The sequence below is a fragment of the Corythoichthys intestinalis genome, chromosome 17, assembly GCF_030265065.1.
Source record: "Corythoichthys intestinalis isolate RoL2023-P3 chromosome 17, ASM3026506v1, whole genome shotgun sequence".
Taxonomy (NCBI): domain Eukaryota; kingdom Metazoa; phylum Chordata; class Actinopteri; order Syngnathiformes; family Syngnathidae; genus Corythoichthys; species Corythoichthys intestinalis.
This window is the reverse complement of record NC_080411.1, coordinates 28,754,556-28,996,068: the sequence shown is the minus strand read 5'-3', so window position 1 is coordinate 28,996,068 and position 241,513 is coordinate 28,754,556. Positions and strand designations below refer to the sequence as shown.

Sequence of the window (241,513 nt, the reverse complement as noted above, 5' to 3'; positions counted from 1 at the left end):
TTATTTATTTAAAATATCCTAATGATTCAACAGGAACGATGGAAACATGCCCATACAAGAAAAAGCTGCCATTTAACTCCATATTTTTTTATTTTTACAAGAAAGTGCAAAAACATTTTTTTTTTTTTTAATTTATTGTCAAAAACACAAAATGTGATATGATTTGCCCGAAGGAAGAGAACCGAAGAAAGACAAGTGCAGACTAGAGAAGCATATGCTTATCATTTTCCTGTCCCCCATACAGCTAAAGACGCACAATCAAACATGGCAGAATTCCAGACATCACATTACATGAGCTTTTCCTTTTTCACATGAATTATCTTCCCAAAAGTTATTAATTGCATGGAACTTAAGCAATGTTGTCGATTAGTGTGAGTTCCTCGATTAGGGTGATTGTCACTCAGCGTCCAGTCAAGCAGCTCCATTGCGCGGTTGTTGAGATCACACAGCAGTCTCGTGCACAAGCAGATTAGTGGTCTGAGTTTCAGGGTATACAAAATTATGGCGTTGTCATTGTCCCTGACGTTCCAGCATCTATTTGTTGTGGGAAAAATTTGTTGTGGCTGTGTGTGTGGCAAAAGTGTTATGTGTTATCACAGCTGGTGTGCGAGGGTACATTCCTAAGGTGTACATGGTGGCAACAAAATCATCCATTTGCGAGTTTCATGGGGTTCAATAAATCTCTTTAACCATTTTAAAGGCCGTACTTATTTCTCTCAACAATACAATAAAATTTACACAGGTGAAATGAATTCCACATTTTCTGGAAACAAAGTGTCTTTAAAAAACAAGACTTCTTTTAACCAATATACTTTGCTTTCACAGATTTCTTTACTATTCCTCACGTTTGTAGTGTTACTGCTGTACTTAACCATGGTTTTACACGTTCTGCATATGAAATACACGTTAGCGAATTAGCTAATTAGCTGAGCGCTTGGCGCCAACTGGTAACATCTCAAAAACACCAAAAATAAAGGTTAAACAGTACAAGAGGTTTCCTCCACCTCTTATAGACGCACATGGGTCTTAGCAACACACTCAGGACGTTTTTCAATTGACATGACTTGAAACTACTGCTGGAAAACTTAAAGACAAGGAGCAACGAACTATCTCTGTTCCCCTCTCGCTCTAAAAAATAACTTGCGCACAGAAGCGCGACTGCCGGGTCCCTGCCTGTCCCATACACAAATTTATTTTCCAGTCTTGAAAAGGAGTAAATGTCTCGCTCAGTAACCGGCAGCATCCATCATAACATTGTGCGCAAGTCCGTTAAAGTTGTCTGGGCGGTAGAAGTGTCTTGAATTTCGTTCCGCAGCTGATATTAGGGAAAATCATCGTTTTTGAACATTTATGAATCGTAATCGAATCATCACATGTCAAATCGCGATGTATATAATAATCGATTTTTTTGGCACTCCCTTAGTTACCAACAGCGTTATTCTCGTCAGAAATGATTAATGTAACTAATTACTTTCCCCATTTTTGCAACACTGTTACCGTTACTGAGGATGTGAAGGCGCGCGTTACTACAATTTGGTTGAATGACGAGCAAAATGTCTTAGAGACACTGAGTGAGCAGAGCAGTAGGGGAAGGGGGTTGTGACACCTTTCCAAACGCGACACTAGGCTAAAGCGTTAGCATAGCACTCGCGTTCTTGCTAGCAGCAGGATTTAACGTGGCGAGCGTCTTCTTAAACTCTCGGACAACTTGTTTTTTTACATACAGTTTGTGGCGTTCAGGTGGTTATAATTAATTTAAAATAATAGACTGTTTCCCTGTTCAGTATGCATTATCATCACCAAGTGGGTGTTGTCCTTGTAGATGCTACAATATAATAATAATTTGTTTTTTATTACCAAAAATAGTCACTTGCCCTAAACTTTTTTTGAATGACATATCCATAAACCTTGTGGGTTTTTTTGTTTTGTTTTTGTTTTTAAATCAAAACAACTACAGCAAATATAGGAGAGGGAAGAGATTCAGAGCCTCACCTGTATATTGAAAAATATATCTATATTTGATTCTACAGTCACGGTTCTGTACGTACAGTACCTTGGTACGGGGATCACGGTTCGGTGCAGGTTCAGTACAACAGGAAACACAAAAAGGCTTTTTTTTCTCACAGCATTTGAAAGTTGAAGTTTGTATACCACTATACTCTCATAGACAAGTTTCCTGAGCGAAATATGGGCGGCGCCATCTTGGAAAATTTCTGCTTTGAATTTCCGGATTAGAAAAAAACTCATGAGTTGCGGTTGAAGTTAGCATTGTGTTGACAAAGTTGAAACTGCAAAATCAAGCCAAAGGAACCCACGGAATCTCTAAAAATTGATTCAGCACGACGTAGATGAGACGTAGATGAGATTGTTTGATTGATTGATTGATTGTTTTTATCACTTCATTAATTATTCGTGGACAAAATTAAAACAAGCTGTCAGCCTGTGTTGGCGTGAGGTATAGATTGATACACATGCCACTTGAGTTACCAAAATGAGGTGAAATTACAAATTATATTACATTTGCAGAATGCAGAAGGGCTGACATGGATTTTATTGTTACAAGGAAATACTACATGGTATGTACATATAAACTGAAATATTATGTCATTCTTTTCATCAAAACATTTGGACAACGTGATTTCATTTCTTATTTTATTTGAAACGATTGGTGCATGTGCAAAACAGGTCAATAAATCACAATTTATAAAATTATTTGAAAAACAGAATACGACAATGTGATATCAGACAGCAGAGATCCGGAGCTTCGCCAAACTTTCACCTGACATTATGGCCTCCAGACAGGCTTTCTCCTGATGTCCTCAGTAATTCCAGCTCCAACAGCGTATCTTAAAGTTTCTGCAGTTAAAAAGCTCGTAGCTGGATCTCGGGATCGAGCTGACGGTCGGCCGCGAGGCGACACACCGCATCCAGCCCCAGCCTTTCGGGCGCACCCAGGTAGAACGACGCAGTCTCAAAATATGTTCATCAACGTACAGTATGTTTGCTGTGAGGCACATCAACTTATCTTCCCTTGCCTAACAGCGTTTTTCACCCGTAAACAAACGAACAAAAAACTTGTAACACTTGCGTTCATGCGTTGACATATTTGTGCCATCTACACATACTGCTTAGCAACAGGCTAGCAGCGGATACAGTAATTGTAGTAAATACCGTAGTGGCCCGAATATAAGACGGTGTTTTTTGCATTGAAATGAGACTGAAAAAGTGGGGGTCGTCTTATATTCATGGTCTAGAGGTTATACTCATTCACGATGCTAGATGGCGGCAGATATCTGCCGCTATCTAGCATCGTGAATGAGTATGAGAAGCGATGTTCTGTCATGTCAGATCTCAGCTACTCTCAAGTTTAACCAGTTTGCATTATTTTATTGTGATTTTTTTTCCTTATTCGGATTTGTTTCAAGTTACAGTTACACTTCACTTTAATGGTTAATGCAGTTATTGTAATTTTGTTGTTTTAATAGATTGGTTTATTTACATTTCAAAAACCAGAAGCCATTCATTTACGAATGTGATTGCACTTTAGTTCACATATTTAAATGTTCATATATTAAGATAAGAATGAGGCAAAATAACATGCTGTTTCTCTCAAATATATTGTTATAATCATTTGTTTCAGATGTACTGTAATTATTTTCTGTATAAAAATTAATTTGGTGTTCAAAAAATCTTTTTTCAAACTTTTTCATAATTACAATTATCATCGTAATAGAAATATCAAAGGCAACAAGTCGTTTCATGCGCAAGATTTTAGCTTTAGTATTTTTTTAGCACCGGACACATGAAAATGCAGGAATTTGAAGAACATACCTTCCATAACACAGCGGCAACATGGCTACAAAAACACCCGGTCTTTGTGGTGGCATGAGCTTGGTTCCACATCTGCCTTCATGAACATGTTGTCCTCCCCTGTTGTGATGATGGCAGATGGATGCGGTATTTCCAAATTGTCTTTTTAAGGGATTTTGATGGGTAATGTTACTCCAGCTCCACTGTTGCTTTGGATGAAAAAAAATCTAAAACACAAGTTGCTTGCAGACAAGGAAGTAAAGCAGAAGTACCTTGGAAACTTGTTTAGACCAATCTAATTTGATCTCTCGCAACCATATCTCCAATATGTGAAAAATAATTCTACCCCCCCCCCCCCCCCCGCCCCCCATAAAAACACTAATATAATGTTGCACCGCTTAAAAACGTAGAATAATGATATCACTAAATAAAATCTATAAGAATGACGTTGTTTTAGCCACATTTTTTGCCTCTATTCAATGGACGTGTTGGTTTCTTCTAGTGTGCACACCTTGAGCAACTGGGGGCATCATAACGCAGCTGTATGATTATTCATGAAGGAGACGCCTATTAAGACATTTCAACTCACAATGAAAATCTGACAATTGGATGAAAGACAGCCTGTATCTTGAAAAGAAATTTGTAAATCATGTCCCTTGTCTCTCAAGGTACTGCTGTGGTTGGGGAAATTATATTTTAGCATAATCGTGACAAAAAACCGACCACATTTCATGCATGGACAATTGTATCGTAGTTTAGAGTATATTCCTTGCATGTCTTAACCTTTTTTTCCAACTGGTTTGTGAATGACATCTGCCTTTGTCATTCCTTACCTCACTCCAGTCCTTTTTCTTTTTTAACAAGATTCTTTCTCAGAAGAGACAAGGATCGAACCTTTTATTGCATTCCCGTAAAATACTAGAAGCCTTTCCTGGGAGGATGAAGTAGCATTTGTCAGAGAGATTAAAATGATTGACTTCTCGTAAGACTTCAAATAAATAATGCGTGAAGTTCTGGCAATGAAGTCAAAGGTTGGATTATTTCAGAAATAATGCCATTATAATACAAATGGGATAATACTGCAAGATTCCAAGCAAAAAGTGCTCACTACAGAGATGTTTACACAATAATTTGATTTAAATAGTGTTGTTATTAATATAGTTATACCGGTAATACCATCCTATTTAAAAAAAAAAAAAAAAAAAAATTGTATTATTAAGACAAAATGGCGTGTATCCCCATTGTAAAACAGGGTGGCGTGGCTCAGTGGTAGAGTAGTTGTCTGATTGTCTGATGATTTCGTCTGTGTTAAATTCTGCTTTTTTCATTCTTCATAAAGCACAGAATTTAGTTTCTTGAACTCATTTGAGTCAACGTTTATTGCAGCTCCGCAACTCGGACCATAACAAACGTATGCACTCAGACTTCCTGTGTCCGTCAACTATATCTGTCCCTCGGGAAACTCAAACCCAAATAACAATAGTTCCTATTGTTACTGTCGTGTCGACAGCGATGAGCTCTCACGGATTTCCGACTTACATTCTCACTTTCATTTTACCGTATCAATCCATGGAAGAAACATTTATTCATCATGATGAAACGAGCAACTTATACAGCAGCCTTTAAAAGAAAAGTCACATCTGTTTTATTTTCTCCTAGATTCTGGTAAGTTGGAGAAGTTGTTAAATCATATTATTACCGTAAATATTGTCAGTTTATGGTAATGTTTTGAACTACCAATGTGCTATGCTTGTGCTGTGTTTCACCAGTCAGTAAAATGACATTTCTGTATCTGTACACGAGCTCTGTTTTCTTGTATTCTTCTATTTATTGGTGCTAAAATTAGGGTGTGCCTTATAAACGGGGACAATAATTTTCCCTAGATTTTACAAGTAAATTTGGGGTGCGCATTATACATGGGTGCGCCTTATATTCGGGAAATTACGGTATACTGTTATATTAGTAGAACACAAAATGAATCATGCTGTCACAGTTGCCAGGTGTGAAGAACAGAAAAGTTAGGTCTCTTTCAGACATACAGTACGCTGGAGGCTGGTAATGTCCCGGTATTTACACGGGTCGTGCTCAGGTCTGAAACTAATTTCCCGGGTTGGTTACTTGGACATTACCTGGAATTCTACCACCTGGTGACCTAATCAAATGTTCGGATCTTTTCCATTTTGCTTTTTGTCTGAGGGGTATGTTCCTTATCAGCACAGAAGCGGATGACGTAGCAATCACATGACTATGCTACATTTCCAAAATTTTCTTTACTTTGTCACACTCTATTGGTCAGATCATTTTTTGTTACAGAGGGGTCGTGGAAGAGTTCCCGACGTTGCACCTGTGACCAATTCAAGCTCATCAAGACCGTATTTAAGCCCAGCCGATCCGAGAGAAGGGTGCCGAGATATTAACTTGCCGGTCGCCATTCGACACCTTGTACTCTCGAGTCTCGTGCGTTTGCTAGCTTGTTCGTCTGCCGCCTTTGTTTTGAAATCCTCTACCTTGTGCAGGTATTTGATTGTGTTTTATTTTGTTGTCTTATTGGCTCTCTGTCTACCGCTTAGGTTAGTATTATTGAACACTGTTGACCTACTATCACGGACACTTTTCATTAATTCGCTCTCTTTCCACGATCGTGTGTATTTTTGTTTGTATTTAATAAACCCTTGAACGCATCGAAGTCCAACCTTGTTTCTGCAGTTGCGGAAGCTAACAGCCTCATAGACAGAATAACATTTTGACAAGCAGTAAAGAAAAACCTGTTAACTAACTTATTAACAAACTGCACCCGACAATCTTAAAACTTAGGAAGAGACTTACCTTTTGAATAGGACAGCGTAAGACACTGTGACTGAGCAAAGGCAGTATCAGTGTGATTTTGGATATGTCATTGTTCAGTCTGGTCTCTTACAAATGAATGCTACAATGAAATAATTTTAATTCTTCAGTGGATTCTAAAAAACGGAAATAGGCATGCCGTCATGCCCGACTTGCACACTGCATGAGAAAGCTGTGGATCTGGTTAAGTACCAGTGCATTTCTCTTCGTCTGAAAGAGTGAGAGCCGAGTAAGTACTGCTACATTTCTCTATGGCTGATAGCAGCAATCTGGGTAGAATGTAGGTCACATCACCCAGTAATTTTGCAGTATATTACGTCTGAAAGCAGCCTCATAGACAAGAAGGCTTATTCAGTCCATTTAATTATAAATTCATGGGGTAAGATACATAGTAGATTAAAAAAAAAAAAAAAAAAAAAGCGTTATACAAAGCACCTTTGTGAGGTGGTCTCGGCTGGCCAACGCGGCAGTAACAGACACAACTGACTCTGAAGGGTGGTTCAATCTTCAAGAGAAGGTTAACGAGAACAATACCCTAACGAAGCTTATCTTAAAGGGCGGGTGAATGCTTCAATGTATGAGCGTTTTACTTGGTTAAATTGTATTGAACACATCAGTCGCTGTCTCAAAACTCACGTTGCTCACACAAAGTCTCGAGACTCTATGACTGGCCCAAAAAAACTTGTTCTGCAAGGATTTGGACATTTTTTGTCAAGCGGAAGAACTTCTCCCCAGCTACTCGATCACGTCTATGTTTTTAACATTTCAGCGACGACAGCTTTTAAAGCCTAGGAGGATACAACCTTGGTTTTTCAAAGACGTAAGTAGATCCTTACTGGCAATTCGTGTCATGTTTGTGTGTGTTCTCAGTTATTTTTTTCCTTATGCAGCATCCGATTGAGCCAGATTGGCGGGGTAATGCTACACACCTGTGCTTGATTAGGGAAGCTCAATATTTAAAGGACATGAAAACACCTGGGGAAACGTTCATATTCCATCATTTATCCATTAACGCTTGCCTTTTGGATTCATATCATCCCACTTCGTGTAATTACACACATCACAACACCAAGAAAATGATACAAATTTGGATCGATTGTCAAGCTAAAATGATCGGCGCCCGAGATCCCGGAAATCTAGCATATTGTGTGCGTGACGTCACAACAAGGAAACAACCGGCTCAGTGCTTAGTACTGAATGGCGGCCATGATGGCGGACAATTTTGTTTCTAGTTGCAGCGACGAATCCGACGTAACAAACGTTCTTCTAATGGTGACAAGGAGAGTTATGAACCTTTCTTTGGAGTTTTGGGTTATCAATTTGAGCCCAAACGAAAGCCAATGCAGCTTAACGAAAGGATCATTGAGGGGAGCAATCACACTGATGAAACACCGGCAACAGATCGTGTGGGAAACACCGAATGGTTTGTTTTGCATTTCTTTTTGTGAAGCTGATACACCGTGACCGCAAAATAAAGTAAAGTATAGAATAATTATCATTTATTGTGCTATCATAGGTTTTCGCTCTGCCAAAAGACACAAATACGAATGGGATTAGAGGATTTGTTCTATATATTTTACGAGCGATAATTTATACATGTGTCCAGTCCTATATCCAATGCGTGATATGAAAGAGTACTCACTCTGGCCATTTCGAGCTTGGCTGCTCGGCCCCTTTGGTTAGCCTGGGGTGGTGGGGTAGTCTCATCAGAGCCAGTCATCGTCCTCTTTCTTGATATCTTGGGACATTTAGGTGGCTGCGCAAGTATTGTGGGCACCGCTTCTGCTTTCAGCAGCCATTTCTTAGCAAAACCTGATTTCATTTGTCCATAGTTCGAATAGCTTTCAGGTGTAAAATGCGCACCACACAAAACCGTGCAGGGGGCTGGGTCTGCAAAATTAACCCTCTTAGCACGAACGAAGTTTACTCATTGTCTGCGTAGTCCAGCTCTTTTTCTTCCGTTCGGGAACTCATGGGTACTACATTGCGACAAATGGCTATTTGTACACCACATAGCATGACAGGTTTGAACCATTTTAGCGATTTTTTGATAAAACACGAACGCAACTCTCTCGTCGATAAACAACGATGGCACCTGCCTCGACCTTTTGTTTCCTTGTTGTGACGTCTCTGCCCCATTCGGTTGTTTCCGGAATACTTTCGGAAATGTTCGTAATTTTCAATCTATTTTCGATAATTGCTAATGAATGTGATTTTTGTTGTTGTTAACTTTATTAATATTTGTTATGTTGCCACATAACGGTTCTATTGATATGTCACAGGCCCTTAGTATTACATTACCCTTTAAGGAAGCCTGTCACCATCTGCAAGTGTCGGACTATTGCTTGCTACTTGCCTTGCTAACCGCTGTGTGCTCATCGTCATCCTCTGTGCTTCCCGACATTCTACGGTCGTGTTCTGGTTTAATCATTTTTTCTTTTTTGCTTTTTCGGACTTTGTAGTTAGATTTTTGTACTTTGTTATAGTCGTGCCTTCTAGCGTGCTTTCTTAGTTGTACGTTGTTATACTCACGTTTTTGGAGCACTCGCTTTGTTGTACTTATTAAATACAAACATTCACTCTACCTGATCTCCTGGTCTTCGTTTGAGATCCACATCAACGTTTGTAACAATTTGATACGTTTATTACTTGGTCGCGACCTGTTTGTTGTTGTTGTTGTTGTTGCTTGCCTGTCATAAGACAGCTGACAGGTTGTCTATTCATGTCAATTTGATACATTTATTACTATAACTACTCTTCTGTTTTTGCAATTGCTGATAATTTCTGTGTATCACAGAATGACTGGGGAATAAGGGTTCTGAGAGAAATCACGATTCTAGACATAGGCCTACCACTCTTTATTTCGTGAAGTGTCGAGCTGCCATCAGACGTCATCACTGCTGTGCCGAGCAAATACTCTTCATCTGACGCCTCAGGCTGAAAAATGTAGGAATTAATTGTAGATAATCTTTCCTGGGGGCCGTTGCCATCGTTAGGGTCATGAAAGAGCGTTCCTGAATGGTTACTTTCGGTGGAATTATCACTGATATCATTGCTGCTGCTATGCTTGCTGTGGATTGTCTTCTGTTGTATTTGGGAATTTACATCAAACTTCCAAGTTTGGGAAGGGACTATTAAGAGAGTTCCAAAAAAACTAAAGAAAAAACACAAACTCTTTATATCCGTAAAATTACACCGAAATCCGAAAAGCTCTGTAGCTGCCCATTAAGTTCCATAGGTAGTAACGGTGTAACAGTACATGTATTGAACCGTTTCGGTACGTGGTAGTCGGTTCGGAACGGACGCGTACCGAACGAGTTTCTGACGTAATATAACCCTTACTTTTCGAGGCTGTGAGTCGATCGGGTTACAGTTTCTTTGTGTAGATTATATTTACTCCGTCTTCTCTAATATAATGAGGACCAACATGGTAGGACAGTCCAGAAATGTCAACGCGCAACAACGTGGCCGCCATGAGAACGCAGTGAAACGCGGGCGTTAGAGTCAATCAGCCAATGCACACCAGTCACAGTGCGGCCGTGTGTTAGAAGCGTCCCAGAAGCGGCTCATCGTGACGCACGCCAAAAGAACGGCAGAGTTTAGTATTTGACACGAGACGCGGCCCTCCTGCGTCAATACTACTAGCTAGGATCGGGCCGGAAGTCACTCGTGTAATAATACGGTGGATCCGGTCGATTTTCAAACTAATATGCAATCGTAACCTACTTTTTGAGTCCATCAGATCTCTTGAGTGGTAGATCGGGGCACAGTTGACTTGTCTTTGTTGATTTACGGCTGTCTTCTCTGCTATAATAATAACCAACACGGGCCCATGGTCAATACAAAGCCCTCCTACCACAACAAAACAAGTAGGAATTAATATTCACATAAGAACTGAAGTTATACAACATAAAATATACAATATAAATGAATACTACATCACATTTGTAAAATATAAACACATAATAAAATAAATACTAGCCCATTTAAATAAAATAAATTGAAATGAGCTAAAACACCTGTAATGAAATAATAAGAATAATACACACATCCTGCTTACACAATTGAATTTATTAATTTCTGTGTGGCGCTTTAACTTGAGGAAATCCACCAATAAAGCTTATGAAAACCGTTCATAAGAAAAAAAATGTTTTATTGAGGCATTTCATTTGTAAAATACATATTAAAATCTTTGTCATTGGGATTGCTTTTCTCTTTAGCACAGGACTTCTTTTTTCTTCTTTCATTCAGAAAGAAAGCTGACCAATACGTGGGGTCTGAAAGGCAAATTGTTGTTGGATTATCTTTAAATACACGTTACTTTTCGAGCAGAATTCTAGCTTTGTATAGGCTAATGTTCCTATTGTTGAAAGCACAAAAGTGTGTAATAATCAACTAGCACATTTATATTTTGCATTTTGTTTTTTTACTGTACCAAAAAATAACGTGACCTCAAAACCGAGGTACATACCGAACCGAGATTTTTGTGTACGGTTACACCCCTAATAGGTAGTGTCAGTGGCGGAACAAATGTGTACACGGCCTGGGTGTGATGAGCATAAATTGGACCTCCCAAGTGGATTGTCCGGCAGAGGATGCTAGGGGACAATTATTTGTGGGCCCCTCATGACAATCGTCCAAGCGGGGAGGTGGGGGGGCTGGCAGAGATATTTTAACACTCAAAACACTATATTACAAATCTGCGCATGATCTTACATTTCTGTTTAACCCTCCTCACACTCAATCATGCCCACTTTACACTCACAAACCGGGCCCCTTAGAGGCCGAGGCCCAGATGCGTTCGCACTCGGACGCCCTATTACGCCTCTGGTTAGTGTACTGTGAGTAGCGTGTTGTAACGTGCCAATTGTACACACATCGGATGGGCAAGTCTTTTCATTAGGAACATGATGCGAAAGGTGTCCCTCTGAGATCATTTGGCCTCCAGCTGATTGTACAGCAACAACAACAAAGCAAGCGAGTGAACTGGCACCTGGTTTTTATTCTCCACACTTTCCCACGTTAGATTCCTACACAAATAGGTTTGTCCACAACAGGGAGCCGTTTAGTCAAGATGCTTAAGCTATCGCACGTGGTTCGCAAAAGCACATCGAAACACTTTGTGGGTTCTCAATAAAATGGAGTAGAAAGGTTTCAGTCCTCAAATGCCCGATGAATAAATGATGAGCAAAAAAGTTAATGATGCGGGGGGGAAATCTGATTAGTTGTAGGGTTTAGTATTGTTTGAATGGCGCAAAACCAAAAATCTTTTTTTTGTCTTTTTTTTTTTTTTTTTCCCAAAAACATTGTACTATATGTACCGGCACGGTACATGTCCACATGTTTTCAAGGTGTTTACCACCCTTCAAAGCCTCCAGGATGAGCACTACATTAATCCACCCGTGGGATGAGTTTGGTATTAACTATCATATTTTACCGTACTTTGTGGGAGTACATCCTTTTATGACGACAGCAAGTACCAATTTACTGCTATGTACAGTGATCCATTGAGCTGGAAGGTAGATATCCGCATGTGCTAAAGTGAGGATATTGAAGATGCGGCGAGGGCCTTGTTGGGGCGTCAGGGCACAAGGGCGCAAACGTTGTGCTGGCTCGGCAGTTTTTCCATTTTAGGAATGAAACAGGCTCACCACTTCCTGACAAGTCATAAGCTAATGTTTTTACCAGAAGAATCTATGGCAAGCTATTTACTGTAAATGCTGATGATTTTCGGATTTAAGCAATGGTGGGCCGTGCATTTGGGACAATCAGTGGGGAATTACATGACCCAATTCACCTCTTAGCACCACCAGCCTGTGCCTGTCAGACTAGGCCCCAAACCTTTGAATGGTAGTGTAAAGTGTAAAAACATATTAGATAATAGAAATGGAAAAATGGTTTTCAATTTATTTATGTCGTCTGCTTTAATGGGTTTCCTTTTCAAATTCAATAATGTCAGTGATCCCATTCATAAAACTGACAATAGCATGTTACAGAACACATATGTTATCATATGGTATCGTATGTTATCTCATATTCAATGATCCCTCGCTACTTCGCACTTCAAACTTCGCGCCCTCAGTCCATCGCGGATTTTTTTTACTTAAAGAAAAAAAAAAAAACTGATGAGCTGTCCCGAGCCAATCACGTATTCTTACTCTCCCTCCCTCTCCCTGCTTTTTGTTGGTCAGGCAGTGAGTGCACTGGAGTTACTTATTAAAGTTAACAATGATTGACAGTGCTTCAAAACGCTGCATCACCCAATCATCATTTAATTTGTTAAACAGTTGCTGTGGCAACTCATTGTGTGCAAGTGAGCAGCTTTGGATTTGACTGGACTCACTCAATGAAGCATTTGATAAGGCCAAGCATTTTTCTGCTTTATTCCTGTTTAAAAATAATTCGGTGGGACAGTTTAAAACTTGACTGTTTAAAACTTATCATAATTATTATTATTATTATTTAATTATTATTATTAAATAATAATAATTAATTTATATTCATAATTCATTTGTTTTGCTATGTGTAATGCCAATTGTAATAGTAAAAGTAGTATTTATTAAGGATTTAGAGTAGGTTTTCGGCTGTGGAATGAATTAATGGAATTTTAATTAATTCTTATGGGGAAATCTAGCTCAACATATGACCCTTTCGACTTACAAACAAGGTTCTGGAACGAATTAAATTCGTATGTACAGGTACCACTGTATTGACGTGCACAAAATGCCCTCCCCTTTCGGGTTGCCAGAATACCGCCTCGCAACCTGCAGTAAAAGAACTATAAGTGGCAAGTGACGAGTCCTCTGCAGAAGGTCTATCTTATTCTTTATTTTCTTGCAAGATGTTTTCAATGTAACAAAGGCAACATTTTTAAACAACAATTAAAAGAGCCGTGATACGAGTTCCAAGTTAGTTTATGTCACTATGACCGAAGTGGGGGAGGGCTACTTTTTTCAATGTACCGTATTTTTCGGACTATAAGTCGCATTTGTTTTCATAGTTTGGCTGAGTGTGCGACTTATACTCTGGAGCGACTTATGTGTGAAATTATTAAGACATTATTATATCATTTCACATGTTATTTTGGTGTTTTGGAGTGACACTGATGGTTTGGTAAACTTGTTAGCATGTTCTTTATGCTATAGTTATCTGAATAACTCTTAATAGCTATGTTACGTTAACATACCGGCCACGTTCGCATTTCGTTGTACATGCATCATGTAACATTATCATACTGTGCACTTATTCAGCATGTTGTTCTCTATTGTATTTTTATTTTCAATTGCCTTTCAAGATGACATATCTGTTCTATGTGTTGGATTTTATCAAGTAAATTTCCCCCCAAAATACGACTTATACTCTGGTGTGACTTATATATGTTTTTTTTTCCTCTTCGTTGGGCATTTTACGGCTGGTGCGACTTATACTCAGGTGCGACTTATAGTTCAAAAAATACGGTATAAGCACACTGGCAAAGAAATATATCATTTGGTAATGCGTTGACCGAATCTTCAAAGACGATTTAATTGCTCCATCCAATTGAATTTCAATTACTGATTCTGACCCCAGTCAATGAGTTCACATGCTAAATAACGTAGCACACAATTACGCCAAATGAACGCATATTCTTGATTTGCTTCTCTTGTACCCCTTTCCCACTGGCCAAAAAACCCGTGTCAACCCGCTAAAAATCGGCTTTTGGTGGCAGTGGGAAAGGTGCAGCGACCCGCCTCGACCCGTGTCAATCAACCCGCCAAGCGACCCGCGTTAAAATCACCTCGGCTCTGATCGCCATGCAGTGTGAAAGCAAAACCCCGGGTCAACAGTCAACACCCTAATCTACGTGGTGACGTAGGCTAGTACGTGATGCGTCATAACAAAAAACAAAAACCATGTGCTCTAGCCTGGATCCACATACGGCGAACAGTCGGTGTAGCAGCGTTAGCAATAGCCATAACAGACGAAACAAAGGCTCTTCTCCTCCTCCTGTGACGTACACGACTCCTTTCAATTTCAAACCAAAATTTACGTCACCTACGTTGCCTCAGCACAAGCACAGTGTTGATCCTTTGGTGCATTTCGACCATTTTGCGGGCAGTAAAACGCATGAAAACAGAGAACACAAACGGAAAGGAGGCTTCCATGTTGCTTTGCATTGTTAACTTCCTTGAACTGAATGAATTCGGTCGCACTTGTCGAAGCGCATCTTAGCATGGTGACGTCACGCACCTTACACACGGCTGAGGAGGGGTGGGGGTTAGACGGGTGAAAAAAAAAAAAAAAGACACAGCTTTTTTCGTCAATGGGAAAGGTGCCAAATGCCAATTGCTAGTGGGATGCATCGGCTTGGAAAAACGCACGTTGACCCACTAGTTTCAGTGGGAAAGGGGTATTGTTGTCTTGAATCCTGCGTGTCGATGTCTTGATTCGTAACGCCATTTTTTTGCTTGAGTGGTAGACATAATTCAGACTGTTCATCAAAGTTGACACAGCCTTACTTTACGGGCGTACAGAGCTGTGGCAACCTGGATGAAGACTGAAAACTGGCCTCGTGATTGGATGATGATGATGAACACAGAAGCAAAACAGGAACAACTTGCGACGCGTAAATCATTTTTTTAAAATGGGGAACATAGCCACTTAACCATTGAGATCTGTTTTAGAAGTATTTCAGAAAACATGTTTCTTTAATGTCTATTGAAATATTATGGATAATTGAAGTGCAAATTCTACATTTGAACCTTTAAGCTCCACATGTTCATTCATTCCTTGTTGAGGGCTTGTTGATGTCAGATATGTGTTCCTGCGGCCTATTTGTTCATAAGCTCCTTTGATACCCAATCTTTTGTTCACCTCTTAAGTTTTGTTCGTACTTTTCTTCTGGATTTTTTCACATTAAAACATTTTTAAGTTAATTACTACCTTGCCTGACCTCCCTGCTTCCTTGTATTTGGGTCCAGTCTTCTTGTTCCTCGCTTGCTGGCCCACGACACCCTGACATAGTTAAGGCAAATACATACTGTATTTTGTTTTTGTACTGCAGTGTAAATATTTTTGGCATGTGTTAGGGGGAGTTTGTGTAAATAAAACGTCCAAAGCGAAGTCTACATCAGAACCCCCCGAATGTCAAAATGCAACTCACAAAAGTAATCCCGAATTGTCAAGAATACACTATGGTGTAACATATGAAAGCTAGGGAAAAAAGCTATAGGTCACTTTACATTCCATAAAGTCATTATTTTAATGAAAACGTTTTAACAAGATGGTCAGCCTGTAAAAATTTCCAAAAGGGAATTTTCTTTCAAAAAATTCTGTACCGAAATGAATGTATGTTTTTTTAATATTTCAAATTAAGATGATTAAAATCAAAACGTAGTTTTGTTAGAGTAAAAATTTCAAGGGAAAACGTTACTTTTAAACAGTGTTGGGCACGTTACTTTAAAAAAGTAATTAGTTATAGTTACTCACTACTTCTTCCAAAAAGTAACTGAGTTAGTAACTGAATTACTATATAGTAAAAGTAACTAGTTATCAGGGAAAGTAACTATTTCTGTTACTTTAAAAAGAAGTTGTTGTATGTCAAAGAAATTTAAATTTTCTGAGCAGTATTCGAGTCAGTTGAATAGAGAAGAACAGAAAGGTAGTTGTGTTATAGAACCTTGTAATATTTATTGCTCCTCACCAGCAACAGATTTATCCTACACTTGAAGTGCAACAAAACTAAACAGTAAGATTTTTCACCACTAGCTTTGTGGTAGCGTGTGTAGTTGTTAGGTGCTTCAGCAGATTTGAATTGCTTACCACAGGTGTCGACAAAAGCTTTGCCCCGGGATATAAATTACACTTTACGTGCGCGTTCTTTCCTTTAATTTCGACCAACTTGAAATCGTGTTTATACCTCCACCTGGTAAAGGACAAATTTTCCTCTGAATGCTCTGCCATAATATCCCTCTGCATCTGTTTTGTGTGTGTGTGTTTGCCGCACGCGCTGTTCCGGTTTCTGTGTGAAAACACAGGCTCTGATTGGCTTACCATGACACATGACTAGGGATGGGAATTGATAGGATTTTTACGATTCCGATTCTATTATCGATATTGCTTAACGATTCGATTCTTTATCGATTCTCTTATCGATTCTAATTTGGGGGAAAAGAAGAACAAACGTTTTGATTGGCATCAAGTTTGTTTAATCAGAAGTCACAACCTTACAAACTCACAACGAGATCAAAAGAGGCCCAAAGCCTCAATGTTAACTGTGGCAATAAGTGGCAAATACACAAGAATGTGTAACATTGTACTGAAACATTTATCTAATAGAAATAAAAAATATTGGTATATATTGGCAGATAGGTTGTTGTTCTGCCTTTGGCAATATGTGTTAAAGCAGGGGTCCCCAAACTTTTTCCTGTGAGGGCCACATAACTTTTCCCTTCTCTGATGAGGGGCCGGGGTCAGTTTGTAACAGAAAAAGTGTGACGATTGCAGAAGTGCATAAATGTAAAAAAAATATTGTTTTTCAGAAAGCCACAATCAAATAACCCGTCCTGGATTCTTCACGGAATGAAAGTAAATAAAATAATAATAATAATATAATATCATAATAATTAATAACAAAAACACTATTAATTAAATAGATAATAACCAAATAACCCTCTCTGAATTCTTCAAGGAAAAGGCCAGGAAATAAATAACACGATTGAGAAAAAAAAAAAAAAAATTCAAAATGGCCGGACCAAATGTGGAGGCGGGCCGTATTTGGGCCACGGGCCGCAGTTTGGGGACTGCTTGGTTAACGTGTATTATTTACCATTACATTGAAATGCATGCCTTTTATTTTTTGTGGCGCTTACACGCTCAAGTGGGGGCGCCCTTGCGCTTCCTCATGCGAAGGAGAACGCGCTCACGTGAAAAAGAGCGCGCTTACACCCGAAGAAGAAATGCCGCATCCAAGCGAGTGAGAGAGGGAAACACTTCTACGAGCCTACGTTCTTTGTTAATGTTAATATCTACAGAGGCAACGCCTGTATGTATCATCTTTTGTGTTGTTGTTGTTATGTTTCCACTCGCAATCGGACACTTAAATCCAGTTGTGTAGTGGTTTGAACGATGTGCTAATGCTAGCGAACGAATGCTAATCATTTGTTCTTACTGTTATTAGCAGCTAATCATCGCTGATTTACGTTGATGCAAACCTGTTTGTTATTGGGGACGAAATTGATTTGTTTCATTTCTATTCTTAGTTTCACTCTTCAAGTGATGGTTGAATAAAGTCAGCAAATTATACCAACGTCTTCTGCATCGTCATTTGGGAGTTTAGCTAGCTGTATAGCCAGGACTGAGCCTTAGCCTCTCTGTGAGGACAGCGCAGTCGTATTCCCTCTCGATGCAGTTATCTCCACCTTGCAATGACTGCAAGTCGCTTTGTTGTAATTTTTCCTCGTGAAGTGAAGACACACTTTCGAGCGTTTGAACCTACGTGCTGTCATTGTTATGTTTATGGCTGCAATGCTCGTGCTTACCCGTCGTAACCTTTCATTTTCACACTATTTCCTGGTGAAGTGTAGTCAAACTTTGGAGCGAGTGGTTCTTGGCGCCATGCTAGTTTGATGCGTCTGGACAACAAGACACGTCACGACGCAATACGCGTCTTTAGGAATCGTTAAAGGGATCGTTAAGGCTTTTTCATTGTGATGTCGAGGCCTCGAAACACTCGGAACCGGTTCCGAATTGGAATCGGATTTTGATTCCCATCCCTACACGTGACTCAAACCCTCAGCCAATCACAATCACTTCCATCGCATCTATCCAGGGGGTGCATTCACGAAGCGTCTGCCGTCCTCAAGATGGAAGCAGCATTCTTGCTGGCTGACAGTGGGGAATGGGAACGAGGCTAGCATTAAGGAGTAGCAAACACAAAAACGTTAGCAAGCTTTGGAAAGCATTGTCTAATTGAATGAGCAGGGACAAACAGCCTGGAGTCATAAGAACTATGTGCGCTATTCTCGAACATGACCGCACGCCAAGTCTTGGATAACAAATAAACAGAGCAGAGTAGACTCGCTACAGCTGGTAGTTTCTTCATTTTATTCAGAGTAAGTAACGCACCGCTTTTGACCGTCAGTAACGGTAACGCCGTTGTAACGGCGGAATAACTAATTTGTTAGATTACCCCGTTACTGAAAAAATAACGGCGTTATTCCCGACACTGCTTTTAAAGGAAAAAATTAGAAACAAAATCCCATTATTTATATAGCATTAAGTCATAGTATGCTATTACGAGAAAAATAAATGTTTTTTTTATATTACTCAAAAAAACATCCGCTGTTCTGCTACATTACATGCACCGTTCATTTCCTCTATGTGCAGTTCTATCTCCTTTGTGTATGTGGAATCTGCTTATAGTTGTCACATCGCTTGCCAACGATGCAATATCCTGAAACCACCTGCTAGAACAATCAATGGTGCACAATGCATATGTTGTTTTTTTTTGTCAACTGGATTTCTTCTTTGTGGTCCTAATAAGGATATGTCAATAAGCCATGATGTTATGGGGTAGAGGTTGTAAAATGTGTCGAAAAAGAGACCAAAGTGGACTTGACGGAATGATTTAGCATGTTTTAATTTACATGCAGGTAGACTTGAGAACTAACGGGACGGAGCCGTCCTGCTGAAACGTGATGGATGGAGGAAGAGTACACACATGGTTAACCCATCAGCTTCTGACAGGGTAGTTGCCAAACGCCCAAAGACACATTGTTTCTGGCGATTTTTGTTTTTTGAGACGTCACCTTTAACACCAGAGAAAAAGCGTCGCTCCCCCTCCCATCAACCTCCAGACCTCTTTGGTGTTTTCAAAGGAGGGCCGGAGAGAGGTTTTGTGTTTCAGAGGCCGCAGACATTTTGAGTGATTCTGCAGACGTGATGTGAACGAATCGATAGAGTAAATAATAGTATACTTGTGTTTTTTTTGTTTTGAGCAGCACTCTTTGATTAGGAATTATTTTGTAATGTATATAGAGTTTATGCTGGTTATTACAAAGCATTAAATGTATTTTGTAAAAAATTCAAGCCTTAAAAAGCATTGAAAAGGATTAAACTAAATGTTTTAGGAATTTAAAAGTATGTAAACTTGACAGTTACAATCTTTTTTTGTTTGTTTGTTTTTTTAACATTATTTATGAGAGTTGTCCGATAATATCGGGTAGCCAATAATATCGGCTGATATCAGCATTTTAAACTGATATCATCATTTTCAGTTTTGGGCCAATAGGCATTAAAAGTGAATGTAGAAGCATTCTGGCTTTGTACAAGGGCTGGTCACAGCTTAGCAATTATGCTTATTGACCATTAGATATCTCCAAACTAAGATGCTTGGGACGTCTTATGTGAGCAGACCATTTGCATTCAAGGTGCAAAAATTCAATGAACAATAAATGATTGAAAAATAATGAATTATAAACTCTAAATTACTCATTCAGTGTACTGAAGCTGCCTTTGTTGTTATTTTGAACCAGAAGCGCTGTGTGGGCCATATGTGATATGGCAGTGCCTTATTGGCACTTTGAAGTTGCACTTGCACTTGATCCGAAAAACTGATGTTTGCACTATTTTTGATTTCAAATATAAATATAGTGGTGCAATATAGGCACTTTTTCCATAACTTCAGTTGAAGCTGCTCTCTTATTTTTCACAGAATGTTTATCTGAAAACCTTGAAGTTGTTACATTTACCATTACAAAAGTATCTAGTGGGGCATCATTATTGGTTGGGGAAGGGCCGTGGCCCTGGGGCGGCTCCTGTGCAGCATTTTCACTTGTCTGCAGGACTATCACATGTTTGATGGGATTCACGCATGACTAGGTGCAATTAGAGACACTCAAGTAATAAAACTCGAGATCAGGATTAGCGATCAGGCAGCATGGAATAGGATGCCATCATACTTACACTCACAAGGGATTCATACAAATACTGGGTTCTACATCATACATGGCTGATTTGTGGACACACTACCCCTCTCAATTACTTACCTTTCGGACCCCCCCCCCCCCCCACACACACACACACACACACCCACTCACACTTCATCAGTTCACACAGTTTTTTTTCTCCTTGGTCATCAGTTCCCCCACATGGTGTCAACTGGCAATACAGCCAGCTAACGAAAGCACTATTTATAGTTAGTGTAGGCGTTTGTGCTTCTTCTGTCTCTCACTACTTCTCTCTTTTCTTCTGTCCCCCTATAACTCCTTCCTGTTCGCCGTTTTTTCAAATAAACAAGGCACGTTGAATGATCACAATGGGAGTACGTCATACTCCGATGTGATATATTAAAACTGTTCAGACCAATCGGACACTGAGATTTCAATTTTCCGTGTCAATCGACAGGAGAAAAAGAATTTAAAAAAATAAATAAATAACATTAGCCATAATATGCGTCCATGACCGCGGTTCAGTCGGTATCGGTTTGATATCGGTATCGGATTTTTGGGGTTGGATAATATTGGGATATCGGTTATCTTTTAAAAAGTCATCATCAGACAACTCTACTTAAAATGTATGAATTAAATTATTTTATTGAATTATTTTAAAGTGGCATTAAAAACATTAAATGAGATTTGCTGATGCCTGTCGAAACCCTGGTATTTTAAATGCATTTATACATGTTTATGTATTTATTTTTGGTGACCTTTCAGAGATTGTGATCAAAGATCAGAAAAAGATTCTGATCACTCTTGGGGATCAGCTACATCTTAATGAACCATATGCATACACAAATGCAAACTGACTAGTTTTTAGTTTAGATTTTAAACAGTTTTTCAAAAAGAGTAAAAATTTTTTTTTTACTCTCCAGGTAAAGTAAACCTATTAGTGAAACACACGTAACAAAGAAATTTAAATTGTATGTATCTAGATTTTTACTTATTGTGTACAAGAATATGAATATAACTGAAATAATAGTATAAAACAGTAACAAACATTTTAATAGATTTTGTATTTTCCCGTTTTCTATGCAATGATTTAAAAAACAATAAAGATATAGTTTAAACATTATATCTAGCGTAATTTGCAGACTACAAACTGCTACTTTTTCCCTCATTTTGAATCCTGAGGCTTATAGTCCAGTGCAGCTTATTTGTTGATTTATATGGGTTAATATGTAACACTTTATTTGACAGCAGCATCATAAAACTGTCATAAAACACCCATAATTATGATATGACACTATCACGAGCTTTACTGAATGCTTATGACAGATGTCATTAAGTGTCATCCGGCAAATTATGTCACTAAATCCACTTATGTCCAGTTCGGATCTTCTACATCCATTCAAAAGTGATATAATTTCCTAGATAACACTAATGACATCTGCTTTAAGCATTCATTAATGCTCTTAACAGTGTCATTTCATGATTGTTTTATGAAGGTTTTATGGCTGTCAAATAAATTGTTACCATATACCATAACTCGCAATTAATGAAACAACTGGAACAGTAACTGAAGGAGTAATTAGCACAGAACATGAATTTTGTCTGTAGCGCTGCAATGCATGCTAGGAGGCATGTTGGACGACAACAGTGTTGACAGCAGGTGGCAGCAGAGGTTGACGGATGCCTCTTGAAGCAATGATGTGGTGGTGGTCATGCTGTTTCATTTGGTTTTACGAGAGTCTTATGATGCTGCTGTCAAATAAAGTGTTACCGGTTAATATCTTTTGGTATAAATATCCCATAATACAGTGAGGACAGCTGCGGCTTATAGTCCAGTGCGGTTTATCTGTGAACAAATGCTGTTTTCGTGTCAAATTTTATGGGTGGCGGCTTATAGTCAGGTGCGCCTTATAGTCCGAAAATTATGGTTGATGTGAATTAGAATGCATTCCCCACTTAAAATATAATCCAGTAGTTTACTCAACTATCAAAACATTTAAAAACAAAATAAATATACAGTAAATATACAATATATATATATATATATATATATATATATATATATATATATATATATATATATATATATATATATATATATATATATATATATATATGCATGCATAGGCTATATTAAATACATTTTATACAATGTGAGGAAATGATCTCACTTTAAAATGTTAATAATAATTATTAATATTATAATAATTTTGCCAGAACGAAACAAAATTTGTACAGGACCTAATCCAGATTACTCGTGTTGTACCGATGTAAATGCAGAATGGCAGTTCGCTTTCAAACCCATCACGTCTCATCCAAATAGGTTGTGTATTGGGTTCATTTTTGAATGTATGTTTGAACTATGAAGACTCTGGAATGACAAGTGATGACCGTTAAAGCCTTAGTGATGGCCCCCCACATATGACCCTCCTTTTGTGCAGTGGTTCCAGTAAAACATTAAAAAAAAACACTTTGTCTCCAGCGTTTAGTCTGGTACAAAACGTAACGCTGTAATTTGTGGTCTCTCCTCCAGTAGGGTGTTTGCTACCACAAAAAAGACGCTGACTGGTGGCTCTTACATAACTTCCCTCAGGTACGACGCTCGTAAGACTCCGGCGTCCCGCGGGGTTCGCGAGGCCGGCGGTCACGGCAAGCTGCACCGTAGCAGCTTCTGTCCGTCGGAAAAGTGCTGAATTGGAGGAAAGAAACATCCTGGGAAGAGGTCGTATATCTGCCTAACATCGCCTTTTGCTTTGAGCTAAACGCTGACTTTTGCGCGACATGAATAACGTCTACGCTGTCAGCATTTCAAAGACATGATCGGAAGCAAAAGCAGTAGGACCTCAACCTTTTTCCTTTTGCTTTTTCTTGAATATTTTAGTGATACAAAAGAAGGCATGGCCTTAATGAGCGTGGCTGAGAGAAGAACAGGAGCTTTTGTGACATGGGAACTTGCCTTTCTATTAGGGCATTTTACACAAGGAATTTGGTTTTCTTGTTCTTCTTATTTATTTTTTGTTGCAGCCTGTATGTTTATATTAAAATGTTTCAATAATTATGATAGTTCTGTTACATTTAACCTCAAAGAAAATTTTGTGAAAGTACCTAACATACAGTGAGGCAAATAAGTATTTAGTCAACCACCAATTGTGCAAGTTCTCCTACTTGAAAAGATTAGAGAGGCCTGTAATTGTCAACATGGGTAAACCTCAACCATGAGAGACGGAATGTGGAAAAAAAAAACAGAAGATCACATTGTTTGATTTTTAAAGAATTTATTTCCAAATTAGAGTGGAAAATAAGTATTTGGTCACCATCAAACAAGCAATGTATGCCTGCAAAAGAGGTCTAACTTCTTCAAACGAGGTCTAACAAGGTCTAACGAGGCTCCACTCCTTACCTGTATTAATGGGACCTGTTTTAACTCATTATCGGTATAAAAGACACCTGTCCACAACCTCAGTCACACTTCAAATTCCACTATGGCCAAGACCAAAGAGCTGTCGAAGGACACCAGAGACAAAATTGTAGACCTGCACCTGGCTGAGAGGACTGAATCTGCAATAGGTAAAACGCTTGGTGTAAAGAAATCAACTGTGGGAGCATTTATTCGAAAATGGAAGACATACAAGACCACTGATGATCTCCCTCGATCTGGGGCTCCATGCAAGATCTCACCCCGTGGCGTCAAAATGATAACAAGAACGGTGAGCAAAAATCCCAGAACCACACGGGAGGACCTAGTGAATGACCTAAAGGGAGCTGGGACCACAGAAACAAAGGCTACTATCAGTAACACAATGCGCCGCCAGGGACTCAAATCCTGCACTGCCAGACGTGTCCCCCTGCTGAAGAAAGTAAACGTCCAGGTCCGTCTGCGGTTCGCTAGAGAGCATTTGGATGATCCATAAGAGGACTGGAAGAATGTGTTATGGTCAGATGAAACCAAAATAGAACTTTTTGGTAGAAACACAGGTTCTCGTGTTTGGAGGAGAAAGATTACTGAATTGCATCCGAAGAACACCATACCCACTGTGAAGCATGGAGGTGGAAACATCATGCTTTGGGGCTGTTTTTCTGCAAAGGGACCAGGACGACTGATCTGTGTAAAGGAAAGAATGAATGGGGCCATGTATCGAGAGATTTTGAGTAAAAATCTCCTTCCATCAGCAAGGGCATTGAAGATGAGACGTGGCTGGGTCTTTCAGCATGACAATGATCCCAAACACACAGCCAGAGCAACAAAGTGGCTTCGTAAGAAGCATTTGAAGGTCCTGGAGTGGCCTAGCCAGTCTCCAGATCCCAACCCCATAGAAAATCTGTGGAGGGAGTTGAAAGTCAGTGTTGCCCAGCGACAGTCCCAAAACATCACTGCTCTAGAGGAGATCTGCATGGAGGAATGGGCCAAAATAGCAGCAACAATGTGCAAAAAGCTTTTGAAGAGTTACAGAAAACGTTTGGCCTCCGTTATTGCCAACAAAGGGTAGATAACAAAGTATTGAGAGGAACTTTTGGTATTGACCAAATACTTACTTCCCACCATAATTTGCAAATAAATTCTTTAAAGATCAAACAATTTGATTTTCTGGGGGGTTTTCCACATTCTGTCTCTCATGGTTGTGGTTTACCCATGTTGACAAATACCGGCCTCTCTAATATTTTCAAGTGGGAGAACTTGCACAATTAGTGGTTGACTAAATACTAATTTGCCCCACTGTACCAGAAAAATAATTGTGTGTCATCATTGTAATAGAACGAATTGACATTAAACAGTTGGAAACCTCTTTTTTAAGAATTGCTCACCATCAGCGAATTTTCTGCTTTATTCAAGTTCACTGCCACCTTGCAGCACTCGTAAGATTTTGCTCTTAAGTCAAAGTAAAGAGATTGGCCGGACAACTGCTTGTATATCCAAACACTCCTAAAACCTGATGTTATCCTAATTTTTTTTTTTATAAAAGTTCAATTTAGTTTGACCCTGAAAGGGATTATTACATGCTAAATGCTAACAAAACCGGGCAATCGACACAACATCAACATTATTCTCTTCATCATGATTTAGAATTACAGGCTCTGCTTTAAAGCTGTGATTTAAATATGAAACTATCGTTGCACTGAATTTTACCCAGCTCAACATAAATTTACCTTGCATTACCTTGACAGGGGGAGAAAAAAGTCTTTGTCCACAAAAGTAAATGTTCTCTTTGTAGTGATTGCACCTCCTTTTCAGACATCTTGTCCAAAAGTGCTATCAGCTGCCAGACATTCGCTCACAGTGTAAACATCCATCACGTTTTTTCTCCTTGTGAGTATTACTCAGGTTGTCAGTGTGGTTTACAGCGACTGCCATAATAAGCATGCGTGTCTGTTATCCTGTCTGCGATGCCACATACCGACACTTAATGATGACCTCATCCCAGGCCCTCTTTTGAGGGGTCCATCATTATTGACCCAGAAGCAAAACTCATGAACACGAGACGCAACAAAAAAGACATTTTCTTTTTCCAACTTCCCACACAGAACACCTGTGGCAGACACTGAGGAAACGATGACTCATCTTCTACCGTTTATTCTTCAGCTGGAAACATCATCGTAGCGTTTACGGATCCAAGGACGCGAGGTTTTTTGTGTTGCATTTGCCACTATTTTTTGGTCATGCATTTTTAAAAAACATAAATTTCACTGGCAACTCTGCCTACTGCTCATAGTTAGATGCATAAATGAATTAATGAGCACTGCATAATGTAAAAAAAAAACTAAAAATAAGAAAATGAGAATTATTGAACAAAACACAAAGTCAAACACAGAAATTGCAATCGTCGGTTCGTCCGGTGCTTCCTTCAGGAAGGTGGCAATGTGTATAAAAACACATAGACCTGTTGGATGGCTTCTAGTGGAGACTTTTATTAAAGTGCGTACAACAAGAGAAAAAAGTCTTAAATAGCATTATTATGTGAATTAGAATCATATTTTGAGACGATTCGACTATATACAACAATTTAGCAGAGCGCAGATGACGAGAAATTAGTCTTTTAATCTACCGGTTAGCCACGCCTACCATTATAGGGCTCTAGCATCCCCAACAGAAGGATGATGCCAGCGGGAGAATGGGCTCATCGGTTTTACGATTCAGCCCATTGAGGGGGAATTATTCAGAACGAGGAAAACGCCACGAAGAGAGCCGCAAAATGTCATTGTTTCAGTCCCTCTACTCCAATATTTTTACAGGATATTCTATAAGTATTTTTCCCCAAATAGCTAAATAAATGGCATGGTCATGACAAATAACAGTCTTGTGCTAAATGGAATATGAAATAATAAAAATGCATTTATTCAGGACAACATGGCAAAATTCCTCCATAATGGTCAAAATTGTCGACTTCACCTTTACTGTCGCTCCCGAACGATATTTTATGCCACCTACGTCGGGCTTGTGTCATTTCCTTTCCCCGGCTTTGGAGAATATAAACAAACCAAGAAGCGTGACAGCTAGCCGACATGCTAACTCGAACCGAGTGATGTTTCAAAGTCTTCGAAGCGGAAAAATCACACGTAACTAGCCTGGATCATTTCACATGACGACTGGGTTGTTGAATGTCTTTGCCGATCGGCAACCCGCCCGGCGGCGAACAAGTTAGAGCTCGTCGTTCCCCTGCTGAGGGCAGAGGGCTCGTTTGCGGGGAAGCAGCTGGACAATGACCGCCGAACAAACCGGCCGACAGCTGCCAAATGGTTAACACGAATATGGCAAAATAATGCTTTACTACACGGCGAAGTAGAAGAGAAGAGCTACCCGTGCAATTCTCTGAACAACACCTGCTTTGCTCCCTCTCTTCCGCTCGCCCACCTCTTCTTCATTGCCAAATTGACAATGCCGCTTACATTAAAAATAACAGCGGCCCCTTAGGGATGCCGATAACAGTCGTCATTGAGCATTCGAAGTTCTGCGTTAAGTGAACACGTTGCTCTGTAATTCATTGCCAAGCCACTGGTGTGGCTTTGTCTTTGTATGTTTTGGGGGGACTCTTGTCGAATTCATTTAGTTTTTTCCAGTCATAGACAGCAATGGCAACGAAGATTGAATGTGTGTGTCGCAACCCAATGTGAGTACAGACAGGATATGAGTGGTTCATGCCTAGCAAATGCACAAGCTAAACGTGCATGCGTTGATTTGCGACCATTTTACAACAGTTTTGTAATGTGAAGTTTTTCGGGGATTTTTTTTTAAACAATGTTTAATAATATTCAATAATGATACTAATTATAGCTGTTTGATTAATCGATTTTGAACCGAAACTGACTTTTCTGGTTAAAACATGTTCAAATTGGTACGTTGGATTTTCAAAACCGCATCATTTTGGTTTATCTTAGCCGTCGTAGTTTGCTCTGCATTTCCCCTTCCTCCCACGAGAGTGCACAGTCTTGAACAACAAGAACAATAACAGCCATGGCCACTGGCGTTTCGGCTATTTCTGCCCAGCCAACTTTGGACACAAATTGCATAACGCCATGAGTAAGTGTATTATCTCATGATGTACCTGAATTATTGTTGTATATGTAGGATTGCAAAGGATTTTCAAATAAAACATGCACCCTTGAAACATTTAACACTTCCTCATTTGCTTCGTCTGCACTTTTTCATGTACAACACAATGACAGACAGTAATATAGCGCCACGTCTGGCTGAGTGTATATTGCACTATACCATAAGTATGAGAGTGTGTGCGCGTATGTCACTGTCTCGTTTTCCTGTCAAGATTGCTGCAACTATATTACAGTAACTAAAGCATGCCATGTTGTTTATTGTTTTAATAACATATTTTGGCAAAATGCATTGGTCTACATTTGAAAATGAATGTATATACACATTGTTCATTGCCCAATTAATGTGTTTGACCTTAGGTCTTATGTAAAGATGAGGTGCTCATAAACCTAAAATATCATTTTGTTTGTTACCTTCACTGGGATGCATATTTGTGTTTGTTCATACAAGGTGATTGCCACCTTGCATATTGTTTTTATTGAGTGACATTTCTGCACTAATCATTCATTTATGTAAGTAAAACCAGAGATAAATATGACAGCATATCATCATGAGCCTGGCTGTCTGGCTACTTCACCTGACTGACTTGATTGACTGGCCGTCTAGCTGGTTGGCAGACTGACTTGCTGACAGACTATTTGGTTTACAGACTGACTGACTACCTTTTCTCATGTTTAATTTGGTTTCAAATTGTATAAGCACTTTCTTCTTTCATTATCGCTTTAATTAAGAACAGAACTGGAGTGTGTTGTATAAATAAAATGCTCTTAATTCCAAGGGATTATTCTTTGTGTATTAACAGAGTCACTTTCACTTTAAATTCACTTTCAGTTCTAATGCAGAAAAATATAAGATATATATATTATGTATAAATAGAAGACATTCCTCGTACTTTGTCATTATTTTTATTTTGCCAAGAAATCATAATCGATATCGGAAAATCGGATTAGAGAGAAAATAATCGTGATTCTCTTGTTAACCAAAATCAAACAGCCCTAATGCTAATAATAATGGCTGTATTTTGAGTTATTTTGAGGAGAACAATAAATTTATGCTGCTATAAAAGCTGTACACTGACTACTTGTGTAAGAGTCATACCTTCAGTGTTGTCCCATGAAAAGATATAATTAAATACCTACAGAAATGTAAGGGGTGTACTCTATTTTATATATTATTCGAAAATTTGTTCATCATCTCATACATGCAAGCACAATTTCAAAGCAGTTCAAGGCTGTTCAACACAATGTTGCTTATGCTTCCGGTTTTACGCCTTTGTACTGTACGCATGCACGATTCACATCGGTCGCCTGGGCGTTTGACTTGTGTATGTACTGCGTATGTGCCACTCACATCCTGTCGGTACTCACTTTAAGTTGCAATAATGTGTATTTGGAGCTTGAAAAGAAGTTGTTAGTTCAAGAATGTTTGAAAATGGCGGACCAATCACAGTCCTTTGACGTTCACATCACGACACGTTAACAGCGTAAGTCTGCCGTCACCTAAAGCATAGAGCAAAGCAAAGATATAATAGTTATGAGGTAGATACACGTGACTTATTTACCGACACCATTTTTTTTTCATTGTGACGGAATTTGTTTAAAGTTTAAAATATGCAAGTGAATAATTTTTTAAATCTTTTTTTTTTTTTTTTTTTTTTTTTAATGAAATGTTAGACATCAATTAATGATTCTAAGATGAAAATGACATTTTGAATAATAAATATAATTACTTACCTTCTTTTTATAGCTGGGTTGAAATAAAAGCGGTTGCGCGACATCTGTAAACGGGGGTTTCCAGGGTAAAATGGACTAATTAAAAATAGATCGGGGTCTTAATGCGCCATGAATCTGCTTTGGCAGAATATAGATAAAATGTTCTATCAAACACAACAGTTCTTTTGGCTTAAAATACAGCAGTTTATTTTAAAGAGGGTTGCAAGAGCAGAAACTGCTTTTTCTGTGTTTTCCGCCATATACATATAAAGTTTTTTTTTTTGTTTGGGGTTTTTTTGTTTGTTTTTGTTATACTTTGGTGGAAAAAGGAAAAAAAACGTGCCTTATTTGTATCTCTTTCCAATGCTGTTAAATCTGAATTTATTTATTTATTTATGTATTTATTTATTTATTATAATGTATAATGCAATAATTTTTCGATTTTCGATGTGTGCTCATTTTATCTACTGGTGACACAGCATCAGGAAGGACATGGTGTTCAGTATCTTTACTATCAGTATCAGTATCTAAATGATACTTAGGCGAGGTCACCAGGGCGGAGAATTAAACCTACAACCTCTAGATTGGGGAACGGCTACTCTACCACTGAACCACGCCACCCCACTAAAATTGAATTTTCTGGGGCAGTCATTTGAATTACTGCTGACATGGAATTGACATGTACTGATACAATCGGTCACAAAAAAAAAAAAAATGCACATATAGCAACCACTGTATGTCAGGGCTCCACCCTAAAGTTTTTGCTTCCCTTTAATTTATTTATTTATGTATTGCGAGAAGCACAGTTGTTCCTAACCTGAAACTTTAAGAGGTTTGGTAGAACATGTAATATTTAATGACTAATCCTCTAAATACTTACCTATTTCACTGCCCCTAGTTTTTAACTTTCAGAGTAACTCGGACATGATATTGTCTATTTTAAAGCATTGAGACTGTTGTTTCTAAACCCACAAAATACTGTGCCCTATGATTAGGCTATTTATAGTATATACCGGTACCAAATGTATCAGTTGAAAGAATAAATTGGGTTTTTTTTTCTTTTGCAATGGAAGGACAAGTAGGATTGGTTTGATCAAAATGCAGCCATTTCTTGTACAGCATGGCAGCGATTGCTGAGGTTCTGCATGAGCTCGCTTGGGATTTAATAACGGACAAGCACAACACGTTGACGCAGGAAATTCGGAACCTAAGCACGTGTCTTGCAAAACACAGCAGTTTATCATGAGAGAGAACTCATGCAGAACCTTAGCAATCGCTGCCATGTTGGGAAGGAAGGAGCATTAACTTGACTCCAGAGCCATGTAGCTTGACTCGCTCAACTCAAACCCCGCCTAGTTTACGCCAGCCCACTGAGCCAATTATTTCATGTGGTACAAGGTGGACAGGAGTGCAAGAATGAAATCAATAAAAAGTGCAATAAATAAAATTTAAAGAAATAAATACATAAGTACGTACATTTTTTAAAAATCTAAATTAATAAATGAATGTTGCAATAAATAAATGCAGTAAATGTTGAAATCAATAAATAAAAATGGAAATAAATGTTGAAATAAACAAAATTTTAAATAGATAAATAAATATTGAAATAAATTAATATAAATGGAAATAAATATTAAATTTTTTTTTTTATTTAATATATAAGTAAATATTGAAATAGAAGCATTTTAATAACATATTTAATCATGTATTTAATTCTGCGTTTATTTATTTATTTAATTTTTGCACTCCTGGTCCTCCATAGTACACTGTAAAAAACAACCTATAGAATTTACTCAATAAAATTGAAGGTACAATTAACACTCAGTTTGATAGTGTAAAATTATACTTAGAAAATATTACCTAAATGCGTCAACAATAATATACTCAAAAAATTTGGGTAAGGTTTACTTAACCTTTTGAAATAGTTTATATCACTTACTGACTAAACCATTTACTCATGATTGTAGCATATTTATATTGTATATTTTACTATTTTTTAAAAAATAAATATTAATTAATATGTCAACTTAATTATTACTAATGTAGCTAAGGTTTGTTTTACCGTAAAGCCTAAAGTCATTGCACACAAGAGAAACATTTGATCGGCAGCTGTTTTTTTTATTGATAATTTGCTCATTAAACATTTAACAAATTGTCTTCCGAATATAAATTGCACGCAAACATTTTTCCCTCATTGTATGAGTTCAAGTACAGTACGGTATTAACTAATGAATGAAGGACATGAAGGCATCAGTCCAAAACAGAGGTCTCAAACCGATTCCACAAAGGGCCGCAGTGGGTCCTGGTCTTTGTTCCAACAGATCCAAAACAGACAGTTCAACCAATGAGGTTTCTGCTAAAGTAAGCAGCACCTGACTGCAATTAACTGATTACACTTGTTAGACACCAGATTGGTGAAAAGGGATTGTTCTCGTTTGGTTGGAATGAAATCCAGTACCCACTGCGGCCCTTTGAGGACCGGTTTGAGACCTCTGGTCCAAAATAAGTAATATGCGAACAACATGAGTTTAAGAACAGTTTTAACTGAACAGTGAACAACACTATAGTGCATCTTTTCGTTTGATACAAATAAGGCAAAAATGCTGTAAAATAGATCTTGGAACCCCACAGGAGTGTTTTGTTGTAGCATGATAAACTACAGTGCAAAATAAGTTTCATGAAATTAGTGTGCAAATTTAAGAAAAAAATGTAAATTAAATACATTATTACCAGCAGAAAAGTCTTCCTGGAGCAGGGGTCAACAACTCCAGTCCTCAAGCGCAGTCTGCTTGGCTTGTTTCCCTCTTCGAACACACCTGAATCAAATAATCAGGATCATTATCGGGCTATTGGATACACTGCTGGTGAGTTGTTCCTTTATACATATTGAATAATCCCAGTTATGGTGGCCTCTAGTGATTGCCGCCATTACTGGGTTTACACGCCTCAGCAGCAGCCCAGCATCATTTAATGTAAACAGCAACGTTAGCTGCTGCTGACTATGTGCTGCGGGCGTCACACCTGAGCAAATGGCGGATGGGGTACTTCCAGTCAGGGACTGGGGGGGACGTGCCACTCAATTATACCAAAGGGCGAAACATTTGACAATACTGTACGCCGTAACTGAAAAGTTAATTAGGTTAAGAAAATAAGGTTAATGTTTCAAGTTAAGCCACATTATTACCAGCATCTCATGTTGCTATGCTCTGAAGAACATTGTTAGCTAGCTATCAGGAATGGCTGTTGAATAAAATATACAAACATTCTTACTATAGGGGCTTCTTAATTTAACACGCGGCATACCAGGCTTAATAATGTTTTCGCATTGTCAGTTTAAAAAGAAAAAAAAAAAAAGTTCAAGCGTATCTGCTACTGTACGGTGCCATCAAGATGGAGTGTCCCGACAAATAAAATCCTTTCAGTTTCATGTAAGACTCGTTTGCGCATGCGTAACCTTGAACACACACCTAATATTTTTAGGGAGATATTACCTTGTTTGTTCAAGTGGAAATTTTTACTGATTAAAATTAGGTAAAGAGAGGTAATTTTAACCAATTTATTACAGTTCACTTGCTTACCTAAATACTTTTAGTATAATTTATACAATTTATATGGATCATAATTACCACCCCCAAAAAAATTTTTTTTAATAGTGTATGGAAATACAGAATATTAGCTGTATTGGCCTACTATCAAAATGACTAAGTTGGCTACAAATACATGATTAGCCTTCATGATTAAATGTTTATTTTTCCCTGCAGTGCATTCTATAGACAAATGACGCACAACGTGACTACTCTGTTTCACCATGCCACATCAAGTTTAACTTCATTACAATATTAATGATCTAGAAGAATGTTTGTGTCATGGTTCCCTCCCCCATCTTTTTCGGGTTTCAAACATTTTTGAAAAAGTAGGGCAGGGGGTTGCTGACCCCCGGAACAAGTTAATTGATTAACTTGTACTATGAAATAAACTTTAGGGCTAAATGACCACATTTAGAAGCAGTGAGAAGCAGTGACTATAGGCAATTTAGCATTTTTGCGTTGGGATATCACACGATTGTGGAGGACAACTGTATGTACAGTGGTATGAAAAAGTATCTGAACCTTTTGGAATTTCTCACATTTCTGCATAAAATCACCATCAAATGTGATCTGATCTTTGTCAAAATCACACAGATGTAAAAACATTGTCTGCTTTAACTAAAACCACCCAAACATTTATAGGTTTTCAAATTTTAATGAGGATAGCATGCATACAATGACAGAAGGAGGGAAAATAAGTATGTGAACCCTCTGCCTAAGGAGACTTAAAGAGCAATTGAAACCAATTTTTACCAAACATTTTAAGTCAGGTGTGTGCCCAATCACTGATGAGCGGTTTAAATCTGCCGTGCCTACTATAAAACACACACCTGGTAAGAATTGTCTTGATGAGAAGCATTGTCTGATGTGCATCATGGCTCGGTCAAAAGAGCTGTCTAAAGACCTGCGATCAAGGATTGTTGATTTACAGTATATAAAGCTGGGAAAGGATACAAAACCATCTCTAAAAGTCTGGATATTCATCAATCGACAGTCAGAGAAGTTCTCTGCAAATAGAGCGAGTTTGGCACTGTTGCGTCTCTCCTGAGGAGTGGCCGTCCACCAAAGATGACGCCAAGAGTTCAGCGCAGAATACTCAGAGAGGTAAAAAAGAATCCCAGAGTGTCTGCTGAAGACTTACAGAAATCACTGGCACATTCCAATATCTCTGTGCACACATCAACTATACAGTGCTGCTCAAAAGTTTGTGAACCCCCTCAACATTTTGGAATTTTCTATTATTTCAACCTGATTTCCTAATCAATCAATTCAGTAGTTTTTTTTTTGTTTTTTTAACAGTTGTGTTGTCCAGACTAAATTAAAAAGAGTTTTCATCAACTGATGTAGGTGCAAAATTGAACTGTTTGGTCACAACCAAAACCGCCATGTCTGGCGAAAAGTCAACACTGCATACCACCAAAAGAACCTTCTCCCAACAGTGAAGCATGGAGGTGGGAATGTCAAGATCTGGGCTTGCTTTTCATCCTCAGGACCTGGACAACTCCACATAGTCCAGGGAATCATGAATTCTGAGGAATATTGTCAAATCCTAGAACATAACCTGACGCCATCTGTTTTGAAGTTAAAGCTTGGCAGAAGGTGGATCATGCAACATGATAATGATCCAAAGCATTCCAGCAATACAACCAAGGAATGGCTGAAAAAGAAGAAGATTCGTGTTCTGGACTGGCCCAGTCAAAGTCCTGACCTAAATCCCATTGAAATGCTGTGGCGGGACCTGAAGCGAGCAGTTCATGCCAGACGCCCATCAAACCTCTCTCAACTGACTGCGTTCTGCAAGGAAGAATGGGCAAAAATCCCCCAAAGTAGATGTGAGAGGCTGATTAGTCACTACAGAAACCGTTTGGTTGAGGTAATCTCTGCAAAAGGAGGCGCAATATCCTATTAACTGAAGGGGTTCACATACTTTTGCACACATGATATCTGAGTTTTTCTTAAATCAACCACTTTTGTTAAATAAAGAATGACAATATAACTATTTCTTTTGTTTCAGTCCATTATTTGGAATGTCAGTATTGTGGATTTGGGTATAACTTAACATTTAATAAGGTTATTTTAGTTTTTTTTACAAAAAATCTGACCATCGCTGTGGGGTTCACAAACTTTCGAGCAGCACTGTATGTAAAACTATGTCTTAGAATGGTATTTATGGGAGGACTCCACGGAGGAAGCCACTTCTGTCTAAAAAAAAAAAAAACATTGTTGCTCATTTAATGTTCCCAAAAAGGCACTTGGACAATCCAGACTTTTTGGCAAAATATTTTGTGGACTGATGAAACCAAAGTTGAATTGTTTGGGAATAACACACAACGGAAAAATGGAACAGCTCTCCAACATCAACACCTCAACCCCACCGTGAAGCGTGTTGGAAGGAGCATCATGCTTTGGGCCTGTTTTGCTGACTCAGGGCCTGGAAAACTTGCAACCATTAATGGAAAAAATAATCCGAAAGTTTATCAGGATGTTTTGCAGGAAAACCTAAGGCCGTCTGTCATTGTCAACAAGACAATGATCCAAAAAGCAGAAGTTAAATCAACTTCAGAATGGTTTAAGAAGAACAAAATACACGTTTTGGAGTGGCCAAGTCAAAGTCCAGACTTGAACCTCATTGAGATGCTGTGGCATGACCTAAAGACAGCGATTCATGTCAGACATCCCAGGAATATGACTGAACTACAGCAGTTTTGTAGAGAAGACTGGGCCAAGATTAGTCCTGAACGATGTGCCAGACTGATCTGCAGCTACAGGAAGCGTCTGGTTGAAGTTATTGCTGCCAAAGAAGGGGGGGGGGTACACACAAAATATTAAATGCAATGGTTCATTTACTTATATTTCCCCCTTCTGTCATTGTTTCATGCTATCCTCATTAAAATATGAAAACCTATGAATGTTTGGGTGGTGTTAGTTAAGACAAATACAGTTTTTTTCATCTATGTGATTTTGATAAAGATCAGATCTCATTTGATGGTGATTTTATGCAGAAATGTGAGAAATTCCAAAAGGTTCAGATACTTTTTCATACCAATGTATATTAGTTTGTGTCTTCAGATTGAGGGGAAAAAACGCTATCAATGTCCTCTGAGACTTTTCACCTTTGCCAGACTTCCTGAAAACCTGATGGCAGTCTTGTAAAAGACTTAAACTCATTTCCTGACTTTTCCCTTTGGAATTGTGTGGTGAATGAGTGGGTGTGGGGTCAAGAGGGGATGTTTGGGATACATGAGCGAGGTGTCAAGGAATATGGATGATGTTTTCCAGGAACCTCATGCGAACAGCCTAAACATCAGCGGCCGCAGTCATACCTGGGGAGGAGTGGTCGGTCTGGACTTGAGTCCCCTCACTCCTTCTCCACATGAGGTGGTCTTTTGAATTCTGTTTTTCACAGACGCTCCTCCTCCTCCCTCCTTTGGTGGGACTCCTCTTACCAGCTTCCATCAGACACTTGCAAGCACAAAGTTGGACACAACATGGGTCGGTGGAGTGCAGCGATCGTGGCCGCGCAGCTTCTGCTACAACTGTGCACGTACGTGAGAGCCCAGGCTTTAGGTGAGTGATCAATAATTAACAAGCTCGCCTCACGTTACTTTTGATTCGATTTTAACAGCCTCAATTTCTATGATGTGACGGCAGAGAAAGGTTGAGCCGCTCCGCCGGCGTGTACTCGAACCCACTTTTGTTTGATTTCACTACATAATGGATGAAGCAGAGGCCTGGAAAAAAAAAAGGGAATATGATATGAAGCAGTGGCCAACACACAAGGAATTATACATGATGTGTGAAAAGTGAGACAAATTCCTCAGTTTCAAATCTCTCAGCTGAAGTGAAGCTGTCTTTTTTTTCTTCTTTTTTTATTCAAACATTTGCCCCCGGCTCAGTCGCACACATGGAAGTGATCAGCCAGAATCTGATAGTGACCATGCAGGTCACGCGCGCACACACGCGCCTGCAGGAGAGAAAAATTGCTGTTTACTACAAAATGGGACACCCTTACCCACAAAAAAAATGAGGAAAAAAATCTGCATTTTCTTTCTCATGCGATTAAAGTCAGCAAAGGCCCGATAATTGAATGTCTCCAAAATATAATTTGCTATGATTATTTCATGGTGGGCAAAGGGTTAAAGGGGCAATAAAGTCCATTTCCAATGTTTTTATTATTTATTTTAAATTGTTTCATGCATAAGACAGTCGAAATGGCAATGTGCTCTGGTTGAAGTGTTTTATCTATGTCTTTTTTTTTTTTATATGATTGCAATCGTGTTTAAAAGTGAATTAGTTCTGCAATGGGTAGGTTATGAATTGTGTGAGCTCACACTGTCACATATGCAAGTAAAGTGATACCTATATTTACGACAGTAATTGGTTCTGGAAGTTATCTCGTACCCGAAAAAATGCCCGAATCTGTTCCAACCACGACTGAAACGCCACATTAACTTTTATTATTGGGGTAAAACCGGAATAAAACAACAGACAAACACATTGGAATCAATCCATATACCTTACCAAACCAAACCTAACCTAACCTAACCTAACCTAACCTAACCTAACCTAACCTAACCTAACCTAACAGTTAATACCTGTAATGAAGTAGATAACAGAACATAATGCAAAGGAAAAAAGAAAAAATATACTGTATTGGCCCGAATATAAGACAGTGTTTTTTGCATTGAAATAAGACTGAAAAAGAGGCAGTCGTCTTATATTCGGGGTCTAGACATTAATAATAATAATAATAATACATTTTATTTCTAGAGCACTTTTCAAACCACACAAAGACGCTTCACAAGTGATATGGAATCACAGTACGATAAAAAGGTATTAAAAAGATAAAAGATTAAAAGCACAATAAAAATAAGTAAAAATATAACAGAGCTAGGGGTTATGGTGTGTAAGAAAGAGTGAACAGGTGTGTTTTCAGTCTGGATTTGAAAAGTGATAGGTTAGATATGCTGGGAAGATCAGGGGGTAGGGAGTTCCAGAGCTGGGGGGCACACTGACTAAAAGCTCTGGAACCAAAGCTGGACAGGCAGACACGGGGGACGAAGAGGGGAAAAATAGTGGTAGAGCGAAGTGAACGGGATGGATTGTTCAGACGGAGAAGATCGCAAAGGTAGGGAGGGGCCAGGTCATGGAGTGTTTTGAAGGTGATGAGAAGGATCTTGTAATTGATTCTTTGTTTGACGGGAAGCCAGTGAAGTTGACGGAGGATGGGGGTGATGTGGTGTGTTGCGGGGGTTCGAGTGATGAGGCATGCTACTGAGTTCTGAGTACATTATACCCATTCACGACACTATATGGCGCCAGATATCATTGAAGCGAATGCTGAACTTATGTTATGACTAAGTAACTTATGAGTAATGTTCTGTCATGACAGATCTCAGCTACTCTCAAGTTTAACCAGTTTGCATTATTTTATTGCAATGTTTTTCCTTATTCAGATTTGTTTCAAGACTACAGTTACAGTTAGACCTCACTTTGATGGTTAATGCAGTTATTGCAATTTTGTTGTTTTGTCACAATAGATTGGTTTATTTACATTTCAAAAACCAGAAGCCATTCATTTACGAATGTGATTGCACTTTAGTTTACATATTGAATGAGCAAAATAACATGCTTTTTCTCTCAAATATATTGTTATAATCATTTGTTTCAGATGTACTGTAATTATTTTCTGTATAAAAATCAATTTGGTGTCCAAAAAGTCTTTTTTCAAACTCGAGTCTTGAAAAAGAGGGGGTCGTCTTATAATCAGGGCCGTCTTATATTCGGGCCAATACGATATATCTTAGCTTTCGAGTGAGGCGATGCCCTCTTCTTTCACGAGATTGAAAATGGCGTTGGCTTTGTTTTCAGAATACCTTCTCAGCGATTTCCTTTTCCTTAATCGAGAGGAGAAGTCTCTCCATCTTATCCAAAAACTCATTGTGAAACGCGAGTAGACTTGTGCTCTTTTTTTGAAGACTTCGAGCCTGTTATCCCAACAACAAAACCCTCATCATACTGCGACACCCAAATTGAAACGTCATCAACAATAGGCCAATAGCAGAGCAGAATAGCGTTACTGAACCATGATAGGAAAGACTATGACCAATAGGGAAGCTCATATGGCGCGACATATAAAAGCAGAAAACAAGAAGTACATACGTATCATTTACACACTGTAATGCACACATAGACGAGAGGGGGTACTCAAACATTGGCCCTTGCCCTCTTAAATGAGCAAGTGTCCTTATCAAGGTTAATAAGTCACGATCACTATTATGTTAGTAATGCGTGTACACCCCAAAAGCCGCAGCCATAATTACTGTGACAGCGCCCTCCGTCTTCCAAACACGGAAGATGCTGATGCATGGTACAATAGCTTCCATCCACGCCCTCTCCTTGTCCCCGCCTGCAGCCCCTACGCAGAGGTAACAAATAATGTGTATGTGCCCTCCTAAACCTCACTTGCTTAACTATTTGTTTCGTGAAGTAGCCTCTGTCTCTGTGTAACTCTCTAAATTAGCCGAATGCCCAGTCCTCCCGGTTAAACAAGCTAGGCTAGCCGCTCACCATAAATCAATTAAAACAGTGGTACTTCTACAAAAGAACTGAATTCGTTCCAGGGCCTGGTTTGTAAGTCAAAACGGTGTGCCGAGCGGGATTTTCCTATAAGAATACATTATAATTTGAGTAATTTGTTCCATAGGCCAAAAACCTAAGCTAAATCCTTCATAAATACTGCTGGTAACATAACAAATAGCAATTACACTTTATAACAATTATTTTTCCTACCGACACTTGTGTGCTGCTCCCCACGTTACATCTACAGTGGTACTTTGACATACCATCACATAAACATACGATCCTTTCGATGTAATATTTGACTCTTCATTTATCTCGACATATGACGACCGAAATACGCCAATTTATGACAGCGTTGCAATTTCATTGTTTGCGGTGGATTTTCTTGTGAGAAAAAATCAACAAGGGTCCCAAGGAGGTTAGTTCAGGTGGTGAAAATAGGAAAAAGATGACACTTTGCAATTAAATTAAGATGGAAATGATAGAAAAATATGAGCGTTGTGTGTGCGTCAGTGAACCAGCTCGACAATACGGCCGGAATATGTCTACGATCTCAACGGTCATCCTCCAACCTAGGTTCGCCAGTCTTCATATGTTAAGGTGACAATTATTATTGTTGTAACATTGGCTTCGTCAGGTTTTTAATCATTTATTTGAGAACTTGTGCAACACAACAGGGCTACTGTCCGCCATAGCCGACTACAACAACAACAGAACATGAAAAGTGAAAGTAAAAACTGTAACGCCCCTCTGTCACTCTGTCATCAGTCACATGGTGCGTTCAGGAACAGCATGCAAAATACAACCGCGACATTAGAACCCGATTCGTAACATGATTATTATTATTGTTCTGAATTGTATTTATAATTTATTTGTTTTACTATGTGTAATTGCTATTTGGAATTGTACCAGCGGTATTTCTGAAGGATTTAGCGTAAGTTTTTGGGCTGTGGAACGAATTAATCACATTATAATGTGTTCTTATGGGAAAATCCATTTTCACATTTGACCATTTCGACTTACAAACCAGGTCCTGGAATGAAGTAAATTCGTATGTAGAAGTACTTCTGTATTTAGTTCGCTGCTGGGAAAATTGAAAGAGACAGACAATACCTTCATCATGTACATCGCAGCGGGAATAACCTTGTTTGATAAATTATGAAAACACAGTGTCATTTTTCTGATGTGTAATAATGGAGAAAAATGTAAATGAAAGCCTGTATTTCTAGTCAATGGCTGCCCAACTTTGGGGAAGATATTTTATCATTGGTGGAACTATTTTAAGATAATCATTATCCAAGATTACTCTCATGATGTCATTAAAACTCATCATCACATGCACTTTGCCCGACTCTATCAGTATGTATGTGTGTAAGTATACCTGATGTCACAAAATGGCTTCTTTACTCAGCGGTGCCATTTTTTTGTCTCTAAACATGATTTTTTTCCATGAACCGAGGTCTAACAAATTTACAATTGGCATTCATAAATACTTTGAGCAATCGTCTTTCACATAAAGGTCATTTATACAAGCGCTGGTCAGTCATTTTTAGTTGTTGCGAAAAGTTTACTTTTATCAATTTTTTCTAAAATGACAGTCAGTTCATCTTAAAGTTTCGTTGTACACTAAAAAAACTGTTTACATTTTGTTTTGTTTTTAAAGTAATGCAGTAAACATATTCCCTAAATGATGAATAATTGTTAATAATCGTGGTAACAGTATTGATCAAAAATAATCCTGATGGTTGTTTTGTCCTAGGTCTGAACCCTGTTTTGACAACCCTGGCTAATTTCTGAGCAGGCTTTTAATGACTTTTAACACATCCAACAACATGGGACAATTACTCGGAGTAAATGGCCCAATTAGCAAACACCATGACTCCATGTCTCATAACTTTAATGGGGACTATTTACTGTATATTTGACCATTTTGAACAGGTACTTTCTTTTTTACAGTTTACCAGCTTGCTTGCAAATCACCCTGAGTGAATGATAGATAGGCCACCTTTAAGACATCCATTAATTGGCTGGTTGATGAAAAGGCCATCAAGTCCAATAAACAAGTCGGCGTCATCCGTCATTCTCCTCTTGGAATCTGCCAACTTCCAATCGGGAGTGTTTCATGTAAAATCATCCATTCCGTGTGTGATGTTAATGGATGAATATGGATTGCTCACTGGGAACTGTCGTTAATAACACTCAAGCTGACTTTTTGGCTGGCGAACAAAGACTTGATGCGCCTGGAACGAATTTACAAACATCTTTATTATTCTATCACTTCTCACTAAAGTGCATGTTCTTTTTTGGCCAATCATGTAACAGTCTCATTTGCGCGAGACGACATGGTGAAGTCTCGGAGAGGAAGAGGCATGCATTTTGTTTAGATTTTTCATCTCTTTCCCTCAGAAAATGGAAATAATCAGCACTTTTTATAATGACAAAGACATTTTCAAAAAAAAAAAAAAAAGAAAAATTCTAAAAAAAAAAAACTTAAAACATAAAAAAAGAAACAATCTATGGAACATTTTGTATTTTTCCATTTTTTGAAAAATAAAACGTTGTTATACTTCCTCAGTAAAGGGCGCAGTCACTCTCCAATCGGTGTTTCATCAACATCAACTACTACGCAGTGTTTTACCTGAACGATGACTGAAGTAGGGCTGCAGCTATCGATTATTTTAGTAGTCGATTAATCGATGAACTAGATATTCGAAAATAATCGAGTAATCGGATAAGGAACATGAAAAATTTAAATACCCGAGCTGAGCCTCAAACGTTATAAAATAAAATAAAATAAAATAAGGATTCATGTACAACAAAAGAACAATTGGCAACTTACACAGCAAAAGTCTGCTAGCTTAAATGCTGTAAAACGCTAACTTTTTTTTTTTTTTTTTTTTACACAATGCTCTTAACAAATGGTTCCGACACACATTCCCACAGAAAATGGCTACATATACAGTACATGTAAACTAAATTACGAATGCATTAGAAAACATTAGCTCAAACAAAAACTTCGCTTATGTTGGTCTTAACATGGACCAGCTGGATTCAGCCATGTGAAATGAGGCAGACTATAGGGCAGTGTAGCCACCCAAATCATATATATATAAAATAAATATATATATATATATATATATATATATATATATATATATATATATATATATATATATATATATATATATATATATATATATATATATATATATATATATATATATATATATATATATATATATATATATATATATATAATTCCCGGAATATAAATCGCCCTTTTTTTCACAAACATATCCCGGTAAATTTTCGTGTAAGATGGGGATTTACTCGCGTCATTCCTTTCACGCATGTAGAGATATCCCGGAATGATGCGAACTGGACATTTTCACAGACTTGTCCTTTGTTGCCAAATGGCGCTCTCTGTCCAGGGAGCTGCTGGCACGATTTTATTACCCGGGCATTACATCATTTTTGGTCGGCATCGGCTGTCACAATGTCGGTCAAATCGTGTTTTGTTAGTTGTGGGAGCATGCGTTGCACCTGCAGCCAATTCAAGCTCATCAAGACTGTATTTAAGCCCAGGCGATCCAAGAGAAGGGTGCCGAGATATTAACTTGCTGGTCGCCATTCGGCATCTTGTACTCTCGAATCTCACGCATTTGCTAGCTTGTTCGTCTGCCGCCCTTGTTTTGAAATCCCCAATGTTGTGCTGGTATTTGAGTGTATTTGTTTTGTTGACTTATCGGCTCCCTGCCGACGGCTTAGGTTAGTATTATTGATCTCCGTCAACCTACTGTCTCGGACCCATTGTGTTATTCCCCCCTTTTCCGCGATCGTGTGTATTTTTGTTTGTATTTAATAAACACTTGAAGTTATCCCTCCGTTGTTTTCTGCTTTGAGGTAGAACATTGTTTCCGTTGTTAATAAACCACACATTTCCAAAGATGGACAATAGACTCTCTTCCTCAGCGCTACAATCCAGTAGCAATCTAATTTCGTTATGTTTTTAGTTTAATTTAGCTATTTCAAGCTTGCTAAATTGATAATTGCGATGTTTGTTTACCGCTTCTTGTCTTACTGCAAAGAAAAAGGAAGTGACGATCTGCCCGCCGTGATATTTACATTATCAGCCATCGTGCTGTAACCCGGGAATTTAACGTTTGCTTTCACATACGCCTCGTCCCGGGAAAGTCCCAGACATTATACTAAGACGCGACCAGTATTGGGCACGTTACTTTAAAAAGTAATTTGTTATAGTTACTCACTACCTCTTCCAAAAAGTAACAGAGTTAGTAACTGAATTACTCTATAGTAAAAGTAACTAGTTACCAGGGAAAGTAACTATTTCTGTTACTTTAAAAAGAAATTGTTGTATGTCATAGAATTTGAAATTTTCTGAGTAGTGTTCAAGTCAGTTGAATAGAGAAGAACAGACAGGTAGTTGTGTTATAGAACCTTGTAATATTTATTGCACCTCACCAGCAACTGATTTATCCTACACTTGAAGTGCAACAAAAATAAACAGTAAGATTTTTACAGCTTTATGGTAGTGTGTGTAGTTGTCAGGTGCTTCAGCAGATTTGAATTGCTTACCACAGATGTCGACAAAAGCTTTGCCCCGGGACATAAATTTCACTTCACATGCATGTTCTTTCCTTTAATTTCGACCAACTTGAAATAGTGTTTATATCTCCACCTCGTAAAGGACAAATTTTCCTCTGAATGCTCTGCCATCATATCCATCTGCATCTGTTTTGCGGGTGTGTTTTTGCCGCACGCGCTTTTCCGGTTTGTGTGTGAAAACACCGGCTCTGATTGGCTTACCATGACACATGACTCTAACCCTTAGCCAATCACAATCACTTCCATCGCATCTATCCAGGGGGTGCATTCAGGTAGCCTCGTCCACCTACTCCTCCCGTCACCCTCAGAGCGTCCTCAAGATGGAAGCAGCTCAGAGCGTCCTCAAGATGGAAGCAGCATTCTTGCTGGCTGACGTTGGGGGATAGGAACGAGGCTAGCATTCAGGTGTAGCAAACACAGAAACGTTAGCAAGCTTTGGAAAGCATTGTCTAGTAACGCACCGCTTTTGACCGTTAGTAACGGTAACGGCGTTGGAACGGCGGAAAAAATAATTAATTAGATTACCCCGTTACTGAAAAAAATAACGCCGTTACATAACATACATAATATTCCCAACACTGGACGCGACCCGTTTAATGACCGCGTAATCTCCGTGTCAGTCGACCCGGGAAATTGCTTTCACATACAAGGCCCCCCATTTAAATCCTGGGATTTAGACTGTGTTTTAGTGTATGTGAAAGGGGCTTTAGTTTGGCTAGGCCTGTGACTTAAGCCTGAGTTATACTCCCGCGTTGCGGTGACGGCGTAGCGACTACGGCGTCATTCGACATTCGATAGTTCTCCGGTGAGGGAACGCGTTGCTCTGTAATTCACCGCCAAGCCACTAGAGGGATGTGGTGTTATGTTTGTACGGTTTTGGGGCATGCTTGTTTACTTCCGCTAGTCGGAGAAAACATAAACAATGCAAGATGGAACTCTTGAAAGTAAATATTCTGCTCATCAACACTGAATAAATATGGAACATACAAATGTTGACGGGCAGGCGACGCAGAAGACGGTTTTGAGGCGGTCTGGCCGACTTTTGATGCCACACAGAGAGTTTTAGACTCGGGTGGTGAGAGCTAGCTGTGGCGGCTAGCTTCAAACTGGCGTCGAGCACTGCGTTCAAGGTCTGCAAAGCCCTCCAGCCTGATTTGTTTGCCATGTCCTACAACCAGCCAGTGGGAAGCCATAGCAGATTTCTGGCGTCTAGGGAACTTCCCAAACTGCGTTGGGAGGCTTGATTTTAAGGTTATCATAAAAAGCACCGAGGCACTCTCAATCAGTGATGATGTATTGTGTGTGTGAACTGTCTGTTATTGAAAATTAAAGATCAAAACAACTCTTTTGACACCAAATCTGTGCTTTATTCTTCATATACTTGAAACATATGTACACAGTAAATGATGAAGTGCACCAACCAAAAATACGACATAAAGTGATAAAAAGTTGGCAGTTTTTGGCCGACTGGGTCACCGCTTCGTGTGGCCACTCGATTCCGAACACCCACGTCTCGGTGGTTCTTCCATTTTTTTTTTCCGATCGCCGACCTTGCCATTTGGCAATCACAATAATAATGTCTTGACGAGACTTGCTCTTCGATGACACTCCCGTCGGCTTGGTGCATTTTTGCGTGTAGAAAATAATGTTTGATTCTATTCTACAATGGCAGGGATTTCCCGCTGAACCGGAAACAACAGTCTGAGCAGACCAATCACAGTCCGTTTTCGCTACGTCATACGCGTCTACGCGACGCGAAGGTTAGAAAAATCGAGAGGCGCACGTAAGCCTACGGCGTAGGGTCGTAACTCGATTCTTCCTTGACGGCGTAGGTCTGACGCGGAAGTATAACTCGGCCTTTATACTCAGGTGTGACTTATATGTTGATACTTATACTTGAGGCATGCCCTCTACTTCGAGTTGGTGTAGTCATACTGAATATGAAGAATTTGGTAGTCATTTGGAGTGGGATCGAGAGTTTATTTTGGTAATTGTTATCTGAATAACGTTGAATATGTCAACAGATACCTATGTAGTGCTTTGCTCTGTTTTATTACTACTATAATGTATAATGTTTGTTCTTGGTCTCTGATTAAATGAAATGCCCTTATACAGGTAATCCCCGGGTAAAGACGTACCCGGCTTAAGTGATTTCGACTTTACGACACCGGATTCACGTACGCTATTTTGTTGTCTTCAGTTGTTTTGTATGTTTTTAGTTGGGTAAATAGAACCTTGTTGTACCTCACAGTATCTTATTTTTTACTTTATTTTATTAATTACGACTGTTCTGCCCTTTGGCGAAATGTTTACAGTGGTACCGCGACATACGACTGCTTTGACACACAATCTTTTCGACATCCGACGTGAAATTTAACTCGCCATTTCTGTCTACATCCAACTACATGCTGGCAATTCGACGATTTATGACAGCGCCACAGTTTCTTTGTTTTGCCGCAAGACGGACACACTGTGTGACACACACTGATTTTCTTACGAGAGAAATTAACATAGGTTCCAAGAATGTTAGTGCAGGTGGTGAAAAAAAACGCAAAAGGTGGCGCTTACCATTGAAATGAAGACGGAAATGATAGAAAAATATGAGTGAGGTATGCGCGTCCATGAATTGGCTCGACAATATGGCTGTAGAATGTCTATAATCTCAAAAGTCCTCCTCCGACCTCCGTTCGCCAGTCTTTTTAAGTTAAGGTGACATTTATTATTGTGTTATCATCGCCAAAGAAATCGCCAGCTTTTTAATAATTTTTTTCAGAACTTGTGCCGTCCGCCGCAGCTGACGTTAACAACAGAACATGAAAAGTAAAAGTGAAAACTCTAATGCACCTCTCTCTCACTCTCTCATCATGTCAGCCACATGGTGCATTCAGGTACATTATGCAAAATCCGCCACATTAAAACTCGATTCGTTACATTATTACAGGTGTTATTATTATTATTATTATTACTATTATTGTATCATTATTCCAATGTTTATTTATAATGTATTTGTTTTGCTCTGTGTAATTGCTATTTGCACTAGTACCAGCAATATTTATTAAGGATTTAGTGTAGGTTTTCAGGCTGTGGAACAAATTAATGGAATTATAATGTATTCTTAAGGGGAAAATCCTGCTCGACATTCGACCATTTCAACTTATAAACAAGGTCCTGGAGCGAATGTACTTCATATGTAGAGGTACCATTGTATTTGATTATAATGTTGACTTTTGTTTTGTAATGCATGCTTATATTTTGGCGCAGGAAGCGTAGAGCAGGTATTAATTCCGCGCACGAGGATAAGCGCATGTACACATAATGACAACGTATATGCGCGAAGAAGAGCGCTTGCGCACCCACGAGGAAGAACGCATTTGCTCCCACGAAGAAGTCGCGCAGCCAAGTGAGAGAGAAAGGGAAAAGACTCCAGTTTAGCTCGCCGTCTAGCTAGAACTTAGCACCAACCTCTCGGTGAGGACAGTACAATGACATAAAATACATGTTTTTGGACAGCTATTTTGAGATTCTGGGGGTATTTAAGGGTATTTAAAGGGTTAATTTCGACTTACGCAGAAATTCGGTTTACGTCGCCAGCACAGGAACGGAACTGGTTTGTAACCTGTGGACTACCTATAGACCCTACCCACGTGACGTCACAACTCCGTCCTCCTGACTGGTACCGCCCAATTGTCCGTCAACACATCGTGTTTACCTGTTACGGCTACGTACATTCCTCCTATTTACGGCGTGTTTTTCTGCTCGTTAACATTAATAATCAAAATGGTGAAGGCGTGTGTGGCGGTCGGTTGCAATAACAGAGAAGGTAGACGGAGAGACTTGAAGTTCTACCGGATTCCGAGAGACCCGGAGAGGAGAGAGCGAGATGTGCTGCTGCAATTCGACGAGAAAACTGGGCTCCAAACGATTACCACAGATTATGTAGTAGTCATTTTATATCTGGTAAGATGCATTTAATATATATTTAGAGGGTTTTGGGCTGACAACCACAATTAAGATCATTGCTAGGCCAATCGCCGACAACATACACGTATGTATGTAGTGAGAGTGCTATCGCTAAACCATATAAACATTAAAAGCCCTAGCTCCATTGACAAATGACATGAAATACATTAGACTTGACAGTGGATGTTAGCAAGAACAAAAGATTTTGAATTGAAAATTTCGTAACTCACCTTTCCAAGCACAAGATAGATTCCTGCCGAATTTTCGTGGACGAGGACCTGTTTCACCCAACCAGCAACGAAATATTTATAAGCCTCCAAGCTCTTAAAGTTTTCAAACTTTCGTGAGAATAGGCTGATTTTGTGTGGACAAGATAGTTGTACATATCAGGGTAGCTAGCAGATGTCAGGCAAATACGGCAGAGACAGCAGGTCGAAAAACATCGATTTAGGCATCAAATATGAATCTGGCGAATGGATAAACTGAAGCTTTTCCACATAACCCCTTTTATGCAACGCATCAAGTGAGTTTACGGCATCTGAAAGCACCAGGTCTTCCATGAAATGCATTATAAGTTGCTCGATCAATTGAGACCATTGATAATACAGGCACAAAATGACGGACAAGGGGGCGGAACAATACAGCGATCACGTGATTTTGTGACGTCGGTGGGTAGGGTCTATATATGTTTTTTTCCCTCTTTTGTGCAATTTTTTGGCTGCGTTGTGACTCACACTCTGGTGCGACTAGTAGTCCAAAAAATACGGTACCATCTTCTACATGTACAACAATGAATTGATTCAAAGGTGTGTATGCTTGTAATGCACTAGATCTACAATTTGTAGTCATTCAAGAAGATAACACTGTTTTAAAGACAGCAAGCATAACTTAGTGTCGCAAAGCTAAGCTATTTGCTTAATTTTCGGCATTTACCAACACAAAAATTATCCAACATTCAAAAAACCTTTTTAAAGATAATTCATAATTTTATTAATAGACATTTTTGGCAATTACCAACACAAAAATTATCCAACATTCAAAAAACCTTTTTAAAGATAATTCATAATTTTATTAATAGAAGTTATATGATTATTTTGTTAGCTAGGTCCGATTATTGGTTTGGGTCATGACCCGTGGCGCCGACAAATTCTTACAAAATGATAAACAGTTGCCATAACAAACGATTCTCTTGTGAAAACGATGTAGTATGCTTAGTTTGGCTGGCAATGAGGCGAGCAAAAAGCAGGGTTGAGAGACAATTTTGGCGTCAGCTTTGGGGGGCAATTTTGACGGCTGGCGATAAAGGGCCTATGCCGTCTGCTTTTCGGTTACTTGTGCATTAATGATGTGTGCAGATGGCGGCCCACCCACACACACACTCACGCTCACCTACCCCATGTCCTCGAGTGGCTTGGCCCGCTGCTAAGACACATTATTAAAGGATAAACTGTGAGCTCAAGTGTACTTCGTCTGCTATTTCCACCATGACGGGCCTGAAAATGTCTCTTCTTATGCATATTTAGAAGCAAATCACACGTCAAATGTCTTTTCTTGGGCTTTGAGTGACAGAATTGCCTTTTTTAATTGTTAGATGCCTTATCTGCATTCAATGTTGCATTTCACAACATTTACTGAATTTAGCAGTCATATTTGCATTTTTAATTGGCATGATGTCAGTAAGTCAAAATTACTAAGGCAATTGTGGTAAGAGGCTAAAGTTAACATAGAAAGCTGGATTTTTTTATAAATATTAAGCACTTAAAATGCCTGTGACACCATAAACATTTTTAAATAGCATTATTGTGTGAATTAAAATGATATTTTGAGACGATTCGACTATATACAACAATTTGGCAAAGCGCAGTTGACGCGAAATGAGTCTTTTAATTTAGAATTCAGCCCATTGAGGGGGTTTAAGATTGCGATTCTGAGATTCAGAATGAGAAAAATGCGACAGAGAGCAGCAAAATGTCATCATTTTTTTAATCTCTCTACTCCAATATTTTTACAGGATATACCCTTTTATCTAAGTATTTTTCACCAATGGCTAAATAAATTGTATGGTCATGACAAATAACAATCTTGTGCTAAATGGAATATGAGATATCAAAAATGAGTTTATTCAGTACGACAGGGCTAAATAAGTGCATAATGGTCAAAACTGACGACTTCTTAAACCTCCCGAACGGTATTTTATGCAACAGGAGTTGCATAAAATACGTGACAGCTAGGCGACGTGTTAACCCGAACCAAGCAGCTCTTCCAAGTCTTTCTCGCCTTTTGAAAACAAAAAAAAAAACACACAAAACACCTTGACTCATGTCACACACGGCGGCGGGGTTGATTGTCTTCACCGATCGGCCAGCCCCCGGCGGTGAGCAAGTTTCAAATCGTCATTCTGCTGCAGCCCTGGCAGGCAGGTAGTACTCGTCGTCGGGGACACAGAGGGGAATGAACGCAGAAATTAGCGCATTCTCGCTGGACAAACCGGCCGACGTCGGAGTGCATGGCTGCCCGAGCCCAAGCCAAGTATAGCGCTCTATTGGCGGGCACGTGAAGAAGTCCGAGGGGGTGGAAGTCTCTACACAATCGAGAACCAGAGATAAGAGCGGGGGACTACCTCCGCCCAAGCCAAGGCTTGGCCAAGCCAAGGCTCTATAGGCGGGCATGCCTTTATCTGCCGGCGACCATAGTGTGTGACAAGCCACCGGTCATCGGCCGAGAGGCCTTCTCGGTGGACAGGGAGCATTGTCACCCACAAAATGCAAGCCACCTCCTTAATAAAATGTTTGCCATGATCCCAGTTTTTGACATAACATAAAACACATAGCTTACTCATTTAGTCATCCGTCCAATGGTCTCTTGATTGTTTTGCCCATTATTCGCATTCTTTTGGAAATCCACAAAGGCTCACACCACTCTCCCTGGTGTAGCAACAAAAGCCTGCAGCACATTGGGCTTGCATGACGCTAAAAATAAGCTAATTAATCCGCAAAATCAGCAGAATCCGCAGTCCTTCTGCATACAATAGTAATGGCTGTATTGCAAAAATGATTAGTCCGCTGACGTGACCGTGGCCGGAAGTCTCTCATTTTCGTAGCGAAGGATTAAAAAAATTAAATAAATATATTGATCGCTTCCACACACATCGAAGGGGTCCATTTCATTCAGGAGCATAAAATACCGCATGTTATATGAAATAAATATACTTTCATGTGTCACAGGCACTTTAAAATGTGCCAATGTTACATATGTTCTATAAATTTCCATTTGAAATGTTTTTTTTTTGTGCTACTTTGCATTCTTAACATGTTTTAAAAGTATATTTAGATTTCAATGTAACTAGAGCACGTAGTAGTTGTAGTTTAAGGCTTAAACAATTATTTTTAAAAATGTTTTATTTTGTATTCCTATTGGATAATTTGCTTAAATTGTTAAACTGTCAATGCAACCATTTTTTTGTTGAAATACAATTAATGCTTTTAAAGTGTGTTTGAATAAGTTTGACAATGAGAAAAAGACAGGTGTGGTAAGGGCTAAGAATGAAACAAACATGATTTGTCTATCCACCTTAATTGCATATTTTTTCATTCTCTTTGTTTCTTTAGGTCTTTACGTGATAACCTTGCAAATTTTAGGGGAGGTTGCAAAATAGTGTTTGAATCAATATGTACAGCAGATATCAAACTATCACATATGGGTCTTAAACATCACTAACACAATGAAATATAGCGCTATTCATTTCATGACTTTTTTTTTTTTTTTTATATGATTAACAGTGTATGATCTGCTGACCTCACCCGACTGCCTGCCTGACCTGCTGCAAGGCGGTCTGGTTGAGCAGGGTAACAATGAGGCCTTCATCCTGGCCTCCTTTAAACTGCTGCCAAAGACCGGCACAACCGTGTTCGGCCTGTACAACCCGCAGGACAACAGCAAATACTTTGAGTTCACCGTGATGGGCAAGCTCAACAAAGGTACACGGGAATAAAAACAATCTCAGTCTTTGACAATACGAGTCATCTGATTTATGCCCCCCGGTTCTAAAAGGGGGCACATTAAACGGAGCAACACAATGATATGTATTAAAGCATTTAATCATGACGCGCAATCTAAATCAATGCCAATGGGTTGACATGATTATTTATTTGAGGATCATAGTTCGATATATATATATATATATATATATATATATATATATATATATATATATATAAAATAGTGATTCCAACGAGAGGTATAGAGGCTCCTTCCAGCAATCTGTGAATCACATAATTCAAATTACAGAAAATTATAGAAAATGTCTATAGTAGTTTTGTAATCCAGCACAAAACATTTGTTAAGTACTCTTTAATTATGCTTATCATTTAGATCTGTTCATTCATCATGTGTACTGCTTATCCTTACAAAGGTTGCAGGGGTGCTGGAGCTTGTCCCAGCTAACTATGGGCAGGACGTGGGGTACACCCTCAACTTTTAATGCATTTTTTCCCCCATTTATCTATTCTTTTCTAAAGTGTCATCTTCAAACTGCAGATAATACAACCAACAAAAAAATCAAATATAATTTTAGGAATAAAATCTTGTCACGTGCGCTCAATGTGCGCTCATGTGCTAGCATATTGCACCAGGGTTCCATCGCAAAGTGTGTTCTGTCATGTGCCACCATAGTGTATCACACTCATGCATCACAAAGGTTTCCATCATAAGGACTGTGTGCTCCCTAATATGTCACAAAGAACAACTAAGTAAAGTATATCAGGCACAAACAAACAGCATTCAGTGTCAGGTCATTAGCGTTCCGGCATACGCTAGCAGGTCAACTGTCCATTCCCGCTTGACCTGATTGTTTCCTTTGCCTGTGGTGACACTCGTGTTTTTTTTTTTTAAGAATCCTTGGGACGACTGTACTACTGTATTTTCATGTTGGTCATACTCGGTGGTACTTTTGATATGAAAGGTTGTAGAACCACCAGTTTGAACTATTAAAATTTGCAACTGTCAATTAAAAAATGTTTGTAATGATAGTATAGCCACGGTGATAAAAAATATCGATACAAAAATGTCTTCCATCTTAGCAGTGGAAAAACAATTCGGAAATAAGCATTGATGGTGTTTTTATTAATGCAAATGTGCCAACTTTACTGCAGCGCACATCATAAATGAATCAGAGCGCTGAATAAGCATTACATAACCACGATCAGGCACGCATGGATGCCCTTTGTGACTTTAATTATCATATAAACCTTTAATGCTGATGTTGTGTCCGGGCAAACGGCTTACACGGACAGAAATGCAATGCTACTTATTTCCATATATCTCATTTAGCCAATTTTTTTTTTCTCTAAATTTGTCAAGACATGCTGAGATGTCCCATTCAATCGAATGTTGCTCTAAGGCTGCACAACATCAGACTTTTAAAAGAGGTGATTTCGATTAAAATTAGGAGTCACAAAATGGAATCATTAACATGATATACAGTAAATAATGTTACATGAGATTATGAAGCACATACTGTAGAAAATGCCATTTGTCACATACATGGATCGCATCAGGATTTTCACATGGACTTGTTCAGCATTGTCTTCACCGAAGGTCATTCTAATTTCATCTCCACACCGATGTGTTGACTCAACGCTTATTTGCTATTGCCTTCCCTCAGCCGTGTTGCGCTACCTGCGCACCGACAAGAGAACGAGCTCGGTGACCTTCAACAATCTGGTGCTGGCAGACGGCAACGTCCACAAACTCTTGTTCCACCTGAGGGGTCTTCAGCAGTCAAGTGGTCCGGGTGGGTTGGAGCTGCATCTGGACTGCAAACTAGTAGAGACGGTGCGGGATCTTCCCGCCGCCTTCCAGGGTTTGCCGGCCGGCTACGGCACGGTAGAGCTGAAGACCATGCTGAACAAAGATCAAGTAGACGACCCCTCGCATTGTAAATATTGATGATGAACGGTTGCCAGTTTGCTCACTGTATGTATTTCAACAGGAGGGCTTACATGAGCTCAAGCTGGTGGTTGGAGACACCTTTGAGAATGTTGCATCCTTGCAAGACTGCCATTTCCAGCAAAGAGACTCTGTGCAAACTCTTGGTAAAATGATTACCTTATTTTTCGGCCTATACAGTGTTATGAAAAAGTATCTGAACCTTTTGGACATAGGCGGAGTTTGACTTTTGGGGCGGGGGGGGGCACAACAAAACAAAAATTGTATCCCCTGGGCGGAGCCATATGGAGATAGATTTGTGTCTTTATTATTCAATCAAAAAAAGTTGCTTCAATAAAAAAAAAAAAGTTGCTTCAATCAAAATATATATTTTCCAACCAAAAAAAAGTCGCTTAAATCCAAAAAAAAAAAAAAAAAAAAAAAAAAACAGTGTTTGAATGCAAAAATACATTTGAAACTCAAAAAAATTCATGCGAAAGCTATTTTTCTTTGATTGATTGATTGATTGATTTATTTATTTATTTTGATTGAAGTCAATGTTTCTTTTGATTGAAGCAATTTTTTTGATTGAAGTAATGTTGATTTGTGTTTGGGCCACATTTTGGCAAGGACATTTTTGTCATTATTCAGTCAAAAAATAAGTTCCTTCAAAAAATATATATTTTCAAAAAGAAAAATCACTTCAATCAAAAAAAGAAAAATTTCAATGATGGTAAAAGTTTTTGAAATATTTGAGATTGAAAAATTTGCATTTGAACACTTAATTTTTTATCGAAAAAGTTTTTGATTGAAGCAATCCTTTTTGTGTTTTGGCCATATTATGGGTAGGACATTTGTGTCTAAATCATTTAATCCCCCCAAAAAGTTGCTTCAGTCAGTATATATATATATATATATATATATATATATATATATATATATATATATATATATATATATATATATATTTTTTTTTTCCCAATCCAAAAAAAAAATCATTTGAACTTTTTTTTTTTTTTAATTTATATGCAAAGCAAATGACCGTCTAAGTTGCTCGTCACATGATCTGTTCGAAAAATAATTTTGACCCAGTATAAAAATATTTTTTTTTGTTCATTTCATTCATTTTTGTTCCAGTTTTATTGCTTTACAACTATATATATATATATATATATATATATATATATATATATATATATATATATATATATATATATATATATATATATATATATATATATATATATAGGAAAGTCAATTACATGCAATTACACTTTTCGGCCACCAAGGCCCCCCCCCTTAAAATCCGCTTATGCTTTTGGAATATCTCACATTTCTGCATAAAATCACCATCAAATGCGATCTGATCTTTATCAAAATCACAGATGAAAAAAACTGTATCTGTCTTAACTAACACCACCCAAACATTTATAGGTTTTCATATTTTAATGAGGATAGCATGCAAACAATGACAAAAGGCGGGAATTAAGTAAGTGAACCCCTTTGCCTAAGGAGACTTGAAGAGCAATTGAAACCAAACAATTTAAGTCAGGTGTGTGCCCAATCACTGATGAGTAGTTTAAAGCTGCCCTGCCCACTATAATACACACACCGGGTAAGAATTGTCTTGATGAGAAGCATTGTCTGATGTGCATCACGGCTCGGTCAAAAGAGCTGTCCGAAGACCTGTGATCAAGGATTGGTGATATTTATTAAGCTGGGAAAGGATACAAAACCATCTCTAAAAGTCTGGATGTTCATCAATCGACAGTCAGAGAAGTTGGAAAGACTGGAGAGTTTGGCACTGTTGCCTCTCTCCCAAGGAGTGGCTGACCACCAAAGATGACGCCAAGATTTCAGCGCAGAATACTCAGAGAGGTAAAAAAAGAACCGTAGAGACAGAAATCAATGGCACAGTCCAATATCTCTCTGCACACATCAACCATATGTAGAACTATGGCCAAGAATGGTGTTCACGGGAGGACTCCACGGAGGAAACTACTGCTGTCTAAAAAAAAAAAAAAAAAAACATTGTTGCCTGTTTAATGTTCGCAAAAAGGCACTTGGACACTCCACAGAAATTTTGGCAAAATATTTTTTGGAATGATGAAACCAAAGTTTAATTGTAAGGGAGTAACACACAATCTCATGTGTGGAGGGAAAAGTGGAACAGCTCACCAAAATCAACACCTCATCCCCACAGTGAAGCATGGCGGAGGGAGTATCATGATTTGGGGCTGTTTTGCTGCCTCGGGGCCTGAACAAATTGCAATCATTAATGGAAGAATGAATTCAAAAAGTTTATCAGGATGTTTTGCAGGAAATCTGAGGCCGTCTGTCAGGCGGTTGAAGCTAAAAACAAGATGGATTCTGCAACAAGACAATGATCCTAAGCACAGAAGTAAATACATTTCAGAATGGTCTCAGAAGAACAAAGTAAACGTTCTGGAGTGGCCAAATCCAGACTTGAACCCCATTGAGGTGCTGTGGCATGACCTAAAGACAGCGATTCATGCCAAACATCCCAGGATTCTAACTGAACTACAACAGTTTTGTAGAGAAGAATGGGCCATTTAAGTCCTGATCTATGTGCCAGGCTGATCTGGCCACAAAATATTAAATATTATTGTTCACTTACTTATTTTTCCACCTTCTGTCATTGTTTGCATACTATCCTCATTAAATTATGAAAACCTATAAATGTTCGGGTGGTTTTAGTTAAAGCCGACACTTTTTTCATCTGTGTGATTTTCACAAAGATCAGATCACATTTGATGGTAATTTTATGCAGAAAGGTGAGGAATTCCAAAAGGTTCAGATACTTTTTCATACTACTGTAAATCGCACCAGCCAAAAAAGTTCCCCCCTCCCAAAAAAAACATGTTTCACTCGAATATGTCACATTTTGGGGGTCAGTTATACATTAAAGTAATTAAATAGAGCAGAACAGGCTATCTAGGCACCTGTTAATGTAACATATTAAGGTATTAAGATAAATAAAGTCTAAACAATACAACATTACTTGTTTGCCAAATTTTCAATCTTACTCCAAATCATCAATAAAACCAATTAAGTTTTCGCCTTTACTATCACTTCTGAACAGCACCTTTATCGCCACTGTCAGTGTAAAAAAGAGTACAAGTTGCAGGCTCAGCCAATCTATAACAAAGCGATTTATTGTCCAGAAAATACGATATATAAACCCTTATTCCAAGCACAATTGATTATCACTTGATGACTTCACAAATACAATCTTGCTATCAGGGGTCAACACCAAGCAACTATCAAATCAGATGATGGAGTTGACCAAAGTAATCAACGAGCTGAAAGACATCCTCATTCAGCAGGTAACTACTCCTTAAATATTTGGAGACCCTGTTGGTGTCCTAACCTGAGGCTTTGCAGGTGAAAGAAACCTCCTTCCTCACCAACACCATCTCTGAGTGTCAGGCTTGTGGTAAGACCGTCACCAAGAATGGTTAATTAATGGCATTTGATTGAAAGGTAAAATTCAGTGTGATTGTCATCCAAAGGTCTGGGTGGAACCGATGTGGTGAAGCCGAGGTGCGGCCCGGGCGTGTGTTTCCGCGACGGTTTGTGCAGGGAGACGGCTGACGGTGTGGAGTGCGGGCCCTGTCCTGATGGCTACACGGGAGACGGCTTCAACTGTGACGACGTTGACGAGGTATCATATTGTCCACCGTGTCCATCTTCCGTCACGTGTCACATAAAGGATGGTAATGATGCGCCCTTGACCTTGAATAAATAAAAGCCCAGTCGGCTTTTTATGCACCCGCTTATGAATATTGCATGTATACCGAGCCAGAACAATCAGGAGCTGTTGCGGATGTCAGGTGAGGACGGGTCAGACAAAAAATTAACATTTCAGTTCATTAAAATATGCCTTGTTTACAAGGGCAACGATTGTTTTTTTAATCAAAACACATTGAAAGGGGTTGAAGGTGACTTCATACAGATGATAAATGATATAAATTACCACAATAAAGCCTCAGTGACACCTTAATTAACCTTACACAATTCATAGTTTAAATGCAAGGTCGGCTTTTTTTATTAAAGGCGACATTTTCCATAATGATTACTTAAGTAACATTTTATTAACTTACATTGAAATAGATAGATGACATTAAATTACATTTAGTCAGTTTCTGCATTGATCACTGTTAGTTGCTCTACATTATGTGAAGTTGCACTGTATTTATTTGTATGCCATTTCATCTCATTTTATTTTACATTTCATTTATGTTAGCGCCAAATGATAGTTATCATTGTCAGGGGAGAAAGAGAGAATTTGTCTGTTATTCTGTATAGTTCAAAGTCTTCACAGTACAATGGCATTTCCTTCACACCGTTGGTGCTCATCATTTCTTGCAGTGCCAGTTCAAGCCTTGCTTCCCTGGAGTCAAGTGCGTGAACACGGCGCCTGGTTTCCGCTGCGACGCCTGCCCGCTGGGCTACACCGGCCTACCGCTGGAAGGCGTAGGAGCGCTGTTCGCCCAAACCAACAAACAGGTAGGTGATGTCATAAGCAGTAGGCTTGTGCTTGTATATACTTGCTTGTTTGGAAATTAGGGCTTTCAAACGATTAATAGAGTTGCTCACAGCTTAAAAATTAATTAATCGTAATTAATCGCAATTCAAACCATCTCTAAATATGCCATATTTTTCTGTAAATTATTGTTGGAATGGAAAGATAAGACACAAGATGGACATAAACATTCAACATACTGTACATAAGTACTGTATTTGTGAATTGTAACAATAAATCCACAAGATGGCATTAACATTATTAACATTCTTTCTATTAAAGGGATCCACAGATAGAAAGACTTCTTAAAAGATAAATTTGAGTACAAGTTATAGAATTTTATATTAAAACCCCTCTTAATGTTTTCATTTTAATAACATTTGTAAAATTTTCCATCAAAAAATAAACTAATAGCTCGCCATTGTTGATGTCGCCGAGCGGGACGTCACTTGCCGTTCTTCCACAGTGTTTCTAACTGCATAAGGTAGTGATTGAAATACACCATATGATGTCAATGGCGAGTTTTAAATTAATTGGAGATCTAGCCAAGGCAAAGTCTGAGTAAGTTTTATGTCTATTTTGCATAGCTATTTTGATTGGGAATGCTAGTTCTCTTTGCATTGAGTGCTTTTCTTTTCGTGAACATTATTTTCTTGAGCGATAGTAATATTATTTTTGTTGTGCTTTCACTAAATGATACTGTAGCAACTTAACTGTTCCACCCAAATGCATGGTGGGAAGTTGTCCAACCATGACTGTCAGTGGTGGCTGCAAATGGTATACAGTATGTTCTGCATTGTGTTCAATTAACCCTTTAAGGTCTGGGCCTATTTTGTCTGATTTTGCATGCCTTTGAAGTTGCCTTTATATTTCAAAGAAAGAATTGTTTACGATGGCCTGGTTTGGTCCCTTTTTTTGTGACACCTTGAACTTCATGTCCAAACTGTTGTTTCCTTCACTGACCAATTATAAATCATCATTTTGGGCCCAAAAAGACCAAAAATTCCAAAATCGTTTTGTCAAAATTTTTAATATTGATGTCCAATTGACAACCAAACATGCGTAACGAACCGTTTTGAAACTTTGTAATATTTATTCAACATGTTAGGATGAACATTCAACCAAAAAAATTTAGAATAAATAGTCTTATATTTGACAATTCAACATAAACAACAGGTATAGCCATAGGCGTTTTTTGCCTTTATACATGCTCTAGTCAAAACAGGTTATATACAGCAGACCGAACAGTGAAAAAATATATACCATCTAACACAAAAAGTGTTTAGAGGCCATCTCTTTATGAGTTTAGGTATTGCGGCCCATCACCTGATGAAAACTATGTACACACAATCAAGCTTCTTGAACACACATTTATATACACAAATTGAGAAGACTGATTGTGGGGGAAAAAATATATATATACATAACATTGGGGAAAAAAAGTATTTTCAAAAATATTTACAATAAACAAGTTAATTTTTTTTCAGGCATGCCACTCCGAAAAGCAGTTTCGTCCTGGAATTAGACACAGGGCGACATCACACAGCCCACACTTCCATGGGGTGTCGGTCCTCTTTCCACCCTTCAATTTTCATTTCACTTTACTTTCATTGTCACTATAAATGTACATGAAAAAAAGTCAGTATTTATGAAAATAATAAAGTATAAAAAAATATATATATACAGCAATAAATAATAATGGAAATCTATATATATGACAATAGAAAGAATACCATAGCTGAATATGTGCTACATCCCTAATCTTCATATAGAAAGAAGAACACCACAATTATAAATTCCTGCCTTGGATACACACAGTGCACGTACGACTTTGATCTGATATGCACATTTTATTATTATATACACAAACACACACTTATATTGCATCAAAATTAACTTTGTCTTGCAATATCAAAAGAAACTTTCAAAAGAAACTTTTTCAGCATCAAAAAAAAAAAAAGTGAGTTTGCTTACCTCTGCTCGTCGATGGCGTCACCCACGTGTTCAAATCCGTCACTATCTTCACTCGAGGACTCTTCCGAAGAAGACGATGATGACGAATTTGGACCATCCTCTTCCTCAAGTTGATCAAAAAGCACAATTGCCTGCGCTAAATTTAGTTTTCCGTTCATTCTCAAAGTCACACAAAGTCGCTGCTCGAGCCACACGGCCGTCGCTCGCCACCTCGCTGCTTCAGAACACTCCTCCCTCTCGTTCGGTGGAACCTCGCACGGCAGTTATATTTATAAAAAAAAAAAAAAACGCATTTTGTGCTTCCATTGTGACTTCGAAAGGGTTCGTTTGATTTGTGTTTTTTTCATGGAGCTTCCGTTTTGATAAAGGACAAGAAATGATGGAAATATAGACATAAAAAAATGATCCATGCAGCGTTTTAATGTTTTTTTGAGAGGACAATAAAACTATAAAACTTAAATGACAATATCTCACATTTTAGTTGGTCGATTGACTTCAAATAATAACAAGAGTAAACCGCAACTTCCGCACTTTAAAACGAGACCAACCAACGGCATGTGGGTGACGTAATTAAAACGTGAGGGCGCTTCAAAGACGACGTGCGCTGAGGACGCGCCGGCGCGTCCTTCGACTCTCAAGGGTTAAGCGTGTTAAGAAAAAGATCGTCTTCTGTGAGAGATAGGAATATCATGTTTGTTGTGCTTTCACTAAATGATACTGTAGCGACTTCACTGTTCCGCCCAAATGCCTGTTAGGAAGTTGGGCAACCATGACTGTCAGTGGTGGCTGCAAATGGTATGCAGTATGTTCTGCGATGACCAATTAAGCGTGCTAAAAAAAAGATCAATTCCTGTCATTCTTCCCCACGTCATTCGCCATAACATTTATATTTTTTATGAAAGAGTTGCCAAAGCTTAAGCCAATAAAAGGCACGGTCCAATGAACGCCTGCGTCCACGCAACGCCTGTGTCCACTCGCATTTCTCTGCCTTTTCGCTCTCAATGTGATAAAACAGCGTCTTTGTAAACTGTTTGAGGCAACGCATAAACGGGTCATTCCGTGCATGTGTTAATTGTGTCAAATATTTTAACGTGATTAATTTAAAAAATTAATTACAGCCCCTTAACGCAATAAATTTCACAGAACTATTGGAAATACAGTTTTTTGGTTCTACCTCGCTTCACCTACATTTGTGTTCTCTTTCAGGTGTGTGACGACGTCGATGAATGCAAAGGCCCAAACAACGGCGGCTGCGCAGCCAATTCCATCTGTCACAACTCAGAGGTCAGTTATTGCAAAAGAGCTATGATATGGCACACCGCAACACGCTTGTGAGCAGAGTGTTCTCGCAGGGCTCATACCACTGTGGCAGCTGCAAGACAGGCTTCACTGGTGACCAGGTGAAAGGCTGCAAGCCTGAGATCAGCTGTGCTAACAGCCTGACCAACCCCTGTGACGTCAATGCTCAGTGCGTGGCCGAGAGAGACGGAAGAGTCTCCTGCCAGGTACTGCCTGGTCCCTGCCCCTTATTTTGTGCGAACAAATGTATCTTTACCTTCGTATTACATGCTAATGTTTGCTGTGCTCTCAGTGTGGAATCGGCTGGGCTGGAAATGGATTCCTGTGCGGAAAGGACACCGACATTGATGGATATCCCGATGAAAAACTCAAGTGCAAGGACCCATCTTGTAAAAAGGTCAATCTAAATATAGGATTATGGCTGACCGATCCAAAGAACTAACTAATATGATAGACTGACAAACAACTAAACTACCTACTGGACTAACTGACTAATGAATGACTACCTGTCAAAATAGCAAACCAACACAAAAGAATAGAATAGAATAGAATAGAATAGAATAGAATAGAATAGAATAGAATAGAATAGAATAGAATAGAATAGAATAGAATAGAATAGAATAGAACGCCTGTCATTACACAAAGTGTTATGAGATTCAAAGATGCCCCATAGAGTGCACACACACATACGCATTGAATGGACTGATAAATGTATACAATCTCCAATATGCAAATTTTTTTTTAAATACCGGTATATATATAGATATATATTTACACAACACAAGATTAAAACAATATAAAATGCATCAGTGAGGAGTCAATGAATTGTAATAGTGATATTCTTGTGGGATGGATAAAGTGATATTCTTGTGGGATGGATAAAGTGATATTTGATAGCAGCGTTCAGTAATAAATATTGGTTATTAACAGTGCAATAAAAACAGATTTCAGTTTACAGTATGCGTCCATTTGTATACCGCCGCAGTGGTATAGGTAAAGTGACGTGTGATACCTTTCAGTAATAAATATTGGTTATTAACAGGGCAAAAATTACAGTTTACAATATGTTACTCAATGTGTTGTTTTAGTCTTAGCCTTTTGGACGAAAATACTTAGTGGTCTTAGTCATATTTTAGTCATTTCAAAATGTGTTCGTCTACTTTTAGTTGTCGAAATCTCATACAAATTTCGTCTAGTTTTAGTCATCAGTACCTCAAAGTTTTTGTCTGTAAAATTAACAAAATTTCGTCAAAAACGATAAATAAAGGTTTCCAACAATTTTGGATGAACATAGATGCACACATATTGTAGCGTTTACAAGGACAATGCCAACCTGGTGATGATAAAACAGTACATATTCAACAGGAAAAGCAATACATCATTTTCACTTATAACCACAATCTGCATTTAAAAACAATGTCCAAGCATTTAACACTGGGAAGTCTGGGATTTTTTTTTCTTTTTTGCTATTCTTAGAGTCTAGCCAGAAGTTGCAAGCAATCGGTACTTCCCAGTAATTGCTCATTTACCAAACCAAACAGCTGAAGTACCAATACCATTTCGCCAACTGGCTCTCCTCTAGACTGACTGACCAGAAAAGCTTAGTGGCTCTGCTTTAGACTGGCCAATGTTTCAAGAGGATGCCCGTCATTCGAAAATGCTACGCTAACGTTAGGAGTTACATTTAGCGCCCGATGATCACTCAGCACAGACCTTTCAAGACTAAAGCAGCATTGCATATTCTCTTTTGCGAAGATAAGAAAACAAATCTTACCGTGTTTCCAAACAAGCAAGATGGAGCGCAGCCTACCTCTAGACTCACCTAAACTTCGGTGAGGAGAGTGAGGAAGAGGCGCAGCGCATCTCACACAAGTGATACGACCAAAACACTATTAAGATGTAAGCTAGCGTACTCCGCATACAATATGAAAATGTCACGCATTTTAAACTTAGGACAGAAAGTATGTCGCATTTTCATATAGTTGTCGTCTTATCAGATGAAAACTGGCATGTTCCAGTCTGCCAAGCCACATTTTTAGCTCATCATCATCATGATAAAATTGTTCGTTGACGAAATATTTTCGTTATCGCCATTGTTGACGAAAACAACACTGCAACCTACTGACCGACCAACAGATGCATTGACAACCAAATGGAAAAACTACCTACCGGTACTGACCTACAAAGTTACTGACTGACTAACAGATGGACTGACTGACCACCAAGTTGCCTAAAATTGTAAGTAAAAAAAGACAATTTATTTAATTCCTGTTTTCAATAAATAAACAGAAATTGACTCCCCACTTACCATTTTACCGTCTGACATACGAACTATCAACTAACTTAACAAAACTAAATTTATTTCCGATTTGGATGAAAAAAGTCAAGTTTTATGCCATCTCTGCAGGACAACTGCGTCTTTGTTCCAAACTCCGGCCAAGAGGACGCTGACCGGGACGGCCAGGGTGATGCTTGCGACGATGATGCAGACGGCGACGGTATTCCAAACGAGCAGGTAGGTATTTTCGATGTATTCCACGTAAAACACCTCTCGTCCGTTTGTTCAGCCGACACAACTTTCTCGATTTCAGGACAACTGCTGGTTGAAGCCTAACGTGGACCAGAGGAACAGCGACAAAGACACGCATGGCGACGCCTGCGACAACTGCCGTCTGGTGGAAAACCCGGACCAAAGGGACACAGATGGCGACGGCAAAGGCGACGCTTGCGATGACGACATGGACGGAGATGGTACTCCTGGGGTTCTTAAACATTTTGGGTCCAGGAGATATTTTTTCCCGAGTTTTATATTTTATGGATATTTCATTGACAGCTAAAAACATCCAATCCATTGTAACTGGCTTTGAAAGCTCATGTTTCAGGACCTTTGAGTTAATTTATAAGATAACATCAAAGCTGTTAGAACAATTGGAAGAATTATCTCTTTTCTTAGTTTCAGCATTAGAAGTGCTTTATTTCAGAGCAGGTCTGAATCGTGTATCACAGTCAGTGTCAGTCAAAAAGGTTAATATTCATCACCTCTCTAACCAAATGATTTATATGTAACGTTAATAGACAGAAAGCTAAGGTAAGGAGTAAAAATTAGTTTAGAGCACAGGTGTCAAAATCATGGCCTGTGTGCCACATTCGACCCACCACATCATTTTGTGTGGCATGTGCATCGACTTCATGCTTTTTGCTTTAATGAAAATATCTGTAGTTCTCAGTGAAAGATCGAGGATTACAGAATCCAGAGAATATTTACTTTTTTATGATTATTTTTTAAATAATAATATTTAATTAAATGTTAATTAAAATAATTAAATATTTAATTAAAAATGTTTTTTACATAAGAAAAGAAAAAAAAAATACATAAAATGCTGTGGATGGCCCGATCGCATATTTTTTTACCCGAGTCCCGATCAGACGAAAAAAATTCGTTATTATTATTATTATCTCTTTTTTAACAAAAGTTAAAGGACTTTTTTTCGTCTGCTTATTCTTGGAGTGTTGGGCAGTGTTGTCACTAACGCGTTACTATTCTAATCGAATTACTTTCTTTCAGTAACGAGTAATCTAATGCGTTCATTTTTTTCCAAACCAGTAATCTGATTTAAGTTCGTTTCCTTACTGCGTTTGCGTTAATATTTTGTTATTGCCTCATAATGTATGTTCAATGAAGAATATTGCAGTCATTTACGGAGAGCATTCTGAATAGAAAATACTAGAAATATGTTCATTTCCATGGTAACCGCTCACAGTTACTTCCTATTTTGGTCTCGAGTCACGTGCGCTAAGTGATTTGGGACTATGAAAGCCGTGTGCCAGCGCGGGTGCACATTCGAGCCAAGTGCAGCCACCTGTTGAGATTTGGGATGGAATGTTGATCTGTGTGCGTCCATGAATGAACGTATTTTTCTTTCATTTTGGAGGTTTCCAGCGATAGGTTGGATCCCTACATGCGCGGCCGTTTCGTAGCTTTGCTGTTGCAACGGCGGGTAGACATCGCTCCATGTTGGCAAGCATTGATTATATCACATTCGTGTTGCACATTTATGCCTTAAGGTGACGTGTTCATTTAGCGTCTTTGGGATGTGTTAGAAGTCCGACTGAGTGTTAAGTACTTAGCTGGCACCACGTATTGTGGCCAAATTGACCGCGTGTGTGTATGGCGGTTGAAATTAACTCCATCAACTAATTAAACCTCCGCGACTCCGAAGATGAAAGGGGAACTTTGAAGTAAGGTTGGCCAACCATGTTTTTGAATAATATCAATGGCTAAACAATTATAAGCATATTTTCATTATTTTTTTTAACGCAACCCTTCCAGATTCTTTGTTTAACCCATAGCAACGCCCTTGACAACGAAAATGCTTTTCTTCGGCAATCTTCGGAAATCTTCGGAAATTACGTCACACCTAGACGTGCGAGGGAAGTCCACCATAGAACAGTATTGTTTGTTGCATTGCTTCTCGGTAAGATGCCACAGCGGTGTGTGGCGATGTTTTGTTCTCGCTCAAACGAAAAGTTGTATGAGTGGCCAAAGGATAGCAGGGCACGTAAATGGACATCTTTCGTTCGCACGAAGCGAATGAATTTCATGCCATCATCGAGTAGTGTTCTCTGCTGCAAACACTTCGAAGATGCTTGCTTCCTTAACCGGTCTGCTTGTGATCAAGGATTTGCCAAAAAGTACGTGTGATTTTTGGATAGATGACTGATGACTTTGTCAAAGCATAGCTGCCTACTGTTGTGGAATTTAACAGTATAAGCTATGAGAGCCGCTGACAGGTGACAGCTGAAAAATAGCGTGTTGGTTTAGCGTGGCCATCGAGTCAATCTCGCAGCGAATCAGCGAGCGCGCAGGTCACGCAGTGAATCATGGGAAATGTAGTCTCTGGACAACACTGAAGTGGTGCTTTGTAATCTGTTCGCTTGTGTGAAAAAACTACATTTCCTCACGCCATTAGACGCCAATTACTGCCGAGAGCTGTGCCGAGCTGTGTTCTAACTTTTCCATAAGAACTGCTCCATGTGTTAATAAAGAGACAAGGTTGTCAGCGCGTCGTGTGTTCGATACATTTGTAAACAAAAAGCTCATAACAAGACACTATGCACAATCCGTTTAAGAGACCCTGGAGTGGGAGGCGAGGAGGAGATCGGCGAGAAGCAAAACTTCGCGGTCGAATGTGGCGGCAGTCCGCTATTATTTTGTTTTCTTATTGTTGCCACAATAAAGTGGAGAAAGCCATCGAAGACTCATCTCCTTCTTTCCCCCCAACGTTTTTATATTATTATTTTATATGCACGAGAGCTGCCGGATCTGCCAAAATGAACATGAAGTCTGATTTTTTTTTTTTTTTAACAATGTCATCAGATAGACAAAACCATAACATTATGTGCAAATGCCTGCATCTTCAAATCATAAAAATAATAACAGCCTATATCTCACCAATGTTGTAATCTCGATGGGTCTTGTATCCATTCCATGTCAGGTAGTCTAGGTACATTGTTTGCATTCTGATTAGCGTCTGGCTAATACATGTTAGATCCAACATAAAATTCCAAGCTCCTCTTCTTCCTCCAACTCTTCAAAAACTTGGACCTCCTCCCTTGCGCTCGGTCTATCGCTTATATCGCTGTTTGAATCATTGTTTGAAGGGCTTTGTTTGGCGGCCGTATGTATGGAGCTGCCAACGCTGTTCCTGGTGTGACGTATCACTTCCGGGTTCGTCCCCTTTCAGGCTCGAACTTCGGAAACGCGATTATTTTGTCAAATATACAACATATAAATTATTTTTTCATGCTTTATTTGGTGGACAGTGTTTAATTACTTTACTTGTGACCCTATTTGGCATGTGAAGAAATTAGTTCACACTACAGCTTTAAAGCCTTATGTGAAAAAAACATGATATTTCCCTTTAAATTCAATTATCGCAAAGTCAGTTACATGCAATGACATTTTTCCGTTGTCATTCTTATATTAAGGCGGCAAAGGGAGAAATATTGGTAAAAAGTAACTGATAAATTATTCTAAAGTAACTTAGTTACCTTGATAATAAAGTAATCAGTAAAGAAACTAAAATACATTTTTGAGGCGTATTCAGTAATCAGTGATTAAATTACTTTTCCAAGTAATCTGTGACAACACTGGTGTTGTATAGTATAAGTATAGTATAAAACATTTATTTATTTATTTATTTATTTTGGCAATGCCATTGTATTTCTGGATTATTTTGTTACTTTTTAGCCCTTAAAAAATAATATATATATTAGGGCTGTCAAAATGATCGTGTTAACGGGCGGTAATTAATTTTTTTAATTAATCAAGTTAAGATATTTGACGCATTTAACGCACATGCCCCGCTCAAACAGATTAAAATGACAGCACAGTGTAATGTCCACTTGTTACTTGTGTTTTTTGGTGTTTTGTCGCCCTCTGCTGGTGCTAGGGTGCAACTGATTTTATGGGTTTCAGCACCACATGAGCATTGTGTAATTATTGACATCAACAATGGCAAGCTACTAGTTTATTTTTTGATTGAAAATTTTACAAATTTTATTAAAACGAAAACATTAAGAGGGGTTTTAATATAAAATTTCTATAACTTGTACTAATATTTATTTTTTTAAGAACTACAAGTCTTCCTATTCATGGATCGCTTTAACGGAATGTTAATAATGTTAATGCCATCTTGTTGATTTATTGTTATGATAAAATAATACAGTACTTACAGTGCTGCTCAAAAGTTTGTGAACCCCCTCAACATTTTGGAATTTTCTATTATTTCAACCTGATTTCCTAATCAATCAATTCAGTAGTTTTTTTTTTGTTTTTTTAACAGTTGTGTTGTCGAGACTAAATTAAAAAGAGTTTTCATCAACTGATGTAGGTGCAAAATTGAACTGTTTGGTCACAACCAAAACCGCCATGTCTGGCGAAAAGTCAACACTGCATACCACCAAAAGAACCTTCTCCCAACAGTGAAGCATGGAGGTGGGAATGTCAAGATCTGGGCTTGCTTTTCATCCTCAGGACCTGGACAACTCCACATAGTCCAGGGAATCATGAATTCTGAGGAATATTGTCAAATCCTAGAACATAACCTGACGCCATCTGTTTTGAAGTTAAAGCTTGGCAGAAGGTGGATCATGCAACATGATAATGATCCAAAGCATTCCAGCAATACAACCAAGGAATGGCTGAAAAAGAAGAAGATTCGTGTTTTGGACTGGCCCAGTCAAAGTCCTGACCTAAATCCCATTGAAATGCTGTGGCGGGACCTGAAGCGAGCAGTTCATGCCAGACGCCCATCAAACCTCTCTCAACTGACTGCGTTCTGCAAGGAAGAATGGGCAAAAATCCCCCAAAGTAGATGTGAGAGGCTGATTAGTCACTACAGAAACCGTTTGGTTGAGGTAATCTCTGCAAAAGGAGGCGCAATATCCTATTAACTGAAGGGGTTCACATACTTTTGCACACATGATATCTGAGTTTTTCTTAAATCAACCACTTTTGTTAAATAAAGAATGACAATATAACTATTTCTTTTCTTTCAGTCCATTATTTGGAATGTCAGTATTGTGGATTTGGGTATAACTTAACATTTAATAAGGTTATTTTAGTTTTTTTTACAAAAAATCTGACCATCGCTGTGGGGTTCACAAACTTTCGAGCAGCACTGTATGTACCGTATGTTGAATGTATATATCCGTCTTGTGTCTTATCTTTCCATTCCAACAATAATTTACAGAAAATATGGCATATTTTATAGATGGTTTGAATTGCGATTAATTATGATTAATTTTTAAGCTGTAATTAACTCGATTAAAATTTTTAATCGTTTGACAGCCCTAATATATATAGTTTAAAAATAAAACCCTAATCTTTTTTAACTGATTCTAAACCTCTGAAAAATGGCCCGAGCAGCCCGATTTCCGATCACGTGATCAGATTGGGAACATCCCTAGAGAATTTTTTTTCCCTTTTTGTTTTTCTATTTAAAAAGGTTGAGTATTTTTTAAATATGAAATTGTAAATTAAGAAAATAATTTTTGCTATGGTGGCTGAGTGGTTCGCACGTCTGCCTCACAGTTCTAAGATCAAGGGTTCAATCCCGGGCTTTGGCCTTCCTGTGTGGAGTTTGCATGTTCTCCCCGTGCCTGCATGGGTTTTCTCCGGGTACTCTGGTTTCCTCCCACATCCCAAAAACGTGCACGGTAGGCTGATTGAACACTCTAAATTGACCGTAGGTATGAGTGTGTGCGTGAATGGTTGTATGTCTCGTATGTCTCTGTATGATTGGCTGGCAACCAGTTCAGGGTGTACCCTGCCTACTGCCCATAGTTAGCTGGGATAGGCTCCAGCACCTCCGTGACTCTCGTGAGGAAAAGCGGCATGGAAAATGAATGTATGAATGAATATTTGCTATTCAGAGTCACAAAGATAGTATTTGGACAATTTTAATGTCAACAATGTGTATAATGGCCCTCTGAGGGAAACCATGACTAAAATATGGCCTGCTGACAAGGATGAGTATGACACCTGTGTTTGTTTGTTTTCTGCTCACCAGTCTCCATATGTAGGTATGCACTTTTTGGATGAAACAACATATTAATTGATTGCAATATTATTTTACGGTCCCCCAAGCTACAGCTTGCGGACCCCGCGGGAGCCAATCTTTCCAGTTGGAGAGCCACAAATACGCAAATGCTAGACGAATAACGTCATAGCCGACAATGACGTTCAAGTTGCATAAGGAGCATTGGGCTATTTATAGCTTTTACGTGACATTAGGACAATTTTGGCCCGTCTGCCTCATCTGACCCTTAAAATGGACGGGATGATTACGTCTTGGAAGTCCCTTGGCACCGGACACACGTTACCTCCATTGCTTTGCTTTAACCTTTATGGTGCTGCTGAAGAAGCCTGGATTCAAGAATTCACTTTTAAAGTGAATGAGAAAGAAATTACTTAAACTACAGTACAACAGTGCAATCTAGTGGTCAAAGAATAAGTAGCATCCTTCTTCCTAACAAATGAGATACTGTTAAAAAAAAAAAAAAAAATCTCATTGAGTTACTCACCATATAAATACAAATTATACTTCTATTTCATGTAAAATACAAACTTAAAAATAACATTTAAGTAGTGCATACAATAAAAGACAAAATAACAATATTTGAACTGTAAAAATGAAGGAAAAAGCATGAGTCATGATGGTTTAACTAAGTGATCTTTGTAATAATTTTATCTAATGAAACACTGCTTGTCTTAATAGAAAGTGCACATTATTTAATGTAAATTACAAAGAAAATACCTAAAACAATATATATTTTTTTAATTTGTCAAATTAAGAATATGCAAAACTGCATCAAAAGAGGGAAACAATAAGACATCCCAACAAAAATAAATTACAAATAAATATATATTTATACTAGTATATACACTGCCGACCAAAAGTATTGGCACCCCTGCAATTCTGTAAGATAATGCTCAATTTCTCCCAGAAAATGATTGCAATTACAAATGCTTTGGTAGTAATAGCTTCATTTATTTTGCTTGCAATGAAAAAAACACTAGAGAATGAAAAAAAATTTGGGGGGGAATCATTATCATTTTACACAAAACTCCAAAAATGGGTCGGACAAAAGTATTGGCACCCTCAGCCTAATACTTGGTAGCACAACCTTTAGACCAAATAACTGCGAACAACCGCTTCCGGTATCCATCATTGAGTTTCTTATAATGCTCTGCTGGAATTTTAGACCACATTTCTTTGGTCAACGGCTCCAGGTCTCTGAGATTTGAAGGGTGCCTTCTCCAAACTGCCATTTTTAGATCTCTCCACAGGTTTTCTATGGGATTCAGGTCTGAACTCATTGCTGGCCAATTTAGAAGTCTCCAGTGCTTTCTGTCTAACCATTTTCTAGTACTTTTTGAAGTTTGTTTTGAGTCATTGTCCTGCTGGAAGACCCATGACCTCTGAGGGAGACCCAGCTTTCTCAAACTGGGGCCTACATTATGCTATAAAATTTGTTGATAGTCTTCAGACTTCATAATGCCATGCACATGGTCAAGCAGTCCAGTGCCAGAGATAGCAAAGCAAAACATCAGGGAACCTCTGCCATGTTTTATTTTGGGGAGCGTGTTCTTTTCTTTAAAGGCCTCGTTTTTTTCCTGTAAACTTTATGTTGATGCCTCTTTCCAAAAAGCTCTACTTTTGTCAGAACCGACCAGAGAACATTCTTCCAAAACGTTTTTGGCTTTCTCAGGTAAACTTTGGCAAACTCCAGCCTGGCTTTTTTATGTCTCTGGGTTAGAAATGGGGTCTTCCTTGGTATCCTACAATAGAGTCCCTTTTCATTCAGATGCCGACGGATAGTACGGGTTGACACTGTTGTACCCTCGGACTGCAGGACAGCTTTAACTTTTTGGGATGTTAGTGGAGGTTCTTTATGTACCACCCGCACAATCTTTTGTTGAAATCTCTCGTCAATTTTTCTTTTCCGTCCACATCTAGGGAGGTTAGCCACAGTGCCATGGCCTTTACACTTATTGATGACACTGTGCACGGTAGACACACGAGCATTCAGGTCTTTGGAGATGGACTTGTAGCTTTGAGATTGCCTATGCTTCCTCACAATTTTGCTTCTCAAGTCTTCTGACAGTTGTTTGGTCTTCTTTCTTTTCTTAATGCTCAATGCGTTACACACAAGGACACAGGACAGAGGCTGAGTCAACTTTAATCCATTTTAACTGGCTGCAAGTTTGATTTAGTTATTGCCATCATCTGTTATGTACCACAGGTAAGTAACAGGTGCTGTTAATTATACAATTTAGAGAAGCATCACATGAATTTTCAAAGGGTGCCAATACTTTTGTCCGGCGCATTTTTGGAGTTTTGTGTAAAATGATAATGATTTTTTTTTTTAAATCCATTCTCTTTTGTGTTTTTTCATTGCAAGCAAAATAAATTAAGATATCACTACCAAAGCATTTTTAATTGCAACATTTTCTGGGAGAAATCGAGCATTGTCTTACAGAATTGCAGAGGTGCCAATGCTTTTGGCCAGCAGTGTACATGTATGAATTCTCATTCATATCATTTTTTTTTCAGCTAAATTATTTGTATATTCCAGAAAATACATAGATTTATTTAGATTAAATTTTTCTTTTGACAAATATTTTCTAACTCAAAGACAATGCACAAAATTATGAAATTTTGAAGAAATAAATAAAATGTAAAAAAAAAAAAAAAAAAAAAAAAAAAAAAAACATTTTTTAGCACAATAGATTGAATACAAATTATGATTAGTTGATTATTTGACTGTGTCACAATCAGGCCTGAAGAACTTCCTGGACAACTGCCAGCGCATCCAGAATCGAGACCAGGCGGACCGTGATGGTGACGGCGTAGGAGATGCATGTGACAGCTGCCCTGACATTCCAAACCCCAACCAAGTCAGTCACTAAAGGGTCCACTCAGTTTTTTTTATTTATTTAGTTTTTTTAATGGAGGAAATAACAGACAAGCAAAAAGGAAATGGCTTCCTGCTCTGTATTAACTACAAAAATCTGTAGTATGTAACAATAAAAACTGATATTTTAATGGGAAAATTTGTTCAGGAAAATACTTTTTTTAAAAAAACACCACTGAAAAGTATGTAGGGAAGACTGGGGTAATGTGAGACGCCCCTGTATCTAATCGAGGGAGCAGATTTGTGATCATGCAGCCATCATGTTTTCAATCCCCTACCAATTCACCATTTCCGTAAAGAAGAGATCCTTATCCTACTGTGGTAAAGATAATTTCTACAACAAAATATATTTTTGTATGTAAAAGTACATTTTCTTTCCGTCAACTTAATCAGCTGTTGTGCCAAAGCAAATTAATTTAGCTTGAAAATATTGTATCACACATGTTGATGAACTGACAACATATAAAACCATGTGATAATGCTAGTTTAAGATTAGTCTGTGTTGGTAATAGAGGTTGTTTTTCCACAAAATTGCGGCGATGGGGTAAAGTAAGATGTCTCACTTCACTCTTTAATGTCAGCAGTGACACCACAACATCACTTCTGGATTTAGAACTACTGAAATTTCTCTGATTAAGCATTTGCACCATTTATGGTATCAGAAAGGCCAAACCCTGTGCTGCAGCGTGCCACTGCAGAAGATCTGGGTGGCCCACCCATGCAAATGATCCACTTGCAGAGGTACTACTCGCTTCAGACAATTCAGTAACTGATATTAATCCATCCACACATGGTCCACCTGGATAAGCCTCGTCAGCTGACTCAGATGTGCCACATGGTCCCAGTAAGATATTGCCTGGGAAAAGGCAAAGTTGCAAAGACCAACATGAAAAAGAAAAAAAAAACAAAAAGAAAATTGTAGTTAGCAGCTTTGAGGAGATTGATATTCTTCTCCCACTTCCCCGATGAACAGAGTTCTGAAGATGAAAGAAGTGATCCAGGAAACATAGATCTGCCCATGGTTAGTTTTGTCATATTATATGATGTCATATGTGTAATGTAGTTAATCCTGAGTTGCGTTCAGGAACTTCAAGTGTTTAAAAAAAGTGTTTAATCGACCAAACCCAAGGTTGCTGTTACTATTCTGACATTATTTCTTAATTGTTTTATTGTCTAGCTACCTGTTAGGATTCCGTATACCCCTCATTGGATGACCCTACCCCTTTAGTTTTCCTACTCTGTCTCAGTTTTTAAAACTGGTTAAATTTTATTACTATTCATCTATAGTACGTTCTGATAATTTCCATTGCTAGGAAACATCCTAAAAAGCTTGCTTGGAAGGGAGCAAATGTATTAAAAAAAAAAAAAAAGTCTCACATTGCCCCAGTCTCCTCTCCTGTAAATTTGTTTTTGCTGATAAATTTCCTAAATACATCACAGCTCTGTATTATTTGTCAATGCCATAATTCAAAACAGAGGTTATATTTGAATACCATGTTGTTCTACCTACAGTCTGATGTGGACAACGACCTTGTGGGCGACCCTTGTGACACTAACCAGGACAGGCAAGTTGAAGTACACCTCGGGAAGAGTTTGTAACATTCCGATTTTTTACAAGATTTCACTTTTCACAATAGAATTACTAAGTTTCACATGTTTATCTCCTCCACATAAGTACATCCTCTGAGTATCTGTTCTGAGCAATTCATAGCATTCCAAATTTTTCCATTTCTGATTCTCTATTTATCACTTAGCCAAATTCACCACATCTTGACATCATCATTTTTTTAAATGAATCGATACTTTATGTATTTACTTTTTATACCTCCTCCTTTCACATTTCCTAATTGATTCAGATTTATCAGCAATAGAGGGAGCCCACTAAGCAAGGGCCTAGGTTTGCAGGTTTAGATTATCTTCCCATATGTTGTAAGGATAGAATTGACTCTACCATTATTAAGTGAATTATTTTCATTATGTTCAGACTTACATTTACCCCTTCTAACTTGCTGAATGTACCAGTCACATTTTTGTTCCTTAAATGCACGTTTGATTGGCTGACGACTTCCTCGACCCCCCCACGCGCCACGCACGCATACTCACACAGCCCCGACAGACATACATCTCGACAACATGAACCCTCCTCCGCCCCCTTCAAAGAGGGATATTAGAAGTTTTTTTTGGACAGCAGCAGCCACTGTAAGTAATGTAAAAAGATGTCAATGTTGTGAAGGTGGGGAACACATTACTAATTTTGCTACTGAAAGTCCGACCTACATCAGAGTAAATACACAATAAAGTATGTTAATTTGCTAACCCGCAAAACTCGAGTAGGAAGCTGCTTAGAGATAAGTGTAAGGAATGAATTGACCCTACCATTATTCAGTGAATTATTTTCATTATGTTCAAACTTACATGTACTCCTTTTCACTTGCTGAATGTGCTGGTCCATTTTCCCCCCTCAAATGCACGTTTCATTGGCTGATGACTTGACCCAACCTGACACACACACGCTTGCTCACACTCACAAAGCCCCGATAGAAATACATGTTGACAACATGCCACCCCCTTCAAAGAGAATGGATATTAGATTTTTTTTTTTTTTTTTCGGCCAGCAGCAGCCACTGTATGTAATTTTTAAAAGACACCAGTGTTGTGGAAGTGGGAAACACACCACTAATTTTGCTCCTCAAAGTCCAACTTACATCAGAGTAAGCATAACAATAAACTGTAAACTTATTGACCTGCAAAACTCGAGTAGGAAGCTGCTTAGAGAGAAGTGTCCTTCTGTATGTGTTTTCTACTGTTAACGTTAATTAAACTGTGAGAAATGTAGTGAACTCTGCTGGAAACTATAGAACTAGAAAAAACGTGCGCGAAAAGCTGTTTGGAGACAGAGGGGTGCAGCATAATAACCTCATATATAGCTCACACAACACAACATACACACAGCTGTTAATAGGTAACTATATGCATTTTTTAAATGTTTTTTTGGGGGGGGGGGGGTGCCATAAGCTACCTACGCTAGCGTTGTGATCGACTGGTCGACCCCTACTCTTGGAAACTAAAAGGTATTTTCTTCCATATAGTGACGGCGACGGCCACCAGGACACTAAGGACAACTGCCCCTTCGTGATCAACAGCTCGCAACTGGACACCGACAAAGATGGCGTGGGCGATGAGTGCGATGATGACGACGACAATGACGGCATTCCAGACGTCATTCCACCCGGCCCGGACAACTGCAGGCTGGTTCCCAACCCCGAGCAGACCGACGACAACAGTATGTAGTGACACGATCAAACAATCCTCGCTTTGCCTCATCTGCACCAGCAATTTGGGCACCAAACTTGACACTCAAAAACCCACCGCGAACATTAGCCTGGCTTGCAAACTTTTATCTGGTGACATTAAGAGAAATTTTAGGCTTTGGCAAGAGGTCTTTTATTTGGACCCACTTATGACTCACACTGAGTGTCAAGATTCAAATTCTAAAGAGTAGAAAACGAGAGTGTCAGGCTTGTTTGAAAAGAGCAAAAAAATCATGCAAAATGTCAGGGTAAAATTACATAATATGGCTTAATGTAGTCAGAATAAATGAATAATAAAACAAAATGCAAGAAGGAAAGATACTCCTTGCAGGGAAAATATGAAAAATAATAAATTAAGCATTATTTAAAAAATAAAAGATGATAAAGTATAAGAAATTACAGTAAATTAGAGAGAAAATAATTACCCTATGTAAAAATAATTTAAAAAAAAAATAACTTTCAAAAAAGATTCTTTTGAATTAAGAATAGCTATCGTAAAGTACTTTATTAAAAAAATTCATATTAACTACTTCTTTAAAATTTACTCTAGGTAGAAAAGAAGGAAACATTATTATTACTCAAATTACACTTTCTTAAAAATTCAATGAGAACTTCAAGTGAGAAATAACGTAATTTCTAAGTAAAAAAAAAAAAATCACTAAAAATATGCCCAATATAATAAACAAATGTAGAAGTAATAATGATGTAATCAGGATGAATGGATAAATAAATGATAATAATAGTTTTTCATGAAATACCAAAATAAAATTTTCATATCATGTAAAAAAAACTTGAAATGTAAAGTGGGAGTGGATAAAAGAATACATCTAATGAAGTAAGTAGGAAAATATGCATTGTATCATGTAATATTCAAAATGTAAGAAAATGTTCAAATTCAGGGTAAAAAAAAAACATAATTTGAGAGGAAAAAATAGCTTTTTTTTTTTCAATTTTGTCTATCAAAGAATATCTTACTAGTGATAGGTAGGTTTGGAAAAAATAAAAATGATAAATAAATACATAGGTACATTGCCATAATTGGGCAAAGAAAAGCATTCAAACTTTCAAAAGAAAAAAAGCAAAAAATCCCAATTTGAAGAAAAGAGGAACGATAGACAAGGAGCTGAAATTCAAGACTAAAAGACAATTCAAAGCAAATTGATGAGCTGTCAATGGCAATTATAGCTTGCTTGTGTGCGCACGCACACACATACACACACAGCAGTAATTGCATTCTTCCCCCTCGTCCAATATTCCATCCCGTTGGGACAGATTCTAGAAAGGAAGCAGGAGCTAATTAATGAGCGCAAAAACTACAGGGCAGTGATGATGCATCACTGTCCCTAAATATGAGACAAAGACTTGAAAAGGTGAAAAATTCAATAATAATAAACGTCATTGGACGTCTTTACTGTTCAGACGACGGCGTGGGCGACATATGTGAGTCAGACTTCGACCAGGACAAAATTGTCGACACCATCGACAACTGCCCTGAAAACGCAGAAGTGACACTGACCGACTTCAGGGCTTTCCAGACAGTGGTGCTGGATCCTGAGGGCGACGCTCAGATTGACCCCAACTGGGTGGTTCTCAACCAGGTAGGAATTCTTTGAACTCATTCGCTGCCATTGACAGCAATAGATGCCAAATTCATGGCATTGTTCTGAACAACATCAAAACAAAACAATAACCTGTTTGGTGTATCGTAAAATTTAATTGAGAGGTCTTTGTTTCTCCCTCAGGGAATGGAAATTGTTCAGACCATGAACAGTGATCCGGGTCTGGCTGTAGGTAAGACACCTTTTCCCAAAGTTTATTGTAAGTGATTTAAAAACAACAACAAAAGCCCAAAGGAATGACTTGTGGGCCATACTAACACAAAATTTAGATGGGGCCACAAAAGACCACCCTGAGGCCTTTAATTGGTCCCATGTCTTAAGTTTGAGACCGCTGCAGCATTATGGCTTTCAAGCTAGAAAAATACGAAAATGACTCCTCGCTACTGCTAACTTTAGGTTACACGGCCTTCAGCGGCGTTGACTTTGAGGGAACATTCCACGTCAACACGGTGACGGACGATGACTACGCTGGCTTCATCTTTGGCTACCAGGATTCGTCGTCCTTCTACGTGGTCATGTGGAAGCAGACGGAGCAGACGTACTGGCAGGCCACACCATTCCGGGCTGTGGCCGAGCCCGGCATTCAACTCAAGGTTAACGCTTTTATCACTCATTTATTGCCATTGCTGGGGAGAAATATGTAGTCTATTCTAACCATGAGGGCATTCGTTAACAGATCACTGTGTAGAAAGAGGTTTACCTCTGTGTTTTAAAATAAAATACACTGCAGCCCAAAAGTAGTGGCACCCTTGCAATTCTGTCAGATAATGCTCAAATTCTCCCAGAAAATGATTGTGATTACAAATGCTTTGGTTGTAATATCTTGATTTATTTTGCTTGCAATGAAAAAAACACAAAAGAGAATGAAAAAAAAAAAAAAAATCATTATCACATTAAATAAAACTCAAAAAATGGGCCGGACAAAAGTATTGGCATCCTCAGCCTAATACCGTATTGGCACGAATATAAGACGGTGTTTTTTGCATTGAAATAAGACTAAAAAAGTGGGGGTCGTCTTATATTCACGGTCTAGACATTATACCCATTCACGACGCTAGATGGCGCCAGATATCATTGAAGCGATGTTCTGTCATGACAGATCTCAGCTACTCTCAAGTTTAACCAGTTTATTCAGATTTGTTACAAGACTACAGTTACAGTTAGACTTCACTTTGATGGTTTATGCAGTTATTGCAATTTTGTTGTTTTATCACAATAGATTGGTTTATTTACATTTCAAAAACCAAAAGCCATTCATTTACGAATGTGATTGCACTTTAGTTTACATATTTAAATGTTCAGATATTAAGATTTGAATGAGCAAAATAACATGCTTTTTGTTTCAGATGTACTGTTATTATTTTCTGTATAGAAATTAAGTTGGTGTTCAAAAAGTCTTTTTTCGAACTTGAGTTTTGAAAAAGATAATATAATCAGGGCCGTCTTATATTCGGGCCAATAAGGTACTTGGTAGCACAACCTTTAGACAAAATAACTGCGAACAACCACTTCCAGTATCCATCAATGAGTTTCTTACAATGCTCTGATGGCACCATTCTTCTTTGGCCAACTGCTCCAGGTCTCTGAGACTTGAAAGGTACCTTCTCCAAACTGCCATTTTCAGATCTCCACAGGTGTTCTGTGGGATTCAGGTCTGGACTCATTGCTGGCCACTTTAGAAGTCTCTAGTGCTTTCTCTCAAACCATTTTCTAGTGCTTTTTGAAGTGTGTTTTTGGTCATTGTCCTCCTATGCTGCAACATTTGTTGGTAGTCTTCAGACTTGATAATGTCATGCACACAGTCAAGCAGTCCAGTGCCAGAAGCAGCAAAGCAAACCCAAAACATCAGGGAACCTCCACCATGTTTAACTGTAGGGACCGTGTTCTTTTCTTTGAAGGCCTCGTTTTTTTCCCCCCCTATTAACTCTATGTTGATGCCGTTTCCCAGAAAGCTCTATTTTTGTCTCATCAGACCAGAGAACATTCTTCCAAAACGCTTTTGGCTTTCTCAGGTAAGTTTTTGCTAACTCCAGCCTGGCTTTTTTATTTCTCTGGGTCAGAAGTGGGGTCTTCCTGGGTATCCTTCCATAGAGTCCTTTTTCATTCAGACGCCGACGGATAGTACGAGTTCACACTGTTGTACCCTAGGACTGCAGGAAAGCTTGAACTTATTTGGACGTTAGTCAAGGTTCTTTATCCACCATTCACACAATCTTTCGTTGAAATCTCTCATCAATTTTTCTTTTCCGTTCACATCTAGGGAGGTTAGCCACAGTGCCATGGGCTTTACACTTACAGTGCCTTGCAAAAGTATTCGGCCCCCTTGAATCTTGCAACCTTTCGCCACATTTCAGGCTTCAAACATAAAGATATGAAATTGAATTTTTTTGTCAAGAATCAACAACAAGTGGGACACAATCGTGAAGTGGAACAACATTTATTGGATAATTTAAACTTTTTTAACAAATAAAAAACTGAAAAGTGGGGCGTGCAATATTATTCGGCCCCTTTACTTTCAGTGCAGCAAACTCACTCCAGAAGTTCAGTGAGGATCTCTGAATGATCCAATGTTGTCCTAAATGACCGATGATGATAAATAGAATCCAAATGTGTGTAATCAAGTCTCCGTATAAATGCACCTGCTCTGTGATAGTCTCAGGGTTCTGTTTAAAGTGCAGAGAGCGTTATGAAAACCAAGGAACACACCAGGCAGGTCCGAGATACTGTTGTGGAGAAGTTTAAAGCCGGATTTGGATACAAAAAGATTTCCCAAGCTTTAAACATCTCAAGGAGCACTGTGCAAGCCATCATATTGAAATGGAAGGAGCATCAGACTACTGCAAATCTACCAAGACCCGGCCGTCCTTCCAAACTTTCTTCTCAAACAAGGAGAAAACTGATCAGAGATGCAGCCAAGAGGCCCATGATCACTCTGGATGAACTGCAGAGATCTACAGCTGAGGTGGGAGAGTCTGTCCATAGGACAACAATCAGTCGTACACTGCACAAATCTGGCCTTTATGGAAGAGTGGCAAGAAGAAAGCCATTTCTCAAAGATATCCATAAAAAGTCTCGTTTAAAGTTTGCCACAAGCCACCTGGGAGACACACCAAACATGTGGAAGAAGGTGCTCTGGTCAGATGAAACCAAAATTGAACTTTTTGGCCACAATGCAAAACGATATGTTTGGCGTAAAAGCAACACAGCTCATCACCCTGAACACACCATCCCCACTGTCAAACATGGTGGTGGCAGCATCATGGTTTGGGTCTGCTTTTCTTCAGCAGGGACAGGGAAGATGGTTAAAATTGACGGGAAGATGGATGCAGCCAAATACAGGAACATTCTGGAAGAAAACCTGTTGGTATTTGCACAAGACCTGAGACTGGGACGGAGATTTATCTTCCAACAGGACAATGATCCAAAACATAAAGCCAAATCTACAATGGAATGGTTCAAAAATAAACGTATCCAGGTGTTAGAATGGCCAAGTCAAAGTCCAGACCTGAATCCAATCGAGAATCTGTGGAAAGAGCTGAAGACTGCTGTTCACAAACACTCTCCATTCAACCTCACTGAGCTCGAGCTGTTTTGCAAGGAAGAATGGGCAAGAATGTCAGTCTCTCGATGTGCAAAACTGATAGAAACATACCCCAAGCGACTTGCAGCTGTAATTGGAGCAAAAGGTGGCGCTACAAAGTATTAACGCAAGGGGGCCGAATAATATTGCACGCCCCACTTTTCAGTTTTTTATTTGTTAAAAAAGTTTAAATTATCCAATAAATTTTGTTCCACTTTACGATTGTGTCCCACTTGTTGTTGATTCTTGACAAAAAATTAAAATTTTTTATCTTTATGTTTGAAGCCTGAAATGTGGCGAAAGGTTGCAATGTTCAAGGGGGCCGAATACTTTTGCAAGGCACTGTATTGATGACACTGCGCACGGTAGACACAGAAACATTCAGGTCTTTCGAGATGACCTTGTGTGCCCATGCTTTCTCACAATTTTGCTTCTCAAGTCCTCAGAGAGTTCTTTGGTCTTCTTCCTTTTCTCCATGCTCAATGTGGTAGACACAAGGTCACAGGACAGAAGTTGAGTCCATTTTAATCCATTTTAACTGGCTGCAAGTGTGATTTAGTTATTGCCAACGCCTGTTATGTGCCACAGGTAAGTAACAGGTGCTGTTAATTACACAAATTAGAGAAGCATCACATGATTTATCAAAGGGTGCCAATACTTTTGTCCGGTCCATTTTTGGAGTTTTGTGTAAAATGATAATGATTTGATTTTTTTGTCCATTCTCTTTTGTGTTTTTTCATTGCAAGCAGTATGATGCTTTGTGTGGAGCAGCCCCCACCCACTCATTTTGATTGCTGAGTTTCTTTTTGCAACTGTGATTCAAATTTTGGATGCAGGCAAAAGCAATTGCCAATCAATCAGCTCTTTATGGAAACAGTTGACAGAGTGTGGGTGCAGGAACATGCTAACATGCAGTTAAGAAAATAAGTATTTGAACACCGTGCTATTCTCCTACTTACAAATCATAGAGAAGTCTGAAATGTTCTTCGTAGACACATGTCCATTGTGAGAGAGATAATCTAAAAAGAAAAATCCGGACATCACAATACATGATTTTTTTTAACAATTTATTTTTGTGATACAGCTGCAAATATGTACTTGAACACCTGTCTATCAGCTATAATTCCGACACTGAAAGACCTGTTAGTCCACCGATTAAAAGTCCAACTCCACTCCATATATTATCCTGAATCAGATGCACCTGTTTGAGGTCCATAGCTGCATAAAGACACCTGTCCACCCCATACAATCAGTAAGACTCGTAACATGGCCAAGACCAAAGACCATCCCTACTGCGTAGCATGGGGGTGGTAGCCTCATGCTTTGGGGGTGCTTTAATGCGCATAGGACAGGGCGAGTGCACTGTATTGAAGATAGAATGACTGGGGCCCTGTATTGTGAGATTTTGGGTAACAGCCTCCCTCCCTCAGTCAGAGCATTGAAGATGGGACGTGGCTGGGTCTTCCAACATGACAATGACCCAAAGCACACAGCCAGGAAAACCAAGGAGTGGCTCCATAGGAAGCTTATCAAGGTTCTAGCATGGCCTAGCACGTCTCCAGACCTAAACCCAATAAAAAACCTTTGGAGGGAGCTCAAACTCAGCGACATCCCAGAAACTTGACTGATCTAGAGAAGATCTGTGTGGAGGAGTGGGCCAAGATACCCCCTACAGTGTGGGCAAACCTGGTGAAAAACTTGTCTGGTATACCAGACTCACTGCTGTTCCAGCGATTGAGTCTGGCGACCGTCCGGCGGATCAAATTCCGAGGGCGGAGCAAGCCACATCAAACAGACAGCGGAACGGACCAATCAGCGACGGGCAGACGTGACGTTGTTAAAGCGACAAGTAATTAGCGTGAGCGGGGAATGGAGACGTTTATTCAACATAGCTAGCGTGAGCCATGTTGACTGTTGTCAATGACTTGTGTCGATGTGTTTTTGGTCATTTAAAACTGGTTTTACCGCGGATTGGAACATATTCTCGGCTCTCCCGTTCGCCATCTGTGTTGTTGTAGAGACGACTTTCGGCGCGCAAGAGTGACGTTACTCGTTAAGAACACGTCACACAAATAAACGAATCTGATTGGACAGTTGATTTTGTACATGTTCGAGAGGCCGTTAATGGACTGGGTCCCAGACTATTTCTCACAGTGTTCGACAAATACAGGGAGAATAGTCTGGCGGTGCCAGGCAAGTGAAAAACTACAGGGAACGTTTGATCTCCGTAATTGTAGTGACGTCACGAGGTGCGCCGAGACTTCGAAACGTGTGTCGAGTAATGATGGGACTTTTCCGCAAAGCGCGTACTGAGGCTCGCTTCATTTAGGGGAGGTTTCGAATATGATGGCATCCGAAGCCTCGCTGCCCAGTTGTACCACATGATTGCTTCAAGGAGTGCTTTAGATTTAGCTCGCTACAGTCTATCAACACCTGCATTCAAAATGTGGGTGTTTGAAGGAGAGTTGCGATCAGATGGGAGTTTGGATAGTTTGGAAATGGTTTGGAGAGTGAGTTGAGAGAATGGTACAGTAGTTGATACTAGGATGAAGCCAGCAAGAAAGAGGACTTCCTCTATGTCCCCACCATTCTGTAGCTGCATCAATGTCCAAATTACACAAACATAATTAGTACCCTTTTTCATGTTACACAAACACATTTATAGGTAACGGGTACACACCGGTCTGTTGGCTTCTGGCTCGGTGGTTAGAGCATCTGCCTGCTGTGCTAGATGTGTCGTGTGCGTGGGTTACAGCCCAGGCCCGTCCTGGGCAAGAGGGGTGGATTGTGTCATGTGGCGCTGATTCATGCAACACCGGTTACATACGCACATGTCATTTTCAGAAAATAGCACAACCTGCCACATTATGATCATGCCATTTATGGAATCATTTTCACACACACACACGCGCGCACACACACACACTACATAAAAAAAATATATTGTAGGTTTTACTTCATGAGTGTGACTGTATGTGGCCACTCCTCTTACTGGACCCAAAAGTTCATACGTGTATATGTATAATTTGTTGTACGTTGATTTTTAGGGAGCTGCTTGGCACTGCTGACCTACATGAGACATCACCAATATATCATATATTTTTATGACTGTGAGGTACTGTTTATGTCTATGTGTGCGTTTTTGTTTCATATGTATTGGTCCTTTTTGTATTTTTTCTTTTTCATTCAGGGGGGTACTGCCCCTTCCATACATTAGGATCACTTAGGTTATGAGTTTGACCCCATTGCTGAAGATGTATGCCAAATTTAACTTCTGTGAGTGGAAAAGAAAGTTGAAGAAAAAATATATATACTCATGTGATAATCTATGTACATCGAGGATTTGGTCAGACAATATTTCGCTAAATAATACCTTCCCAACAGACACACACACAAAAATTAACTAATCAATTATGTGGTTGGGAGACAAATTACTGTGATTATACACTTAGCCAGCAAGAGTTTTTGTGGACACATGAAGCTCTGAGAAATGAACCCTTTCTCGAACCAATTGGCTCAAGTGGCACAATGCCTCATAAGGCTTCTTCTCACCATCACTATGTAATTGCAAACAAAGGCTACTGTACTAAATATTAACAATAATTTTCTCATGCTACACAGTAGGGATGGTCTTTGATCTTGGCCATGTTACAAGTTAGTCTTACTGATTATATGGGGTGGACAGGTGTCTTTATGCAGCTATCGACCTCAAAACGGTGCATCTGATTCAGGATAATACATGGAGTGGAGGTGGACCTTTAATAAGCGGACTAACTGGTCTTTCAGTGTCAGAATTCTAGCTGATAGACAAGTGTTCAAATACTTATTTGCAGCTGTATCACACAAACCATTTTTTTTTTTTTTAAATCATACATTGTGATTTCTGGATTTTTCTTATTAGATTACCTCGCTCACAGTGGACATGCATCTACGATTAAAATTTCAGACCCCTCCATGATTTCTAAGTGAGAGAACTTTCAAAATAGCAGGATGTTCAAATACTTATTTTCTTTTACTGTACCATTGCCCTACCCAAGGCCCTTGCAGCCCATTGGTAGAAAAAGTTTAATTATTTTGCAGCCCACTTGGGAATCACAGATACAGAGGCCTGTACAAGATATTGTACAAACTCTCTCTGTCGGTCTCCGCCAGGCTGTGAAATCGCGATCTGGTCCCGGGGAGCATCTGAGAAACTCTCTGTGGCACACTGGGGACACCCAAGACCAAGTACGCCTCCTGTGGAAGGACCCCCGCAACGTGGGATGGAAAGACAAAGTGTCCTACCGCTGGTACCTTCAGCACCGCCCGCAGGTTGGATACATAAGGTGACATGCTCAAAGTTCACTATAGCTCATCTTTGATGCTGCACAATATTCAAAACACATTTTCAACATTGAAGGCAGCAGGACTCGACCCAATTACTTAAATCAAAAACTGCATAATCGAATGTTACTATGAGCTTAATCAAACGCCGTCTCCCTTGGGTCACAACAGGGCTCGCTTCTACGAGGGAACTGAGCTAGTGGCTGACTCGGGCGTGACCATTGACACCACCATGAGGGGAGGCAGACTCGGCGTCTTCTGCTTCTCACAGGAAAATATCATCTGGTCCAATTTGAGATATCGCTGTAACGGTGAGCATTTTGCCTTTGAAGTTGTAGTCGGGTGTTTACTTCTCGCTATAAGGCCAAACTCCTCTTGGATACAATTTTACCGTTTACGTTTAAGTTAGTAACAGAATATCCTGTTTCAACAAACCAAATCTTTTCCCCACTTTTTTGGGTCAGACACCATCCCTGAGGACTTTGAAGAGTTCAGCACTCAGCACGGCGTCGACTCCCTCTAAAGGAAGGAATCGTGTACGTCTGTTTTCTTTGTGCATCCGTGTGTGTGCAGGAGCTGCAGCAGTTTGTATTTTTATGTACATTTTTAAGTGCATTAAAGAGCACGTCCTTGTACTGTATGTGAACATGTCATAATAAAGATCAGACGTGTCACAACACAACAGAAAATACGGCTTAGAATTTGATGACACGTTTACAGTAATTGCACATAATCATTTCATGCATTGTATTTTCAAGATTTTTGTTTATTATTAAATGTGATGCCTATCATAAGGAAGAACATTGTTGCTACTCTGCAATAAATGGGATATATTTTTGTTTATTGGTGCTATTATTTCAATATCCCACCAAAATATAAAGGTTCTTTTTTTTAAAAGCGTTTCGTTTGTGCTGTCTTTTCTTTGTGAAAAGGGAATGTTGTGTTGTTGAAATCTCCAGCCTTCATAAAACAATAATTAAAATAAAATAAAAAAGTTTATTCTAATATTTCCTCCCCTCTTATATTTTACGTTATGTATTTGTTTTCTGTTAGTTTAAATAGGCCATTTGGTCCCCTTTGTAGGTCTAATTGGGTCAAGGGGAACGCTATAAAATAATGTTTCTGACGTCAGCACACTGGTTATAGAAAGGGAGAAAATATGTCAGTAGGGGAAAAAATCTCGCTGGATTTTCTCCTGCAGTAGAGGGCGCCCTTTTCCAACAAAAATCACCTAGGGTTCATTTTATGCCCAATCTGTAGCTGTCCACCAAGGCCCAACTAATGAGAGAATTACTGCCTCACAGCATTATCGTAAATATAAAATTACTAGCAAATTATTTGATTCAGTCGTTCACCAAAATTTTGCTACGCATTAAAATGTGTTTAATCGAAACTGACCCAATTTTACCAAGCATATAATAAGTTTTTTTTTTTTTAATTAAGTAACCTTACCACCTACACATGTTCTGTATTTATCTCCTTCTACATTTCTAAACCTATTAAAATGGTTGTTTTTGTCTTTTTTGGGGAGCCACATTTCTGAAAATTTCCCACTTTTTGTACCAACATTTTACCCTGGGAAAATTCCCAAATCACTGAGTGACATTTGAGAAAATTAAGTCATATTTAGAGCATAATAATAATAATAATGAAACCGATCAGCACAAATCATTATATGAATACATGTAATCCTCAAGTTACAACATCAGGGCCGTTCCTGACCAATTTGGTACCCTAAGCAACATATCTATTGGCGCCCCCCCTATTTTCACCACATATATTTAAAAACTCACACTGAAAAAGCACGTTATCTCTTTGTAAATTATATATATATATATATATATTAAAAGAAAATGCTGTAATAACTATTCAAAAGCACCAATGAAAACACTTGAAAAACAAATGCATTAAATAAATTACACTTGTTATTACAATATGATTAACACCAACCCACACAAACCAATATAAAGACACACAGAATACTTTAAAATACAACTTTTTTTTCTCACCTTGACTTATAACCTTACTCACCTTGTCTTCACTGATGCAAAAGCATCTATTGCACTTTCATATGACAGTTGTTTTGGAAGGTGAACTTCTTTCCTGGACTTGGTGGGCTTGGACTTGGTGCTGATGTGGATAGGTTTGCTGTAAAAGATGGCCCAGGATGCACAGAGGTAGAAAGAAAATATTTCAGAAGAGAAGAAAGCGTAATGTTACATTATATAAGTCAAATAGCTGTTGATTGTGAAACCAGCATGACATAACCATAATAGCGCCGAAATTCTTGCAGCCTACTGTACCTGTCTGTTGGATCCGGCCACTGTCTTTAATGGGCGTAGTTAAAAGAAAATAAATTCTTGAAGCACAGCAACTACACAGGACTATCCAGTAATAATGAATTAAATAATATATGATAGCAAAAAAATAATAATAAATTGAATATGTTTTTACATGAATGTGATCGCCATTTTAATGAATTAATGACACATTTAATAACAAATGTTTGCATTTAAATCTGTGGCACTTTTAGTCCCTCATACGACAGAACTTTGAAATTATTAATTCCATATTTAATGGTGTATTTATTTAATTAACCTTCGCACTTTTAGGCAAGGCAAATTTATTTGAAAAGCACAATTTAACACAAGTTAACTGAAACTAATCCACAGCTGGCTGAATACTGAAAATATTTCTAAAACAACAGCCTGGCTAATGATTAAGTATAATTTTGTTTTAGCACTAAGTCATATAAGCTCTATGTAAATAACCGCTAGCTTGCAATTGCGCGAAGTCTACGTGCTTATGCTGTTGAAAAAAATCATCACAACAAACCTCTGTTTTTCTTCACGTCTTTGGTGTCCTCTTTCTTTTTCTTCTGACCCGAAGGGCTTTTGTCTTTTGACTTGTCACCGTAACGTCGCTCAATTGCGGAGGCAAAAAAATAGCACCTTCAGGTGACTCACTGGTCTGCTGGGTGGTGAGACTAGGGTCCGTGGTGAAATTATCGCATCACAGGAAAAAGTGAAACAGGCAGAAGGCATACTAGAAAAGTGATTTCATTATTATTTAAAGACTTATTATGAACGGTTTTGTTGTTCTTTTGTTTCATTGTTTTGCATAATTTTTTGAATACTACTTTCATTAAATATTATTTGAATATTTTTCTTGACGCCTTTTTGGACGCTGGTGTGCCCTAAGGCGTTTGCTTAAATTGCCATATGGGCGGCACGGGTCTGTATGACATACTCGACATACGTGATTTCGAGTTTACGACGCCGGAGTCTCGTCCCCCATTTTGTCTCCTGACCTGTCGTTTTGTTTTTTTAAGTAACATAAACAGTACCTTATTGTACCTCACAGTATGTCCTTTTTTACTGTACTTTATTAATATGATGTGTCCTGTCCTCACTAAACGTGAAGTTGTTCCGCTTGACAGACAGCAAATAAGGCAATTTTGGTTTTTGACAGTGTTGTCACAGATTACTTGAAAAAGTGATTTTATTACTGATTACTGATCACGCCTCAAAAAAGTAATCTAGTTACTTTACTGATTATTATCAAAGTAACGAAGTTACTTTAAAAGTAATTTATCAGTCTTATCACCATTTGTTTTTCCCTTTGCTGCCTCAACAATGACAAGAGAAAATTTTCATCGCATGTAATTGACTTTCCCATAATTGAATTTCAAGGGGAGTATCAGAATTTATCTTTGAGTTAGCGGAGGTTTAGAGTTGATTTCAACCACGATTTACTCGCACTAGTTTAGCCACTCCAGAGCCCTGAAACTAGCAAATAACTGACAAACTGCGTTGAATTTGTTTAAATCAACTCCACCGACTAATTAAACACCCCTAACTCGAAGATTAAGCCTAATGGAATTAGGCTGGAAAATTGGAATTGGAAAATTGTGAATTTTGGGTTAGGGTTAACAGCATATCAGTGCTAATGTAAAACAATGCAAATTGACTGCACAGTAATCAACAAGACACAAATGAATTGCACAGCGCAATAAACACAAAGGTGGGGGTGGGGGCGGGCACAGATGCGCGCGCACAACCTGGACGTACGGTGTACACACACGCGGTCAATTTGGCCACAAAACGCGGTGGCATCTAAGCACTTTTCACGCAGTCGGACTTACAACACATCCCAAAGATGCTAAACGAACACATCACCTAACAGCATAAATGTGCAACACGAATACGATGTAAACCAGCGGTCCCCAAACTACGGCCCGCGAGGAGCATTTTGACTTTTTTTTTTTTTTTTTCCCAATAGTGTTATATATTTCCTGGCTTTTTTCTGTGAAGAACCCAGAGAGGGTTATTTGGTTATTATCTATTTAATTAATAGTGTTATTATATTATATTATATTATATTATATTATATTATATTATATTATATTATATTATATTATATTATATTATATTATATTATATTATATTATTATTTTATTTACTTTTGTTCCGTGAAGAATCCAGAAAGGGTTATTTGATTGTGGCTTTCTGAAAAAAAATACATTTTTACATTTAGGCACTCCTGCAATCGTCACACTTTTTCTGTTACAAACTGGCCCCGGCCCCTCATCAGAGAAGGGAAAAGTTATGTGGCCCTCACAGGAAAAAGTTTGGGGACCCCTGATGTAAACAAAGCTTGCCAACTTGGAGCAATGACTGCCCGTCATCGCAACGGCAAAGCTACAAAACGGCTGCGCATGTCGGAGGTCCAACCTCTCGCTGATACCCTCCAGAATGAAGGAAAAATATTCACGTTCAGTCATAGATGTACACAGAGCAACATTCCCTCGCACATCTCAACACTCGGTTTGAATGTGCACCCGCGCTGGCAGCCTGGCCCACGCCTTTCTCAGTCCCAAAACGCTTAGCACGTGTGACACGAGACCATACAGGAAGTAGCAGTGAGCGGTTACCATGGAAACGAACACATACGAGAACCTTTCTAGCATTTTCTATCCAAAATGCTCTTCGTATATGACTACAATATTCTTTATCCTACATACATTATGAGGCAATAACAAAATAGTAACGCCTAGACACTAAGGAAACTAACTAGCAACAGTACTCGACCCAATGACGAGCTCAGCTAACTAATCAGATTACCGGTTTGGAAAAATGAATGTTTTAGATTACTCATTACTGAAAGAAAGTATTCAGATTTAAAAAACCAAACCAAAACAAAAAAAAAACGTGAAAACCAGTGTTGCCAGTAACGCAGTAACACATTACTGACAACATTGTTTTTTGAAGCTTTTGGCTTCCTTTACTTTGACAATTTGTAAAGCTGTAACACATATATGAACACTTATGTTCAAAACAGCACTTATTGTAACAATAAAACACTTGACACAAAATAATTGGTGTTCAAAAGTCCATTTAGTCTGATAAATATGTAAATTTAGTAGATTAGTTTCATTTGCCTAAAAAAGGTCCGCTATCTTAAATGCTACGAATAAAAATGTATTTACAATTCTCATAGCAAATCGCTCACACACAACTCCACAAACTGTAGCTCTAAACTTAATAACAAATGAATACAAAAACATACACAACGGTTCAAAAGTTTGGGATTGCTTTGACCCCAAACTTTTGAACGGTAGTGTATATTAGCTGAAATAACTTACAGCCCTCAGACGAGAGTCTGCACCTCAGTCAAAAAGCGACAATCCAGCCATACCCAGCGCTGCCACTAGAGGGCAGTGTATCCTATATCAATAAACAAAATACAATACAGTGCTACCTCTACATATGACGTTAAATCGTTCCAGGACCTTGTTTGTAAGTCGAAATGGTCATATGTCGAGCAGGGTTTTCCCATAAGAATACATTTTAATTCCATTAATTCGTTCCACAGCCCAAAAACCTACACTAAACCCTTAATAAATACTCCTGTTACTATTGCAAATAGCAATTACAAAGAGCAAAACAAATAAATTATGAATAAAAATCATAGTAATAATTATAGTAATAATAATAATAATACCTGTGATAATGTAACGAATCGGGTTCAAATGTGGCAGACTTTTTTTGCTGTACCTGAACGCACCCCGGAATTGACGTGACAGAGCTGGATTCTATTTTACTTCCTGTTTTGATGCAGGCAAGTTGATGAAATAAATGATTAGAAACCTGACGAAGCTGGCGATTTCTTTGGTGATGTTACCACACTAAGAATTGGCACCTAAACTTACAAAGACTGGCGAACGGAGGAGGACCGCCGGCCCAGATCGGCATTCTAAGGCCCTATTGTCGACCCAGTTCATGGATGCACACACCATGCTTATATTTTACTATCATTTACATCTTCATATCAATGGTAAGCGTCACCTTTTCTTTTTTTTTTCACCACCTGCACTAACCTTTTTGGATCCAGTGTTGATTTCTCTCACAAGAAAATCAGCCGTGCGTCCGTCTTCCGACAAAACAAAGAAGCTGCGGCGCTGTCAAAAATCATCGTATTTCGAGAATGTCGTCGGATGTAGAAACAAATGGCGAGTCAAATTTCACGTCGGATGTCGAAAAGATCGTGTGTCAAAGCGATCGTATGTCGAGGTCGTCGTCGGCTTCACACTCGTGTCCGAGTATTAGTTTCAGTCGTTTGTCAGCCTATTTTCGTGGTGGGTGTTTATGTCTCATATGACTTAAGAGGCCTAGTCTATGGTGGAATAATCGCTGGCATTGTGTACAACGGAGGGTCGGTGGAGGACGGGGTTGTTGTTGTCTCTCTTGTCTTCTCTTCTGTTTTGACTCTTCATTTTCTGTTCGGTTTTTTTTCGAAAGCATCAATGCCTTGGTGAATAGTTCCCCTCCATGTTTTGCGGTCAATGGCAGTTTGCTCCCACGACGAGGGGTCAATGTCAGTGCGTACCAGGGTGCGCTTGAGCTGGTCTTTGTAGCGCATCCTTGGGGCGCCTCGTGGTCTAGTGCTATTTGCGAGCTCCCCGTACAGCATTATTTTGGGGAGTCGAGAAGAATCCATTCTCCGATCGTGGTCTGCCCAGCGGAGACGGTGGTAGATAATGGTGGATTCAACACTGGTCACTGAGGCTCGTTTTAGGACATCTATGTTGGTAGTGTGGCTCTCCCACGGTATTTTTAGAATTTGTCTCAGCTTGGACTGCTGGAAGCGCTCTAGGCTTTTAATGTCACTGCTGTAGAGGGTCCACGTTTCACATGCATACAAGAGAGTAGACAGGACTATTGCCTTAAAGACCATGATTTTTGTAGCCACTGTTAGTGCATGATTGTTAAACACCCGATTACGGAGCTGCCCGTAGGCAGTGTGGGCTGCCCTGATTCTATTTTCAACATCCTTTTTACATGTGGGAGTCGAAGTAAGGATGCTGCCTAGGTATGGTACCACTGTACTTACTTTAATACTTTTGGACTTTTTGGATAGTTATATTGAGATTGAGGGATATTTAAAGGGTTATTTCTGATTTACACGAAATTCAGGTTACATCGCCAGCATAGCAACGAAACTCGTTCGTAACCCGGGGACTACCTGTATACTGTATTTTAGCTTTGTTAGGAAATTTAAATCCTATTTCATAAGACAGACTACTGGTTAATGTTAATGTCTTCCAGTGGGCGGCTAAATGAGAACAGTCAGTGATTGACTTCGAGCATCGCCTTCCTTGCTGCAGCCATCTGTTTAACCAGAGAATATCTCCCAATTGTTCAGACACCATCACTCGTTCAGAAACATGTGGGAGGAAGTGCCAGACAAAATGATAGAGAGGTGTGAAAACTGAAGGAACATCTAGTTCTGTCTAGAAATGTGTCCTCTTCTGAACATCATCATGAAACCCACACTGAGAAAAATGTACAATTTGTATGTTAGTGTACAGAATTACACCAGGCTGCAAAAAGGTTTTTGGTTTGAAATAAACTGCATTTATTTACAGTAGTCCTCAAAGTGTATAATGTACGTACATATCTCAAATTTAAATTGTATGTAATGTAATAGGTAAATGAGTAAATGTTGTCAAAAATGACATTGGATTTGACTAAGTAGAAGGAAGGATCTGGTGTATCTAGAGTGGTCCGTTGTCTGTTTTTCTACACATACATCTTAAACTTCTTTATTTTACTGTATACTAATGTAGCATGAATCCTAGCTGCTTCTCCTCAGGATTTAGGCAGCCTTTTTGCTTAAAGACCTGACAACATTACTGCCCCAGTTTACCTCCCAGGATACATTAAAGACCTGACTACATTACTGCCACAGTTCACCTCCCAGGATACAAAGACTAATTGCTCACTGTACATTTATTTTAAATAAATTGTTACACATCACATTCTTTAATTTTTTAAACGAGATGTTCATTCAAAATAACCAGGTTTTATGTCTATTCAGGATTACTGTGAGAGTAAAGTCTTCACAGTAATATTCGGCATCACTCTTGCTGAGCATACCTTGATTCATACATCCACCGTGGAATGGCGTAAAACACAGACAAGACTGAAAAAGCATTTTCTGCTCTTGCACTCCTCTTTAAAAGAAACTGCTGTATTTTAAGCCAAAATCACTGTTGTATTTGATAGAACAACATGTCTATATGCGGCCATAGCAGATTCATGACGCATTAAGCCCCCAAACCATTTTTAATTTGTCCGTTTTACCCTGGAAACCTCCATTTACAGATGTCGCGCAACCGCTTTTGTTTCAACCCAGCCATAAAACGGAGCTAATTAATTGTATTTATTATTGAAAATGTCTGTCATTTTAGCTTAGAATCATTAATTGATATCTAATATTTCGTTTTTAAAAAAAGAAAACGATCACTCACATATTTTAAACCATTAAACAAACCACATCACAATGAAAAAAATGGTGTCTGTAAAAAAGTCACGGATGTCGACCTCATAACTATCGCTTAATTGTATTTTTTTTGTCACTGTCGCATTTTCTCCGATATGTTAAATGATAAATAATTGATGCAAAAAAAGAAAAATTGAAAAGCAAACGTTTAAAAGGGTAAATATACAGTGGGGCAAATAAGTATTTGGTCAACCACTAATTGCGCAAGTTCTCCCACTTGAAAATATCAGAGAGGCCTGCAATGGTCAACGTGGGTAAACCTCAACCATGAGAGACGGAATGTGCAAAAAAAAAAAAATCACTGTTTGATTTTTAAAGAATTTATTTTGCAAATCACGGTGTAAAATAAGTATTTGGTCAATACCAAAAGTTCATCTCAATACTTTGTTATGTACCCTTTGTTGGCAATAACAGAGGCCAAACGTTTTCTGTAACTCTAGCTTTTCACACACTGTTGCTGCTATTTTGGCCCATTCCTCCATGCAGATCTCCTCTAGAGCAGTGATGTTTTGGGGCTGTCGTTGGGCAACACGGACTTTCAACTCCCTCCACAGATTTTCTATGGGGTTGAGATCTGGAGACTGGCTAGGCCACTCCAGGACCTTGAAATGCTTCTTACGAAGCCACTCTTTTGTTGCCCTGGCTGTGTGTTTGGGATTATTGTGATGCTGAAAGACCCAGCCATGTCTCATCTTCAATGCCCTTGCTGATGGAAGGAGATTTTCACTCAAAATCTCTCGATACATGGCCCCATTCATTCTTTCCTTTACACAGATCAGTCGTCCTGGTCCCTTTGCAAAAAATGACAGCCCCAAAGCATAATGTTTCCACCCCCGTGCTTCACAGTGGGTATGGTGTTCTTCAGATCCAATTCAGTATTCTTTTTCCTCCAAACACGAGAACCTGTGTTTCTACCAAAAGTTCGATTTTGGTTTCATCTGACCATAACACATTCTCCCAGTCCTCTTCTGGATCATCCAAATGATATCTAGCAAACCACAGACAGGCCTGGACGTGTTCTGGCTTCAGCAGGGGGACACGTCTGGCAGTGCAGGATTTGAGTCCCAGGCTGCGCATTGTGTTACTGATAGTAGCCTTTGTTACTGTTGTCCCAGCTCTCTGTAGGTCATTCACTAGGTCCCCCCGTGTGGTTCTGGGATTTTTGCTCACCGTTCTTGTTATCATTTTGACGCCACAGGGTGAGATCTTGCATGGAGCCCCAGATCGAGGGAGATTATCAGTGGTCTCGTATGTCTTCCATTTTCTAATAATTGTTCCCACAGTTGATTTCTTTACACCAAGCCTTTTACCTATTGCAGATTCAGTCTTCTCAGCCTTGTGTTGGTCTACAATTTTGTCTCTGGTGTCCTTCGACAGCTCTTTGGTCTTGGCCATAGTGGAGTTTGGAGTGTGACTGACTGAGATTGTGGACAGGCGTCTTTTATACCGATAATGAGTTAAAACAGGTGCCATTAATACAGGTAACGAGTGGAGCCTCGTTAAACCTCGTTAGAAGAAGTTAGACCTCTTTGACAGCCAGAAATCTTGCTTGTTTGTAGGTGACCAAATACTTATTTTCCACTCTAATTTGGAAATAATATCTTTAAAAATCAAACAATGTGATTTTCTGTTTTTTTTCCACACATTCTGTCTCTCATGGTTGAGGTTTACCCATGTTGACAATTACAGGCCTCTCTAATCTTTTCAAGTAGGAGAACTTGCACAATTGGTGGTTGACTAAATTCTTATTTGCCCCACTGTATATTTATGTATATATATATATATATTTTTTTTTTTTTTTTATTCTTAAATTTATTAGGATCATGGAAGCTTCCACTTGGGGAAAATATATACATACAGTATATCCTGTATATACATAATATAATAAAAATATACAGTACTGTGCAAAAGTTTTAGGCAGGTGTCCTGCCCCAAGATGTGACTCGGTAAATATCCACGTCATCTCAGTGTCAGTCTACCCGGGAAATTGCTTTCACATATACTGTAAGGGCTGCCCGTATAAATCCCGCCAATTTAACAGTGTTCATGTGTATGTGAAAGGGGCTTTAGTGAGATGCATGAGATAATGCTGTGGCATTAGACGTGCAATGACAGTGACATTGTCAGGGGGTGTTTAGTCTTTTACGACGCTCTTTGCCCTTCCAAGGCACCAAGAGTTGTAGACGGTGGACAAAGGTGTTGTGATCAACCTCTTTAGTCTTCTTAGTCATCTTAGTTCTGTGCAGCTTAAGGGACACACTGAAAATTCATAGGTCAGCAGGCTCTTAATGGCTGACCAGTAGAAGGTCACCAGCAGGTGTGTAAGATTAAAATTAGACTGAAAATTGGTCTGCAGTTCGACAAAGGGCCTCTTGCATAACAACTATTCAGGACCATTTCAGGAAAAACTGCAGGACAGATGGTGAGAGGTGGTGAGTCACCTATTCCCCACTTCAGACACCAGCGTGTTGATGAAAATCCTCCCACCTGATAGCCAAGACAAAAGGCTGTGCTTTTACCGTCTCGCCGAACACCCGCTCTTGAGCCTCAATGCCTCTAAATATAACTTCTAGTACAACACTGTGAACTAGTACATTGTGTAACAGCACTTAGTGTTAGTGGTATAGGGCTATTAGAGATTGCACAATCAAATATATACAGTAGCACCTATAGTGAATAATCATTCATCTCTCACTTAACATCACTGAAGTGTTTTTGTTTTTACTTGCATAACAGGTCTGTCAATCATCTATCAAGCTATGTAGTGGGTGCCACAAGGATCAGTTTCTATTAATATTCTAACATTAATATAGGTTCTACAAATCTAGGAAGAGAGGTACAGCTGCAGACAGACAGACAAGATTGGATGGATGGATGGATGGATGGATGGATGGATGGATGGATGGATGGATGGATGGATGGATGGATGGATGGATGGATGGATGGATGGATGGATGGATGGATGGATGGATGGATGGATGGATGGATGGATGGATGGATGGATGGATGGATGGATGGATGGATGGATTGGATGGAGACACATATAGGAAAATAAATACATTTTAAATAAATGCAACTCATCAGCCAATCAAACTTGAGTTTGAGGGGGAAAAAATGGACCGGCACATTCAGTACGTGATCGTTATAACTTATGGGAAGACAATTTAAATTACCTATATAACTAAATTCATCATACAATGCAAGTAACTTTGACTAAAAGTTGATGGGGACATTTTGAGCATCCTGGAAAGTTGGTAGTGTTATTTCCCGACTGTCCCTGTGTAAACCTACGCTCTAGAGAGAAAGAGAGAGAGAGATTGATTAAATATGTCTATTTCGAATATTCAGTACTCAAGGCAAAGCAAGGCAAGGCAAATTTATTTATGTAGCACAATTCAACACAAGGCAATTCAAAGTGCTTTACATCACATGAAGATCATAAAAATCACATTTAAATCAATACAACGTAAAAACCAGGACAATCAAAATAGGAAATAAATTATGCATAAAAATCGCATTTAATCACAAATAGAATACAAAATAAATAAATACAAATAAAACAAAAACTACAAAATAATAATTGAAATCAGCAATGGAGATAAGCACAAGAGGAATAGAAAGCAAGTAGATTGAGATATATAGACAGTTATGGACATGCAGTGCTAAACAAAAGCGTTTTTTGCTCTGATTTAAAGGAGCTAACAGTTTGAGCATACTTTAGAGGTTCAGGTAACTTGTTCCAGAGGTGAGGAGCATAATAACTAAATGCTGCCTCACCCTGCTTGGTTCTTGTTCTTGGAACATGCAGGAGACCGGTTCCAGACGACCTTAGGGGTCTAGATGTCTCATAGGAATCTAACAAATCAAGCATGTATTTTGGTCCAAGTACATTAAGTGTTTTGTAAACGAGCGGTAGTATTTTATAGTCTATCCTTTGACTCACTGGAAGCCAGTGTAGCGATTTCAAAACCGGTGTAATGTGGTCCAGCTTCCTTGTATTTGTGAGGACTCTGGCTGCAGCATTCTGTACTAGCTGCAGCTTCCTGACTGATTTTTTATCAAGACCCGTAAATGTATCGTTGCAATAGCCCAATCTGCCGAAAATGAATGCATGCATAGGTTTTTCCATGTCTTGTTGAGTCAGAAGCCCCTTAATTCTGTTTATATTTTTTAGGTCGTAATAAGCAGATTTATTGATGGACTTTAGATGGCTATCATATTTTAGGTCTGAGTCAATAATTACGCCAAGGTTTCTGACTTGATTTGTGGCTGTAAGTGACATTGTGCTAAGGTGCCTGCTTATCTTTGACCTTTCCTTTTTTTGGCCTTCACTTCTGTCTTTTCCACATTTAACTGGAGAAAATTCTGGCACATCCATTCATTGATTTGATGAATGCATTTACTCAGGGAGACTAAGGGACTATAATCATGTGGGGAAACAGAAATGTACAGTTGTGTGTCATCTGCGTAGGTGTGATAGGATATGTCATACTGTTCCATAATCTGAGCTAAGGGAAGCATATAGATGTTAAATTAGAGTATATTCATTTACTGAATATAATGAAGTTTTGTAATTATTGCCCCAAACCTCAGCACTGTATTGCAAGTAGAGACTAATGAACTGTATAGAGCAGGGGTGGGCAAACTATTCCACAAAGGGCCGCAGTGGGTGCGGGTTTTGGTTGCAACCCATTAAGAGGACACCTTTTCACCAATCTGCTGTTTTACAAGTGCAATCAGTCGATTGCAGTCAGGTGCTTCGCATTTCTGCTGAAACCGCATTGGTTAAACTATCTGTGCTGGGTCAGTTGGAACAAAGACCAGGACCCACTGCGGCCCTCGAGGACTGGTTTGCCCACCTCTGGTATAGAGTGTGGAGTGATTTGAAATCTAATACCCTCTTTGCTTTACTTATTATAAATTGCAATTTTTCATGAGATTTTGCCCGTTATATATTTGATATGTTGTTTCCAGCTCAGTTTTTCAACAGTAATGACTCCCAATAAACTGATTTCATGAACTCTTTCAATTTCTATCCCATCTTCTATTATCTTCAATTGTGCATTCTTTTTGCAGTTCCCAAATAATATTATTTTTGTCTTATCTAAATTTAATGATAATTTATTATTACCGAACCATATTTTTAATTTGTTCATTTTGGTTATTTTTTACTCCTGCAATTTTAATACGTTATCCCCTGAGTGGAAAATATTAGTGTCATCAGCAAATAACACAAACTGCAATAGCTGGAAACCTTATACATTGTGGTGACCACTGCCTGTTGGCAGAATTCACCTAGGGAACTAGGGTGGGGCATGTTTTGTTCCTGGGGGAAACTATATTTTGCCGTGCGCATTTCCGGCATGGACACTTAAGAGCCGTGCGCGTTCCGGCTGAGTTAGCAGAGTCATGAGCAGCCGAGCTGGACACGAACGTCTACTCAATGAGCCGTCAAGACTCACAATATTCATCCGGCACAATATACCATTTATATACAATAGAAATAATTTGGGGCCTAATACTGACTGCTGGAGGACACCACACACAACATCCAAACAAGATGATGAATAATCACCCAAATTGACAAACTGCTGCCTCCCCCTAAAATAACGTTTTACCCATTCGAGCACTATTCCTCAAATCCCATATCGTTGGATTTTAGAGGGATAGTGCTTGAATGGGTAATAAGGATAGATAGATAGATAGATAGATAGATAGATAGATAGATAGATAGATAGAGAGAGAGAGAGAGAGAGAGAGAGAGAGAGAGAGAGAGAGAGAGAGAGAGAGAGAGAGAGAGAGAGAGAGAGAGAGAGAGAGAGATAGATAGATAGATAGATAGATAGATAGATAGATAGATAGATAGATAGATAGATAGATAGATAGATAGATAGATAGATAGATAGATAGATAGATAGATAGATAGATAGATAGATAGATAGATAGATAGATAGATAGATAGATAGATAGATAGATAGATAGATAGATAGATAGATAGATAGATAGATAGATAGATAGATAGAACTCAAGTCAGACTGTACATGCTGTTCCTGTGGGTTGCAGCCGCGTGAAAAAAAAAGCCTTCTACTGAATCACTGGAGAAGAAGAGGAGGCGTGACGCCCTCCCCGAACCAAATTTGTCTTCTGTTTCCTGGCAGTCATCAAGGAGAATCCCTGGGAAACTCCAGGTCTGATTGGCCAGGAGGCGGCGGAAGCGTTACCATGTACGTCCTCCACTTTAACACGGTTGTGCCGCTTCTCTAAAAAGACTCTCCTTCTGGCTTAGCAGGTTGCCACAACATGAGCTTCATGTAATGATGAAGTCATCATTGTCACCTTTTGTTTCAAAAACAACCACCTGTCCTATTTTTTCCTCCCTTTATATAAGTGCGAGTCTACAGCGGGTGGCAATACGGAGTGTCTCACTGGCAGAGCGTTTGTGCCGGAGGGTGGCACAACGTTGTCATCAAAAGGGAGCTTTTATAACATACCCACTACCCTACATTCAGGAAATAGAACATAAGTGGAATCTAGTTTAGGTTTCTCACATTAGGTATTATCATCAACATAATGCATTTGCATTTAGAAAAGAAATGAAGGCTTAATGCTAATGAAGGCTTAATGCTTAATAAACGTATGTCTGTCAGTCTGTCTGTCTGTTTCTCTCTATCAGCCACACATCTCTCAAGCTAACCATTCATCATCTACCATCATAATTTATCCATTCATATGTCAATGTATCCACTCATCTATTACTTTTGCAGTGATGTACCTAAGTGAGGCTATTTGAGGACATGTACTGATGGTTTAAATGTCTGGTGTATGTCTGGACTTAAATGTTTGTTCTGTCTGGACCCTCCCCATCCGAAACAAAAGAAAATGGCTGGCTTTGCATTTTAAAAAGAAATGATGGCTTAATGCTAATGAAGGCTTAATGCTTAATAAACGTATGTCTGTCAGTCTGTCTGTTTCTCTGTATCAGCCATCTACCTATCAAGCTAACCATTCATCATCTACCATCATCATTTATCCATTCATATGTCAATGTATCCACTCATCTATTACTTTTGCAGTGATGTACCTAAGTGAGGCTATTTGAGGACATGTCCTGATGGTGTAAGTGTCTGGTATATGTCTGGACTTGAGTGTTTGTTCTGTCTGGACCCTCCCCATCCCAAATAAAAGAAAAAAACTGGACTTGGTGTTCTGAGTCGTGACTCGTCTGCTTCTGTTTTTGCTGCCTGGCTTTGTGCCTGTCGGAGCTCCGGATGCGATGCTCCAGAAGGCGCGAGGGGATGCAACATCCGTGCTAGGCAACCAATCGGCCGCTTCTCCGCTGCTGTGGGAGGGGCTAATGCCGGGGAAGTTCAGTCACGCTGCGTGGGCTGGCTGAGCATGGAGTAGAAAAGGGAGCTGAAGCCGAGCCACTTTTTGTCAGTCGAGCCGGGAACAAGACTGAAGCAAGCCGGAGCTTTTTCAGCACCAGCCACTAGTGGACAGCGACGCCACAGCTCAGCAACTCTCACTCAACTTGAGCAGGATCCATCATGGTTCTCATCTGGACACAGTTCGGAGTCAAGCACAACAATGTCAACGTCAGGTGTAAAGTTCGGGTGATGCACAGAGGAGACAGCTCTGGGTCCACTTCATCTGCGGTAAGTAGGACATGACAATACTTTTTAAATGAAACACACAGGATATGCTGGAGATACATTGGACTATAGGATCATGTATATTAAAATTATACCTAATAAATATATTTTTAAAAATATTTGATTAGGTGTTTATTACTACATGTAAAAATAAATTATCTTAAAATTATACCTTAATGGACATGCATTATTTCAAAATTGGGTTGCTTTTGTAACTGTGTAAATACTGTATATCAGAAATTATATCTTCAATGGCTACAGGGGATACGGGTTATACCAGGAAAAAATACGAATACATAAATATGCTGGAAGATTTTATTCTGTATTGCTGCATACATAAAAACATGTATTGTATGTAAAAATTACACCTTTAACAGTTGAGCAAGAATAACAATGCATGAAATGTAAACTGAAACAGTAAAACAAAAAAGGTAATTTGATAGCTTTTTTTGTTCAATCATACAAAAAGACAAGTTAGACGTTAGGTATGTCAATCATAAAAGTATACAAAGAAAAGACCAAATAATTTTGAAAATAATTGCATTATTTAGGTCTTGAAAGAAATACCAATGAAAGAAAATGATCATAGATAAACTGGGGATGTTGAATTTTCACAATTACACTTCTTGCTGGATAATATCGTGTTATGAGTGCCAATTGTTAACCTCTTAAGCAACAGTCACAAAATAATCCCCACAATGTAATAATGCTCGATAGATGAGATTTCTATTCATCCAATAGCAGCAGAGAAGCTCAGTTGTCAGGGAATTCTTCCCCTCTACATCCTTTTTCCTATCCCCCTCCCCCTACTGCTATGCACCAGCCTTTAAAATTCACATCAGATACAGTAGAAAGTAAAGAAACAGCAACAGCAGGATGAATAACATAGAGGTACAACTACTGAATGAAAACATACAGTTTGAATGGTAATATTAACCTGATCTTGTCCTCCCCCTACAGGAAGGCAACAAGTCAGACCCGGATGCCCCCTGTCTTTCCATCAAGCCCAGCGCCGGCAAGGATTTTTACAAAGTCCTGGGCGTGGCACCCGATTCCAACGATGACGAGATCAAGAAGGCCTACCGCAAGATGGCGCTCAAGTTCCACCCGGACAAGAACAGCGACGCTGATGCTGAGGACCGATTTAAGGAAATCGCCGAAGCCTATGAGGTGTTGACCGATCCTGAGAAGAGGATCATCTACGACCAGTTCGGAGAGGAAGGTGAGCGTCAAGTGTTAATGGACTACCTTGCTCCTTATCCACCTTTTAACGCAGTTAGCAAACATAGAATCTCATCAATTATTAAAACAACAATGAAATCTCGACAAATCGTGAAGGCCTTTTGTAAACATTACATTACAAGTAGAACTGTACAGTATTCTGATTTGGTATGACTTCCATAAAAGACCTCACACAAAGAGTGGGGATGGTGAGCCTGTCAATTACAATTAAAGAAATAACCCGCCTCTTTGTCCATTCAAGGTCTAAAGAGCGGCGTCTCTGTCGCGGAGCAGGGCAACGCTTTCCGCAACCAGTTCCCCACCGATCCACACGCCACCTTCTCCTCCTTTTTCCACGGCTCTGACCACTTTGACATCTTCTTCGGTCACGATGGCGAAGACGATGACCTCTTCAACCCATTCCGCCGATTCCCATTCAGCCACGTGGGTGGTTACGCTGGCCATGAAGGTGGCGGCCTGAGGCGGGGCGGGCGACGGCCGCGGGGCAAGGCCCTGGTGCGCGATCTGCTGGTGAGCCTAGAAGACGTGATGCATGGCTGCACCAAGCACGTCAAGATCACCCGAAGCCGTCTTGGTCCGGACGGCCGCAGCCTGTGGACCGAGGACAAGGTGCTGAATGTGGTGGTGAAGAAAGGCTGGAAGGCGGGCACCAAGATCACCTTCCCCAGAGAGGGCGATGAGACGCCCAACAACACGCCCGCTGACGTCACCTTCATCCTCAGGGATGCCGAGCACCCACAGTACAAGAGAGACGGCTCCAACATTGTCTACACGGCCAACATCACCCTCAAAGAGGTGAGTCTCCATTTTCTAACCAAGCGCTACAAACCCTGCTACAGATATTTTAATTCACAGAATTAGATGTTGAACAATCGATAAACCTTTAGATATCCAATCATTGAAATTGATCGGCTAAGGAATGGGTGCTAAAGAGTGGTACAGAATCCAGAATCTCGTTACAATTAATTTCTCCAGCAAACAATTGCAGCGCCATGACTACAATTGATTGACGTGGCCCCACGGAATTAAGTCGAATCCACGATCCATCTGCGATCGGTCCGCTTAAATTGAGGGCAATCAATAACTAGCATAAAATGATGACGATTAAAATGCAAAAAGTAACTTAAACACCCCGTGCCCTTAATAAAAATGTGTTACAAAACCTGTGAACGCTTTACTACACCCACACTACACTTCCTCTCGTTTATGCAATCAATGAAAAGACTTCAAAAAGACACAGTCGGCACTGACATTGAATCGCAGCTTGTAGTCGTTACCTCACCCGCCCCCGCCAAGATATCAGCTAAATTTAGCAAACCGCTCTCTGTGATGCGGCTCAGGAGGAGGAGGAGGAAATTTGGTCTCTTTTTCTCTCACTTCATGCCTACCCACGCTTAGCAGATTAGCAGGGCAGCAGTCGCCCCACATATAGTCCTTCCTTGCGTAACGGCCTTTTGAGTATGACTGACACATCTCTAGCTTATGTAACTTGACACCTTTCAGAATAATTATGAAAGCTCTCGCCTCAAAGATTTACCTTTCTTCAATTTCCTTTTTCTTTACAACCACTACAGATGGTCGACCAGAGTAATATTCCAGAAATTAGTAAGGTAACAAAGGGAATTCTCTGAGAATCATTGAGCCTTGCAGCTCTACTCTTCGTGCGTCTAATGCCCACAATTAGTGCCCAAAAAAATAGTATGATATTTGTGTTCAATTCCAGAAAATTCTTTGGGGAACAATAACTTGCAGATTGACACAATTTAAAAATATCATATGTATTGAATATGTGAAGCTTTCATCCAAGAAAACTAAAGTTTCCTTTCTCTTCTGCGCTTTTTCCAGGCACTTTGTGGCTGCACAGTCAACGTCCCCACCCTGGACAACCGCCTCATGCCCTTGCCGTGCAGTGACGTCATCAGACCGGGTGAGCTGCGGCGACTGCGTGGCGAGGGCCTGCCCGTAGCACGCAGTCCATCACGTCGGGGCGACCTGGTGGTGGAGTTCCAGGTGCTCTTCCCTGACAGGATTCCACCACAATCTCGGGAAATCATCAAGCACAGCCTAGGCCAGTGCTAGACTGCCCAGGGGCAGCAATAAAAGACTTCTTTGATGACCAATGGACAAAGTTCAAGGCCATACTTTAGGTAGCCACTGACTATGATTAGGGTGTCAAATATTGTATTTGACATCCCATTTTGATCCACAAAATTCTTTGGAGACTAATCATCAAACCACACACCCATCCTTTAGATACCAACAATGTATTTTCTGACAACCAATCAACAAATCACAGCTTTGAACATTTAGGTATCATCCAATGGTTCAGGTAGCCTATTCCACTCTGAGGTGCTATATCAATCAGAAAGCCGTGTTTCATACAGGTGGACACTATCAAACCTGACAAAAGTGCTCTTTAGTAACTGACGACGTCTCCATTTTGCCTTTCTCTCTAATGAAAAGCTTAATCTTAACATGTACTGTAATGACTGCAGTAAGTTATTTGAGTCTGTACAGACTTAACAGGGTTTGGGGGGCTGGGGGTTGAACTACTGACTATAGTTATATATGGTGCTCATATGGGACTTTTGCATTGATTTTCTTACAGTGTACTTGTGTGCAAAGATCTCCTTTGTGTACAAAAAAAAATGCAAACAACATTGTCTCTAAAAGAGACTCAGGTGTCAATTGTTCTATTGAATCGAAAGGTCTCACTATACAGTGTGTTACTTGGACCTGGCAGCATGAAACGAAATAAACCGAATGAAAAAAACTTGAATCCTCTTGCCTGTCATGTTTGCTTATATAAAGAAAGGAACATGTTTTTCATTCGAGCTTACTATTTTGCTTTTTCTCAGTTCTTTTTTTGGTTCATGAACCATGATACAAACACAGTGACATACAGAAGGACAGACTTCAACTGTTCACTAGATTAAACCTACAGTCCCTGACAAAAGTATTGTCGCTTATCCATTTTGTAGAAACAATTGCTAATAACCTGACTTTTAATTATTCAATTGGTTTCAGAAATGGCTCATATGAAAGCTAAGACCCTCCCAAATGATCTTGATTGTACAAAGATGTATTTGTTTCACTTAAAAAAGATTTATCATTTAATGAAGACATAAAGGTCAAATTTTGGCAAGACAAAACAGTCTGTCGAATTCTGTCTAGAAATGGCCTCCATGGTCGAATCAGTGCCCAGAAACCAGCATTAAACAAAAGACTATTAAAAAAAAAACGTGTGGCATTTGCCATGGCCCACAGCCTGTCAAAAGGATGGACGCTGGAAAAGAGGCAAAAGGTGGAATTTTCAGATGAATCTTCCATTGAATTACACCACAGTCGCAGCAAATATTGCAGGAGACCTACTGGAGCCCGCATGGATCCGAGATTCACTCAGAAAAGTTTATTGGTGGCAAAATCATGGTCTGTGCTTACATCCAGAATTGGGGTGTGCGAGAGATCTTCAGAGTAGAAGGCAACATAAATAGTCTGAAATATCAACAAATCTTAGTTGCCTCTTACATTCCTAACCATAAAAAGGGACAAATTCTGCAGCAGGATGGTGCTCCATCGCATACTTACTCACCCTCTACCTCAAAGTTCCTCCAGGCCAGGGGTGGGCAAACCGGTCCTCGAGGGCCGCAGTGGGTCCTGGTCTTTGTTCAAACTTATTCAGCACAGACAGTTTAGCCAATGAGGTATCAGTGGAAACAAGAAGCACCTGACTGAAATCTACTGATTGCACTTGTAAGAAACCGGATTGGTGAAAGGCTGTCCTCATGATGGGTATGAACAAAAACCCGCACCCACTGCGGCCCTTTGTGGAATAGTTTGCCCACCCCTGCTCCAGGCAAAGAAGATCAAGATCCTCCAGGACTGGGCAGACATGTCCCCAGACATGAACATCATTGAGCATGTCTGGGGTAGGATGAAAGAGGAAGCATGGAAGACAAAGCCCAAGAATGTTGATGAACTCTGGGAGGTATGCAAGACTGCTTTCTTTGATGTTCCTGATGACTTCATCAATAAATTGTTATGAATCTTTGCCGAACCACATGGATGCAGTCCATCAAGCCCATGGAAGTCATACAAAATATTAAATTTGGATCTCACAGCACCACTACTTAATTCGCTTATGTTATGTAACATATTTTTGTATTTGAAGTACATTTTTTTGTTCATTTTTCACACTACTTTCTGTAGGCGACAAAACTTTTGTCTTGCCAAAATTTGACCTTTATCTCTTCATTAAATGATAAATCTTTTTTCAGTGAAACAAATATATTTTTGTACATTCAATATCATTTAGGAGGGTCTTGGCTTTCATATGAGCTATTTCTGAAACCAGTTGAATAATTAAAAGTCAGGTTATTAGCAATTGTTTCTACAAAATTGATAAGTGACAAGACTTTTGTCAGGGACTGTATATCAACACAGTACAAATTTATTTGACCACATAATTATCTGGCGACAGCATGGTAGATGCCTGGTTAGCACATCTACCCTGCTCAAAGTCAGCTGTAATTGTTTCCAGCACCTCCATGACCCAACTGTACGGTGAATATGCCAACCGAATGATCAGTCTCAGTGCTTCAAGCTAAACTGACGAACAGTAGTTAGGTGTTGTACATGTTGTTCCAATGGACAAAATCTGTCTATCATTTGTCGCTACCAATGAGTCAACAATCAAACAACAGACCACATTGAGTCTAGCACCACATTTAACCTTTATGTACTCAATGACTGCAATTAGTCCACTGACAAATTCTATACAATTTTAATTAAGCCTTTTGTCTTCTACTGCTTACAATGACTGAATTTTTCACATGACCAATTCACAAACTTCACTAGGTAGGTCCTTTCTTCTGCTTCTTTCCAATTAAAATTGCAATTAGTCAAAAAGAAATTCCTAGAATGCCTATGCAGACCAATCAAGAACGGGGAGAACAAGAAATGCACCTGGATCGCTACACTGCTGCCCAAAAGTGTTGGTACCCCTGCAATTCTGTCGGATAATGCTCAAATTTCTCCCAGAAAATGATTGCAATTACAAATACTTTGGTAGTAATATCTTCATTTATTTTGCTTGCAATGAAAAATCACAAAAGAGAATGAAAAAAAAAAATCATTATCGTTTTACACAGAACTCCAAAAATAGGCCGGACAAAAGTATTGGCCCCGTTTGAAAAATCACGTGATGCTTCTCTAATTTGTGTAATTAACAGCACCCATTACTTACCTGTGGCACATTACAGGTGGTGGCAATAACTAAATCAAACTTGCAGTGAGTTAAAATGGATTAAAGTTGACACAACCTCTGTCCTGTGTCCTTGTGTGTACCACATTGAGCATGGAGAAAAGAAAGAAGACCAAATAAGTGTCTGAGAACTTGAGAAGCAAAATTGTGAGGAAGCATGGGCAATCGCAAGGCTACAAGTCCATCTCCAAAGACCTGAATGTTCCTGTGTCTACCGTGCGCAGTATCATCAATAGGTGAAACGCCCATGGCACTGTGGCAAACTATGCTAGAGCATTGTAAGAAACTCATTGATGGATACCGGACGCGGTTGTTCGCAGTTATTTTGCCTAAAGGTTGTGCTACCAAGTATTAGGCTGAGGGTGCCAATACTTTTGTCCGTTTTGTTTTGTGTAAAACGATAATGATTTATTATTTTTTTAAATTCTCTTTTGTGTTTTTTCATTGCAAGAAAAATAAATGATGATACAATAAATGAAGATAATACTAACAAAGCATTTGTAATTGGAGTCATTTTCTGGGAGAATTTGAGCATTATCTGGCACAATTGCAGGGGTGCCAATATTTTTGGCCAGCAGTGTATATCAGTTGGTTAAGTATAATGAAATCAGAAGCGAATGCGCTAAGACTGCAAGGTAAACTTAGCTTCCCCAAAAATACCAAAAAATACGAATACAGATGTATACTGTTGTGTGTACATATCATTGATTAAGTATGCGCTACAACAAGCTCAACGTTTGTTCAGGATTAGCTTCCTATCACTGGTTACGATGCGGCTTGGTTTAGTCATTCGCGCAGCTTCACAGTCCTTTAAACAGTGTGGACACTGTGTGTCTCCAGAGTTGAGAGTACAGTCCCTGACAAAAGTGTTGTCGCTTATCCATTTTGTAGAAACAATTGCTAATAACTTGACTTTTAATGATTCAATTGGTTTCAGAAATGGCTCATAGGAAAGCTAAGACCCTCCTAAATGATGTTGAATGTACAAAAATATATTTGTTTCACTGATAAAAGATTTATCATTTAATGAAGAGATAAAGGTCAAATTTTGACAAGACAAGTTTTGTCGCCTACAGAAAGTAGTGCGAAAATTGAACAAAAAATGTACTTCAAATACAAAAATATGTTACATAACATTAGCGAATTAAGTTGTGGTGCTGTGAGATCGAAATTTAATATTTTGGATGACTTCCATGGGCTTGAAGGACTGCATCCATGCGGTTTGGCAAGGATTCATGCAATTTATTGATGAAGTCATCAGGAACATCAAAGAAAGCAGTCTTGCATGCCTCCCAGAGTTCATCAACATTCTTGGGTTTCGTCTTCCATGCTTCCTCTTTCATCCTGTTCATGTCTGGTGACTGGGCTGGCCAGTCCTGGAGGATCTTGATCTTCTTTGCCTTGAGGAACTTTGAGGTAGAGATTGAAGTATGCGATGGAGCACCATCCTGCTGCAGAATTGGTCCCTTTTTATGGTTAGGAATGTTAGAGGCAGCTAAGATTTGTGGTTATTTCAGACTATTTACGTTGCCTTCCACTCTGCAGATCTCTCGCACACTCCCATACTGCATGTAACCCCAGACCATGATTTTGCCACCACCAAACTTCACTGTCTTCTGAGTGAATCTCGTATCCACGCGGGCTCCAGTAGATCTCCTGCAATATTTGTGGCGGCTGTGGTGTAATTCAATAGAAGATTCATCTGAAAAATACACCTTTAGCCACAAAACAGTGAACTTTCTTTCTGCAGCCAGTTGCTGCTTTTCAAATTCATATTTCACTAGTTGCCGCTTGTTATCTGCAGAATATGATTTTATTTTCAGTGTCATTTTGTTCAGCCCTTCTGAGTTGTTTTTATTTGTATTCTTAAGTTACCATCAATGTTGAAACACAGGCCTTGAGCGCCCTCTTGCGGTTTAGTGTGAAAATAACAGGTGAAATTCAAATGATATGTGTTAATTTCACACATAAATCGCTCCAGAGTATAAGTCGCACCCTCTGCCAAATAATGGGAAAAAAAACTGCGACATATAGTCCCAAAACTACGGTACTACAATTTCAAAGAGCAAGAGTAGATCAAAGGTGACAAACTTGTCCACAAATGAGCATTCAAAAATCTTTGGCCATTTTTTTTTTTTTAATGTATTCATTTATTTCTTCGATTGCACATTTATGATTGTTTCCAGGGACTATGAGCATATTTGACGCTTTTTCGGCATTCAAAAATAGTTTTACCATGGTAGTTTTTGCATGTATATAGGCATCCTGTCCACTGGCACCCCCGACTGGTCTTTCTTTGTTACAGCAGCGTGCGTCAGTGCACATAATTGCGTGCAGCTGCCACTCTGTAATGTCGTTCAATCCAGTGTGCACGTCCTACAGTAGCTCGCATTTTGTTATTTTTCACTGAGGTTCACTTTTACAGAAGAGATGCACATCAAAGTACACAAAATAGATGGCACACTAAATCACGTGTGGACTTACACTAGCATGAGTTAGAATCAATTGCAATTAGGAGGAAAAAAGTTTCTTTTGATGTCCTCTGGGATAAAATGTCACAACCACGTCAGAGCACCCTACCCAGCCTCAACCTAAGCGAGGGGAATCCTTTAACAAGCCTCACCCTGGTGGTCCTGCTGCTCATCCCAGCCGTGGTCCTGCTGCTCCTGCTCAACTGCCTCTTCCTAGGCTACAAACTCTTCCTTTTCTCCAAGGCGAGGCCTCGGCCGCTGCACCGAGAGGACGCAGATGACTTCCTGCTGCTAGAGTCCGCTGTGCAGCGAGCCCGGAGGTCGCCCGAGGTGGAAGTGTTCTCCGCCCGGAGGTCGCCCGAGGTGGAAGTGTTCTCCACCCGGAGGGCGTTCATGTCACTGTCCGAACCCGCTCTGCCTCAACCGCCGGTTACGTCCTCCAGGGCTTCTTCGTCAACCAAGGAGAGGTTTTGGCTGCTGAGGAGGACGGGGTCCGGGTCTTTGTGGGCCCCCAGTAGCATCCGGGCTGCAGCGCCGTCTACGTCGTCCTCCTACTGGGCGGCGAGATCCAGTAAGCCCGAGGGGCGACATAGCGCGCCGGTGCTTCCTCAGTCCAGCGACTCTGAGGTCGACACTCGAGGAAACCTTGTTCCCCCCAACTCCCCTACGGTGAGTGCTCCAAAGATAGACGTCCAATCTATTTTGATTGGGAGAACTGACAGCGATCGTTTGATGGATCAATCGATTGATAGCATCATAGGCGGAGTTTGACTTTTGGTCCGGGGGCGGCACAACATGTTGATGACCCCAAAACATAGTGTCAGCAATAAAAATTACAAAAATATTTATAATAAGTTGAAAATGAACGTTTTTTTTTTTTGTTTCCCATCGTTCTTGAGGGGAATTCTAAATCAGGCTGCTTAGGACAGCTATACTTTTCGCCAAGATCGTCATCCATTGAATATGGTATGCCCGCTGGTGTCGTGCCAATGTAGTTACCCCAGTCAAAAATTGTATCCCCTGGGCAGAGCCATATGGAGGTAGATTTGCGTCTTCATTATTTGATTTAAAAATGTGTTTGAATGCAAAAATTAATTTGAATCTCAAAAAAAAAAAAAAATGCATTTGAAAACTTCTTTCTTTAATTTTTTTTAAATCTTTTTTTTATTGAAGCAACTTTTTTGATTGAAGTAATGTTTTGCGTTTGGGCCACATTTTGGCTAGGACATTTCTGTCTTTATTATTTAATCAAAAAATAAGTTCAAACAAAAAAATATATTTTCAAACGAGAAATCACCTCAATTAAAAAAAAAAAAAGACAAATTTCAATCATTGAAAAAAAGTTTTTGAATGCGAAAAAAATATTTGAGACTCATATTTGCATTTGAACACTTAATTTTTAATTTTAAAAGTTTTCTTTGATTTTAGCAATCCTTTTTGTGTTTGGGCCATATTATGGGTAGGACATTTGTGTCTAAATCATACAATCCCCCAAAAAGTTGCTTCAATCAAAAAAAAAAAAAAATCATTTGAAAAATAAAATTGCCTTCCCCTAATTTTTTAAAATATGCAAAGCTAATTACCGTCTAAGGCGCTAGTCACATGATCTGCTCGAAAAATAATTTTGACCCATTATAAAAATATATTTTTTGTTCATTTCATTCATTTTTGTTGTTTGCTTTCTTGCTTTAAGACTTATATATATATATAGGAAAGTCAATTGCATGCAATGACACTTTTCGGCCACCAGGGGGAAGGCCTGGCCCCCCTTAAACTCCGTTTATAGATGGCAGTCCTTCCAAGTCGGATTGGTCGTCTATCAGAACATCAATGTCAGTGAATCATGTTCACTCAATGCCAGCCTGAGCCTTCCCAGTTGAAATGGATTTTATTTCTCTGTCAATAGCAGTGAAAGATTAAGTGCTATAATTTAAGCAACAAAATTATCCCACGGTACATTATAAGGATAATGCAATCTATAGTACTAAAACTTTACAGAACAAAAAATGTCCAGCGATGGTAAATATATATATATTTTTTAAAGTAAATAGCTCAATTTATCATGTAGGATATTTTGATTGTTTTATATAACCCCAGGTGGGTAGAGTAGCCAGAAATTTTACTCAACTAAGAGTAGCGTTACTTCAAAATAATAATTCTCAAAAGTATAAGTAGTCATCCAAAAAATGTACTGAAGTAGAAGTAAAGAAGTATTTGGTGAAAAGAATGCTTGTGAGTAACTGCTTACATTTTTGTTAAGATTTTTTTAACTATGGTATTTTTCTTCTCAGCTGTTATGATACTGTACAATAACCCATTACATAACCACATTAAGCCAAAGAAATACAAAATATATATATATATATATATATATATATATATATATATATATATATATGTCATTGAATTCCGGCGAGAGAAAAAGAACTGACAAAAATTAAGCATTGATCATCTAAAGAGCATGAGTGCCCTGTAGTGGAGAAAACAGTTCCTAGTTTGAATAGTGAATAGTAGTTCCTATTATGAAATTTAAAGGATCATATCTCCAGTTTTCCGTGGTCAATTGGTGCCAAATACAAATTGGAAGAGGTTAAAATCCGTGCTTTTGATTCATGTTGAGAGCGGCGCTCTATATCAAATACATTTTTTTTTACGGTGCTTTAAATACACCACGTGAATGAAAAGGCTGCCGTGATCAGCAAGCTTATGTCTGATTGGTATAATGGAGTCATGTGATTATTGTTGCGGCATCTTTTTGGTGAAATTGGTAGAGCTACTCTTGGCATCACTGGCAAAAACGTAAATCTAATATGTAGACCAGGGGTGTCCAAACTTTTTGCAAAGGGGGCCAGATTTGGTGTGGTAAAAATTTGGGGGGCCGACCTTGGCTGACGTCCTTTACGTAGAACGATATATTTAAGCAAATTTTAGCAAGCCATTCTGAGTGTCACATTTGCTTTATTATTATTTTTAATTAATAATAATAATTAATTTCAACAATCTTTCTCGCTACGCATCGTCCCTGTAATCTTGTTGTACATGTCAGCGTGACTTGGATGGTAATATCGCCTCACGTTGAACTCTTTAAAAACAGTGACTGTCTCTTTGCAAATGAGGCAGACAGTTGAGGCAGACGTATCCTTGACGGGTCGGCCGTCGCAGTCAACTCTTTTTTTGTTGCTGTTGATTGTCGCCATTTTAGAAAATTGGGAGTAAAGGGTCACACGGGGTAATGTTGCTTAGAGTACTGCTGCCTTTTAGTGGGTAAATGAGGAGCAGCATTTAGTGTGTTAGCTACCTCATATGCTGGTAGCAGTACTGCTGACCAATTTATTAAGTCTGTGTGCGGGCCAGACATTATTGATTTTATAACAGAGGCTAGGGGCCGGATGAAATTTGACCACGGGCCGCATTTGGCCCCCGGGCCGGACTTTGGACATGTCTGATGTAGACTAAAGTGGAAAAATGTAACTACTCTTGTGCAGCCCAAAGTAGCGGAGTAAGAGTAGCATTTTTTTCTTCACAGATCTACTCAAGTAAAAAGTATGACTTAGTAAAACTACTCTTAGAAGTACATTTTTCCTCAAAAAGTTACTCGAGTAAATGTAACGGAGTACATGTAACGCATTACTACCCACCTCTGTATATAACTATTAATGTAAACAAAATATTGTACTGAAATTCTAGTTTCCTACATTTTTTAACTCTTAGCTGATGAAGGCACTCTTTAAGTGACAAGCTCCATCTAGTGTTGAAGCTGAGAAGTGCAATAGAATGTAGGTTGAACTTAAGCTTCTTGCGCAGACCACATTCAACGATATTTTAATAATTTGCTGTCGGCCCATAACAAGTGTGCCATAAGTGGCATAAAATACGCAGCTGGCTAGATGATACCTGGGTAGCATGATCCAAGTGGGCCTAAGGCCATGTCTACACCTAGCAGGGTTTTATAAAACCGAGGATCCTGCCCTAATACGTCGGGGGAAAAATAATTACGTCCACACAAGCACGTTTGAAGGAAAACATTTTTTTTAAGTACATTCATAACAATGCGTGAAAAATATTTGTCCATAGCAACCCCATCTTTTGCATGTGTTCTTCAATATGAAGCACTGCAAGAGTTTGTAAATAAATGGGGGGGGGCACCTAATTTACTCCAAATGTTAACATTGGTCTCATGTGTGACGTAGGGACAAATTTTGTTGCAGTCAGTGACGTTTCCACAGTTTAATCTTCGGTTATCATTGTCCATATGATGGCGCCACAAACCCAGAATTCGCACATCTTCACTTTGGACGGAGGTTTTAAGAACACTTGTTTAAATGTGTGCGTGGAAATGCCGAAACGTAGAAAAAGTTATTTTTGTCAAATACCCTGCTACATGTAGACATGGCCTAAAGATTTTTATTGCCACCCTAGTGTGTTTATAGGGAAGCGGAGCACACGGACGGCATCAGTCAGAGCAGCATGTACCGAATGCTGACGGAATGGAACCTGGGAGCACTACACCCATTGGACAACGCGCACATGGAGTGGGAGTCCTATATCCACCCACCTTCAGACGGCTCTTGCTCCAACACATCTGGGCTGGATAGCGACTTTGGTGCTAGTGCAGGTTTGTCGGCACTCAGCACCATTTCTTAAATAACTGGATTCCGTTCGAATAGGTGCCCTAGCAACTGTAAAGCTCCTTGCTTTTTACTTTTTTTTACCAGTTTCAAAATTGTGTTTAAGGTGTGTCCTTGCGGATTTTATCAGCGGACAGCGATGGCTTGTCCACCGGCGTGCTGGCATCAGGGTTGGAGTGGGACTACTACGATCCGTGCTACGTCAAACAGAACCACGTGCCCAAACAGCACCCCCGACCTCTCATGCACACCAAACAGTACTGGGTATAAAGAGAAAATTCCTGCACGGCTGTCTGTCACTTTTTAATGTCTATTTATTGCTTATTTATTTTGAATTCAATTTCATAGATTGTCTCAATTATCACAAGGATTTTTGCACGCACACGTTTTGAATGTACCACGAAAATGTTTAAAAAAGTGTATTTAAGTTGCCTTGTTTAAATTGTTCACTGTACACATTTCTTACATTCTCACATTTGTGAACAGTTGCACCATGGTAATGTGTTGTTTGACTCACCAATAAAAAATTTTTTTTTAATTGCTTTATAGTCAGGTAGCCGATAATATCGGCCGATGAAAGCATTTTAAAATATCGGATAATATATATCTTTTTCCATTACTGGTTTTGGGCCAACATTCATGTTGCCTTTAAAGTGTTGAAGCCTTCTACCTTTGTAAAAGGGCTGGTCACAGCTTAGCACAGCACTTATGCTTGCTTATTGACCATTAGATGTGTCCAAAGTAAGATACTTGAGATTTGTTACCTTAGTAGACCATCTGCATTCATAGTGCAAAACCTAAAAACAATAAATGATTGGTAATAAAAAGTCCACAACCATATATATCTGATTTTTGGATTTGGACAGTATTGGGATAAACTCGAAATGGTTTCTTAAATATTTTTTTACATACTGATTGAACTATCGTTGAAAATCAGGATTAATCTTATTTCACATACTTCAAATAAAAATTCATGCTTTTTTTTAATCCTTTTAATTCTCTTGGCTGTACATTACAGATTAAGGTTTCATGGAAAGTACAACTGACCCGAGCTACAAGCGAACATGGAGCACAACACAAAAAGAGGAATGCGTCATCACACGTTACTCAAAGCTGGAGAGGAAGTTGAGGACAATCTGCTTTAGCTTGGCATCGGAGGCCTCGGAAATTTTGCCGTCAGCCCTGCAAGGAGGAAGATCACAAAAATGAGTATGTCATTTAAAGAGGCACAATTTTCTTCAGTTTATCGAACAGCTTTGCTGAATCCAAATATGTAACAATTGTGCTCGAAAGTACACAAATGAAACCTAATGCAATCCTTTACTCAATTAAAAGCACTAAGCAACATTTCACTTATCTCCATAGATGGTGCATATGGGCCAATAAAGTGTTCTTTATTCCTCTTAGATCGCCACACTGTGCTTTATAATTTAATCACGTGTTTAAAAAGCCAATTGTGGGTGGGTGTGCGTATTCTAGGCTGAAATACATTAAGTGGGGAAATAAATAAGAATTAATGCTTTGTATTTTTCTAAATTTTTACAAATTAGACTAAATCAGTTGAAAATGGAATATTATCCATTGCTCTAAACTGTGTGAGTTTATATTGTTTTAAGAATAAAGACAAAACATGCCATAAAAGATTTAATTGCTAAAATATTTTATAACCACAGTTCTCACTGATCTAGACTACCTCCCACAATGGGGGAGTGATACTGATTACTTAAATATTACTAAATATTTTGGTTATAAAGTAACACCTCAACATCAAACCTACTTGATAGCAGCCAACAGGTCTTGGTGCTGACTCAGAATGTGCTGCAGGAAGGCTTTCTCGAACTTTGTGATCTTGCTGGGTTCCATCTTGTCCAAGTGTCCCCTCACACCAGCGTATATGACTGTTACTTGCTCTTCGATGGCCATGGGCGCTGCAGAAAGATGTGCTACCGTGTCTCAAAAGCAAAAACTCAGCACCTAATTTTGTAGAGATTACTCAAAACTCACAATACTGGCCCTGCTTGAGCAGCTCGGTCAGCCGCACGCCGCGGTTGAGAAGCTGCTGTGTGGCGGCGTCCAGATCGGAGCCGAACTGGGCGAAGGCGGCCACCTCGCGGTACTGGGCCAGCTCCAGCTTCATAGTACCGGCCACCTGGAGCAAAATTAACAAGTCAAATTTGTGAACTTTGTACAATGGTTAGTGTCAATGAGTGGAATTCACCTGTTTCATTGCCCTGGTCTGGGCCGCTGATCCGACACGTGACACAGACAGACCGACGTTGATGGCGGGACGGATGCCCTTGTAGAACAGCTCTGTTTCCAAGAAGATCTGAGGGAGAAGCCAGATATTTACGGAGCGCGGGCAGCTGACGTGATCATTCATAGCTAATAGATTGGATGGTTTCAATGGCTCGGAATGAGTCAATGGCAGTTCGCGGTTACCTGCCCATCTGTGATTGAGATGACATTGGTTGGAATGTAGGCAGACACATCGCCGGCTTGCGTCTCGATGACGGGCAGGGCGGTAAGTGAGCCTCCGCCAAAGTTGTCGTTCATCTTTGCGGCCCTCTCCAGCAGGCGGGAATGCAAGTAAAACACGTCACCCGGGTAAGCTTCGCGGCCGGGTGGGCGACGGAGCAGCAGGGACATCTGACGGTAGGCGACGGCCTGGAAGAGGAACACACAAAGGTCGGTTTAGAGTTGTTAAAAGCTTATACAGTAAGAAGAAATATATTCATGTTATTTTTTTAGACTTGCAACCCATGTCTGAGCAGTCTCCTCTGACATAGGCATATTTGCCTAGAAATCTAAAGCTTGTCATGTTAAGCAAACTCAAAACACTACAGTTATCTAAATAGGAGTATGTGGAATTGAAATTAAATTTTAAAAATAAAAGATTACTAGTGCTGTTGATAAAATTTTGTTACAGAAGGAAACGTTCTGATTAATTTTATCAGTTAAATTTGTATGTCTACAGCTTAAAGTCCAGCCACATTGCTTTTTTACTGCAGAAAACAATTCACCCAAAAATTTAAAATGGATTATATCGTGGTGTAGTGATATCGTGAGTAGTGCTGCAACGATTTATTACCTCGAGTATTCAATTAAGAAAAAAAAGATTCGAATTAAATTTTGCAGCTTCGAGTATTCGTTTAATTACCGTGGCGTTTTAATGGTTTTGTAAGTGTTTGCATTCAGTTTTACTAGTTTAGGTGGACAGACTGCCCTCTAGTCTGCCTCATTTAACATGGTTGAATCCAGCTGCTCCATGTTAAGACCAAAATAAGCTAAGTTTTCGTTTGAGCTAATGTATTTTTAATGCATTTGTAATTTACTTTATAGGTATATTTAGCTGTTTTTTGTGGGAATATGAGTCTGAACCATTTGTTAAGAGCATTGTGGGAAAAAAATGTTAGCATTTTAATAGCATTTAAGCTAGCGGACTTTTGCTATGTAAGTCAGCCAACTGTTCTTTTGTTGTACATAGATCCTCATTTATTTTTTGTACCGTTTGAAGCTCAGCTCAGGTATTTTAATTTTTCACGTGTCTTATCCAATTACTCGATTATTCGAACTAACTAGTTCATCGATTAATCGACTACGAAAATAATCGATAGCCCATGTCGTGATAGCAGATTTTTAACGATAACACACAGCACTAGTGATTACTAGTAACTATGGCAGCAAAAAGCTCACCTGCTTGGAGAGATCGTCATAGATAATGAGGGCGTGCTTGCCGTTGTCGCGGAAGTACTCGCCCATGGAACAGCCAGAGTAAGGCGCCAGGTACTGCAGAGGGGCGGCGTCGGAGGCGGTGGCCGACACCACGATTGTGTACTTCATGGCGTCGGCGTCCGTCAGCCTCTTGACCAGCTGGGCCACAGTGGACCTCTTCTGGCCAATGGCCACGTATATGCAGTACAGCTTCTTTTTCTCATCCGTGCCCTCATTGAAGCGCTTCTGGTTGATGATGGTGTCGATGGCGATGGCGGTTTTGCTGGAGAAACACATTAAAATTTTAATTTGGACTACTTTGGAATAATTAGAACTATTTTGGATGCAAGCTTTTGCTCTAATAAACATTGTACAGTGGTATGAAAAAGAATGTGACCCTTTAGGAATTTCTCACATTTTTGCATAAAACCATCAAGTGATCTGATCTTCGTTAAAATCACACAGATGAAAAAACAGTGTCTGCTTAAATTAAAACCACCCAAATGTTTATAGGTTTTCTTATTTTAATGAGAATAGTATGCAAACAATGACAGAAGGGGGAAAATAAGTAAGTGAACCATCACATTTAATATTTTGTGGCCCCCTCTTTGGCAGCAATAACTTCAACCAGACGCTTCCTGTACATAGAATATACAGTGTTTGTTTATATACATACATACATACACATAGACACACACTGTATGGCTCTTGTGAAATCACATTTTAAAATATGTTGGGTTTTATTTCTGTCTAAAAGGTTCCCGACCCCTGGCGGTTGTAAACAATACGACTATTGATGCTATTTGCCAACAAATCTATTAGGGATGTCCCGATCCAATCATGTGATGGGAAATCGGGCCGATCGCGCCATTTTTTAGAGGATCGAAATCGGGTAAAAAGGATCGGGTTTTTAATTAAATATATTTATGGTTTTCTGCTTCATGCTCATACAGCACCACAGCCTGTCACCCTCCCTCCTGCTAAGCAGTGCGGCCTAACTGTCCAGCTTGCGTTTGATACTTAAAGTTAACGATGATTGACAGGCTTCGTAGCTTTGATCTTGCTAGAGAAGCTTGGTAGCTTTACGATCAAAGGCACAAATGTGTCAATCATTGTTAAACTTGCAGTGGCAACTCATTGTGTAAGTGAGAGGCTGTTCTCAGCAGCGTGAGCGTTAAAGCGTGAGTGGACTTGAGTGGACTTACTCAATGAACCATTTAATAAAGACAAGCATTTTTCTACGTTATTCTTGTTTAAAAATAATTCACATTATGAAGGCGGCACGTGGGACAGTAACATGTTTGGAATTTTGGGTCAAAAATATTTTCTCGGCTCGGGACTCTGTATCGACAGATTCTCAAAGTTAGGCGTTTTTTTTTTTCCCGAAAATGCACAACAGTTGTTTTCAGTTTAGCTGGACAGAAAATAGCATGATAGCTTTAAACCTCTTCCTTTTAATATTTCCGTACATAGTAACGTGCTGCTTGTTGTAAGGAATGGTATTCGCATCTAAAGATCATACCTTGAATTATTGTTTGCACATTCAAAGCCCATAAATGATCAAAGCAGCAACTGTGTCATGACAAACTCGTGAGATGGCTCACTCTTAAATCATGGACTATAAGCGTGATGGATCAATGGTCCTACCCTGTCTGCCTGTCACCGATGATAAGCTCACGCTGCCCGCGGCCAATGGGTACCAGACTGTCCACAGCTTTAATACCAGTCTGCATGGGCTCCCTCACAGAGATGCGCGGGATGATGCCAGGGGCCTTCAGGCCTACACGCCTACGGGTCTGGGAACCAAGGGGGCCCTATAACACAACGGAAAATACAAGTGCTCTAACCAATGAGGACCCTCCTGTAAAAATCCAGGCTAATGCAGAAATGATCAATTGGAGCTTGTGAGGTTAAATCACCTTGCCATCAATCGCATTTCCAAGTGCGTCCACTACCCGGCCCAGCAGCTCCTCTCCGACGGGCACGTCTACAATGGCGCCTGTTCTCTTGACAATGTCGCCCTCCTTGATTAGCTTGTCGTTACCGAATACAACCACACCAACATTGTCCGGCTCCAAATTCAGAGACATTCCCTGGAAACAAGCAAAATACATTAGTTCGTCTGTAATCTACCACGCGATTGTTTATCTTTTTGCACAGAAATATGAAGAAAACGCAAGAGCCAACCTTAAGTCCAGAGGAGAACTCCACCATCTCCTCGGCCTGCACGTTCCTGAGACCATAGACTCTGGCAATACCGTCACCGATGGACAACACGCGACCGGTCTCTTCTAGATCGGCGCTGGTATCTGCACCCATAATCTTTTCCTCCAGGATGGAAGAAACCTCAGCAGTGCCTTATGAGAAAGTGTAAAATAGCCACTAAGAGTTCAAGCAAAATTAATGCATGAATAAAGATATAACAATCCTCTAAGTAATCTAATGCAGGGGTTTTCAACCCAGTCCTCAAGGCACACTGTGGGTCCTGGTTTTTGTTCCAGCCGATCCAGCAGAGACAGTTGAACCAATGAGGCTTCTGCTAAAACAAGCCACACCTGACTGCAATCAACTGATTGCACTTGTAAAACACCAGATTGGGGAAAAAGTGTTGTCATCTTGTTTGGTAAGAATGAAATCCTGCACCCACAGTGTGCCTTAGTGGAATAGGTTGGGGACCCCTGATCTAATGCTTTTTGGGGGGGCCCTCAACTTTCTCCATCAAACCTGTTTGCCTGATGTGAAACTAAAAAAACTAAAAAAAACTTTTTTTTTCTCCTTTGTAATAACGTTAATGAATGCTTTCAAACAAAATAAACCTCTGTCCCTTAGTTAATACACAGAAAACGTGTTCGATGAGTTGAAATGTTAGTATTTCGGCACGGTCTTATTGTAAAACCGGAATTTGCACGGTCAGAACGTAATGAACTCTTGACCATTGATATTTTTTAATCCATATGGATTAGCGATAGAATTGTGCCAATTACCAGTCACTGTTTCAAAACCGCAAAATTTCACGTCATACTGTCCCTAAGGTATTAGCTATATTTATGTTCCAAAAATGCAGGGAGAAATCCATCGCTTGCAGCTACAAGGGTCAGCCCTCACCCACCCCCACCGGTTGTTACTCAGTGTCAGCGAGTCAGCTGTGCTAAACAATGGCCGGAGGAGGTGAAACTCCTGAACTTTTTCCCCCATTGAATAAAACAAAATCATTAGTATGGGAATACTTCAGCTACAGAAAGGTTACAGACGGCCGCGGTTTATAGGAGGGCAACACGACATGTCAAACATGTTTGCTGAGGGTGGCTGTCGAGGAGGCAATACCCTCTATATGATTTTGCAATTAGCGCAATTTCCGGACTACCAACCGCTACTTTTTTCCCCTCATTTTGAATCCTGCGCCGGTTGCAATGGTGCGGCCAATTTAGTGATTTTTCAAACGGCCGCCAGGGGCGCTCGAGCATAAAATGTAAGAGTGAGACACGTGGAATATATGTGTCGAGGAAGACGCTAGTTTGCACTATTACCGGTAATTTAACTTTGTGCTTTGTGCATAAATAAAAGTAGCAGACCCTCATCTATGTGCATGAGTAAAATGATCAGACCCGCATCATGGAACATGCTAGAAGAAATGCATATGACGTAGCTTTTAAGGTTAAAGCGAAACAAAGTGGCTGATAAAGAAGGAAACAGAGCTGCTTAATGCAATTGTGCATTTAAAGTGGCACTCCGAGTTGAATGTGAGGCTTGGATGACCAGCGGTGAGACATCTTTACAAAAACTGGCCGCATGTGAAAAGCTGCCAGTGGATCCTGACGGCGTGGAGCAGTGTGAAAAAAATCCACCATTACAAACGGGTTTCGAAAAGCCGGTCTGCTGCGTGACGAAAAGGACGGCACAAGCTCAAGAGTGAGTTTGTGTCATTATGAGAGACATTGAAAGCGACAACGAAAGAGAGAATGATGGCGAAGTATATCTGAGCCTATTCATATCTGACACTGAGGGTGAAGACTTCCATGTAAATGTCTCATGTTACTATGTGGGCACACGAGGCTTATAGACGGGAGAGGCTTATATATGAACAAAATGTTTTTTCCTTTAAAAATGTACTGGGTGAGGCTTGTAATCAGGGGCGCCCAATAGTCAAGAAATTACAGTATACAAAATTAAAGGTTCGTAAACACTGTTATTAACGTTTCCCACCGGATACGAGAGTTAACTTCAGCTTGTTTAGTGTGTCTAGCGGTGGTAAAACATGTTTTTTTTTCTCTCTGGCAACTGTCTGTGTTGGGAATGAGAGTGTGTGTATAATGTAAACATGATACGAGTCATACACTCGTGCTTTTTATGGAAAATAATTAAATTATTTCTGTTCTGATGGCAATAATGTTGAACTGTGGCTGTAAGTTTAGGCTCACCTAAAGGACTGCATTTATTTTGATTGTATTTAAAATATTTCAGTTATTATTTGAACTTAATATTACACTTATTTTCCAACTTGCTAATTTGTTTTGAAAACAACCTGAAAAATCCTGTTCAATGGATTTTTTTTAACCCAGCTAGCTCATGGTAATGTGATATTTTAGTTTAAGATTATCATACCATCAAAATCTCACACCGACACATGCCTAATAAGCGACTTGATCAAAATTAAAATAATTTATAAAAATACAAATAGAGGTTTCGGATTAGAATTGTATGGATATCGGCAAAACATTACGAAAAAATCAGATCCGAATTTTTTTTTTTAAAGTATCAGGATTCAGGACATCCCTTTCCTCAGGCTAATTATTAGGTCATTATATCATTCTACTGTGATTACCTGTTTTCTGCAAAAATGGGCTGGTGGTGTGAAGGTTCTTGACTCCCACACATGCTGCAGCAACATTTTTTGACACCTTCATAATGCAACAAACATAAGAAATGTGATACGTTCTATTATTTAACATCATCAACATCAATAAGAACCGGACATCTGTAACGCAAAGCTGTTATCAGAGTCAGGATATAAAGAGGAATTCGTTGAATTATGATGACACTTGGTTCTCAACAATATTCTTGCATGCACAGATCTAGATAAACGTGACCTTCAGTACGAACAATTCTCTAACATCAACCAATGTTAGCCAGCCTAAGACATTTTATTCTTGTCGGAACGCACCAATATTTCAAATAAACATATTAATGTCAGAAAAGCTGTGGGGAACAGAACGGTAAAAGGCCGGGTATCGTATGTATGCAGGCAAGACCGGAGGCGCAACTCGGCCATGATTTTTCACGCTAAAGCCCTATCTTTCCACAGTAAAACAAATGTAAAATCGACTACATTAACGAGTGGTGGGCTTACGTAGCCAGCCCGGCGGGGGAGTGCGCGGCCCAAAGCCGCTGCGACGCGCAGTGACAACATGCTGGAGTCTCACGATGGGCTTCCAGCTCCCTGAGCGGAGAGAAGGATGGCGGACGAAGGGAGAGAAGCGAAGGAGAGGGCAAAAGGGAAGTAAGGTCACTGTAACCCGGAAGTCGTTCTCGAGTGAGGCCGGCGTTTTTGTTTTTTTTTTTTTTGTTTGTTTGTTTTTTTTAAATAATTTAAAAACCTTTTTTAAAATTATAATTACTGACATTGTGAGCTTTTTACAACCACAATTGTTATTCTAAAATATGTTGGGAAATGATAAATTAACATACAATTTTTTTTTTTTTTTTTTTTTTTAAACAAAAACAAATACACATAATGAGCGAACAATTCACATACAATCAACAGATTTACAAGAACAACAAAATAATAAATAAAATGGTCGGGGTCGTTTTTAACACAAGCTGTACTGTTTGCAAAGTCTTTTGGTCCTTATAGCTTTGGGATTCAAAGAGGAACTTGAATCGTCCAAATATAAAGAAAACATTTTCCCAAAAACATGAAAATTTGGTCTTTGATTAGCATATTTTACACAGTGAATGTGAAATTTTGCCAATATTAAAATTTACAACATATCTTTTATCCATTTCTGGTTCTTCAACGTTGGATAGGCCAAACAAAATGTGCCTAAAACCAATTTTTGTTATTTGGGGTGTCCCAGACAGAATTCTCGCAGTCGGCGTGATGTCACGATGACGTCATCTCGCATAGCAACGTGTCTGAAATTCATATATTTCAGCTGTGTTTTGCGTCTTTTGTTTTTTCATAAAAACGTCTTAAACATGACTTATTATTATCACGAGTCACTGCCGACAGACGCGAGGAGGCGATACAACTTAAAATTAGCATGTATTGGCCTGCAAATCTGCCCATACAGTTGCAGCTGATAGCTGGATAAACAATCCAAAGAATTGCCTGCAGTGGAGTTCGGAAACATCTACAACTACCTCATAAAGTCACCCAATACGTTGACCTTGACCAATTACATGGAATATGTACTGTGTGGAACTAAGAAAACTGGTAGTATATACGGAGTGATTATTTCTGCCGTAACCGGTAATTCGCCTCCGAGCGTTATTTAACCGTGAACACGTCACGGCAAAATAACCAATTCCCACCAGGCATATATTATACCGATTGACCGATCAGAGCAGTTCACGGCAAAAGAAAAATAACGCTTTGCGAGTTGTCAGTTCCGGTAATAATAACCACTGCCTAGTCTATTGAATCCTAGGAGCTAATTGGGGCAAAAAAAAAAAATCGATTAAAGTTTACTCACCAGTAATAAAATGTCGACTGCAAACGTAAATGTGCCTGGTCCACGGAACTGTCTTCTTTTACTGTGCCTTGACTGATTGCTTTCAGCCAATTGCTTGTCCTTTTCTTCTCCCGAGGAAGAATGAAGAACTTCAAATGCGGCTCCGGACTCTTTCTTGTGGTACAACCCGCAACACGGCAACTTTCAGTCATTCCGACGAAAAAAAAGACCACAAATAAGACAAAAGTTCAACACGTTTGTACTTCAATGCACGACAGAGCAACTGCTTGTGTCTAGTGTTTTGACCCCATTTCAATATGGCGACACTTTGTTGTGGCTGGTGACACCATTAATGCCCGGATGTCCGACTGCGAGAATGCAAAACAATTTTAAAGACCTGAATATTGTATTCATATCTTTCTTATTTGTTATTTGAAATGTTAGAGAGTCAAATCAAGTATCAACTCTCCAACGAATGAAGACAGTAAAAATTAAAACAAGGACTTGGTTTACAATATGCCATACGAGGAGTTTAAGGGGGCTCCAGGGGAACATGCCGAAAAGTGTCATTGCATGTAATTTACTTTCCTATATATGATTTTGAAATTAAGAGTTTTCCGTTAAAATATTGTCTATAAAAGGTGTAAAGCAATAAAACAAACAACAAAAATAAATGAAATGAACACAAAAAAAATTATAATGGGTCAAAATTATTTTTCGAACAGATCATGTGACTAGCACCTTAGACGGTCATTTGCTTTGCTTATCCAAAACCACCTGAGAACTGAAGAGGCAAGATGGATATACGCAATTTTTTCGAACCTAAGCTTTCAAAAGCGACAAAGAACCAAGGATTGAAAAAGTGGACCATGAAACGCTAGAGAGCCCCGCCAAAATGGTGAGCGGCCCACTAAAGCCCCACTAAAGACACTAGTTGTACAACAGAGCCACCACCGGCGGGCGAATGTATTCAGTGGATGTCGATCTTGGCGAAAATTATAGCTGTCCTAAGCAGCCTGATTTAGAATTCCCCTCAAAAAGGATGGGAAACAAAAGACGCTCATTTTCAACTTGTCATTATAAATATTCTTGTAAAGTAATTTTGTTGCTGACACTGCGTTTCGGGGTCATCAACATGTTGTGCCCCCTGTGCCCCAAAAGTCAAACTCCACCTATGCAATATGCACAGCCAGACACGGGCGGAACATGAGGGGGGCCAGGCCTGGGCCTCTAGAGCACCCGGTTTTTGGGAATAGATGAGGCACGCGTGGGCGAGGGTAGGTTCTCAAAATAATTCATGATAACGAATAGAGCTATTGTATAATGTATAAATTCGATTCGAATTCGACATGTCCTATTTTGCCTGGACATGTCCACTTTTGACATCCTGTCCGGGGCGTCCAGCGGGATTTTATAAATTCATGAAAATGTCTGGTTTTCATTATTTTTCATGGGACCAATTAGCTACTGTTGAAATTGATTGATGCTTTGCACAGAATATACAGTAGGTAGTCCCCAGGTCACGACATACAGAATTTACGCGATTTCGACTTTACGACACCGGACTTTCGTCTGCCATTTTGTCTCCAGTCGTTTTTTTTTTTCTTTTCGTCGCATAAACAGTACCTTATTTTACCTCGCAGTATCTGATTTTTTACTTTATTTCATTATTATGACGACTTCTGGCCTAACTAGACGTGAAGTTGTTCAGATTCATAGACATCAAAAAAGGCAATTGTGCTTTTTGAAGCTTGTTACTTCCTTCACTTTTGACAATTTGTCGAGCTGTAATACACATATATACACTTATGTTCAAAACGGCACACATTTTAAAAATAAAACACTTGACACAAAAAACTGTTAAAATGTTTATCTAGTCTGACCAATATGTAAATTTAGTCAATTGAATTAGCCTAATTTGCCTAACAAATGCCCACTAGCTAATTCTCATAGCAAATCGCTCACACATAACTCCACAAACTGTACCTCTAAACTTAATTACAAATGCATACACACACATATTAGCTGAAACAACTTACAGCCTTATGTGGGCCAAACCAGAGTGCATCTATTCTTTATCCATGTCAGATGTCTGAGTCTGCTCAGTAATACAAAGTGACAGTCCGGCCAGACCCAACGCTGCCACCAGAGGGCAGTGTATCCTCCATCATTAAACAAAATACAATGATTTTGGACTTATGGTAGTTATTTTGAGATTAAGGGGTAGATAAAGGGTTACTTCCGATTCACGCAGAAATTCGAGTTACGTCGCCAGCGTAGGAGCGGAAGTCGTTGTTAACCTGTACTACGGTACTGTGCTGCCTGTGACATGTTCCAAGAGAGCCTGCCCAGTGTTTGGTTCTGCTGTGCTCAGCAACAGAAAAAACAGACGTCGGAACAGTGATCCATTGCCCTCCAAAGTGCTAAAACAAAAAAAACCCTAAAGACTAAAGTGAGTTTTTTTTTGTTTGATTAGTATTGTTGTGAGGCTACGATTTGATTTGCATTATTTCACTGGAAAGACAAAAGGGTTTTTTGTTAAAGCTGGATTTTCTACTGAAGAGTCATTATTTAGAATATTATTTCACATTATTTATTCGTATTGTAAGAATTGAAAAGACCGCTATTATTTTGTCCAAGGATGATTCACTAATACAGAGGGCAGTTTTTAAATCATTATTTTATTCCAGTTTTCTTTTATGAGGCACACTTTAAATGTATTAACTAGGGCTGTCAAAATTATCCCGTTAACGCGCGGTAATTAATTTTTTAAATTAATAACGTTAAAATACTTGACGCAATTAACGCATATCTCCCGCTCAGACAGTATTCTGCCTTTTGGTAAGTTTTACAGCAAGGCATTTTGTGCTGTCTAACAGCGAACTCTTGTGGTCGCTTTGCGACATGGTTTATTGTGTTCTTGCCAGTTCAATATGGCTGCACGACGTCTCGGGCTGACGCCTACGTTGTAGTATTGTGCTTATATGATCCTTGGACAAGATTTGTCCGTAAGTATAGTTGTTGTAAAGAATGTACATTTTATGTTAGTAAGCGAAATGTTATATTTTTTGTATGAGACGCTTTTTGTTTATGTTTAGTGAACCTGTATAGCGTGCTAAGCTAACGTTGTTGCTAATGCAATGCTTGTGTACTTTTTTTTTGTAGTTTTACAACGGTCTAAAGAGGACAATGGTTTGAGGCCATTTTATTAATAAATCAGATGAAAAAGGAAGAAGTCTGATTATTAAGGCGTCATTCACTAGCTGTTTAGCTTTGGAAAAAGTAGACGCTTCGGAGTGAGGACAGCATAGACAGATTTAAATGACAGTAGAGTGAAATGCCCACTACAGTCCTTATGTACCGTAGGTTGAATGTATGTATCCATCTTGCAGTGGCGCTCCCAGGGGGTGGCCAGGGGTGGCCATGGCCACCCCTATAAATTGGTTGGCCACCCCACTGGCCACCCCGCTTGCCAGTATATCGTTAGATTGTTGTAGCATCAGTTATGCATTTCATCCCAAATGAATGCATTTATTTTGTTTTGTTAAATGTAGCGCTGTCAAATTTATCATGTTACGGGCGGTGATTAATTTTTTTAAATTAATGACGTGAAAATATTTATCGCAATTAACGCATTCGCTGTACGACTCATTCACGCATTGCAGCAAACAGCCTACAATGGCGCCGTTTTACTTATATACAGAGATAAGAGGCAGAGTGGAGTATATACAAGCATTCATTTGGGCCGTGCTTTTAATTGGCAAAAGCTTTTTCATCTCTCCCACAGCACCTATAAATACTGTGGGAAGCGACGTGGGGAAAAATGATAGGAGTTGATCTTTTTCTTAACACCCTGAAGTGTACCCAACTCAGAGAAGATATAGCATTTGCAGCCACCACACACAGTCATGGTTGCACCACTTCTCATTATGCATTTGGGCAGAACAGTTATGTCACTACAGTATCATTTACTGAAAGTTCAACAAATACATTAGATGGCAATATTTAGTCACAATATACAAACTCACATTTATCCTTTAAGAATTACAAGTCTTTCTATACGTGGATCCCTTTCACAAAAGAATGTTAATAAAGTTAATGCCATTTTGTGGATTTATTGTTGCAATAAACAAATACAGTACATATGTACAGGATGTTGAATGTATATATCCGTCTTGTCTTATCTTTCCATTCCAACAATAATTTACAGAAAAATATGGCATATTTTAGAGATGGTTTGAATTGCGATTAATTTCGATTAATTAATTTTTAAGCTGTGATTAACTCGATTAAAAATTTTAATCATTTGACAGCCCTAGTTAAATGTACACCTTATGCCTAATATATACATAACACAATAAAACAGAATTGTTGTGGAACTCAAAATGTTGACTGGACAGTAATGGACTAGGCACATTAAATCATTGGTAACATCAAATATTACACTATACACCAAAGTATATCAGTAGCCGTGTCCTTAAGTCTTTCTTAAGTTTTCGCCTGACCTTTTTACTGCGACAATATAATGAAAACCTGAAATTATGGCTTTTAGTTTTGGCCACCCCAAGATTTTAAGTGGCCCCATCTGGCCACCCCTATGAAAAATTTCTGGAGGCGCCACTGCCATCTTGTGTCTTATCTTTCCATTCCTACAATTTATTTTACAGAATATATATATAATTTACAGAAAAATATGGCATATTTTATAGATGGTTTGAATTGCGATTAATTACGATTAATTAATTTTTAAGCTGTAATTAACTCGATTAAAAATTTTAATCGTTTGACGCCCTAGTATTAACGTGATAAGGCATATTTGAGTGAACCTTGAGTATAATAAAGTATCTCGAGGTCAGGTCGAGTATCCTCTTCTTTTGTAAATCAAAATATGGTCACCCTAGTATAAGTGTTTAAATTTGGTGATTTTGTACGCCAAATTCAAAGAACATATTAATCTTTATCAGGTCTACAGAAAATCTTACCGAAATAAAATTTAAAAAAACAAGTTGATAAAAGGATTAACCAACCTCATCAGTGCTGTAGCAGATTGTGTAGATTGCTATTGGTTATTAAGCAACTACTCTCTAATCTTTATCTTAAAAATACTTTCTGTGCAGAATTAATTTGTTCCATTTCTAAAATTTACAAACTTCACAAAAAGGTTCCTTGATTGACGAAAAAAAGACTGAAGAAAAAAAGAAACATACAGCAATCAGAAAATTTAAAAGTTGTGCAAAAAAAAAAGCTGTTTTATTTAATTGGAAAAATATTCAAATAAGATAGCACTGAGCTAAAAAAGGTACTCAAATGAAAATTTGAAACTTCAAAACGTAAATTTGTTGGAAAGTCTCTAATACACGTATAAAAATGTCAAATATATGACGAAAAGAACAGGGTATGTACAGTGTAACATTTACATTTCCAAAATCTTGATAGACATTCTAATACAAGAGCTTCATCAAAGGTACCTTGGTACAACAAAAATAATAACAATGCTCTGCCAAAATATGCAATTAAACGTCAGGTTAAAAAAACAAAGCTTTTTATTTCATACAGAGCATTCATTCAGTTGGTGTGTGTGCTGACCAGGAAGCCAGACAGCCCGACAACACAAACCAGTGCATCATCACATTGAAGACTTCACAGCAGTGTCATTTTGCTTTGAGCTCTTACAAAATAAAGTGATTCCAGACCACATTCAGTCTCTCTATGCAAAGAGCCAAAACCCAAAATAGAAATTTCTAAAAAGACCATCTGTACAAACCAGTTGTGCTTAAAAGTGAAAGGTAAAGAAAAGGGGAAAGTTTGTTACGGTACTTGCAAGGTTTTGCAGAATATGGTGTCACATTGGCTGATCCTCCAAACATTAAAACGATCAATGTATAATTGCAAAGAAAAGATTTTCAATACAAAAGAAAGATACAGCAGAACCTCCAATGTGGTGCAATTTACAGTTCAAGGGAAATTTGCTGGAAAAAAATAGGCCTCATAAGTTCCAAATCAAAGAATAAAATGGATGGCACAAAGAAAAATTCTGATAATTACCATAAAACAAGCAATAGACAATACCAGAAAAGCATCTATCACGGTTAATAGTTAATGATTGAAAACAAAAATTTTACTTTTTAAAATCTAATATTTTAGACACTGCACCACTGATATCTTTAAAGCCAAAAAGTAAGCAGAGCTGCCTTGAATTTTATTGTATGGAGAGACTCCAAACACACATACTGTACAGTGTTGTGTATGAAATGCTCCCTCCATGAAGGAAAATGCCATTTAGGCACTTTTATACATGATTGCTATGGGAAATCAACTTCTGAGGTCTCATATACTGTTCTTTCATTTCCTAACTAAAATAAATTCATATTTGATATATACATCCTACCTTGATGTCATCTACGTTTGATTAGTGTCTATGATATTGTATATGTGATAATACCTGAGCACTTAAACATAACTAGGCTTGTGTATGACATCTCTTAATTAACAGGAATTATTGCAACAACAACACCTTCCAAAAATACAATTATTTACATTTTAAAGCTTCATTTTTATAAGATTTACAGTACAAGCAGCTTTGTGGGACTGAAGAAAAGGCCACACAAAGTACACAAAAATAGTTTTTCTGATATTTTTGTTTGTTTTTTTGCAGAAAATAAACAAAACTGAATGTGAAGTAATGTGCCGTGACGCTAGCATGCATGAAATTACAAGTACAGTGTCTCTAAGGCAGGGCAACCTTCAGCCACATCATAAAAGCACTAATGATTGGAGTGGAGGGAAGCTATTTATGTCATCACACTCATTTTCTCAAAACGTCGCAAGGATCCATGCCAAAAATAAAGCAGGTCATAAACTTCATAATGTATTGACGGATCAGATCGGTCATGCACTGCTCCTCGCATTCAAGTAGGGGGCCGCCCACATCAAGAGGAGCTATTCACAAACACACACGCACAGCGATCTGCCGGATTTCTGTTGAAAAAGTTCGAAAGCTGTACCGCATACAAACAGAAAGGATTGTCCCAGGAGTTATTTGTTCGAGGATTCAAGGTAATTATATTTTTCGTACCATGGATGCATTTTGAAACATTGTGAAAAAAAATCAATGGGAGAAATTAGCCGCTACTGCATTGGCATCATAGTTCACAATATTTACGAAAAATAAATGCTAACGGCACGTTTTTTTTTTGCTTTTAACCAAGAATCTAGGCTGTTTTACGTCCATATCTATGAAGAATTCGGGGATTTAAGTATTTATTCATAAGAACGTTCACCGGAAAAGCTTTGTTTACATCAGGCGGCCGCTAGCTACATTCACTAACAGACTAGCATTGTACTTCGACATATGTACGTAAAATAAACGCTAACTGCACGTTTTTTTTTTTGTTTGTTTGTTTTTTTTGTTTTTTTTGTTGTTGTTGTTGCTTTTAACCAAGAATCGAGACTGTTTCACATCCATATCCATGAAGAATTCTGGGATTTAAGCATTTATTCATAAGAATTTTCACCGGAAAAGCTTTGTTTACACCAGGCGGCCGCTAGCTACATTCCCTAACAGACTAGCACTGTACTTCGACATATTTACGTAAAATAAACGCTAACTGCACATTTTTTTGTTGTTGCTTTTAACCAAGAATCGAGACTGCTTTATGTCCATATCTATAAAGAATTCGGGGATTTAAGCATTTATTCACAAGAATTTTCAACAAAAAAAGCTCTTTGTCTGTGATTCCACTCGGTCGGCTTTGACAGTCTCGCCAACAATGCAGGCCCCCTATTTATCGGCCCCACGCCCATGTCCGCTCAATACATAATGAAGTCAATGAGCGGATAATCCGCATTTGAAGTAGCAATTTTGCGCCAACTGTCTAGTAGGAATTAATCACAGTACCAGCACTGCAATTGACTAATTTGAGTCAAAATGGCCTACTTCCTATGTCAAAATTGACATGTTGATGGATGAAACTCTTAAGTGCTCTGTTTCCCCAAAATTCTAGGGCACCTTTAAAAAAAAAAAATTTTTTTAAATGGCCGACTTACGGGGTCTTGAGATATTTTTGTTCAACCCATGACAGACATATGCACATAATTTCATATTCTTTGGTGAAATTATTTTTTCTAACCAACTTAGCACCTTTTCCAGGTAATTCAACCAAAATGGCCACCACCCTGCTAAATTTCAAGCATGGATCTCTATATGTCCTCTAATGGACTAAAGACTTGCCCACCCAAATTTGTTTGGGTCTGTGGGTCCCCTGTATTTTCACTAAGATACATTTGTGTCCAAATCATTGCGTTTTCAGACATGCCAATAAACTCAAAAGTCAGTTAAATGGAATAGAATAATAAAGAATTCAAAGACACTGAAAAAAGTGCCCCACCTCTGTTATAAGTAAAAAAGAAAGAAGGAAAAAAGTCTGTACAGTACACATATGATGACGTGGCCACTTAAGATGTTCATAGCAAACAAAAAGTGCAATATTTTCTTCAGTTGAAGTGCAGAACAGTCCAAATGCAAACATGGACCCGGCCCATATCAGTGATAGGCTCCATTGAATGGCTTTATGTACTCCAAGGTAGTCATTGTGCGTTGTCACACAATCAGTGTTTTTTTGTTGTTGTTTTTTTTCTGCTCTTTTAAGTGACTCCAGAAGCGGCGCTCACTTCCTGTTTGCATGCAAACTTCAATCCATCATTTCCTCCTTGGAGAACTCTGGAGATTTTCTCTTAAAGAAGCCCATCTGCAGGGGTAGACAACAAACGTTTACAGCTGGAAATTGTAAAGCAGTTCCCGGATATTGTTACAATATGCTCGAAAGAAGCAATTGAGCTCACTCCTTTATGAAATATTTTGAAATGTAACCCCAGGAAAAGAAATGAAGTTGTCATGTCAGTGGCATGTGTTGTTGTTTTTGTCTTTGTTTGTATTGTATTTTTCATTTTAGCACATAAGCATTACCTTCCATAGAGCGAAGATGACTAGCGCTAAGATGAGTAGACCTATGAGGATGCTGATGATGATGATCCATATCGGGATACCACCTAAGCTCTCCTTGGAGACTTGGATCTTCACCTGGTATGGGCCAAAAGAATCTTATATCTTACATTTATTCAACAAAATACATGTGCAAAAGGGTCGCCTTACAGTTCTGCTGATGTCACTAGCGCTCAATACAAACAGATCTGTGTTTCTGCTCCCCAGTGTGGCGTTTACCAGCATATACAGATTGGAAAAGTCCGCCTGAAAGACCCCAAAAATGATAGTCATCCAAATCCTTTCAGTTCATTGCTACTCCACTGTTCCACTACAGTCAGTACTCATAAACTAGGGGGAAATAAACAGTATCATATTATGTTTAAAAGTTATGTTGGACCTACCTTGATGAATGTGGGTTTCCACACTCTGAAGGTGACATTGAGCTGGCTAACTTTGGCCTCGGGGATCAAGCATTTAAACGAGGCGCACGGGAGGTTCTCGCAGCTCTGTGGTGCAATTCAAAAACAGTCAGTGAGGCAGAAAGGAGTCCATATACGTACATATTAGGGCTGTCAAAATTATCGTGTTAACGGGCGGCAATTAATTTTTTAAATTAATCACGTTAAAATATTTAATGCATGCGCGGAACAACCCACTCACGCATTGCCGCGAACAGACAACAATGGCGCCGTTTTCAATATACCGAGAGCTAAGAGGCAGAGATAAGCGAGTGGAGTGGACACAGGCATTCATTGGAGCTGGATATACCATTTGCAGGCACCACTGACAATCATGGTTGCCCAACTTCCCAACAATTATAACTACTGTGGCGAGCGACGTGGGGAAGAATGACAGGAGATGATCTTTTCCTTAACACCCCGTCTTTTGCGTTATTGTACCCAACGCAGAGAAGATATACCATTTGCAGCCACCACTGACAGTCATGATTGCCCAACTTCCCATCATGCATTTGGGCGGTTAATTCATTTGCTCCCGGAAACGTATAAATACGTTCTATTTTTAGATGCTTCACTGTCCCAAAAACGTATTTATACGTCTTTTGCGTTTTTTTTTTAATAAGAAGCATATATACCTTTCACTGTATCTGAGAAACAAAGAGCAAAACTCCAAACCCATTTTAAAGCAATAAAACTGGCCACTGGAGGGCAGTAGCGCATTTTGCAAGACCAGGCAACCCGATTCAAGAGCAGTGAACGGCTGGGCAGCATGGTCGGAGCGCTGGCAGCATGATGCCAGGCAGCGCTCCGACCGAACAAAACAACGCGAGGACGCCTGGAAGGCCAGGCGTTGGATGACTATGCAAAACGAGTGAGACCCTCAGTAAAGCGGCTCACCAAGAAGACCCCGCAGAAACGCAAAAATAATCCATCTTTGTGAGACAGACAACGATGAGGGAAAAGTTTACACGGCTGACGTGGCGACAACGGCGTCATCTCGGCGACAAACCGTCATCTCTCAGTAGTCATGTGTGAATAAATTGCTACTTTGCTATCAAAGGCTCTATTTGGCTGGTTGTTCATGTTATTTTGTAAAAGGAAAACATTATTCAGATGTTTGGGATGTCACTGAAGCAAAAAATAGCCGTGTTAAAGTCAAACTTATGTTTGAAATGTATGCGTTTACAAAAAGCTCATTTTCTCCGTTTTTTCATCAGAAATTGGAAAATTGCTCAAACTAAGCTATTTTCTAATGCTGATTTCTAAAGAATGGAAAAAGATATGAACTTAATTTTTTTTTCTGCTGAAAGAAGAGAGTCTAATCTTTCTTTAGGTGGGTTCTATTTTTATATAGCAATGGAACAGAATTTTCTGTGGGCCTTGCAAAATCAGTCAAAATCCGGAAAAAACGGCCGGGAGCGAAGGGCCTTGCTCTGGTGAAAATGGCTGGGAGTGAATGAGTTAACAGTTAACTCGCTACAGTATCATTCAGTGAAAGCAAAACAAAAATAATATTCCTATCTCTCAAAAAAAATTAATGTTCACAAAAGAAAAGCGCTCAGTGCAAAGAGAACTGGGATTCCCAATCAAAATAGCTATGCAAAATAATACTCAGACTTTGATCAAACTCTATTCAAACATTTCGTTTAGCTCAACAAATACACTAGATGGCAATATTTAGTCACAATATACAAACGGTCAAAATTACGATAACTTGTACTCACATTTATCTTTTAAGAATTATAAGTCTTTCAATCCGTGGATCCCTTTCACAGAATGTTTATAATGTTAATGCCATCGTGTGGATTTATTGTTATAATAATAAACAAATACAGTACTTATGTACAGTATGTTGAATGTATACATCCGTCTTGTCTTATCTTTCCATTCCAACACTAATTTATAGAAAAATATGGCATATTTTAGAGATGGTTTGAATTGCGATTAATTACGATTAATTAATTTTTAAACTGGGATTAACTCGATTAAAAATTTTAATCGTTTGACAGCCCTAGAACATATATATATATATTAACCCTTTATAGGTTGAGTGACTATTTTTGGTAGTTTGAAAAAACAACCTCATAACGACTTGGTGTCCACATATGTGGACATCACGTTTCGGGTCATGTAGGGCACAACGTTAACATTTTGTAATGTGTCCTACTACATGAGTGTGGCTCACATTCCCCAAAACGGGATGCCCACAAATGTGGACCAGCTCTAAATTGTAAACATAGTAATTTCTGGACTATAAAGCAAACCTGATTATAAGCCACACCAGCCAAATTTCCCAAAATTTAAGAAATAAATCCACATACAGTGGTATGAAAAAGTATCTGGACCTTTTGTGATTTCTCACATTTCTGCATAAAATCACCATCATATGTGATCTGATCTTTGTCAAAATCACACGGATGAAAACACAGTGTCTGCTTTAATTAAAACCACCTAAACATTTATATGTTTTCATATTTGATTGAGGATAGCATGAAAACAATGAAAGATGGGAGAAAAATAAGTAACTGAACCATCTGCCTTAGGAGACTTAAAGAGCAATTGAAACCAATTTTTATCAACCATTTAAGTCAGGTGTGTGCCCAATCACTGATGAGTAGTTCAAAGCTTCCCTGCCCACTATAATACACACACCGGGTAAGAATTGTCTTGATGAGAAGCATTGTCTGATGCGCTCGGGCAAAAGAGCTGTTTGAAGACCTGCGATCAAGGATTGTTAATTTGTATAAAGCTGGTAAAGGATACAAAACCATCTCTAAAAGTCGGGATGTTCATCAATCGACAGTCAGAGAAGTTGTCTACAAATGGAGAGAGTTTGGCACTGTTGCTTCTGTCTCAAGGAGTGGCCGTCCACCAAAGATGACACCAAGATTTCAGCGCAGAATACTTAGAGAGGTAAAAATAGAACCCTAGAGTGTCTGTTAAAGACTTACAGAAATCACTGGCACAGTACAATATCTCTGTGCACACAACAACTACAGTATATGTAAAAAAAAAAAAAAAAAAAGTTCATGGGAGACCTCCACGGAAGAAGCCACTGCTGTCTAAAAAAAACCATTGTTGCTCGTTTTGGCAAAATATTTTGTAGACTGATAAAACAAAAGTTGAATTGTTTGGGAGTAGCACAATGTGTGTAGAGGAAAAATGGAACAGCTCACCAACATCAACACCTCATACCCACTTTGAAGTATGGTGGATGGAGCATTATGATTTGGGGCTCTTTTGCTGCCTTAGGGCCTGGACAACTTGCAATCATTAATGGAAGAATGCATTTAAAAGTTTATCAAGATGTCTTGCAGGAAAACATGAGGCTGTCAGACAGTTGAAGCTAAAAATAGGATGGATGCTGCAACAAGACAATGATCCAAACACAGAAAAAAAAAATCAGCTTCAGAATGGTTTCAGAAGAACAAAATACACGATCTGGAGTGGCCAAGTCAAAGTCCAGACTTGAACCCCATTAAGGTGCTGTGGCATGATCTAAAGACAGCGATTCATGGCAGACATTCCTGGAATCTGACTGAACTACAGCAGTTTTGTAGAGAAGAATGGGCCAAGATTAGTCCTGATCGATGTGCCAGACTGATCTGCAGCTACAAGAACCGTCTGGTTGAAGTTATTGCTGCCAAAGGGGGGCCACAAAATATTAAATGTGATGTCTCACCTACTTATCTTTCCCCCTTCTGTCATTGTTTGCATAATATCCTCATTAAAATATGAAAACTTATAAAAGTATACGTGGTTTTAGTCAAAGCAGACACTGTTTTTTCATCTGTGTGATTTTGACAAAGATCAGATCACATTTGAATTCTTCCAAAAAGTTCAGATACTTTTTCATACCACTGTATATGCTGTACCTGACTTTAAGCCGCAGGTATCCATATCTTAACATTTGATATTTACATAGACGTTACACAGAAATATTTGATTGATCAAAAATAAATTTATTAACCAGATAAAAATGCATCAACATCCCCAACACATGTTGTCTGAATGCTTAAAAACTAAATTTAAAAAAACAGGTCACTGCATTTGTAAAAATATGTAATCCACTTAAACTTGAAGTGGATGAAATCCTCTTAAAAACGGTTAACAGCTAGCGGTAACACTTATATAGCAGCTTTGTTGTAGCATACTGTGGCAATAAAGTCCTTTCGAGTGCCAGTTGAAAACGGGTAATCAACGCGAGCATCGTGTTCTCCTGTCGCAGCAAATAGCCGATGCCTAATTCATTTAAAATTTTTCTTTTGTAGCAGCATATAGTATCAGATTTAGCCATATTCATCTATAAAAACTTTTGAGTAAGTCTGACGTGCTTCTGGCGAGGTTTATTGGTCCTAGTGTAGCAGCTGAGAGCTACAGTATGTCATGGCAAAATTTGGAAAGCCATTCTTTTAAAACATGTCTACCGGTAATTATCCAATTTTATTATTTTTAACAAGAAAATATTAAGCTTGTTTGTCAAAAAAAAAAAAAAAAAAAAAAAAACATAAATAAGCCGCTTCCTTATAAAAGCCACAGGGGAGAAACAGCGAGAAAAAAGTAGTGGCTTATAGTCTGAAAAATACAGTACAAGCTTTTTACTTTGTATTATTAATCATTATTGTATTTTTATTTTATTTTTGAATATGTTCTATGAAATAATACAATTTGAAATTAATTAAATGTTGTTAATAGCATAATTAATATGATTTAAAAATAAAAAATAAAAATAAATATACCCTGTGGTTATATGATTTTAAAAATAAAATTGGTAATATTTACTTGTAAATAACTGCCTTATAAAATGTTTAAAAAAAAAAAAAAAAAACTTGCCACCCACCAGTAGAAATACACCAAGTGTTTCTTTGTTCGGATTGGGTTTAACAACATCCGGGTTGAGATTAAGCGGGTTGATCAAAGCAGCCGCGTCGCATTTCATCTGCAAAGAGGAGAAAACCGGTCGGAACATTTATCTTCTCCTGTTTGTATCCTCATGTGCAGTGCTGGTAAATGGTAAATGGTGTTATGCTTATATAGCGCTTTTCCACCTGTAATGCTCACCTGCGGGCTGGTGACGATGTGCGTCAAGTACAGTAGGTAATTGTTACGAGGCGACAGCTCAGGGTAGGTCACCTTCAGATCAAGGGGGGGAGTCACCATTTCACCTGCTTTCTCCACCTAAGACAAACAGCACATATTACTTTATAATGACATCAATCATTCATTCTGTATTATTCGGCTTATATCTATTGAGGGTTGAGGGGATGCCATCCCATCTAAAGACGGACTACACCCTTCACATACAGAGACAGACAAACCGCTCAATCTCACATTCGCATCATCACTGTGTGTGAACTGAAGCCATGTTGCGTGCAACCAAATCCGGAAGATACTGAAGAGTCAATTACATTAAATGTATGAAGGAAGATGAAATACTTTGACTTTTTAATTCTAGCAAACTAATGTTTCACTGTATAGACAATGTATGATGTAAATATAAATGTTGGAATGCATTAATGCTACAAACATGAGTTTATTATATTTTTCTAATGGAAAGAATATGATTTAGATTTTCAAAACAAAGAAAAACCTGAAAAAACAACACTTTTCAATTTAATTTTTTTCATTAAAATTCTTGTCAAACTGACATCTAAACTCAAGAAAATTCATAATTTTCTGTAACAAACATTGACATAGTTGCCGATTCTACAGTGCCTTGCAAAAGTATTCGGCCCCCTTGAATCTTGCAACCTTTCGCCACATTTCAGGCTTCAAACATAAAGATATGAAATTTAATTTTTTTGTCAAGAATCAACAACAAGTGGGACACAATCGTGAAGTGGAACAACATTTATTGGATAATTTAAACTTTTTTAACAAAAACTGAAAAGTGGGGCGTGCAATATTATTCGGCCCCTTTACTTTCAGTGCAGCAAACTCACTCCAGAAGTTCAGTGAGGATCTCTGAATGATCCAATGTTGTCCTAAATGACCGATGATGATAAATAGAATCCACCTGTGTGTAATCAAGTCTCCGTATAAATGCACCTGCTCTGTGATAGTCTCAGGGTTCTGTTTAAAGTGCAGAGAGCATTATGAAAACCAAGGAACACACCAGGCAGGTCCGAGATACTATTGTGGAGAAGTTTAAAGCCGGATTTGGATACAAAAAGATTTCCCAAGCTTTAAACATCTCAAGAAGCACTGTGCAAGCCATCATATTGAAATGGAAGAAGCATCAGACCACTGCAAATCTACCAAGACCCGGCCGTCCTTCCAAACTTTCTTCTCAAACAAGGAGAAAACTGATCAGAGATGCAGCCAAGAGGCCCATGATCACTCTGGATGAACTGCAGAGATCTACAGCTGAGGTGGGCGAGTCTGTCCATAGGACAACAATCAGTCGTACACTGCACAAATCTGGCCTTTATGGAAGAGTGGCAAGAAGAAAGCAATTTCTCAAAGATATCCATAAAAAGTCTCGTTTAAAATTTGCCACAAGCCACCTGGGAGACACACCAAACATGTGGAAGAAGGTGCTCTGGTCAGATGAAACCAAAATTGAACTTTTTGGCCACAATGCAAAACGATATGCTTGGCGTAAAAGCAACACAGCTCATCACCCTGAACACACCATCCCCACTGTCAAACATGGTGGTGGCAGCATCATGGTTTGGGCCTGCTTTTCTTCAGCAGGGACAGGGAAGATGGTTAAAATTGACGGGAAGATGGATGCAGCCAAATACAGGAACATTCTGGAAGAAAACCTGTTGGTATCTGCACAAGACTTGAGACTGGGACGGAGATTTATCTTCCAACAGGACAACGATCCAAAACATAAAGCCAAATCTACAATGGAATGGTTAAAAAATAAACGTATCCAGGTGTTAGAATGGCAGAGTCAAAGTCCAGACCTGAATCCAATCGAGAATCTGTGGAAAGAGCTGAAGACTGCTGTTTACAAACACTCTCCATCCAACCTCACTGAGCTTGAGCTGTTTTGCAAGGAAGAATGGGCAAGAATGTCAGTCTCTCGATGTGCAAAACTGATAGAAACATACCCCAAGCGACTTGCAGCTGTAATTGGAGCAAAAGGTGGCGCTACAAAGTATTAACGCAAGGGGGCCGAATAATATTGCACGCCCCACTTTTCAGTTTTTTATTTGTTAAAAAAGTTTAAATTATCCATTAAATTTTGTTCCACTTCACGATTGTGGCCTACTTGTTGTTGATTCTTGACAAAAAATTAAAATTTTATATCTTTATGTTTGAAGCCTGAAATGTGGCGAAAGGTTGCAAGGTTCAAGGGGGCCGAATACTTTTGCAAGGCACTGTCGTTCTTAAAAGATAAATGTTAGTACGAATTATATTAATTTGATATTAAAGCCCTTTTAATGTTTTCGTTTGAATAAAATTTGTAAAATAAAAAAAAATTAAAAAAAAAAAAAAAAACTAGTAGCTCGCGTCACATGGCTGCGCTGCCGTACTTCACAGTGTCACTCTTTAACTATGTAAGGTAGTGATTTAAATACACCAAAAGGTGTCAATGGCGAGTTTTAAATTGATAAGAGATCAAGCCAATGAGTGTGTTTTGTGCCTTGACTGACGCCGTAGTTTCCTGTTTAGGGCAAGTCCATTGTGATTTACGTTCATTTAAGCGTTGTCTTTACAACAAACAACAGTGCTGATAATGGCTCCCAGCATCATAGTTTGTATATTATGACTAAATATTGCCATCAAGTGTATTTGTTTAGCTAAACGAGTTGCTAAAATATTTAAATAGAATTTGAACAACAGCTAAGTTTTATGTGAATTTTGCATATTTATTTTGATTGTGAATCAGTTCTCTTTGCATTGTTTTTTAACTGTGTGAGAATAGGGCCTCATTAATACAGATTGAAGCGCTTTTCTTTTTGTGAATATTATTTTTTGAGAGATATGAATATTATTTTTGTTGTATTTTCACTATGTGATACTTATGTTTGTTGCCGAAGCTTATGCAAATTCTTCTGCACACCTGTGCTGCCTCTATTGTGAGCGAGCAAAAATGGATTCTGAGCACACCTCCTGCTCTCGCTCAATTTCTCGACTCATAATAGAGGCAGCAATATAACGCCGTGTGTGTGGCGTATTTAAATCACTACCTTACATAATTAAAATAGAGTGACAGTTTTTTTTTTTTTTTTTTTTTTTTTTTTTTAAAGAGTGACACGTGGAATTCCGGCAGCGTGGCCATGTAACCGCCGTGCGACGTCAACAACAATGGCGTTCTACTAATACTTTTACAAATTTTATTGAAGCGAAAACATTCAGAGGGGTCTTAATATGAAATTATTATAACTCGTCCTAAGATTTATCTTTTAAGAACTATACATGCCCTTCTATCCGTGGTTCCCATTAAGGTTTTGGTCAATTTTATGTCGAAATACAAGACTAATTTTCCTGTTGAAATTTAATCATTAACATTCTAAACTTCATTTGAACACTTTAACAACTGAATTCACATTTAGCGAATACACAAATATGCATTAAAAGAATACAAACGGAAGTGAAAAAGTCAGGATGAAGGAAAAAAACGTTCACCATCTTCAATGCATTCTGAATAGAACTGGTTCACAAACTGAACCACATTGTAGATGAAAAAGCATCAAGAGTTCTTGAGTCTTACTGTAAAGCTGATGTTGACCTCCTCGCCGATCATACGGGTGTCGTTGAACACTGCCAAGTACTTCTCCCCCTCTTTCACTACAACATGTTCGTCCACCGGACGCCTGGGAAAAAGGCGTTCAGATTCAGATTTTGTTATTAAGGGTTAATTATGTCATCATCATCATATAAAATACTCACTGCTGCACTCTTGATTCAAAATGTGATAGTTTTATATCAATATTAGGCAAAAAGTCTGATAATAAATAGTGAAATAGAAACAAAAAAATCTAAGTTTCATTGAATGACAAGAATCAAGTTAGTTATTTCAAGCCCATGCCCAGATTTGTATTGGATTTTGTATTTTATTTTGAGCCCAGACGTAGGGGTCGTAATTTATTTATTACCTCTTTCTATGGTTATACGCCTACTTCTTTTTAAATTGTATTCCTGTTTCAGCCAAAACCTTTATTTAATTTAAGTTATTTCTTTAATATGTGTCCCTTTTAATTTGATCAAATAAACTGAGCTCACACTTGGAGTAAAATAATTACATTTAATTTGGTTGGACTCATTTGAGTCTAGGCAATGGTAAGCCATTTGTTTGTTTTTTTCCAGCCCATCTGGATTTTAATCTTATATGTTTTAGGGTGTTTGTTAGAGCAAAGAATTTGAATTAATGTTTGAGACAATTTTATTTCCTCCACTAGTAGGTGAACCCTACAGAAGGACATCTTATAAATCCAGTTCCGACAACGAAAAAAGGGATTATTATCAAAAAAGGGATTATTATCAAACTTGCAGAATGTGTTCAGAATATAAAAAAGGAAGAGGTGGTTAAATATTGTTGTAATTATGTCAAAGGTCACAGAGGTCAGAAAATTTATTTTCTGATATTTTGATTAAGGATTTGCCTATTTAAATAAAATTTTTAGGGTAGGTGATATGATGAGAACAGAAAGAGTGTTGACTTTTTGAGGCATGAGGGAAAAAGTAGCGTGTCCACACTACATAATATGGCCATGCTTTGAATTTGGCTACCTAGATGGAAGTTTGCTCTCTCAGAGTGCTCCTCTAGTCATATATTATTTTGTATTTTATTCAAGGTTAATTGTTAAATGTTAATTCTTATTGTTTTAAATATACTAGTATTTATGTATTGTATAGTCTTTCTGCATCTCGTAACCAGAAATTTCTTTCTTAACAAGAAGCAATATTTTCCCGTTTAGGCGTGTCGTAACCTGAAAATTACCTATTCTATTCTATTCTATTCTATTCTATTCTATTCTATTCTAAACTTGCCCCCACCAACTTTTATTTTCTTAATGTTTAGACTTACATTTACCCCTTTTCACTTGCTGAATGCAAGTCAAGTTTTTTACCCTTAAACACACGTTTGATTGGCTGATGACTTGACTCCCCCCCACACACACAGACACACGCACTCACAGCCCTGACAGAAATACAACATGTGGACAACATGCCGCCTCCTCCACCCCCTTCGAAGAGGAGGGCTATTAGAAGTTTTTTTTGGCCAGCAGCAGCCACTGTAAGTAATGTAAAAAGACGTCAATGTTGTGGAGGTGGGGAACACACCGCAGATTTTGCAACTGAAAGTCCGACCTGCATCGTAGTTAGCATAATATTAAACTGTGAATTTGCTAACCTGTAAAACTTGAGTAGGAAGCTACTTAGAGAGAAGTGTCCTCCTGTATATTTGTTCTACTATTAACGTTAATTAAACTGCGCATGGCCACGGTGGCAGAGTGGTTAGCTCATCAAACTCACAGTTCTGAGATCAAGGGTTAAATCCTGGGCTGCGGCCTTCGTTTGTAGAGTTTGCATGTTCTCCCCATGCATGCGTGGGTTTTCTCCGGGTTCTCCGGATTCCCCACACATCCCCAAAAACATGCATGGTAGGCTGATCGAATACTTCAAATTGTGTGTTATGAGTGTGTGCGCGAATGGTTGTTCGCCTCCTTGTGCCCTGCAATTGGCTGGCAAGCGATTCAGGGTGTACCCCGCTTAATGCCCATAGTTAGCTGGGATTGGCTCCAGCACCCCTGTGACCCTCATGAGGATAAGCGGCTCAGAAAATGAATGAATGAAATGTAGTGAACCGAGCTGTTACAGATGGAGAGTAATTTATCTTTTGTTCAGGTATGTATGTGTTCCCTTTCACTTTATACTGGTTTTTTGTTGGTTTTCACCTGTATTTTTCATTTGCAGTAGTTTCCACCTGTGATCTCAGAAGGCCTCCACAGCTGGAACCACTTCCTCATTAGTCAATCATCCAATCATCTGTTCGTCCTGCCACTATATAAGTTGAATTGTTTGCTCTGTTCAGGAGAGGCGGTGGCAGCTCTCATTTTGGTTGTCTTGGTTTGTTGAAGCCTGTTATGTTTTGCCTTTGATTCTGTTTGTGAAGTTTACTTTCTGCCACTTGTTTATTAATGGTCTCTTTTGTCTTTTTCTTTAGGTTGGCGCAGAGCACAGAGGTAGGGACTTTAGTTAGACACCTGCAGGTCTACATCGTGTCTCCCACCTCACGTAGGTACCAACTCTCTGTATTAGTCCATTAGATAGAGCGGCAACACCACCCATGTATTTTGGGGCACAATAGGTGCCTGTCACTGTAGTGTTTTAGTTTGGGGGTTGTTTTGGGTTCTAGGTTTAGTTGGGGTTTTTGAACTGTTTATTTGGTGTTTGCTGCATAGTGCAGGGGGTTGGGTAAATGTTTGTGTGCTCTGTGTCCATTGTTTCTTTTCTGTTAAATAAACTTTTTATTTGCAATTTTGACTTGTCACTGCCTCCTCCTTGCACACCTGCCGTCTTATGTTACGCCGCGGCCCCTGACCACCAGGGGTACACCTTCTAACCAATTTTCAGTTTCGTTTTATTTATGTGGTCTTAAAGCAGCCCAAAGGAGCTTTTTTGGGGGGGCGGGGGGGGGGTATTGGCTGTGCTACTGGACAAAAATAGTAGTGCATTCCTGGATATTTAAGAGATTAGTAACTAGTTTGTGCGTATATATTGCGTATGTTAATATCATGTACCACCTGAACCAATACATATGAAAGTTAGTATAAGTCAATACAGACTTATTTTGCATTAATCATTTAGCTTATCAATTAATTAGGTTAATATTTGTGAGAAATATAGCTCTGACCCCTGTTCACCCAATCTGTTTGGTCTTATTAAAGACCCTTCCCCAGCAAAAAGTGTACATGCAGGTTATGCTGTTATACAATCCCTACAAATATTGAGACCAAAGCTATGTCGTTGCAATGAAATGGAACTAATTTATTTGTATAAATGTAACAACATCGAAAGAGTGAGTAAAATCCACCTTTTAACAGTGCTAACTTAGAAATGAGCAGGTTTAATGGCGGATTTCTCGTCATTGTGCTATGCCCGATTATGATATACAGTACAGTTGAATTGTCTCAATATAAGATTTTAGTTCCAATAATAATACTATTTAAGATTTAATTTTAGGTGTCGTATACACTTTCACGCATACTCACACAGTGAACACGAGTCCAGCCTCGTACTTGACAGGGATGGAGATGTACACCATGTTGTCATTGAGAGTGGAAGTATACTCTTCACTGTCACTGTGGAGAATAAAATGTGCACACACAGACATATACACACACCATATAATGAAAATGCGTCATCATTTATTTAATTTCACAGTGACTCATCATTGCATTACCTTGTGGCTGTGACGTTGATTTGGATGTTGTGATGAATGTGATTGGGATTGACCTCAAACTTGACCTTCAAAGCTTCCTATTGACAATACATCGCATGTTATAGAACACACAATTTGATAACAAGCATGCGTTTGTTTTAGTAGTACCTCCTCATTGCTTCCCAAGAAGGGGTACCCCACGGCGCATTCCACTTTGGTGTGATTTAGAGTGCAGTCTTTTTCCGGCTGACATTTCCAAGGGAAACAAAGACAATTGCAACATCAGAAAAGGGGGGGGGGGAATGACGCTTATTTTTTCTTCACAATTTTAAACGGTTCCTCAGAGAAACATGCTTTACTGGAAATACTTGACGAATCAGCAATAATCATTCTTCTTGGTAACAGTGCGTCTGCTGAATGTTTCAAGTGAAAGTGCCAGTCTGATGGGTGACCTTATGTTTCCTTTAAAGACGTCGAGAAATCTCACCTCCACTTTGACATAATTGATATTGGGCGTGAAGCTGACGATCACTTTGGTATTGTAAGCATTGTCTTTGCTGTTTCTCACACGGATGTTCACGTCCAGTTTGTCCTTCTTAGCGCCAATCACCAAACTGAAGGGATTTCAAAGGGAGAATTTGAAAATGCAAATAATTCACCACAAGAGGGCGGCCATACACCAAGTAGAGTACTTTCCAAAAGAAGGCCTGATTTCGGATTTGGCATTATGATACGCGCTCACGATTTACCTTTTCACGCTGGGCTCTGCTTGGAGGGAAAGGTCAGTGACGCACCGCTCGTGGCTGCCACAGTCCACCAGTGGAATCTAAAAGAAGATTAAATATGGAGCACGTGTGTGTGCTATTACACAGGAAGAGTCAGAGAGCAAAAGGTTCAGACATAAACTCATGTAGTGTTATCTAACTTTCATTTTTTTTTTTGTGCAATTTTTCAACATACCCCCCCCCCCCCCAATTATATTGTATGATTTGGTTGTTGTCAGGTTTATTGTTTTATTCCACTTAAATACAATTTATTTTGAGGCCTCACAAAGATTTTTATTATATTAGATTTTATTTCTATTATAGTCCGGATCTGGAATTTTATATTACTTTTAAATTTATTTCATTAATATTTTTGCTTTAATTGCATTTTTATTTTTGATTTCTGTTGTTTGAGGCCATTTTATTTAATTTTGTTTGTTTATACTATATTCATTCATTCATTCATTTTCCATGCCGCTTTTTCCTCACGAGGGTCGTATATGTTAAAGTTTTTCATAAATCGACCACACCTGTGTTTAATAATTAAAACTTTATATTACTGCATTTTACAATTTAATTATTATTTTTTTTGTTAAGACTTTTAAATTACCTTTTTTTTTTTTCTTCATTTGAAATACACCATCATTTTTTATAAATTCATTGATTTTTTTTTTTTGTATTGTGTGCCTCAACTTGGGATTTATTTCACCGAGAGCCCAAATATAGTTTGTTATACATTCTATTTGGGGGCTAAAACTATATCTGTGTTTTATTGAATTGTTGACATAGTGAAGATTTTTGTTTTTCATTCTGATTTAAATCCACACCTTTCTTTTTATAATTTTCCATTTGAATTATGTTTTCTAGTCCAGTATTTTATTTTATTTTATTTTATTTTATTTTATTTTATTTTATTTCATTTTATTCAGCGGCCAGAATGTCATTTACTCAAGGGTGTAGGTTTGCATAGGGACAGTAGGGACATAACACTACCAACTTTTCAGGATGCTCAAATTGTCCCCACCAACCTTTAAGCAACCTTATATGCATTATATAATGAGTTCAGCTATACAGGTCATTTAGATTGTCTTCCCATATTTTGTAAGGATAGAATTGACCCAACCATTATTAAGTGAATTATTTTCATTATGTCCAAACTTGTATTTTCCCCATTTTCACTTGCTAAATGCGCCGGTAATTTTTTTCCCGCCCAAAATGCACGTTTGATTGGCTGATGACTTAACCCACCCCCGACACACGCTCACACCCACACAGCCCCAACACTGCCGCCCTCTTCGAAGGGAGATTAGAAGTTTTTTTCAGCCAGCAGCAGCCACTGTAAGTAATTTAAAAAGACGTCAACGTAGTGGAGGTGGGGAATACACCACTAATTTTGCTACTGAAAGTCCGACCTGCATCAGAGTTAGCATAACATTAAACTGTGTGAACCTGTTAACCTGCAAAACTTGAGTAGCAAACTGCTTAGATTGAAGTGTCCTACTGTTTGTGTTTTCTACTGTTAACGTTATATTAAACTGTGAGAAATGTAGTGAACTCTGCTGGAAACTAGAACCAGAAAAACGTGAGCAAGAAGCTGCTTTGGGAGAGACGGGTGCTGCATAACCTCATATGTTGCTCACACAACACAACATACACACAACATAATCATCATTAACTATGTACATTAAAAAAAATAAAAAAATACTTTTTGGGGGGATGCCGCGAGATAAGGTTGATCGTGATCGACTTAATTAGGTTAATATTCATGAGAAATGTAGCCCTGACCCCCGTTCACCTAATCTGTTTGGTCTTATTAATGTCCCGTCCCGAGCAAAATATGTACACGCAGGTTATGCTGTTGTATTGTCCCTACCAATGTTGGGAACAAACCGAGGCCCTTGCATTTATTGTATATTGCCCTCATGAAAAAACCCATTACATTAATTGAGCACTTCCAGGGGTAAATTCCAGAATAGGGAGCACCTCTGATGAAAGGCGCAGTCTCCAACATATTAGGTAAACATGCATTGCGCAGTGGAAAAACGGAATAAAAATAAGGTTTTGTGTTTGTTTGTACACTCAAGTAAAAAAGGGTCCACATGCATGACCTTAATTTCCGTTGCCTTCCTCCAAACCCTCCGGAGTGTTTCAGGGGTCAGAGTACGGTTTATTCCCAGTCTGCAAGAATGGCGGTACAATACACAGCTCGGACTGACCGCTAGATTGTAATATAATATCCAGGACCAGACAAGCAACTGTAGCTTCCGATTGGTGATTTCATGTTTGCTTCCTTTTCATAACAAGACCCGGAGAAGACCCCATTTGTTTAATTCCATATCAAGTGGTGAATACTTGCTCCTTTCCTATCTGGACACATCGCTCACCACGACCACGGTTACGTACATGAGATGGGAGTGTGGGAAGACGCACTGAAATTTTGAAAAATATCAGTGGGCGGTTCCGCACGCTAACATTTGGAGAACAGAGGCCGGGAAAAGAAAACAATCAACATCAAGAAAGGCTATTAATAGCACGTTTATATGGCTCACAAATATTTAGCAAATCTGGAAGCCGAGAATATACCGTCTTGTTAATGGATGTGGGCAGGCTTTCATCTAGGACAGGGCCTTGATCTTCGTCAGCCAGTCCAAAGTCCAGCGACACCAAGAGAGGGTCTCGGAAGTCCAGTCGGGCCTGGAAAAAGACAAAAAGGCCTCAGTTTTCTTGTTTAGATTATTCACCACAGTTAAGATTGTTCATTTCAGGGTCTCATATCCTGTAGAGTGGATGTGGTAACCTGTAAGGCTGACTTTGAGGAAAGAGAAGTTGTATAATAATGACAATATGTCGAAATCTTCAAAGGTCATAGTCTAAAGACTTATACAAGGTCACTTACATTTATTATTATTAATGAGGAAAAGCTGCATGGAAAATGAATGAATGAATATTTACAAAATAAGATTATGCAACCCTCCCCCTCGAAAATATACAAAAAAAGTGCTTACTAGACATGTGCCGGTTACCGCTTTCTAGGTATACCGTGGTATGAAAACATCAAGGTTTCAAAACCGCAAAAATTTTCCGTCATACAGTCCCTAAGGTTTAAGCTATTTTATATGTCCCAAAAATGCATGGAGAAATCCCTCGTTTGCAGCTGTAAGGTTCAACGCTCAACCACCGGTTGTTGCCTCAGTGTCAGTGAGTCGGCTGTGCTACACGATAGCTGGAGGTGAAACTCCTGAACTTTTTCAGCCTTCGAAGAAAACGAAATCGGAAATACGGGAATACTTCGGCTACAGAAAAGTTACAGACGGCCGCAGCTTAGAAGAGGAGGGCCAGCCGACATGTAAAACATGTTTCCGTAGGGTGGCTGCCGAGGAGGCAATTTTTTCCAATATTATTTCACATTTGTACTGTACATAATTAAAGGTTAGTAAACACTGTCATGAACGTTTCCCACCAGCTACGAGAGTTAACTCCGGAGTGTTTAGTGTGTCTAGCGGTGGTAAAACATATTTTTTATTCTATCTAGCAACTGTCTGTGTTGAGAGAGAGAGAGAGAGAGAGAGAGAGAGAGAGAGAGAGAGAGAGAGAGAGAGAGAGAGAGAGAGAGAGAGAGAGAGAGAGAGAGAGAATGTGTGTGTGGGTGTGTGTGTGCGTGTGTGTGTATAATGTAAACATGATACGAGTCATACACACATGCTTTTTATGGAAAGTAAGTTTTGTTCTGATGGTAATAATGTTGAGCTCTGGCTGTGGGTTTAGGCTCACCTAAAGGACTGCATTTATTTTAATTTTATTTAGAATATTTTTTTTATTTTTTTAAATTGTTTTATGTATTTTGACTTAACTTATACTTATGTTCCAGTTTGCCAATATGTTTTGAATAAGAAAATTCCTGTTTTTTTGTTGTTGTTTTTTTTACCCAGATATCTCAGTAACACATTTTAGAGCTCTAATTGGAAAATCCGTGAAACCGTGATATTTTGGTTTCAGGTTATCTTATCGTCAGATTATTGTACCAGCACATGCCTAGTGGTTACTAGTTACTTTTTTAACTTTGTTTTTTTCTTCATAATAATAACAATCTGTGTACACTGTAGTTTTGTTTTATGCGGCACACATTATGGTGAAGCTTTAAATCTTGTTGTTCTCTGTACAATGACAATAAAGGCTTTCTATTCGATTCTAATTCTATTCTATACAAATTTTGTATATATTATTTTTCCTCATTTCTCAGCAACCTTTCTTTTGAAAGTTTTCCCAAAAAGTGTTGATTTTTTTAAACTCCAAGATAAAAAAAAAAAAAAAAAAACTCAGATAAACATACAGAGAATATATGACTCTGTGAAAAAGTACACTGTATGTGTGTATGTACGTTTTTCCTCGAAAATATACTTGTTTTTGAAAATAACCAAACATTTCTGGAAAATATAAAATCTTTCAAACAAAACAATATATTCAGTCAAAATGTATACGCACAAAAAATCACTTAACTTTTTCCTTGATTATATATAACTTTTTTTTTTTTTTGCCAAAATTAGTATAATCTGTTCTTGAAGAAAAACTTTGGAAAACATATCGCTGTTTTCTAAAAAGTTTTCCAAAATCCTTTTTTCTCACAAATGTAATGAAATATTTGAGAAGGTTAAAAAAAAAAATCCAAGAAAATGAAGACACATTTCAGCCATAATTTAAAAATATACAGTACTGTATATTCTAAGAAATGTTTTGCTTTTTTCCCTGGAAATAGATCTGATTTTTCCTAATTTTCGTGTTTGTTAACCAATTCGGATTTTCTTTTTCCAGAATCAGACTTTTCCCTCCAAAATACATGACAAAAGAACAGTCATAATATCATAAAATTCCGAGATAAACCACGAAGTGTAGTGGTGTTTCTTTTTAAAGTGGCCTTTTCTGGATTTAATATGTGACACACACGCACACACTAGAGTAGAGCTGCAGCTGTTTTCACTGATTAGTTCCTGTGCGTAGTGCCAGAGGGAAGCAAATCAAAGACTTGCTTGGGCAACAATGAACAGACACTACATACGTGGCCACAAATGTCTAAAAAGTGCAAATGTGATGTATCCAGGCTGCTGACATTATGTTTAAGAATCTGTGAGGTACATACCATTCACAATCGATAACCAATATACCCTTAAATTCTCACATTGCCATGTTATTTCTTATGCATTCCTGAACGTGAAATTATTATTATTATTGTTGTTTTTCTTCAAAATCACAGTGTTTTTCCCCTTGGTGCCTTGTAACACATGTTTAATTTGATCTGTAACCACAGTTGAAGTTGAATATATATCTTGAATTAGCATTTCACCAAAAATAACTTTTTATATAAATATACTGTGTATATTTTTTTACAGTGGTACCTATACATACGAAGTTAATTCGTTATTAGCTGAAACAATTTACAGCCTTCAGATGAGAATCTGCTCCTCAGTCATAGGGTGACAGTCCAGCTATACCCAGCGCTGCCACTAGAGGGCAGTGTATCCTCTATCAATAAACAAAATGCAATACAGTGGTACCTCTACATACAAAGTTAATTTGTTCCAGGACCTTGTTTATAAGTCAAAATGGTCGTATGTCAAGCTGGATTTTCCCATAAGAATACATTGTAATTGCATTAATTTGTTCCACAGCCCGAAAACCAACACTAAATCCTTAATAAATACTGCTGGTACCATTACAAATGGGAATTACACATAGCAAAACAAATAAATTATACATAAAAATTGGAATAATGATATAATAATAACAGTAATTCCTTTAATACTGTAACAAATCAGGTTCTAATGTGGCGGATGTGTTTTGCGTGCTGTACCTGAACGCACCACGTGGCTGACGTGACAGTGAGATAGGTGCGGTAGAGATTTTACTTTCTCTTTTAATGTTCCGCTGTTGTTGGCGTCAACTGCGGCTGACAGTAGGTGTGTTGTGTTGAATCAGTTCTGAAATAAATGATTAAAAACCTGACGAAGCTGGGGATTTCTTTGGCGATGTTACAAGAATTATCACCTTAACTTATAAAGTCGGGCGGACAGAGGTCGGAGGAGAACCGTCGAGATCGTAGGCATTCTACGGCCGTATTGTCGAGCCAATTCAGGGATGCACATACCACGCTCATATTTTTCTATCATTTCCATCTTCATTTCAATGGTAAGCATTACCTTTTTCCTTTTTTTCACCACCTGCACTAACCTTCTTGGAACCTGTGTTGATTTCTCTCACAGGAAAATCAGCGTCCATCTTGCTGGAAAACAAAAACTGCGGCGCTGTCAGAAATCGTCGTATTTCGAGCATGTCGTCGGATATAGAAACAAATGGTGAGTACAATTTTACGTCGGATGTCGAAAAGATCGTGTGTCGAAGCGACCAAATGTCGAGGTACCACTGTATTTTGAATCCTAAGTTTTATTTTGTTGCATCTCTACTAAAAATAGAGGCACCCCCCCTCCTAAACAAAAAAAGAATATGGTTAATACCGTATTGGACCGAATATAAGACGGCCCTGATTATAAGACGACCCCCTCTTTTTCAAGACTCAAGTTTGAAAAAAGACTTTTTGAACACCAAATTAATTTTTATACAAAAAATAATTACAGTGCAAACAAATGATTATAACAATATATTTGAGAGAAAAAGCATGTTATTTTGCCTCATTCAAATCTTAATATCTGAACATTTAAATATGTAAACTAAAGTGCAATCACATTCATAAATGAAGGGCTTCTGGTTTTTGAAATGTGAATAAACCAAACTATTGTGATAAAACAACAAAATTGCAATAACTGCATTAACCATCAAAGTGAGGTCTAACTGTAACTGTAGTCTTGAAACAAATCTGAATAAGGATAAACAATGCAATAAAAATAATGCAAACTGGTTAAACTTGAGATAAGCTGAGATCTGTCATGACAGAACATTACTCCTCAACTTCAGCATTCCCATAAATGATATCTGACGCCATCTCGCGTCGTATAATGTCTAGACCCCCAATATAAGACGACTCACACTTTTTCAGTCTTATTTCAATACAAAAAACACCGTCTTATATTCGGGCCAATACGGTAATAGTTACATCAATCAATCATTTACTACAATTAACTTACCGACATAATAAACATTTCCTTTGCGCAAATCCTCTGTCGGTCTTCAACAGTAATTGTTCTAGAAATCCGTCGGTCACTCTTGTCGTCCGGGTTGAGAAAAGAAGCCCTGGCTTTCGGCCGTAAAGCGTCCAGTGTCAATTCGTAACGAATCACTGAGGGGATGAGTTGCGAAACACATGAAATAATTACACCATACTAGATTAAACCAAAGCGCCTCACCTGCTTTGGATGCAAGGTCCTGCTTGTCGGATTTGATACTATAGACAAAACATACACTGGTGGTAACGCACACGGATTTTCGTCCCGGGTCGCAGTGGTACTGGACTTGCTGCAGGTTGATCTTGGCAGGGTCGAACGTCATGTTGGCTCGAAGCTCTGCCACATCTCTGGACCTAAATGCATTCAAGAATAATTCAAGTAGGTGTTAGCAAGAGTCATGAAATGGTTGGAGACTGCAAAACCATGAACACAACTCACATGATATCTCAAACTATTGGCGATACCGTATTTAAGTGTCTTCTACAAAAATTTGCAATGTTTGTTTGATTTAACTGGATGCCTTTTTGTTTGGTGCTGTTGATGATTTCTTAACCCTTAGATGCACAAGTTACTGGACCCTACACTCTTCCATGAGTGGGTCAAAAATTACCCATATTAGAACCAATGTGTTTTTATGCCATTTTGGTGAAGAATAATCACTTGTATATTAACTAGTATTATATTTTGGGCCACACAAGAATGATTTCATGCTTGAAATATCTTTATGATTAAATTAAAAAATTTTTGAAAAAAAAAATATATATATATAAATAAAATGAAAATAAATAAAACAGAACAGCAAACTTTATCCTTCCTTGTATTTTATCATCAGTGATGAAGAGCTCCCATGCATCTTTTTGGTGAGACAGCGGTGCCAAGCCCTTGTGGAGGCACTGACCGATTTCTGAGGATATTGTGGCTCTGTGTTTTGCCCTGGGTGGGAGGTTATTATCTCTAGTAAAAGCCCTACCAACTCATTATGTTGGCCATGATTTGGACACTTTCTTCTTCAAAGGACACAAACGTGGAATCTTATGAGTCAGATTGATCCTGTTCAGTTGGATTTCTGGGTGGACACTGCCACTTGGACAATAGTCTGGGTCCTCATCAACAGAAATTTCGGACACTTGAGTCCAACCCCGTCACTGCCTCTCCATCATCCAACATCTGTAGGACCATTTCAGCTGTAAATCTAACAGCTATGACATTTTGAATAAGGAAACATAAAAGTAGTGTTTTCTGTAGATCAATATGTAGCTGTATAAATAAATACACACACACACTATATATATATATATATACACAGTAATGTTAGCTAACTTAGGCTAGGTTCATACCACAGATCTTGATGCACGAATCCGATTTTTTCATCTTTTTCCGACTCGACTGAACGGAAAAAGTCGCACAAAAGTGGACCATTTCAAATTCGATCCAGGTCACTTTCGTCTGTGGTTAAAATCCCATCCGGGCCAAATTTTTCAGGAATGTGGCTGCGGTCTGAACTGTCAAGTCCCCCAAATTGGAATTCATACAGCAATTAACGTCAGCAAAGAGCGAGAGAGACAGGGCGCTACGGTAGCGTTGCAGCTGTGCATTAGCGCCTAGCTTGAACGCGGATTTTGGGGAAGGAGCAGGCTTGACAATAGTCATAAAAAAATAAAATGATGATAAGTCTGAGAATGCTCGGTTTTTTCTCTGCTCCAATGCTCCTGCGCATGCGGGCCAGTTTACTCAACGCATCTCGGACTGCGAATTAGAGCGCACGTTTGATACTTGAACAGGCTCAATGGACAAAGGCAGTCTGAACGGGCACGCCAAAAAAACAGATATGACAAAAAAATCAGAATTGTGCATTAGGACCTGCGGTATGAACCTAGCCTTAGTTAGTTAGTTAGTTATGAAGTAGGTTAAAAAGTTGATAAATAATAATAAAAAAAGTCATGAAAGACACACACAAAATACTATATGGACATAATACTTACAGTACACATATCAGCTCTTGCTGTGTAAAATAATCTTCTTAAGGGATGACACTTTTTACATACCTAGTCTGTGTGGTCCACGTTAAATTTATTCCTGACAGCCAAAGTTAATAAGAATGAAAGATTCCCATTGGATTCTCTAGAAAATGCAAGTGGGTCGTTTTTGACCCACTTGTGGAAGCTTAGGGTAGTAATACAAAAATGACAATTTCTTCAAATGTATAAAAAGTTCATCAAAAAGTTAAATGGTATATCGAAAGCATGTTTTTTGAGGAATACCTGGAATATGAATTGATAACAAATTTTCAGTCCGAAGATATTTCAAGAAAACAACCTCACCGGGTCATTTTTGACCCACTTATGCATTTAAGGGTTAAAGTGCAAAAAGCACAAAGACTTGCAGAATTTCTCTAAGGGAGGCAACAGATGCTTGATAAGCATAAAATATGGCCACAAGTCGAGGAGAAACGAGCCAGCTCTGCTGCCAAATCCTATTTCAAACTGGAACCCACTTGGGAAACAAAGTTTTCACACAGTTCAGGGATAGAAAAAAAGGAGCGGGAGGACGTTCTCCCATGCTTGCTAGATTGAGTCATGACGGACCTTAGGGTTCCCAAACTAGGATTCGGGAACCAGAAAAGCATCCATTTTCATTGGATTGAAAGCTACGGTATATTGCAGTTGTTCATTAGTTAAATACATACAGTGTGTTATGGCGATACATATTTAAGGGAAGAAACCTGGCTTGAAGGCGAGAAGGCTATTATGAGAGTCATCTCCAGGAAGTCGTCAATTTCAAGCGTACAAGTCCAGGGGGATGTATTCAGCTGTCTGAATGAAGCCAGTGAACAACATGAGATGATACTCAGCTTTAAATGCTGCTGAGTGGAATATGTAAACAGTCACTAAAGTCTTGGGACAGGATTGATTACTTAATCAAGATTTAGGCAAAACCTTCCCTGACAAACAAAAGATTTAATTTTCAACTTTGTGTTTCCACTGAGTTGTACTACTTATTGTTTTTTTTAATAATACATTTGACTTTTTTTAAAGTCATTTTTTTCACTTTTTAATCTAGAAAACACGAAGCTTGTTTGTAGAAAACAAAATCAATAAATAAGCCGCATTGTTATAAAAGCTGCAGGGTAGAAACAGGGAGAAAAAAGGAGTCGTTTATAGTTCAGAAATACTTTTTTTTTTTTTTTTTAATTTTCGGACTATAAGGCGAACCTGACCATAAGCCGCCACCCACCAAATTTGACACGAAAACGGTGTTTGTTCATAGATAAGCCGCACTGGACTATAAGCCGCAGCTGTCCTCACTGTATTATGGGATATTTACACTAAAAGATAACCAGTGACAATTTATTTGTCGGTGGCATCATAAGACCAAATGAACCACCATGAAGCTTTGAACCAATTAGCTGAAAAGCTTCAAGAAGCTTCATTTGGCCATCACTGCTCCCTTTGGGGAGACAGTCAACCTCTGCTGTCAACAATGTTGTCGTCCAACATGCCGCCGAGCATGCATTGCAGCGCTACAGATGTAAATAACAATAAAAATTCATGTTCTGTGCTAATTATTATTTCAGTTACTGTTCCAATTGTTTCATTAATTGCTAGTTAAGCTATTTGTTAACACTTTATTTGACAGTGGCGCCGTAAGACTGTCATAAGCATTGAGCATTAATGAATGCTTATGACAAATATCCTTTTGTGTCATCCGGCAAATTATCTCACCTTTGAATGGATGTAAAAGATCCAAGCTGTACCTAAATGGAGTAGTGACATAATATCCCGGATGACACTTAATGACATCCGTCACAAGCATTTATTTATAGCCATGACAGTGTCATGTCATAATTACGACGATCCAATGGCAGTCTTATGACGCCGCGGTCAAATAAAGTGTTGCCTAATAAATCAACAAATAAACCGCACTGGACAATAAGCCGCAGGTTTCAAAATAAAGGGAAAAAGTAGCAGCTTATAGTCCGAAAATTACGGTATAGCCTTTTTCCTCTGAATGTTAGCTTTTTCTAGAAAATGCCTTTTATAAAATACAAAGATTTTCTCCCTTAAAAATAAAAACTGTATTAAAAGGCCTATGTGTTTGTCTCACCAGAATAACGAGGCCCCTCCGAGACCCCCGATAGTCACATCAGTGATTCCGTCTCCATTGAGATCCATGACTCCATGTATAGATTGCCCAAAGAATTTCATCTTGTCGTCATTTCCGCCCGCTGGGATGTGCTACGAAGACAAAACGGTACCATTTGGATGAGATTAAATTGGGGCTGTCAAAATTATCGCGTTAACGCGCGGTAATTAATTTTTTTAATTAATCACGTTAAAATATTTGACGCAATTAACGCACATGTCCCGCTCAGAAAGTAGTCTGCCTTTTGGTAAGGTTTACAGCAAGGCTTTTTGCGCTGTCCAACAGCGAACTCTTGTGGTCACTTTGCGACATGGTTTATTATTTTCTTCTTTTCTTCATTATGGCTGCACGACGTCTCGGGCTGATAATGTTGTGCTTATATGATCCTTGGACAAGATTTGTCCGTAAGTATGGTTGTTGTAAAGAATGTACATATTATGTTAGTAAGCGAAATGTTATATTTTTTGTATGAGACGCTTTTTGTTTATGTTTAGTGAACCTGTATAGCGTGCTAAGCTAACGTTGTTGCTAATGCAATGCTGTGTACTTTTTTGTTGTTGTTTCACTACGGTCTAAAGAGGACAGTGGTTTGAGGCCATTTTATTAATAAATCAGATGAAAAAGGAAGAAGTCTGATTATTAAGGCGTCGTTCACTAGCTGTCTAGCTTTGGAAAAAGTAGACGCTTCGGAATGAGGACAGCATACACAGATTTAAATGACAGTAGAGTGAAATGCCCACTACAGTCCTTATGTACCGTATGTTGAATGTATATATCCATCTTGTGTCTTATCTTTCCATTCCAACAATTTATTTTACAGAATATATATATAATTTACAGAAAAATATGGCATATTTTATAGATGGTTTGAATTGCGATTAATTGCGATTAATTACGATTAATTAATTTTTAAGCTGTAATTAACTCGATTAAAAATTTTAATCATTTGACAGCCCTAGATTAAATAGAACAAATCCATTCTTGACCAGTCAATGGGGCTCACCTGCACAAACTTTTCCTTGAGCGAACGCTTGCTGTCCCCATGGTAGATATATACGCCCCCCTTGTGGTCATTCTCAAAAGGCGCTCCTATGGCCACATCATTGAAGCCGTCCAAGTTAAGGTCCGACACGGCGGCGATGGCAGTGCCAAAGCGTGCGCCGCAAGGCTCATTTTTGTGCGTGCAGTCGGACGAGCTGCCGCTGCAGCATGACTGATTGATCGGCTTTAGCGTAAACTCATAGTCAAAGTGTCCGTTCTGCAATGAGAGCAATGCATTGGAATTAGGAAACGGGCATGGTACATTAATTCCTTCTACGTATCTACTCCGAATATAAATAACCATAACCATTTCATGATGATAATGAAACGATATTGACTTTGTATTAATGATATATTTGTTGGTCTTACAAATTCCAAGGACCTCTGATCGATTTAATATGATATTGTTTACACATTTAACAAAATTAGTTACATTTATAACCCAAAGCAATAGAAATTCAAAGCAATTTTGGTATTTTTGACAATTTTGTTGGTGAAACATTTGAGACATTTAAATGTAAACCATTTGTTTAACCATATAATCAATGTTTAGTATTTAATCCATTTTGATTCCATTGTGTTTAAAGCAACACTAGGTAACTTTTCAACCTTTATAAAATATCTTCATGACATTTATGATATTTCGACTGACAACTAGTTGAATGACACCTCTTTTATATCTTATGGGCGTCTGCATCACTTTCACCGGCACTAATCAACTTTGAGGAGGGTGGCAGGAACCCTGCCATACAACAAAACTACAAATGTGCTGACTGCTTTACAGCATACATCACTTCCCACTGTCCACATTCACTAAAAAGACAGAAGTCGAAGCGAACGCTTTCGCTCGAATTCTGCAAAAAAGACAAAAAGTTTTGTTTGAGGAGGAAAAAAAGTGAGGCTACCAGGATAAAAAGATACTCAAGGATAAACATTAGCCTGGCTTTCACTCGCTGGCGTAACGCCCCCACACCCCCTCAACCAAGATCGTCAGTGCTGACGAGTTGGTGTGGGGTGGGGGGATTAGCCACACTTAAGTCACACGGTTGCGAACAGTCTTATGCTATTGTTTAGCCACAACTGGATTCATTACCTTATTACTATTTATCCTTCACACAGCCGCTGGAAAAAGAAAAATGTTGTTTAATACATCTGCAGGCGACCGGGAGATCATGATTTTACGACACTGTGCTGGTGTACGCTGGTCCTAATGGGAAACACAGTCTTCCTTAAGGCAAAACACTACCGCTTTTATCCACCGGCGTCGCTAAAACGACCAAATCTGAAAGTTACCTAGTGTTGCTTTAAATAATCAACATGTTGATCCAGATTGATGATTTTTTTTTTTTTTTTATGGGGGCAATAAATTTCCTTGTACATCTGGATTACTTTGTTGCATTTTAGCACTTAGAAGTTATAAGTAAAAATGAATCAATACACATTAAAAAAACAGATCTTTTTTCGCTCAGTTCTGATCCAAAGAAAATGACACAATCTCCAGGTTTTGATCAGTGATTGAATCAGGAACATCCCTAGTCATTATAGGGAGAGAAGTTCTTAAGTGAATATGAAAGAATGCAAATGCAAATAGGTAATCACGAATGTGCGTGGGATTACAATTCACTGTTCAGTCTACCTGCTGTAGCTTGTAGATATACACTAGGCCCTGCTCATCTCTGTCAGGACCCATGAACATAGGAGCGCCAACCAAGAGGAGATCCGTGTATGAGTCGCCATCAACATCAAGAGTCTGCAATACGCTCCCAAAGTACGAACCAATCTGCGAGCAGAACAGAAGTGGCCCATTAATCATTAGGACTGTTCCTCTTCACCTCTGCTATGTTTAGACATAGGCAGCACAGTGGTGTAATGTTTAACCTGTTCTCCTTCCAGTGTCTGCGACACAACAACATCCTTGCCCTTCAGTTTGTAGATAAAAACACGGCCTGTGTGGTTGTACCGTGGCGCGCCCGTGATGTACAGCACCCCATCGGGGGTGGACGCTGACTGGACGTCGTAACCTGTAGGAACAAACACAAGGCCGAAATGTTTACGTCTCACTTTTCAAGGGGGAAGCGATAAAACACAAGGAATTGGCAGGACAATGCACAGCCCACTGCAGAGAAGAACATAAAGGAAGGCAGACAAAAAGCATTACACGAAAGCAGCCTTGCCAAAAGCTAAGTTTACAGTAGACCAGCTAGGAACGCAGAAACAGTGGAGTGTGTTCTTCACAACGACAGCTTGATAAAATAAATCGATGTTAAGATGCTTGGTTGCTGTTACAAGCCATAAAAGGCATGGAGATGCGCAGGCAAAGTGGCGTGTATTATTTATGACATTGGGTAAAGAACAAGAGTCAGGCCAGAGTAGATCAAGTTGAAACATTGCATATTTATCCTGTAGCTCTATGATGGCGGTGAAAGATTAACATCAAATTAAGACAAGCGTGAAAGTCACTTTTTGGACTTACCGAGATAGCCAGCCAATCTTTCATACCCAGCTTCGCTTTCAGGGTCAAAAAAATGGTTTTTCTCTGGATAAATGGCTCCCATGTCAGTCTGCGTTATTACTGTTCCGTTCCAGTCATAGGCTCCCACTGCTCCCAGTAGCAAGCCTTCCTATGGATGATACCATAAAGCATGAGAAAGTTATATATCTACCCAAATCTTGAAGGTATCACAACTCAACACTACACTGACCGCAACACTTGAAAATATTTTAATTTTTCAAAAACAACAACAATGTAGAAGTATCATTTTGACCAATGACGAGACAAAAGGAAAGTAAAGGGGGCACAGCTGCTAAGTGGAGACTGTAGAGCTACGTCTGGAGCTAAGGTATAGTATCACGCTAACCTAATGTTGGCATGTGGTTATTAAAAAAGGAACATGATATTCTATTATGTTTTGATCTTTCGTAACAAGAGGCAATATTTTCCATTTGAAGCGTATCTTAACCAGTGTTGTTAATCTTACTTTAAAAAAGTAATTAGTTACAGTTACAAATTACTTCTCCCAAAAAGTAATTGAATTAGTAACTCAGTTACCTCAATGTAAGAGTAATTAGTTACTCAGCAAAGTAAATGATGTTACTTTTCATGTTCTACACTAGGGGTGTGCCATCTTAGGCACCCCACGATTCGATTCGATTATTATCCAGGGTGCTACGATTAGATTATTGAACCACGATCACAGTATTGACGATGATCACGGTTATCACGATTATCACAATTATCGATGCTTCGTACATTACTAATAAATAAAGTGGCCAAACAAATTTATGTCCATTATTTGTTAAAAAATATCCAAACGTTTCAACAGGAATGATGGAAACATGCCCATACAACAAAAAAGCTGCAAGAAAGTGCAAAATCACTGGTGGAATGCATTCCACATTTTCTGGAAACAAACAAAGTGTTTATAGAAATAAGACTTCTTTTAACCAATATACTATGTTTTCACTGATTTCTGTACTATTTCGCATGTTTGTAGCATTACCGCTGTACTTAATCCTGGTTTTACACGTTTTGCATCTGGAATAACTTTTGTACACCACCAAACAACGAACAACTTGATACGGAAATACAAGTCGCAAATAAGTATAGCGCTCAGCGCTAACTAGTAACATCTCAAAAAAAAAAACAATAAAGGCTAAACAGTACAGGAGGGTTTGTGTACTCACCTCTGATAGACAGACATGGGACTTAGCAAAACACTACAGACTTTTTCCAGTTAAAACGACTTGAACCTACTGCTGGACAACTGAAAGACAAGGAGCAACGAACTATCTCTCTTCCCCTCTCGCTCTAAAAAATAGCTTGCACACAGAAGCGCGACCGCCGGGTCCCTGCCTGTCTCATACACAAATTTATTTTCCAGTCAAGTGAAAAGGAGTACCGTATTGGCCTGACTATAAGATGGTGTTTTTTGCGTTGAAATAAGAATGAAAAAGAGGGGGTCGTCTTATATTCGCGGTCTAGACATTATACCCATTCACGACGCTAGATGGCGCCAGATATCATTGAAGCGATTTTCTGTCATGACAGAACTCAGCTACTCTCCCCATTCACGACGCTAGATGGCGCCAAATATTATTGAAGCGATGTTCTGTCATGACAGATGTCAGCTACTCTCAAGTTGAACCAGTTTGCATTATTTTATTGCAATGTTTTTCCTTATTCAGATTTGTTTCAAGCCTACAGTTAGACAGTTAGACTTCACTTTGATGGTTAATGCAGTTATTGCAATTTTGTTGTTTTATCACAATATATATTGGTTTATTTACATTTCAAAAACCAGAAGCCATTCATTTACGAATGTGATTGCACTTTAGCTTACATATTTAAATGTTCAGATATTAAGATTTGAATGAGGCAAAATAACATGCTTTTTCTCTCAAATATATTGTTATAATCATTTGTTTCGGATGTACTGTAATTATTTTCTGTATAAAAATTAATTAGGTGTTCAAAAAGTCTTTTTCAAACCTGAGTCTTGAAAAAGAGGGGGTCGTCTTATAATCAGGGCCGTCTTATATTCGGGCCAATACGGTAAATCTCTCGCTCAGTAACCGGCAGCATCCATCATAATGTTGTGGGTGCATCCTTTAAAGGTGTCCGGGCAGCAGACATGTTTTGAATTTCATTCCGCAACGAGCGGCTGTCATAAAGGTATTAGGGAAAATCATCGCTTTTGAAAATTTATGAATCGTGATCAAATCGCCGCGTGTTGAATCGCGATGCATCTAATAACAGTATAATAATAGTCTCCACGTTATTACATGATCCATTATGTAATGTCTTTCACATATAAATATGTTTATATTAACTGACTGAATTGACCTGTCTTTCTGATTCCACAAAAAATGTCACACTTTTAAAATTTTCTAAAAAAATTCACCTATATAACTGTGTAATGGTATACAAACTTTAACTTTCAAATGCTGTGTGAAAAAAAAGTCTTTTTGTTTTTCCTGTTGTACTGAACCCGCACCGAATCGTGACCCCCTTACGTATTGAACCATGGGTTGTGTGTACCGTCACACCCCTGATATGTATAGATATATATTTTAAATATGCAGGTGAGACTCTGAATCTCTTCCCTCTCCTATCTTTAATGTAGGTGTTTTGATTTAAAAAAAAAAAAAAAAAAACACACACACACAAGGTTTATGGATACATCATTCAAAAAAAGTTTGGAGCGAGGAATAAAAAAACAAAACAAAATTATTATTATATTGTAGCATATACGCCACCTGAATGCCACGAACTGGATGTAAAAAAAAAGGGGGGCCCGACAGTTTAAGATGAGTTTCCCCACGCTAAATGCTAATGCTAGTTAGAACGCAAATGCAATGCTAACACTCCGAACCACCTAGCATCGTGTTTGCAACAGCGTCAAAACCTCCTTCCCTCCTCCCCACTCCCGCTCTGCTAACGCCGTGTCTCCCGTGTCATTCAACCAAATTGCAGTAACGCATGCCTTCATATCCTTAGTAACGGTAACGGCTTTGCAAACATGGGAAAAGTAGTTAATTAGATTACTTGTAACGCTGTTATACTCTAACGCCGTTATTAACAACACTGGTCTTAACCTGAAAATTCTGTATGTAGAGATGTTCTTAAGAAGATGTACCACCGTATGGTCAGGGGTGACAGTGGGCGGGAACGGTCAGGAACGCAGTTATGGTATAAGATTCAGGCCTGGAACGCAGTTCCGGTATATGATTCAGGGCCTGAATGCAGTTACGGTATAAGATTAAGGGCCGGAACGCTGTTCCGGTATACGGTGCTTTTATTCTGAAAATATGACGGCAACTGTCAAAATGCTATGTAAAAAAAAAAAAAAATGCTAAGCTGCCACACATGCATTTCATCTCTAAGAAGAAAACAATCTACCAACATCAGATTTAATGTACATACACAAGTGTTAACAACAAGCATAATAAAGTGCTTGTGTAGCGTAAACTGTTTCTACCAATATATATTATTGATTTTTTTCCACGGACGGCATGGAGGTTTCCCCAGCTGCTGCAGTTATCTGAGCCTGACGATGATGAGTCACGTCAATGTGCGAATGCACGCAGCAAAGCAAAACACCTGGACTCATTTATCCGTTCAATTGGCTGACATACTGACATGTGATCACCAGAGATAGTTAGCTCTGATTGGTTCAAATGTGCATGTTTTCTGAAACATCCCAAAAAAAAAAAGGGCAATGCAACAGAAATCTTTAGGAGCAAGGAAAGAGTTAACGTGGCTTATTTATCATATTTAATTTTATTTGCTCTGATGGTGAGGTTCAGAACATCTTAGCTGTCAATGTGCACTTTGGACTTATATTTGTTCATTTATGTTAGGCTATTTATTCATTTCCTTATGATTAAAAAAAAAATCAATGCGCGATCTTCAAAATATATGCAATTTCACTCTGCATAATATAAGTCATTTGTACTTATTTTTCTGAATGTATGTCACTTTTATCTTTATTATTAAAAAGCACGACAAAAAGTAAACATTTACATTATTTTCAATTTTAATATACAACCTATGTTATTCAGATTTGGCATTTAGTATGTGAGGAAATGAGGGAAAATAAAAACTGAATGAAAATCAGTTTTTGTATGTGTTATAGAAATAACTGACCAAAACAGTTATTGTTGCATTTTAGTAGTTTTGAACCCGAACACCCCCCCCACCCCAAAATAAATGAATAAATAAATAAATAAAATTTCTGGCTCCGTGGCGACCTTCACGTCGGGGAGTTCCAGCAAGAAATTCTAACCACTTTCACCCCTGCGTATAGTACAACAAAATCAATTGCATTACTCAGAATGCAACAAAAAATGAAGGGTGTATCTTAAAACTTCATTAAAAAGATATTTTAACAACTGACTAAAAATGAGTGTAATTGTGCATTGCAGCCCTAAATATAACCCATGTGCTTTTTTATAAAGTGAAGATGTTTGTCCAACAGGAAGGGCTGGGAAAACAGCCGTAATTAAATACGTCAGAATGCTCCTTCGACGCGTGACTGCTAAAGTCGGGGCCTCACGCATACACTAGAAGAACAAATCAGTTTGTTTGCTGTCACTGAGACAAGTTATACACAGTGAGACAGCAGGAGAAAGCATAAAGCACATGATCGAGGAAGCGATAAACTCGAGGGTCAGAATAAGGGCAAGAGACACTAAAGGGAAGCTGGCTGTTTTTTAAACACGCAGAAAGTAGGAAACTGCTAATGAATGAATGAACGCAGGAGGCATGTGAACAGCAAAAATGTTGTTGTTATGCTACTGGAGCCACTGCCTGATTCCACATCTCGCGCTTTCTCATGTTAGCACAACCACACCAAATGCCATCAGTATGTGGTTTCAGCGGGAAGACACAGAGGGTCTTGTTTCTAGAAATGTCAACCAGCAAGGTAAATTCACGAAGGGTAGACGATGTACCAGAGATAACAATTGTGTCGGAGTTCATCAGCTCAGTCATCAGATAAAAACTAGAGGTCCAACCCATTTTGACTGTGAGAGGCGGATGACCTCACACGGTCAAAATAGGTTGGACGTCTAGCCAGGGGTGAAAGTTCCTAGAATTTCTTGCCGGAACTCCCCGACGTGCAGGTCGCCATGGAGCCAGAATTATTATTATTTTTTTTTAAAATGTTTTTTTCTTTCATTTTTTTTTGTTGGGGGGCGGGTCAAAGCTCTTAAACTACTGAAATGCAAAGATAACTGTTTTAGCACAGTTATTTCTATGTTTTTTTCTTTCATTTTTTGGTGGTGGTGGGGGGGGGGGGGGTGTCAAAGCTCTTAAACTACTGAAATGCAAAGAAAACTGTTTTAGCACAGTTATTTCTATAACACATACAAAAACTGATTTTCATTCCAAAAAATTTTTTTCAACGATTTGCAAAATAAAAGTGAACAAAATCAGCAACAACCCCAACCTCCATCTCCTAATTTTTATTTTCCCTCATTTCCTCACATACTTAATGCCAAATCTCAATTTTAACTACTGAAGAAAATTGGACGCATATTAAAATTGAAGTTAATGTAAACATTTACCTCTTGTTTTTTTTTCTAATAACAAAGATATAAGTAACATTCAGAAAAATAAGTACAAATGACTTTTATTATGCAGAGTGAAATGGAATATATTTTGAAGATCACGCAAACACTGACTTTTTTTTAAATCATAAGGAAATGAATAAGTAGCCTAACATAAATGAACAAATATACAGTCTATCACAAAAGTGAGTACACCCCTCGCATCACTGACAAAAGGACACTTTGACACAATGAAAAGTAGTCTGTGTGCAACTTATAGTTAATGTATCTTCCCCTCAAAATAACTCAAAATATAGCCATGAATATCTAAACCCCTGACAACAAAAGTGAGTACACCCCTTTGAAAAAAAACATACATCCCTAAATGTCCAAATTGAGTACTGCTTGTCATTTTCCCTCCAAAATGTCACGTGATTCGTTACAGGAATGCTGTCAGCATTGCTGCAGAGATTGAAGAGGTGGGGGGTCAGCCTCTTAGTGCTCAGACCATCCGCCGCACTCCACATCAAATTGGTGTGCATGGCTGTCACCCCAGGAGGAAGCCTCTTCTAAAGACGGTACACAAGAAAGCCCGCAAACAGTTTGCTCAAGACATGTCAAGAAAGCACATTGATTACTTGAACAATGTCCTATGGTCTGATGAGAAAAGCGGGCTTAGATATACTTAAAAATCTGCAGAAATGCGAGGGGTGTACTCACTTTTGTGATACACTGTAAGTCCAAAGTGCACATTGACAGCTAAGATGTTTTGACTCTCCCCATCAGAGCAAATAAAACTAAATATGATAAATAAGCCTCCTCAACTCTTTCGTTGCTCTTAAAGATTTGATCCATTTTATGTTGCACTGCCCTTTTTTTGTCGCATCAGTTCAACAACCTTTTTATTTTTTATTTTGCTGTTCCAGAAAACATGCACATTTGAACCAATCAGAGCTAACTATCTCTGCTGATCACATGTCAGTATGTCAGCGAATTGAACGGATAAATGAGTCCAGACGTTTTGCTTTGCTGCGTGCATTCGCACATTGACATGACTCATCATCGTCAGACTCATATAACTGCAGCAGCTGGGGAAACTTCCATGCCGTCCGTGGAATAAAATCAATAATAAATATTGGTGGAAACGGATTAAGCAACACAAGCACTTTATTATGCTTGTTGTTAACACCTGTGTATGTAGATCTGTTGTTGGTAGATTGTTTTCTTCTTGGAGATAAAGTGTATGTGTGGCAGCTTAGCATTTTTATTTCTTTTTTTTTTAAATAGCGTTTTGACAGTTGCCATCATATTTTCAGAATCAAAGCACCGTGTACCGGAACAGCATTCCAGCCCTGAATCTTATACCGGAACTGCGTTCCTGACCGTTCTGACCAACTTTCACCCCTGCGTCTAGCGCCATCAATGGCACAGAAAAATGAGTATTTACAACAAGTCCTCCCTGGTTGGATAAATTGGACATCCATTGTTGTCAATGGCAGCCAATGAGTTAAGATTGTTTTGCCTTTGCTACATACTTACTTTAGAAGCATGCGCGCTAAACCCAGCTTGCGACATTTCCATGTCGAAAGATGAGGTGAAATTGCCAGTCGTAGCTGAAGGGGGAGAAAAATAAAACTGTAAGAAATGTATAGGGTGTAGGCAACAACCGTCGACCCTTGATTACCTTCCAGGGCAAAGATCTTGCTGCCTAGCGCGTCCACGATGGTCAACAGTGCCACCTCGTCTGACACATTAAAGAAGTGGTCCCGTAGAGGCTCACTAGATATGGATGCAATCTCATTGATGAATTTCTTCACTTCTTCAGCGCTCTTGTTCTGGCGGTTGTAGTCACCCAGAACCTGCAGAAATTTGCACAGGAACCATTTAAAAATGCTTATGGCCTTCTCACAACAATGACAATCCTGTCGTAAATAGATCTTTTTTCCATAGTTCAAAACAAAAATTTGATTCAAGCATAGACTTCACCATCAGTTGACAAGACAGCTTCTACAAACATTACGCCACGCCTTCCCGTTGGGGACTGACCCTGGCAGAGCTGAGTTGGCTTTCACTGCGACAAACTCAAACACACACTGCGTTCAAATGCCGGATTTAGGTGGAAACAGGACGAAAGTTTTACTGCATACAAGCAGGCAGGAGTGTCTCAAGAGTGTTTTAGTCGAGGATTCAATGTTATTATTATATTAAAGACCCCAATGCATGCACTTTCAACTTAAAAAGCTCTTTGTTTTGTGACGGCTGGATTGCACAATAGCGTAATTTTAGCTTGAAATATTTACATAAAATGATTGATAACTGCCTGTTTTTTACTTTTAACCAAGAATCTGTTCTGTTCCATGTTCATATCTGTAGAAATTTGGGGTGTACGCATTTATTTACAAGAATTTTCAACTTAAAAAGCTGTTTGTTTTGTAATTTTCAGCCAACTGCCCATTTTTGAGCAAAAAAGTAGTAATTTAGACATTTTTCCGTCCATACATTTTTTTCCCCCCCGCCTTTTACGTGTTTGATTTTATGTAACACTGCAATCTAAAAAGGACAAAGGCCAGATAGATCGAATGATAGATAGAATGTTCTGTCAAATTTTCCACCCCATCAGAAATTGCAACTTTGCGGTTCAGCGAATGCGCGTAATGTTAAAAATGGCCGCGAATGCAACGGTTCCAAAGTAAACACTACAAACTTTCTTTAAAAAAAGGAATATTAATTTATGTTTGATGATGGACGGACATGTAGAAAAGTTCTCCATAGACACATCCCGCCATGTTAGCTGCACACAACAACTGCACGCTGCTCTCTCACTCTTAACGTCTTCACCGTGTCGTTAAGCATTTACGCCATTTTCGTGTTGCACATGAATGTTTATGATGTAAATTGTTTATTTATCACCTTTGGATAACCTTCAGAGCCCAACAGAATGTAAAACAGGGCTTTTTAACTGCCACGAAAGCTTTGAGAGCAAAATATTATAAGGGTGCAAAATTTAGCAGAACACCGGCAAGACGTGCTGAGGCAATAGTGACATCGGAATTCATCCTAATTAAATTGTGAATGTTTGTAGAAAAATGCAAATTTTGCTTTTGTTGAGTAAAATTCAGATGATTCTGCATGCTTTCATCACGTATTAAGTTTCTAATGTGAAAATTGAGTGATTTATTAGGGTTGAAAGCTTGCACTAAAATAAATTAAATTAAAAAAAAAAAAAAAAAGTTGCTATTTTGGGAAAAAACTTGATATGTTATATATTGCTAATGATCCTGAAAATATACGTGACTAGCTCTGCATTTGATGATTTTTGTGCATCTAGTGTAAAATTTGAGAATTTTATAGACATTTTAAGTTTTGTAAATGGAGACTCATAGCCTATATGCCTAAGGGAGGTGCCTATTTTGGTTTTAGATCACTAGGAGCTTTGACTTTGAAAATATTTGAATTTTTAGTTTTTCAAAATAGGCCCCCTTATGGATCGGCACCGAACCCCTTGTACCGTCAACAGATAGTGAAGTCTATGATTCAAGTTTGTTAACAAGAGTATAAACTGGATTTTTTATCATGATTATAATGTAAATTGGGCTCAGATAAGTTGCTTTGAAGTGCACTTTCTTTCCTGTCAAAAAAGACTAAACCATAAGGGGAATTACAGTATACTAATGAGCTGTAAAATTGACTTTGGGACAGTTTCCCAATGAAAAAATCTATAAATATATATTAACGTAAAGCAGTTTAGGCTATATAAGGGAAGAGCTAACACCCCCCCCCCCCCCAATTAATCTAAACTGCACTGGGATAGATACCAATTTGACTTCTTTGACTATATTATTGTCAGACACTAAGACTAGTGGAAGGTATAAGCAAGGCTAGCAAGCTAAATAGTGAACTTCTAGAAAATATCCAGTCAAAATAAGACTTTGATTCATGATAGACTATATTTAGTTGTTCTTTTTCATCTTTTTCTCATTTTAAAACCAGATTTGTGAAAATGATTTGCTTACTGGCTGCTTTATAACTTTTTATTATTATCAATTATTATCAATTATTATTATTATTATTTTTTTTTTTTTTTGTACGCGAAGTTATTACCTTGTCTTTTGGAAAGGGAAAAAACAACACTTTAACATGGGTGAGGGCTTGCTAATTTGCAAAGCTGTCTTAATGACAATTTCTGCTCAAAATAAGATACTGAGTTAGCCTAGCTTGCATGCTAGCTATAACCACCCACTAGCTAAAATTTGGTCTCAAACAAGACTGATCAGGTTAATTAAGTCCTTAATCATTTTTCCCTATCGAAATGTTTTCATACGAATTAGGCTAAGCTAATTTGTTGAGACATTTATTTTCTTCTACTTTTTAGTGAGTCGATACAATACAGTAGTTAATGTAAATAAGGTTAGGTGAACTGCCAAACTTCAATGTATTTTAATCTGCAGGCATCTAGTTGCAAGCAGCTTTTTCACTGTTTTTCAATTACCCTAAATAAACCCTAACTCTAAAACAATTTATTTGTTCAGTATTTTCAGGATAAATAGTTAAACTTAGCTAATGGAATATTGTTCTATAATTATTTATGGGAGCGACACAACCGCTGGCCTGGAAAGAAAATAACACAAAGGAGATTTTCCGCCTACCGCGATCCCAAACCTCTCGATGCCATCCTTCTCGCAGTCACCAATGACTTTGTTGAGGTTGTAGAAATCGTGCGACTCGCCATCTGTCACGATAACCATTACTTTCTTTACACCTGGCCGGGCACCTCGTTCTGGCATGAATGCCTCCGTCCTAGAAAGACAAGACACCAGTTTGACGTCATTGCGAAAAATAGTGGTTCTCCTGCTGTCTTTAAAGAGCATTCGGATGTCTTTGCTAAGGCCAGGAAATTATAATTACTGTCTTGTGACTCACAGACAACCGCTATGACCTAACAGAAAGCCAGTCAATTTGTATGTAAGGCCCGGGACACACATAGGACATTTGTCTCGAAAAAATCCCACACATAGGAATGTAAAATCTTCTCAGTTTTAGAAGTTTTTTCATATCGTGTGTCATGTGCTCTACAATCTTTCTCACATCATCACATGGGATCTTATAAAAACACATACTTCTTGGTAAATGCCGATGTTTCTTGAGTATTTCCGAAGGGACCAAACGAAGGCGTGTCATACAATGGAAATGCTGTCAGTTAAAAGACATTCATCAGAAGACCCATTTAAGAACAAAAACGACATGCTTGTCAGTTTGGTAATCGCTACATTCCGTTCAATGTCACTGTTGGCAATGTCAATACTTATGGAGGTGTTGAATTTCCTCATCCAGTACTTTAGGATTTTTTTCCATCACAGATGCTAAACACGTTCAATATTTAATTTCATAGCCTATTACCAGGCTAAATACACTCCTAGCACACACACCTCAGACATAAGAAAATCTGATAGGATTACCTCATAAAACAAAAAGACTGTCAGACTTGGACTTCCTAGAAAATAGCACCATTTGCATAAAAATTAACCAAATTATCTTTTTATTTGTTTACGTAGCGTTAGTCTGATCATTTTCTTGTTTTGACATTAGCATGGACACAGTTGTTGCTTTTTATGTTTTTGACCATTTTTCAGTCACAATTAGACTTTTACAAGAATCCTACAATAATTCAAGCTAGATTTGCCAAATTTAAGAACTAGAATCTAGCGTGACATTTTTGTTTGGGTTAAAAAAAAATTATTTATTTTTTTTTTTTTTAATTTAATACGGTGTAAAGTTAGTTAATTATAGTTAAAGTTTGTATATTTATAGTTTAATATTATTAGTTAGCAACTAGCTGAACTTTTGGACCATTGTACACTTGGAACGATAATTTATTGTAAATAGACTAGATATATGAGACACAAGATGGATTATTGACATTATTTCAATCAAGGAAATACCTTTATCATAAGATAAGATCTGGTGGCTTGCCAAAAGCTGGGCTTTTGAACTATTTCTAAACCAAAATGAGAATGTAACGGAGGTATGGTATTGACGAATACTAACTAACAACTAGATGACGTTTTCGACATTGTTCCAGTAAAACCAAATATATGTATAGTAAGGGTGTAGGATTGTTCTCAACATTGGTAGGGATGATATAACAGTATAAGATGGATGCACACTTTTTAGTCGGGATGGGACATTAATAAGACCAAACAGTGAACGGGTGTCAGGGCTACATTTCTCACGAATATGAAGCTAATTATTGATATGCTAAATCAAGGGTGCTCATTACGTCAACCACCATCAACCAGTTAATCGCAACGCTAGTGTGGGTAGCTCGCGGCCTCTCCCCCAAAAAACCTTTTTTTTTTTTTTTAAATGTACATAGTTAATTATGATTATGTTGTGTGTATATTGTGTTGTGTGAGCAACATATGAGGTTATGCAGCACCCCTTTCTCGCTGAGGAGCTTTTTGCTCACGTTTTTCTACTTTTATAGTTTCCAGCAGAGTTCACTACATTTCTGACAGTTTAATTAACGTTAACATTAGAAAACACAAACAGAAGGATACTTCTCTCAAAGCAGCTTCTTACTCGAGTCCTGCATTTTAGCAAATTCACATAGATTAAGGTGGCATCGACAGGATAAAAAAAAGTCTTAAATATTATTAGAATCATATTTTGACACCATTTGACAATATACAACAATTTGCCAAAGCGCAGATGACAAGAAATTAGTTTTTTAATCTGCCGTTCAGCCACGCCTGTCATTATAGCACTCTGGCGTCCCCAGCTGGAGGATCAGTCGGCAGGGTCACGATTTCAGCTAATTTAGAATTCAGCACATTGAGAGGGAAGATTCAGAACGAGGAAAGTACGATGTAGAACAGCAAAATGTCATCGTTTCAATCTCTCTACTCCAATATTTTTACAAGATATTGTTTTTATCTAGGTATTTTCCCCAATTGCTAAATAAATGGTATTGTCATGACAAATAACAGTCTTGTGCTAAATTGAATATGAAATATTAAAAATGCATTTATTCAGTACGACATGGCAAAGTTACTCCATAATGGTCAAAACTGTCGACTTCTTGAACCTCCCGAACGATATTTTATGCCACCAGAGTTAGTCCAGCTTTTTCCATTTCCCTGCCCCTGCTTCGGAGAGCGTAAACAAACCAGTAGGCGTGACAGCAAGCCGACATGCTAACCCGAACCGAGCAGCGTTTCCAGAACTTGTTCTCGCCTTTCGAAGCGAAAAATCACATAAAACTACCCCGGATCATTTCACACGGAGGCAGGGTTGTTGATTGTCTTCGCCGATCGACAACCCCCCCGGTGACGAGCAAGTGACAGTTCGTCATTCCCCTGGTGCGGGCAGGACAGCTCGTTTGCTGGGGAAGCAGCTGGAGAATGACCGCCGGACAAACCGGCCGACGTCGTAGGAGCACGTAGCTGCCTGAGCCCAACCCGAGGTTGCCAAATTTTGTACCCTTATGATATTTTGCTCCCAAAGCTGTTGTGGCTGTGAATAAGCCCTCTTTTACATTCAGTTGGACTCTCAGTGTTATCCACAGGTAACAACACAAGTAACATCATAAGCATACATGTTTAACATGAATATGGCGTAAATTAATGCTTAACTACACGGCGAAGACGTATACAGTGAGAGAGCGGCGTGCAGTTGTTGTGTGCAGCTAACACAGCAGGATGTGTCTAAGGAGAACTTTTCTACATGTCCGTCCATGATCAAGCATAAGTAAATATTCCTTTAATTAAGGAAAGTTTGTAGTGTTTACTTTGTAATCACTGTATTCGCGGCCATTTTTAACACAAAGTTGAAATTTCTGATGTGGTGCAAAATTTGACAGAACACCGGGCACACGAAGAGGGTAATAAGCCAAGTATAGCGCTCTCCCGTCGAGCAATCGAAGAGGACCGAGGGGGGTGTGCGACTAGCCACCTTCGTATTAAAACGTGTGCCATGATCCCAGTATTTGACATAATTCAAAACACGATGTTTATTCAATTTTTCGTAAGTCCAACGGTCCCACAGTTGTCAGACTTGTTTTGGCCAAACTCGGGGTGAACATGAACCTTTTGAAACCCAAAAAGGCTCACACACCTCTCACTGCTGCAGCAACAAGAATCCGCAACACATTTGGCTGGTGTGATGTGAAAAATAAACGAATTAATCCGCAAAATCAGCTTAATCCGAAGTCCATCTGCGTGCTATAAAGCAATGCTGTATTGTGAGATGCTGACCCAGGTGACGTCACATTCGCATTCGTCCTCAACCCAAGACTCATGGCGTGTGATTAAAAAATGGAATAAATAAAACAATCGCTTCAACACACATCCATGCGGTCTATTTCATTCAGGAGCATAAAATAACGTGTTAAATCTGAACTAAACATGCTATTTGATGTCATAGGCACTTTAATGCTATGCTAACTCTGATGCAGTCGAACTTTCAGAAGCAAAATTAGTGGTGTGTTCCCCACCGCAACAACATTGGCGTCTTTTTAAATTATGTACAGTGACTGCTGTTGGCTGAAAAAGAACTTCTAATATCCCTCCTCTTCGAAGGGGCTGGAGAAGGCGACATGTTCTTTGACATGTATTTCTGTTGGGGTTATGTGAGTGTGAGCGTGCGTGTGTGTTTCGGGGGTGGGTCAAGTCACCAGCCAATGAAGCATGCGTTTGGGGGGGGGGGCTTATGTACCGGCACATTCATTAGATCATGCATATAAGGTTGCTTAAAAATTTAGTAGGGACAATATAAGTATCCTGAAAAGTTGCTAGTGTTATGTCCCTACCGCCCTATGCAAACCTACGCCCTTGATGTATACCTCAGACCAGTTTTGAGTCATTAGTACAAAGCAGTGGGTGTGCTGTTTTCTTAGGCGCATTTGGATGTCATTGCCAAAGCCCAGAAATAATGATTACTGTCTTGTGACTCATAGGGGACTGCCATGTGCTAACAGAAATCTTGCTGGCGTCATACCTGGCAGTGTCGATGCCCAAGAAAGTCATTGTTTTGAAGCCAGTCTGCTGTGGGAGTTCACGTACGAAATCCAGCAGGGGGGCAGTGTTGTCAAACTGGCTCAGGTTAACACGGTGGGTCACCGTCTCGCCATAAGACACAATGCCCACCTGAAAAACACCAAAGAAACATTCATTTTTCCTCTGTTTCTTCAATGCTCCAACGTCATCTCTCCAGCCTGGCGAGGATGCGGTCTTGGACTTGGGTGGTGACTTTCCAGATGACTTTCCAGAGTTTCCTCTCTGGAAAAGTCCTCATGTTCCGAGCCAGATCGACGCAAGCGTAATAAAAATAACCATTCACTGCTAAGAATTGACCAAAAAATGAGCATGCTGCACAAACCTGTGAAAGTTTGGGTCCAATCTGAATGTTCTCAATGAATCGGACAAGGAAATCGATGATGCTGCTCCATGGGTAGATGCTGTTAGAACCGTCTAAGACAATCACAATGTCCAGCTCCTTTGCACACTCTAAAAGAGAGGTCACGCAATTTACATTTAAAAAATTGTAATGAGCAGTTTTGGGAGGTAGGAAGGCATACCTTGAACGCCAGGTGCCACAGAGTTAAGAACCTGGAAGGACGAACTGACGTTGGCGCACACCCCTGAAATGTATTGCTGCTGACCGCACATGTAGCCGTACTGTGGACCACATGCCTACAGATAGACAGACACACGCAAAACACACACAAAGTTGTTGTACAAAGATGAGGAAACAGTGAATTGAACAAGCATATTGGTAATTATTGTATTCAAATAAAACAGCAGTCATTTTCACGCAAGTTGAATTTTTCTTTCTTTCCACCTTGCCAGCAAACCCCAAATCATAAGAACAGAGGTGTAAAGTTTATGAGCTCATCTCTATAGAAAGTGCAGTTACTGCATTTCCACATTTCATTCACAAAATACTGTCACATTCCCAGAAACCTGCAAGCAAAACGCTGAGCATCCAGTCTGAAATTCCCACAAAGGTCTCCTGAACACGCTTTTATTTATGGTATAGAATTCTCACACACATACGTATGGTATGGCACTGGGCATCTTACCAAGAATCCGCCGCTGGGATTGGTCACGAGTGTGGTTCCCATGGTCATGTTTTCCTTGACTTCATGTAAGTTGGGAACAGTAGTGTTTTCTGCAAGAAACACGGAAGAATAAACAAGAGAGTCCACACAGGAAGAGCAGCTGGACAAATTCCTCTTTTTCCATTTTTCCCAGAGGAAGAGAAAGAAGCAGGGTGTCCTTTACTCCACCTCAGACTTGCCTTATGCAGTTGAGTATAGAATTTTATAAGGAGCAAGTGTTAAGAGTGCCCAATCAGGTACGCTTCATAATTAATTATTATATATTAATATATACACTTTAGTAGGTACACCATGCTAGTAACGGGTTGGACGCCCTTTTGCCTTCAGAACTGCCTCAATTCTTCATGGCATAGATTCAACAAGGTGCTGGAAGCATTCCTCAGAGAGTTTGGTCCATATTGACATGATGGCATCACACAGTTGGTGCAGATTTGTCGGCTGCACATCCATGATGCGAATCTCCCGTTCCACCACATCCCAAAGATGCTCTATTGGATTGAGATCTGGCGACTGTGGAGGCTATTTGAGTACAGTGAACACATTGTCATGTTCAAGAAACCAGTCTGAGATGATTCCAGCTTTATGACATCCTGCTGAAAGAAGCCATCAGAAGTTGGGTGCATTGTGGTCATAAAGGGATGGACATGGTCAGCAACAATACTCAGGTAGGCTGTGGCGTTCCAACGATGCTCAATTGGTACCAAGGGGCCCAAAGAGTGCCAAGAAAATATTCCCCACACTATTACACCACCACCACCAGCCTGAACCGTTGATACAAGGCAGGATGGATCCATGGTTTCATGTTGTTGACGCCAAATTCTGACCCTACCATCCGAATGTTGCAGCAGGAATCGAGACTCATCAGACCAGGCAACATTTTTCCTATCTTCTATTGTCCAATTTCGATGAGCTTGTGCAAATTGTAGCCTCGGTTCCCTGTTCTTAGCTGAAAGGAGTGGCACCCGGCGTGGTCTTCTGCTGCTGTAGCCCATCTGCCTCGAAGTTCGACGTACTGTGCGTTCAGAGATGTTCTTCTGCCTACCTTGTTGTAACGGGTGGTTACTTGAGTCACTGTTGCCTTTCTATCAGCTCGAACCAGTCTGGCCATTCTCCTCTGACCTTTGGCATCAACAAGGCATTTCCGCCCACAGAACTGCCGCTCAATGGATATTTTTTTTTTCGGAGCGTTCTCTGTAAACCCTAGAGATGGTTGTGCGTGAAAATCCCAGTAGATCAGCAGTTTCTGAAATACTCAGACCAGCCCTTCTGGCACCAACAACCATGCCACGTTCAAAATCACTCAAATCACCTTTCTTCCCCATACTGATGCTCGGTTTGAACTGCAGGAGATTGTCTTAAACCATGTCTACATGCCTAAATACACTGAGTTGCTGCCATGTGATTGGCTGATTAGAAATTAAGTGTTAACGAGCAGTTGGACAGGTGTACCTAATAAAGGGGCCGGTGAGTGTATATTATGATGTCTATGGACAGTGGTTTAAAAAAAAAACAGCCTTTTTTACCTTAATCTTTATGTTATATTTTCATGTGATTTATAATCTACAAAAAAAAAAACATTATAATTGTTTCATTGTTTTAATGTTATTGATTAAAAGGTTTTTAGGTTAGTATGTATATGGTAATACTACACAGTGCATTTTATAAATATTTTTTACTTTATGCACAAGTAACAGGGAATATAGGAACTTGGAGGTTTTGCCCATTGCACAAATGTGAGTCATGATAAGCCCTCCCACCCTCCCAAAATAGTGCAAATGACGGTGACAATGATGGTTAATGACTTTTTTTCTTTTTATTTAACAGAAAGGGCTTAAAGGCACAAATCATTGCCCTCCCTAAAATGATACCATGCGACATTTTTTTTTTTTTTTTACAAAAGGGGCTATGGTAGCAATGATTGCACTCTTCTAATACTGCCAATGAAATAGATAAAAGCAACAAAATTAGGCCTAAATTCCGTTTGATTTAGGTTGCTGCACCTTTCCCAATATTAAAAGGCTGCTTAAACATACTGTGTGTGAGCCTTTTTGTTATTGCGTAGCAGAGTGTTTAGTTTCATTTTGTGATTTGCATGCTATTAGCAGCTAGTGCATGGTTTTTACTCATAACGGTTGTTCTTGTAGTTGTTTTTAAGACATTTCTGCTAGAAACTAACAATCTCTCATTTCTGATAATTTTTTTTTTTTAAAAACCAAAGGAGGAAGTGCACAAAGAAAACAGGAAACAGATATCTGTCTGATAGAATTTAGGAGCTTCCTTGTTATAGTAAAGTGGAGCAATTCTAGGAACTTTAACGGAAGATGTACAGAAGAAGCTCAACATCAAGCAAACCTGGACAATCTAATGATATCAACATGGTAAATAGTTTGCCGTTGTGTTCATTTGGACAGAAAAGAGTTTAAGGGGACTTAAAAAAGAACAAACATAGGGATACAAAAAATGAGTTAAACATGACTATATACTACAAAGTCATCACGATTAGATCCTGTGAAATAGGAATAAACCATCTAACCTATAGGACAAGAGGAGGGAGGACGGGAAAGACTAGGATAGGACAGTGCAGGATGAGTGCGCTAGCAGTTCTATTGATGTAGTGTGTCTAATGATGGAATTCATAAGCTAAGTAAAGACCCCACACCAGCCCCCAAGAGAAACCGAAACACTGCCCACCCACCCCCATCACAACTAAGCTATCCAACTGCTGCCACACTCCCCATCTGTGCAAGAGCCCCAGGGGAGCTCCAAGACCAGTGAGGTACTGTTGCAGGATTGGCCTCTGCCTGAGAGGGCAACTCCCTGTCACCTGCAAGCACGCACCACGTGTCAACCAGAGCAAAAAGTTGCAACAAAAGAGAAATATGACCTTTTACTAGAATACATGAAAGAAACATGATAAGAATATAAATGGAGAAGTAAAATAAGAGAAGTATAAAAAGACACAAGTACAGTTGTACAAGTCTACCAGTGCTTGCAATATTTTGGAGAAAAAAAACAATCCAAAATGATGTGAAGATACAAATACTCAATTTGTATTGTTGTTATAGTTGTATTAGCCCCGAATAAAGTTATCGTACGATCACGTCATTTTCAAAGTATCGGAATCGGCAAAAAAATATCGGACATGCCTTTTTTTAATATATATATATATATATATTATATATATATATTATATATATATATATATATATATATATATATATTTTTTTTTTTTTTTTTTTTTTTTTTAATTAAATCATTTTCTAATTGTATTTAACGTTACAGACATAATATGTTCCACTCATCCAGTCTTTAGTTTAGGCTTAAGGTAGGGGTATCAAATTTATCCCGTTCACGGCGGTAATTAATTTTTTTACAGATTTATCACGTTATATTATATTATTATATTATAAATATTTAACGCAATTAACGCATGCGCTGGACGACCCACTCATGCATTGTCGCGTTCAATCTGTAATTGCGCCGTTTTACCTATATATAGAGCTAAAAGGCAGCATAAAATGAGAAGAGTGAATTTTGGCAGCCTTTGGAGCATTTTTTCAATTGGCTAAAGCCTTACAATCCCTCTCACTATGATTAGAAATATCGTGGGAAGCAATGTGGGGAAGAAATGTAGTAACTGATCTTTTTCTTAACACCCTATGTTATTTCCCAACGCAGAGAAGATATATCAGTTGGTACCACTACGCACAGTCATGGGTGCACTTCTCATCATGCATTTGGGCAGAACAGTTAAATGGCTACAGTATCATTTACTGAAAGCTCAACAAATACACTAGATGGCAATATTCAGTCACAATATACAAAGTCACATTTATCCTTTAAGAATTACAAGTCTTTCTATCCGTGGATCCCTCTCACAGAAAGAATGTTAATGTAAATGCCATCTTGAGGATTTATTGCCATAATAAACAAATACAGTACTTATGTACTGTATGTTGAATGTATATATTCGTCCGAGTTTTATTCATTTTTTTCTTAATGCATTGCCAAAATGTATATGATCGGGGAAAATTATCGGGAATGATTGGAATTGAATCGGGAGCAAAAAAAAAAAAAAAAAGCAATCGGATCGGGAAATATCGGGAACGGCAGATACTCAAACTAAAACGATCGGATCGGGAGCAAAAAAACATAATCGGAACAACCCTAATAATAATATTTGGAGATAATTTGGTCATTTAATGGCATAAAAGTTGTAATATGAGAAGAGAAAAGGTCGATTGGCTGCCCACAACAAGCATAGACAAACCCAAGCAGTCCCCACAGGACAGCTGGCCAAGAGCTATTTAATGTTTATCTACTTAATGAAGCTGTAATCACACAAGGAGCGCCCATTAAGTCCGTGTTTGTTTACTCGGATGGACCTTGCTTCCCATCAGCCAGGGAACTCATATCCACTAAAACTGCATACACAAGACAGTGGAAGGGTCTTTCTTACCTGGCAGCAGTAGTTTAACGCATGTGCTGTTCCCTGTGCCCACAGGACACTTGTAGACATCGCCTGTTCGTTTTGCAGGCTGGCCCGAAAGTGGTGATCCAATCAGAACCCTAGATTTTAATTAAAATTTAAAAAATAAAATAGAAATTAAAAAACTTTTATTTCTCCTTATCTTCCCAACAAAGTATTTCATGACTGTGATCACAATTGTAATTCTTGTGTTGGATTGGGAATTGTACATTTGACAACATATCAAATGGGTGTTGTTATCTTGGTATATCAATTATTTAGCATCTGTAAAGGTTATGACAGTTATGGACACATGACTCAGTGCATGTGTGAGCTGGCCCACATGACCCGCTGTGTAAACTGATGCTAAAAGGAGTCACTCTTCATCTAAACATCGACGCTTATTAACATTCCTGAACTCTAATGAGACCTGAGAGTCCGAAACACTGACTTGGAAAACATGCAATCGTGCTCATGTGTGAAGATGCTTTTAAGTTCAGATTTGACAAGTTAGAGTCAAAATAGCACCAACCGACAAAAATGTGTACTGTGAGTGCATCTGTTTTGTTTTTTTAAGTCAATCAAAAAGATTGCATTAGCGGGGTGAAACTCTCATCTAAGCCCCTTAATTTTAAAGGAATTAAGACATAAAATTATGAGCAAACAAATCATATTTGCATGACAAGTGGAAGTCGAAAATGAAAACTACAAATTGACCTGAAAAAAGTTGCATTATAATAGTAATATTTTCAAGTGAATGAAGTCAGAATTTTGTGAGTCAAAGTACTGTAAAAAATGAAATATGAGAAAAGAAAAGAGAAAAAAAAGTATTACAGTGGTATGAAAAAGTATCGGAACCTTTTGAATTCCCCACATTTCTACATAAAATCACCTGCAAATGTGATCTGATCTTTGTCAAAACCACATAGATGTAAAAACAGTGTCTGCTTTAAGTAAAACCACCCAAACATTTATAGGTTTTCATATTTTAATGAGGATAGCATGCAAACAATGACAGGAGACTTAAAGAGCAATTGAAACCAATTTTTATCAAACAGTCAGGTGTGTGCCCAATCACTGATGAGTGGTTTAAAGCTGTCCTGCCCACTATAAAACACACATCTGGCAAGAAATGTCTTGATGAGAAGCATTGTCTGATGTGCATCATGGCTCGGTCAAAAGAGCTGTCTGAAGATCTGCGATCAAGGATCGGTGATTTGTATAGAGCTGGGAAAGGATACAAAACCACCTCTAAAAGTCTGGAAGTTCATCAATCAACAGTCAGAGAAGTTGTTCAAAAAATGGAGAGAGTTTGGCAATGTTGCTTTTCTCCCAAGGAGTGGCCGTCCACCAAAGATGACGCCAAGAGTTCAGCGCAGAGTACTCAGAGAGGTAATAAAGAACCTTAAGCCTGAGTTATACTCCCGCGTTGCGGTGACGGCGTAGCGACTACGGTGTCATTCGACATTCGATAGTTCTGCGGTGAGGGAACGCGTTGCTCTGTAATTCACCGCCAAGCCACTAGAGGGATGTGGCGTTATGTTTGTACGGTTTTGGGGCATGCTTGTTTACTTCCGCTAGTCGGAGAAAAATAAACAATGCAATATGGAACTCTTGAAAGTAAATATTCTGCTCATCAACACCGAATAAATATTGAACATACAAATGTTGAGGGGCAGGCGACGCAGAAGACGGTTTCGAGGCGGTCTGGCCGACTTTTGATGCCGCACAGAGTTTTAGACTCAGGTGGAGAGAGCTAGCTGTGGCGGCTAGCTTCAAACTGGCGTCGAGCACTGCGTTCAAGGTCTGCAAAGCCCTCCAGCCCGATTTGTTTGCTGTGTCCTACAACCAGCCAGTGGGAAGCCATAGCAGATTTCTGGCGTCTAGGGAACTTCCCAAACTGCGTTGGGAGGCTTGATTTTAAGGTTATCATAAAAAGCACCGTGGCACTCTCAATCAGTGATGATGTATCGTGTGTGTGAACCGTCTGTTATTGAAAATTAAAGATCAAAACAACTCTTGACACCAAATCTGTGCTTTATTCTTTATATACTTGAAGTGTGACACGTAAATAAGTCACAGACTCACAGCAAACATATGTACACAGTAAATGATGAAGTGCACCAACCAAAAATACGACATAAAGTGATAAAAAGTTGGCAGTTTTTGGCCGACTGGGTCACCGCTTCGTGTGGCCACTCGATTCCGACCACCCACGTCTCGGTGGTTCTTCCATTTATTTATTTTTTCGATCGCCGACCTTGCCATTTGGCAATCACAATAATAATTTCTTGACGAGACTTGCTCTTCGATGATACTCCCGTCGGCTTGGTCCATTTTTGCGTGTAGAAAACAATGTTTGATTCTATTGTACAATGGCGGTGTTTTCGCGGTAAACCGGAAACAACAGTCTGAGCGGACCAATCACAGTCCGTTTTCGCTACGTCATACGCGTCTACGCGACGCGAAGGTTACAAAAATCGAGAGGTGCGCGTCAGGCTACGGCGTAGGGTCGTAACTCGATTCTTCCTTGACGGCGTAGGTCTGACGCGGAAGTATAACTCAGGCTTTAGAGTGTCCGCTAAAGACTTACAGAAATCACTGGGACAGTCCAATATCTCTGTGCACACATAGACTATATGTATACCTATGGCCAAGAATGGTGTTCATGGGAGGACTCCACAGAGGAAGCCACAGCAGTCCAAAAAAAAACATTGTTGCTCGTTTAATGTTCACAAAAGGCACTTGGACACTCCAAAGAGGTTTGGGCAAAATATTTTGTGGACTGATGAAACCAAAGTTGAATTGTTTGTGAGTAACACACAACGTCACGTGTGGAGGAAAAATGGAACAGCACACCAACATCAACACTTTATCCCCACCATGAAGACTGGTGGAGGGAGCATCATGATTTGGGGCTGTTTCGCTACCTCAGGGCCTGGACAACTTGCAATCATTAATGGAAGAATGAATTCAAATGTTTATCAGGATGTTTTGCAGGAAAACCTGAGGCCGTCTGTCAGACAGTTAAAGCTAAAAAAATAAAAAGGATGGATGCTGCAACAAGACAATGATCCAAAACAGAAGTAAATCAACTTCAGAATGGTTTCAGAAGAACAAAATACACGTTCTGGAGTGGCCAAGTCAAAGTCCAGACTTAAACCCCATTGAGATGCTGTGGCATGACCTAAGGATAGCGATTCATGCCAGACATCCCAGGAATCTGACTGAACTACAGCGGTTTTGTAGAGAAGAATGGGCCAAGATTAGTCTTGATCAATGTGCCAGACTGATCTGCAGCTACAGGAAGCGTTTGGTTGAAGTTATTGCTGCCAAAAAAGGGGCCACAAAATATTAAATGTGATGGTTAACTTACTTATTTTTCCCCCTTCTGCCATTGTTTGCATACTTTCCACTAAAATATGAAAACCTATAAATGTTTGGGTGGTTTTAGTTAAAGCAGACACTTTTTTTTTTTTATTTGTGTGATTTTGACAAAGATCAAATCACATTTGATGGTGATTTTATGCAGAAATGTGAGAAATTCCAAAAGATTCAGATACTTTTTCATACCACTGTCGTTTTAAAGAAAAAGAGACTTTCAAGACTAGTAACAATAAGAGATTAGTATAGAAATAAGAAATACAAACAACAAATCTTACAATGCAATTAACTTATATAAGTTTAATTAGAAATAAAAGTGAAGTTTCAACTTATTAGAAAAAAATGAATACGGTAAGATTACAATATAGCCTTTTTTTTTTAATTGTAAATTGTGATTCTACAATAGAATCATAAACCTATAAAATGATCATTTATCAACAATTTAGCTAAAAAAAAAATTCAATTAAATACAAAAAAAGTCATTACGTAAGTACCGTGTATCCTCACAAGGGTCACAGAAAATAAAACCAAAAAAATTTTTTAAATAAAGGAATAGATATGAGAATATTTTGCAGCAATAAAGTGATAAAATCACATGACAAATCCTAGGTGTATGAAAAAATGCTGACAATTTCTTCTAAAAAGGTGTGTTATATGAACAAATATGTAATGAAATATAAGAAAAAAGTGATACATCACTGAGGGGTTGACAAGTGAAAATATATTGAGAAAAATGAATGACGGTGAATTGACCCACATAATCAATTTAGGGGAGACGTTTATGATTAGTCGCAATGTCGTCATGGCAACCTTTGCATCTCCTCTAACAGGCTCATTTCAAATGTTATCAACACCCTCCTACGCATTTTACACAGACATTCTCCATCACCTCCCGCTTGAGTGGGTCTTTTCTCAACATCTGCTCTCCCGCCATCATCCAGACCTCTTTGATTACGATTACGTGAATTAAATGTTATCTGGAAAAAGGTGGTCAAAGGGCAGACTTGCATACGTGACTGGCTGGATTAGTGCAGAGTGAATTACTTAAACTCGCCTCACATGGCTGCGTTAAGGCCGTCATGGCCAGACAGCGGCATGTATCCAACCAGTGTTGGAAAAGTTCATCTTCCATGGAAACTAGTTCAAAGTTCACTTCACAAATTTTAACGTTAACTTGTTCAGTTTATAGTTCATAACTGTACATTTTGAACCAAGTTCATTGTGCCAAAAATAAACTACCGTAATTTTCTAACCCTACCATAAACCGCAACTTTTTCCCCTCATTTTAAATCCTGTGGTTTATAGTCCAGTGCGGCTTATTTGTTGATTTATTTGGTTCCATAGATAACACTTTATTTGACAGCAGCGTCATAAGACTGCCATTACATAAGACCATCATAATTATGACATGACACTGTCATGGGCATTAATGAATCTTTTACATCCGTTCAAAAGTGAGATCATTTGCCAGATTACACTAAATGACATCGTTTATAAGCATTCATTAATGCTCATGACAGTGTCATGTCATAATTGTGATCGTCAATTGACAGTCTTGTGGCGCCACTGCCAAATAAAGTGTTACCAACTATCATAACTAGCAATTAATGAGACAACTGGAACAGTAGCTGAAGAAATAATTGGCACAGAATATGAATTTTGATTGTTATTTACATCTGTAGCTCTGCAATGCATGCTAGGAGGCATGTTGGATGAGAACAGTGTTGAAAGCAGGTGGCAGCAGAGGTTGACTGTCTCCCACAAGGGAGCAGTTTTTGCCAAATGAAGGTTCTTGAAGCAATGAAGCTTTGCAGCCAATTGTTTCAAAGCTTTATGGTGGTTCATTTGGTGTTATGACAGTCTTATGATGCCGCTGTCAAATAAAGTGTTATAATCTTTCTGTGTAAATATGCCATAATAATGTGAGGACAGTTGCGGTTTATAGTCCAGTGCGGCTTATCTATTAACAAATGCCATTTTCGTGTCAAATTTCGTGAGTGGCTGCTTATAGTCAGGTGCGCCTTATAGTCCAAAATTTACGGTACTGTAGTTTATAGGGTTTTTTTTCTCTTCAAATATGTTGCTATTTTCAGTTTTCAGTTACTTCCTGTTGATTTTGGGGCATTTTATGGGTCACTTCCTGTTCATTTTGTGTTACAGACCTGGGAATCATCCAAATGAATAGGCAGTGACTCAAACTCTACAGGAAATGACCTGGAAATGCCCTAAAATGAACAGCAAGTGACCTATAAATGCCCTGAAAATCTGACAGAATGACTGTGAATGCTCTGGTTTCAAATGAATGAACGTTCCCAGTCTAAATTGATTGGGTGTCTAGCAGCGTCAAGGCAGCCTTAGAGTTAAGTGAGACCCTATTATGGTGGAAGATTTTGGTAGTAACTTGTTGGTTCCTTTTTTTTAATTTTTTTTTATTTTTTATTTTTATTTTTTTTAAAAGACAGTGACACCTTTTTAAAATGATATATCGATTTTTGCAGGAGCATATCAGTAACCTTTTAGGATACAAAGTATCACGATATATTACCATTTCGATATTTTGTCACAACCCTAGTGTTGACCTGTTTGCTTTTGATTTTTTAAAACTCTTTCCCTAGCCAGTGAATAACCAGGTACAGCGAGATCGCATCTTGCTATTGTCTGTGGGAAGCGAAACGTAAGGCATCAGTGATAACTCATTCACAATTTTTTTTCTTTACATTTTCATAAAGACGCGGCAAGATTTTCTCACTGAAGTGGTTGCGCGATGGGATATGATAGTGTGGCTCAATCACATTCATCATATGTCTAAACCATTTGTTTTGTACAACCGAATATCGCCTCAGATATGCAGCAATAAATATCATAATCGCAATCGCTTCTGTAATTTCTTTAGACCGGGCAGATTCTGCCTCAAAAGACTGCTTAAATGCCTTGGCAATGAGTGGTTGTTTAGCATTAGCAGCCTTTGCATTGCCTCCACGCGAACACGAACACTGCCAACGAAATCTGCCGACCACTGGCGTCCCAGACCATTGAGAGTGATCCAATCCGTTCACGGAATATCTGTGTTTCATGACTCCTCTAATATACACATAATAAAGAATTCAATTAATAACAGTAATAATATTAACAAAATATTTTTACAGGGGATGGCATATCAACAGGGAAGATGATTTTAACTCATTTTTTAATGTTATCTTTTTTTCAGGTGCCCGTTCAAGCTAAATTAATAACGTTTTGGTAATAGTTCTCATTTTCCAGTTTTATACTCCCCACTTTTGGGGCACAACTTGCCCCAAAAATAAAATTAGAATTTGAATTAATCCAATCTCACCATTTTCCCTCACTGTTTTCAAACTGCTGGACAGTGTAGCCAAACATTTCCTCCAGCGGGCCATTGAAGGATAAACTGTTCTTCTGATCCACGTTGAAGGACGACACACACACTAGCACTGTGGGGACAGCAAAAAGTAACAGAGACACAATAGAATAAATAATCAAAAAAGTGAAACAGGAGACATCATTGTGACTGAAACATCCACATAAATTAACATACAGTGGTATGAAAAAGTATCTGAACCATTTGGAATTTCTCACATTTCTGCAATAAATCATCATCAAATGTGATCTGATCTTTGTCAAAATCACACAGATGAAAAAACTGTCTGCTTTAACTAAAACCCCCCAAACAATTATAGGTGTTCATATTTTAATGAGGATGGTTTGCAATGACAGAAGGGGAAAAATAAGTAAATGAACCATCAAATTTAAGGTTTTGTACCCCCCCCCCCCCCCCCCTTTGGCGGCAATAACTTCAACCAGACACTTCCTGTAGCTGCAGATCAGTCTGGCACATCGATCAGGACTAATCTTGGCCCATTCTTCTCTACAAAACTGCTGTAGTTCAGTCAGATTCCTGGGATGTCTGGCATGAATGGCTGTCTTTTGGTCATGCCACAGCATTTCGATGGGGTTCAAGTCTGGACTTTGACTTGGCCACTCCAGAACGTGTATTTTGTTCTTCTGAAAGCATTCTTTAGTTGATTTACTTCTGTGTTTTGGATCATTGTCTTGTTGCAGCATCCATCCTCTCTTTAGCTTCAACTGTCTGACAGACGGCCTCAGGTGTTCCTGCAAAACATCCTGATAAACTTTTGAATTAATTCTTCCATTAATGATTGCAAATTGTCCAGGCACTGGGGTAGTGAAACAGCCCCAAATCATGATGCTCCCTCTACCATGCTTCATGTTGGTGTGCTGTTCCATTTTCCTCCACACCTGACAATGTGTGTTACTCCCAAACAATTCAACTTTGATTTAATCAGTTCACAAAATATTTTGCCAAAACTTTTGTGGAGTGTCCAAGTGCCTTTTTGCGTGCCTCGTTGCTGATTAAACAAGCAACAATGTGTTTCTTTAGGCAGCAGTGGCTCCCTTTGTGAAGTCCTCCCATCTTGGCCATAGTTTCATATATAGTTGATGTGTGCACCAGTGTTGTTAATAACGGCGTTACAATATAACGGCGTTACTAACGGCGTTATTCTTTTTTCAGTAATGAGTAATCTAATTAATTACTTTTCTCATCTTGGCAACGCCGTTACCGTTACTGAGGCGGGAAAGGCGTGCGTTACTATGCGTTACTAAGTTGGTTGAATAAAAAAAGTCTGAGAGAAACGGACTCACGGGGACGAGAGCAGAGCAGCAGTGGGGAAGACGCCGTTGCAACCGGTGGCTCCAATAATACCTGACTGTAGCCATAGCCGACAAACTACGCCCACATGACACGGTAGATATCATATTATAGAACTAGATGTATAAACTGACACAGCTGCATTGCCAACATGTTTTAAGGACTACATGCGTTAGTAAACAGCCGCCATCTTAAAGCAGACCTCTCAGTAAGGCCCTGATGTAGAGATCCTTCCTAGCGAACCTAAGTAACTTTTTTTTTTTTTTTTTTTTTTTAAAAATCTAAAATGCTTCTAAATCGGCAAAATCTTAACTTAAATCTATCTTTAAATGATGAAACAGTTTTAAAACTTACAAATGTTTAAAGTAGACAGAAGGGAACTAATGCAATAACGGGAGAAATTTTAACAACTTCAACGGTTGATTCAGAACTTTAAATGACTTCCACACATAGCAAAGGTTACTAGCTAGTTATCGCAATACCCTTGTGTCTAGTTAAGTGGAGGGTAAAGAATTGGGCTAGGGCCAATTGTCCCCCAAATCCTTTAAACTTCACATTGTGTGACCTGTTTTTTTTTTGTTTTGTTTGTTTTTTGTTTTTTTTGTTTCTTGTTTTTTTTGAGAAAAAAAAATTATCACTAGTTACTTTGCCAAGTAACTAATTACTCTTACATTCAGGTAATTGAGTTACTAACGCAATTACTTTTTGGGAGAAGTAATTTGTAACTGTAATTAATTACTTTTTTTCAGTAAGATTAACAACACTGGTGTGCACAGAAATATTGGACTGTGCCAGTGATTTCTGTAAGTCTTTAGCAGACACTCTATGGTTCTTTTTTACCTTTCTGAGTAAATCTTGGCGTGATCTTTGGTGGACAGCCACTCCTTGGGAGAGAAGCAACAGTTCCAAACTCTCTCAGTTTGAAGACAACTTTTCTGACTGTCGATTGATGAACGTCCAGACTTTTAGAGATGGTTTTGTAACCTTTCCCACCTTTATACAAATCAACAATCCTTGATCGCAGGTCTTCAGACAGCTCTTCTGACCGAGCCATGATGCACATCAGACAATGCAATTCTCATCAAGACATTTCTTGCCAGGTGTGTGTTTTCTAGTGGGCAGGGCAGCTTTAAACCACTCATCAGTGATTGGGCACACACTTGACTTAAAAGGTTTGGTAAAAATTGGTTTCAATTGCTCTTTAAGTCTCCTTAGGCAGAGATTTCACTTACAGTACTTACTTTTCCCTCTTCTGTCATTGTTTGCATGCTATCCTCATTAAAATATGAATACCTATAAATGTTTGGGTGGTTTTAATTAAAGCAGACACTGTTTCTTCATCTGTGTGATTTTGACAAAGCTCAGATTACATTTGATGATGGTGATTTCATGCACAAATGTGAGAAAGTCCAAAAGGTTCAGATACTTTGTCATACCACTATATGTGTCACTAAAATTTGCATGCAATGAACTCAAATTGAAATTTTGGGTGACTGCTTCGTAAAGTATACTTTCTATACTGTACTGTTGCAATAATGTGCTAGAGGAATGAACTGAGTGACCCATGAACACACATTGACACTACAGTATGTCATTTCGTAGGACACATAAGGAATGTCAAGCATCACCGTGAAACACTTTGCTCCCAAATTTGTCTGAATAGCAGCACAAAGACTCCTTTTCTCCGCCCAACGCTATCGCAGAGACGTTGTATGAATTGGTATGAATCATTGTGGGAACACCACAAAGATGCTATTTATGTATCTTCTGTGCAAAAATGAATTTGTCCAGTGTAACTTTTTAGCAAATGCGTGGTTAGGTAGAAACAAAGCAGAAGGATTATGAAGAAACAAGATCACCAGTGGACCACAATCCCAGAGACAACAAACAACTTACAGCTGGTTGCTGGAAAACAATAGATTTGGCCATATTGATCATTATTTGGTTTATGATGACTTGTAATATTTGCTTGTACTCAGATGCACAAATGCCTCCCAGAGGATGATAATGAGCACGATTACTCTCTAAAGTCAGAATCAAGACAGGAAATCCTGTTCTGGCAACCGTTTGTAGTTGTATGGGGGTGTAAGTGTGCATAGTGCAGCTGCTTGAGTTTGCTGGTGTTTCAAAATCAGAATTCATTTGTTGTCATGGTCATGAAGCACTTTGAAATTAACCCAAAAACAGCAGATCTCACAGACAGAGGAGACATAGCAACTGTTCAAGTCAATGAATAATAAATGAATAAATAAATAAAGGAAATTGTAATTAGGTGATTGAGTGAGAATGGCTTTTTTGGAGTAAGTACAGACCACAACATAATTACTGTTCAATGTAGTGCTGCAGCGATTAATCGATTAAGTTGAGTAATTCGATTAGAAAAAAGCTTCGAATTAAATTTCCTTGCTTCAAGTATTCTTTTAATCAGTGACATTATAATGGTTTGTTTAGAAAGTGTTTGGATTTTTTTGTTTTATTGATTTGGGTGGATACACTATCCTCTAGTGGCAACCGTGAATATGACATAACTCATTTAACATGGCTTAAACTAGCTGCTCCCTGATAAGACCAATATAAGAAATGTTTTTTATTGCATTCGTAATTTAGTTTTTTGTTCTGTTTTTTGTGGGAATGTGAACGATTTGTCAAGAGTATTTTTAGGGAAAAAAACATTAGCATTTTACAGCATTTAAGATAGCGGACTTTTTCTATGCAAGTTAGCCAATTGTTGTACTTAGGTCCTCATTTATTTATTTATTTATTTATTTATACCATTTGAGGCTAAGCTCAGGTACTTTCATTTATTTTTGAATGAAAGTGCAAATCTGCACAGTTTGAAGAAACAATCGGGAACTTTATTTTGTATTGGCATTTAATGCCCTTTAGAAAGTGCAATCTTAACAAGCATCTAAAATTTATTCTGCAGCGCATTTAAATGTTCCTAATCCGATTACTCGATTATTCAAACTAACTAGTTGATAGATTAATCGACTACAAAAACAATCTATAGCTACAGCCCTTGTTTCAAAGTTCACATTCATTCAAGGCAATGACAGCTCTGAATTAGAAACTGTTCTTAAGTGTGTCATAGATTGTATTGCCCTGAAATGTCTGTCAGAGGGAAGGAGTTGGTGACCTGGGTGGGTTTGAGGAATCCATGATCATACAATGGGTTCTCCTGAGGCAGCCGGTGCCCTAAACTTCCTCCTGAGATGGAAGAGGTCAGCCAGTTGAACTTTGGGTGGCGTTAAATACCCTCTGATGCGGTTTTCTCTTGGCCACAGGAGAACCACAGCTCGATGCCGTTGCTCAGCACTGACTCTACCATGCAGCAGTAGAAGGACACCAGGAGGTCAGATCTTAAATTATACTTAGAATCTCTGCTAAACCTTCTGAAAAAATTGCTGAGGCGTCAAAAGTTCAATTCAGGCCTTCATTAAAGTGCGTACGACAGGATTAAAAAAAAGTCTTAAATAGTATTATTATGAGAACGAGACGATTTCAAGACGATTCGACTATATACAACAATTTGACAAAGCGCAGATGACGATAAAATAATTAGTCTTTTAATCCGTTGTTTAGCCACGCCTACAATTATAGGGCTCTAGCGTCACAAACAGGAGGATGACATCGGCAGGGTCATGGTTTCATCTGATATAGAATTCAGCTCATTGAGGGGGAATTATTCAGAATGAGGAAAATGCAACGAAGAGAGCCGCAAAATGTCATTGTTTCAATCTCTCTACTCCAATATTTTTACAGGATATTCTTTTTATCGAGGTATTTTTCCCCAACTGCTAAATAAATGGTTTGGTCGTGACAAAATAACTGTCTTGTGCTAAATGGAATATGAAATAATAAAAATGCATTTATTCAGTACGACATGGCAAAATTACTCCATAATTGTCAAAACTGTCGACTTCACCTTTACTGTCGCACCTCTCAAACGATATTTCATGCCGTTGTAGTTGGCCCTGCTTTTGTCATTTCCCTGCCCCTGCTTCGGAGAATGTAAACAAACCAAGAGGCGGGACAGCTATCCGACATACTAACCCGAACCGAGTGCCATCTCAAAGTCTTATTTCCGCGCTTTGAAGCAAAAAAATCACACAAAACAAGCCTGGATCATTTCACGCGTCGGCGGGGGTGTCGATTGTCTTCGCCGATCGGCAACCCGCCCGGCGGCGAGCAAGTTACAGCTGGACCGGTCGACGTCAGATGATCGCGTAGCTGCCACATGGTCAACACGAAAATGGCGTAAAAGAGTGCTTTACTACACAGCGAAGACGTAAACAGAGAGTGGCGTGCAGTTGTTGTGCAGCTAACATGGCAGGATGTGTCTGAGGAGAACTTTTCTACATGTGAGTCCATGATCAAATGTATGTAAATAGTCCTTTATTTAAAGACAGTTTGTAGTGTTTACTTTGTAATCGCTGTATTCGCGGCCATTTTTAACAAAAAGTTGCAATTTCTGATGGGGATGAAAATTTGACAGAAGACCGGGCACACGAAGAGGGCAGTAAACTGAGTATAGCGCTCTCCCGGCGTGGGGGGGAGGGGTTGCGACAACCTGCCGGTCGTCAGTCGAGTGGCATTTTTGGTGGACAATCAGCCACAAAATGCAAGCCACCTCCATATTAAAATGTGTGCCATGATCCCAGTATTTGACATAATAAAAATACGATGTTTACTCACTTCCTCCTAAGTCCAGAGGTCCCACAGTAGTAGGGCTTTTTTTTGGCCAATATCCGCAGTGTACGGTAACCTTTTGAAACCCAAAAAGGCTCACACGCCTCTCCCTGGTGCAGCATCAATTTTCTGCAGCCGTTTGGCTGGCGTGATGCGCAAAATAAACAAATTAATCCGCAAAATCAGCTCAATCCGCAGTCATGCTATGAAGCAATGCTGTATTGTGAGATGCTCACCCGGGTGATGTCACATTCGCATTCGTCCTAAACCCGAGACTGAAGCCGGAAGTCGTTAAAGTTAATGGCGCGGGATTCAAAAATTGATAACATAAAACGATCGCTTTCACATACATCCAAGTGGTCCATTTCATTCAGGAGCATAAAACACAGCATAAAATATGAAATAAACATGCTTTTTGGTGTCATACGCACTTTAATGAAGGAACCTGAAATCTGGCACCGTCTCCACCCTGTCCCCGTTAATAGAGATTATCGAACACCAGGTGTTGTTAGGTAGACGCAGCTTGCTTATCAGTGTACTTGGGATGATGTTGTTAAAAACCGAACTGAAGTCCAGGAAAATCAGCCACGCTGGTTCACATGGATCCATATGGTATGCAGATTGGTGGCGATGGTGGTTGGTCAAAGTTTGGTTGGAGGGATGGTTACTTGTTGCTTTGATTTGTTGGCTGTTAGACAGTCAGCCACCTGGCTGCTCCATTGGACAATCGGTCAGTCAGTCATGTCAAAAGAATGGGTGCTCAGTCAGTCATGGGATGGTCATTTGATTCCTTATTATGTAAGTCCGGTTGGTCAATGATGATTGGTTGGTAGTTGGATTGGAACTTTTAACAGTGAGCTACATACGTCATGACCTGAAAAGAAAGATGATTCGCACAAACAAATCGCCCCCTCCACTCTGCATCCTTTTGAGTTTATCTGTTGATCCCACAAATTTTTATAGTAGATTAGTCTTTTTTACTGCATTGCCTTCTGGCACGGTAATAAATCTTAGCTCAAATGCATTCTCCAATATGTTGCTTTTTTCTTCTCTGCTTCCGCTTTACCAGAGGACCTCCATTTCCTCTTCCTCTTAACCTGATTATGGACATTCCTTTAAATTGACAGGTGCACTCTCGTACACTCTGCTGAGTCAAGATGGCTTTGGGCCAGTTGGTCCTTTTCCTTTTATTGAATGTGAACTCAAGTGCAGTTCAAAGCTGCACCACACAAGAAGCGTTTTATGTATCCCATGATTATTACACATCCAACTCAGCTGTGTTCAGGCTCTCCTTTCTGCATCTTTTTTTGGGTGTCTGGCTAATGTCTGTGCTGGCAAACTCATAAGTTTAGTGGCCTCCTCATGGATGGAAATGGCCTCATTGAATTGCCCTACGGGGGAATATGCTATTCAAGTTGTCCAGTACAGTTGGCAAGCAGAGCAGAATTTTTAGACACAGAATTGCAAATGACAAGACAAGACAGCCTTCCATCAACTGATAAAGTGCATCGCAAGTACAGTGGGGCAAATAAGTATTTAGTCAACCACCAATTGTGCAAGTTGAAAAGATTACAGAGGCCTGTAATTGTCAACATGGGTAAACTTCAACCATGAGAGACAGAATGTGGGGGAAAAAACAGAAAATCACATTGTTTGATTTTTAAAGAATTTATTTCCAAATTAGAGTGGAAAATAAGTATTTGGTCACCTACAAACAAGCAAGATTTCTGGCTGTCAAAGAGGTCTAACGTCTTCTAACGAGGTCTAACAAGGCTCCACTCGTTACATGTATTAATGGCACCTGTTTTAACTCATTATCGGTACAAAAGACACCTGCCCACAATCTCAGTCAGTCACACTCCAAACTCCACTATGGCTAAGACCAAAGAGCTGTCGAAGGACACCAGAGACAAAATTGTAGACCTGCAATAGGCTGGGAAGACTGAATCTGCAATAGGTAAAATGCTTGGTGTAAAGAAATCAACTGTAGGAGCAATTATTAGAAAATGGAAGACATACAAGACCACTGATAATCTCCCTCGATCTGGGGCTCCATGCAAGATCTCACCCCGTGGCGTCAAAATGATAACAAGAACGGTGAGCAAAAATCCCAGAACCACACGGGGGGACCTAGTGAATCACCTACAGAGAGCTGGGACCACAGTAACAAAGGCTCATATCAGTAACACAAAGTCAATGCGCCGCCAGGGACTCAAATCCTGCACAGCCAGAAGTGTCCCCCTGCTGAAGCCAGTACACGTCCAGGCCCGTCTGCGGTTCGCTAGAGAGCATTTGGATGATCCAGAGGAGGACTGGGAGAATGTGTTATGGTCAGATGAAACCAAAATAGAACGTTTTCGTAGAAACACAGGTTCTCGTATTTGGAGGAGAAAGAATACTGAATTGCATTTGAAAAACACCATACCCACTGTGAAGCATGGGGGTGGAAACATCATGCTTTGGGGCTGTTTTTCTGCAAAGGGACCAGGACGACTGATCTGTGTAAAGGAAAGAATGAATGGGGCCATGTATCGAGAGATTTTGAGTGAAAATCTCCTTCCATCAGCAAGGGCATTGACGATGAGACATGGCTGGATCTTTCAGCATGACAATGATCCCAAACACACAGCCAGGGCAACAAAGGAGTGGCTTCGTAAGAAGCATTTCAAGGTCCGGGAGTGGCCTAGCCAGTGTCCAGATCTCAACCCATAGAAAATCTATGGAGGGAGTTGAAAGTCTGTGTTGCCCAACGACAGCCCCAAAACATCAATACTCTAGAGGACATCTACATGGAGGAATGGGCCAAAATACCAGCAACAGTGTGTGAAAAGCTTGTGAAGAGTTACAGAAAACATTTGGCCTCCGTTATTGCCAACAAAGGGTACATAAAAAGCATTGAGATGAACTTTTGGTATTGACCAAATACTTATTTTCCACCATGATTTGCAAATAAATTATTTAAAAATCAAACAATGTGATTTTCTGGATTGTTTTTCCACATTCTGTCTCTTATGGTTGAGGTTTACCCATGTTGACAATTACAGGCCTCTAATATTTTCAAGTGGGAGAACTTGCACAATTAGTGGTTGACTAAATACTTATTTGCCCGACTCTATGTTTCTGCTGGTCAAAGAACAATTCAATTGTCTTTCACATCAAGATCAGTTATACTAGCTGTCCCTTTAATGTCATGCATAGTTATATTATATATAGTTATAAAAAAAAATTGTATCGCGACAATGCAGGTATTAAGTGGATCACTTAAGTTCACAATTAGACAAGACTTTGGTCAAAATGCAATGAGCTAAAGGACATCAATCTAAACGCTGAGGCCTGTTCCACGACATTTATAAGGCCTGTAGGATGATAACATTTACAAGATCATTTTATTCTAATGGCTGACTTCAGGACCGCAAAGCTATCTTATTTAATACAAACCATTTTGCTGTAATTTGTTGGTACTTTTGGCCTATTCTGTTAAAGCAAACATCCAGCCCGCTGTGCCAAAGCATAAAATATGTGCAGTCAAATTACATTAACAAGGAGACAGCTCTCCCTGCTTGTCATAAGCCAACATAAGCCAGAGTAGTTGAATTTCAGGGTTTTTCGTAAGCTTATCAAGAGAGGAAGCAAACTAAAAACAAGGAATTCTCCTCTTCAAAAGAAAACATATGCCTGAAAACTGTGAGTCTGTTTTCAGTCAAAAGTCCATGCGGGTCTCATTGATGCTGGCACCGCGTCAGCTCGCAAAAACATGCCATAAAACGCTGCCCCCTCAAAATGACTCAGCAATGCTTAGAAGGATGAAGGCTTAAAATTCCATGAGGTAAAAGCCAGAACCGTAGATGGGCACGGCTCGTTTTGGCACCTGTAAGATGTTCAAAATCTTGCTCATCTGTAACACACTACGGCGCAGGGCCATGCAGAGACCAATGGAGGGGCAGGTGCTCATAGATCAAAAGGGGCACATGAACAGGAATTTAATACACTTTACAATAACATAACTTCTAGTTTAACCAGCTTTACAGTATAATGACTGTGACAGTCTTTAAGTGGGAGGGGGGGTTGCTAATAGAAATCAACACTGTCATCAACACTTTCTGGCTGTGACTCAGTCAGTCTTTGCCTCTTTTCTTCCTTCAACCTGTAACATTTGTGCCTTTGTAAAACTGAGAGAATTAAAGTTGCAATTATAAGTGTAATTAGGTGACATTTTAAAAATGAATACTCACATAGACAGGTGTACATAAAAATAAATACATTGGACTTTTGATGTCCCATTCTCATCTTTTTTATCCCAATAGAAGACAGATGACATCATTTAAACAATAAAGAGTCTGTGGTGCATGTTCTTTTTTTCTCCAACATGTGCTAGCATGAAACATTGTAGGCCAAGTAGGCTTTTTGACTTTCCTGGCACGTCCAAGCAGGGCAGCCTGCAGCCATTATGAACATATGAGACCCAAATATTTCCAGATTTCATCCTTTTATCCTGATCTTATTTTATCTCCTGCTGCACTAGATGGGTTGTCCATCCATTCTCCACTAATTCATTTTTTGGGGTGTGTTTTAATGTACCACATTCTTCTCATATTGTTCCGCTATAGCATCCACACTTCACGGTAAACTTCGGAGACCATTGTATTTGTGTTGGCATGTGTCCATAGTGTTGCTTGTTTATACGCACCCACGTGGCTGCAGTCCAACCCAGTGGACTTGATAAGAGTGGGGAAAGCAGGCGAAATTGTGGTAAATGAAAACAATATGACTTTTTCCATAGTAGGGAAGGGACGATAACAGCTCACCATGCATGTTGGTTATTGGAATTATTTACTTTGATTCCGACAATATGACGGCAACTGTCAAAATGCTATGTAAAAAAAAAAAAAAAAATACAAAGCTGCCACACATGCATTTCATCTCCAAGAAGAAAACAATCTACCAACATCAGATTTACATACACAAGTGTTAACAACAAGCATAGCAGAGGGCTTGTGTAGCGTAATCCGTTTCCACCGATATTTACTATTTATTTTATTCCACGGACGGCATGGAGGCTTCCCCAGCAGTTGCAGTTATCTGCGTCTGACGATGACGAGTCATGTCAATGTGCGAATGCACGCAGCAAAGCAAAATGCCTGACTCATTTATCCATTCAATTGGCTGACATACTGACATCTGATCACCAGAGATAGTTAGTTCTGATTGGTTCAAATGTGCATGTTTTCTGAAACAGCAAAAAAAAAAAAAAAAAAAAGTTTGTTGAATTAATGAGACAAAAAAAAGGGCAATGCAACAGAAAATGGATCAAATATTTAAGAGCAAGGCAAGAGATAAGGAGGCTTATTTATTATATTTAGTTTTATTTGCTCTGATGGGGAGGTTCAGAACATCTTAGCTGTCAATGTGCACTTTGGACTTATAGTTGTTCTTTTATATTAGGCTACTTATTCATTTCCTTATGATTTAAAAAAGTCAATGTTTACGCGATCTTCAAAATATATTCCATTTAACTCTGCATAATATAAGTCATTTGTACTTATATTTCTGCATGTATGTTACTTATATCTTCATTATTAAAAAATACAACAAAAAGTAAATGTTTACATTAACTTCAATTATAATATACATCCTTTGTTCTTAAGTACCGTAGTGGCCCGAATATAAGACGGCCCTGATTATAAGACGACCCCCTCTTTTTCAAGACTCAAGTTTGAAAAAAGACTTTTATTATTTTATTATTATTTATTTAATTTTTGGTCCAAAAAATGATCCGATCCATGACCCCTGGTGTATATATATATATATATCTATATATATATATATATATCTATATATATATATATATATATATATATATATATATATTTTTTTTTTTTTTTCTGACAGACTAGTGACTGATTTATATTTAGATACAATAATTTATACAAATTACATTGAATAATTTAATGTTATTAAATTTTAGAAGATATTTATTCATAGTAGTGATTAAAATTTAATTCAAATTTAGGCATGGGTTATTTAAAGTCAGTCTAATTAGTGATTTTTCTTTTTAAATAGTTTCAGTGCTATTACCGTATTGGCCTGAATATAAGACGGCCCTGATTATAAGACGACCCCCTCTTTTTCAAGACTCAAGTTTGGAAAAAGACTTTGAAAACCAAATTAATTTTTATACAGAAAATAATTACAGTACATCCGAAACAAATGATTATAACAATATATTTGAGAGAAAAGGCATGTTATTTTGCCTCATTCAAATCTTAATATCTGAACAATTAAATATGTAAACTAAAGTGCAATCACATTCGTAAATGAATGGCCTCTGGTTTTCGAAATGCAAATAAACCAATCTATTGTGATAAAACAACAAAATTGCAATAACTGCATTAACCATCAAAGTGAAATCTAACTGTTAACTGTAGTCTTGAAACAAATCTGAATAAGGAAAAACATTGCAATAAAATAATGTAAACTGTTTAAACGAGAGTAGCTGTGATCTGTCATGACAGAACATCGCTTCAATGATATCTGGCGCCATTTAGCGTCATGAATGGGGAGAGTAGCTAAGATCTGTCATGACAGAACATCGCGTCAATATCTGGCGCCATCTAGCGTCGTGAATGGGTATAACATCTAGACCGCGAATATAAGACGACCCCCTCTTTTTCAGTCTTATTTCAATGCAAAAAACACCGTCTTATATTCGGGACAATACAGGTAGTCATGATTTGGCAAATCATTGAAAAAATATAATTTTGAATGAAAATCAGTTTTTGTAGTGTGTAAAGTTTTTTGATTTTTTTTTAAGTTGTCATGATTATAAATAAGAATTGTAAAAGGGGAAAGTTGTAAATTTACCCCTGAAAAACATAACTGCGAATTTTTTAATATCAAAAGAATTTTGTAGTAAGACAATAAAAATGTGTAAATGTTTTGTTATTCAAGGGAGAATACAGTCAGAATGTTATGAGTATTGTAAATTGTAATATTACGATCATAAAAATGAAAGTTGTAACTTTCACTCAGTAGATAGAAATGCTACTAGAATTGTAAACTACTTTTTTCCTGGACTTTTTTATCTTAAAACACTTGGAAAGGCTGGATTGAAGCCACAATATCGCCCTCTATGGGACCGGGTGTATGACAAGGCACATTCGTGCCATTAGAATTGTTACGATAACTATTTTTATTAACTATTTTGTTAGCCTCTCATCATTGCCCCATACACCCTAATACAACATCATCCATCACCCTGTTCTTCCGCCCATTTATCTCTGTCAATTCATGCTTTCGTCTATTCATCCTTCATTCAATAAGCATTGGTGTCACATTCCACCATGTGCAACTTCCAGATGTATTCTCTCTACGGGAGGACAAAACGTGGGACAAGCCAAAACCCACGTATGACATCATCAGTATCACACACCCCAATCCGAGAGCTCTGTATCCCTCACGATGTCCCCCCTGTTGCAACAAATGCTGCTATATATGCTGATGCTGACAATTTGAACGTACACGGAGGAATTGGAATTATTGAGGGTTGAAAGGGCGGGGCTTCAAACTAAAAATATATACACACTCCAGGGTCAAACAGTGACCTTAGTGTCAGAATTAATAAGAAACACACATGAAGACTCGCAGCAAGTGGAGTGTTTAAACTCACACTTCTGACATCACTGCCGGTTTGTTTGGGGAATGTAGGTCACATCATCAAAGCTGCATAATGACTACACACAACAGACACAATAATGATGTCTCATGGATAATAGCAGCCTTTGCATCACATACATCCAATGCTATCATTAAAAGTCAGTAAAACAAACGTTTTTTGTTTTGTTTTGTTTTGTTTTGTTTTGTTTCTTTGAGTAAATAAAGTCGTGGACCTAAAAGTTTCATTGAAGATTGTTTTGGACAAGGATTTACAGTACATTTGGTGATGGAAATGGATCCAGATGGTTTTCCATCCAACTAGCGAATCAAGATGTCAATAGCAGTTTTATGATGTCAAATGTTATTTATTCAAATGTGTCAATAACATAACAATATAAATTATTATTGTAAAAATGATAATTAATATGAAATTATTATAATCACAATAAATCTACCAATATTTGTCTGTTTTTGCAATTTTAAGAGAATAAAGTTTTACCATTACAACATGTAGCAATTTTTTTCTTCAACAGATAAAGTGATTAGGAACTCAAAATGAAGATTTTTGACAAATACATTCCTAATTTTGTGCGAAAACAAGGTATAGTATTACATGACTCCTTTTACAAGAAGCCTCTTTCTTCCCTAACAGGCCAAGACACTATGACTTTATTGACTTTTATTTACAATTTTTCCCCATTTCACTGAAGCTTTAATGACACACAAATCCATTGAATGCCCAAACCTTTCTACGAACGAAACATAAAGTATATTACCTGATAATGTGAAGCCCTTAACGTGACAACATCATGATAAAAAGTAGCCAGTGAGGGACTCAACAACCTCTCCCCTTTTCCCATACTGCCTTTTCTCCTCTCCTGTCAAAATAGTTAAAGTGAGAACGTAGCCCAAAGGCATACGTAGCTCCTGCCATGATACCAGTTTGATGGATGGCTCTGGCCTGGGAGAGATGAGGGGGAGAGAGGTGTGGGGGGTATGGAGCAGACTGGACAGATCTGGTGCACAGATGACGTACACACGCACACACCGGTGTATACAGGTTGTCAACGCGGTTCCTCTTCCATAGACTTCACTATCAGTTGACGGGAAATGGGGCGTGGGGCCGCTCCGTAGTCTCAAAAACTTAAAATTCAAATATTTTCAAAACCAAAGCCGTCAGTGACCTAAAACCAAAACAGGCACTTCCCTTAGGCATATATGAGCAGCGGCATCAAAATGTTCAAAGTCGTTCCCTAATAAAATCCCGATTAATTATTTTTATATGAGTATAACAAAACTTAAAATGGCTCTAAAATTATCAGATTTTACGCTAGATGCACAAAAATCACCAATGGCAGAGATAATCACCTATACTTTCAGGATCAATAGCAATATTGAACATATGGTATAAGTTTTTTGCCCGAAATGGCGACTTAATTTTTTTTTGTGTGTGTTTGCAATTTTGATATGTTTTCAACAGCTAATAAATCACTCAATTTTCACATCTGAAACTTAATACTCGAGGAAAGCATGCAGAATCATATTAATTTTACACAACAAAAGCAAATTTAGCATTTTTCTATCTACAATCACAACTTATTTAGGTTGAATTTCGATGTCACTATTGCCCCAGCACGTCTTGCCGGCTATCTGGCCCTCGTCGTTTTTAGATTGAAATGTTATATAAAAATTTTTTTTTAATTATGGGCGCAGAAATGTCTAAATTAATAGTTTATTGCCAAAAAACAGGCAGTTGGCCGAAAATTACCTGATTATTTCAATGTAAAGTTACGCTATTGTGTATGGATACAAAATTTTCACAACGTCTCAAATTGCATGCATGGTGCTATTTTATATCATAATTACCTCGACCAAATCACTCGAGACACTCCTGCCTGCTTGTATGCATCAAAACTTTCGTCCCATACCACCCTAAATCCGGTGTTAGAACGCAGAGTGTGTTTGAGTTTATCGTAGTGAAAGCTACCACGACGCTCTGCCTGGCCGGGCCCCCTACGGAAAGCAATGGCGCAATGCTGTCTCATCAACTGATAGTGGAGTCTATGCTTCTTTAAATGTTGTAATTTTTAAAAAGATCTTAACATTAAAGATGATGTATTCAGCAACAATTAGTATTCAGGTAGACGAGGATATATAGGGAAATGTTGATGCTGTTACTAACAGCAGTATCTAGAGAGGCACAAAATTTCACATTAAAATAGATGATCTTGGACCATGCTCAAGTAAAGTACTCTGTTGCTAAACACCAGCACCAAAGAGCATCAAATAGTTTCTCAGCAGCACCTACTGATACACAAATGCAGTATTTTGAAATTTTAGTTGATTTTCTTGATGAAAGATGATTTACAGCGACGTGAGGTGGTCACGCCAACATGTGCAACTGCGTTTATGGGCCTACGCAACTCAAACGTTCCACCCAGTCTCCTTCAATTTTTGACGTTTCTCTGAATTTCTTCGGCACTAAATTAAAAGTGGGGAAAGGTGTGGTGCAAACTACAAAAATTTAATGCCCTCCCACTGCGCCGCACTTTACGAGTCCCACACCACCACGCAGTTAACTCCCAGTCAACCTCACCCAGCCTATAAAGCAGTATGTACTTGGGTATGCCTCACAAGAGCATCCCAGTGAATCTGTAAGTTTTGTGAATGACTAGAAAACAGAATATTCTTCTTAATAAGTGTAAATGTAAGTCCATGTTTGTCTACAGATGCCCTTGCATTGTTTCCTATAGTGTTCATTCTATAATACGCCACAATCTGTATCTTTCTATCTCTTTGTTTGTCTAGTTGGCTGGCTTTATTCAAAAAATTACAAACCGCACATCAAACTTGAAGGGCACATTGGGCAAAGGAAACGGCTTGTTTTTCAGTCACTGATTAAGAAATGGCCTCAAAATCCCTAAAAATATTACCGTAATTTTCGGACTATGAGACGCTACTTTTTTCCCTTATTTTGAATCCTGCGGCTTATGGGCCAGTGCGGCCATTTGTCTATTTATTTGGGTTAATAGGTAACGCGTTATTTGACAGTGACGTCATAAAACTGTCATAAGACCATTACAGTTATGACACTGTCATGAGCATTAATGATTCCTTATAGCTGATGTCATGAAGCGTCATCCGGCAAATTATGTCACCAACTCCATTTATGTCCAGCTCGGATCTTTGACATCCATTCAAAAGTGAGATAATTTGCCGGATGACATTAAAAAACATCTGCTATAAGCATTCATTAATGTTCATGACAGTGTCATGTCATAATTACGATTGTCTTATGACAGTCTTATGGTGCCACTGTCAAAAAAGGTGTTACCAGATACCATAAATAGCAATTGATGAAACAACTGGAACAGTAACTGAAGAAATAATTAGCACAGAACATGAATTTTGATTGTTATTTACAATTGTAGCGCTGCAATGCATACTAGGAGGCATGTTGGACGACAACAGTGTTGACAGCAGGTGGCAGCAGAAGTTGACTGCCTCCCACAAGGGAGCAGTGATGGCCAAATGAAGCTTATTGACGCAATGATGGTGGTTTATAGTCAGGGGTGCAATTATATTTTTTTTTGCCCAGGTTCTCAGAGGAGGACCTGGAGATGTGACTTGGTCCTCATTGAGCTTGAGAGCCGACCCGCCTGATATGATAAAATTATGACAAGCTTTACTTCGAGCCAATTAATGCTTGATTATCAAGTGGCACAACAAAATTGCCATTACTTTGAAGTGAAATGTAAAGAAATAAACATAAAAGCACTAATTCAAAATAAAGGGCATTCATATGCGGCTCCCACATTAACTCCAAGCCTTTGTAAAAGTGGGATGTCCTCCTCATAAGAGCTCATTGAACGTGCATGTTTAGCTTTGTGAAATGCGAGCAAAAACACGTTTGTCAGTGCATGGCGCTGTTCTTCAATAACTTTTTTCCACCACTTGTCCATTGGGTGAGTGGGGTCCTGTCTGGCATCGATAGTTTGCTTAATTGCCACATGCTCTGTTTTTTCGTGCTTTTCAAAGTTGGGATGGCTAAAATTCTTTGACCCTACATAAAATGCGCTGCTCTTATTAATGACATTGGGTTTCTCACGGCAAACGTTGCACCACATTTCCGTGCGAGCATCATTTGCTTCTAGCCATGGTACCTCTTGCAGCCACTTTTCAGCAAAAGTCCTTTTTTCCGATTGCTCCGGTGACGTCTCTGTCGTCTGTCTGTCTTTTGACGGGGGTGGGGGAACATGGAAATAATTACTCAGTGGGGCCTGTCTCTTTGACATTTTGAGAAGTGATTTTCTCGTGTCCACCGCAAATACAGTGGTCAGCCATCGGTACGCAAAAGCGTATGGAAGCCGTTGAGGGCCAGCGCGTTTGTCTACGTACAGTACGCATGCGCGCATGCGGACCACTTATGTGCACCCCTGTTTATAGTGGTTCATTTGGTCTTATGACAGTCTTAAGATGCCACTGTTAAATACAGTGATACCTCTACATATGAAGTCAATTCGTTCCAGGACGTTGTTTGTTAGTTGAAATGGTCATATGTCGAGCAGGATTCCATTAATTCGTTCCACAGCCCGAAAACATACACTAAATCCTAAATAAACACTGCTGTTACTATTGCAAATAGCAATTACAAAGAGCAAAACAAATACATTATGAATAAAAATTGGAATAATATTATAATAATAGTAATAATAATAATAATAATAATAATACCTGCAATAATGTAACAAATCGGGTTGTAATGCGGCAGTCTTATTTTGTGTGGCGTACCTGATAGTCAGGTGCGCCTTATAGTCCGAAAATTACGGTATATAAATCTGACAGAAATATTTATTTCTGACTCGACCATCAGACATTCCCATTGTTATGGTAACCAAGCGGTCCTCATTAATCGAAACACCCTGATCCCCATTAATTGAACAACTGGCTAAATTTTTGACAAGCAATAGCCCTCAAATTAATCTAAATCACTAGATTCATGATAGTTTGCCCAGGAAAATCAACTGATTAACTATGCGGTATTAATTTTCCAGGGGATAAGCGTCTCTTCCCAGCACTAATTATGTCAATGCTTTCCACAACAGTCATGTTGACTAATTAACAGGCGTCTGCACTGTAAAAACGTGTGTGGCCATGATGCCGCGGTCAAGATGGTGAGACTGCTCTGGTTAGGTGCACTAGTCGGAGAAAAAATATCTAATTTTAGAGGTTCTTAGAAGGTCTTTCTCCGCTATGTAGTTAATTAAGCTGAGTTCAGGGGGCCCGACATAAAAGCCTCAGGTCCACACAGGAACCTTCTGGGTTCAACATGAGTCTCCCTGTGTGTGGCATGACCTTCCTGTGAAGGTTAAGACGGATGGAAGCTCTCACAACGTGATGTCGCACCTTCACGGCTGTTTTGCTTGTCTGAAACTTGCTTTGAGGGGTATCGCTTTCCCCACCAAAGTGTGTGTGCGTGTGTGCTGTTGTTAAATGGATTAGCACTGAAGGTCTAGTGTGAGTCCATGTTTGCTTTTAGGCTCAGAGGCCACTTAGATGAAGATTAGGTTCTTCAAGCAAACACTTCACGGGGATAATAACAGGGATCAATGGCGGCAAACTGTCAGTCAGTGGTCAATGATAGTGTAGCGGATCACTCGTGGGGGTTCAGTTAGTGATTGGTGACAGTTTGAATGTGTCTGTCAATATACTGTTGTGCCCTGTGATTGACAGTCAAGCGGGTGTGTCTGCCCTTTGCATCAAAGTCAGTAGCCATGAGCTGCAGCTGCCTGTGACCTTGTACAGGATGACTGATGTTGAAATTCAATTGATTCATACAACCATACTCTGACCTGACTCTTTTTCAAAAACTAAAACTACTTGAAAAACTTTTTCATATTTGACAATCGACATTTGGATAACTCAAGACTTCCGGCGCTATCGAACTTCAGTGACACGCAAACTACAACTGTATGTTACCTTAAAATCACTAGTTCCTACTGACACAGACACACCACAGTAGGCTTCAGTGAGTGTGAATGCATTCATAACATGACATACCGTATTGGCCCCTGATTATAAGACGACCCCCTCTTTTTCAAGACTCAAGACTGAAAAAAGACTTCTTGGACACCAAATTCATTTTTATACAGAAAATAATTACAGAACATCCGAAACAAATGATTCTAACAATATATTTAAGAGAAAAAGCATGTGATTTTGCCTAATTCAAATATTAATATCTGAACATCTAAATATGTAAACTAAAGTGCAATCACATTCGTAAATGACTAGCTTCTGGTTTTTGAAATGTAAATAAACCAATCTATTGTGATAAAACAACAAAATTGCAATAACTGCATTAACCATCAAATTGAAATCTAACTTTAACTGTCGTCTTGAAACAAATCTGAATAAGGAAAAACATTGCAATAAAATAATGCAAACTGGTTAAACTAAAAAGAGTAGCTGAGATCTGTCATGACAGAACATCGCTTTAATGATATCTGGCGCCATCTAGCGTCGTGAATGGGGAGAGTATCTGAGATCTGTCATGACAGAACATCGCTTCAATGATATCTGGTGCCATCTAGCGTCGTGAATGGGTATAATAAGACGACCCCCTCTTTTTCAGTGTTATTTCAATGCAAAAAACACCGTCATATATTCGGGCCAATACGGTAAATGCAGAGAATAGAGAACGCTCGCAAAATAAATATGCTGCTGTTGTCGTCACAGGAAACAGAAGGCTCAAGGCGCTTTCCCATTAGAGTCCACTGTTGTCAAACTGATTCCTAAAGGGCAAAATGGTTGCAGGTTTTCTTTCCAACCAATGAAGAGGACACCTTTTGATGAATCTGATCTCTTACATGTGTAATCAGTTAAACTTTGTCAGGTGCTGCTTGTTTCAACAGAAAATTCATTGGTTAAACTGTTTGCACGGTATCGGTTGGAACAAAATCCAGCACCCACTTGGCCCTTTGTGGAATTGGTTTGACACCTATAGACCCTACCCACCGACGTCACAAAATCACGTGATCGCTGTATTGTTCCGCCCCATTGTCCGTCATTTTGTGTCTGTATTATCAATGGTCTCAATTGATCGAGCAATTTATAATGCATTTCATGGAAGACCCGGTGCTTTCGGATGCCATAAACTCACTGGATGCGTTGCATAAAAGGCGTTATGTGGAAAAGCTTCAGTTTATCCATTCGCCAGATCCATATTGGATGCCTAAATCGATGTTTTTCGACCCGCTGTCTTCGCCGTCTTTCCCTGACCCTGATATTTACAACTACAAAATCAGCCTATTCTCACGAAAGTTTGAAAAACTTTAAGAGCTTGGAGGCTTATAAATACTTCGTTGCTGGCTGGGTGAAACAGGTCCTCGTCCACGAAAATTCGGCAGGAATCTATCTTGTGCTTGGAAAGGTGAGTTACGAAATTTTCAATTCAAAATCTTTTGTTCTTGCTAACATCCACTGTCAAGTCTAATGTATTTCATGTCATTTGTCAATGGAGCTAGGCCTTTTATATGTTTATATGGTTTAGCGATAGCACTCTCACTACATACATACGTGTATGTTGTCGGCGATTAGCCTAGCAATGATCTTAATTGTGGTTGTCAACCCAAAACCCTCTAAATATATATTAAATGCATCTTACCAGATATAAAATGACTACTACATAATCTGTGGTAATCGTTTGGAGCCCAGTTTTCTCGTCGAATTGCAGCAGCCCATCTCCCTCTCCTCTCCGGGTCTCTCGGAATCCGGTAGAACTTCAAGTCTCTCCGTCTATCTTCTCTGTTATTGCAACCGACCGCCACACACGCCTTCACCATTTTGATTATTAATGTTAACGAGCAGAAAAACACGCCGTAAATAGGAGGAATGTACGTAGCCGTAACAGGTAAACACGATGTGTTGACGGACAATTGGGCGGCACCAGTCAGGAGGGCGGAGTTGTGACGTCACGTGGGTAGGGTCTATACATTAGACCAAGCAGACCATGGTCCGGTTGAAGAGATACTGTACCTCGCACACTGTAAAAAACAACCTAAAGAATTTACTCAATAAAATTGGGGTAACAATTTACACTCAGTTTGATAGTGTAAAGTTTAGCCAATATTACATAGTAAATATTACCTAAATGCGTCAACAATAATATACGCAAAAAATTGTGTAAGGTTTACTTAATCTTTTGACACAGATTATATAACAATACCTATTGTATTGTAGTGTATATTTTATTGAATGTTTTTTTTTTTAATAAATATTAATTTAACTATCAACTTAATTATTACTATTGTAGATTATGTTTGCTTTACACTGAAGTCATTGTACACGAGAAACATTTGATTGTCAACTGTTTTTTTATTAAAAATTTGCTCATTAAACATTTAACAAATTGTCTGCCCAACATAAATTGCATACAAGCATTTTTTCCTCATAGTACAAGTTCAAGTACAGTACTAACTGATGAGTGAAGAACACGAGGGCATCAGTCCAAAATAAGTAAAATACAAACAACATGAGTTTGAGAACATTTTTAACTGAACAGTGAACAACACGAGTGCATCTTTCAGTTTGAGATACAAATAAGGCAAAAACGCTGTACCATAGATGTTTGAACCCCACATGAGTGCTTTGTTGTAGCATGTTAAACTACAATGCAAAATACTTAATTAGTGTGCAAATAAATGGAAGGAATAAATGTAAATGAAATACATTATTAACGGAAAAGACTTCCTAGAGCAGGTCACCAACTCCAGTCCTAGAGGGCACCTATCCAGTCTGTTTTCCAAGTCTCTCTCTTCCAACACACTGGAGGGCGAAATATTTGACAATGCCGTACTTCAAAAGTTAATTAGAAAATAAGGTTAATGTTTCAAATAAGCCACAATATTACGAGCAACTCATGTTGCTATGCTATGAAAAAAACGCTAGCTTTTAGCTACCTATCAGGCATGACTGTCGAAAGCCAGAAATAAAATATAAAATTATTTTTACTACAAGGGCTTCTTAATTTAACACACAGCATACCAGGCTTGGTAATGTTTTTGCATTGTCAATTTTAAAAGAAACAGTAAGTTCAAACTTACCTGTTACGGTACGATGCCATCCAAGTTGTCTCGCCAAATGGAACAGTCCTCCTTTCAGTTTCAAGGAAGACGCGTTGGCGCGTGTGCAGCCTTGAGCACCTCATATTTTCGGGTCGATATTATCGTGTTTGTTCAAGTTGAAGTTTATGCTGATTAAAATTAGGTAAAGAAAGTTAATTTTAACGAATTTAATACAGTTCACTTGCTTACCTAAATACTTTTAGTATAATTTATACAATTTATATGGATCAAAATTACTACCCACAAAATAGTTTTTTTATAGTGCAACAACAATTGCAAATGACTTGAAAAGGTTCAGTATTCAAACTGCGCCACCGAACTTTCCGAGTGGCAGCACGTGGATGAAAGGTGCACTCATTGATTGGATACATTTAGAAGAGCAAATATACAGTGGGGCAAATAAGTATTTAGTCAACCACTAATTGTGCAAGTTCTCCCACTTGAAAATATTAGAGAGCCCTGTAATTGTCAACATGGGTAAACCTCAACCATGAGAGACAGAATGTGGGGAAAATCACATTGTTTGATTTTTAAAGAATTTATTTGCAAATCATGGTGGAAAATAATACCAATATTCAATACCAAAAGTTCATCTCAATACTTTGTTATGTACCCTTTGTTGGCAATAACGGAGGCTAAACATTTTCTGTAACTCTCCACAAGCTTTTCCCACACTATTGCTGGTATTGTGGCCCATTCCTCCATGCAGACCTCCTCTAGAGCAGTGATGTTTTGGGGGCTGTCGTTGGGCAACACGGACTTTCAACTCCCTCCACAGATATTCTATGGGGTTGAGATCTGGAGACTGGCTAGGCAACTCGACCTTTACCTTGAAATGCTTCTTAGGAAGCCACTCCTTTGTGGCCCTGGCACGTCTCATCTTCAATGCCCTCGCTGATGGAAGGAGATTTCACTCAAAATCTCTCGATACATGGCCCCATTCATTCTTTCCTTTACACAGATTCGTCGTCCTGGTCCCTTTGCAGAAAAACAGCCCCAAAGCATGATGTTTCCACCCCCATGCTTCACAGTGGGTATGGTGTTCTTCGGATGCAATTCAGTATTCTTTCTCCTCCAAATACGAGAACCTGTGTTTCTCCCAAAAAGTTCTATTATGGTTTCATCTGACCATAACACATTTTCCCAGTCCAGTCCTCTTCTGGATCATCCAAATGCTCTCTCGCGAACCGCAGACGGGACTGGACATGTACTGGCTTCAGCAGGGCGGACACGTCTGGCAGTGCAGGATTTGAGTCCCTGGCGGTGCATTGTGTTACTGATAGTAGCCTTTGTTACTGTGGTCCCACTCTCTGTAGGTCATTCACTAGGTCCCCCCGTGTCGTTATGGGATTTTTACTCACCGTTCTTGTTATCATTTTGACGCCACGGGGTGAGATCTTGCATGGAGCCCCAGATCGAGGGAGATTATCAGTGGTCTTGTATGTCTTCCATTTTCTAATAATTGCTCCCACGGTTGATTTCTTTACACCAAGCGTTTTACCTATTGCAGATTCAGTCTTCCCAGCCTGGTGCAGGTCTACAATTTTGTCTCTGGTGTCCTTCGACAGCTCTTTGGTCTTGGCCATAGTGGAGTTTGGAGTGTGACTGACCGAGCTTGTGGACAGGTGTCTTTTATACCGAAAATGAGTTTAAAAAAGGTGCCATTAATACAGGTAACGAGCGGAGCCTCGTTAGACCTCGTTAGAAGAAGTTAGACCTCTTTGACAGAAATCTTGCTTGTTTGTAGGTGACCAAATACTTATTTTCCACTCTAATTTGGAATAAATTCTTTAAGAATCAAACAATGTGATTATCTGTTTTTTTCACATTCTGTCTCTCATGGTTGAGGTTTACCCATGTTGACAATTGCAGGCCTATCTAATCTTTTCAAGTAGGAGAACTTGCACAATTGGTGGTTGACTAATACTTATTTGCCCCACTGTATCTCTCTTGGGACGGGAGGAAGCGTGGAGCGTCACAGCAGCTGCACGTAATGTAGCATAAGCGCACCCTGCTCCGCTTGCATTCAAAAGCGAAGCAGGCTGCGCTTCAAGCAGATCAAGACCCACGATTTTTGAGCTGACCAGAGTTCGGTTGTTTGGTGCGAACTAGTGTGACAATGTTGTTTTTTTTTTTTTTTAGGTAACCTATTGTGGTTCCTCGGTTTTATTATTATTAGAAATCAAAACATGCGTAAATGTGTGTAGCGCCCCCTAGGAACAAAACCAACATTTCATTTCAGTTTTTTTTTTTTTTTTTTTTTTTTTAAGGTCAAAGATGAGGTAACAACGCAGAGGTTAAAACTTAGAACACATCAGTACTATATGAATGGGATACCATACGCGGTGCCCAGACTGCCTTTAGTACTACATACAGTTTTCTTTGTGTGGGCAGACAATACAGACCTACAATGTGTCCCAGCTGAGGTCTGACAATTGTTCAGGCAAATCTGAGAGATATTAATCCGTTTCAGCATCTTCCTTACTACATAAATGTATGCAGGATGCACAAGTTTCTCGTCTTACGCTTATCGTGCTTCAAAATCCTGACACATGGCTTCACACCGAGTGATCATATCATTGCCATATGCTGGCATAATTTATCTGTGATTGACACAAATCATAAATAGTCAAACTTTTAACATGACAGTTGATTGTGGTTTCTGCTACGTATTTTTCTATCTAAAAAAAGGGAGTGTTAAAATGTGTTTAACTAAACCCAGTCCAACAACAATAAATCATGTCTAATGGTCACTGTCAAGGTTTGACAATCTTTTACACATTACAGTGGAATTTCCAAACTCAAGAGTCTAAGAACTAGGAGTTCAAACTAAATGTCCCAGTCAGCAATTCTTGACAGACTTCAACACATAAGAAAGGGACATGTACTCACGATGATTTGACCAACAAATGGAATGTACCTTACAACTTAACTTAAATGCCAGCAAATTTCACAAGCTCAACCTCTAATGGATTTTGACTGGTCTGTTCCAAAAGTGCATTTTAGTTCCAATGCCTCTTTTTGAGAAATTTCTAAACCTGGTGAAATGACACAGAACATATTTTACATAGCAAGCAGTCAGACTGTATTACTGCTTGAAGATGAATGGATGGGTGCCACGAGCACCTTCATCTCTGTGCCTATAGGATTTCTTGATGTGTTCTTGTAACAAATTTCTGACAGATGCCATTTACAACAACTGAAGTGAAACCACTAACTAGTTTCAGTTCCTCCGTATCGGTTGCTGTGACCACAGTGCGTTTAAACATTTGATTTTGCATCTGATTCGCTCATTCTTTTACCCTAATAGGAAAAAGGTTTCCCACCCATGATTAACAGGCTTGTTTCCTTGTATTCATGCCTCCATCCTCTAAATACTAATGAATCGAAGCATATACTGTACAGTGGGGCAAATAAATATTTAGTCAACCACTAATTGTGCAAGTTCTCCCACTTGAAAATATTAGAGAGGCCTGTAATTGTCAACATGGGTAAACCTCAACCATGAGAGACAGAATGTGGAGGAAAAAAAAAAAACAGAAATTCACAGGCTATAGCACCTCCGCGACCCTCGTGAGGAAAAGCGGCATGGAAAATGAAAGGAATGATTGTTAAAGAATGTATTTGCAAAACATGGTGGAAAATAAGTATTTGGTCAATACCAAAAGTTCATCTCAATACTTTGTTATGTACCCTTTGTTGGCAATAACGGAGGCCAAACGTTTTCTGTAACTCTTCACAAGCTTTTCACACACTGTTGCTGGTATTTTGGCCCATTCATCCATGCAGGTCTCCTCTAGAGCAGTGATGTTTTGGGGCTGTCGTTGGGCAACACGGACTTTCAATTCCCTCCACAGATTTCCTATGGGGTTGAGATCTGGAGACTGGCTAGGCCACTCCAGGACCTTGAAATGCTTCTTACGAAGCCACTCCTTTGTTGCCCTGGCTGTGTGTTTGGGATCATTGTCATGCTGAAAGACCCAGCCACGTCTCATCTTCAATGCCCTTGCTGAGGGAAGGAGATTTTCACTCAAAATCTCTCAATACATGGTCCCATTCATTCTTTCCTTTACACAGATCAGTCGTCCTGGTCCCTTTGCAGAAAAACAGCCCCAAAGCATGATGTTTCCACCCACATGCCTCACAGTGGGTATGGTGCTCTTCGGATGCAATTCAGTATTCTTTCTCCTCCAAACACGAGAACCTGTGTTTCTACCAAATCTATTTTGGTTTCATCTGACCATAACACATTTTCCCAGTACTCTTCTGGATCATCCAAATGCTCTCGAGCGACCCGCAGACGGGACTGGACATGTACTGGCTTCAGCAGGGCGGACACGTCTGGCAGTGCAGGACTTGAGTCCCTGGTGGTGCAATGTGTTACTGATAGTAGCCTTTGTTACTGTGGTCCCAGCTCTCTGTAGGTCATTCACTAGGTCCCCCCGTGTGGTTATGGGATTTTTTCTCACTAATCTTGTTATCATTTTGACGCCATGGGGTGAGATCTTGCATGGAGCCCCAGATCGAGGGAGATTATCAGTGGTCTTGTGTGTCTTCCATTTTCTAATAATTGCTCCCACAGTTGATTTCTTTACACCAAGCGTTTTCCCTATTGCAGATTCAGTCTTCCCAGCCTGGTGCAGGTCTACAATTTTGTCTCTGGTGTCCTTCGACAGCTCTTTGGGCTTGGCCATAGTTGAGTTTGGAGTGTGACTGACTGACATTGTGGACAGGCGTCTTTTATACCGATAATGAGTTCAAACAGGTGCCATTAATGCAGGTAACGAGTGGAGCCTCGTTAGACCTCATTAGAAGAAGTTAGACCTCTTTCACAGCCAGTAATCTTGCTTGTTTGTAGGTGACCAAATACTTATTTTCCACTCTAATTTGGAAATAAATTCTTTAAAAATCAAACAGTGTGATTTTCTGTTTTTTTTCCCACATTGTCTCTCATGGTTGAGGTTTACCCATGTTGACAATTACAAGCCTCTCTAATCTTTTCAAGTAGGAGAGCTTGCACAATTGGTGGTTGACTAAATACTTCTTTGCCCAACTGTACAATGACATTTTATTATTTTGGCCATTTACCACAGCTACATGACCTAAAGAAATGAGTTCTAAACTGACAACTGCTTAAAGGGATCCACAAGTAGAAAGACTTGTATTTCTTAAAAGATAAACATTATTAAGTGTTAAAATAATTTGATATTTAAACCCCTCTTGATGTTTACGTTTTTATACAATTTGTAAAATTTATTTAACTAGTAGGCCGCCATTGTTGTTGACGTTGTAGGGCGGTGACGTAACATGGTTACGCTGCTAGGCTTCTAGAGTATGACTAGCGACATAAACATGTCATCTGTTCAACCCTTTCAATTTGAACCCAAGAGGAACATTCATGAGCATAACAGCACTGTCGATATTTCACAAAACGAGCAGCAAAAGCAAAATGAACAGGAAAGACGGAATGAGACGAGACGAGAGTAGCAAAAAAAAAAAAAAAAAAAAGGTGTTCTGCCAAAATGTGCTACACCGGCGAAATGTACGCCGAAATGAACATACTAAAGATGCCTTAAGAAAATACTGAAATGTAGTAATATCAAATAAGTGTGGTTTAAATATGCTACGTGACTAATGTGGTTAACAGATCAGCAATCTGCTTTAAAGCTATCACAAGAAAACCGAATGCTTAAAAGTGTGAGAGGGAAACACATGCAAAATGTATTTTGAAGCAATGAAAAGGTAATAAAACACGCAATAAAAACACAAATAGTAAGTACTTGCCGCTTTTAACCGATGAGCGTATGTACGTAGTAACCCAGTAGTATTCGTCGAGTGACAGTGACAATCTACGTCATCACCATAAGCGTCTATAGCACGCTTAAAACATGGCGCCTTCCGTACGTCAAAACATGTACTAAATATTATAGATTTTATCAACAGCAATATATATATATATATATATATATATATATATATATATATATATATATATAATATTTTATGTGTTATGTTAGTCAAAGACAAAAATTGTGGCTTATTAGAGTCTACAAGTCTTTAAGTCTGAGGTTTCCCTTTAAAAGCACACACTCATCAGTCACTTTTATAGGCCATTAACAGGGTCAGAATATTGAATAGTTAGCAGCAGACAATGTTGAAGCACCCATTTGGTGTCACATGGCAAATCATCAATAGATATTGACTTTATTTGTGAATTATTAAAGGCATTTGCGCAATCCGGAAAAAAAAATTGAGATGAGTTTAGTGTGCATCCTGTGAAAACTTGCACGCTAAGTGTCACCATCAAGATAGATGCGCTTTTCAGAACAAAAGGTGTTGCTTACAAAGTATAGTTGATGCCTTGTCTGTTATGCGGGTTTCAATCTGTTAGGTGTTTAGTTTGGAATAGTGATGGTGTTAGCAAGAGAAAAAAAAAATTGTAGTTCAGATTTGTTTGTGCATCAAGGATGTAAGCGAAAGGTCTCTGCTGAATTTCCCAAGAGAATTACAGGAATGAAGGCAGGAGATGAAATAATAGTGAATTGAAATCAACCTAACAAGTGCCGTCCCACTTTACTGTGCTCAAATGAGAAAACTAAATAAGTAAATTTCATTTTTGGGGGCATCAAACTCGTACCCATGATGTAGCAGTATATAGTATTTTAAGTTGGCCATTTCCACATCACCAAAAATGACATTTTGTGTTATTTAGTTATGAAAGAAAAATCGCAACATTACCCTCAAGCACACCCACCCACGTCAATACAATTTTCCACTACGTGATAACGGTGATTTTAAGGTATTCTGTTCATTGCAAGGCTTATCCATGATATACCATGTAGGCAGAGTGTAAAGGACAAAATTGGGGGGGTGGGTGCTGGGGGCAAAAATTACTTGTTCACATAAATTTTATTTTATCAATACACCCCTCTTGAAAATGTATGGCTTTAAACTGACAACAAACTGAATTTGCATCTCTTCATAGAGATTTTATATAAACAACAAGTAGTTAGGGAAAAAGTTGTTGAAAACACAAATACACACCGATTTGGCGTTTGAATTTTTGACAAAGTTTTTTTTTTTTTTTTCTTTAAATATAAGGCGGAAAACACTCAGGTGACTTAAAGTTCCACTCTGAGACCCCCAATTTGGCCAAATTTCAAAATTGTCCTATATGCACTCGTGATACATCATTGAAAAGCTTAAAATCTCAATGTTCTGTGGGAATAAAAAATTTGAACAGGAGGGCATTTAAAAAAAAAAACAGTGAAACCCTAGCTGTAGGTGAGAGCATGGGAGAGCATAATTAAAGACGCCATGATTTTCACGAGATATTATTGTATACTTCCCTTGTTTTGATCCAAAAACTCCATATAGCATGTATCACCAAGTGTCAAGACACAGCTGTGAATGGCCACAGCTGAATTTTGGGGGGACTTTATGGGTGAAACATGGTAAAACAACAAGGGTCGCGATGCAGATATCGCAGACATCAAGGAGTGGTCGAGACTTTCTTTTTCATATATTTACCCTTTTAAACGCCCCCCCCCCCCCCCCCCTTTGTTTGGATCGATTATTTATCATCTAAAATATCGGGGAAAATTTGACAGTAACAAAAAAAAAAAAATACAACTAAGCGATAGTCATGAGGTAGATATCTGTTACTTATTTACAGACACTATTGTTTTCATTGTGACGTAATTTGTTTTAAAGTTTAAAATATGCGAGTGAATAATTTTTTAAAGTCTTTTTTTTTTAACTAAATGTTAGACATTAATTATTGATTCCAAGCTAAAAATGACATTGACACAAAATGACAATTTCAAATAATGAATATAATTACTTGAAACAAAAGCGATTGCGCGGTGTCTGTAAACGGGGGTCTTCAGGGTAAGACGGACAAATTAAAAATAGTTCAGTGGCTTAATGCATCATGAAACTGCTATAGCAGCATATAGACATATTGTTCTATCAAACACAACAGTTTTTTTGGCTTAAAATACAGCAGTTTATTTAAAAGACGGGAGCAAGATCAGAAACTGCTTTTTCAGTCTTGTCTGTGTTTTCCGCTATATACATTATGCTATTTTACTTTAATTATAATATTTGCTAAAAGCAAAAGACTCCAACACGAGTAAGTACAGCTGAGTTTAACGTCGTAAGTGGCTAACCGCTAACACATAAAACATAGCTACATTCTCCTTCCGGTTATCAGTCACATTGATAACTCTTCTGTGGCAATGGCGCCTACAAGTTGATAGCATATCAGATGTTGAGGTAAAATCGCACTTTCCTATGTGTTTAACATTTCCTATCTGTGGCTGCTCTCATTGCAGCGAGCACTCACGAACATGCTGGCGTTTGTTGCGTTCCGGGGTAACTCCAAAAGCGAGGACGAATAAGTGTCCTACTGAGGCTACACTGGACAAGGACCTTTACAATTGAGTTTAGTTCTCAATTTCTTACTCTGTGACTGTGTCAATATGAAAGTGAAAGGTGAATGGTGACCAGTGTGGGCATTTCACCTAAAATCAGCTGGGAAAGGCTTGAGCTCCTTGTCAATCTAAACAAATTAAGCAGTATCCAATATTCATGTAAGGATAATGTTATGACAAACTTTAGCCCGAGCCTGCATTTAGCTTGCTTAGTTTTTCCATCAACATTTCTGAATAATGCGGACATAATTTCACCGTACGGTAAGTATCTTCGAAAACAGCATGACTACATCTGAATTTGAACATTTTTTTTTTTTTTAATCATAAAAAGCATCATTGAAACCACAGTTGTTACAAGCGCCTTACAAGCTTTTGCCCTGTGACTTCGCTCTAACACTAGCTGATTGAAGCCAGATGCCGCCCTCCCTTTATTCCCATCCAAACTGAAACCACCTGTAACCCCCCATCTCCGTTAGGAATTTGCGGAGATTAAATGCTTGCCACTACAATAACCTCTGGGGGCGAGGTTGGTGTAACTATCTGGTGCATCGCAGCATGGGATAGCTTGTAGCTTCTAACACAGGTGAGGTCACAGCGGAGCAGCCTTTAGCACACACTAACAGTTTTAAGTACATCCAGATTCACTTGTGAACAATCCAGAGTGAAGGTGCACAGACCAGATGGCATCGAGGTCACGGGGGGGCATGATGTTGAGTAGTAATTATTTACTTCATGAGCTTCTGCACACTACTCTTTTTTTTTTATAACATTATTCAAATGAGCATCACAAGTCATCTTAATGTGCACAAACGAAGCAAGTTGACGCAAGAAGACAGATGCAGTTGTTTGGCTTGTATACAGTGATCCCAAGCTACTTCGTGCTTCAAACTTCACGCCCCTTCAGTCCATTGCGGATTTTTTTTCAATTATAAAAAAAAAAAAAAAAAATACAGATAAGCTGTCCCGAGCCGATTGCGTAATCTCACTCTCCCTGCTCTTTGTTGGTGGCAGTGCACTGGAGTTGCATATTAAAGTTAACGATGACTGACAGATGTTTAATGTTTGAGCTTGCCAGAGAAGTGAATTTCAAAGTGCCAAATGCGCCACTCATCATTTAACTTGTTAAAAAGTTGCTTTGGCAACTCATTGTATGCAAGTGAGCAGCTTGAATGGATTTAAGTGGACTCACTCAATGAAGCATTTCATAAAGACAAGCATTTTTCTGCTTTATTGTTATTTAAAAACAATTCGGTGGGACAGAAAGATGTTTAAAACTTATCATAATTATTACATTTGAAGTGCTTTAACCCATTTATTAATATAAATATAAATATATATATATATACTGTATGTATATACATTTATATATATTCGGGCTGTCAAAATGATCGCGTTAACGGGCGGTAATTAATTTTTTAAATTAATCACGTTAAAATATTTGACGCAATTAACACACATGCCCCACTCAAACAGGTTAAAATGACAGCACAGTGTAATGTCCACTTGTTACTTGTGTTTTTTGGAATTTTTTCGCCCTCTGCTGGCGCTTGGGTGTGACTGATTTCATGGGTTTCAGCACCCATGAGCATTGTGTAATTATGGACATCAACAATGGCGGGCTACTAGTTTATTCTTTGATTGAAAATTTTACAAATCTTATTTTAATTTTATTAAAACGAAAACACTAAGAGGGGTTTTAATATAGAATTTCTATAACTTGTAGTAACATTTATCTTTTAAGAGCTACAAGTCTTTCTATCCATGGATCGCTTTAACACAATGTTAATAATGTTAATGCCATCTTGTTGATTTATTGTTATAATAAACAAATACAGTACTTATGTACCGTATGTTGACTGTATATATCCGTCTTATGTCTTATCTTTCCATTCCAACTATAATTTACAGAAAAATATGGCATATTTTATAGATGGTTTGACTTGCGATTGATTACGATTAATTAATTTTTAAGCTGTAATTAACTCGATTAAAAATTTTAATCGTTTGGCAGCCCTTATATATATGCATACATACATACATATATATATATATATATATATATAATATGCATGAAAGTTTTTTTGTTATTTTTTTAATTATACTTTGGGGAAAAAAAGTGAAAAACAAAAAAACAAAAAATTGACCCAACATGCAGTTGCATGGGAAACCAGAAAAATGCATGTGTTAATTCCCTTGTGTTAAATCACACGATATAGGCTTACACTATTGGTGACAACGTGTATGCTGTTAGACGCCACTGATATGTGGTTTAATGACCTCAGCACTATTGGAAAAGAACGCCTTTTTGTGGGGGGGGGGGCACTACTTTGCGGTTTTTCACCTATCGCGGTGGGTTCTGGTCCCCATTAACCGTGAAAAACGAGGGATGACTGTACTGTATACTTCATGACCTACTTGGAAAGAACTGAAGGAAATCCCCACAACTTGCATCATCTTACAGCTTACATTTAACTCATTGGCAGTTATTGGCTGTGATAGACGTCCATCCAAATTGAAAGGGGAGGAGTGGCAGTGAATGATTGTGTTCCAATGCCATTGACAAAGATAGATGTCCAATCCATTTGAACTGGGAGGGGCTGGCAGTGAATGGCTGGCATGAACACTCAAACTGATGGGCAGTTTAGAGCCAATAATAAATCCCAAACTGTATCTGTGAGAATGTGGTAGCATACAGGAGTATCTGGAGAAACCCTCCGATAGCAAGGTGGAGAACATGAAAACTCCAAAAAGGAAGGTTGGAGCTGAGCTTCAAACCAACCAATTCTTTTTGGAAAACATAATATTTCTGATTTTACAATGCAAGTAATGTGTGCAGAGACACCCGAGTGAGTCAGACATCATAAAGTTTGGCACAGCGACGGTATAAACACACTTTTTCTCCAGCAAAGTGTTAACGTGCCACTGTAATGCATTCACTAACGTAACTCGACTGTAACTGCACCATCCAACGATGTTTAAAATAAACTACCTGGATTAACTCGTCACATAATGGTTTTGAACTGTAAATTGCAATCTGACTCTGTGCAAAAGAAAAGAAGAAAATTTGAGTGTAGTTGCCAGAACCCAGACTTATTTGGGAGACAAAATGTAACCACCTTTTTCCAGGGGATTTTATTTGCACAGGTATAGCCATTTATATCAACAGAGAACACGTAATAGAAATAACTTTCATGTAAAAGACGGTTGCTCAAAGTATTTAAGTATGTAAATCACAATCCTCTGATAATGGAGAAAATAAGTTTTAGACAAAAAATTACATCACTTACGAGAGTATCCATTTTGTGAGCTCAGTTATACCCACACACCTAAACACTGATAGACTTGTACACAAATGCATAGGACAAAGGGTATTAGAAGACGTCTCAATAAAAGGTAGGCAATCGGGATTACTTGCGTTTCATTGGCTAAAATAGTACGGGCATTAAAAAAAAGTGTCAGTATGCATTAAGGATGACCATTTCCTTGAAATACTGGTTTTTATTTATGTTATCCTCCAGTCTTACACATGAGAAAAAATAAAATTTTGTGTTTTTCTTTTCAATTTGTTAAAGATTATTTCCACTTCAATGCAAATGATAAAGGTGTTTAAACCCAATAGCTACATATGTGGCATGATTTAAGCTCTCCTCCAAGAATGAATTACATGCTCATAGACACAATAGAATGTTATCATCAAAGTAGGTGTGATGAGGGAAATGAGAAAAAAGTGGAGCAATGAAAGCAACCCTTTTCAACTTTTCAGTGTTGGTCGATTTTAATGACGCCAGTGGACAAAAGCGGTAGTGTTTTGCCTTAAGGAAGACTGCGTTTCCCATGAGGACCAGCGCACACCCCTACAGTGTTGTAAAATCATCAATCAAAAATCAATCTCCCAGTCGCCTGCAGATGGATTACACAACATTTCTGTTTCCAGCAGCTGTGTGAAGGATGAATATTAATAAGGATATTATCCAGTTGTGGCTAAACAATAGCATATGGCAGTTAGCAACCGTGTGGCTCGTCAGCGCTGACGGGTTCGGTTGGGAGGGGGGGGGGGGGGTTTAGAGGAGGCTTTACGCCAGCGAGTGAAAGACGGGCCAATGTTTATTCCGTATATCCTGGTAGCCTGCCTTTTTTTCCTCCTCAGACAAAACTTTTTGTCTCTTTTGTTGCTCTGCCATCTTTGAAGAATTTGCAAGAAAGCGTTCGCAACGACTTCCATCTTTATAATGAATGCTGAAAGGGGGAAGTGATGTATGCCGTAAAGCAGACAGCACATTTATAGTTTTTTTTTTTTTGTGTGTGTGTGGCAGGGTTCTTGCCACCTTCCTCAAAGTTAATCAGTGCCTGTGAAAGCGATTTGTGTGGCAGGGTTCTTGCCACCTTCCTCAAAGTTAATCAGTGCCTGTGAAAGCGATACAGACCCCCTCGAGATATGAAAGAGGTGTCATTCAACTAGTTGTCGGTCCACGTATTATCACAAATGTTATGAAAATATTTTATAAAGGTTCTAAAGTTAACTAGTGTTAACTAGTTAACTTTGTGGTTGTTGTAGTTAACTACAAATACTAGTGTGAGGTATTTAACATATGGAACAGATCCTCCGATTTTCGCTACGGTGTACAAATGACCCTGATCATAAATTTAGGAACTAATTGAATTGTGGATGACACTAAGTGGGGCATTTACAGTATATGATACACCTTCAAAATCTGAAACATTATGAGTGCTCCTTCAAAGAACATGTGCTATGCTGATAGGCTTATGCATGAAAATGTTTTAAGATCTAATTGTTGTCATAAGAAAAAACAGCTGTTTTCTACTAAATCAGAAACTTGACCCAAGTGACAAACCAGTCCCCCAACATTCAGTTGCATGGGAAACAAGAAAAATGCATGTGTTAATTCCCTTGGGCTAAATCACACTACAGTATATAGTTATCTATGAGTGACAACGTGGATGCTGTTAGACGCCACTGATATGCGGTTAAATGACCTCAGCGCTGTCGGAAAAGGACGCCTGGTAGCAATTATTTTATTAAGTGCTGTAATAATGAACTCACCAGTGAGCGCAGCTGTCGCAAGAGGGCAACATGAAATCCCCGGCATCTCAGCTCTGTCAAAAAATGGACCGATAGTTATTTTTCCTCTAAGTTTAGTGACAAGGGATGACTAAATGACTCAACACCGAGACCCACGTCTCCTCCAAAAAAAACAAAAAGTCCACAGTGTGATGAGCTCTAGTCCATCGTGCGTCTGCTTAGGCTCTGATGGACTGAGTACTGCAGCAGCATGAGGAGGAAGAAGAGGAGGGCGGAGGAGGAGGGAAGTTCATGCGCGAGACCCTACTCGGTGGGCTTGGTCTGCCAGAGCATGGGAAATTCTTACTAGTGCCAGGAAGTGAACATTTACACCACCGTTCTGTCTAAGTGACAGCTGGGACTAAAGCACATTCAGCTTCAATAGCATTACAATAACATACACATGGTGGCACGCAAATGTATACAATGGAACCTCCATGCTTCAATAAAGATTTTTCCCCATTAAATGGAAGTACTCTTTGATTTTCAACTCTTCTCTTTAGTTTAAAAGAAAAATGAAATCTGAAATGTGATGCAGATCCGTGGATCATTATCATCATCATCATCAGGAGCTGCAACAGTGGTAGAGAAGTAACGCAAATCCCTTATCCTAGTCATAAGAGTAAACTGTTGGGATATATACTACCAAGTAAGGTTCTGACTCGTGTGTCAATGATCCAATAATAACCTGTATAACAACACATGCTTGTTCAAATATGTAAACCATCCTCCTATACAAAGCTCACTAATTTCATCCGCATGTTATTTCAATTACGTTGAGCTCGCAACAGCCATACTGACGGATCAATTCTGAGAGTAGCATGGCTGCAGTTATCCTTCTTCATGAATGGTTACATAAACATCAAGTTGTCATATGCAGTGGGGGTTACGAGCAAGCACCCTCTGCCTCTGCCACCTTCCTTTACTACCAAATGGGAAGAAGAAAAGATTTTTTTTTTTATGTTTCCTGTTACAACAGGCATGTATGTCTTATTTTGAGTTGTGTGGTGAAACTCATGACAGAGTAAATTTTACAAATGTTGTTTATGTTGTTTTGCATTTTCCAGTTATTAAGCTGGAACGCTATGCTTACACAGAATCATGAAAACTCATAATGGTGCCACTTTAATTTTATAAATATGCGTGAATGGGTGAATAGTTAGCGCAACGCCAAGTAGTTCTTAGACAAGCATTCAGTTGTGCAGTGTTTTTCAACCAGTGTTCAACTAGTGTGCCGTGAGAGATCGTCAGAAGTGCCGCGAGAAATTATCCTGTATCACTCTTTTTTTTTTCAATTCGACGGGCCGAGTTGCAGTAGGAAGGAAGGATTAGATAGAGTGTTGCAGTCGTGTCCAGATGAGCGTAGTATATATCTCGTGTCGCGTTCAATAACTGCTCGGATTTGTAGCCATCAGCAACCTTGCTGTCTGCGACAATGTGGACCAGGGGTGAAAGTGGCTAGAATTTTTTGCCGGAACTCCCCGACATGAAGGTCACCACGGAGCAAGAAATTTTATTTATTTATTTATTTATTTTTCTTTAATTTGGGGGGAGGGATGTCAAATCTCTTAAACTACTGAAATGCAAAGAAAACTGTTTTAGTACAGTTATTTCTATAAAACATTGATTTTCATTCAAAATTGTATTTTTTTTCAATGATTTGCAAAATAAAAGTTAACAAAAACAACAATAACCCCAACCACCATCTCCTAAATTTCATTTTCCCTCATTTCCTCACATACTAAATGCCAAATCTCAATTTTAACTACTTAAGAACATAGGATGTATAATAAAAATTAATGTAAAGTTAATGTATAACATTTACTTTTTTTTTTTTTTTTTAATAATTAAGATATACTAGTAAATAACATACATTCAGAAAAATAAGTACAAATGACATATTTTGCAGAGTTAAATGGAATATATTTTGAAGATCGCGCAAACATTGACTTTTTTAAATAATAAGGAAATTAATAAGTAGCCTAACATAAATGAACAAATGTACGTAAGTCCAAAGTGCACATTGACAGCTAAGATGTTCTGAACCTCCCCATCAGAGCAAATAAAACTAAATATGATAAATAAGCCTCCTCAACTCTTTCGTTGCTCCTAAAGACTTGATCCATTTTATGTTGCATTGCCCTTTTTTTGTCGCATCAATTCAACCTTTTTTTTTTTTTTTTTGATCTTCCAGAAAACATGAACATTTGAACCAATCAGAGCTAACTATCTCTGCTGATCACATGTCAGTATGTCAGCCAATTGAACGGATAAATGAGTCCAGGCGTTTTGCTCTGTTGCGTGCATTCGCACATTGATGTGACTCATCATCGTCAAACTCGGATAACTGCAGCAGCTGGGGAAACCTCCATGCCATCCATACAATAAAATAAATAATAAATATTGGTGGAAACGAATTACACTACACAAGCACTTTATTATGCTTGCTGTTCACACTTGTGTATGTAAATCTGATGTTGGTGGATTGTTTTCTTCTTGGAGATGAAATGCATGTGTGGCAGCTTAGCATTTTTTTTTTTTTACATACCATTTTGACAGTTGCCGTCATATTTTCAGAATCAAAGCACCGTGTACTGAAACAGCATTCCGGCCCTGAATCTTATACCGGAACAGCGTTCTGGCCCTGAATCTTGTACCGGAACTGCGTTCCTGACCGGTCTGGCCCACTTTCACCCCTGATGTGGACCACAGCACGTCTACTGTTTATCATATGATTAGACTCGTCAAGAGTCAATATTGATGAAAGTGTCCTTTCCATTTTATCGTTATGTGACGACCGTCAATCCCTCCCATGTTTTATTCCAACACATTGTCGAGGACAGCAAAATGGCTGACGGCTAGAAATCCGAGCAGTTCTTGAACGCGATAGGAGCAGCTATCCTAAACGTCATCTCTAGACGAAATACCCGTCACTTCAAAACTAGTCGATGGACTATTTTGTTCGCCTTTGTAAAAACACAGAGAAACAGGCAACTTTTTTGAGAAAAACGACACAGGTAAATAAGAAAGCCCTCAAAGCCAGTAACCCTGTGTTGCTAAGTAAAAAAAGTCCCACACTGTGGCAGAGACCTTAATACAACCTGCCTGCAAAGCTATTGTCAGCGAGATGCTCGGCCCTGATGCGGTTAAAGACATTGCTAAAGTCCCCCTGTCTGATAATTCTGAGCTTTTCAAACCTAATTGCAATTTAAAAAAATAACAGAGAGAGACTGAGAGCTGTTAACGATGATTTCTGCTAGGATATCGGCTTTGTGTTCATCTAAACAGGCAAGTTTCACACTGAGTAAGTATAAATATTGAGAAATTATTTTAGAATTAAATATACTGTACAATAAATCATTTTGGAACATTTTTGTTTTGTGGTGTGCCGCAAGATTTTTTTTAAAGGAAAAACAAGCCGTGACTCAGAAAAGGTTGAAAAACAATGCAGTAGTGGATCCAAGTTCGCATGTTTTCTCTGAGTCTGTACGCGTTTTCTCCAGGTATCCGGTTTCCTCCTATGTGCCAAAAAGATGCATTATGAGTTAATTGAACACTCCAAAATGTCCATAGATGTGAATGTGAGAAGAAATGGTAAATGGTAACCAGTGTTGTCAGTAACGTGTTACTGTAATCTGATACAGTGGGGAAAATAAGTATTTAGTCAACCACTAATTGTGCAAGTTCTCCCACTTGAGAATATTAGAGAGGCCTGAAATTGTCGACATGGGTAAACCTCAACCATGAGAGACGGAATGTGGAGAAAAAAAAAAACAGAAAATCACAGTTTGATTTTTAAATAATTTATTTGCAAATCTTGGTGGAAAATAAGTATTTGTTCAATAACAAAAGTTCATCTCAATACTTTGTTATGTACCCTTTGTTGGCAATAACGGAGGCCAAACGTTTTCTGTAACTCTTCACAAGCTTTTCACACACTGTTGCTGGTATTTTGGCCCATTCTTCCATGCGGATCTCCTCTAGAGCAGTAATGTTTTGGGGCTGTCATTGGGCAACACTGACTTTCAACTCCCTCCACAGATTTTCTATGCGGTTGAGATCTGGAGACTGGCTTGGCCACTCCAGGACCTTGAAATGCTTCTTTCGAAGCCACTCCTTTGTTGCCCTGGCTGTGTATTTGGGATCATTGTCATGCTGAAAGACCCAGCCACGACTCATTTTCAATGCCCTTGCTGATCAAAGGAGATTTTCACTCAAAATCTCTTGATACATGGCCCCATTCATTCTTTCCTTTACACAGATCAGCTGTCCTGGTCCCTTTGCAGAAAAAACAGCCCCAAAGCAGGATGTTTCCACCCCAATGCTTCACAGTGGGTATGGTGCAATTTAGTATTCTTTCTCCTCCAAACAAGTGAACCTGTGTTTCTACCAAAAAGTTCCATCTTGGTTTCATCTGACCATAACACATTCTCCCAGTCCTCTTCTGGATCATCCAAATGCTCTCTAGCGAACCGCAGACGGGCCTGGACGTGTACTTTCTTCAGCAGGGGGACACGTCTGGCAGTGCAGGATTTGAGTCCCTGGCGGCGCATTGTGTTACTGATAGTAGCCTTTGTTACTGTGGTCCCAGCTCTTTGTAGGTCATTCAGGCCTGTAGGTCCCCCCTGTGTGGTTCTGGGATTTTTGCTCACCGTTCTTGTTACACGTGAGTGTTTTTCCTTCATTCTGGAGGGTTCCAGTGATAGGTTGGAGCCACTACGTTGCCGGCCGTTTCGTAGATTTGCTGTTCCAACGGCGGGTAGTCGTCGCTCCCGCTCGTCCTCACGAAGTCCGCAAGAATTATTCACATCATATTCGTGTTGCATATTTATGCAGTGAGGTGACGTGTTCGTTTATGATTTTTGGGATGTGTTGTACATCTGATTAAGTGTAAAGTGCTTAGTTGCCGCCACGTTTGTTGCCAAATTGACCGCTTGTATGTACACCGTACTTCCACGTTGTGCGCGCGCATTCGCGCCGCCCCCACATTTAAGTTTATTGCACTGTGCAATTCATTTGTATGTTGTTGATTTTTGTGCAGTCAATTTGCAAGGTTTTACATTGGCACTGATATGCTGTTAACCCTAAACCCTAGCCCGAAATTCAGAATTGTTTACATTAGGCTTAATCTTTGAGTGAGCGGGGGGGGGGGGTTATTAGTCGGTGGACTTGATTTCAACATATTCCATGCAGTTTGTCAGTTATTTGTTAGTTTCAGGGCTCTGGAGTGGCTAAGCTAGCGCGAGTCAATACTGGTTGTAATCAACTCCATCGACTAATTCAAGCCCCGCTAACTCGAAGATTAATAAGCCTTATGTGAAAATTCTGATATTCCCTTATAAATAAAATTATCGGAAAGTCAGTTACATACGATGACATTTTTTGTTTTCACTATGTTGCGGCAGCAAAGGGAGAAAAATTGGTAAAAAGTAACCAATAAATTACTTTTAAAGTAACTTAGTTAATTTGATTATAAACTGATCAGCAAAGTGACTAGATCACTTTTTTGAGGCGTAATCAGTAATTAGTAATTAAATTACTTTTTCATGTAATCTGTGACAACATTAGAGGTAACCAGTTCGAGGTTTACCCTGCTGACAGCACATAATAAGCTGGTATAGGCTCCCCTACAACTTTCGGGAGAATAAGCAGCATGAATAAATCTGTAACATACGTGGTTAAAATAGTCATAACCTGACAAACCTTCCCATACAAATTGGTCATTATGCAAGCACCGTGATTGGCCAGAAATGGCGGACTTCATGATTAATTTCCACTGCTTTAACTATTAAAAGGATAGACAACACCTAGTATAAATGTCCTAATTGTGTGAGACGGTTACTCAAAATACTTATGGATGAAAATCGAGAATTTCTTAGACATCTGATGATTAAAAAAAAAAAAAAAAAAAAAAAAAGTTCTTTTAATCATCAGAGGTGTCAGTTTTACTTTTTTTTTTTTTTTTTCAAACAAAAACCTGACACTAATTCTTCCTGTCTTTAGGAAGACGTCACACATGTCCTCACCATTATTCACGCTTCTACCCCCAGACATACTTTCTACGCACCTTGAGTGCTGTTTTTCTCTCCCCCGGAAACAACATTTCGGTTGAGTTTCCTTGTATTCTAATGCACCCGCTCCATCTGCAGACAGGAAGAGCATTAGGAACAGACAAGATAATGAGTCCTCATCTAATTTGAGCAAGTGCGGTCTTAGAATATCCAGAAAACAGGATCAGCGCCGTGCTGCTGTTACTGCTAGCTAACGAAGACAAAAATCCCTTTGAGAGCAGATTTTTTTAAATCAAGCTTGACAGGGAATCTTTATATGTTCATTTCAGCCCTTCGAGGGACATCTATCTCCAGAGAACGCGCCAGGAATTTGTAATGTACACAAAAGAATGTTTCTGCTATGTTTACGTCAATGACAGCCAAGCAATTACTTGCTATATAAGGTTTGGGGAATCGTACAGACGGCTAAAAATGGTATGAATTGTGAATCGGAGAAGCTATTAACTCAAAAATGTCAACGGGTCTAGTGGAACATCAAGAGACACATTAGCATGTACGCAATTAGTAAAAAAAAAAATGCAATTGAAGACTGACCTTTTTGAGGGGGGGGCGATTTTTGCAAGACTGACATTTAAAGAAATTGCTCTTTATTCTATTAATATAACTTCATGTATCTTTTTTCCTAGGGTTGTGACAAAATATCAAAATGGTGATATATCGTGATACTTTGTATCCCAAAAGGTTACCGATATGCTCCTGCCAAGAATTGAGATATTGTTTTAAAAAGGTGTCAATGTCTAAAAGAAAAAGAAAAATGAACCAACAAGTTGCCACCAAAATCTTCCACCATAATAGTGTCTCAGTTAACTCAGTTCAGTCTGCATTGGCGGTGCTCGATGCCCAATCCATTTTGACTGGGAACATTCGTTCATTCGAAACCAGAGCATTCACAGTCATTCTGTCCGGTTTTCAGGGCATTTACAGGTCACTTGCTGTTCATTTTAGGGCATTTACACAGGGCCGTTCCTGACCAATTTGGTGCCCTAGGCAACACATTTGGTTGCCCCCCCCCCCCCCCCCCCCCCCCATTTTCACCTTGACCTATAACCTTACTCACCTTCTCTTTACTGATGCAAAAGCATCTATTGCACTTTCATATGACAGTTGTTTTGGAAGGTGCACTTCTTTCCTGGACTTGGTGGGCTTGGACATGGTGCTGATGTGGATAAGTTCGCTGTAAAAATGGCCCGGGATGTACAAAGGTAGAAGGAAAATATTTCAGAAGAGCATCTACAAAGAGAAGAAAGTGGAATGTTATATTAGTCAAATAGCTGTTGATTGTGAAACCAGCATGACATAACCTAAATTCTTGCAGCCTACTGTACCTGTCTATTGGATCCGGCCACTATCTTTGATGGGCATAGTTAAAAGAAAATAAATTCTTGAAGCACGGCAACTACACAGGACTATCCAATAATAATAATGAATTACATAATATAATAATGAATTACATAATATATGATAGCAAAAAAGGGCGGCACGGTGGCTTAGTGGTTAGCACATCTGCCTCACAGTTCTGAGATCAAGGGTTCAATCCCGGGCTTCGGCCTTCCTGTGTGGAGTTTGCATGTTCTCCCCGTGCCTGCGTGGGTTTCCTCCGGGAACTCCGGTTTCCTCCCACATCCCAAAAACATGCATGGTAGGCTGATTGAACACTCTAAATTGTCCGTAGGTATGAGTGTGTGCGTGAATGGTTGTATGTCTCCTTGTGCCCTGCGATTGGCTGGCAACCAGTTCAGGGTGTCCCCTGCCTACTGCCCGTAGTTGGCTGGGATAGGCTCCAGCACCTCCGCGACCCTCGTGAGGAAAAGCGGCATGGAAAATGAATGCATGAATGAATGATAGCAAAAAAAAAATTAATGAATTGAATATGTTTTTACATGAACGTGATCGCCATTTTAATGAATTAATGACACATTTAATAACAAATGTTTGCATTTAAATCCGTGGCACTTTTTAGTCCCCCATACCACAGAACTTTGAAATTATTAATTCCATATTTAATGGTGTATTTATTTAATTAACCTTGGTACTTTTAGGCAAGGCAAATTTATATGAAAAGCACAATTTAACACAAGGTAAAAGTGGTTCACATCACATGAAAATAAGCAAGACAATTTTAGTCTCCCATATACTTTGTCCAAATTTCTCTAAAATTGGAGGGGGAGTAAATTTAACTGAAACTAATCCACAGCTGGCTGAATACTGAAAATATTTCTAAAACAACAGCCTGGCTGATAAAATATAATTTTGCTTTAGCACTAAGTCATATAAGCTCTATGTAAATAACCGCTAGCTTGCAGTTGCGCTAAATCTACGTGCTTATGCTGTTGAAAAAAATCATCACAACAAACCTCTCTTTTTCTTCACGTCGTTGCTGTCTTCTTTCTTTTTCTTCTGACCCAGAGGGCTTTTATCTTTTCATGAAGTTGACCTGCCACCGTAACGTCGCTCAATTACGGAGGCTAAAAATAGCACCTTCAGGTAGCTCGCTGGTCTGATGGGTGGTGAGTGAGACTAGGGTCCGTGGTGAAATTATCGCATCACAGGAAAAAGTGAAACGGGCAGAAGGCACACTAGAAAAATGATTTCATTATTATTTAAAGACTTATTATGAACGGTTTTGTTGTTCTTTTGTTTCATTATTTTGTATAATTTTTTGAATGCTGCTATCATCAAATATTATTTGAATATTTTTTCTTGACGCCTTTTTGGACGCTGGTACGCCCTTAGGCGGTTGCCTAAATCGCCTTATGGGCGGCACGGGTCTGCATTTACAGGTGATTTTCTGTTGAGTTTAAGTCACTGCCTATTCGTTTGGGTGATTCCCAGGTCACTTCCTGTTCTGTAACTCAAACAGGAAGAGACCCATAAAATACCCCAAAATCAACAGGTAGTAACTGAAAATCAACAGGAAAATGACCTTAAATGGCCCAAAATTACCTCATTGCCTGGCATTGGCTGCCACCGTTTGAAGTGGGCCACCCTCCCAGTTCAAATGGATTGGACGTCTACAAGTGATAAACTCATTCCAATTCACAGCAGAAGCTTTGTTTTTCTGTTTATTAGTTGTTTTTAGAATATCCTAGAATGATTTTCTGACCAATGTATCGATAATCATTGTATCGCCATATAGTCAGATCATCGTTATTGTGAGCTTTGTATCGAGAATCGTATCGTATCATGAGGTTCCAAGAGGTTCCCACTCCTATTTTTTCCCCCTGCGGAATGATGTAGTATTTTGATTTACTGTACTGTTTCTTTCGGGGCGACATTGGGACAGAGTGGTTAGAACGTCTGCCTCACAGTTCTGAGATCGTTGGTTCAGTCCCGTTTCCAGCCTCACTGTGTGGAGTTTGCATGTTCTCCCTGTGCCATAGCGGATTCTCTCTGGGTGCTCCGGCGTCCTCCCACAAAAACCCCAAACATGCATAGTAAATTGTTCGGAGATGTGAGTGTGTGCATGGATTGTTGTCTGCCTCTACGCGCACTGCGACTGGCTGCAACCAGTACAGGGTGTACCCTGCTTCCTTTCCATTGGAATCTAGAATAAGCTCCAGCACCCCTACCCTCGTGAGAATCAGTGGTTCAGAAGATGAATTAACGAATGTTTCTTCTGTACTGAGCAAATAAGTCAATTGACTCTCAGACTCAGTATGGTGAGTGGAAGTTGTGGCAATCTCTGCTACCTTCTGCAGATGCACGCCTTTGTGTATCTGAAGTTTACACGCATACTGGCACAAAAAAAGAACTTTTAGGTCAAGATAATACTCTTATAATACTTTTCGGAATTTTTTGATGAAAAAAAGCAAACTCTCATATTAAAGCTTTTGGGGGGCATTTAATCTAAGAGTTCGTTTATATGGTAAACCTCCAACACCACGATTGTGTTGCGGAATGGCCTTGCTTTTACACAGTGACAGCGAAAATTGATGGCGAAAACGCAAACTGTTGATTCCGGCCTCCAAAGCAGAATGATTCGATTGTGGGGATTGCTCAGCAACCATGTGAATTGAATACTCTTGCTCCAATAATGTCAGCACTCGCACATGTCATTTTGGGCATGTGCAGTCGCTGCTATTAAATATTCAAAACGGCAAACATTGTGGGACGTCTACTTTAATTTACTGTTTTTATAATATTTTTAATTTAAATATATTTTATTTTCGCGTTTTCGTGTCTTTTAAATAAAAAAAACAACAACGTGTGGACACCATTACTTCGAGTGGGCAGGTATGTTGTCTTATGGGTTTCAGCACCATGAGCATTGTGTAATTATTGACATCAACAATGGCGAACTACTAGTTTATTTTTTGATTGAAAATTTTACAAATTTTATTAAAACGAAAACATTAAGAGGAGTTTAATATAAAATTTCTATAACTTGTACTAACATTTATGTTTTAAGAACTACAGTACAAGTCTTTCTATCCATGGATCGCTTTAACAGAATGTTAATAATGTTAATGCCATCTTGTTGATTTATTATCTTAATAAACAAATACAGTACTTATGTACAATATGTTGAATGTATAAATCCGTATTGTGTCTTATCTTTCCATTCCAACAATAATTTACGGAAAAAGATGGCATATTTTAGAGATGGTTTGAATTGCGATTAATTACAATTAATTAATTTTTAAGCTGTGATTAACTCGATTAAAATTTTTAATCGTTTGACAGCCCTACACAAAAGGCGAGTGGACACAGGCGTTCATTGGACAGCGCCGTTTATTGGCATAAGCTTCAGCAACTACAAACATAAGTATTATTTAGTGAAAGGACAACAAAAATAATACCTCTTAAACAAAAAATAATGTTTACAAAAAGAAAAGCACTTCAATCCTTATTAATGAGGCCCTATTCTCACACAGTTAAACAACAGCGCAAAGAGAACTGGCATTCCCATTCAAAATAGCTACGCAAAATACACATAAAACTTACTCAGACTTTAGTCAAACTCTATTCAAACATTTCGTTTAGTTCAACAAATAAACTGGATGGCAATATTTTGTCACAATATACAAACTATCAGAGGTCTTGTACGTTGTGAAGCCAGCACTCAAATGACCGTGAGGTACAATGTATGGACCAGTAAACAGGGAACTACAGCGTCAGTCGAGGGACAAAACACACTATTTGGCTTGATTTCTAAGTTAATTTAAAACTCGCTATTGACACCTTGTGGTGTATATCAATCACTAACAGAAAGAATGTTAATGTTAATGCCATCTTTTGGATTTATTGTTATAATAAACAAATACAGTACTTATGTACAGTATGATGAATGTATATTTTAGCATATTTTAGAGATGGTTTGAATTGTGAATAATTACAATTAATTAATTTTTAAGCTGTGATTAACTCGATTAAAAATTGTAATCATTTGACAGCCCTAATATATGGCGGAAAACATTCAGTCAGGTGGCTTGAAGTTCCGCTCTCAACCCCAAATTTGGCCAATTTTCAAAATTGTCCTATATCCATGTGTGATACATCTTTGGAAAGCTTAAAATCTCAATTTTATGGGGGAAGAAAAAATTTGAACAGGAGGGCATTATAAAAAAGAAAATAATTTTTAAACTTTTTAAACAGCAAAACCCTAACTGGAGGCGAGAGGAGGCGAGAGCAGAATTAAAGACGAGATATTATCGCGTACTTATAGTACCTTGTTTCGATCCAAAAACTCCATGTAGCATGTATCACCGAGTGTCAAGACACAGCTGTGAATGGCCACAGCCAGATTTTTGGGGGGATTTTATGGAAGAAACACGGTGATACAACAAGGGTCGCGATGCAGAAATCGCAGACAACAAGGAGCGGTTGAGATTTTCTTTTTCATATAGTTACCCTTTTAAACGTTATTTTTCAATTTTTCTTTGTTTGGATCAATTATTTATCATCTAACATATCGGGGGAAATACGACAGTAACAAAAAAGAGTTAAGCGATAGTTATGAGGTAGATATCCGTGACTTTTTTACAGACGCCAGATTTTTCATTGTGACGTAATTTGTTTAAAAGTTTAAAATATGCGAGTGAATAATTTTTTTAAGTTGTTGTATTTTTTTCAAACTAAATATTACACATCAATTAATGATTCTAAGCTAAAAATGACAGACATTTTGAATAATAAATATAATTGCTTACCTTCTTTTTATGGCTAGGTTGAAACAAAAGCGGTTGCGCGAAGTCTGTAAACGGGGGTTTTCAGGGTAAAACGGACAAATTGAAAATAGTTTGGGGGCTTCATGTGCCATGAATCTGCTATGGCAGCATATAGACATATTGTTCTATCAAACACAACAGTTGTTTTGGCTTAAAATACTGCAGTTTCTTTTAAAGAGGAGTGCAAGAGGAGAACCTGCTTTTTCAGTCTCTTCTGTATTTTCCGGCATATATATATATATATATATATATATATATATATATATATATATATAACTACAACTTAAAACCCCCTTATTTCTTTCTAGAAATAATGTTGTTGTTGATCTAAAATCCGCCCCAATACTTTTTGTAACATGACGCCAGTTCTCATAATTTCATGTCTCTTTGTCAGAAATTGTAGTATAAATTTATGATATGATAATTTTAAAACATTTTTTCCTGATGTTTGGACTTTTGCATAATATTACTTCACTGTCACGTTTTGTACCAAACATTTTTGAAACAATCTTGTACCTAAGAAAAGACTTAATTTCTGTAACATTTGTCATTTTAACAGGAGACAGCAGCTGACAGCTATATGTAAGAGCACATTAACACTAATACAACATAACTCCTTGCCTGTTTTACAGACCACCAACATGGTAAGCGGATACCACTTTCTCATGGTCGTGTTAGTGGCACAACTTAGTGATGCCACTGGGGGCTAACAAGCGAGTCCTGTGTCAAGTCGGCATGAAAAAAAGCAGACCCTTCCTCGCAGATGCTTTTAACGCCAACATTAACCAGACCAAGATAAGCATGAGGAACATTGCTTCACTTCACCCTTGGTAACCTCTCTTTTTGATCAACACTCATTCCAAACCACTCCTATCATATATTTGTGTCTATGCTTCTATTTCACAGGACACCATCAATTAATTCTAAAGTATAATCCAAACGTCAAATGGGCCAGAACATATGAGAGTTGCAAGGATTAGGTGGGGAGTGGATTTCAAGGAAACACTGCAAAATGAAATATATGGGCTCAAGAAGTCGAGATGACATCAATGGAGACATCGCTACCACAACAGATTCAAGGTTACGTAACCCGCTGACGTGTCATCCTCCATGGAAAGAGGAAGTACAGTAATCCACTTGATACTTGAATTTACCTTTAGCAAATTTGCACGAAAATGCTTTTATTAGAGGAATACATTTGCATTCTCAAATGCATTTTGAATTGAAACAGATAGTGACAAAGTGGGCACGATAGGTGCCAAGGGATTAAAATGGTAGAGGGACCAAACTGCTCGAATGGCGGAAATCTGTGAGTACTTTGACGCCCCAACCGTGAAGATTATGTAATTGCCTTCAAATTTCACAGGAAAGGTGCAAAGCACTAGATCTGACTGAATAAGTTCCTTCAAATGTCAAATGTCGAATATGCACGGTACAGGCTCCTTGCTAATAAACAGCATTTGACAGTGACATTATTTGACAGTGGTGTCATAAGACTGTCATAATACTGTCATAATTATGGTATGACACTGTCAAGAGCATTAATGAA

The 241,513-nt window shown here is 38.8% G+C and overlaps 5 protein-coding genes and 1 long non-coding RNA gene across 10 annotated transcripts; 4 read left to right on the top strand and 2 right to left on the bottom strand.

The window, feature by feature from the left end:
- Positions 1–36,854: 36,854 nt before the first annotated feature.
- Positions 36,855–87,511, top strand: thbs4b (thrombospondin 4b). Of its 2 annotated transcripts, XM_057819887.1 has the most exons (22): positions 36,855–36,991; positions 52,372–52,569; positions 54,255–54,508; positions 54,582–54,684; positions 57,782–57,864; positions 57,923–57,974; positions 58,051–58,202; positions 58,910–59,047; positions 62,244–62,321; positions 62,390–62,542; positions 62,629–62,733; positions 64,744–64,851; positions 64,928–65,087; positions 73,682–73,800; positions 75,330–75,382; positions 76,907–77,100; positions 78,548–78,726; positions 78,871–78,919; positions 79,144–79,340; positions 86,480–86,652; positions 86,822–86,961; positions 87,115–87,511. In XM_057819887.1, the coding sequence occupies exons 1-22, from the start codon at positions 36,913–36,915 to the stop codon at positions 87,171–87,173; spliced, it is 2,826 nt and encodes a 941-aa protein (XP_057675870.1). In that variant the 5' UTR covers positions 36,855–36,912; the 3' UTR covers positions 87,174–87,511. The 2 variants fall into 2 exon arrangements, with proteins under 2 accessions (XP_057675870.1, XP_057675871.1); XM_057819888.1 differs by lacking the exons at positions 36,855–36,991; positions 52,372–52,569 and adding an exon at positions 53,881–54,018.
- A 15,406-nt stretch (positions 87,512–102,917) lies between these two features.
- Positions 102,918–107,181, top strand: LOC130905552 (dnaJ homolog subfamily B member 5-like). Its single transcript, XM_057819071.1, has 4 exons — positions 102,918–103,149; positions 104,107–104,368; positions 104,630–105,183; positions 106,234–107,181. The coding sequence occupies exons 1-4, from the start codon at positions 103,042–103,044 to the stop codon at positions 106,465–106,467; spliced, it is 1,158 nt and encodes a 385-aa protein (XP_057675054.1). The 5' UTR covers positions 102,918–103,041; the 3' UTR covers positions 106,468–107,181.
- A 4,788-nt stretch (positions 107,182–111,969) lies between these two features.
- Positions 111,970–122,801, top strand: hwa (huluwa). Of its 3 annotated transcripts, XR_009061019.1 has the most exons (5): positions 111,971–112,791; positions 116,542–116,737; positions 116,857–117,014; positions 117,769–117,959; positions 122,622–122,801. XR_009061019.1 is itself a non-coding variant. In XM_057818071.1 (4 exons), exons 1-4 carry the CDS (start codon positions 112,204–112,206, stop codon positions 117,877–117,879), a joined length of 1,053 nt encoding a protein of 350 aa, XP_057674054.1. In that variant the 5' UTR covers positions 111,971–112,203; the 3' UTR covers positions 117,880–118,178. The 3 variants fall into 3 exon arrangements, 2 of the variants coding, with proteins under 2 accessions (XP_057674056.1, XP_057674054.1); XM_057818071.1 differs by lacking the exon at positions 122,622–122,801 and having other exon boundaries at positions 117,769–118,178; XM_057818073.1 differs by lacking the exons at positions 117,769–117,959; positions 122,622–122,801 and having other exon boundaries at positions 111,970–112,791; positions 116,857–117,020.
- Positions 117,728–125,957, bottom strand: LOC130905064 (ATP synthase subunit alpha, mitochondrial). The gene is made up of 11 exons (XM_057818070.1): positions 125,809–125,957; positions 125,284–125,359; positions 122,649–122,818; positions 122,381–122,554; positions 122,109–122,275; positions 120,444–120,744; positions 119,190–119,414; positions 118,969–119,076; positions 118,755–118,899; positions 118,528–118,678; positions 117,728–117,932 (listed from the first exon to the last, which is right to left on the bottom strand). The coding sequence occupies exons 1-11, from the start codon at positions 125,866–125,868 to the stop codon at positions 117,854–117,856; spliced, it is 1,656 nt and encodes a 551-aa protein (XP_057674053.1). The 5' UTR covers positions 125,869–125,957; the 3' UTR covers positions 117,728–117,853.
- Positions 125,958–132,657: 6,700 nt separating this feature from the next.
- Positions 132,658–235,248, bottom strand: itga1 (integrin, alpha 1). 2 transcript variants are annotated; one of them, XM_057818432.1, is made up of 32 exons: positions 235,123–235,248; positions 234,855–235,027; positions 233,794–233,869; positions 191,389–191,506; positions 184,662–184,771; positions 180,164–180,252; positions 179,660–179,774; positions 179,461–179,588; positions 179,080–179,228; positions 174,732–174,882; positions 171,770–171,944; positions 171,625–171,698; positions 164,510–164,657; positions 163,915–164,057; positions 163,673–163,816; positions 161,999–162,253; positions 160,957–161,087; positions 157,033–157,205; positions 156,814–156,965; positions 152,264–152,374; positions 149,666–149,742; positions 149,404–149,530; positions 149,085–149,162; positions 148,938–149,014; positions 148,747–148,836; positions 145,242–145,344; positions 141,635–141,751; positions 141,414–141,512; positions 136,517–136,621; positions 136,284–136,379; positions 136,098–136,211; positions 132,658–135,879 (listed from the first exon to the last, which is right to left on the bottom strand). In XM_057818432.1, exons 4-32 carry the CDS (start codon positions 191,433–191,435, stop codon positions 135,823–135,825), a joined length of 3,435 nt encoding a protein of 1,144 aa, XP_057674415.1. In that variant the 5' UTR covers positions 191,436–191,506; positions 233,794–233,869; positions 234,855–235,027; positions 235,123–235,248; the 3' UTR covers positions 132,658–135,822. The 2 variants fall into 2 exon arrangements, with proteins under 2 accessions (XP_057674415.1, XP_057674414.1); XM_057818431.1 differs by lacking the exons at positions 233,794–233,869; positions 234,855–235,027; positions 235,123–235,248 and adding an exon at positions 227,709–227,942.
- LOC130905247 (uncharacterized) lies at positions 161,329–179,889 on the top strand. The gene is made up of 3 exons (XR_009061073.1): positions 161,329–161,399; positions 179,039–179,192; positions 179,296–179,889. It is a non-coding gene; the product is annotated as an uncharacterized LOC130905247 (long non-coding RNA).
- Positions 235,249–241,513: the final 6,265 nt, after the last annotated feature.

What these genes read in the sequence shown, in the direction of transcription:
- hwa (XM_057818071.1), top strand. Translation starts at nt 112,204, where the DNA reads ATGTCACAACCACGTCAGAGCACCCTACCCAGCCTCAACCTAAGCGAG. An exon ending in TTCCCCCCAACTCCCCTACG is followed by an intron (nt 112,792 to 116,541) that starts GTGAGTGCTCCA and finishes TTGCCACCCTAG; the next exon opens with TGTGTTTATAGGGAAGCGGA. An exon ending in CGACTTTGGTGCTAGTGCAG is followed by an intron (nt 116,738 to 116,856) that starts GTTTGTCGGCAC and finishes ATTGTGTTTAAG; the next exon opens with GTGTGTCCTTGCGGATTTTA.
- itga1 (XM_057818431.1), bottom strand. Translation starts at nt 227,754, where the DNA reads ATGCCGGGGATTTCATGTTGCCCTCTTGCGACAGCTGCGCTCACTG. An exon ending in TTGGGCATCGACACTGCCAG is followed by an intron (nt 174,883 to 179,079) that starts GTATGACGCCAG and finishes TTGTCTTTCTAG; the next exon opens with GACGGAGGCATTCATGCCAG. An exon ending in GGAGGGGCCTCGTTATTCTG is followed by an intron (nt 157,206 to 160,956) that starts GTGAGACAAACA and finishes GAATGCATTTAG; the next exon opens with GTCCAGAGATGTGGCAGAGC.
- LOC130905552 (XM_057819071.1), top strand. Translation starts at nt 103,042, where the DNA reads ATGGTTCTCATCTGGACACAGTTCGGAGTCAAGCACAACAATGTCAAC. An exon ending in CGACCAGTTCGGAGAGGAAG is followed by an intron (nt 104,369 to 104,629) that starts GTGAGCGTCAAG and finishes TGTCCATTCAAG; the next exon opens with GTCTAAAGAGCGGCGTCTCT. An exon ending in CCAACATCACCCTCAAAGAG is followed by an intron (nt 105,184 to 106,233) that starts GTGAGTCTCCAT and finishes CGCTTTTTCCAG; the next exon opens with GCACTTTGTGGCTGCACAGT.
- LOC130905064 (XM_057818070.1), bottom strand. Translation starts at nt 125,868, where the DNA reads ATGTTGTCACTGCGCGTCGCAGCGGCTTTGGGCCGCGCACTCCCCCGC. An exon ending in AGTTCTCCTCTGGACTTAAG is followed by an intron (nt 122,555 to 122,648) that starts GTTGGCTCTTGC and finishes GCTTGTTTCCAG; the next exon opens with GGAATGTCTCTGAATTTGGA. An exon ending in AGACCAGGGCAATGAAACAG is followed by an intron (nt 118,900 to 118,968) that starts GTGAATTCCACT and finishes ATTTTGCTCCAG; the next exon opens with GTGGCCGGTACTATGAAGCT.
- thbs4b (XM_057819887.1), top strand. Translation starts at nt 36,913, where the DNA reads ATGGGTCGGTGGAGTGCAGCGATCGTGGCCGCGCAGCTTCTGCTACAA. An exon ending in CGTGAGAGCCCAGGCTTTAG is followed by an intron (nt 36,992 to 52,371) that starts GTGAGTGATCAA and finishes TATGATTAACAG; the next exon opens with TGTATGATCTGCTGACCTCA. An exon ending in AGCCCGGCATTCAACTCAAG is followed by an intron (nt 79,341 to 86,479) that starts GTTAACGCTTTT and finishes GGTCTCCGCCAG; the next exon opens with GCTGTGAAATCGCGATCTGG.